The 268,858-nt window shown below is 33.8% G+C and overlaps 2 protein-coding genes across 6 annotated transcripts; one reads left to right on the forward strand and one right to left on the reverse strand.

The window, feature by feature from the left end:
- The first annotated feature begins 21,332 nt into the window (after positions 1–21,332).
- NECAB1 (N-terminal EF-hand calcium binding protein 1) lies at positions 21,333–218,492 on the forward strand. 3 transcript variants are annotated; one of them, XM_031946962.1, is made up of 13 exons: positions 21,333–21,641; positions 31,147–31,171; positions 52,172–52,280; positions 117,497–117,522; positions 132,612–132,709; positions 186,864–187,000; positions 194,844–194,965; positions 196,905–196,981; positions 199,551–199,604; positions 203,941–204,053; positions 211,501–211,578; positions 213,234–213,325; positions 217,542–218,492. In XM_031946962.1, exons 1-13 carry the CDS (start codon positions 21,543–21,545, stop codon positions 217,568–217,570), a joined length of 1,059 nt encoding a protein of 352 aa, XP_031802822.1. In that variant the 5' UTR covers positions 21,333–21,542; the 3' UTR covers positions 217,571–218,492. The 3 variants fall into 3 exon arrangements, with proteins under 3 accessions (XP_031802822.1, XP_031802823.1, XP_031802824.1); XM_031946963.1 differs by lacking the exon at positions 211,501–211,578; XM_031946964.1 differs by lacking the exons at positions 211,501–211,578; positions 213,234–213,325.
- Positions 218,493–218,686: 194 nt separating this feature from the next.
- C1H8orf88 (chromosome 1 C8orf88 homolog) lies at positions 218,687–239,252 on the reverse strand. 3 transcript variants are annotated; one of them, XM_031946966.1, is made up of 6 exons: positions 239,030–239,252; positions 231,431–231,529; positions 229,044–229,117; positions 227,031–227,106; positions 224,955–225,061; positions 218,687–221,218 (listed from the first exon to the last, which is right to left on the reverse strand). In XM_031946966.1, the coding sequence occupies exons 2-6, from the start codon at positions 231,507–231,509 to the stop codon at positions 221,195–221,197; spliced, it is 360 nt and encodes a 119-aa protein (XP_031802826.1). In that variant the 5' UTR covers positions 231,510–231,529; positions 239,030–239,252; the 3' UTR covers positions 218,687–221,194. The 3 variants fall into 3 exon arrangements, 2 of the variants coding, with proteins under 2 accessions (XP_031802826.1, XP_031802825.1); XM_031946965.1 differs by having other exon boundaries at positions 227,031–227,109; positions 239,030–239,250; XR_004231045.1 differs by lacking the exons at positions 218,687–221,218; positions 239,030–239,252 and adding exons at positions 230,916–231,190; positions 236,095–237,869 and having other exon boundaries at positions 224,954–225,061; positions 227,031–227,109.
- Between the last annotated feature and the right edge of the window lie 29,606 nt (positions 239,253–268,858).

The following is a 268,858-nucleotide window of genomic DNA, read 5'->3' on the forward strand; positions in this document are numbered from 1 at the left end:
CTTGGGTACTCCCTCCATTAATATAGATCACAACCCACTTCAATCTTCACATCCTTTCCAGTTGTTTCAAAATTCAGTATATAAAAATTAATCCAAATCTGATTTTACAGCAAAAAAAAAAAATAGTTTTGTTGTTTCCTTGTCTAATGACCTTAAGGAAGTTGTGCGAAACAATTATATAGAGCAGATCAAGGTGGTAATAAATGGATTCCAGACTTTTAAACTTTATATGACTACAATGAAATCTTATTACTTCAAGGTTAAGCTTCACTAGCCATCACAGAGGATTTGCTGCCAAATTAGTTGAGTAAACAAAATTATAAGGAAAATGCTTAAGCTACTTAAGGATTACTTTCTAGTATCATTTCCCTCTACAGTATAAAATCCTTAACTCATATTACTTTATGGTGTTTATTTTGACTTTCAGAGTAGCCTAGAGTTATAATCTGCTTTCTATTTTAATGCTATAAAATTGTTGCATATGTACGTGATACATTTATAATTAGTTTTTACAAAGTACTTTTCACCTCAAACATTTTATGAAAATTAGCTAAATAATCTTCATAATACCCTTGAGAAAAATCATTCTTTATTCATAAATGGTCACTTTAGTGGAGATTTAGATGCTTTATGAATATTGATGATATTTACATACAATGATAAGCAAGTTCCATACATCAAAAATGTACATGTGTCATTGAGAATATTAGATGGAATTCATTCAACAATATTCCTAAGAATGTTCAAGGTTTATTGGAGAGGTCCCCAGGAAATCACAAATTGGCTTGGCTCTGAATTCACTAAAGATGGAAGAGGGTTGAAAAAAAATTCTCTTCACAAAATCACTGGATTTTAAGGATTTTAGTCTGACACAAAAGTGAATGGAAATCTTTCCTTTACAATGCTATGACAAATGGGCATAAAGTCTCTACTTAAAGACCTAGAAAGAATGGAGAATTTATTACCTTTTGAGGAAGTTTATTCTACTTTTAGAGAGCTCTAATTATTAGGAAATTAATCTTTCAAGTAAAAATAGCCCCCTCTTTCTAAAATGTCTACCTATCCATCCCTTATTTTGTCCTTGGAAGTGAAATAGAATGAATATAATAATCCTACTTCTACAGTAGAGATCTTTAAGTCCTTGAATAGAAATTATCATATTGCCTTTAAGTCTATTCTTCTCAAGACCAAACTTTCCACAGCTGTAGAGACCCTACAATTAGGTGAAAGTTTTCTCAGTCCTCAATAGCCCCATTACTCTTCAAAAGTAAAAACCTTTTCATGGTTGCAATCTGAAAGCATCAGTGCAGCAGGACTCAACTGCTGAGGCTGAATCAAAGGAGTGAGAAATAGAGAGAATAGAGAGAAGGGGATAAGTCACCAGGATAGGACATCATGCATATGGAGAGCTATGCAATACTCCAAGAAGCCTAGGGGAAAGAAAAGATATCCATATGGTCTAGTTCCAGCCACTTAAAAGTGAAATGGGGCAGAGACTCAAACTGGTAAACTGTGAATTGTCTAGTGTGAGAAGGAGCTGATATTATTTGATATCCAGCCCCTAAGGAAATCACAGGAGTCAGAAAGTCTGTAAATAAGGAAGTGGGGGAAGGGTAACCAAGAACATCAAAGATCTCAGAAGGAAGAAAAATCAAATAACTTGAAGCTAAACAGATAAACCAGCAGGAAAAGTAGGAATGCCAGAAAAAAATATGGCCTCCAGATTTAAGAAATAAGTTTAGACATCTATGAATAAAAACTACAAAATGAAGAAAAATGATCCAACACTTGATGAGAAAGAGAACTTTGGAATTTGACTGTTCCTAATGATATTTAAAAGAAAATAAGAAATTTATATCATAAAAAGCAAAAACAATGAGTAAACCAGAAAAATTTTAATCTGCAATGGGAAGTCTCCCCAAAGAGGTAAAAGAGAGAACAATAGAGTAGTAACCCAAATACATAGAAATGAAGGAGAATCTAGAAAATATACAAGCAAAAAACAGAAGACATTAAAAATATGCTCTTTATGCAAGCAAAATAAGAAACTTGAAGAAATGAGTAGAGACAACAAAAATCATAAGTCTCCCAGAAGAACATGATAGGACAAAAAAAATCTTAATAGTGTAATGAAAGAAATAGTAGAAAAGAAGTGTGTATATAATTTCTGATCATAGAAAATGAAATTCAAATAGAAAGAATTCACATATACCTCCAAGGGGAAAAGTGCAAGGCAGCAAGTTCCAAGATAAAAAGTGGTAAAGCTTAACAGTTCAATTCAGAAACAACAAATTCTGAAAATTATCAGGAGAAAAGCCTTCCAATACAAGTCAAAGACATGTGAATACTGCAAAATAATTGCTCATCCATTAGAAAAAGGAGGAAGGAATGGAATAATGTATCCTGAAGAGCCCTGGAGCTTAGGATGTAATTCAAGATGTCCTGAACTAATCATACAGGACAAAATATGGAACTTCAATAATAAAGGAAAGTTGGAAATAGTTTCTATAAAGAAAATGAGAAATAAAGAGATTATTTACTTCACCTAGATGAGTGGGTTATTTTCTAGCCCAACATCAAGAAATCAGCAAATAATCAGAAGGAGGGGGTGGATCTGCAATGCCATCCACCAAAATGGTGGATGGACCAAATTCCAAGAGTCAGCAGAAAGATGATTGAGATAATTAGGGGGTAGGCCTGCAGCAGTGTCATTCTGATCCTGGAGAAAGACCCCAGACCTGGTTGAGTCCTGTAGCTGAGTAACAAGGGATGGGACTCTAAAATTCTGCCAAGAGGTACACCCACAACTCTGATACTCTGAACCTACAAAACCGTCTAGCCAGATAAGGAGGAGGCAATATGAGACAGGATTTAATTATAAGGTAAATTCTAACCTCACAATGTAAAATGAGAGGTGGAACAAAAAGAGGAAAAAATGTAAGATAATAAGATAAAGGAAAAGTCACAATTCATAATAACTGTGAAAGTAAATGGAATTAATTCATACATAAAACAAAAAAAGATAGGAGAATGTTTCAGAAAACTCAATCAAATAATATACTCATTATAAGAAAAACACTGGAAATTTACCTAAATAGAATATCAGGGGGGAAATGACATGATCTCTGGTAATAGAAAGGGATATTTATGGGTGATATATGTGTATATATGTTATTGTTCAGTCATACATGACTCTTCATGACTATTTGAAATAGGGGGTTTTCTGGGCAGAGATAGTAGAGTAGTTTGTCATTTTCCCCCCAGTTTTTTACAAATTAGGAACTGTGCAGAGTTAAGTGACTTGGTCAGGGCAAGATTTAAATGCATAATGATGTCTTCTGTCTCCAGGCCTAGTGTTCTATCCACTGAACTACATAACTTAAAAAGCAGAAGTGATCAAATGAAAAAAAAATGCAAAAATTTACTGAAGAAATAGTTTCTATAAAGAAAATGAGAAATAAAGAGATTATTTACTTCACTTAGATGAGTGGGTTATTTTCCCACAAATGTAGATTTGGCCAAAAGGAACAGGAGATACAAAAGCTTAATGAAGAAAATTATTCCTTAAAAATTAGAAATGGATTAATGGAAATCAATGACTCTATAAGATCAAGAAGCAATATAATAAAATCAAAAGAATGAAATGATAGAAAAACCTGGGAAATGTGTCATTAGAAAAACAATTGATCTGAAAAACAGATCAAGGGGGGATAATTTAAGAATTTTTGGACTTCTTAAAAGCCATGATTAAAAAAAAATTTGACATTATCTTTCAAGAAATTATCAAGGAAAATTGTCTTGATATCCTAGAATCAGAAGATAAATTTTAAATATAAATACAAGGAGAAAATACAACATGCAGCCAGAAAGAAACAATTCAGATATTTTGGAACCACACCTAGTATAAAACAAGATTTAGCAATTTTTACATTAAAGGATTTTTACATTAAATGGGGCTTAAAATATATTTCAGAGGGCAAAGGAACTAGAATTAGCAGCAAAGAATTATCTGGCCAACAAACCTGAGTATAATCCTTCAGGTGGAAATGAAATGGACATTTAATGAAATAAAGAAGTTTCAAGCATTCCTGATGAAAAGATTAGAGCTGAACAGAAAATTTCACTTTCAAATTAAAGACTCAAGAGAATCATAAAAAGGGAAAGAGGAAATGGAAATAATGAGACTTAAATAGGTTAAAGTTTTTTATATTCCTACATAGGAAAATGATACTGTATTGCTTAAGAACTTTCTCATTATTAGGGCAGTTAGGAGTATATATAGACAGAGGGCCCATATGCAAGTTGATGTGGTGATATCTTAAAAATAATAAAGGGTAAGAGGGAAGAATTCACTGGGAGGAACAGAAAGGAAGAGATAGAATGTGGTAAGTTATTTCACATAAAAGAGGTGCATAAAAGCTTTTACCATGGTAGGGGGTTGAGGGGATATAGATGATGATGAAGGGAACATTTGAACCTTAATTTCATTGGAATTGGCTCAGAGGGAATGACATACATATGCAGTTGGGTATAAAAATCTACCTTAACCTACAGAAAAGTAGGAGGGGAAGGGGATAGAAAAGGATGTTGCTGATAGAAGGGAGAGAGAATTGGGGGGTGGTAGTCAGAAGCAAAGCACTTTTGAGAATGGACAGGATGAAAGAAGAGAGTAGAATAAACAGAAATAAGATGGAGGGAAATATACTTAGTAATCATAATTGCAACTTTTTATACTGTCTCAGAAAAAGCTTAATTTCTCAAATATATAGAGAACTGAGTCAAATCTATGAAAATAAGAGCCATTCTCCAATTGATAAGTTGTCAAAGGATATGAAAATGTAGTTTTCAGACATAGTAACCGAAGTTAACCATAGGCATATGCGAAAATACTCTAAATAACTATTGAATAGAGAAATGTAAATTAAAACAATTTGGGGGTACCACCTCATACATATAATATTGATTAATATGGCAGAAAAGGAAAATGGCATATGTTGAAGATGATGTAAGAAAAATGAGGCACTAATGCAGTATTGGTAAAGTTGTCAATTAATTCTGAAGAGCAGTTTAGAATTATATCTAAAAAAATTACAAAAACATGAATGCCTTTTGACCAAGCAATGCCACTAATGTCTATAATTCCACAAGTTGGGGAATGACCAAACAAGTGACAGTACATAATTGTGATGTAATAGATGCTATAATAAATGGTAACCAGGATACTCTCAGAAAAGCTTAGTGACACTTACATGAATTGATGCAAAATGAAATGAGCAGAACCAGAACATTGTACACAGTTAACAGTGATATTTTATGATGATCAGTTGTGAATAATTTGGCTATTCTCATCAAGACAATGATCCAAGACAACATAAGATAATTCTGAAGAACTTATAATTACAAATGCTATCCAACTTAAGAAAGAAATCTGATGAAATCTGAATATATTTCAAATCATACTTTTTCTCTCTTTCTTGTGTGTATGTGTTTTCTTTCATAGTCATGATATATATATATATATATATATATATATATATATATATATAATTTGTTTTGCACGATAACATGTATATAACTTATACCAAACTGCCTTCCCAGTAATAGGTAGGGGGAGGGAGGAAGAGAATTTGGAAGCCAAAATTATATGTATGTATGTATGTATGTATGTATATATAAAAGATATTGTTTTTAGGTGTATTTAGGAAAAAATAAAACACTAAATAAATAATTTTTTAAAAGAGTACTGAAGAACTCTAGAAAAAAGGTAAAAAAATAATAGAACTAGCCTTCAGGAAGTTGGGGTCAGAGTAGTAACTATTATACAATGGAATGTAAATTAAATTAAAGCTATAATAAATATTAATATATTCAAAAACAATGCAAGTGAAATCAGAAAAGAAATAGATAAGAAACTTATTCAACTGCTTAAGAAAGAGATAATTGTTTAAAAGAGATGAATAGATAGCTTTCAAAGGGAGATATTCAAGTTATCAATATCAGTATGAAAAAAGTTCCAGATCATTAATATGAAGAAAAAAATCTATCAGTTTGGCAAAGATGACAAAGATAAAAATTACAAATATTGGAGGGACTAAACGAAATAGTTGGTCCTATTACTGGAAATAGTTTAGAACTATTCTTCAAAAGTCCTTAACCCCACATACACGGTTTGACTCATTAATACCATTATGTTTCATATTCTCCAAAGACATCAAAGTTGGATGATAATAACCCATATGTATAAAAATATTTATCATACTTCTTTTTTTTTCCCTTGCAGTGGCAAAAAACTGGAAACCTATCCAGTGTCCTTCAACTGGGAAACAGAAGAACAAATTATAGTACATGATTATAATTTAATATTATTATGAAAAAATGATCAAAAGGAGAGTTTCAAAGAAATCTTGTATGAATTTATTAGAGATGAAAGAGAACAGAACTAGAACAACAATTTATATAATAACAGCATTATCAAGATAAACAATTTTGAAAGATACAAGTACTCTAACCAATGTAATAATGATCTCAACAATTCAAGAAACTTCATGATGAAACATGCTATCTACTTCTTGATAGAGCTGTAGGTGTTAGACTCTAGATTCAGAATGAGACATACATTTTTAGACATGCTTGACTATGCTTATTTATTGCAAAGGTTATATTTTTGTTTGTTTTTTCTTAATAAGAATAGGAGGATCTTCGAGGAAGAAAAATAGAGCTTTTTTTAACCAAAAAACGAATCAAATTTAAAAATCAAAAATAACAAAATAAAATGTAACATCCTTTGCAATCTGGTCTTAATTTATCCTTTCTCTTCCATGGTTTATAGTCCAGTGAAATTGGTTTTCTCTCCATTCTTTTTTTTTTTTCTTTTATTGCTAAGGCATTTGGGGTTAAGTGACTTGCCCAGAATCACACAACTAGGAAGTGTTAAGTGTCTGAGGCAAGATTTGAACTCAGGTCCTCCTGATTTGAGGGTTGGTACTCTATCCACTGTACCACCTAGCTGCTCCTTTCTCTTCAGTCTTTATATAGATCTTCATTTCCTAATTCTGTGCTTTTCCATTCATTTCTCTCAAGCCTAGCATGTACTACCTGATTACTTTTACCTTATAGAATCCTTCTTTGCTTTCAGTATCCAGTTACAGCATTATTTTCAACACAAAGCATCCACTAATCTCATCCTCCCCCAACTACTAGTGCCCTATTTTCCTAACACATATTTATTTTGTATGTATTCATATGTATTTATATATGTACCATTTAGTCCTCTCTATACCTCCCATGAAAGCTTCTTAAGCATAGGTTTTGCTTCATTTTTCTTTGCTTAGTTCTTTTCAAGATTAGTTCAAATGCCAAATTCTATGGAGAACTTTTTTTGTATTCTGTCTCCTTATCCGTATCTTGTTTCTCAAAATTACCTCCTTTTTTCTGTGATTTATAATATAAGGTGTCCTAAAAGTTTTAATGTAGTTTTAAGTTACCAAAATTTAAATACATGACTTAAAATGATTTAAACAAAATAGTACTTCTTCATACTTACATATATTTTTGTTGTCCCCCTGATGAAATGTTTACTTTGGTTTTTGTACCATCAGTGCTATGCAGTGTCTGGCACGTAATAAAAAAAGTTTGCTTATTGATTGATTTAATATATTTTACTCCATTTATCCCCATCACAGAATCACTTGTAAATCTGTCATATTCCCACTATGTATACCAATGTAATTTGTTCACTCTAAATTTAAAGAAGTTAGTTTTAAGAATAACTGAAATATTTTAGCATCAGGATATGTACATGTCTTCTAGAATGTGTTAAAATGGAAACACCTTGTATATAGTATAAGTACTAAGGAAATGTTTGGCTGTTTAATGTTTAATGCTGTTTTGGTCACACCTCCTGGAAGTGTTGCCTAGGAGATCAGGATGACATAAGATGGATGCCTAAGGATTCCAGCAAACATTCCCCAGTGTACTCTTCCTTTACCCCCTTAGAAACAAAGCAGGTGTCAATTGACTGGAAGACTGACTGAATAAATTGTGGTGTATGAATGGTATAGGATATATATTGTGCATAAAAAAAATCAATGAATATGAGGAAGCCAGGAAAGCATGGGAAAACCTGTATGATGTGATGTATAATGAAGCCGCAAGAGAGCAATATATGCTGTGGTTATAATGTAAATTGAAACAGCACTGAAAGACAACTGAATTCTAATTATAATGACCAATTTTGGCCCTGAAAAACAGACTATGAAACACTTCCTGGAAGATGAGAGACTACAGAAATAAAATGTTACGTACAATGGTGACATTTATTGTGTTGATTGTTTTTGCTAAATTTTTGTGTAATAAAAGATAATTCCATGGGGAATATGAAATATCATATTGGGAAATAAAAGTTATGTAAACATAGGCATTAATAGAACATTTTTAAATTTAACCAATTTCTATCTTTTCAGGAGTCATTACATATTGATAACAATTAGTATTTTATATGCTAGAAGAATACTTTATTTTCTCTAATGACTTGTCTAACAGAAATACAAGATCATTAAAACAAGCTGGTCATTTTTATTTTCATGCCTTTTGTATGCATGTCATGGTGTAACTACTTTTTTTTCTTAAGTGAAAATTTAGTGCTCATGAAAGATATGCAGAAAAGGAAAAGGATTATATTAGCATTCACAGCCAGACCCAATAGACTGTGTAAAGCAATTTTCAAAAAGACACTTCCCTTTGGTTGTACACTTAATACTTTTTTAAAAAATTTAATAGCTTTTTATTTTCAAAATACATGCAGATAGTTTCCAACATTCACACTTGCAAAACTTAGTGTTCCAAATTTTTCTCCCTCCCTTCCCCCAAACCTCCTCCCCTAGATAGCAAATAATCTAATATAGGTTAAACATATGCAATTCTTCTAAACATATTTCCAAACATATCATGCTGCACAAGAAAAATCAAATCAAAAAGGAAAAAAATGAAGAAAAAAGCAAACAACAACAAAAAAGTGAAAATACTTTGTTCTGATACACAAATAGTCCCCATAGTCCTCTTTGTGGATGCAGATGACTCTTCCCCTCACAGGTCTATTGGAATTGGCCTGAATTACCTCATTGTTGAAAAGAGACAAGTCTATTACAGTTGATCACATAATCTTGTTATTGTTGTGTGCAATGTTCTCTTGGTCTATTCACATTACTTAGTACCAGTTCATGTAAGTCTCTCCAGACCTCTCTGAAATCAGTCTGCTGATCATTTTTTAAAGAACAATAATATTTTATAACATTCACATACCATAACTTATTCAGCCATTCTCCAACCGACGGGCATCCATTCAGTTTCCAGTTCTTTGTCACTACAAAAAGAGATGCTACAAACCTTTTTGCACATGTGTGTCCTTTTCCCTTTTTATGATCTCTTTGGGATACAGATCCAGTACAGACACTACTGGATCAAAGGGTATGGACAGTTTGATAATTCTTTGGGCATAGTTCCAAATTGCTCTCCAGAGTAGTTGGATCAGTTCACAACTCCACCAACAATGTGTTAGTGTCCCAGTTTTCCCACATCTCCAGCATTTATCTTTTTTGTCATTTTTTAATAATCTGAGAAGTATGTAGTAGTACCTCAGAGTTGTCTTACTTTGCACTTCTTTAATCAATAATAATTTAGAGTATTTTTTTCATATGACTAGAAATGGCTTTAATTTTTTCAACTGAAAATTGTTCAAATCCTTTGACCATTTTTATCAATTGGAGAATGGCTTATATTCTTATAAATTTGAGTCAATTCTCTATTTTAGAAATGAGACCTTTATCAGAACTCTTGGATGTAAAATTTTCCCCCAGTTTTCTGCTTCCCTTCTAATCTTGGCTACATTGGTTTTGTTTGCACAAAAACTTTTAAATTTAATATAATCAAAATTATCCATTTTGCATTTCATAATGTTCTCTAGTTCTTCTTTGGACATAAATTCCTTCCTTCTCCACAGATCTGAGAGGTAGACTCTCTCTTGTTTTCCTAATTTGCTTATTGTATCATCCTTTATGACTGAATCATGAACCCATTTTGACCTTATCTTGATATAGGATGTTAAGTGTTGGTCAATGCCTAGTTTCAATGCCATAGTATTTTCTAATTTTCACAGCAATTTTTGTCAAATAGTGAGTTCTTCTCTCAGAACCTGAAGTCTTTGGGTTTATCAAATAATAGATTCCTGTAGTTATTAACTACTGTGTCTTATGAACCTAATCTTTTCCACTGATCTACTCTATTTCTTAGTCAATACCAAAATGGTTTTGATAACTGCTGCTTTATAATATATTTTAAGTCTAATATAGCAAGATATTTAATACTTTTGAAAAGTATTTCATTTTTATTTTTCAGTTAAATCTAGACATTTTTTTCCAATAGGAACTAGCAAAACACAAACTTTAAGGAGAAAACATGTCCCATCAATTTCTCTAGAAACATATTTGTAAAAATGTTAAGGAAAAGTAAATACTTTTGGTGATTGAAGCTTTGGGGGCTCTTGTACTAAAGCAAAGGAAAGACTTTCACAGAGTCATATTTACAGAAATTTATGCATTATAGCATGAAAATACATAGTAGATTCTCCTTTTGTATCATGCTAGGACCACCTAAACTACCAAAGGTAAAAAAAAAATATACACAGCCTTTATTGGAAGCTTCTTTCTGATATACTTTGAGGGAACTTATCAATTTTTATTTCTCCTGTCAAGATAACCCCAATACTTTCACTATCTAACATATCTAACCCTAGATATATTTACTGACTACACTTACAAGCATGAGGACTCATAAGTCTTGAAGGATGAACAGATGTGTTTAGAGATTAAGAAAAACAAATGAGTTACATTAGAGTTCATTAAAAAATGAAAAACTTCTGCAGAATCCTTGTTTTGGCAGAATGTGGCTACAACTCAAAATGTATCCCCAGAGTAAAGTGCCAATATTTCCCTAGGCTTCCTTTTTATTGCTGTTGTTGTTCTTAGGACTCCTGCCATCACATGTAAAGTTGTCTCCTATATTAGACACAGGAGTTTCTTTTTTTGTGTTAGGCACCCCTTTGGCAATCTGATAAAACCTATGCATTCTTCAGAATAATATTTGTAATTTACAAAATAAAATACTCACGATTATAAGGAAACTGACCATCTAGAAATAATTATCAAAATATTTTTAAAGAAACAAGCCATTAATCCCTGTTGTGGAGGAACAATTTTCCATTGCATTGTACAAGCATATCTCTCTCCCTAGTTCTATGCTGGCTCATTTTGGCTTTATCATGGCTTGTATTTTCTACTTCCCTACTCCTTGCAACATCATATTAACCTTTCTGGGGTGTAAGATGCCCTACCCTCTTCATGATTGTCTCTCAGTCACAGGCATTCTTCCTGAAGAATTAGATGGACATAAAAAAAATTATCTGATTCCCTCTCTCAGTACAGGTTGGAGCTTCTCTGCAACCTAAAATCTGAAGAGAGTTGCTTAGATCACTGATCAATTAAATGGCTTGCACTGAGCCAGCCTATATCAGAGATATTACTTGACCTTTGCTCTAAAGATATATCTATAATTAATTCACAATGCTGTCTCTAACAGAAGATTGAATTTTAAAGTATGGAAAAGAAGCTTGGTGTGGTGGAAAAAGGAATGAAGTGAAATCCAAGAGACTTAATTTTTAATTTTGACCCTGTGCTAAATTGTCTGTGTGAACCTTCAGAAATATTTTGATCTCCCTGGGAATCAGTTCCATTTATCTTCAAAGAAGTCACCATAGGTAATCTAAACTGTTCCTTACAGCTCTGAATTCCCATGGTCTAGGAGAAAGGAGGGATTAGTAGATGTCCAAACAGCATCTCATACTCAATATATTTAAAACTGAATTACTTTCTCTTTCTTCATAATTTGTCTGAACTGTGACCATTCACCCTGTTTTCAATAAGATTTATCCTTGATTATCTCTCTTTTACACTTCTAATTACTTATTGATTCTGCTGAGGTAGTATCCTTGAGCCCTGAATGTGCTCCCTTCCCCTTTTCATCTACCTTCATCTTTGGGGTTCTTTGGGAAACTTTTTACATCCCCGCCATCGCAAACATCACCTGTGTTTGTGTTTTATTATGTTAATAGACTGGAAATTCCATAATGGCAGAAATTGATATTTGAAGTTTTCCTAACATCTAGCACAACAACTTCCACACAGTAGGTGATTAGTAACCTTTTATTATATTTTACTGCTGCAATTTAAGACTACTGGAATGCACATACCCTAGAATTTTTCATATTAACTGTTCACTTATTTATCTAAAAGGGTCATTTCAGAAGGAATTTGGTAAAATGGATTTGGAGTTAGAAGGCCTCAGGTCTGTGAATTTAAGCATGTTATTTAATTCTCTGAACCTCAGTCTCTTCATATTCAAAATGAGGATAATTAATACCTCTCCTAACTGAGTTGTGATGTTTATATGTGTTACATGAAAGCACTTTTTGAACCATAAAAGTAAATGATTACTAATAGCCATATGAGCAATTAGGTGGCTCAGTGGAGAGAGAAGCTATTCCTGGAATCAGGAGTACTTGAGTTCAAATCTGTCCTTATTAGCTATGTGATCCTAGACAACTTACTTAGCCCTGTTTGCCTTCATTTCCTCATCTGTAAAATAAACTAAAGAAGGAAATGATAAACTGCTTCAATATTTTTGCCAGAAAAAAAAAACCAAATAGGATCATGAAGGGTTGGACATGAATGCAAATGACATAATAACAAATAACCTTAACACTGACATTCAAAGATATTTCTATCATGATTACTATTATAATGCTAAATATTACGTTTATTATACACATAGCAAATGCTTAGTAAATGTTTATTGGCTGACTATCAGCTAGGTGTGATCCTGGGAAAGTCACTTAAACTTCTCAGTCTCAGTATATATACCTATAACAATCCCAAGATTCTTATATTTGGGTACCCTTCATCAGTGATACTTACTCATCTTATGACTAGCAAACTCCTCCCTCTTCTAATCTTTGGGAGGCTACTTCACCAAAACATTCCTTTTATTTCTCTCTTTTCCCATCTCCATTTACCGTAGTCCCAATAGGTTTGTGCTGGAGCTAGCTGAAACAAGCTTCCAAGCTGATCACTAACTTACACTCAGAGATGGTCATATCTTTGATCTTACCAAGGTAATTGCTCCAATTCTATGGTTCAGAACTCAAAAATTCTTTTATTTTACCACAACCTTATTTTCTTCCATTTCCCCCTTTGTCTCCTTCTAACTTCTTTATCCTCAATGCAATACTTAGTCATTCTACTCCACATTGATGGTCTTGTTTTTAGTGCTCATTTTTGACCTCTCTGACTTTATTGTTCTTTCTTAGATTGCCTTTCAGCTGTCTGACAGCTCCTTCTGCTTCGCCTCTATCTGCCTCAACTATAAAATGGGATAATAATGCTGACTTAATTTCATTCTACCTAGAAAACAATTGAGGGGTACATTATAATCACAAGACTGCAAATCTATAGGAATTTTCAATCCCTAAATAATAAATCTCTCAGAATTATTTGGTAGTAGATTTATTATATGACCTTTCTCTCCATTACTATATTACTGAGGTAAAAGGAATCCATCATGTATAAGTATAACATAAAATATATAATTTTATTTATACCTTTGGGAAAGCTTTCAGAAAAGCCTAAATTACTAAAGCAATTTACAGACTGAATTGCTCCTGTGAGAATTCTCAATAAGCTAACAGCATAATAATGAGTCCTTTTCCATATTCTCCCTAACTGCACTTTCCCTACTTAGAAAAATGAGGGCAAAATGTATATACAGAGCAGATTTTGTCAACTGAATTAACATTTAGAAAGAATTAGCAAGACCAAGTGATTGTAAAAAAAAAAAAATTAAAACAAAAAATGAAGGGACAGACAATTCTTACACTAACTTTTCAATAGTTTCAAGGTGCTGAGTTTCTTCATCTTAAATTATACAATTTGTAATGGGAGATATTATTTTAAAATCCCCTATATTCATTAGACTCTATTTACATCTGTGACAAATGCCATCATTAAAATAGTATCATGTTTCTCTTGTGCAGTAAGATGTTTACACATATTGGATTTAACATATATTTTAACATGTATAATAACATATATTGGATTACTTGCTAACTAGGGGAGGGGGTGGGGTGAAAGAGAAAAATCTGAAACACAATGCAAGGGTCAATGTTGAAAAATTTTCTCCGCATATGTTTTAAAAATAAAAAGCTTTAAAAATAAATAAGTAGATAGATAAAATAATATGAAATGCTCCTACTTTAAATATGGATAATTCCTTTCTTCTAAAGAGTTGTATAAGTTGAGGGGAAGAGGGGGAGGAGAGGAGGAGAAAGTGAACCTTACTCTCATAAGAATTGACTTAAAGAGGAAATAACATACATACACAATAGGGGTAAAGAAATCTATTTCCCTGTAGGAAAGTAGGAGGGAAATGAGATATGGGAAGGAAGTGAGGGTGACAACAGAAAGGGCATATTGGGGGAAGGAGTGATCAGTATCAAAACACTTTTGAGGAGCAATAGGGTGAAAAAAGAGAATAAATGGGGGAATACCATTAGCAATGGTAATAGAAAAATAATTTTGAAGTAAGTTTCTCTGATAAGGTCTCATTTTTCAAACATAGTGGGAACTAAGTCAGATATATAAAAAAAATAAGAGTAACACCTCAATTGATAAATGATCCAATGATATGATCTGTGCCCAAAGGTGTATGAATTCATGTATATCTTTTAACTTAACAATACTTGGCATGAATACCAAAAGAGATTTGAAAAAAGAAGGAAAATGACCTATATGTACAAAAATTATTCACAATAGCTCTCTTCTCAGGACAAAAAATTGGAAATTGAGGGGAGTATCCATCAGCTGGGGAATGGTTCAATAATGTGTTTATGATGTGTGTTTATGATGGAATATTATTGTTCTATGGGAAATTATGAGCAGGATGCTCTCAGAAAGAAAAAAACCACCTGGAAAGTTCTTCATAAACTCAGCAAAGTGAAATGTATTGTATACAAAGTAATAGCAAAGTTCCAGGATGACTAGCTGTGAATGACTTTGCTAGTATCAGTGGTATAAGCATCCATGACTACTCTGAAGGACTTATGATGAAAAAGCCTATCCATACCCAGAAAAGGAACTAATTGTAATACAGACTGAAACATTCTCTCTCCCTCTTTGTCTCTGTCTCTGTCTCTGACTGTCTCTCTCTCTCTTTCTCTGCTTCTCTCTCTCTCTTTGTCTCTCCTCTCTCTCCAACTTAATTTTTCTTGAGAGTTTTTATTTTCATTGGGGAGAGATCTATTTTTTTCACAACTTGACTTTTACGGAAATGTTTTGCATAATTTCACAAGTGGTTTCTTAATTGTAGATGGGGATAAGAGAGAGAACCTAGAACTCATAAATTTTAGAAACAAATATATTTTTTGTTTTGAATGTAACTGGGGAAAATATTAAATAAATAAACTTATTTGGTCTTTCAGGGAAAAAATAGAGTCATAAACCCATGTTTTAACTTCTAAAAACAAGGTAAGAAAAAAATTTAGTACATTGAAGCAAAAATAAAAGTTCTATGTATAGATGTTGGGGGGGGGAGATAAAACAGATAGCTAAGGAGAAACAGAGACAGAGAAGGAGAGACATACACAGAGACAGAGAAGGATGGAGGGAGAGAGATGCACATATACATATATACACCAGAATATTAGTGATTAAATGTGTACATATAGATTTAGAATTGGAAAGGATTTTAGTACTTGTTGAATCCAACCCATTCATTTATAGATAAGTAAGGTTCAAAGAATTGAAGAGATTTTTCCAGCACCATAGAACTAATACCACCTAGGTGGTCCCTTTTATCTATATTCTCCTATGAATTAGCCACAAAGAATTCACCAGAGAGCTAGGGTCTTTCCTCAAGTTTTAAAATGATCATAATCTGTTCACTAGTTATTCTCTCATTTCTTCATGTGTCCATCTTATTATCTTTTCTGATCACACATTTCTTTGATGACATTGACATTAGTCCTTCATAAATTTTAACCTGAATTGTAACCTTTCTACGGCCTTTTAGGTAACCCTCAATTTCAGTTACTTGAATCCTACTGTTTTCTGTGACTCACAGTCATACATCACTGAAAGAATGTTAGAATTAAAAAGTTGGTTATTTAGGGAGAAGCTTGGACTAGGTGAATGAGGAGATTCTTTGTCTCAACTGCTACCTAGCCTTAATCATTCAGTCAAACTGAGGCTTGTTGAAGATCTTAGCTTAAAAATGTCCAGGGTCTCCCACTGCATCCAGGGCCATCTCCAGTGGTCCTGATCTATAACTTGCCACTTGACCCAGATGACTCTAGAGGGGAAAGTGATCTTGCTCCCTCACTTAAATCCAATTCCTTTGCATGTCACTGCATCACCTCCCTGATATCACAGATCCCTTCAAGAACAAAGAACAAACAACAACAAATAATAGATGAGTAAGGAAAGATTTGAATTCAGGTCTTCCTTACTCTAAATGCAGTGTTCTTTCTACCACATTCTGCCGCTTCTCATCATTGGAGTGTTGCAAAGGTCATTTAAAATAATATATAGAAATTGGTTTGCAATCCTTAAAATGCTACTTAAGTATTTTATTCATTATACTATATATAAATCATATTTCCAGCTGAACCAGGGATTGTCAGAGAGAAATTTTGAAACTTGTCTTAATGATTCCAAACCTAGTTTTCAATCACTTTGCAATGGTGCGGTTCTTCATATGGTATGAGAGAGAGAGACAGAGAGAGAGAGAGAGAGAGAAACAGAGAGAGAGAGAGAGAGAGAGAGAGAGAGAGAGAGAGAGGGAAAATACACATACAGACACACTCATCTAAGACACACATATATCTAAAGTATTTATATATATATATATATATTCATAGATGTAGTATTAGTGTATATATACATTCACACATATATTTATGTGTGTATAGTTTTATGCAAATATACACACATATTTATATATGTACATATATTTATATACCAGCTAGATGGCACAGTGGAGTTAGAAAGACTCATCTTTTTCAGTTCAATTCTGGTTTCATACACTCACTTGCTGTGTGACCCTGGACAAGCCACTTAACCCTATTTGTGTCAGGTTCTTCATCTGTTAAATGATCTGGAGACAGAAATAGTGGTATCTTTGCCAAGAAAACTCCAAATGGGATCATGAAGAGTTGGACATGACTAAAAAAATTAACAAACATATATATATATATATATATATATAATATAGAGAAAAATATATACACATGTGCATATATATATAATTGTAAGCAAGTTAACTATTATATATACACATGTATGTATGTATGTATATGTGCTGGGTGAGTTAACTTGCTTACTATATGACAGCCATGGTAACAAGTGCTTAACAGTTATTTGATTCTTATCACAACCCTAGAAGGTAAATGATATAATTATTTCCATTTTACATATGAGGCAGTTTAGGCAAACAAAGCTTAAATGATTTATCCAGGATCACACAGCTAATGTTTGAAGTCAGATTTTAATTCAGCTCTTCCTGAATCCAGGCTTGGTATTCTAATCACTGTGGTGATTAGGAGATATATAAATGTGCATATACATATATTATTTATAGATATATGTATATATAGAAAGAATGTACATATGTATAAATATGTGTTATTTATAGATGTGTCAATATACATCCCCACAGACATATACACATAATTCACATATCATATGGAGAGGTGCACCATTGCACAATGATTGAAGAACTAGGTTTGGAATCAATGAGACTAAGGTTCAAGACTTCCCTCTGACATTCCCTAACTGGGTTGAAAACATAGATGACTAATACATATTATATATTAGTACATAGAGTGCTTAAAAAACACTTTAAGAGTTACAAATCTGGTTCTACATATTATAAAATGACCACTACAATAACCCACTGATCAGAAGTAGCAAGATAGCATAGACAGAGAACTGCACTCAAAGTAAGGAAAATCTAAATTCAACTCTTATATAAGACATTTATTAGCTTTTGGTTCATCTCTTTGAAGCTCAATTTCTTTTTCAGAGCCATTTAAATAAAATGAGGGAATTGGACTTAATGGCCTCTTATGGTTCTTTCTAGGCCTAAATCAATAATCCTTTAATAATTGTATGTCCATGGACAAGTCATATAATCTCTAATAGCCCCCAAACAACCCTGAGAGCATAATTCACAAGTCAATATACATTGATAGAGGGAGTTTCCCATACCATTGAAATGTAGACCTGATTTATAGGGTATCTCTATTCCTATGTTTCTTATGTATGGGGAACAAGACTTTCTCATCCCTCTCTACTTGTGTAGTACTATTAAATTCAATTCATTTTACTTCAGTTCAACAAATTTTTAATGGCCTGCTTTATGCAAAATATTATACTGGATACTAGAAAAGACAAGACCATATTCTTACCTTCCAAGACAAGAGAATATAATACTTAAGTGATAATAATTATACTATATAATAATAAATAGAAGGCTTCATAGAAGAAGTGGCATTTGAACTGGAATATAATGACTGGATAGGTATCCAATAGGCAAAGTGGCTCAAAAAATGTTCCAAGTTTGGGAAGAGTTTGGACATTGGAAGGAAAGTGAAAAATGTACAAGGAATACTTGAGAAAAAGGGTATAATACCATTTCGTATAGAATACATCAGGAGAATATCATGAAAGATCTTTAATGAAAAACCAGGACATTCTGATGTTGTTTGATAAGCATTAAGGAACCACTTAATAGTTTTAAGCAAGAGTAACATAAAAAAGCTGTAACCCCCAAAATAAAATATTTGGTATTTCCTGATCTTTCTTGCTCTTGAATCTTTTTTTCATTATATGGTTTTATTCCCACTAAATATTTTTTTTTCTCCTCGGATATTCTCTTCTATAACCACCTATTAGAATTCTACTCATTCTACAAGACACAGCTCAAATTTCTTCATGAATCAATTGAACTAAATTTAGTAAAGATTTGTGAAGCCTCTCCTATAAACAAAAGACATTGTGCTAAGCATCAGGTTATGCAAAATAAATAAATAAATGATGTTTAGCTTCAAAAAACTTACATTTCTGTTGGATGGACTTAACAAGCCCTCATCAAAAATAAATATAAGACAATTTGAAGGAGAAAGAATTCACAGTGCTCTATTCATTGTGTCACCTGATTGCCCTGTGACTTCCATAAATTGATTCCAATTCTATCTTTCAAACAACTAAGAAGAAGTATACTTATTCTTTCAACTGACAATCCTTCAAATAATTGAAGATAGCTTTCATGACCTCACTAATTTTCTTTTTTCCAAATGCTCCTTGGTGACAAAAAATGTTTACATTTTTCCAAGTCCTCCTAATATTGTCTTCCCGTTCTATTGTCAGACTCCAAGCTGGATATTGTCCTTTCAATCTGTGGGGCACTTAACAACACAATACTCCAAATGTAGATCATCTCAATTAAATATGTTTTCACTTTGGTATACTATAGCATGCACTGACTTTTAATTTGTAGCATCTAGGTTTGAATCCTTGTTCTACTTCCTGCCAAAGTTATATAAGACTTTTAGAGTTTTATATATATATATATATATATATATATATATATATATATCTTTTTGAGCTTCAATTTCCTCCTTTGTATAATAATGAAGTTAGACTAGATGGTCTCTGATATTCCTTCCAGCTCTAAATCCTATCATTATTCTTTTTAGATCTTTTGTGCTTCTCTGATACCAATCATGTATCACTATCTTGCTGTCTCCTTTATTCAATTATAAATTCCTAGAGGGCAAATATGTCCCATATTCTTTTTTGTGTCTAGCCTAATGCATCCACTTAATAATTTTGCATACTAGGATGGAAAGTGATAGCTAGAGAGAAATTAATTCATGCATTTGGGAAGATATGACATATAGAAATGTTTTATTAGAAATATTGCTGAAAAAATACAACCTGACAGTTTCTCTAAGTTGAATGAAGAGAGTTCCAGAATCATTGAACCTTAGAGTTGGAAGAGACAAAAAAATGCCATTTAGTCCAATGAATGTTCTTTCAAATAGTGCAATAAGACATATGGTCATCATGACTCTGATAAAATAGATATAGTCTGATGCAACATGTCATTCATATCCAGTTCATCTAAAGAAGAAAACCAGTATATTATAAAGGCATGAGTCTCATCTTGGTCAAAGGAAAAAGTGTTTGCCCTGAAATCAGAGGCCCTAAGTTCAAATCCTGCCTCTGATGTTTACTGTCTGTTTTGGCCAAACCATAGGAGGAAAAAGGAAAAGAAAAATGAGGTATCTAAGAGCAATAGCAAATCCTCCTCTACTTTCCTTTAGTACTTAAATCAGTTTTGCCACAAACATCTTTATTACATGCATTAAATGTATAGAAACAAACATTGCTCCTTCTTTAAACCATTACTCTTCAGAACTGGCTCCAGCCAAGTACCTTATCTAATAGAAACAGGGACTGGAAGAGGACAACTAGGTGGCACCATGGAGAGAATATTGTTCTTGGAATCAAGAAAGACTTCAGGGAAATCTTCCTGAGTTCAAATCTGGCTTCAGACACCTACTAGCTGTGTGACCCTAGGCAAACACCCTGCTTGCCTCCATTCCTCAGCTAAAAATGAGCTCGAGAAGGAAATTAAAAACCACTCCAGCATCTGTCAAGAAAATCACCCAAAAATTGGGTCACAAAGAGTACAATATTGCTTAAAAAATGAACAACAAAAAGGGATTGGAAAGAGGGTAAGGAATTAGCTAATGGGGCTTTTCTACTAGCTTGACTAGGGGTCACCACTTGGGAGTCAGACAGATTGTCAGAGAGAGGATCACGTTTCTGAGTAAATGAAACTGACCCAGACCCCTAAAGCAAAGGAAGGGGAAAATGCTGGGAAGAGGAGGAGAAGAGAGAGAGAGAGGGAGAGGGAAAGGGAGAAGGAGAAGAATAAGGAAAAGAAAAAGAAAAGGAGGAAGGGAGAGAGGGGGAGAAGGGGGAAGAGAGAGAGGAAGAGGGAGAGGGAGGGAGTAAGGAAGGGAAAGAGAGAGACAGAAAGACAGACAGAGAGGGAGAGAGGGAGGGAGAGAAAGGGAGGGAGAGGAAAGAAGGAGAGAGAAGGAGAAGACAGAGAGGGAGGGAGGGAAACAGGAAGAAATAGACAGAGGGAGGGAGGGGGAAGAAAGGAGGGAGAGAGGGAGAGCTGAAAAGTGAGCTACTGTTGTCAGCGGAGCTCAGCACAAGGAGCAACTGATACTCAGGAGCAACAGCAGCTGCTGCAGCAGTGAACAGTGAACAGTTGCCTCCGCCCCATCCCCAAGCCTAGATCCCACCGGTGCACTCTCACAGCCCTGGTCTTGCAGGCTATTGCTGTGCTAACTGTACCACAGGATGGAGGATTCCCAGGAGACATCACCTTCTTCAAACAACTCTTCGGAGGAACTCAGCTCTGCCCTGCAGCTGTCGAAGGGAATGTCTATCTTCCTCGACGTAAGTACATATTGGAGGAATTCGGACCCAAGCAATTGTACCCAGTCCTCTGTCACCAACCTTTTTCCCTTCCTGAAGCCTTTTAGTTTTGGTGCTTTGGACTTGCGGGGGTGGGGTGTCCGGCACCAGCTTTGCCCTGTTTGAAGAGACCCCAAGGAAGATCATAGATTTATAACTGAAAGGGGATGCATGGTCATTTGTGTTTGTTTGTTTGTTTGGTTTACAGGGATAGAGAATTTTCATGCTTATAGGGAAACCCACATAGGGAAATACGACACACAGAAAGTCTTAACCAACTTTAATAAGGAGCTGTCCAAACGTTCCAGCCCTGGAGTACTGCATCTCCTAAAAAAGCTCCAGGTCACATTTCCAGGTGCCTAGACTCTCTCACTAGGATCCTTTGTGAATGTGTAGCAACATCCAACTAAGGATCCTGTGAGTTGAGAAGTTTGCAAGGGGTTTCCAAGGACAATTTCTCACAGAAAGACTTGAGTCATCATTTCCTTAGCATTCCCTAGCCCCTCAACAGCAAACCTCCTTGATGCTTGTGGGTCAGGGAGAACAAAAGGAAATGCTACAGAATTAAAAATAAATAAATAAAAAACAACAACCAAAGCTACTTCTTACTACTCCCCTCTCCTTCAGAGAACAGTTAACTCTGAAAGAGTTCAGTTATTACTAGAATCTTAAGGAGACATTCTGCTAATTCAGTGTGACAAGTGTTGTTTGTACTAGACTTTCTTTATCTGCAGTGTTTATTATCATGTTTTTTCACCTGTCTTTCTTTCTGTTGTTCTTGCTATGATTTCTTTCATGGAGTCTCTTTGTATTCTACCTGCTGTTTTCCCCTACCTCTCCAGACTTCATGTAAATTCTCTTTCCCTTAGTTTTCTGTATTATTGTTGATATTTTCTTGCCTTCTATAATATGCCTTTTTCTTTCCCTCATGCATTCTTCTTTTCTATGTTTTTACTTTCTTCTTTTTACTTCTGTTTTGCTCTTTCCTCCCCTTTTCTTCCCTACTCTTTGCTCCCTTTCTTGATATTTCATGCTTTTATTTCTTGGGTCTTTCTTTGTTTGGCAGTCTCTTTTGCATGTTAACACTTCCTTTATGTATAAATTCCTTTATGTTATCTTCTTCTTTGATCTTTCTTTTTTCCCAACTTTGAGGGTTTTCCTTTTCTTTTCTTCCTCTTTTCCCATTGCTATTTTCTTTTCTCTTCCATTTTTATCTGGGTGGACCCATCTGGGTTACTTCTCATTATTCCTTAGTTGTCACTTTGGTTTTCTATCTCTCTCTTCTCCATCCTTTTCCCAATGGACAGGCTATTCTCCACTTATACTGCAGTGTTTGAATGGTCAGCCCTAGGTGTTACCTCAGAGTTGCCTCTCTATGTCAGAGTGATAAATATTTACTGAATTAAATTAAACTGATAGAAGAAAATGAATAAATAGAGTAAAGAGAACTGTGGCATGAGTATTCTAAGTACTAACTACTTTTTTCTTAACACAGGAGAGTAGAGGAAAAAATAAGAGTAATAGAAGTAGTAATAGAAGTAGTTAACAGAGATCTATTGAAAGCTAGCTTATTCCAAAATTGTAGGTTCTTTCGTCCAGGGATGGAAATGAAGTGATGTGAGTTTTCAATATCATGATGGGGAAATATAGGTGACATTGATTATTCAAGGGAATCTTTTTTCTATGGTTTTTTAAAAAAGCAAATAAAGTTGTTTTATTATTTTTTTTTCTAATGAAAGACAGCTGTAGCATTGGTCAGGATTTACCTTAGCAAAATTATGAAGAAGGTATAGTTTATTTTTCCTTTTAGTATCATTCTTTTCTCAATACTCAGTAGGACTCTCCATTATTGGAATGCACTGAGATGGAAATTACCTTCTTTTCTAGATCTTTTACTTCTCCTTTTAATTTATTTAATTTTTTGTTAAGAATAATACACAAATTTCTTTCTCCCACAAAAACTATCTCCCCAAGCCTTTCAGGTTTCTATCCTCTGCTAGGTAGAGAAGTTAATCATATAAACTAATATATAATAATAATATGTTAGGTATTATATTGTCCCTTCTAAGTTTAGCACCTTCCTGAGAGGCCTTTAGGTAAACAATTTTACCATGGGGACAAGGGAGGTACAATGGAGTTTTAGGCATTGTGGCAAGCTTGTGGAAGAAATGTTTTACATTGGTGGGCATCTCAATGCCTCTTAAGTTATATCGAAAAGGGTTTTGTTCATTTGGCCTCTTGGTAGAGCTAATACCATCTGTGATTCAAAAACATGAAAAAAGACTTTCATTCATTCTGACCTTGCCTAAAAAATTAAGAGCTTCAGTGTGACTTTCTTCTAAACAACAAGTAAATCCTAGTGATAAAACAGAAATGTAACTAGTTGAAATCATTGAAAAATCATTCTTTTCCACAAACACCAATCTTGTCTACAGTATTTTATTTTATTTTATTATGTTTTTGTCTACAGTATTTTAAAATGGTTGCTTCTTTAGAATTAAAATATTCATTTTTTCAAGTGATTAAATTTTCTAAATGTACTGAGGTGCTGAAACAAAGTATGTGTGTGAATGAGACACACAGACAGAGAGACACAGAGACAGAGACAGGGAGAGACAGAGAAAGATAGCCAGACATAGAGATAGAACGAACTGAAGGATGGCAAACATGAGACTCAGCACTGGTTTGGCCACTAGTTCATTAAGAATAAAGTCATATGTTAATAGGCTAAGAATAACATCCATCTAATACTATTCAAACTATAGACCTTATTGATGTAACATTTTTTTCTTAAAATAAAATGCCACCCAAATATAGTGTATTGATGTTCACTGTTCACCAGAAAAGTATGTCTATCACAATGTGTTTAATGATTAGAAAATGGCTTTGCCTGTCCTTTAAATGGATTCTTTGTGATTTCAGTGAGAAGTACAAGACACTGGTGGAATAAGAGATGAGAATATGATCATTTTGCTATAGAGACTTTTGTTCATTATTTCTTGATCATAAAAAAACCAAAAGTATATATTGTTAGCTATAAAAAATAAATGAACTATTTGCTAGAATCTATGATTCACTTAAATTTGGTCTGCCATGATAGTTTTAAAAGATTATATATCTTATTTTGCTATATCCTTTTATTTTGTTTTGTTTTAATTGTTTGTTTTTTGGGGAGTGGGTTTTAATTTTATCAATATTAAGAACTTCTGGTAAGGAAATTTCCTCCCATTAATATAAATTAGCAACTATTATATAATTTATAGTGTTAGAAACATGGTACACTGAGAGATTAAGTGGTTGGGCAGTCTGTATGTGTTAGGAAAAGAACATGAACTTAGAACCCTCAGATCTGCTCTATTTATTGCTACTGTTCTGTAGATTATATGTAATGTGATTTACTCATTTCTAGATGGACTAGGAATAAAATATATTTCAGTCTTCTCATATACAATGTCTATTTAGTTTTTAAATTATTTAAATTTTATTGTTTACTATTTATCCAAGTTGAAATAAAATATATCCCTTAGACTTTGTTTGAAATGGTAGGAAATAATGACAGAAAATTGCTATTCTTTCTCTCATTGTGAGTTCCATTTATAACAAGGAGACAGATATTGAGGCAATTTCTCTTTCAGTGTAGAGCTTTTTAGAGCTGTGTACCTCAAGTTCCCTATCAACAATTCAACAAAAAGTAGTATATGACCACATCAAGTAAAATAAAACAGGCAAAATTACCAGTAAGTCAAATATACAAGGGTTATACACATACACATTTGAAAATTTTTCAATTTTCTAAGGTGTACATAATTAATGGGTACCAATTAACCATATTTAACCAATTAACCATATTTAACCAATTAACCATAATTAATGGGTACCATAACCAACCAATTATAGAGGTTGACTTAAACAATTAAATTTTGGTGATATAGGTCATAAGAATCAAGTCCTCACTATCAATAAATATTTGAATATTTAGTAATGGATTTTAAATCAGTCTTCAAATCTTGGCAGCATCCTAGATCTGATATTCTTAAAAATATATGTAGAAAAGATGGACAATCACAGTAAAGAAATACAAACTGTATATAAACAATTCAGTTTTTCCCTCTTAGCTTCCATGGCAGTATTCTAAGTATTTGCGAGTAAATTCTAACCTACATCTGAAATAATTTAGACATATTAGACTGTTTTTTGGTGATCTTATGGACAATAAAAACTCCTTTTGAATCGTTACATTAATAGTATAATTGTGATGAAGAAAACAATAACAAAACTAGACCCTTGTGGCTTTGCCAATTCAATTTCCAAATGAATATATAAAGGCCATCATTTCTACCATATTCCTTTAAATTACATATATATATATATATATATATATATATATATAAGCTTCTCTCTATAGATCTATATAGATCTCTATATAGATCTATATCTATATTACATATAGATATAGATATAGATATATAGAGAGAAGCTTCTTAGGAATGAATAGCCAAAAGAAGTATATCCTTCATATGATTTTTCCTCTTGGAGCTCTCTTCCCTGACTCTTCACTTCCCAGAAGCCTTCTCATCCTGAATGCTCACCATATTCCTAAGGCTTCCTTCTTTCTTTCTTTCCTTTTTTTGATTGGTTAGCTTCTTCAAATTTCAATCTTTTGCAATTTTTATTTATTTGTTTCTTTATTTGCTGAGCAATTGGGGTTAAGTGACTTGCCCAGGGTCACATAGCTAGGAAGTATTAATTGTCTGAGGTCATATTTGAACTCAGATCTTCCTGACTTAAAAATGTCAGGATGGTGCTCTATCTACTGCACTACCTAGCTGCCCCTCCAAATTTCAGTCTTAAGGAAAGTACATGTATTAATTTCTTTCTGGGCTCCACTCTTGACATTCTAGACTTCCTCTATTATGCCCCTGAATGAGGATTTTTTTTCTCCATTCCTCCTCTGTCCCTTTTTAGTTCCCTTTTAAGTATCATCTTACAACATTAGAATATAAGCTCCATGAGAGAAGGAACGACTTTTCTTTTTTGCTTGTATTTCTATCTCCTTATATATTTCAAATTTTTAAACATAGAAGTCACTTTTTCCATGATTCATATATTTTCTAATTCAGCAATCAGGTATTTTGGCTTCAATAGTCATCATCCATTTCCTTCTTCTGACTAGAAACTAAATCCATTGTCCCTCCTTAGATCTTTACATAAATACTTTCCACCTTCACTTTGTGACTTTGTGACTCTCCACAATTGACGTGTATGTAGATAGACAAATATGGAAATAGATATTTCTAGTCTACTTCCCCTTTTCACAAAATTGTAGCATTTAAGAACCATAAGGGACCTCAGACATCATCTAGTCTAACCCATACCTAAAAGTATCTACACATCTATAGTGTCCCCAGAAAGATGTTATCCAACTTCTGCTTAAAGATGTCCAGTGCTTATTCCTGTCTTTCTTAAACTGCAGTGGCCAAAAGTGAACACAATACAGACTAATCATGGTCCTCTTGGGAAGAACTATTATCTTCCTCATTCTGAACATCACAACTTAATGAAGCCTTGCATTGCATTAATTTTTTTTTTCTGGCTACATTTTACCTTATCTGTTCCTTTTGGATAAAGTATTTACTTCCATTGCAATATTCCAAACACAATCCTAATTCCACCAAATCTCTGTGGTAGTTATGTATTTATATTTTCCTCCTGGTGTTAAAATTTCTACTTCCCTTTGTTTATTGCCAAGAGTGTCTGCTTCTATGAATAAATTACCCATCACAAGTATTATTGTTGCTCATCTTCCCAAGTATTATCTCTTATTAATTATTTTACTTCTTCACTGTTATTCATACTTTTTTTTCCTGATACCCCTCTTTTCCATCCATTTCATTGACTTCCTCAATAGTAAGGTTTTTTTTCCCTCCTCGATCTTGCTTAAAATTCTGTGACAGAACACTATTAGTCACACCCTCTCAGTCATATCAAAGGACATACACTGAATTGTACTTTGGGGTTGAGATAGAGCAGTTAGAAGAGTGATAGATTCATGATTTAGAGACACATTTTACTCTTATTTTTAGTATACTAATATCAAAGCATTCTTGTCGATTATAAACCAGAAGAAGTGATGAAATCATTGGCTTTGTGTATCACATTTTATTTATGAATCAGGTTCACATTCCAGGACAGCCATAGGCAGAATGTCAAGCAGAAGGAATTTGTCTTTGGTAAACCATCCATTCCCCTTTTATCATTCAATCATTTAGTTGTTAAGAATTTATTAAGCACCTTCTATGTATCAGACACTGTGCTAGGCATGGGAATGCAAAGAGAAACAAAAGATAATCTCTGTCTTCTAGGAGTTCATAGTCCAATTGGGGAGACAATATGAAAACAACCATATTCAAACAAGATAGATGCCCAATGATTTTTTGATGTTATCTTATTGTCTACTCATTACTTCCCACCATCAAATGCATAATTAAATTGACCTTCTTGCATCAGATTGAGATCTTCAATGATCATTGATTTAGTGAATCCTTAATAAGTATTAAGGATTTTACTAGATGACTATATAGTTTATTTGACAAACTGATTTGAAATAAAGTATTAATGAATTATAATGACCCTGTGACATCCTTCTTTGATATATTCAAATTTTAACATCTTTATCCAATTAAATGAAAAATTTTAAAATAACATAGTATGAACAACTTTTCTCTATCCACTTTTTAAGACCTACTCTCTTCACATAATTAGACCATTATCTTTTCAATCAGTAGCAGTAAGCAGCCAGATTAACGAAGGCCTGAAGAGGCAGGAAGCAGTCTACTAAAAGAATCCTAAGCAGGTGGTAACTTGCTCTTCTCTTTTAAACTAATAGCTTATATAAAGGAATGGTAATTATAGATTGATACTGGCGATCTGACCTAGTTCTTTTTGTTAATTTACCATGGTCAAAAAATGCTTGATATATGTGTTAAGTTCTTTAAGAGGAAAGTACAGATCCCTATATCCATCATGTTGGAAATACTTTTTGTAATATCCATTTGCAGGAGCACTGTTTGCTTTGGGTCTGGGGGCCTAAGGCAGTGGTTTATACAATATTGCTATAATATTTCCCTCTGCTATTATAAACATAGCATCTTATTCTTTTAATTATTTTATCTTAACCTTTTTTTGCCATAGGCAGAATGTCAAACATTCAGGTTGACTAGACTAGTTGTCTCTAAGGTGGACATGGTGTGATCCCAGAAAGACTTGACTTGATCCCAAGGGATACACGATCAACTAACTTGGGTTGCTTCCCACAATCTCCATAATAGTGAATTCCACATTATGTTTTAAATAAAACCACACCATTTTCTTCTTTCCCTATTACCTAAGACTTTTTCATTTTGCCCATTGACCTATTATGGCTGTTTATTTTCCCAGTTTCTTACCTTATACTCATAACGTTGGGGCGTCCCTTGTTATAATATAACTGACCCAAATGCCCACATTTACAACTGTATAGGTACCATTGGGATGATTCCCTTTGACTTCAGACTTAGAATACCCATACCTTGATCTTCAAATTGTGGCTTGTAACAGATGCCTTTCAGCGGTTTTGTGCTTTAGGTAAGAACATTACTCTCTGCCTTTCATTTTTAGTGGGTTTCAAAAGATGGGAAATCATAGTTACATTGTAATCTGCATCAAAGATCTTATTACATTATCTTTCTTCCAAAACCTACCCCTCTTTTGATCCTCCCCATTTCAGGTACAACACCTCTCATCTAAACTACTACAAATGACCTATTTAGTTTCCCTAATTTGAATTTCTCTTCAACCCCAACCAATTCTCCAAACAGCTGCTAAAGTGATTTTACTGATCATATTATTCCCTATTTCATAGTGCATAGTAAGCACTTAATGAGTGTTTATTTCTTTCTCTTCCCTTTTTATGTTTTGGGGTTCTTCCAAAAAAGACTTAAAATTGAAGTCAGAGAACTGATGTTCAAATCTTTGATCTGTCACATGTTACTTTTGTGACCTTGGGCAAATCATATAACCATGGATTGACTTGGATTGCTCAATTTTACAAAGTAATAATTGACTGGATTAACTTCTTTTTATTTTTTTTATTTAGGTATTTTCTTTTTTTGGTAAGTTTTTTTTTTTTACTATTAAAGCTTTTTATTTTCAAAACATATGCATAATTTTCAACTTTAACCCTTGCAAAATCCCGTGTTTCAAATTTTTTCCCTCTCTTCCCCCTCTCCTAGATGACAAGTAATCCTTATATATTAAACATATATATATTTCTACAACTATCATGCTGCACAAGAAAAATCAGATCAAAAAGAAAAAAAAATGAGAAAGAAAACATAATGCAAGCAAAGAACAATAAAAAGAGTGAAAATACTATGTTGTGATCCATACCCAGTTCCCACAGTCCTCTCTCTGGGTACAAATGAGTCTCTTCACAAAGTCATTGGGACTGGCCTGAACCATCTCATTGTTGAAAACAGACACGTCATTCAAAATTGATACTTACATAATCTTGCTGTTGCTGTGTACAATATTCTCTTTGTTCTGTTCACTTCACTTAGTATACTCATGTATGTCTCTCCAGGTCCCTCTGAAATCACACTAGATAACTTTTAAAGGCACCTCCAACTCTAAATATATGCTCTTATGAGTTCTTTCTTCATCCCTTCTATGTCTTTAGTTACTTCCTCTCAGGAATCCCTGCCTCTCTTCCCAACCCCTTTGCCTTGTCCTCTGCTAAATTAAAAGTGTCCTCTCTCTCTTCAACTTTATCATATAACTTTTCCTAGACTTTATAATACTCTTCCCCAACTGCCTTGTAGCATGGTTATTTGTGTATTTCTATTTCTCCCTTCTCATTTTGATCTGCAAGATCTTTAAAAACAGAGTCTGTGTTGTATCTACATTTGTATGCTTAGCATCTTGGACAATACTTGGAACATATTTGATTTTTAATGCATATTTGTTGAATTTAACATTTTGAAATTTTGGTTAATTGCAGAGTAGCAAGTCAGAGGCAGAGCTGAGCATGTATTTGACTATTAAATAAGGTTACCAAATAAAGTGTCAACCAGTGATAGTTAAAAATTGCCCCTCCCAAAGAGGCATGTGAAAATAATTCTGAAATATTATATCCACATGATTGAAATTCAAAATGGAAAAAAACAAGAAGTTACATGCACAATAGGAATACAGTATTAACTAAATAATCACATATTGGGTCATCAAGCAATTTTCCTTGGTAGAATATATTTTAAATTAGGTACTGGGGGAGTAGCAGATTGATGCAAAGAGCTAAAGATGTCATCTGACATATCTATAGGGCTCTTCCCTGCCTATCTTTTTTGTCCTTGATGCCAGGTGAGAAGCATAATTTAACTTATGGTTGAGTACATCTTTTATCATGTCACATATAAAAGTGGTAATTCTGTTATGTTCTCTTTCTTTCCAGATACTGAGAAGAGCAGATAAAAACGGTAAGACCAAATGGTTTCAGTTCCTTCTTTTCTATCTTCTCTTTTGTCAACCATGTCATAAAAGGGCACTACCCAACTGGAAAACAGAACCTATCCCACTTGCAACATCAATCATTGAACCAGCATAGTTAGATCTAAGGATTCATATTAAAGTCATAGAAGAGGTCTTACATTTTAGTTCAGGAGAAACAAGCTTCCCGGAACCTGTGGTCCATGAAGGCCATTGACACTTTTTTTTTTCTATTGTACCTTAAATATATTTGTAGAAAAGTAGAAAGAGATCTAGATTAGGATTGGAAAACTTGAGTTTGAATAAATTCTTAATAATTTCTACTCATGATCTTAGACAAGTCTGTCCATAAATAACTGATGTTTAATACTTTAAAGTTTGAACACATATTTCCATGCATTGCTTAACTTGAGCCTCATAATAACACTACAGGTATAAGTATCCTCATTTTGCAGATGAAGAAACTGAGACTCAGAGAGAGCTTAAGTGATTTGCTCATGGTCATGTAACAAGTGTCTGGGGTGGGATTTGAAATCCATGTTTTATTTTATTTAAATCCATCAATCTATCCATATATTATGCTTTAACTATTAGTTTCTTCATATGTAATGTGTGAATAATAATAGTTTTTTAATATGTAGCATGATTTTTGGTAGATAATTGCCTTTAGAACTCTAAAACACTACATATTTAGAAGTGTTATTATTGTTATATAAGTACAGTGACAGTATCCCAAGGGCTGCCACAGAATGTGTGGAAAAAGTAAATGATTTTTCTCTTTATACACAGCAGTGGGAAAATAAATTTCATAGGGAATTATCACGTCTAATAGGCTAATATAGATAATATTGCAATTAAATTCCCATTTCAATTATTGTCAAAGAACAAGCCATTGTAATAAATATATTTTAATTATTTTAATGAACTAAAAACATTGTATTTCAAAAAGTACCCTTCAGTACTACAATATGGGCTACCAAATTATGGCTTATTATTAGTGCAACACTGTGTCATTATATGACATCTTAAAGTGATTCTTTGCAGACTGGAGATGTATAGAATCCATTCCCTATCACAGAATCCCATATTCTTCTTGTACACAGAGATAACTGTCAGACTGCAGTTCTGATATGTTGTACTTAGTCAACAAGCATTTTGATGAGTAACATACTGACTTATCACTATACATCTCTGCACAACTAGCAGAACTCACTCAGAGAAGCGAGGAGTCCCTGATAACATTTGGTAACTGAACTAAATCTTCTCAATAGAATCTTTTCTCAAACTGAGTTTTGGAAACTGATGCTAGTGAGCCAAGGTACATTTTTTAGCCAAATGAATGGATTCATTTTTATTGTGAAGTAAAATGATTTGTTAAATAATTTTTATCCCTATTTTTCTATATGATGTTGATTGACAACAATTAGTCTTACTTGATAGTCCACTCTCAAATCAGCCCAAGGTAAAAAGTGGCTTAGGGCACATCACTTGATCTGTTTCCTTCCTCTTCACAATATCTTTCTTGTTATATTGTATTCTCATGTGGTCTCTTGTGTCTTCTTTAAGATTTCCCTTGTATTTTTTGATGTGGTTCCTAAAATCTAATGTCCAGAAATGATCACAACCCTTCAGAAGTATTTTCGCCAGAGTAAGCCATAAAAGGACTACCTTCATTTATTTTAAGCACTTTTGGCTTGAACCTGTAATTTCATTGGTATTGGAAATTCCTAATAAAGAAACATACTTAATGATGCAGTTCAAATTATTCCACAACTTATATCTCAGGACTGAGCCTAAGATCTGAGCCACTGTTTTGCCCAGAGAGTAAGAGTCAGAGATGGAACCTAAACATAAGTTTTCTTGACTCATAGACTGGCTTTCTAACCTGTGGACCATACTTTGGTGCCTCTAGACACACTAGATTCTATGCCTGTCAATTCAGCCCATGATATTGACTTAAAAATTGACCATATTGTTATTTCATCACTGTGGGAAATTTTCCCAAGGGAACATCTTTCTCTGTCATGATAGATAATCACCATCTCTGCTACTTTATTTTCTTAGAATTCCCTGGAACACCGAAAAGTTAAATTACTTCTAGGTGTCATACCACCAATATTGGTCAAAGATGGGATTTAAACCTAGGTCTTCCTGATACCATAACCAACTTGCTATTCACCATATGATATTGCTACTTTTATAAAAGTGTTAAAAAAGCATAGGGTAAAGTACAAATGCCTGGATGACAGGAGTAGGGGCTTTTCTCCAAATTACTCTCTTAATTAGTAACAACTCCTTGTTCTGATCACTCAATCAACTTAAATATGACTATGAGGCTCACACCTTTTCTATCTTGTCCATAAGGACAGTACAGTATGAGATTTTTCAAAAACTTTTGAAATTTGATAGATGAACTAATTCTTATGAAAATTAATAACTGACAATTTCCAATAATGTTATCCCACACAGAGTCAATTTGATTTTTTTTGTTAGAGTACATAGTGTCTTTATTATTATTATAGCTTTTTATTTACAAGATATATGCATGGGTAATTTTTCAGCATTGACAATTGCAAAACCTTTTGTTCCAATTTTTCCCCTCCTCCCCACCCCCTCCCCCAAATGGAAGGTTGATCACTACATGTTAAATATGTTAAAGTATAAGTTAAATATAATATATGTATACATGTCTATCCAATTATTTTGCTGGAGTACATAGTGTCTTAACTGAATTCAATTCACTATTTTTAACATTAATTAAATCCTGAGTTAGGAAGCCAATGATAAATTTCCAGTTACTTTTCAGGAAAGTAGCTGTTCTAGATGAGAAGAAATGTTATACACAATAAGTACATATCTACATGTAGGTATATGTACATATACAAAGTAGGGCAAAAGAGAGATCCAAATCTACTCTAGGAAATTATGAGAAGGATCAGAACATGTTCAAGTAAAGACATTTTGGAAGGATCATTGAGGAGTTATTATGTTTAGTTTGAGTTAAGTTTAATAGATGTTTAATATCAGCAATAATAGTCCAATTTAGTTGAAAATTATGACGTGAAATCAGGTGAGAAGTTAGGTTACAGCCTTAAAAGCCAGACTGGGGAACTTATCTTTTATACCAAAAGCAATTGAGAGCCACAGAAGGTTTTTGCCAAGGGAGTGACCAAAACCTAAAGACTGTGAGGAATATTTTATCAGGTTATCAAGGGATGCATTGAAATGGGAGAAAAAGCACAAGTAAAACCAGTTACTATAATATTACAAGAGCTTGAATAAAAGATGATGTGAGACTGACTTAGGCAGTAGTAGCATGAATGAAAAAAGAGAAGATGAATATGACAGATATTTGAAGGTAGAATGGATCAGAGTTGGCAGCTGACTGAATGTAGTGACTGAGGGAGAGGGAACATTCAGAGAATATTCTAAAATTCTGAAATTGAATGACTAGTAGAATGACAGTGCTCTCACCAGAAACAGAGAAATTGGGAGGGAATAGAAAATGGAAAGATGAGTTTACTTTTGAAAGTATTATGCTTGAGGTGGCATTTGGTGGTGCAATGAATAGTGTTGACCCTAAAGTCAGGAAGCCTCATCTTATGAGTTCAAATCTGTCACTTACTACTTGTATGATTCTGGATAAGTCATTTAACCCTATTTGCTTCAATTTCCTCATTTGTAAAATGTACTGAGGAAGAAAATGGGAAATCACTCCAGTAAATTTGCCAAGAAAATCACAAATTGGATTACCAAGAGTCAGACATGATGAAACAACTTGGAATTTATTTGTCATTTAGGTAGATTATTTTATCCTCTGAGACTGGGTCAAAAGCGGAGAGATTTTGAAGAATGGAGGAGTCAGTTTGACAGAACTCATGATCAATGTCCTTTTTGCAATAAAATATATTGTGGAATCATCTGCTGAAAGAATGCATGGTGGAATGAGGTTATTGTTTGTTGTTCAGCCTTCATTCTTGAAGAGGCGGAATTTGTGAAAAGGAGAAAAAGATTGAAAACAGCCCTTATAGGAATGTTCAATGGAGATATGAATTTGTGATGAGCCCAATCTTCATTCTTCAAGTAATGTCAGCAGTGTGATTTGACAAAATACATGGGGGAGATAGCTCACTGCTAAATTTATATCCCAAGGAGGTCAAGGATAAAAAGAAATGTCACACATAGAGCAAACTATTTATAGAAAATTTTTTTCTGGGAATAGAAAACCTGGTGTCCATCAATTGGGAATGGATAAAGTATTATGAAATGATGAATATAAGGAGTTCTAAGAGGCATAAGAAAATACATAAAATGATGCACTGAAGTAAGCTGGTATCGTGTACACAATAATTACAATTAAACAGAAAGAACAACAAAGCTAAATTGAACATTATGCAATTATAAGGACTAGAATATAAATAGGAAAACCTTTTGTCAAAGAGACGGAGGTATGAAATATCATATAGCCTATCAAGCATAGAATGTCTGACATAGGTTTATTTTGCTTGTTCCTTTTATTTAATTGTTATTGCCTTTTACATATTTTTATGAAAGTTCATAGGATTCATCAAGTAGGGATGGAGGGAAAAACACATTCAAAAGGGGATATAAAAACAAAAAGCATCAATATAACTTAAAAAATAAAACAAATGATGGGGATAACCTGTGATTAAACATTAGAAAAGCTTTAAAAAAGGGCAAAAATGAAGGTTAAAATCACTAGTCACAGTGTGATGCAAAAGTGAAGTCAGAACAAAGATGCTAAGCTAAGAGATATAAGAAGTCATGGTGGCAAATGAGTTTCTACTGGTCACATCAATAGTTGGTTAGAGGATATGGGCTTTATGCATAGAAACCTTTACAAAGGCCTATCAATTATATCTGATAGAATAATTACTTCAATTGTTTGACATGATGCGAGAATGGCCATGGTCCTCCATTTCTTTACTTGCTATAAATGTCATTCTTATTATTCTTATTAATTTAAGAAAGTCTGTAAAAGATAAATCTGCAGCCAACATTTTTGTGGTTACATCATTCTCTCTCCTCTCATAACACCTGCTCCAATTCAGGCCTTCATTACCTCTTACATTGATTTGCAATAGCCTTTTAATTAATCATCCAGCCTTATTTTTCACCTCTCCAATGCACCTTCCATTCAGCTGCCAAGGTGATTTTCCTAAAGAATAGTTCTGATAAAGAATATTCTGATGATGCTCCTCTCCTACTCAATAAACTTCAGTGGTTCTTTATTATCTCTAGTAGCAAATTTACAACTCCCTCTCTGAAAATTCTTCACAACCTGTCCCCTTCATACTTCTGCAGTTTTCTTATACTTTCTTTTTTTCTACATCTTCTAAGATCTATTCACACTAACCTACTTGTTGCTTCTTGTATAAGACATTCCATTTGCTATCTTTATGCCTTTGTGCCTTTGTATTACCTATACTTCCTAACTGGAATGCACTCTCTCCATTCTTACTTTCCATCTTAGTTTCCCTGATCTCTTTTGATTCTTGACTCAAATTCAACCTTCTGCTCTAAGTCCTGTCCCTAGTTCCTTTAGCTACTACTGCCTTCCCTCTGAGATAAAATCCAATTTTTTTCGGGACCAATTTATTTCTTTCCTTATATTCCTAACACTCAGAACAGTATCTGATCCACTGTGAGAGCTTAATGAACATTTTTTTATTGATCCCAATACTTTCATTTAATTTCTCATTTTTGCACTTGTATAATTATATAATAAACATAAGAAAATAAAAACAGCATAGTCATTTGGCCAAAATTCTAATATTCATTATATGAAAAGAATGAAATTACAGTCATGATCATGATTAATGAACTCTTAGATCCCTTCTGTCTCTAAAATTATTCTGTGATCCTGATACACATTGATGGTTTACAAAATTCACAATTCCTTGTAAGGCACATAATATAATTTTTATTTTATATATGAGGGAATTCACTCTCAAAGATATCAGGAGACTTGCCTGTTTTCACTTATGGCAAGTTAATAATAGCTACAGCAATAATAATTATTTATATTAACATAACGCTCCAAGGTTTTCAAAAGGATTTTATGCATTATCTTATTTGACACTCATAATAACACTGAGAAATATTTACCACAGGCATTATTATCTCTATTTTATAAAGAAACTGACTTTCATTGATTTTAAGTGAATTGTCTATGATTAATCTGCAAGAAACCAAGTATCTTGACCTTAAGTTCTAACATTTTGATTCACTTTGTCAATCTTATATTGCCCCTATATATCTCTACAGCATTTTCTACAACTTATCTGCTCTCTGTCACTCTATCTATCGCTTCTTTGCTTGTTGTCAACTTTTTTTCTGCTAGCTATTCACTCTATAAACAGAGAGTTTGAAGCCTTGGGGATAAAAAAACATGGTCTGGATTGGGGCGGGGGGAGAACTTCTTTAATATAGAAAAATTAACCATATTCAATTTTTAAGTCATTGGAAAATAGAAATGTAATAATGTACAAATGTTGAGAATTATCTATCTCAATCTAAAAGAACTGAATGATTTTTTTTCCTACTTAAAATATTCAAGTGCAGAGTATTTGGTCCTGAAACCCCACAGCTTTTTCTAATTTAGTATGTATCCTGTGAGGCCAGATTTGGGTTCTTTAAAACATAACACATTCACACTTAAATAGTTTCAAAATCTTTACCACATGCTGCCAATTGGAGACAAAATGCATAAAGGTGATTTCATAATTTAAATAAGTGCATAGAGCAATGTAAAAATAATCTTCTTTCATAGTATTCATTCAAAATTTTCTACATTTACAAATAAATAATTGTTATGAATATTTGATCCTGTAACAACAGCATCTGAATGCCTAAAATTCTGTATGGATAGAGTAATTGGCCATAAGAAAATAAAAGAAACAAAAGTACGCAGTATGATATTTTTGTTGTCTAAATACAAAGTTTCATTAAAAGTTACATGATGTGGAAGAAAAATTATTGAAGAGATAAAATCCATAACTAGTAATTAGCTATAGCAGTGGTGTTTTTGCTTATTTTCTTTTAAATTGCAAAATAAATATAAAAAATGCATCTCAAATACATGTAATTATTCATTGATGACATTAAAATAGCTTTTTTGTTTTAATCTTTAAAATGATATATGTATTTACAAAATTGCTATAAGCTTTATTATCACATATGTCACAATAGGAAAAAGAAAAGAAACTGAAGAGAAAAAATTAAGTAGAAAAATTTTCCATTAATGATTTTTTATTTGAGTTCTTATTTTAATGCTAAGATCCATGTTTATCTATTATCAGACAGCTAGCAGATAATGTATAAATTGAGCTGATTTTTTGAGTGATAGTAAAGATTTATTTAAGTGTTGGCTGTTGTTCTTATTAAGTGCTCTTAGTATGTTGGAGAGGATATTTTAAAAGAATCTATAAACAAAGAGTATTCAAGGTAACTTTTTTCCCTATATTATTCACAAAAATCTCAAGCATTTCAGAAAAGTTAGCAGAAATTGGAACTATTTTGAGAAGTCTCATGACAGAATCAGCCCTTTCCAAATAATAAATCCTCATCATGTGGAGATAGTATTGTCCTGAGTGGTTAGGTAACTATAGTAAGATTATATAAGTACACCAATAACCCCCAAATACTTCCCTGATTGTTAACACACTGCAAAAGATAAACACATCTATGCTAGGGAAAATTTATTTCAGATAACCTAGACTATATAGTAGTGTCTTTTTCAAGCCCCCAGTCTATTCTAGCCTATTCCTATACCTCCTAATTTTCCCAGTGACTTATCTACTGTTTAAATGCACCAAAGTCAGCAAGTCAAATTAAATTTGTCAGGACTAGTAACTGGCCATCTTCCTACTTGAATATCTCAAATAATGCCAAGGCTTTGTTGCTATCCACCATGTTAGTGCTGAATCAGATCTTTTTCCCTCTTAAATGTCAATCCCTGGCCATGGTGCTAACATGTTCTCTTGTAACAGACTATAAAAGATCTGACTCACCTCATCTCTCCATAATGAATAAAAATCCTGAAGCATAAATATGCATTTTATCCTTTTGTAATCTAGAAGAATTAATTTTTCACATTAAAAGGTCTCATTTGTGATCAAGAAATTATTTTGGCCAACTATAATAAAATGATTGTATTTTATGAGTTACTTTAGTATTTGAATGTTCTAAGACCATTTTAATCATAAAAAATACTCTTGCATGGGTAAACTAATCATGTTTTTCAGAAATAAGTTGCTATTATACATTATAAATAAGAAGAAAGCAAAAATAATTTTAAAATATTTATTTTTGTTTTGAAAAAGATGGTTTAGTAGGTTTTTAAGGTCCCTTCTAACATCTAATGTGCCTCTATGATTAGCTGCAGCTCAAGAGTAAAATGAAATAACTGTGTCTTAAAAGTGTAAGCAAGCCCAACACATTTTCATATATTCCTGAATTAGATGAAAATTTATGAATTGAGCCTGGGAAATAAGGTTCAGCAATGTACTAGAAGAAATTTATCTCACAGTTTTTCACTTTTAAATCAACAAGCTATTTTTGAGAATTAAGAAAACTTAGATACCAATAATTTATCACACAACAAAACTTAACAGTGATTTATTGCATCAGGAAATTGCTGTAGTATGGGGTTGGGAGGCAGAGAGCACTATAGACAATGAATATTTATTGTGGGTTAGAGTTTTCTTTGAAATTCCCATGTTGTTAATAGTAACTTATGTGTGAAGTGATTAATTGCACATTTCTATCAAAGCATTTAATGATCCCAGAGAGTATGAAATGGTCTGGCATATGTAGTTTGATATATTTGGCCAATGATCTAGAATGTGATGGTATAAAATGGTGAGAGAACAGATGTAATGGAAACCAGAGAAGTGTATGTAGAAGAGGTGGTGGCTTAGACAAAACATATAGAATGATAAATGTGACATTTAACATTCACTTTTTTCCCTTTCTGTTTTCATTACAGGTTGTGTCAGCACATGGTCTAGTGCAAAGTAGATATTTAATAAATATTTTGATTGATTAATGAATGGCTTAGTGATTATGGATTAATGGATTAATGAATATCTAGGTCCTGGGCATGTCTGACCTTTTTAAGAAAGAAAGTGCACCAGATTGGGGAGAAAGTTTTGACAAACCTCTGAATCATCCATTCTAATACTATTTGGATGTTACCAATTGAACTTGTTATCTGTTTCTGTACTTCCAGCAGATTTTCCAATAGTAATAGATATAACTAACATAAAACATATATATTCCATGAAATCATGTCTTAAGAATCTTTTTGAAAACCAAGGTGTCACTAGTGCAAAGCAGGAAAGGAAAAAAACCATAAACACAAATTCTGACAGCAAAACTGGCTTCCAAAAAGTCAAACAAAACATATTTTCAGAGAAAAAAAGAAAACATTTTCTTTTTTCTTCTTAATGTTTTTTTTCAAAATGCAAAAGTAGTTTTCACACCCTAAAAAAGTGTTGCTTTTCTGTCAAAAGTAGAAAGCTGTGAAATTTGTTAGCTTTACATAGCTTTCCTAATCAACTTTAAGAGATAAACAGGAAATTCATTTCCAAATTGGTTTGCCAGTGCTCCATAAATATGCTTATGAGCTTTTGGAGTTGAAATAATAGAATTGAAATTGCTTGTGCATCAAAATATGAGGGAAAAAGGAGTGCCATGACACTTTGGGATATATTGTTTTTTGTAAATGCCTCATTCCTTGTTTGGTTAAGAATTCATCCCTTATTCATACCTGTGATATACAATATCTTCTTTTCTTGAAATTTTAAAAATCTTGATATTTAATATTCAGATTTTTATGTGTACCTCTTGAACTTATTGTAAGATATTGATCTAATCCTAATTCTGCCATACTGCTTTCTGCTTTTCCTAGAAATCCATATTAAATAGAGAATTTATTTCCTAGGTCATACATTTCAAGTCAACTGAACACTAGGTCATTGAAATAATTTTGATGATTATTAATATATAGTGTGAGGTTCATAAAAGGTTTTGCCCCCTACATTTTCTACATTTGACATTCTTTCTCTTGATATTCTATATCTTTTGTTTTCTCAAACGAATTTTGTTGTTTTTCTATTTAACTTGGCAAGGTATACTTCTTATAGTTTTCTTGGTGAATCATTAAATCTGCAAATTAACTGGTTATTGACTCTATATCATGCATGTTAATCATTTTTTGAATATCTTTTAAAATCATCATTGAAACCACGATTAAATTATATTGATGGCTTTTGCTGAGTTTAAATATTTACTTGTAGCCCTAAGTTGAAATTGTTATGGTTGATTTAAAAGTTGTTTTTTTTTTTTTCAATATAGGTAAATAGGACAAATAATCATCAGTTATGGTCAAATTTGTAAAAGGAAAAATAAAAAATGAAGGAAGTATTAAATAATTAATATGTGCTAGGTACTTTGCTAAACATTTTACAAGTCCTATCTCATTTGATCCTTAAAAAAAAACTGTGAGAGATAAGTGCTATTATTATCCCAATTTTACAGTTCAGGAAACTGAGGAAAATAGGGATGAAATGACTTGTGCATGATCAGACAGCTAGTAAATATCTTAGACTGGATTTGAACTCTACACTCTGTGACCTGCATCATCTGCTTATTCTGAGTTGAAGCCCCGAAGGAAGATCACTTCTCATAATAGCTCACTGGTAAATTGAAGGCTCTCTGTTAGTAACATAAATGTCCTAAAAGAAAAAGTGGGTATTTCTCAGGAGTGCCTGCTTAAAGATAGACCCCCTGGTTTTCTCAAACATAATATCCTTTGAAAATCATAGTAAAGGGATTAGCAAAAAATTATACTCTTCTTCACTCTAAAGGAAAAAGAAATCAGAGAAATCTACTACTCTTTGAAATATGGTTTCTTCCAGGTCAAGACTTTCTTGATCTTTTGTCATATCATATTCATGCTTAATCTTCCTTCAATTATGACTCTTCCTACCTTGAACAACTCCTGCTGTGTGGACCTACAAAAGGAACTCCTTAGACTATTAAAAAAGGCAAAAGAGGGGCATCTAGGTGGTGTAGTGGATAGAGCACCAGCCCTGAAATCAGGAGGACCCGAGTTCAAATGTGACCCTAGACACTTAATGTTTCCTAGCTGTGTGACCCTGAGCAAGTCACTTAACCCCAATTGCCTCAGGAAAAAAAAAGGCAAAGGACTATCATTAGAGACAGTATAATATAGTAGAAAAGGCAAGAATATTGTAATCACAAATTATTGGCTTGAATCCTACTTCTTACATTTACTCACCATGTGATCATAGACAATTCATTTAACTTTCCAGAGCCTCAATGGCTTCGTTTCTAATAACAATACCTACCATTTACACAATACTTTAAGGTTTTCAAAGCACTTTGCACATGATATGTAAACTCATTTGATTCTCACAACCACTATCTGTCACAGGTGTTATTATCATTTTCATTTTCAGATTAGGATACAGAGCTGAGAGGATTTATATAACTTTTTAGAATTACACAGCTAGGGCTTGCACAGTTTTATACCCTTTGGTTAGCTCCAAATTGTCCTAGGAGAGGTATTAAACAAGAATGTAGGTAATTGCCAGCAGTAAAGTAGATTTGATTATTTGAAAAAGAAAAACTTATAAACAGACAAAATTAATGCACTAAGAAAATTGTACTGTGGAAGTCGAGAGGAGGGAAATCTTTGTATCAAATTTCTTAGATAAGGGTTTGGTATCCAAGATACAGAAACAATAAATACAAATGTATAGAATTATCCAGCTGGTAAATATGACTGAGGCAAGATTCAAATTCAGGTTTTCCTGACTCCACATCCCAAATTCTACCCAAGGTGATACCTAAGATGTCTGATGGTAATTCTTGTATTTCTTTCAATCAGTCAGTCAATTAATAAACATTTATCAGTCACCTACATGTGCATGCACTGTGCTAAATATTAGAAATATAAAAAAGGCAAAAGACAGTCCTTGCTCACAGCAAGCCCACAGTTTAATATGAAATAAAACATACAAACAATTACATAAAAATATACGGAACAAATTGGAGATATTCCATAAAAGAAAGACATTATAATTAAAGGGGATCAGGAAAAGCTTTCTGAAATTTTAATTGGGTCTTTAAGTAAACCAAAATGTAGATTAGAGATGATGAGGAAGAACATTCCAGGCACGAAGAACAGTCAGAGGAAATGTTCAGAGTTAGGAGATGAAATAAATAGGAAAAACACTGAGGAAAAGCAAGGAGGCTAAAGTCATTGGAATGCAGAGTACGTGGTAGAGTATAGACTGAGGTATAATTAGGTGTTCCCTCCCTTCCATGGGTGTGGACAGTGGTTATTAGAGACTTTGATTGTCAAATAGAAAATTTATACTTGATCTTAAGAGGTGATATGAAGTCACTAGAATTTAGTAAAGTAGGGGTGGAAGGATGACATGGTCAAACCTACATTTTAAGAAGATTACTTCGACACCTGGATAGAGGATAGATTGGAATATAAAACCAATATGATAGGCAAACCAATCAGCAGACTATTGTAATAATCCTTCCTTCCTTACAAAGTTGTAAAGAAAATGCTTCATAAACCCTTATAATAGAGTTATACACATGAATTAATTTGATGAAACTTGGATACATCTTGCATGCTTATTTCTTCTTATGAATATATTCTATACTCCCTTTACTTTTTGGCTTTAAACTCCACCATCACAAAGGGCAACTGGGTGGCTCAGTGGATAGTGTGTCAGGCCTGGAGTCAGAAAAATTCTTCCTGAATTAAAATCTGGTCTCAAATATTAACTAGTTGTGTGACCCTCCATACTCCTATTTGTCTCAGTTTTCTCATCTGTAAAATGAGCTGGAGAAGGAAGTGGTAAACCATTCCAATATCTTTGTCAAGAAAATCTCAGAAGGGATCACAAACGGTAGTATACAACTGAATGCAACTGAATAACAAAAACACATTGTCACAAACAACTAAAAATTAGATAATAGAATTAGCCATGGCAATTCCATACCCTTGTTAACCTTAAATTGAATATAGTATAGAAACTATACTTCACTAAATATTCCTAAACTCTTTGTTAGAGTATAAGTTCAGCCTCAACTCCAAACTTTTCCTCTAGTGAATTATTTCATCACCAAGATTGGTATATAAATATACCCAAGCTAAATGAACTACTATAAATATATAACCTTGCAAATCCTTTAGTATTCCAACTTTCTTGTATTAGTGGATTAGCGTGTCCTTCATCACAATATTTCATCTGGTCAGCTTCCCCTTATTTCTGTCTGCCTACTCATCATGTGAGCCAACAAATGGTGCTTCCCATTTCTTATCTTGACTTTTTTTTTTTAAGAACTCACTTCAGATATTTGCATTATAGACTACCAGTAGAGTTATAACAAGCCTTCATAGCAAGGAAGCCTTTTGATATTCCCCAGAAATGATAGAGAGCAAACTCAGTTTTCTGCACATTTTACTCAATGAGTTTACAGAAATAAAGGGTTTCTGGAATTCTTTATTTTGCACTTGATTAATATTAATATAAATATTCAAAATTAAAGCATTCAAAATTATAAAATAACACATTAAAGGAAAGCCAATGGTTTTGAAAAGATAATCCATTAAAATGCTTGCTAAAAAGATAACTATTGCAAACTTACACCTCCTACTGAGAGTATTGCTCTAATAGCTTCCATTAGAGATTATTGCTCTAATATTTGTGATAATACCAAATGAAAGAGAAATTAAAATATGATATTTAAAGAGTCATTTGCAAGGACCATCCTTTTTTATTATGCAGAAAATAAGTATCTCCCTGAAAAAAAAGATTACAAAAACAAAACATTTAAATTTTTTCATGAGACACTGAAGCACATGCAAAGAAATTATATAAGTATAAGATTTTGGGTGTTGAAATGGATAGAGTACTAGACCTGGAGTCAAAAACATCCAAGTTCAAATGTTCTCAAACACTTACTAGCTGGGCAGCTCAGAAAAAGTCACTGAGACTCTATCTGCTTCAGTTACAACTGTAAAAGGGGGAATAATAGTATCTACTTCATAGTGCTGTTATGAGGATTAAAAGAGATACTTGTAAAGAGTTTAACACAGTGCCTGCCACATAATAAGAACTTGGGAAATATTTGTTCCCTTTTTTTACCCTTATTATATTATAAGATTGTGTGATATTTTAAAAAGATTGAGTTTGGATCATAAGGCAAGAGTAATTGGATTAAACAATAGAAGAGGAAATATCTGGTGTATATGAGGTCTTTCTTTAATTTCTCAAATTGCTAGTGCCTCTATTCTTTTTATTTATTTATTTATTATTAAAGCTTTTTATTTTCAAAACATATGCATGGATAATTTTTCAATATTAACTCTTACAAAACCTTGTGTTCCAATTTTCCCTTTCCTACCTCCACCCCTCCCCAGATGGCAAATAATACAAGTTAAATATGATAGAAATATATGCTAAATCCAATCTATGCAAACATTTATGCAATTATCTTGCTAGCGCCTCTATTCTTCAAGCTAAGTTGTATTTAGTTTGTAGATTTTTAAAAAATATACACATATGTACATTTATCTTTTCTCTCACAGAAGAATGTTAAGTTCCTTGATAAGCAGAGGTAGGCTTCCTTTTTGTCTCTCTATTCGTTGTGCTTTGAACAGTATCTGGAATATGCTAAGTGCTTAATAAATGTTTATTGATTGATTGATGATTTGAAAGCTAAGAAAGCTGAAAACCATTGATCCATAGTAATCAGATAATACTCTATTCTGTAGGAAATCAGGCATCATAGTATTTTGCTATTCTAATGTGCAACCTGGTATCAATCAAAATTTAATCATGCTGCATAAGAGGAAAATACAACTTGAATTCAATCTGAAATAAGTCATATTTTTTTAAAATTTATTTTGGTGAGGCAGTTGGGGTTAAGTGACTTGTCTAGGGTCACACAGCCAGGAAGTGTTAGGTATCTGAGGCCAGATTTGAATTCAGGTCCTGCTGACTTCAGAGCACCATCTAGCTACCTCTGAAATAAGTAATTTTAAATAAATAATTCACAAATATATCATTAACGCACTAAAAGATCAGTCAACCAGTCAACAAGCATTTGTTAAGAATGTGTCATGTTCAAGGCACTGTGGTAAGCATTGGGAACACAAAGAAAGGCAAAGACAGTGCCTGTTCTCCCTTTTTCTTCTTTTCTAAAACTTGCTCTTTTATTTTAAAAGTAATATTGTTCTATGAGAAAAATAAAATGAAATGCCTTAGAAAAAATGTTAAAAAAAAAAAAAAAAAGTATGGCATCATCTTTAAATGCTCCATGTCAGCTGAATCCTAATTTGTAGTCTTTCTTTTCCAATCACAGTTAAAAAAAAAAAAAAACTACTTTAGCCCCAGAAAAACTCCTGGGATTGGTTAGCTTTTAATCTTATTTGAAACTATATATTTTTTGTTACTAAAATAACTTAAGAATGATTATAAAGAAGTGTCACAAGATCCATCCTTAGTACCTAGGGTAGTCATTCTCCCTGATCCTATAATAGTAACCTGAGTTTCTGTTAATGGCTCTATGAAAATAACATTTCTCTGTTAAAATAAATTTGTTACAGTGGTTATTTTCCACTGTAAAGAAGATAAAAATTGTTTTTTCTTGTGTATTTTAATAGATAAAAAGTTTTAATCTTTGTTTTTTCCTATCCTTGACCTATATTTGTTCCAGATTTGTATATAAGCTATCCCTATATCTCCTCCAAAGTCTGAATATTTTCATCTTTTTAGAAGCAGTATGTATAGAGATGCAAACCAGAAGTAAAAGGATGTGGCAAAAAGATTCAGCCTTCATTAATGGCAACTGGAATCACTGGTGAAATGGGATTGGTGAAAAGGTTCTTTACCTGAAGTAGGGAGAGTTACATCAGCTCACAGGATCACAAATCTGGATCTGAAAGGGACCTCAGAGACCTTCTAGTTCAAAATCCCAATTTTGCAATTGTTGCCGAGATGTAGAAGATTAAATAGCTTGCCTGAGGTCACAAGTTGCAATTGTCAGAAGCAGCATATGAACAAGTTCAAGTCCTTTGATTTCAGAGCCAGCAATAAGTCAACTACATAATAACCACTACAGAAAACATGACATTCAGGAAAAAATAATAAATTCAGTCAGTCACTGGTTGTTTTGTCTATGTTAGTGCTAAGAAAAAACTAGAACAACAAAAAAGAAAATCAAGTTTCCATACCTCCCCAATATCTCTCACAAATGTCTCCTTCTCTCTGCTCCCATACTAACTACATCAGGCCCTTCTTATCTGTCATCCATACTATTGCACTAGCCTTGTTTCCCTGCCTCAAATTTTACTCAATTCCAATCCATCATGTATCCAGCTGCCATAATAATTTCCTAAAACACAAGTGCAAACCTATCACTCCTATGTTTATTAAACTCCAGGGGCTCCTTTATAACAAATATAAGATTTTCTGTTTAAGAATTTAAAATACTTCATAGCCTGACCCAACCTATTAAAAAAAAAAGCTGGTCCTCATATTGTTTTATGACTTTATCTTGGGTCATCATGTCTTTACATTATTTATCCTTCATCCTGGGAGTGAATTTCCTCCTTACCTCACCTCTTGGAATCTCAATCTCAGTTTCCTTTAACATTCAGTTCAAATACTTTCTTCTACATGAAACATTTTCTGACTCATGTCAGCTGCTACTACCTTGTCTCCCAAAATTGTCACATTTATTTTCTATATATCTACATGTTCTCTCCTTTGTTTCATGTTTGTCTTTATATACCCAAGGCCTGACACATAGTAGCATATAATAAATCCTTATTGATGGATTTATTTTTCAACTAGAAACTTTGGTGCTGTGTAGTAGATGCAGCATGAAATATATGAGATCAGTCTATGGGTTTTTTTAGGTTTAGTGAAGATATTCTCCATTTATTTCATTTCTCAACTATATTTCAAACTAAATTAGATCTCTGAAGCCATATTTATATAATTATTTATTTGCATTGATGGATGCATTAAAATTGTTGGACAGGATGCCTAAATTTATTTTTTATAAAAATCAATTATTCAAAAATAATGTTTTAAGGCAGGTATTACCCTAGGTACTAGTTATTCAGAGACAAAAGCAAAATAGTTCATGTTCTTTTTAGTTCAAGCTCTTTTGAGAGCTTCCCTATTCTAAAGGGGGAGATAGAATGTTCATATATAAGTATATACAAAGTAATTTCTCAGATCCTCTGCTTTGCATTATATGAAAGTAATTTTTGAGCTATGATTTCATGTCTAATGGAGTAATGTTAATATGAGAAAAGTCAAGCAAAAAATAGTCAAATAAGGAATTATTAACCTTAAAGATCAACCCCAACATAAATCTTCAGTCAATAAAGTCCCCAAATAATACCTTGGCTTACTGTTCTCTGCTAATTACAATGATAAAATAAAATAAACTCCCTGTGAACTGCTAAAACATAAAAACCCCAGGTCCAAAAGGAGAATCTGTGATAAGATTTAGCTCTGATTACAGTTTACAAAGATTTTAAAAGCATTTATTGCCTAAGAAGAAGCTTGCAAACTGAAGCAGAGAAACTAAGTTCTCATCTTTTCAAAGGGGAGTGGGAAAAGGAGAGGTAGTATTTATTTGGAAGATTTGTGATTATTTGGGATATTTATGGCTAAGCATAGGTTAAGGGAGAAAAACAAAAAGTCAGGAATTCAGATGGGAAGTGTAGGTCTAGAGAGAAGACATCTGTAAACAATAAGTCCGAAAGGATATTTGCTGCTCTTCAGATAAGTTAGAAAGCAAGATGTTTGCTGCTCTCTCTGAGCTGCTAGACTGGTTTCAGCAGTTGCAGGCACCTGTAAATTCAAGTAAAGTTTATTCACAAAGGATCATTGGTATATCAAGCAGTCTGGGCTTCAGAAATCTTCCTGATTGGATATTGTGTGCTACTCCATTGTCTGATTCTCTTGTGAAAAGTGGGCACTCTACCATATTTAATTAGTTAGTATAGAACTCACATTCACATTGGCCACACAGGAGAATATGTTTGTTTTCTCTATTTCTAAATTCTTGTCACTCCTGGATCTCTCCAGCTCTAGAGAAGGACCATTAAATTATATAATTTCAATACAGAGAGAGAACAATAACTTAGATCAATTCCTGTAGAAGATATGGGAAAAACCTTAAAAACCTTCCCTGACTAAAAAGATAAACATGAAAGAGAAATCATAAGGGATTCAAATAGATTAAACTGTTTTCATTCCTATATGGCAAGATAATATTTCTAAGGACCAAGAACTTTGTCATTATTAGGGCATTTAGAAGGAATGTGCACAGAAGAGCATGGGTTTGAATTGACTAGGATGGGATGATCTCAAAAATAAATTAAAGGGTGAGAAATATGCAGTGGGAGAAGGGAAAAGCAAGAGCAAGAATGAGGCAAAACATTTCATAAAGAAGGAGCTCAAGTAAAAGTTTTTACAATAGACATGAAAATGGGGGTGGTGATGATGGCAAAAACTGTTTGAACCTCACTCTCATCCCAATTTGCTCAAAGAGCAAATGGCATACCCACTCAATTAGGTATGGAAAGAAGAAGGAAAGGGAGCTAAAATAAAAGGATAGTTTATCGAAAGGAGGTCAAATTAAGAAAGACAGTGGTCAGAAGCAAGACAATCTTTTAGATGAGAGAGACAGAGATAAAGACAGAGAGAGATGGAGATAGACAGAGACAGAGAGAGACAGAGAAAGAGAGAGAGAGAGACACACAGAGAAAAGGATAAATGGGAAAATAAGATGAAGGAAAATACAGTTAGTTATCATAACTATGAATGTGAATGGGATGAACTCACCCATAAAATAATAAAAGATGGCAGAATGGATTAAAAAAACTAGAATCCAATTGTATTTCGAGGAGAATCTATTATGTTTCAGCTAAGGTAAACAAAGGCAAGATAGCAGTAATGATCTTAGACAAAGCAAAAGAAATATAGACCTAGTTTAAAAAGATAAACAGGAAAGCTACAAAAAAGTATAATAAGCAATGAAATAATATCTAAACTAAACATTTGTGCACCAAATGGCATAGCATCCATATTTATTATGAAAAAGTTAAATGAATTACAGGAGGAAATAGGTAGTAAAACTATACTAGTGGAGAACCTCAACTTTCCCCTCTCAGAACTAGACAAATCCAGTCTTAATTAAATAAGAAAGAACATAAAGTGATAAGTAGAAATCTTAGAAAAGTTAGATGTGCTTGACCTTTGGAGAAAACTGATTAGTAATAAAAAGAACTATGCATTTTTTTCAGCTGTATATGATACCAAGACAAAATGTAACCAAGTATTAGGGCATAAAACCTCATGGCCAAATGAAGAACAGAAAAAATATGTCCTTTCAAACCATAATGTAATAAAAATTACATTTAGTAAAGTTACCTGAAAACAGAGGGTAAAAGTTATTTTGAACTAAGTAATCTAATCTTAAAGATGGTAGATAGCAAGGAACAAATTGGTAAAAATCAATAATTTCATAAGAGAATGACAATAATGAGACAAAATACTAAAATTAATGGGATGCAGCCAAAGCTGTACTTAGAGGAAATTTCATATCTTTAAATGTTTACATCAATAAAATAGAAAAAAAGCAGATTAATAAATTGAGCATGCTATTAAAAAAACAGAACTTTAAAATGAACAAATTTGAAATCCCCAATTAAACACCAAATTGGAAATTCTAAAAATTAAAGCAGAGACTAATACAATTAAAACTGGGAAAATATTGAATAAAACCAGAAGCTGCTTCTGTTGGGGAAAAAAAACAATAACATAGATTTTAAAATGAGTTAATTTTATTTTTGAAAGAAAGAAAAAACAAAATATCAATATTAAAAATAAAAGGGGAAATATACCACTAATGAAAAATTAAGTTCAAGTAATTATTAAGAGCTACTTTACTCAATTTTATGCAAATAAATCTGATAAAATGAAATGGTTAAATATTTACAAAAATATAAACTACCCATCCTAACAGAAGAGGAAATAGAATATTTAAATATTTTATCTTTTTTAGAAAAGAAATTGAACAAGTCATCAATGAGCTCACTAAGAAAAAATCCCCAAGACAAAGGGATTCACAAGTGAATTCTTCTAACATTTAAAGAACAATAAAGAAAAAAACCCGAATCTTCCCTCTTCTAGAGGGCTCTATAGAGCATATATACTCTAAAGTATCATTTTCCTAAGTCATTCATGAAAGAATGGGGATATTTAAACATGTGCATGCTTGTGAGATGTTATAATTATTGACAGGCACTACTTAAAACTTTTTCTCTATATAATGTGTCGTGGAAGGACTAAATTGTCTCACTGAAGTATACCACCAAATTAAACCAAAATAATAGAAGAACATTATATTATGTTCCAATGTTTATCTTATCAACAATAAATACTTGTCACAGATGTTCTTAGTGATGTTGCTTCTCATTATATCATCAAAATATACAAAATAAAGGGAATTAAATACTACTCTTGAGACTTGGGAGTATTGCACAGTGGAAGCCATTGTATTTATACACATACTCTACATTTTAGTTTAAGGTCATAGAAACTAAGTTGATTCCTCTTGTTTATGAGATAGAATAGAAACTTCTAAACCTGAAATTTAAGAGTCTGATTTTTAAAAGTCTGGTTCTAACTAGTTTTTAAAAGGTTTTTCACACTATTCATAACTATTTTCTATTCCTTTTTATTGTAAGCTTCCTGAGGTCAGGTCCCAGGTGGTTGTTCATCTTTAAATTTCTAGCACCTAGCACAGTGTCTCATATGTAGTAAGGCACCTAATGAATGTTTGTTGCATTGATTTGAATTTGCTTGTATTTGTTTGTGTCATTTCAGATGATGGGAAGTTGTCCTTTGAAGAATTCAAAGCCTATTTTGCAGATGGTGTTCTGAGTGGGGAAGAACTGCACAAGCTCTTCCATACCATTGACACGCACAATACCAAGTAAGGAGCTCTTTTATCAATGGAGTTTGTAAATGAATATACCCAACAAGAAGGGATTTTGCCATAATCAGCTGGTTTTAATCCTATAATTATGTAACTGAGAAATATCATAATTTAAGTACTTGAAATCCTAAAAACCTTGTTTTGAATCAGAAAATAAAGATATCTGCCAGCACTCTTCTTGCTTTGGTTGAGAAACAGTTTAGAATATTCCTCCTTTATGGAATGTAAAACAGTATCTTAGATTTTTGAAGATTTTTACTCATTAATAAGAGGAGAGTAGAACATTACCAGATTATTTCATTTTGACTTGAATTTGTTTCCTTCAAAAACTTTCATGGATCAAACTTCGGTAGCAAAGCAAAATAGAAAACTGAGTTATTTGCACAATTTGGACCTTTCTATCCTTATATCATTCTTAACAAAAAAAGTCTCAATTGAACAAACACTGGATTATTGTTTGAAATATCTGTAATTGCCTATATCCTCCTTTTCACTTTGTTTTTGTGGACATCTCTTATTTTACTAGAGTCCAAAATTATCCTACAGCATTTATGATCCAATAGTGCTAACAACTAAAAAAAAATTGGAAAAAATGGATGATATAGATAAGAGTCTAGTTTTACCTGTTATAATACTAATACTTATATAATATATTTAGGTTTGCAAGACATTTTCTCAGCAACAATCCTGCAGGGTAAGAAACAAATAGTAAACATCAGAGTAAGAATTTGAATCATATCTCTCATTAAGCCAAACATATTTCCCTCTATATCATATTGACTCACCTGATTATTCGAAATACAATTACATTATTTGGGACAGCAACAAGATATAGAAAGTCTATTATAAAAATTGCATGACTTTAAATTAATTTTTTATTGCCACCAACATTCTTACTTCCTGTATCACTTAATATCCTGTGTATGTACTGGCACTTGGGTGGTACGATGGGTAAAGTGCCAGCCTGCATCCAAATCTTTCCTCAGAAACTTATTAGCTGTGTGGCCTTAGGGAAGTCACTTAATCTGTTTACCTCAGTGTCCTAACTATAAAATGAGGATAATAAATAGCATCTATTTGCTCCTATTCAAGGTAAGAAGGTATGTTGAGTATAGGTTAACTTTTATCCTATAGAAAATGCAAGACTCACAAAAACTCACCAAAAAACCTCATGTTGTTCAGTCACTTTTTAGCCATGTTAGACTCCTCATGACTCTTTGAAGTTTTATTGGCAAAGACAGTGAGTGGAGTGGCTTGCCATTTTCTTTTTTAATTCATTTTACAGATGAGGAAACTGAGGGTTAAAATGCTTGCTCAGGACCATAACTAGTAAGTCTCTGAGGCCAGATTCAAACTCAGGAAGAGGAGTCTTTTGGACTTGAGGTCCAGAAATCTATCCATCAAACCATTTAGCTCCCTCGAAGAAATCATAGTAGCTCTCATATATATATTGATATTTTTTCCTTTTCTACTGAATTCTGCTTAGTCTACCAGAAATATAGCTCCACCTTATGATTTGGATTCTTCACAGAAAGAAAATAAACTTGGACTGGCTAGAAAATTAACCCTGAGGATGGTGATTCTTAGGAAGCATCTTTTTCTCTTATTAGAAATGATAGAATCCTTAGACTATTGTTGGAAAATTGTTAATAATATGCCTTCTAAATAAATTCAAAATTTCTCTACAAAGAAGAAGAAAGAAAAGAAAAGATAGATTTTAAAACTCTTTTTGGCAGGGGAGGAAGTCAGGTCCAAAGGGTCTCCTTTGGAAGGAGATAAAATTGATATTTTAGCAGTAATATCTAAAATTTGCCTTCTGCCAAATCTTATTTTACTTACAAATCACCATTACAATATAAATATTTATGAATACAGAAAAGCATGAAAAGACATACATGAAACAAGATGAAGTAAGATGAATCAAGAAACTAATTACTTTCACATTATAGAGGTTAAAGGATAACATCAGCAAAATCAAATAGTTCAGTTTTGTGGAATTCCCCACACACTTACATTTTTATATTGTTTTGCAAGGAACAATTGTCAGGGTAGGGTAGGAATTTACTGGAAGAAATAGTTAATGTAAAAATAAAAGATACCAACAAAAATTTTTAAAATCATAATATAAATAGACATTGAAGAATATCTTTTTAAAAGGCATTTAAAATGAAATGTACATACCATAATATGCACTTTTATTAGAGAGGTTTTTTTGGTAATATTCTAGACCCTTAATGGATGTACCATTTGCTGGATTTTCTGTCCAATGGTTTTGGTAGGAAGATTGCTTTGGAACTTGGCTTGAATCATTTTGCTGTGTCTATGAACCCAAGTAACCTTTCCTCAAATTACTCTGATTTTGGGGAGTTTACTTTGGAGTTACTGCATTGTTTTTTGCTTTGTCTACATGAATTCATTTTCATCCTAAGAATAAACTCCTTTAATTTTAAAAAGAGCTTTGTGTTCCCTCTTGGTTTGTAGGTCTTATTTGTAGTCAGTATCATTTGCTGGATTTTCTATCCAATGGTTGTGGTAGAAAGATTGCTGTGGAACTTGGCTTGAATCATTTTGCTGTGTCTATGAACCCAAGTAACCTTTCCCCAAATCACTCTGATTTGGTGGGGTTTACTTTGGAGTTAATGCATTGTTTTTTGCTTTGTCTACATGAATTCATTTTCATCCTAAAATTCCTTTAATTTTAAAAAAGAGCTTTGTGTTCCCTCTGGTTTTGTAGGTCTTATTTGTAGTCAGTAAAAATGGCCTTAGACCACCACCTTCCAGACTTTTTGATGTTCTAGAAGTATTGTCTCTACCAGATCTCCCAGACTCTAGAATTTAGGATTTTTAGAGCGTAAAGCTGAGCCTGAAACTACTTAGTAATTCCCTTTCTCTCACTAGTTGTCTGAGGTTCAGGAACTCCCATTACTTGAAGATATAGTTGGGAATTTTTTCCATTATGACTTCCCTCTACCTTGTCTCTCCAGGACTGGGTACAGCTGCTTAGACTCTAGAAACTTAGGTACCTCTAAACCAGTGAACTATGAAGACAGATGTTTAACACCCAAATTCCCATGAAAACAAAGAATGTATTAAAAACTTTAAACTTAATCTGAATCAATAAAACTCTCAATCACTTTATTAAGCCAACAAAATGATAAAGCAAATTCTTTTTTTAGGGTTTAACTTCTGAAAGTTGGTCGGATCTTGTTCTAGTGTATCCTTGCCCGAAATCCTCATTATTCCTCCATTGTCCACCTACTTCCCAATCTCTTGGGCTTAGAGGCCACCATCTTTAGTTCTGGGTAGGTGGGTAGGTAAGATTGTCATTTGGGTTTGGGAGATATGCTGCTATGCAGGTATCTCCCGGGAATTAAAGTTTATTTATCTTTTTTGCAGTTTTGTGAATTATGATTTTATTATAGGAAAATGACTATAAATTAATCTTTAAGTTCAACTAGGATTTCTACTTCTTGGAACACTCCATATTTTGCGTAGGTAATCATGTTGAGGGAGTTGTAATCACAACTCAGAAAAGGGGGGAGGGGAAGACAAAAAAAGAACAAGCTAGCAGTGAAGATATTTTTATAGATCTAACACAAAGGGGTGACTCACAATATTTCAAACCTACCTATTCATTCTGTATTAATCCATAAAAACCCAAGCCAAACAATCACATAGATGAAATTCAGTCAAAAGCCTAAACAAAGGTTCACTGCCCTTAACTCATCAGGATAATCAGAAAACTGTCAAGTTATGTAAAATGACATCATAAGTGTCCAAAGACTAGTAAAATGGCAACTACTATAGAAATTCAGAGGGAAAAGATTACTGTTAATTGGGAGAGCTGGGAAAGACTTCAGGGAGGAGAAAAGACCTGAGCTGGAATTTTAAAGAAGGATAGAACTCACATAAGAGCCTTGGGGAGTGTAATAAGTATGGTATTATTTCATTCTATCATTGTCTCGGGGTGTTATGGTAGTTCTTGTTTGAGACTGAAATGAAATGAAACATATGAATATCATTTGGCAATTATCCCAAACAGGCTTATCAAATACTCAGTAAGGATATAACACTGATAATGCCATACCAATCAAATTCCCAAGAAATTATTTTACAAATCTAGAAAAAAATAATAAATTTCATCTGGAAGACCAAAAGGGCAAGAATTTCAAGGAAACTAATAGAAAAAAAAAATGAAGGTGGCCTGCTGGGCCAGACCTATATTATAAAGACATATTATAAAATTATATTATAAAGCAGTGGTCATCAAAACCATTTGGCTGGCTAAGAAATAGTCAATCAGTGGAATAGGTTAGGTTCACAGGATGAAATAGAAAATGACTATAATAATCTAGTATTTGACAAACCCAAAGACTCCAGCTTTTGAGATAAGAACACACTATTTAACAAAAACTGCTTTTTTTGGGGAAACTATTATGGCAAAAACTAGGCATTGACCCACACCTAATACCACTTTCCAAGATAAGGTCAAAATAGGTTCATGATTAGACATAAAGAATGATATTATAAGCAAATTAGGAGAATATAGGATAATTTTCCTCTCAGATCTGTGGAGAAGGAAGAAATTTATGGCCAGAGGTGCTGGAGTACATTATTAAATACAAAATAGAAAAGTTTTATTATATTAAGTTGAAAGATTTTTGTACAAACAAAACGAATGCAGACAAGATTAGAGGGAGGTAATAAATTGAGAAAAAAAATTTACATTTAACAGCCTCATTCTGATAACAGCTTCATTTCTAAAATATAAAGAGAGTTGACGCAAATTTATAAAAATTCAAGCCATCCTCCAATTGATAAATGGTCAAAGGATATGTAAAGATAATTTTCAGATGAAGAAATTGAAATCAATTCTATCATGTGAAAAGGTGTTCTAAATTACTATTGATTAGAAAAATGCAAATTAAGATAACTCTGAGGTACCACTACACACCAGATTGGCTAAGATGACAGGAAAGGAAAATGATGAATGTTGGAAGTGATGTGGAAAAACTGGGACGCTGATACATTGTTGGTGAAGTTGTGAATGGATGCAATCATTCAAGAGAGCAATTTGGAACTATGCTCAAAAAGTTATCCTTTGACCCAGCAGTGTTTCTACTGGGCTTATATCCCAAAGAGATCTTATAAGGAGGGAAAGGGACCCACATGTGCAAAAATGTTTGTAGTAGCCCTTTTTGTAATGTCAAGATATTGGAAACTGAATGGATGTCCATCAATTAGAGAATGATTGAATAAGTTGTACTATATGAATGTTATGGAATATTATTGTTCTATAAGAAACGATCAGGAGGATGATTTCAGAGAGGCTTGGAGAGACTTACATGAACTGATGCTGAGTGAAATGAGCAGGACCAGGAGATCATCATACACAGCAATACATAGCAACAAGATTATACAATGATCAATTCTGATGGATGTGGCTCTCTTCAACAATGAGATGATTCAGAACTTTTCTTTCTCATTTTTTCCTGTTTGATTTGATTTTTCTTGTGCAATAAGATAATTGTATAAATATGTATGCATATATTGAATTAAACATACATTTCTACCTTGTTTAACATATATTGGATTACTTGCCATATAGGGGAAGGGGAAGGGAAGGGGAGAGAAAATTGGAACACAAGGTTTTGCAAGTGTCAGTGTTGAAAAATTATCCATGCATATGTTTTGAAAATAAAAAGTTTTAATTAAAAAAATATAACACTGACTCAAATAGAAATATTCCTCCTCAACTCCAAAAAGAAATGTATCTTCTCAGCAGGGCAAGTTGGGATGATTTTCACAAAGATGAAACATCTTCCAAGTTTGAAAGATATTGAGTCCTCATAGGCTGGCTTCATTTAATCCTTTAGGTAATCAGCAATCCATACCAAAACCATGAGTTTTAGCACCCTATACCAATAAAAATCTTAGTATAGTTTCCTTGATTTTTAAGGGAAAAACTAGACTAAACTACATGGTAGGAAACTTTGGTCAATATCACACTTAGCATAAGCATATCCTAGGAGAGGGAAATTCATGAGTTAAGATATGTATGGCATTAATCTTAGATAATAATGTTTTGATTAATTAGTTAAGCTCCAAGAATAGAGAAATTAAAAATTCTTGTCATCTGAAAAAAATGATATCCTTTTATATCTAAATCTACTCCTGGGAATAACAGAGGAGCTGGAAAGAATAGAAGCTAATAAATACTTTTCTGGAATATATTCTTTAGAAAATAAGGACAGAACAGAAGACTTCTTTTGTGATGCAAATATTGCATAATATGAGTGTTGACACTTAAAACTATATTAGTCCATGATGTGTGATGATTATTTCTCCCTCACTGAATTCATTGTTAAAATTATTTTAATTATATCTGAGTTTGTAACAATCCTTTAGAACCTCAATACTTTCAACCAATATCAAGGAGTGAAAGGGGAAGGTTTTTTTTTTTTTTAATGCTGCGTTGTATTTTTATTTAGTTAGTTTAACATTTCCCCATTGTATTTCTTAAAATAAATTTACTTATTTATCTTTAACATTCATTTTTAAAATTTTTGAATTCTAAATTCTCTTCCTCCTGCTCCTTCACCATCCATTGAGAAGGAAAATAATGTGATATTAATTATGCATATGAAATCACACAAAAATATTTTCTTTTTTAAATTTTTAAACAGCTTTTTACTTTTCCAAAATATATTTAAAGATAATTTTCAACATTCATTTTTGTAAGACTTTGTGTTCCAAATTTTTCTTCCTTTTTCTATTTCCTTCTCCCTCCCCAGGGCAGCAGGTAATCTGACATAACTTAAATATGTGCAATTATTTTAAACATATTTATTTCTGTATTTGTCATGTTGTATAAGAAAAGTTTGACCAAAAGGTGAAAAAACAAGAGAAAAAGAAAACAAACAAACAAAAGTGAAAATACAATGTTCAGTTTCCATAGTTCTTTCTCTGGATGCAGATGGCATTTACCATCCCAGATTTGGAACTGCCTTGATTACTGTGTTGTTGAGAAAAGCCATGTCCATCACAATTGATCATCATATAATCTTATTTCTGTCTACAATGTTCTCTTGGTTCTGCTCACTTCACAGAATCAATTTATGCAAATCTTTCCAGGCTTTTCTGAAATCAGCCTGCTCATCATTTCTTATAGAACAATAACATGTGATAAAGAGAGCCATCTACACCCAGAGAGAGGACTGTGGGAACTAAATGTGGATCACAACATAGCATTCTTACTCTTTTTGTTGTTGTTCACTTGAATTTTGTTTTCTTACTCATTTACTTTCTTTTTTGATCTGATTTCTCTTGGGCAGCAAGATAATTGTATAAATATGTTTACACATATTAGATTTAACATATATTTTAACATGTTTAATATGTACTGGATTGCTTGCCATCTAGGGGAAGGGTGGAGGGAAGGAGAGGAAAATCTGAAACACAAAGCTATACAAGGGTCAATGTTGTCAAATTATCTGTGCATATGTTTTGAAAATAAAAAGCTTTATATTTAAAAAACAATAACATAACATTTTCATATTAGCCATGTTTTAACCCTTTAAAGGCAAGAAAAATAAAGAAAATGAAAATACATGTATTCAGAGTTCACCAGTTTTCTCTCTGGAAGTGGATAGCATTTTTCATCAAAACTCTTTCAGAATTGTTTTGGGCCAGCATATTGCTGAAAATAGCTAAGTCATTCACAATGGATCATTGTTACAATGTTACTGTTAATTTATTCTGTACAATTTATTGTGATTATGCTCACTTTCCTTTGTATTAATTCATACAAGTATTCCCATACTTGTTTTGTTTCTTACAGCACAATAATGTTCCATCATAACCATACACCGCAACTTGTTCAATCATTCCTCAATTGATGAACATCCTTCAATTTTCAATTCTTTGTCACCACACAAAAGAGCTGCTACAAATATTTTTGTATGCATAAGTCCTTTTTTTTGGTCTCTTTGGGATTCAGACCTAGTAGTAGTATTGCTGGGACAATGCATCCACACAGTTTTATAGCCCTTTGGGTTTAGTTCCTAATCATTCTCCAGAATGACTGGATCAACTTAACACTCCACAAACAATATGTTAGTGTTGAATGGAAAGTTTCTTCATTGACACTGTTATTTTTGCTTTACTTTGGCTAGACTTATTATTTCATATGTGCTGGGAGTTCTTTGTGAGGGAACTCCATCTATCAATGAAATTCAATAAAAGTTCTGTAATTCAAAGTTTTAGAAAGTTGCTTGGAGTCACTCAGAGGTAAAACAATTTACTATAGCAGTCCTATAACCAACATGGGTTAGAGATAGGACTTGAATTTGGTTCATCCTATCTGAAGCTTGCTCTCTAGCCACTGAGCCATGTGCCTCCTACATTAGTGCCTTTTAGTTGTCTGTGTCAAGTGGGTTTATTTGTCTGAGTATCCAGATACCATTGAATATATCACTAATACACATGTATACATGCACATAGTGTGACTGAGAGAGTGGGTCTATTAGGTATATTGGTTGGGGAAATCTCTGATACTATCTAGAATGCTCCATCCAAGGAAATATTATCTATAGGAGTTCATTCTTCAAGACTTCATTGTTAGAGGCAGTGTAGTATCATAAAAGGAATGCTAGATTTGGAGTCAGAGAAGCTGGATTTAAATCCTAGCCCTAGGATTTAGTAGCCAATAGACATATCAGTTAAACTCCATGGGCCAATTTCCTCAATGATAAAATGAGTAAATCATATTGAATAAAATAAGTTCCCTCCAAACTATAAATCAGGAGAAGCCATGATCTCCAAAGATTAAAAAAATTATAAGAAACCCAAAGGGTAATGGAAAGACGTATGGTGGGTTGTAAATGTACTGGGACATTTTGCCACCCACAAATGATATAAAAATATACCAGTAAGTAGACTGGGTCATATGGCAGAAACCATGAGCTTTAGTTTTCATACTGCCTTTGATATTGAAAACCTTTGTGATTTTATACAGAGGATTCATTGATCAGCAGGCATTTATTAAGTACCTACCTACTATGTGCTAAACACTGTGGTTAAGTGCTGGCAATATAAATTCAAAAGAAGAAACATTACTAGAAAGTTATTTAAAATTTCAGTTGTTCCCTCTATAAAATAAGAAAGTTAGACTAGATGATCTCTAAATTCTTTTCCCAGCTCTAAATCTGTGATTCTATACCTAATACCCTCAAATATTTTACAACGACCAACTCAGATCTGAAAGCAAAATTTTCACTGCTAAGCATCAAACATGCCTGAAATTCTTGACTTTATATGTCAGGACTAATTACTGGAGATATCAGTTATTTTTGACATCTTGTAAAAAGCAAATAAGTCCATTTGAAAATCAATGCCATATGAAAGGAAAACTCCTTCAGATGGAATTATTCATATGTTGCTGTCCTTGAGAAGTATTAACATCTTACTTTCAGAAAGATGGAAAGCTTAGAAAATATTTTTGAAAGAAAGCAAAAGCTAATTGAGAGCATATCCTACTTAATCATTTTTCTCTTTTTGATTTGTGAAGAGGATTCTTAAACATATCTCACTTTCTCATGAGAAGAAAATATCATTAGCATGGCAAGGTAACACATTTTGTCTGTAAATTATTGTGTAATTAGGATGACTGTAAATGTCAAAGTTAACCAAGTCAATACTTGGAGAATGCAGATGAAAAATACTTCATAACTTAGGAGCCTCCAGGAGTTTTGCTATTTTTAAAAAATCTATCAGCTTTTAAGTTGAGAAAAATTTTGACTTTGTGTCTATACAACTGCAAATGTTTTAGCAGAGAATAAATTAGATTTGCCACATGAAAGTAATGACTTTTAACCACAATTTAGTTTTTAGTCATTTTTTTCACTTAAGTTTCCCACTTTATTTCTAAGTATTTACAACTACGAAAATGAATTCTATTCAGAAACCTTTATTGTCTTAGTGGAACCATGTTTATGTTTATCGTTTTGGTTATTATTCAGTTATGTCTGGCTCTTTGTGAACTCATTTGAGATATTCTTGGCAAAGATTTTTTTTTCTCCAACTCATTTTACAGAAGAAGAAACTAAGGCAAATAGGATTAAGTAACTTGCCTAGAGTCACATAGCTAGTAAGTTTTTGAGCTTGGATTTTAATGAAGAGTTTTCTTGATTGCAAGACTAATATTTTCTCCCCTGTGCCACCTAGCTACTCTATGTTTGCGGGTAAGCTGGATCTAATGAATGAATAAATAACCCATCCTTCCCCAGATCCCCAAACACCTCTATAAATGTGCTTCATTTGAAATGAGCTTCACAGATCTTTATATACAAAGACTCAGGCTGAGAATGATCCAGTTTAGAGCAGTATACATTCAACATATTTTCAGCACAGAGTTGGAAATAACCGACCATATTTTTAGTGCTTAAGAGAGCTCCAGGAAATAGGTATTTTATTTATTTTTGTGGCAGTTGGTGTTGAGTGACTGGTTCAAAAAGTCACACAGTTACCAAGTTTTTCAGACTAGATTTGAACTCAGGAGCTCCTGACTCCAGGGCTGATGTTCTATCAGGGGTCCTCAAACTACGGCCCATGGGCCAGATGCAGCAGCTGAAGATGATTATCCCCCTCACCCAGGGCTGTGAAGTTTATTTATTTAAAGGCCCACAAAACAAAGTTTTTGTTTTTACTATAGTCTGGCCCTTCAATAGTCTGAGGGACAGTGAACTGGTCCCTTATTTAAAAAGTTTGAGGACCCCTCTTATCCATTTTGCCATGTAGCTACCCCAGAAGTAGTATTTTAGAAAGATTTAGGCACTCCATCAGGACAAAAGGGCACAACACTTTTAAAAAATATTCTATACCTGCATGTCAATACACTTATAACCTCCTCTATGTAAACACTCCTTTTATCTGTGTAAATATAACACAACCATGCCCTTTCAATCTTTTCAATTCTTCTACACATTATTAGGAAACACAAGGGATAGAACACTGAACTTGGGGTCAGAAAGACCTGAGTGAGTTGTGAGGATCAAATAAAATAATATTTGTAAAAGATTTGGCAAAGTGACTGGTATATTATAGGCTCTATATAAATTTATTATTATTATTCTTTCTGTCTTTAGAAAGTTCATGATTGCCCAAGATGGCCACTTAGAAGGTGTGTTATAGTGGGGATTATTTCTCCAACTGGACTAAATGTCTGCCAAGGTGTATTTCAGCCTTGAAATGCTGTGATTCTGCCTTCAAGCTCAACAGCCTCTGTTTTTTCTGCTATCACCACATTGCCACATTTGGAAGTCAGAAGAAACCCCTGAAAGATCAAAGTTCAGAAAGTTAGATCTTTCCCTGCTTTGAATATATATGTGGCTAGACATTGCAGCAGAAGCAGAGGGTTAATTCTTTTCTGAAATTCTCATAGTTGTAATAGTGCCTTTCCTTGATCATACCTCCACCTCAGGTACTCCTGAAATAAAGCTGAACAAGTTGAGATATCACTGAAGCTTAAACTGTCCCTTGTGATTGGCAAAAATAGTAGAGAGAAGAACCTCCCTTTCATAAGCGATATAACTAAAGATAAAAAAACTATGACCCATTTTCTCTACCTTCGCAGGGTTAATTTTGGTCTTCATGAAGACCTTAGCTAACCTGGTTAAGTTAGCTAAAATCCCTGAATGGTTCAAACAAGCATGGATTCCATAGGGGCACACCAGGTTGAAATCAAAACATAGATGAAAGTTTAAAGGTGAACCAACTACAACAACCAATTACAGTTTGTCAGACTAGAGGGAGGCAAAGTATTTTCCTGGTGGAATGGGATAATTCAATATAGAGATCCAGATGCTGAAACTGTTACATTGCATATTCCAAAAGCTTTTCTGGATTTCTATAGAAGTAGAACTATTTCTATATTGCTAAACTGAACAAATGAATGAAGCACTTAACACTTACAATGTGCAAAACACTCTGTTAAGTACAACAAAAGTAATACTGTTCCTGATCTCAAGCAGCTCACATTAATGGAAGAGACAACACTGATGAAAGGTGTTAGCTGCATAGTAGATGAAAAATCCCTTGATTTCTTAAGGGGCAGAAGCAAAATATATATTAATGCCTCTTCTATAATGTCACAAATATCAATTTCTAATGTTAAACCATTTGAGAGTGCAAAGGTGTTGGGTGAGAAGAACTTTCTTTTCTGACTCTTCCCTAACTGTGACTATAGCACCTATAAGACCAGTTACCAGAGCTGCATCTCCACATAGATTACTTCTTAGTGTGATGGCTGAAGGCGTTGAATTAAAAGCATTTTCATTCTTAAGACTCTGTGATTTAGGTCCTTAGGATATTTCCATCAGGATCTGAGGAGAGATAGTAGTCAAGGTGATTGACTGACACATGTTGCTTCTGGGATAAAGTGTCCTGCTGCCTCAGCTATGTTAGTTTAAGTATCTTCTTTGTGGTAGCTGGTTGGGATATGATAAGAATGACTGGCTCTCTCTCCTCTGGAGTTGCTTCCACAGATAGTGACTATGAGGGATGAGCTAGAAGTAGTAGTAGTCTTCTTCTAAGGATCCTTTGTCCATCCACCTATTAAGCAATTGACCCATAGTTATCGCTAGTGGTGATGAAAAGGGTGAGTTCCCACAGTCCTTTCCTCTTTTGGCAGGGGCTAAACTGAAATTAGATCTGGTGGCTCTTGAACTAGGGTTATCTGCTTGTCCTTCAGAAGTGTTTTCCACTGTTATTAAAGTTATTAAAGAATAAAAACTTTCCCTGAAGTCAGGAGGACCTGAGTTCAAATCTGACCTCAGATACTTAACAATTCCTAGCTGTGTGACCATGGGCAAGTCACTTCACCCCAATTGACTCAGTTAAAAAAAAAAAAAGAATAAAACTAAAGATGGGAAGAAATTTCTGACAAAATAACTCTTCCCACTGAGTTGTCCAAGGTCCTTGACACCAATTTTAATTGGATGGATTATAGGATATTCATAGATCTAAGAAATATAATTAATTAAAGAGTTATAATCCAGTCCTCTCAATTTATATATAGTTAAAACTAAGATCCTGGGAGGTTGAGATTTGCCCAAGGCCATACAGGTAATATTAGGATTGGAAATCTGACCTTCTGATTCCATAGTTATTTTGTTATTTCCTAGAATTGATTGGCTCTGGGCTTCATTCCGAAAGTCACTATTTCATTTACTTATTATCTTGACCTTTACCTACTCATTTTTTTCTTTACTGTTCAGGATGATTTCTCAAGTCTTCAGATTTCTTTTCCCACCATGTCGTTAGTTGGGTACTTTCTTCTCCCCATCCCTTTGTCTTTTTTGCTTCTTTTGTGTTTTCTTCCACCACCAAGATGTTTCATTTCCAAATACAATCATTCTCCCTTCCTTGCCCAGAGAGCCAATTTTTGTAATAAAAAAATGAGAAAAGGGTGAGGGACAGGGAAGTTCAGCAAAAATAAACACCATTATATACAATGTTTTATACTCAGTTCCTCACTTCTGCAAAAAAAAAAAAATCTCTTCTTTGGGCTGAGTTTAGGTAACATAATCACAATAATTATTTCATCTGCTTTGTCATTGTATTACTTTTCTTTCTTTTTGCAATGTAGTAATAGTATATATTGGATTCCTTGTTCTGCTTACTTCCTTTTGCATCATTTCATATAATTCTTCCCATGTTTCTCTTTATATTTATTTTTTCTTATAATACAAAATATTGCATCACATTCATGTAACAAAATGTATTTAACCATGCTTCAATTGATGGACATATATTCCCTACCTTATCCCCAGGTCTTTATTGCTGTAAAAAATTCTACTATTAATATTTTTGTTTTAATAATAGCTTTTTATTTTCATACATGCAAAGATAGTTTTCAATATTCAGTCTTGCAAAACCTTGTCTTCCAAATTTTTCTCTCTCCCTCTCCACCTTCTCCCCTAAACAGCAAGTAATCCAATATAGATGTTATTAATATTTTTCATATATATGCTTTTCCATTTATCTTTTATATCCTTGATATCTATTTGTCTAACAATGATATCTCTGCATCAAAGTACCTAGATATTTTAAAAACTAAGCATAATTGCACATTGCTTTTGATATATCCACCAAGAATGCTATCCTGAGAAATACTAAGACCAGGCATAATGTCCAAGAGAGAAGTGATAGTCTCACATTTGAAATTTTTCATTCAATTCTGGATACCATATCTTAGGAAGAACTTTCATATACTTGAAAGTGGTCAAAGGACACTCTTATTTGTGTATCACATTGTTATTAACATCAAACCCCAGAACATTGTAGAACTTCCTAACAGAGATATGCAATCAGTCAAAGGAATTTTGTAGGGCCATTCAGAGAGGTCCCACAAGTGGATATTAGAAGAATATCTATTACTCAGATTTCAACTTACATTTGGATGAATATTATAGTATCTGTCCAACAGAATGTGTACCTGAGACAGATAGTACAGGGATGCAGCAAGTTGATTTAAAAAGTGTCATATAGAAAATCTAAAGTTCTTTCACATTTTGTTTCCATATAGCAACACAAGTAAAATGTTAGCACTGAAAAGATGGGTCTTTTGTGGAAAGTTTGGGGATTTTTCAATTTTTCAGTTTCTTAAGATGATAAGATGTGAGTACTAAGCAGACTCAAAATTGCAGACTTATGAGAATTCTCAAGGATGGTTTTCTGGGAAAGTAGGACTCAGAAAAATCAAAAAGCAGAGTTGCTGGTGGGAAATGGGGAACTCTGAATAAAAAGAATATATGATGTTATCAAGGAAATGTATGATTGTGAGATCCTCTATTAGATTGTGAATCCCTTTACTGTCTTTTTCTAATCTTTTGTATCCCCAGTGCTTAGCATAGTGCCTGCCACACACTACAGGATTAATGAATTTTATTGATTGATTGATGATTGATTGATTTATAGGGAAAAAAGATGGGCAAATCATGTGGCAAAAATCAAGGAATGACAAATAGACAGTAAGAATTCTCCACTTGTAGCCTTCCAATGTCAGAAGAAAATTAGGAAGGTATCCAGCATTTTTAATGAACTGCCCAAGGAGACCTTTTAAAACAACATAGGCAAGCACCCCATAGAAAGCTCTGAGATCTATATTATTAGAGGAAATTCCCAAATTGGTGAATTTATAGATTGAATAGAATAATTTAGTTCAAGAGGAACAGTACCCTCTCAAAGGGCAATTTGGCTTTTTCTACTTACACCCAGAGAGTAGAATCAGGAGCAATCAGTTGATGTTGTACAGAGGCAAAATTTATTCTCTATTTCAGTTAGAGCTTCTTCCCACTCCACCCTACTCCCCTCAAAAAAGGGAATGGATGTCCTGAAATATAGTGTATTCATCTTCATTGGAAGTCATTTATCTTATATAATAGAAAGTATTCTTATATAAGTATGAGTTAGGCTTGGCGGCCTCTGATGTATCCTCCAGAAGAAACCTGAGTTTGAAAAATGAATTTGTGTTTTAGTTTTAAGTAAAATATTTTCAGGAGCAAATGATCTTCTCTCTCTCTCTTTCTCTTTCTCTCTCTCTCTCTCTCTCTCTCTCTCTCTCTCTCTCTCTCTCTGTTTGTATGAGTATAGTAGCTGTGTACCCTACATTGGTCAAAGGACATTTTTTCTCACATTTAGATAATTGTATCCATTCTCAATTCTAACCAAAATCCCTGAACAGAATATGTTTTAATTTGAGAATAAGCTATAATTGCAAAAAAAAAAGTAGTGCTTGTGGCAAAAAGAGTACTAGAATTGGAGGCAAAAGATTTGAATTTGAATCCTACCTTAGACACTAGTTGCTGATGGGACTATCAGCAAAACAATTAACCACTAAGAGCTTCAATTTTATCCTTTGTGAAATGGCAATAATTACTGATACCACAGACCTCACAGGATTGTTGTGAGACAAGCTCTTTCATGCACTGAAAGTGCCATGCAAATATGACTTATTCATGTAATAATAGCTGGACTGTATAAATTTTGCTCTTGATTGATTCACTAATGGCTATAAGTGTCTTCAGAAGAAAATGGTTCAGTGGAATCTTGCTTTTAATCTGTTTTAGCTTGAGGACAGTGATTCATAATGGTCTGAATGCTGCATAATAAATGTCCTCACTATCTACCTATATTCCCTGCTGTCAGGTTGTCATTAGTGAACAGATAAAGTGTTCCTAAACTCAAAATAGGCACAAGGACTTTTTGCTCTGAGTCATCTCTTAAGTAGCAATTCAGAATAATTGTCAGTACTGATGGCAGTTTTTCTAGTTCAACTTATAGCATTTCAGGAGTTAGTCATTTAACACTTATTTTATATTTGTTGGTTCTCTACATATTATATACACACATACATATGTATGTGTGTATATAAATAAATATATATGCAAATATTACATATACATACTAGGCATTCCAAAAGTATTAATGCTACTAAATTTAACTTCATTACTAAATTTTAAACTACTAAAACTTGTTTTTGAGACATTTTATATAGTACACATAAAATATACTCAAAACAGCTATATATTTGATATATAGATATATTAGATTACATATATATAAAATAAATATACATATAAGTATATGGCTCCATGTGGGTATCATATATATGTGTATGTGTGTGTGTGTGTATGTGTGTGTGTGTGTGTTTATATCTGTGGATATATATATATATATATATATATATGTAAATTGTGATCCATAAATTGATACATACTTTGAGGATTTCTTCTGTGATTACTTCCTCTACTGATATAGATTACCATCTTTCCTCCACTCTTTAATAAACTACCTATAACAAAGATGTTAAATACATGACAAGTGGGCCATATTAAAGCTCAAGTACCGACCAAACCAGATTAAAATGCAAGTGAAAACATTTACTAAAACAAAATACAAAAGAAGATTAATAATGTTAATATGTAGTTCTTTAAGTCCACATGTAGCCAGCAAGGATCACTAAATATGGTTTAGTGACCATTGTTTCTATTTGAGTTTGTCAGCATTGTCCTTCATGATTTTCTGAAGTTAAATTAAGCCATCAGTTGGTAATCCATCGTCTATTGATGAGTCTTTCTGAACATACACTAACCATAACTCCCATTACAGGAACATATTTAACCACATTCCAAGTTGGGAAGTACTTTCTAGGGCTATGTGCCCTCATGTCACATAGCCTTCAGAAACTGAGACATTAAAAATTAGATTTCCTGGGTAGATATTACAGAATCTCAGAGTTAAAAAGGACCTCAGAGTCCATCTCATCATACACATATCCACATTCAAACCCACCAAATTGTGTGTATAAACTAACCATTGGAAAATTGTTAAACTCAACAAGTTTTGATCTATAGTTATTACTTTTATTTAGCACACATATGTGTCAGAGAAAATTTCTAGTCACTAAAGTCAGAAGACAGGAAAGCATTTTATAACACTGAAAAGAACTTGATTTAGAATTAGAGAACTTGACTTAAAATTGTATTTCTAGTACTTGCCCCCTGTGTCATTTTAGATTAGATGACTTCTAAGGTCCCTTCCAACTCTTAACCTATGAGTCTTTAACCTAAAATCTTAATTTATTATTAAGTAGTTAATCTAAACTTATTAAATGTCATATCTCGTTTGTCTGTGTCATAGGGAAGCTATCTTTAATTGCTACAGTTTATATAGTGGGATCTCTCTTGACCCGATGCAGTGCACAGAGGGGATAAAATGCTCTCAACATTATACTGAAATCCAGCTGTTCTCAGTTATGTAACTTGTTAACCATGTGACTCTGACCAAGGTAACTTCCCACTGCTTCCCTTTCTCTCCCATCTATTAAATGGAGCTAATATTATATTCTGGAAAGGATAATGAAAAGAAATCAGTCTTATCTGCCAAGTAAGAAGAAGTGTAGCCCAATTGTATTTGTGAGTATAAACCAATATAAAGAACGGATCCATTGATTGACACAGATTGAGAAATATGTGGAAAATAGAAGATGACAGGAGTTAGGAAGATGGAGTTCTTTGGAGCACTCAGCATGTGTCTCCAGTTGTTTCTGTGGTTTGTGGCTGTCATTCATTCTTATCTCTGCGGGTTTGGGGAGGGGGGCAATATTGTCAGAAGGAACAGCAGCAATTTATGTCATCAGTTATCGACACAGGAGAGGACAAATTGGTAAGGATTGTCCATCTTTCATCTTAAATATTCACATTTAGTATTTAATACTAATATTAGGAGTACAAGGGAGTTTACAGAGTTATGAGTTTAATTTGATGAACTTAGAATATAATGAGACCTTTCTATAAAATCCTGATAAAGATCTCTCCCTAAAGAGTATGTACATGCTCATTAGTTTATGATTAAAAGAACAAAGACAAATTCTAATTGGTTTCCAGTAATTGGAGTTTGTTACAATGCAAATCAGATGGCTGTGACTCTGAAAGTAGATTCTTGTCAGAGGAATCACCCCTTTTTTTAGCCTATGAAAGAGTGCTGGCAGATGATTTAAAACACTTTTTTCTCCTGCTTTTTTGCTTGTATTTTCCCCAATGTCTTGCCCATCAAATGCTGCAGCATGAATAGGGAAGGAGTTTATTTCTCCCTTTTCCAATTCATATTAATGGCTTCCCTGGGGCAAAAAAAAAAAAATGGGCATTACATCTGCTCACCCACTCTGCCTTAAAAAATTGTCTTAGAGTAGACATACTCAAGTCAAGAGATGGAAGCAGTTGGTACAATGATGAAATATCGAAAATTTCTCCAAGGGGGATTTCATGGACAGTGTTCCCAAATCCCAACCTCCTGTATAAAGAAAGCAGGAAACACTAGGTGATGTTATCCCCAAATCTAACCTAGCAAAGAAGAGAGTTTTATTGGGAAAATGCAGACCTGAAGAGTTACTCCAAGTTCAATAATTCAGCTGACGTTTTAAAGAGAGAAGGGAAGCTTGATGGTGCCAGTAAGCATTTATTAAATGCCTACCATTTTCTAGGTGCTAATTTAAACAGTGGTGAAGTGGAGATGAGGAAGAAGAATATTTCAGGGATGGGGAACAGATAGTAAAATTCCTAGAGTTTGGATATAGTATATTTGGAATAAAAAAGATCTAAGTCTAAATCCAATCTCAGACCAGCTAAATAGTACTACACAGGTCATTTAACCTTTCCCTGCCTTAATTTCTTCATTTGTAAAACACGGGTATTAATGACTAAAGAACAACAACATAAAGAATAGCAAAAGACAGTCCTTGCCCTCAAGGAGTTTATAGTGTAGTTGGAGACACAACATGAAAAAAAAAAGACAATATAAACAAAATAAATTTGAGATGACCTCAGAAGGAAAACATTAGGAGTAAGAAGATTTAGGAAAAAAATTTTTAGCAAATGGAACTTGAAAGAAGCCAGAGAGAAGCTGAAGGACGATGAGAGGAAAAAGTATTCCAGGCATAGGGGACAGCCAGTTAAAAAACAAAACAAACTCCTGGACTAGGAGAGATGAGTGTCTTATTCAGAGAAAAGCAAGGGGCCAGTGTTATTTGTTCATAGAGTTTGTATCTAGTAGGAGTAAGAGGGAATCAAGTTTCAAGAAGGCTAAAAAATAGGAAAGAATGAGGTTCTGAAAGGCTTTGAATACCAAACAATAGATTTTATATTTGATCCTGAAAATGATAGGAAACCTTTAGGACTTTATTAAATAAGGAGGTGACATGGTTAGGTTTACACTTTAAGAAGATAAATTTGATAGCTGAGTGGAGGGACACTGGGGACTGGGGAGAGACTTGTGTCAAGCAGAGAACCAACAGACTATTGTAATAATCTAGATTGTGGTGATAACCATCTGTACCAGATGATAATAGTGTTAGAAGAGAGGAGGGAATGTAAACAAGAGATTTTATAAATGCAAAATCCACAGAATTTTACTATAGTTTGAATATACTATATATATATATATATATATATATATATATATATATATATATATATATACATATACTATAGTTTGAATATGGGGAGTGAGAGAGAATGAGGAATAGACTAAGACATATAAATTCTGAATGGGAAGAAGGCACCTTTGACAGTTAGAAGGAAGTTCAGAAGAGGAGAGAGTTTGTAGAAAAGATAATGAGTTCAGTTTTGGATATGTTAAATTGAAGATGTCTATGGGATATCCAGTTTGAGATTCCAGTGGGCAACTGGAGATGTCAGACTGCAGGTCAGGAGAAATGCTAGGATTGGATTTGAAATAGATTTGAGAATGATCCATGGAGAGATGAGAATTGATACTACATGACTGATGAAATTACCAAGGAAAATAGTATAGAATGAAAGGGATATTCATGATTAGTGAATGTGACCAGGATGGTGATCCAGTAAAGGAGTCTGAGAAGGAAAGAAGGAAGAAAATCAGAAAAGAAGAGACAATAGAGAGACATTAGAGAGAATTGAGTGTCAAAAAGGACACTAAGAGTATCAAAGACAGTATATATATATATATATATATATATATATATATATATATAGTCCACTAAGAGATCATTGGTAACTTTGAAGAGTGCATTTTTTGTTTAATGATGGATGTGATCAAAGACAGACTGAAAAGAGCTAAGAATGAGAGGAAAGGAAGTAGAAGCAAGTATTTTAGATACCACCTTGAAAAACCTAGCCATAAAAAAGGGAGAAGAGCTGCCTATCAAGAATGAATGGATCAAGTGAGTATTCTTTAAAGATGAGAGACACATGGGTATGTTTGTAAACAAGTCAGACAAAGCAAGACTGAAGATAAGTGAAAGTAGAATCATTTAGAGAGAAAGCTTCTGCCAATGGCAGAATGAAATAGGATTACTTATATATGCATGGAAGGTTGCTTTGGCAAGGAGAAGGGGTTATTTTTTCATGTGTAACCTGGATGGAAGAGAGGATAGTTGCAGAAAGCAAATGAGTGATGTGAGATGAGGAGCAAGGAAAAAGAGAGAACTCTCTGAGAATGGTCTCAATTTTTTTTTCAGTGAAATATCCAAAGACCAGTTTCTCAATTGAGAGAATAGGGGAAAGGAAAACTGTGGAAGGCATGAGGAGAGATGAAAAGATTTAGCAAGCTTCTGTGCTAAGTGAGATAGTGAATTAATTAGGGAGATGCACAATGGAAGTCCAGTTGAGATTAAGTACCACAAATCTGTAGTGGATCAAATCAGTATAGTTTCTTTTATTTTTAATTTCCATAACATAGTACAATAAAAAAGATAATTGCACATGAAATTGTAAATCTACTATGCATAACTTGCTATTCCTTTCAAATATAAAATAAATATATCATGTAATCCTCTTTTTTTTTCTTCTATCTTCCTCAACAATGAACTAGTGTCCCAATTTTTCAACTTGTAGAAAACCTCCAACATCTGTTACCCTCCCCTTCCACCATTTTAGCTAATCTGGTAAGTGTAAAATGTTATCTCAAGGTTGTTTCAATTTGCATTGCTCCAATCAAATGATCTAGAGCATTCTTTCATATGACATAAATTGTTTTATTTCTTCATCTGAAAACTTCTTGTTCATATCCCCTGACTATTCATCAATGCGGAAATGACTTGTATTCCTATAGATTAGACAAAGTTCTTTATATATTTCAGATATGAGACCTTTGTTTGATAAACTGTCTATAAAATCCTCCCCTAATTTTCTGCTTTCCTTCTAATCCTTGATACATTTGTTTTATTTGTACAAAACCTTTTAAATTTAATGTAAACAAATTATCCATTTTATTCCCAACTTTGCTCTCCATCTCTTCTTTATTCACAAATTGTTCACCTATCTGTTGATACTTTGTTCAGCACTGTGCAAGAAGGAGTAAAAGCAGCAAATGATGGAAATAATTCAAGGGGGATGACTGGAGACATGATTGGTAATAGTGAAAGGAAACAAAAGAATCAAGAAAAAAGGGCAATGTAGAGTTGAAGTGATTCACCAAGGGATCAAGATGGAGAAAGGAGAGAAAAGTCAGTTCAGGTGTAATCTTCTGGGAAAGAACTGACAAGTTAAGGGATTGAAAGTCACAGTGAGAACAAAGAACAATTAAAGGTTAAGAATATCCTTGACTGGAAAAAAAAAAGAAAAGAAAGAAATAGGAAGAATTTCAATAAACAATATTCTACAGCAGATCACATAATAATATATGTACGCTTTATATGTCACATAATCACAATTAGCTATGTAACAGGGAACAAAGTTTCCTCCTGTCTTTACAATTTTCTGACTATAAAAAAGCACTTGAATTTGAGAAGCAAAATGGAAACTTAAAGGCTTTCCCTCAACAAAGGTTTTGTGATAGCCCTGCAACAGCAATGATTTTGCTTGATGGTTCTCTGATTATTGCTTTCAAATGAAGAATAAAACAAAGAAAAGGTGTCTTTATGGGAGACCTAAAAATATACAAGGATTCCTAAATGAGATTTTCAACTGCTCAAAAGAATTTGATGCAACAACCTATAACAAAAAGAATCAAATGCATGAAAAAAATATTAGGGGTAGCTAGGTTGCACAGTGATAACTCAGCAGAACTAGAGGACTTGAGTTTTAACCTGACCTCACACACTTAGTTGTGTGACTGTGGACAAGTCATTTTATCCCAATTGCCTCCCCAAAAATGTTGCATGCAACTATATGAACAGCACTTACAACTTGTGTGTATATGTGTGTGTGTGTATACATAGTAAATTTTAAGACAAGCTTCTCTGTTGAAAAAATGGAGTAAGGGAGAGCTTGAGGGAGAATGAAAAGGTTTAGAAAGCCTACAAATAAGTGGGAATTAATTAGCAAACTCTACAAGTACTGCCTAGCCACAGTGATAGCCTTGTTAGGATTAAGTAAAATAAATTTGTAGTGAATATATATGTGTGTACACACACACACACACACACACACACACACACACATATATATATATATACACACATATACATATCTAGACTCATGTCTACATATTTATTAAGCACCTACTATGTTCCAGACACTATGCTAAATACTGAAGATACTTGTAGAGAGTCAAATAACAGTCCCTTTTTGCCCTCAAAGAGTTTATAAACAAATATATGCAAAAGACTATTTTAAAACCTATATATGACACAAATAGGAAATAATTAACAGAAGAAAAGATCAGAAATTAAGTAGAGTAGGGGAAGGCGAAAGTAGAAGGTGGAATTTTAGTTGGGATTTAAGGGAAGCCAAGGAGTTGAATAAAACTTATTCTCCAATTAGCAGAGGAAGAAGAGCATTCTAGGCATGGGGGACTACCAGAGAAAATACCCTAGACATGAAGTGTCTTGTTCATAGATTAGCCAAAAGCCAGTGTTACTAAAGAGTTACCTGTCGAGGACTGGAAAGGTAAGAGGGGGTTAGGTTGTGAAAGGTTTATGCCCAAGTATATAGATGTACATGTATGTTTATCTATCTATATTTATATATCTGAATGGTTATGTAATTATATAGTTATATTGATATATCTTGACAGTCTGGCTGCTTGACAATGAGTTGGGCTTGGAATTAGAATAGGAAAAAAAAGAGCAGATTGTATTGCATGAGTCCAAATTTACCTGTGAAACACAAACTCATTTTTTCACACCAGTGTTCCTCTGGTGAGACTATTTGACTAAATTTTATAAAATGCCACATTCTTCCTGAAGAACCAAAGTTTAATTTTTCCTAAAGGGCAATAGAGTGATGTATGATAGGAATTTAAGCTGGGGACAAGAGGAAAGTCATCTGCTCTAAAATTCTCATTTTATATATAAAGAAACTGAAGCCCAGAAAGATCAAGTAATTTAAACAAGATCATGTAAGTTAAGAAAATGACAAAACTGGAATCAAATTCAGGTCCTGTGAGTCTACCCTCAGCAATCTTTCCATAAAACAATATTGTCACTCATTAAGTAAATAATGATCCCTGTCAATTTATATTTCATCTCAAGACTTTTTCAAGCCATGCAAAGTGGGGTATGTGACTGGGGCTCAGACATATTACAAAAGCAAGCAATCACTGATGGAAAGGCAGCTGGAAAGCCTGCATATACCACTGACATCCATGTGATATTTAGACATTTAGAGCAGAGTTTGTTAACCATTTATGTTATACATTATGTGTATGTGTGTGCATCCTGAAATCCCTTGGCAGTCTAGTGAAATCTAAGAATCTTCTCAAAATAAATTTTTAAACATTCAAAATCAAAGGAAATGCTACTTTTGTTAGATGTTAGTGAATATAAAGGTAGTATTTTCTCCATCCAGATTCCCTGTCATCTATCCAAAGATCCATTGGGTATCTCTATCCCAATTTTTAAAATCCTTATCTAAAGGAAAGCTAGAACTTGAATCTATCATAGAGAAAAAGAATAGTTGTTGATGAAGTGAGATGTAGGTGGGTAATCCTTTGATGACAGTAATCCTTAGTTTTGTAAGTTCACAGGAACTAGAAAAAGTTGTAGATTTTGTCAGCTATCTTAAGCCTGGTTCGTTAAGCAGCTACTTGGCAACATGGTTACTGTCTGGAAGAATCAGTTTGGTGGCCGGTAGTGTAGGCGTGTTTATTGGTTTCTGGTTTTATGTGGGTCGTGAGTTGGAATTCACTGTTCTTCAAAGGAACCTTGGGACTCTAATAATTCTTGTAACACTGTGGAGTGCCCCAAGTTAAAACAAATAAATGCCTAAACCATAACTAGGAATAGTGCGCTCTCCAGAAGTTTTCAAGCACTTGGGACCAACCTTTCACTGCTACTGTTCATTTCATAATTTCCAATATGACTTCTCTTGTAATTATTCTTGATAACGTGAATGTCCATCAAAACAGACACATTGCTTTTATTGGGGGTAGGGGTGAGATATTCCTATGTCTTTTATTCATAAACTGAAAACTTGTGAAGGGATTTCTTTTCAGAATTTTGAATACTATATAGATAGGGATTTTTATATATGTATTTGGCATTTTAAGATTTGCAAAACAACTTACAAATATCATTTCACAAAAACCTTAAGGGAGTGCTATTATTTAAATACATTTTATAAAAAAGAAAACAAAAGCAGACAGAAGTTAACTAATTTGTCATCTATCTTGTATCTGAGGACATATTTAAATTCAATAAACCTTTGTTGAATTAAATTGAGTTGAAGAATGCTTTAGAATAATGTACCTAAAGATTGATCAGGTGACTAAGAATCAGAAAGACATGAATTCAAATCTAGTTTCAGATACTTCCTACTTGTGTGACTTTGGAGAAGTCAGTTAATTTATAATTTTGTTTCAGTTTCCTCAACTATAAAACAGAGATTTTAACAGCAATCACTTCTAAGATGTAAGGATAAGAAACATTTGAAAAGTTCTTATAGTATTTAGTACATGGTAGGTGATGAATATACACTTATCACTTCCCTATTTATATACTTACATTTTGTATAAACTGTGTGTTATTAATGGGCTGTTCTGCAAATACTATATAGTCCTTTCAGGCAGTAATTTTTACACTTTATTGAAGTTCCTTGAAGGCATGGACTGCAGCTTCTTCTATTCAAAGCATCTGATATTGGGTTTTACAGTCCTACATAAAATGGATGTTTAATAAATGCCACTGATTGACTAGGTTGCCAGAGAGTTTACTTCATCACAAACGAAAATTGTTCATTTTCAAAGATAAATTGCTATTTGGAAAACATGAGATTTATTTATACTTCTTTCCTTCCTTTCTTCTTTCTTTCCTTTTATTTTCCTTCCTCCCTCTCTCCTTCCTTCCTTCCTTTCTTTCTCCTTACTTCCATTCCTCCCTTCTTTCTTTTTCTTTCATTCTTCCTTCCTTCCTTTCTTTTTTCTTTTTTCTTCCTTTCTTTGTTTCTTTTCCCTTCTTCCTTCCTTCTCTTCTCTCTGATTCAGACCTATGATAAACCAATAACTCCTAATTTGAAAATTTCCTCCAGCAGTTCAGCAACAGGACTATAACTTCTTAGAGTTGCTTGGGAATACTGATGAGTTAAATGCACCCATGTCACCCAATTAGTATGAATCAGATACTGAATTTGAACCTAGGTCTTCCTGGCTCCAATGAAGGCCTTCTTTATTATATTGTCTTTACTTTATAGGGGAGGATGGTAATCTGACAATACATGACATTTATATGTTACCCTGTAATTTGCAAATGACTTTCCTCAAAAAAAAAAAAACAATCTGTGAAGTAGATAACATAGGTATTTGTGGTTGCATTTTATAGAATAGGGTACCAAGGCACAGAGAGGTATAGCAATAATAATTTTAACTAATAATTACCTAATATTTTAATTTTGTAAAAATGTTTTCCATAAATTATCTTGTTTTCTCCTTTAAGCAATTCTTTGAAGCAGATGCCATTATTAGGCCCATTTTACAGATGGGGAAACTGAGTTTGATAGAAGACAAGTGACTTATGTAAGGGTCACAGGTTAGTAAGTGTTTGAGACAGGACTTGATGGAAGGTTTTTCTGACTCTTAGGTCAGCACTCTTTCCCTTCAATGCTATGCAGATGCCTCATTTGTGCTAGTGAGTCTCAGAGCTACAATTATAAATTCAGGTCTTCTGATTCCAAACCCAGGCATCTTTTTACTGTATTTTACTACCTTTTGTGGCTTATTAGGACAACAGAGGAGAATTGCATTTATAAACCTTTCTTTATGCATAAACATTAGACCACATTCTGCCAACAATTCCAAGATAAACTTCCCAGAGTTATCCATAGTTAATCATCATTCCTCACTGCACTATGAGTTTCTTCAGAGAATACCATCGATGGTGCTCTTAACTTGTAATTAAAATATTCCCAAAATAATTTCTGACCACTAATGAAACAGTTCTTCAATCTCCCTTTAGGTTGCTGAGAGATCACAAGGTTGTCTAGAATGTCATGCCTTCTGATTCATTCCAAACAACATGCAGCAGAAATTACCTTTAGCTAAGGGAACAAAAATTAGCAAATCCTTAATTATTACAAAACAATGTCTAACAACCTTCACTCTAACTTTAATGTAATATAACACAAAAGTAGAAGGAAAATGATCTTGTCAGGTCTTGGGCATTTTATTGTAAAACCTTGAAGAAAACAGGGAAAATGCAGCCACCAACTTTATCTTGCATTTAAAACAACATAAAATCCTCAAATAGTGAATGTCCACCAAGCATTGAGCCTTTTTATAATCCCAGATTTATTTATTTTATTATTCCTCATTCCTATTTATCACAATGTCTGCTCAGATGCCAGGTTACTGATTTCTGGTGCTTTTCAGGGCTTCTTATTACAAAGGAACAGCTTTCAACTTAAACATTGAAATTGCAGGAGCAATTATCTCACCCTTAAAAGTTCTGGAAATTACCTAAAGCTGTTTAAAAAGAAATAGAAAAGATCAGACATTTTACTGTCATGAAAGTGGAAATTGCAATCATCATGGCAGGATGTTTGTTTTTTAATTCCTGGGTTATTATGGGTTTTCTCTATGTAGATGGAATCATTTGTGACTCCAAGTCTCAAGTACTTCCCTCAATGGGATTCTTGAATTTTTTCATAGCAAACAAGATGGTGGCTCTCTTAAAAAATAAAAATAAAAAACGATTTTTTTAAGAGGAGTTTCCAATAGCCCTTTTTGCTCAGGGAAGAGCTGACAGGGAGTTATCAAAGATACACATTCCAGTTGAAAAATGGAAGATTCTACATAGGTTTACAAATCCTAAATAAACCTGATCTTATTTTTTCTTCTGCCCTTGAAATTTCCAGTATTCCATTTCAAATCATCTTTTCTTGCCACAGGTGGAACAGCCCTGTTGGCTGCTTGGTTTCTGCCATCTTTCTGGTTGGTGCAGCTGCCACTGTGGCTGTAACCCAAATAGAATGCAATGAAGGAAGAATCAGGACATACTTGAGAGAGTAGCTAGGGAACAGTGGAGGAGACTCCATGAAGAAAATGTCCCAGGTAGTGTGGTGATTTAAAAAAAAAAAAAAAAACTCGTGTTGTCATTTAGGATCTGGCTTCTGGGATTGCCATGAAATCTCGAGTAATGATGACAATGAAAACTGTCCTAACTCCTTGCCCTTCTCCCCTGTTGTCTCAAATTGTAGCTTTTCAACTTCTTCCCTTGCACTTATTCCCCATGCCTCAAGAGTAATGATTGCAGGTATGTGGAATGGGCAAAGTAGTATCTTTGCAGTTTTACTATGTGACAATTTCATTTACAGTTATCTACTTTATTGAGCTTTGATAAATCATTTAACCAATAAAATGTTAATATCTCTATCTTATAAATGTGGTTATTTGATGACAGGAGAAGAATTACCAAATGCAGGGGAAGAGTTGGGCACTAGAGTCACTGAGAGAACTTTATAAAAATTTTCATAACTTATTTTCCCCTAAAATAAAATTTTAATCCAGACATTTCTTATACCATAAACCCAATAACCCTGGAAGTAGTAGAAGGGGTTTATAGGCTAACTATATTCTAGGAAGCAACGGAAATACCATTTCACCATCAATTGGCAATGGGAAGCTTGAGGGTACCCCATCTTGGGACCAAAATTTTACTCTAATGTATACATCTCTTGGAAAGCTAAGTGGTATAATGGATATAGTGCTGGGCCTGGAATAAGAAAGATTCATCTTTTTAAATTCAAAACTAGCCTCAGATAATTACTAGCTGAGTGGTCCTGGAATAAGTCATAATCCTGCTTGCCTCAGTTTCTCACATGCAAAATGATCTATAGAAGGAAATGACAAATCACTGCAGTATCTTTGTCAAGAAAACCCTAAATGGGGTTGTGAAGAGCTGAACATGAAAGAAAAAATGACTGAATTGATATCTCCACTAGCTACAACCTACTTTTTGTAGGTTATAGGAAAGCAGGGAAATGAGTTTGTTGTAGGCAATATTACTACAGCAATATTTATCAAGTGTGTACTTGGCCACTACCATGACTACACTCTACAAATGTTTCATTGCCAAAGAATAAAGATAGGAAATTCAACTCTTTATGTAGCCACCCATACTTGACTGTATTTTTTTCCTGTTTTGGTTTTGTTTTTTTCCAAACAACTGTTGAACCATACATTTAAAGTTACTAAGTTCATTGTGCCTTACAATATTTATTTACTAATTTCACTACACTTTAAATATGTACTTTTCTGGTAAAAATGTATTGCATTTTTTTATTATGAAAACATCAACTAAGATGCATACCAACAATTGTTTTCAAGCTAATTTCAATAATGACAAGTTCAGACTCAGTAAGTAAGGCTTCAACATCAGTCAGATATCCTTTGATCATTTTAATCACTCTTTTTTAGCATTAAGATAAAACAATCTTTTAAAAAAAAAAAAGATCCGCTTTTTTAAAAGATCAAATTCTGAAGTTACTTGCCTTTACTTGCTGTACTAAAATCATAAAAGAAAAGAATATTATATAACATCATAAACAACACAGAGGTAGCAAGGTATGTTGAATAGTGAATCAGGAAGTAATGGGTTCAAATGCCACCTCCAGTTACAAATGAGTTGTAAGTTATGAAGACAGAAGGAGGAAGAAAAAGAGAAAAAGGAAGAGGAAGAAGAAGAAAAGGAGAAAGAAGAAGAGAAGGAGAAAGGAAAGAGGAATTCATTACTATGTGTCAGGTACTTCAAAGTGTTAAGGATACAAATAAGGGAGAGAAGGAGTGCCAAAATGAATTTTAAGTTGCTTTACTGAGGAAAAAAAAAAGGATTTCCATAGATTCATTTCCTTCCCCTTTAATGCTAATGTCTTCATACACTTGCCAGAAAAATTTTCTGTTCCTCCAAACTGCATGTTATATAAAGGATTAGTAGCATTGCTTGAGTGTACAAAGGCTTCCAGGCTCTGAAAATTCCCCCAAGAATTGTGCGGCCTAGCATATCAGAGCATCCCAGAGAACAAGTGGACCAGAAAAGATAAAGAAGCTTAGAGTGAGGTGGAAAATGAATCATCTCAAGTTAGCCACCAGGAACTTTCTCACAAATAGGAAGATGACTCATAGGATGTTGTAGCACAGTGAAAAGAGCAATAGGGTTGGAATGAGGAGATCTGAATAATAGTCCTGGATCTGACATCTTATGATTTTAGGAAAGTCACTTTAAAATCTTTCAGCCGCAATATTTTTCTTCCATAAAATGGGGAATTTGAATTTACTAAATGATCTATCAAATCTTTTCTTATTCTGAATTTCCATGAGCTTTCAACATTTAGAATAAAGAATAATTGGAATAAAACTCCAGTAATAGGGACTAAATTTTCTCATTCCAAATTCCTTGAAGTTTTTTTTTTCTATTGAAATTCTGAAGTCCATATCTCTTTCAGCCACTTCTACTCCTCAACTCATTAAAAAAAAGCACAGTTGTAATTATTAACTATACCTTTATTCTAGAAACCAAAGATGCATCTCTGGAACTGGTCAAAATAGCTTTAGTTTAGAGGTGGAAAGTTTTAGATAGGTGGTCCATTATGGGGAACTAAGCCCCTATCATAGAGTGTCATAGAGACCAGTACACTTTGGAAAATGTCCAGTTTTAGTTTTTGTAAACATCCATGAGAGTAACATATAAAACAAATTGTAGTAGAAATAAAGAGAATCATCAGAAGGATGGATACAGAAGCTCTGATAATATAATTTTCTGTTCCTTCATATACTTAATGATTCTGAGTTTTTGTAATACAATTCAAAAACCAGAAATGCTTATTCAATTTTATCCTTCAAGAAAAAACTTGGACATTTTATCATTTTCCCAATTGAAATGAAACTCAGATTCTATCTAACAACATATTTTTCTTTTGCAACTTTGGAAAGGAATTAATCCTAAAATGAAGATTTAGAACTTTCTGATATATATATATATATTAAAATGTCATTATTACTTTTCTCATTATTATATACACTTAAGAAATTGCAGTGAGAATAAAGAGAACATTAGATAGAGGCTTTTGTGAGTTATCACTGTATCTAGGTAATTTTATATGGTAGCTCATGTCTCCTGAAACATGACTCTCAATAAAAACTAAAAATCTAATAGAATGGAATTAACTGATATGGTAGCATAGGGCCTTCTTTTAATACCAATGCCAGACATACAGTTGCATGTGGATTAGTTCTAGTAAGTTTAAGATTAAGTAAGTCTAAGACCTGTGATTTCACCAATATGGAAAACTAATGAAGATTTTCATTTTCATGACAATTTATAGAATTGTTAGTGACTAAGACATTGAGTGACTTGCACAGGTACACATAGTTCATTCATGTCAGAGATAGGATTGAACCTCTATTTTCTTGGCTCTAAGACCATCTCTCTATCACTAATTCACACTGCATCTTTAGATTTTACAGTAGGGTTTATTTTGTTATTAATTCATATTTATAAAATCCCAAGTAAAACATTCAGATATTGCATACTGTATTATCGCAGATGATAAAAAGATGAACAATCTTTGCCCTCAAAGAGCTTACCTTCTATTGGAAATATAAATAGTAAACAAATAAGTAAGATAATTGAGTAAAGAGAGAACATTGGGAATTGTGTTGGGGGAGTGAGGGGAGATATAGAACAGAGCTGGAAGGGAATTCAGAAGTCATCTGCTTCAAGATTACAGATGAGACAACTGAGATATAGTGAGTCAAGTTAATTTGGCCAAAATCATACAGGTTGATTCTGTGCTGTTTTCCAAGCACTATTCTGCCTCAGTCAGAGAAAAAGCTCCATAGAAAATTTGGTACCTGTAGCAAATCTTAAAGGAATTTAAAAATTCTAAGAGGTTGAGATAAAGAAGGAATAATTCTAAGCATAAGTGGGCAACCTATCCAAAAATGCAAAGATGGGTAATGGAATGTTGAGTCCAGTAAATACTGAGATAAATATTGGCTATCACTATTACATATAATTAAGCAACTTTTAGTGGCATTAAAATATATTGTGGAGAATGGGAGATGTGCTGTAAGACCTATGGAGGAAAGAAGAAGCTATGTAAACTAAGTCAATTAACTTGATTTTGATTGAAAAAAATCTAGAATGGCTTATGAAAGAGATAGGTAGTCAACATCTAGAAACAGGAGTAGTGTCTATAAAACATGACTCTATATCCTTTGTTGTCACTATTTCCAAATTAGAAGATCAAGGGACTATTTTCCCTAGAGTTTATTTACATTTTTTAAAAACTTTTGGAAAAATACGATTCTTGCAGAGGAATAAATGAAGTTTTAGACTAGATAAAATAATTAAATGGATTTGAAACTGGTCAAATATTTACACTCAAAAGGTAATTAGCTGGTATTAATTGGGAAGGAAATCTCCAGTGAAGTGCCACTGAGATCTGTATTGAGCACTATTTTAACATTTTTATTTTAACAACATACATTAAAAGCATAAGTGGTATGTTCATCAGATTTGTAGACAATGCAAAGATGGGGAAAATAGCATAAAAGATGATAGCGGCAAATCAAAAAAAAAAAGGTTGACAGGCAAAATCAACCATTTGGTTGATTGGTTGGTTAGTTGGTTCAAGAAGAAACAATGGAAATAGATGTCAAATTTTTCACTTGGGATAATGTAAGTTAATTTGCAAATATTACCTGGGGATAGGTAGAGGACATTACTTGACTGCAGATAGTTTGAAAAAGAGTTTGGATTTCAAATGGATGCTAGTCCAATAATGTGTCTAAAAATCTAATATGATTTTTGGTCAACATTCAGAAATTCATATTTTGAAATTAAGGTCATAGTCTCATTATGTGATCACTGTTCAGAATGTATCCGGAGGAGTGTGGTCAAATCTGGAAATCACAAATGAGGACAGAAAATAATCAATTTAAACACATACAGAGGTAAGTACTATGATATAGTAGAAAGAACATTGAACTTTTTTTCAATTAGGATTTGAATTCCAGATCTGCCATGTCCTCATATATGACTCTAAGTGTTAATTAGTTTCAAATCTCTCATCTGTAATATGAGGGCAATATTTTCCCCTAGGATCAACTCAGTACAATGGATAGAATGTTATGCCTGGAATCAGGAAGACATGAGATATCAAATATCCTCAGACACTTATGAGCTATGTGATCCTGAGCAAGTGAGTTAACTTCACTCTGCCTCAGTTTTTTCATTTGTAAAATGAGGATAGCACCCAGTTCTCAGGGTTCTCTGGGGATCAAATAAGATAATAATTGTAAAACATTTAGTGCAATACCTGGCACATAATAAGCACTATACAAATGTTAGCAATGATTCTTATTTTATTATAGTAGAAAATATATTTTGAAACTTTTTACTATATGTCTTTTACTACCTAATTTACAGGATTATTGGAAGGGCAGCATCTTATAACTCTTAAAAATATATAGAAATTTCAGTTGCTATTATAAATCTCAAAGAATTTTTATGAGGTTCAAATGAGATAATTTGGCTATCAATTTTCAAAATTTAAAATGATATAGAAATATAATTCATCATTATCATCGTGGTAGAATAAAATATATAGATCTAGAAATGATCTTAGAAGCTATCTTGTCTAGACTCTTAACTTTTAAATAGTATTTTATCTTTCCAAATTACACAAAGAAAATTTCTAACATTCATTTTAAAAAATTTTGAGTTCCAAATTTTTTTCTCTCCTCTCTTGCTCTCTAAAACATTAAGCATTTTGATATTGTTTATATATGTGCAATCATGTAAGGCATATTTATATATTAGTTATGTTGTAAAAGAATAAATAGTCCAAAAGTTAAAAAACTACGAAGAAATAAAATGAAGATAGTATGCTTTCATCTTTATTAAGACTCCACCAGTACTTTCTCTGAATGTGGATAGCATTTTTCTATCATGAATCCAAAGATTCATGACTTTTATCATGAATCCAAAGATTTTAAACTCTTAAATTTTTTTAAATGAAGAAACTGAGGTCCAGAGATGTTAAGTGACTATATTATGAAGCAGTAATTGTTTTTTTGTTGTATCTTTTTATATACAAGATATATGCATGGGTAATTTTTCAGCATTGACAATTGTAAAACCTTTTGTTCCAACTTTTTTCCTCCTCCCCACCCCCTTCCCCAGATGGCAGGTTGACCAATATATGTTCAATATGTAAAAGTATAAATACAATATATGTATACATGTCCAAACAGTTATTTTGCTGGACAAAAACAGTTGGACTTTGAAATAATGTACAATGAGCCTGTGAAGGAAATCAAAAATGCAGGTGGACAAAAATAGAGGGATTGGGAATTCTATGTAGTGGTTCATAGTCATCTCCTAGAGTTCTTTCCCTGGGTGTAGCTGGTTCAGTTCATTACTGCTTTATTGGAACTGATTTGGTTCATCTCATCGTTGAAGATGGCCATGTCCATAAGAACAGATCATCATATAGTATTGTTGTAGAAGTATGTAATGGTCTTCTGGTCCTGCTCATTTCACTCAGCATCAGTTCATGTAAGTCTCTCCAGGCCTTTCTGAAATCCTCCTGCTGGTTATTTCTTACAGAACAATAATATTCCATAATATTCATATATCACAATTTATTCAGCCATTCTCCAATTGATGGGCATCCACTCAGTTTCCAGTATCTGGCTACCATAAAGAGAGCTGACACAAACATTCTTGCACATACAGGTCCCTTTCTTGAAGCAGCAATTGTTAAAACTATCTGATATTGATTAAGAAATGGTTCAGTGGAATAGATTAGGTATGCAAGTCACAGTAGTAAATGACCATAATAACCTAGTGTTTGATAAACCCTCAAACCTCAGCTTTTGGGATAGATCTTTTTGCATAAGAACTCACTATTGGACTAAAAAACTGCTGAAAACTGAAAATCTTAGGATTTGAATTAGGTGTAGACCAACATCTCACACTGTATACTAAAATAATGTCAAAATGGATACATGATTTAGACAAAAAGGATGACACCATAGGCAAATTAAAAGGACAAGGAATAGTCTATCAAATCTTTGGAAAAGGAAAGAATTCATGACAGAACAAGAGATAGATGAAATATAAAACAGACCATTTTGATTGTATTAAATTAAAAAGCTTTTATACAAACAAATCCAATGAAATCAAGATTAGAAGGAAAATAATAAAGCTGGGAAACAATTATTAAAGCAAGTGTCTCTGATAAAAGTCCCTTTCCTCAAATATGCAGGGAACTGAGTCAAACCATTCCTCAATGGATTAATGATTAAAGGATTTGAACAGGCACTTTTCAGATGAAGAAATCAAAGCTATCTATAGTTATATTAAGAAGTACTTTAAATTACTTTTGATTGGAGAAATGGAAATTAAAACAACTCTAAGATATCACCTCCTGCCTATAAGACTAGATAATATGGCAAAAAAGGAAAATGATAACTGTTGGAGAATGTGGGAAAATTGGATTACCAATGCACTATTGGTGGAGTTGTGAATTTATCCAATCATTCTACAGAGGAATTTGGAACTAAGTCCAAAGGGCAACAAAATTGTACATCCCATTTGATCCAGCAATATCATTTAGGTCTTTATCATGAGATCATGAAATGGAGGACAGGACCTACATACACAAAATTATTTATGGCAGCTTTTTCCTGGTAGCAAAATATTTAAAATTGAGACAATGCCCAACAATTGGGGAACGGTTGAATAAGCTGTGGTATATGAATGTAATATAATACTGCTGTGCAACAAGAAAGGATGAATAGGCAGATTTCAGAAAAATCTGAAGACTTGTATGAACTGATTCAAAGTGAAATGAGCAGAACCAAGAGAACATTGTATAAATCAGCAACATTGTGTAATGATCATTGTCTGAATGATTCAGTTCTTCTCAACAACACAAAAATCCAAGTAGAAAAGGTTCATGAATGAAAAAGACTGATCACTCAAAATGCAGATTAAAGCATGCTTTTCCCCCCTCTATTCTTTTTCATGTTTTTCCCCCCTCATGGTCTGTCTCTTTAACAACTATGACTAATATAGAAATATGTTTTACATGATAGCACATGTTTAAACTATATTAGAGAAAAGGGGAAGAGAGGGAGAGAGAGAAAAATTTGGAACTCAAAATTTTATAAAAATGAATGCTAAAAATTGTGTTGACACATAATTGGGGAAAAAAGATAAAATATTGCTAAAATAAATGAAGAAACTGAGGTTTAAAGATATTGAGTGACTTATCCAAGGACATACCAGTAGCAAGCTGGAATTTTGAATACTGTCCTCTGACTTTAAATCCACCACCTTTCCACTATATATAGTACCTCTGTACTAGCCCTTCCATTCATTCATTCATGTTTTAACTTATATAAGGCTTTTCTTAAGAAGTTACTATTTTTTGCCTGTCAGATTAGAAAACTTATAAGCTCCCTTTTTAAATAAAATTCCATGATCCTGAACCAGTCCTTTCAAAATCCTACAAATTGAGTTCAAAATGAGAAGTGCAATGTATATGCAATGTCTAGTGTTTTAAGGAACAAATAGAAAAGCAAGCACTACTCTTTGCTCCCTGTCCCTATTCAATTCAAAATTTCATCTCTCTTGTCCATTTGCTGATAGCAAATCAGGAAACTGGGATGGAGAAATCTTTACAATAGCACCCCATAATTACCTGAATCTTAATAATAACAATAAGTATAGTGCCTTTTTCTGATAGTCAATTTTTGCAACATCTGTTCTTCTCAACAACTGCCTTCAGTGCTAACTTCCTAAAATCTCTTCTTCCATCTGTCTCTCTCAGATTTCAGTGGATTTCAGTGGAAAAACTGTCTTTAAAAAAAGCAAGAATTCATTTCCCACTCCAAAAGCTGTCTCCCACCACTAAATCGATCAATGTCCTAGAACATTTCCACTTGCCATCATCATGCTGTCTGCCTGATGACAGATAGTGCTCTCAAAAACAAACCAATGTTTGTCCAAGGCTCAGAGAATCCAATGTGAGAAATCTTATTAAGATGAAAGATTTATGATACCTACCAGCTTTGGGGCTATGCATGAACATTTTTTCATCACAAAAAATAAATATATAAATATATGTTCCCCAAACCCCTCTCTTTTTTAGTTTCCAGTGAAAGCATTTCCTTTCTTCTTTTAATTAGTTGTGATTAAGTTCTTTTCAATTTTGAGTGGATTTTGACCTTTTCAATGAAGTGGAAAGTCATTAGATAAGGACAATTTTCTGGTAGATGATGTTCATGAATACATAAATTCACTAAGTCTATCATTCCTTACAAAGTACATCCTCTAAGCTCACCTTATTAGTAAACCTACTTTATACTAGGATCTTGTGGTATTCCAGTGACTAAACTATTTTGGATGGTTTGCTTGTACCAAAATTGACTCAGCTTATATAGATTGGAATAATGATTGGATAATAGTACTATAAAATTCCTATATTTTCTACCTCTATCTCACTAGACATTTCCCCCTGATCTTTAAGATTTCTTAGAAGTAAACTTTGAAAAACAATGTAGGTTTACCAGAAAATTTTTCTACTGCCATCAAAGGTAGGGGATTGTGTGTGTGTGTGTGTGTGTAGTATAGAAGTGAGAAAAGAAAAATTGCTTTACAGATAGACACACATTAAACACATACGTATGTACATATACAGGAATGTAAGGGCAAACCTTTGGTCATGAGTCCAATCAGTTCACTCTTGATTCAGCCAGTTGAGTAAGACTATAAACTCAAAAAGCTTTGCCTGGAATGTCTGTCTCCCTTTACCCTCTGATGTAATTCTTTTCTCTCCTTGATATATGACCATTTCTGGGAATATTGTTTCTCCTGAGCAATATTGTACAAGGCACTATTTAGTATCTCCTCTGGAGTACAAAGTTAAGGTGAAGCATTTCATTGAAAATTTTTTTTTTGTCCAAGTCTGAATCATAGTCCTTTTTATAGCTATTTGACTTAGAGTTAGAAATTTCAAGATCTTCTAATGTTTGGTGTACAAATAACTTTAAGCAAAATTGGAAAGTTAAACAGAGTAAGATCAGTGTTTTCCATTTGACTGGGATGTAAAGTAGATAGAGTGAAAAACTATAATATAAGGATGTAAAGATACAATGGTGGAAAATAATAGGGAGCCTTGAATGAGAGGCAAAGGAGCATGGCATTTACTCAATAGGTATCCTTCAAAAGTTTTTGTATATAGAGAAATGACATGCTCAACTCTGTCATTAAGAAAGATTATTCTAACAGTGAGGGAAGTATAGATTGGAGTGTGGGGAGAGGGGAGGAAAAATGAAAATTACTGCAATTATCTAAATGAGTGGTTTTGAGGGCCCATATTAATGGAAATAGAAGGGATTAGATGCAATATATATTGCATAGTTGCAATAGATAAAATTTTCATTTAGAAAGATTATTCTAGGGGCAGTTAGGTGGTGTAGTGGATAGAGCACCAGCCCTGAAGTCAGGAGTTCCTGAGTTCAAATTTGACCTCAGATACTTAACACTTCCTAGCTGTGTGACCCTGAGAAAGTCACTTAACCCTAATTGCCTCAGAGAAAGAAAGAAAGTGAGTGAAGTACAGATTGGAGTGTGGGGAGAAGGAAAGAAAAATGAAAATTATTGCAATCATTTAAATGAGTGGCAATGGGGGCCCGTATTAATAGAAACAGAAGTGGGTAGACACAAGAGATATTGCATAGTTGTAATATATAAAATTTTATAACTAGTTTAATATGAGAGATGAGGGAGAGGAAGGAATCAAAGATAAACATCCCCTTCCCCTTCCGAAGTTTCAAATAAAAGAAACAATAAAAAATAATAATGCCACTGGAAAAAATAATGTTGTCAGAAGAAGGAGCATTTTTAACGAGAATAAACCTGTTGAATTTTAGCTGCTGATGTCAGAACCGGGAAGCAATGTCTTGCACTCAGTTGTATAACTGAGTCTGGAGCACAGAAAAGACATCAGGAATAATATATACAATGATGGAGCATGTAAAAGAGCATGATATAGGAAGAGAGAGACAGAGACAGACAGAGAGACAGACAGAGAGAGAGAGACAGAGAGAAAGAGAGAGATGTAGACAGAAGGAAAGAGAGAAAGGGAGAAGGAAGGAGAGAGAGAGAGAGAGAGAGAGAGAGAGAGAGAGAGAGAGAGAGAGAAGAGGAGAGCAGAGGAGAGAGAGAAAGAGAGAGAGAGAGAGAGAGAGAGAGAGAGAGAGAGAGAGAGAGAAGAGCTGAGAATGGAGAATGCAGAAATGAATACTCTGTATAATTAAAAAGTAGTGGTCAGCCCAGAGCCCAGGGGAGGAAGAGGAGGAAAGCATTTATATGTCACCTACTATGTGCCAGCTAAAAGTTTTACAAATCTCATTTGATCATTACAACAACCCTGAGAGATAGGTGCTGATATTATCCCCATTTTATGTCTGAGGAAATTGAAACAAACGACACAAATAACAAATGTTTGAAGCCATATTCAAACTCAGGTCTCCCTGACTCCAGTGCTCTATCCACTGCCCAACTGCATAGAGGTGATAATTGAAGACAGGAAGCTAGATCAGTTCTCTGAGAGAGATTAGGTACAAAAAGATCTTTGCCAATCAATCACCTAACAGACCTCTCTTTACTGAGCCCTATCTATCTGCTCTATGAGTGTATTAGTTAAGGTAGTTTTCTCTAAGATGCAGAAATTCAAGCAAACTGTTTCTTTCTCATCTAGAAAGTGATTATAAACAGTTAATAGGACCTCTGGAAAAAGTAAAGTGTATCAAAGATCATTTTTACATAGCCTTCATGAACTTTGTACTTTGAACCTTATCTTGAGTTGATAATTGTAGGTAATTTTTATGGGGAAAGGGGGATATAGTAAATTACAGTATATTTTATTTCATTTCTCAGAAGCTATTAAGTGGGAAAATCATAGTAAAAACATTGGAGAGAAAGCAATTACTAACTTCATAAACCCATACCCTTTTATAAGCGTAAAATAGCCTTCATAATAAAACCCAAATGAAGCCAAAGTCATTGACACAGTCCCTTATCTAATCAGCCTGTGTTATCTGGATACTTGGAATGTAGGTCCTTTTAGAGATGTTGGATTTTGTACTCTTATTATCCTCAAGGTAAACTGGCACTTCGGCAGGTAAAATAATTCTGTTAGGCCACTAAGGAAGGCTGCTTCTGGCCTAGATTCCATCCCTCCTGCCCCAACCAATTCACTAAAATTACCTCCATTATGATTTCTAACAAGTTACTTCAGGGTAGGTTTAAAGCCCTCTTCTCTTTCCTTAGTTCTTGACCTTCTTTCATCTGGCACTCTTAGTGACGAATTGTTCTTGAGCTTTCTCAATCATGGTCTCTATGAGCCACTATTGTTTTTCATTCTCCCTTTCTCAGAGTTCCTTAAAAATGTCTTTTATTAGAAATTATTTTTTCCTCCTCCTTTCCTCTGTCCCAGAGATGTAGCCTTCTCTATTCTTTTTCCTTAATACTAATAGCCTTGGGTATATTGCTGGCATGGTTGCTAGGTGACATAGTGGATACAGTGATGGATTTGAAATCTCAGCTTCTTGAGGAAGATGAGAAGCTGAGTGACCCTAAGCAAGTCACTTAATATTGTTCACCTCAGTTTCTTCATCTGTAAAATGAGCTGGAGAAGGAAATGTCAAACCATTTCAATGTCTTTGCCAAGAAAACTCCAAATGGGGACATAGAGAGTCGGACATGACTAAACATGACCATACAATAATCAACAATATTGTTTGTTTTCTGTTTTTAGTAACCATCTATGTAGTAATAATCTCAATATTTATTGTTTGATCTCAGGTTTATTTCTAACTAGAAAGATCAATTTGATATTCCATTGCTGCCTAAAAACCAGAAAGCAATGAATGAAATCTACATTTCCCCATCTTTTCACAACTCTTGAAGTTTTTTGATTAGCTCCATATCTGATATGTTTTGATTATAGTCTGCCATATATAACTGAGTATTCATAGGACCCTGGAATCTAAGACCTAGAGGGGACCCAAACTTTATACAACTTACTTCTGAACAAGTGTTCCTTATATGACATACATGACAAAGAAAATAAGTCATCGGGACTTTGCTAGAAGACCTGGAAGTCTGGAAGAAACCATTGCTTGCTCAGACAGTATTCCACTTTCTCATAGATTAAATTGTTAAGAAGATATTCCTTACATTAATCCTAAATCTGTCTCTCTGCACCCTCTGTGCATACTTTTCTCTTCAGAGCCTATCTATTCCATCTTTCATTTGACAATGCTTCAAATACTTGAAGCCTTTTAAATATGATCTTATTATTAATCAGCACTGTTTATTTATTTACTCACATCTTCAGATAATAGACAAAATCATGGCAGACCATCCACTTACCTGCTAAGGTCTGTTGCATCTTGGGATGGGGATTGCAAAGATGGTATCAGGACAGTTTCATGCCTAAGGAATTCCTTTCAGGCAGGGACCCCTCAGTTAATTGGACTCTCTCCTTTCACTCTTTATATGTGTAGCCTTAGTGTCTAGCATAGTACAGAATTATTTTTACCACTTAGTAGACATTTAATATTTATTGATTGACTAATTGATCTTTATGTCTCATATTCTTCCCATGGCCCAACAAATAATGACCCTAAAAATCCAACTGCCAGAAATCTTGGCATTTCAGACCCCACCAATGGAAGACTTCTGCTGTCTCTGCAAATTTTCTTGATGCAGTTTTAACTAAGAAATAATGAACATTGTACAAATTCTGTATTACCATGATGGTAGCTGACATAATTGTATGATATGAGTGAAAAATACTGCTGAGTAGTTGAACTACCAATTCTACACAAATGATCCCATTCCATTCTTCTTCAAATTAGCTTTTCTCATCCCTCCTTTCTCAATTAATCTTCAGCCTCATCCAGTCTACCAGCTTCTTCCCTATTCCTATAAATATATACACATCTTCTTCACCATCAGAAAACCTTCATTTAATCCCTCTTTGGTAGCTATTGTCCTATATAGCTTCTCCTTTCTATGGATAAACTCTTTGAGAAAGTCACCTACTTACCTTAATCTCCCTTCTACCACGGTAGTTATCAACTTATGCTTTTCCCCAATAGATTGTAAACTACTTGAAAGTAGTCTATGGTAGATCTTATTATCACTATTGTCCAACATAATATCCTAGAGCTTATTCTTTTTTTCTGGACCAATATATAACTTGAGCACTCCATTAAAAATCTAGGACATTTGATTTCATTAGTGTATCTTGCTTCTAGCAATCTCCCTCTACTAATGGAGATCAGTATCTGCTTGTAGTTTGTAGATTTGTAGTTTTGGAGAGTTTTCTGAGTCCTTAACAAGTTAATGATCTTGCTCAAAGTCAGCCAATGAGTGTTACAGGCAAGATTGAACACTGCTCTCCCTAACACTATTGAATCCCACATTGGCTTTCTGGCTAATATACCACACTGCCTTGGACATAGTAGGGGCTTAATAAATGTTTGTGCTATTAACTAATGAATCAAGTTCAAAGAACTTCTTTTAAAGTTTTGGAGGCTGCTAAGTGATACATCAGAGCTTCCAGTCAGGAAGTTCTGAGCTCAACGCTAATCTCATACAAGTATATGATCCTGGACAAGTCCCTTAACCTCTGTGTGTATATATATACACACAGAGGTTAAGTATATATATATATATATAATATATTATTATATTAAAATATAAAATACATTATATTTATTATTATATATTATATTTATATTATTTATTGTATATATTTATAAATAATATATAAAATAATAAAATATTTATATTATAAAAACATTTAAAAATTTAAAATTAAAAATATTAAAATATATATAATATAACAATTCTCCCAGGATTGTTTCAAATATCAATTAGTAATTACAAAGCACATAGCATAGTGCCAGGATCATAATACACACTATATGTTGTTGTTAGTGCTACTATTATTATTATTATTGACCTCCTCTACTTTCATCTGCTCCTAGTGACTGAATAATATGTTTATTACTGGCCATGGCAACACTTCGAAAGAACAGCCTAATTTAGGTACAAAATGTATAACTAGTGCATCATTCAGCATTATACCCAGAGACTCAAGTCTAGTTTTGTTTTATTTAGGAAAAGAATAGAGCTTTGCACATAGTATATATGCGGTAAATGTTCAGTAAATATTTGTTGACTAAATAAATGGTTTTACATGATATTGGAAGTCTGAAGAATTCATTAATGTGAAAGTTATTTACATATAGAATACTACACATGTATACTATATGTCTATATACATATGTGTGCATATCTGTGTATCTGCACACGAATGTATAATTTCCATTTTCATTTCCATCCATTTGGCCTCCCAAACATCCATTTGTAGATTGATGAGAAGCTATATATATTTTAAAATTTGAAATTGTGTTTTATGCTCTTAAGTGCTTGATCATCTCAAAATTTTTTTATTTTAAAAATGTACTATTGAGATTGGAGGAATTTCCGCTGCCTCATTTTACAGAAAAAACTGAGGTCAAAAGATTTCATTAATGTAGCAAAGCCAAAACAATAACCCAGAATAAAAGTGTCTTTTTTCTCCATCCACATCTTTTCCCCCTCCATTAGATTATATCACTTCTATAAGTCAAAGAGATATCATTAAATATCTTTAAGAATCTAGAAGTTACTTATCCAAAGAATGCCTCTCTTGAGTTTCAGAATATGGTCTACAAAATATATAGAAGTATATAAAAAGGCTATGTTGAAGAGAGAACAATATTGTTTGACTTACGCATTATAAACACAGTGAGTACAGAAAAAATAAAAGCACCATAAACCCTTTAAAAATGTAATCACATATGTCTCAGTATTATTGTCTCTGTTCTAAAATTTAAAAATTTAAAAAAAGCTCTAGCCACTTTAGGATACACAATTGAAGCAGAATCAACATTATTGATGAATTTTGCTCTCCCAGTTATTTTTCAACAACACACATATTGGGTTCACATATCCTAGGAAGGTCAAAGACAGGGGGAGAAAGACCAAATATATAACAAAATATTCATAACAACTTTTTGTATGTCACAAAGAATGGGAAACAAAATGGATGCCTTTTAAATAGGGGAATGGTGAATAAATTATGTACACAAATGTAATGAAGCATTATTGTGCATAAATAATGGCAAATATAAGAAATTTAGAGAAGCGTGGCTACAATTATCTGAACTGATGGTAATGAAACAAGAAGAACCCAGAAAACAATATACACAATGAGTATCAAAACATAAATAAAAAAGACAATAAAATTAAGCTAAACATTATAAGATTATCATAACAAGTCTTGTCTCGGAATAAAACATAAGGAAAATTATCACCGTCCTTTGGCTACCAATGTAAGAATTGTGGAAATGGAGTATTATACACATTGATAGATGTGACAGAGTTGACTGATCTTGCTTAATTGTTCTTTGTTTCAAGGGAAGGTGGGAAGAGTGCAGAGGGATAAGCATTATAACACCTACTATGTGCCAGGCATTTGCTAAGTGCTTTATAAATATTGTCATGGTTGAGCCTCACAACTAGGTGCTGTTATTATCCCCATTTTACCTCTGAGGAAACAAAGTTAAGTGACTTACCAGGATCACACAGCTACAAAGTCACTGAGGCCACATTTGATCACAGGTCTTCTTGACTTCAGGCCCAACATTCTATCCACCTGCCTAAGGCTTGCTGCCAGTAACAGACAGAGGGAAGAGAGGCATATATACAGAAATTATTGTGTTTTATATATATGTATGTATATATATATATATAGGCATAAATTATACTTAATTTTTAAATGCTTCTTTGAAGGTGAATGAAAGAGATAGATTAATAAAATGCATTGCTTAAAAATAAAAACAAAGTATTAAAACGAGTTTATGTACTTTTTCAAAGTATTCACAGAATATATCACTAAAAATGCTAAAAAAATGATTGGAAATCAGTATATTTGTTAAGGACTTAAAAAGTCTCAGGGATGTAAAGAAACAATATTTTATCAATAAAGTAATTATTGAACAAAAAGTTCAGAAGTACTTCATTCATATGGCAATTTTTTGAATCTAACAAAGCTTTTGACTAATTTCCAAATTCATGGGTCTTCATGTACTGAAATATATATATACATATATATATATATATATATATATATATATATATAAAACAGACTCAAATTTATTAAGAATACTAGAGAAAAGTATTTGATATTCATGAGGAAAGCTGTTCTCTCTTTAAAACATGCTACCAATGCAACTCCATCAACAATGTATTAGTATCCCAATTTTCCCACATTCCCTCCAACATTCATTATTATCTCTTCCTGTCATCTTACCCAATCTGAGAGGTGTGTAGTGGTATCTCAGAGTTGTCTTACTTGGCATTTCTCTGATCAATAGTGATCTGGAGCATTTTTTCATATGACTAGAAGTGGTTTTAATTTCTTCATCTGAAAATTGTCTGTTCATATCCATTGACCATTTATCAATTGGAGAATGGCTTGTATTTTTATAAAGTTGAGTTAATTCTCTATATATTTTAGAAATGAGGTCTTTATCAGAACACTTGAATGTAAAAATATTTTCCCCAACTTTCTGCTTCCCTTCTAATCTTAGCTTTGTAAATTCAGGGTCCTCTCTACCCTGAAGAGGGTACTGAACATTCAAGATCTGAGTTTAGGGAGCATTGAAATGACAAGAAAATGAGAGTCACTGAATATAGCAAAAAGAATGGAAATGAAAGAACAGAAAAGACTTTTTAAATTAATATAATCAAAATTATTCATTTTTCATTTCATAATGTTCTCTAATTCTTCTTTGGCCATAAATTCCTTCCTTTTCCACAAATCTGAAAGATAGACTATCCTTTGTTCTCCTAATTTGCTTATAGTATCATTCTTTAGATCTAAATCATGAACCCAATTTGACCTTATCTTGGTATAGGGTGTTAGGTGTTAGTTAATGCCTAGTTTCTGCCATACTCTTTCCAATTTTCCAAGACATGTTTCTCATATAGTGAGTTTTTTGTTTATCAAAAACTAGATTACCATAGTCATCAATTATTCTGTCTTGTGACCTATTCCACTGATCAACTACTCTATTTCTTAACTAGTACCAAATGGTTTTGATGACCACTACTTTATAATATCTAACTGAGTTATTTTGACCATACTAATTCAGGAGAAATAGAGAATAGATTCCATTATCATATGATTCAGATATTTTTAAATGGTTAGAGGAAATATTTTGGGTTTTGGCCTGAATCATTCACATGTCTGTATGATTAACTAGATTTAATAATTATACAACTCTTCTTCACTTATCAATCAGTCAATAATCAAAAATTGTTTATTGTATACCTGCTTTATTCCAATTACTATGTTAAGAGGTACAGACACACAAAAAAAAACAAAAGACAGCCCCTATTCTTGTGGGACTCACAGTCTAATGGAGATGATAACGCATATACAACTAAGATGTATTTGGGATAATTTAGAAGTAATCAAAAGAGGGAAGACACATTAAGGAGGGTTGGGAAAAGTTTGTTTAATAAGGTGGGATTTAAGCAAGGACTTAAAGGAAGCCAGAGATCGCAAGAAATGGAGTTGAGGAGAGAGAACATGGCAAGTATAGAGGACAGCCAATGAAATAATCGTAGATAGTTGGTAAGTCATTCTCTGTTTTTTGGAGTATTTATTGTTTGAAGAACATTGAATTAAGTTTCCCTTGAATACCAGCCATGTCTTCATGTTTCTCCTAAAGTGGACTATTTTGCAATTAAAAAAAAATCTTAAACTATCTCTATCCACTTGATTTGATCTGTTGTAGCCATCCCAATTATGATCCAGACAGAGAATCTTATACCCACCACCAATGAACAGGGACATTACTTCCCTTGGTGGTCTTCCCTCCAAAACCCACAGTAGAAAATGGTGTGTTCCTTTGGCCCTACTGAGAATTACCTAGTATATTAATAATCTGGCTTCCATCCTCCATTTGACCTTTGTACATTGGATGAATCCTCCTTTCTGAACTACTTTGATTTGGGCATATAACTAGGTTCCTTCATAGTTCTTTAATTAAGTAGCCCAGACCTCAGGGGAACTACAATACTTACCCTACAGCAGGAGTGCGGAACCTTTTTTCTATCAAGGCCCATTTTGGATATTTATATCATTCGCAAGCCATACAAAATTATTAACTTATAGAATTCAAGCAATGGGAGAATGCTATATCTAGCTTTAAGCTCATCAATATTTGGTTGTCTTGGCAAATCCTTATACAGCCCAAAGGTCAGATTTTCTCCATTCCTACCTCAAAAGACTTATCCTAATTGTCCCTCAAGTCTGTATACAAAAATTTAAGTGGGTCAGAACAACTAAATGGCTTTCAGGCTTTCATGGACATTCCAAATTTTGAATGGAATAGAAAGACTCTTAGTTCCTTCATCCCAGATATTATGATAGTTTTACTAATGCCCCCAGGAGAGTAACCAATTATCTTCTTTTTAGTCCCATGTTTTAAGTGGTAAAAGGAGGGATTACTGGTGTGGGTATACAGCCTCTTTCCATCTTCCTGAAAACATCAATTTGTGTGGGCACTGGCATTAGGCTTATTTAGTCACTGGGGTTATCCCACTCAAATTTCACAAGTTAATCTGATTAGACCTGTAAAGTGATATGGCAAAGGGAGACCCATGGCTAAAATCTGATACTACTCAGATACAGCTCTACCCAGAAGAAATAAAATTGTTTTTTTACAGAAACTGGTCCTATAGGGATCAGGGGTATAAAGGTAAGGTATAGTTCACCAATCTGATATCTTTTGAGAATTCTATACCCTCCCTTGCTGACATCCATTGGGGAACTGGCTACAACGGATGTGGCCTAACAAAGGAGAAGCAGGCAAGCTGGTAGAAGGAGGATCAAGAGAAAATATTGTCACACTAAGCCAAAGAAGAATAATTACTTAGAAGAAGAACAATGTCAAATAATACAGAGAGGTCAAGAAGCATAAGGACTAAAAAAAGATAGTTGGATTTGGCAATTAAGAGATTATCAATAACTTTGTAGAGAGTATTTTAAATTGAGTGATGAGGTTGAAATTCAGATTGCAAAGACCTAAAAAGTGAGTGAGAGGAGAGGAAATGTAGACATAAGTATAGTGTTTTTTTATTTTATTTTATTTTTAAGAGGAAGATATTCAGAGTCAGGAAGATACATCTGGCTTCAGACACTTATTAATGTGATCCTGGACAAAAAAAGTCATTTTACCCTGTGTGCCTTAATTTCTTCAATTTCTACATCTATAAAATGAGCTGGAGAAGGAAATGGCAAACCACTCCAATACCTTTGCCAAGAAGATTCTAAATAGGATCACAATGAATCAGACATGCCAGAACAACATCAAAAGGGGCCCATAAAGGTTTTCTAAGGAAGAGAAAGACTTGGGAATATTTGAAGTCAGTAGGGAGAAAATAATAAATAGGGATACATTGAAGATTAGAAAGGGGGACTGGATGATTAAGGGAGCGTTTTGCAGAAAACCAGAGGAAAAGAGATCAGGACTTTGGGAAGGAAAAGGGTCACCTCATTGTTAGAGACTGAAGAAAAAGAGGAGAGAGAAGAGAATAGTAATAAAGGATTTTGAAATAAATAGAATAAAAGGGAACTCAGGCTGGGGGAAAGGGAAGTATGGGACATTTTCTAACTGCATGACTCTGGGTACATCACTTATCTTGTTTGTCTCACTTTCCTCAATTATAAAATGGGAATAATAATAGCACATATATCTCAGGGTTATTGTGAAGACCAAATAAGATGATATCAGCACAACACCTGGCACATAATAAGTGCTATGTAAATGCTAGTTATTGATATTGTAATTATCATAAAAGAAGGTTTGGAACTATTTTTGTGTAGATTTGGATAGTATCTCAATTGGGAAGGAATAAAAGAATTACTTTGCTGCATTTTAATGAATTGATTAAAATAAGACACAAAGGATAATAGCTTTAAAAGGGGGATCTTACCAAAAAGGAAAAAAATAAGAAAGAAAATGAATTTCAAGCAAACAACAACAAAAAAAGTAAAAATACTATGTTGTGATCCACACTCAGCTCCTACAATCCTCTCTCTGGGTGTAATGGCTCTCTCCATCACAAGACCATTGTAACTGGCCTGAATCACTTCAATGTTCAGAAGAGCCAGGTCCATCTGAGTTGATCATCACATAATCTTTCTGTGGCGTATATAATAATCTCCTAGTTCTGCTCATTTCACTTAGCATCAGTTCATGTAAGTCTCTCCAGCCTTCTCTAAAATCATCCTTTTTTATAGAACAACAATATTCCATAACATTCATATACCATTATTTATTTGGCCATTCTCCAGTTGATGGGCATCCACTCAGTTTCCAGTTTCCAGCCACTACAAACAGGGCTGCCAAAACATTTCTGCACATACAGGTCCCTTTCCCTTCTTTAAGATCTTTTTGGGATATAGGCCCAATAGAAACACTGCTGGATCAAAGGATATACACAGGTTTTTTTGGTTTGGGTTTTTTTTTTAATTTTTTATTAAAGCTTTTTATTTATAAAACATATCCATGGATAATTTTTCAACATTGACCCTTGCAAAACCTTCTTTTTCAAATTTTTCCTCCATCCCCCCCATCTCCTCCTCTAGATGGCAGGTAGTCCAATCCATGTTAAATATGTTAAAATATATGTTAAATCCAATATATGAAGGGTATATACAGTTTGATAACCCTTTGAGTATGGTTCCAAATTGCTCTTCAGGATGGTTGGATCAGTTCACAACTCCACCAACAATGTATTAATGTCCCAGTTTTCCTATATCCCCTCCAACATTCATCATTATCTTTTCCTGTCATCTTAGCCAATCTGAGAGGTGTGTAATAGTACCTCAGAATTGTCTTAATTTGCATTTCTCTGATCAATAGTGATTTAGAGCACCTTTTCATATGACTAAAAATGGTTTTAATTTCTTCATCTGAAAATTGTCTGTTCATATTGTTTGACCATTTATCAAATGGAGAATGGCTTGAATTCTTATAAATTTGAGTCAATTCTTTATAAGAAATGAGACCTTTATTAGAATGTAAAAATGTTTTCCCAATTTATGTTTCCCTTCTAATCTTGTCTGCATTGGTTTTCTTTGTACAAAAAATTTTAACTTGATATAATCAAAATTATTTATTTTGTGTTCAGTAATGAGCTCTAATTCTTCTTTGGTCACAAATTCCTTCCTTCTCTACAGATCTGAGAGGTAAACTATCCTATGTTCTTCTAATTTGCTTATAATATCACTCTATGTCTAAATCACGAATCCATTTTATTTTCTAATTTTTTTTTCCTTTTTGATCTGATTTTTCTTGTGCAGAAAGATAATTGTATAAGTATGTATGCTTACATTGGATTTACATATATATTTTACCATGTTTAATATAGATTACTTTTTATCTGGGGAGGGGGGAGGGGATAGAGAAAAATTAAAACACAATATTTTGCAAGGGTCAAATTGAAAAATCCTTGCATATGTTTTGAAAATAAAAAATTTCAATAAAAAATATTTTAAAATGGGATCTTAGAGGTCATTAAGCATAAACCCTTTATTTTATTTTTTGCTAAGGCAATTGGGCTTAAGTGACTTGTCCAGGATCACAGTTAGGACTGTTAAGTGTCTGAGATCAGATTTGAATTCAGATCCTCCTGACTTCAGGTCTGGTGCTTTATCCACTGCTCCACCTAACTGCCCCCCACCCCATGCCACCTACTTGCCCCACCCTTTTATTTTATAATGAGGTCACTGAAGTCCAGAGAAGTGAAAAAAAATTGTTCAAGGTCACACATGAAGGAAAGTGACAGAAGTTAGATCTGAAACTAGGTCCTCTTACTATAAATCCTGTTCTCTTTCCACTCCACACCACCACAAACTCCATTATCAATTCAGCATTTTTTGTCATGTTCTGAAATCAATAACTACAGTCAAGAATTGCTTGTTGTCTCTTTGCTTGATCTGGACATCCTTTCCTGTTCTGTGCAATGATTACTCAATACTTTTCCAGCACCCTGATTAGTAATGCATATTTGAGGGGTGTTGTCAATAATGTCCTTTTTTAATAGACAGCTACATTCTTGTAAATCACCCACTAATTTCTAGGGAACTATTTGTCTTGAATATTTAAAAGTGTATTGTATTGTCTGAGAAGTGTGCATTTTGTCCTCTTTTATAACCTTTGCTGTCCATGTAAAATAATTTTATTGCTATAAACTAATTCTCTCCTGCTAGGAAATATCATTTAATTGATTGCTTTAATGTAATATTAACTAGGCAGTGTTTACCAAACCAATTTTTATCCCAGTATATCAATATTAATATTAAACCATTTGTATTAAGAAACAATATTAATTTTCCATATGCCATGACAAAGAAATCTCCTTCAATGATTGGTTTCTATAGATTAGGAAAAAATTAACCATGTCATCATTATCTTGTTTCTTGTCTAATCTGGCATTATTGGTGGATAGTGCTGAATAAAGTTGGATTTGAAGCCAGAAGATCTATATTTGAATGTAAAATGAAGGGGTTGGACTAGAAGACTTCTAAAGAGTTTTTGTAGCTTTAAATCTGTAACTCTTTGATAAGGAAAATTCAAAATTAGCTAAATTTTTTTTAAAGACTTGTGGGATTGACTGAAACATAAGTATTATTCTATTTAAGTAATTCCAAATATATGAAAATCAAAAATTTTTTTAAATCAGTATTAAAAAATAACTTCAAAATCTGCAGTCATTTGAAGAATTCATTACTATGTTTATTTATGAAGGGTATGTGCTGTCCCCATGGAAGAAGTTATTCCCCCAAAAGTTGTCTAAATGTGATTTTGAAGAGAGGCATGAATATCTCTAGAATCTTGCTCACTCTTTTCTAACAGAGATAAATTCCTATCAAGATGAAGGATAAGGTGCAATAAAGCTAGTTGTGATATTACTTTCTGAGATAGAGAAGAATATTGGACTAGAATTATATCTATCTACCTCACCCCACCCCCTAGCCTATTTTATTCCTAGAAGAATACTATTTTTATAAATTCAAACAGTCTTGAGATTGCTTTCCCTTAAAGGGGAAGGAATACACCAAGATTATGTCTACAGGTTTGACTCATTCCCATCAAATATTAGATAAGCAAAAGGCTTTCACAAATAGTAAATAGCAAGAGAATTCATTTATTCAGAAATCAGAAAAGTTATACAGATTAAGGCACAGCAGAAAATATACAGAGTAAATGAGCTAGCTATTTGAATGATGGGCCTAAACTGTGGAGTAAGCAGAAAGGGAAAGACAGAGAAAGACAGGCATTCAGAGGCAAGAGAGAGAGAGAAAGAGAGACAGAGAGAAAGTCAGAGAGAGAGAGACAGAGAGAAGGAGAGAGGGAGAGAGAGAGACAGAGAGAGAGAAAGAGAGGAAGGGAAGGAGGGAAGGAGGGAGAGGAGAGAGAGAGAGAGAGAGAGAAAGAGAGAGAGAGAGAGAGAGAGAGAAAGGGAGAGAAAGATAGAGACAACAGTTAAGTGGAAATTTTCCAAACTCTCTACAATGGAGGGAGCCAAGCTGGAAAGCAGGGGCAAACTAAAGTGCCAGCTCTTGTTGCTTTTAAAGTGTTTTTTTTTCTGTCTCTGCAAGGGTCTCTCTATAAAGAGAATTGGAATCATATCCATTTCTCAGAATAGTGATGAAGAATGTCTCCTCTTCAAAAGTTCTCCACTCAAATCTGACCCTCACATGGTCACAATTCAGAATTACATTGTACAGGCAACAAACAGCAATCCACAAGCAGTACAGGACTGTCTCTTCCCCACCCAGCTTGATTGGGAGATGGGTTACATTCCAATAATAAACTCTCTAATTGCACTTATGATAAAATTTATTTAGTTTTCTTTTTTGAATCACTATCCTATTCTCCAGAGGATCTGTTCCAAACTTCTCTCCTCAAACTTTCACTAACGCCCCCTCCTTTACCTTTCTTCTCATCTCAGAAACCCTGGATATTACTGTCTCCATTAATTTCTCTTTAACTCCTGTCTCCAATGAAAAGGGGACCCTTCCTCTTGCCAAGGCCAGTATATCTACATATTTCCTAAATCCCATCCCTTCTTATCTTTCTCAGCAAATTGCTATCTCTGTCACTCCCTTTCTGTAACTATTAGTCTCCCCCTATCTACTTGTTTCTTCTGAACCCAGTGCATTTTCTACTACTTATCCACAAAGAGGAATTCATGTGTTTATGATACTTTTGATGAATTGAAAAGAAATGCCAACTCTACTGTGCTTGCAGCTTAAAAGTCCCTTCTAAGGATGTCAAGAAGATAGGATGTTGTGACTTGAGAAAAGCTAAGAATGTTTATGAGGGAAATAGGAGCAGGCATGGGAAGAGAATATTCAGAGAGGATGTTAGGAAAGAGACTATGCAAGAAAGCAAATGAGAACCTACAGCTTTGTATGAGACTCTAAGCTCTGAGGTCTTTGAGTACAAAATAAGTTCATCTATTGATCTAGATCTTCAAACATGTTCAGGGAAGACCAGCACCCCTGCTTTTAGGGCTGCCAAACCCTTTTCCGGGGTCTTCATTCACCTTTGATGTCTACCTGACACCCAATTCTCACTTGTGGTTCCAAAGAGCTGTAACATGTACAACTTAAACCAGGCTGAAGGTAATTGAAGTGTCTTAAACCTATTGGCAAGTCTATCGGCAAGAGGGGTATTTACCTCAAGCATGAGACTTCCTCAGTAGGATAGACAAACATGCACAATTTGTTCCAGTGGGCCATGAAAAGAGCTGAAACAGGTACAATGAAGCAGTTAGAGAGTGGTTAGAGATTGAAGATACCCAATCCCAATCCATCATTAATCACCTGGACTTTTGTCTTGCTTCCCTTGTGCAACTATATAAAGAAAAAGGAAATAGATGGTCCTGTGACAATCACAGGGGGACCTCTCTCTTAGTCACTGTTGGCGAGATTCTTGCAAGAGTTCTCCTAATAGAGGCCCAGCTCCTAAGTATCAATCAGGGCCCCAGGTGGGGCAAGATGGCAGTCAAGGATACACCCAGAGAGCCTTTGGAAATTCGATAGTGAGATATGATCAATCAGCCAAAAGGCAATTGGATGGAAGAAGGAGATTACACAATCAATCCACAAAAAGGCAATCGATGGGTAAAAGGGGATTGCAATTGGGAAAAACATAGTTGTATGCAGTAGAGACTACTGAGATATCCCCTGGAGAAGTGAAATCTGTTCCTGTCCAGCCTATGGATCCCTTGCCTCCAGGCACAGTAGGCTTGACCATTTCACCTCCGGAGAGTGCTTACAAACCAGTGGCCATCCACACACTGATGTGGGAAACTGGGGAATCTGTAGGTAATATCCCAGTCACTAACACAGGTAGACAACCTATGATTTATCAACCAGGGGAAGTAGTAGCGTCAGGCTTACTACTACATAGCCCTAATAGACAATCTGATGACAGTTGCCCAGATTCTGACTTCAAGCAGCAGAGTCCAGGAATATTTTAGACTGCAGCTGTGACAGATGACCAACCTATGCTCACTATTTATGTGAATGGAATACCGTTAAAAGGATTAGTAGACAAAGGTGCAGATCGTACTGTCATTAGAAGTGCCAACTGGCCCAGTCACTGGCCAAAGATTAAGGCAGATACCTAGATGTCTGGTGTAGGAGGATCAATAGCAGCAGAAGTTAGTGCTGCCCCTATGAGATGGGCATTTGAAAATGAAACAGGAGTTTTTACTCCTTTTGTGGTTGAAAAAATCCCCATCAATCTGTGGGGAAGAGACATTTTACAGCAGATAGGATTACAATTAAGTACTTCGGCTTTTTAGACAGGGCTGCTGTTGAAGGCCTGCCAACTGATCCTTCACCTGCAAGATAGACATTTACCCAAGAGCCAGTATAGCTTCAGAAAGGGCCAAGGAGCGGCTGATACAACATTTGCTGCCTGACAACTCCAGGAGAAATCCCAAGGGTAGAACAAAGGTCTAAACACAACATTCATTCATCTGTCCAAGGCTTGCAATACTTTCAGTCAGAGAACTTGTGGAAGACCATGGCAAAATTTGGTTCCATGACAGATTCTGGATCATAATGATGTTCCCATACTTTTCCAGTCACTATGGACTGAAGCAACACTGTCTGTGCTTGTTCTCTAGTTTTTTAGCTTTCTCAGTGATGTCAGATGCCTCCAGTGAGGACAAAAACCCATCAAGGCCAGCTAGTGCACTAACAGTAAATTATTTAACTTATAAGGCTGAAAGCCAAAACTAAAGTGCAGGGAGAGTTGGTGCAGGACTTTTTGTTGAAATGATTGTGCACTCTGCAGCCTCTGAGACTGAGATGCAAGAGTATAAATCAATTCTCTGCTGCTGGTGCTAACTGTGGCCTGACAACACCAAGAAAACAGATGTTCTCCACCAGTCAGTATCACATCATCCATATGAGGAACTTTTAGTTACAGCAAATCAAAAAATTTTGAATCCTGTGGGTAAGTTCACTAACCTTGGCAGTGTACTTTCCAGGGACATACACATTGATGATGAGGCTGATGCATGTATTAATAGGGCTATCTCAGTATTAGTGAAGCGCTGAAAAATAGTGGGAGAGAAGAAGTATTAGGCTTTCTACCAAAATGAAAGTAAACAGGACTATTGTGCTGACCTCACTGTTTTATGTCTATGAAACCCATGCATTATAGCACACCATTCCAAGAAACCGAATGGCTTCCACTTGACTTGTCTTAAGAAAATTCCGAAGGTCACTGGGAAAGATAAAGTACGGGACATTGAGATCTTTTCTTGAGCCGCCCTGCCAAACATTGAAACATAATAGAGGTCAGAAAAAGGAAAGCATGGATACTCTCAGGGTCTCTCTGAAGAACTTTGGAATCAATTGTGTGACACGGGAGACACTGGCAAAGGACCACCCAGCATGGTGTGCCCTCATCAGAGAAGATGCTGTGCTTTGTGAGCAAAGCAGAATTGCAGCAGCTCAAAAGAAATGTGAGATGAACTCTACTCCAAGTGATCAGATAGACTAGTTGGGCCCACTTCAAGCTTTCCAAGTTCATATTAGTCTGATCAGCTATGGTCAGACACACCGTACCTTGACTCCAGCATAATGATATCCATTTGGTCCTCTTTGATTATGAAGGGCAACAATCAACTAGCTTTAGTTGTCACCAGGCTTGCTAAATAAGCCTCCACTATTCTTCATTATTCTGTCAAAATAGATTTTCATCATGAATTTTTCTTAATAACTTTGGGTTTTTGTATAAGGATATATTCTGATGGAAGTGGATTTCTTCAACAAAGAGAAGATCTAATTCAGTTTCAATTGATCGATGAGGGACAGAATCAATTACACCCAGAGAAAGAATACTGGGATATGAGTGTGAACTATTTGCATTTTTGTTTTTCTTCCCAGGTTATTTTTACCTTCTGAATCCAATTCTTCCAGTGCAACAAGAGAAGTGTATGATTCTGCACACATATATTGTATCTAGGATATATAATAACATATTTAACATGTATAAGACTGCCTGTCATCTAGGGGAAGGGATGGAGAGAGGGAAGGGAAAAGTCGGAACAGAAGTGAGTGCAAGGGATAATGTAAAAAATAAAAAACAAATTACCCATGCGTATGTATTGTCAATAAAAAGTTATAATAAATAAAAAAAAGAAAAATATAATTTTGGGGGGTTTTTTGTTTCTTTCTTCTATATGTTGTACATAATCTATTTAATAATATTTCTCTCTCTCCCTCTCTGAATGTTTTGATTTTATCATATCTTCTTTCTCAAATTAACTCTTACTGATTTGCTGATACTGACTTGAAAGATTTTATTGATATTTTGCCACTGAACTCGCCAAAGAGGAAAAAAGCTGCTTCATTTGTAAACAATATTTCCCGGTTATCTTGTGTTATACCATAGTTGTTGCAAAGTTGTCCAATAATTTTAGGAGGAGCAGAGAATTTTAAAAATATAGAACCAGTCAAAATATTTGTCAACTCTTGTTTTTTAGATTCTGGTCACAATTTTCACAAGTTTGCCTCAGTGAAAGAAGAGATAGGGCATGATGTTTATTCTCAGAATCATATTCTATTATTCTTATGCTTATTAGCTGTATGATCTTAGGAAAAACTATTTCACTTTTGACTCTTAGTTTTCCCTTCTTTAAATGAGGATCATAATAAATTACTTTTAAAATGTCTGCCTCATAGAGTCACTGTGAAGATAAAATGCACGTGAAGACTTCTGTAGCTCTAGAAGCACCATATAAGCTAATGATGCTATTGCTATTATGTTAATAAAGTAAAGCTGGAAAAAGACTAGTAAGTCGAGATATGTACAAGAAACTTTACAGAAAAAAAGACATTAAAACAACTAACTCATTTTGGTTTCCCTCCATATCTCATATCTTACAAGTACTCACCATCATTTTAGGATTGGTTTGTTTGTTTTTGCTCAAACCTGTGTTTCATTGTTGCAGAAAATTCTTGATGAAGAAACTACCTCATTCAGAACAGTCTGACAACTATTTTGCAATAAATGTTCTGGAGAGCTACCTGAGATACTGATTAGATGGGCACTGACTTGTCCATTATTATTCATTCATAGCTAGTATGTGGCAGAAATGAAACTTGAGTCTAGGTTTTCCTGACTTGGAAGTTGGTTATTTCTTCTGGTACCATATAATACTTTTTAATGCAGCATTTGATTGATAAGAAATAAGTCCCTCTATATAATGAAAATTTTATAACAGTCTTTTTTTGTGTTGTGAAAGAGTTGGAGACAAAATAGATGCTCATTGATTACAGAATACTTCAATAATTGCAATACAGGAATGTAATTAGCATACACTAATAAATGACAAATGTGATGAATACAAAGAAACATGGAAAGATTTTGATAAGCTGAGGCAAAATGAAGTGAGCAGAGACAAGAATACAACATATACAATATCATCAAGATATCAGTGAACAACCACAAAAAGTGCTTGAAAAGGTACAAAGGAATAATAAGGCTCAAAAGAAAAGGCATTAAGAACACATCTCAATCCCACCTCTTTGCAGAGATGGTAGGTCCATTAGTATGGTACTTTTTTCAGACTTGTCTGATGTATTGTTCCGTCTTGCTGATTTTAATTTTTTTTCTTTTTATTGTCTTTAAAAATATTTATTTTATGAAATAGCTCTCTGGAAAGATAGAAGATCCTGATGAATTTTTATTATTCTAATAAAAATATATCAAAAGTAATTTACAAATGAAATATATTTGATTATGTATTTGAGTATGAATGCTTCCCAACTCAAATACCATATCAGTCTTTCTTCATTTCTTCAGAGAAGGCAAAAAGACACTTTTACCTCTGCTCTCAATTAGCACTTATTTTTACATGTCTGGAATGTCCTTATAATATAATATTTAACATTATATTTATTTATGTATAGGTAATGCCTAGCTCCATTAGGCAATAAACTCTGTCTTATTTCATTAAGTACTTGCTGTGTGCAAAGAATCATAGTAGGAGCTTTGATTGCAGTTTTAAGGTAGAATAGCATATGTCTAAAATGTGCATAAATTGAGAGCTAGCAGGGACCTTAGAGATCATCTAACACTTCTTCATTTTAGAACTGAAGTCCCAGAGAGATGAAATGACTTTTCTGATGTCACATGGGCAGTTATTCATTGTCAGAGCTGGGATTTGGAGGGAAGTCCCCCAACTCCAAATCCCATCATTTTTTGTACTGCTCCATGCAAAGAATTTAAATTTATTCTCCTGTGGGTAGGAATAAAACACTGAAAATTAAGAGAAATATGAAAAGGGGGAAAGCTTCTGGAAAAACAGAAAGACCTAGAAATTAAGTAGAAGTATTAGTGTTAGGAAGGAGACTGAAACAAAAGTAAAGAGGGTGGGATTTGTTTTATTTTCTGAGATTAAAAAATTATAGCTTTTTAGGTCAATTTTTTATATATGTATATATATGTAAATATATATGGATATGGATATAGATTAAATGAGATAATACAGAATTATAATTTAACTTAAGAAATCAATCTCCATGATTCAAACCAGTTCCAATTGTTCAGTGATGAAGAGAGCCATCTACACTCAGAGAGAGGACTGTAGGAACTGAATGTGGTTCACAACATAGCATTTTCACTCTTTTCATTGTTGCTTACTTGCATTTTCTTCTTCTTCTTCTTCTTCTTCTTCTTCTTTTTCTTCTTCTTCTTTTTCTTCTTCTTCTTCTCTGATTTGATTAGATTTTTCTTGCGCAAAATTGTACAAATATGTATGTAGATATTGGATTTAACATACATTTCTACCATGTTTAACATATATTGGACTACTTGCCATCTAGGGGAGGGCGTGGGAGAAAGGAGGAAAAAATTGGAACACAAAGATTTTTCAAGGACTAATGTTAAAGAATTGTCCATGCATATGTTTTGAAAAATAAAAAACTTTAATTAAAAAAAGAATAATAAAAAATAAAAAAGAAGAGAAAGGAACCTCTATGTGCAAAAAAGAAAAAAAGAAAAGAAAAAAGAAATCAATCTCCAATTGTTTTTAGGGGTTAAAAGTAAGCTACACCTATAGAATATTCCTTAGTAAATATTTCACAAACATCAAGATTCTCCAGGATTCTTTTTTTCTCTCTTGTCAGTTTAATTTTTGTCACATTAGAAATGACAATAAAATAAGCATAAAAAAAGACTGTATTTTTCATTAGATTCAAAAAAGTCTTTTAAAAAAAGTTTTTGGCTTGCTTTATTGTTATTTTTTTTTTCAGTGAGAGCTGCCTGAAAACTCAAAGAGTTCTTTTTGTTTGTGAGTTTTCCTTAGTAGGAATCATATCCTTGGAAATGAAAATGTTTTCGGAAGAAAACAGGCTGTTGAATTGTTGGTCACTTAAAATAAATTGGCAATGTTTATATTTGGTTAAGTAATTTTTAAAATAGTCACTCTTTTCTTGTATCCTGGGAAGTTTTTTGTCATTAAATTATATTAACATCCTTAACTCCATCCCTTTTAGGTGTGTAGAGCATGAAAGGTTCTTAATATGAATGTGGACTTTGAATTTTGGACTACCCTGAAGCTTTCCACTAACATTGGGAAAAATGCAAAGACCATCTTTTCACTATTACATTTGGTATGACAACAAATATAAATATAGCTTCCCTAGAAAGTTTAAAAAGATGCTTCTAGAGAAGCATTGAAAGTCTCAACCGACCTCCACAAGTATACAATTAATTTTTTTTGTCATCTGTGCTTTTCTACCGGTAAATGCAGAAAGGTCCAACCAGGATTTGAAAATGGGATGTAGACTAAAGACATCTGTTCCTCTGCGGTGATTCTAGACAGCAGGCAGTTTTCACTTGCTGCCAATCTCAGTGGCTCTGCTGCTGCTGTTTAGACCATAGCTAGAGATGTCAATATATCACTGTTCATAATATTCTTCCTCTGTGAGCAATTCTCTAACCTAAGAAGGACTCAATAGAGTATTTGGGGCTGGCAAAGAATGAGTCGCTACATATGTTTTTTTCTGTGTCTGCATGATGCAGTTTTGTATACCCTATAGAGCCTACTGCTCTTTCTTGCACACAACAGACACTCAGTCTATATTTGTTGAATAGGTTTTTTTTTCCTTAAGAAGAAAAAATTAAAGTTTTATGTATGTTCCTAGAGGGTTGGAAAAATCAATTAAAAATAAACAAACTGAGAATATTAGTAAAAAACATCTCACTATTATGATCATGTCTCTCTCCTTTCCATTTCCTCTCCCCTCTAATTTGGCAGATCATTTAGATGATGACACAATTTAAATGTTATTTCACTTCAATTCCATCACAGATCTTGGCAGTTGACCAGTATCCATAATGATAAAATTATTTCACGACAGTTTTTACTAGTTCTTATGAAAAAAGATCAGTTATCTTAGTCAAATACCAGGCTGTTCATAACCCTAGATTTAAGATGAACAAACACTAAGAGAAATTCCCTTGCCTTCAGATTCTTACTCAAGATCTGGGGATTTTCTTTATGTATTGTCTCCAACTCAGTTCTGTTTTTCAAACCCCTGGTGAACAGTGTTATTTGAAAATGGTTCACTTCTAGGTCCTGGAGAATTCAGGCAAATCTGTATGGGGACCTTCAGTAGTCTATCATTGCCATGACAACCACATTTCACTGTTGGTTGAAATTCTAAAACTAGCAAGGGACAAGTTTATAGGGATAAATTGCATCCAGATACATTTTTAGGGTCAAATGCTTTATTACTCTTCTGACACCTTTTCTCTCAGCTGATTTTCATCAGTTCTGTCTGGTGGATCAGTTATCTCTATAGCTTTGCCCTGATAACAGTGGAAGATTTTTCAACTTAAAATATCTCAAAGGAACAGAAAATTCATAAAGCAACATTGTAAAAGAGGGGATTTTATAGCAGTTATACACATTTTGTAGCCACTTATTCTAAACTGATTAAAGTTCCTTGAGCACAGGAAATAGTTTTGCTTTTGTCCTTATATTCCCAGCTATTAAGATAATGTCTAATATATAGTATAGGGTGCTCACTAAATGAAAGAATTTAACCATTTAATCCATAAACTAGTAAACATATAACTGCACTTGTCCTGCCCTAAACAAGCAAATGGAATGTTCATAGTTTAGATGCTTCCCCTCCTAGAAGTGTTTATGGCATGTAAACATTTTTGGAATCCCAAATTCTCCTTGGGGTTCCAAAGGCAGTATTTTGTTACGGTGAAGAAATAATATCTTGCATTTGTAATGCTGGTGGTTGCCATAGCAGTCTATAAAATGCTAAAATCTCTCATTTGACCTTGACAACAACCCTGTGATTTAACAACTGTGGGTATTTTTATCCTCATTTTAAGGATGAAGAAACTGAAAGGTTTGTGCAAGTCCGTGTTCACCAGGTGCTCACATGGCAGCTGGATGGTGTAGTGGTAAAATACCAAGCCCTGGAGTTAGAAAATTTTCTTAAATTCAAAAGTGACCTCCTAGATATGTGACTATGGGCAAACCATGTTGGGTTTTTTGGGGGGAGGAGGGGTTGGTTGTTTGTTATCTCAATGACAAGTTGAGATGTAAAATTAGATGGAGAAGGAAATGGGAAACCATTCCAAAATCTTTGATGTGAAAAGGGATCATAAAGAGTCAGACACCACTGAAAAAGACTGAATAAATATCACTAAACTTGCAAGTAGCAGCAACATCTAACCCTAAGTCCAGCACTCTATTCTTGACACAACCAATATTCTGAGGCTGTCTTAAGTGACAAGGAGGAGTGTCAGTCAATAATAGTCAATAAACACTTATTAAGCATCTACTATGTGCCAAATGCTGTGCCAGGATCTTTACAAATATTTTCATTTAATCCTCACAAAAATCTTAGGGGTTAGGGAATATTATTATTTTCATTTTATAATTGAGGAAACTAAGGTGAACAGAAGTGGAGAATCGTATCCAGGATCACACAACTGGTAAAATGTCTGAGGCTAAATTTGATCTCAGGTTTTTATGACCCAGCACTATATCCACCATGCCTCCAGTTGCCTCTCTCACTGCAGGGTTCACACAATGAGAGTGTTATTAGTTTCTGTTGAGAAGAAAAAGGAGGAGTTCAGAACGCTTGTACAAATACAAGATGTGTGAGGGGGGAAAAGAGGACATGGGAGTTTCTAAAGAACAATAGTTACAATTCTTTGTCCATATTTGTTGATAACAGGTTCATAGATTTAGAGGGATCAGGGACCTTAGAAGTCATCAGGTCCATTCCCTTATTTTATAAAGGGTCTCATTTACAAGTGAAGTCAACAGATGTTTTAAATTCCTTACATATATGATCAAACAGATGGTAACCAGGAGTTAGATTTGAATTTAAATTTGAACCTCTGACTCCAAATCTGATTCCTGTTTCATTATATCATGTTCCCTCTCTTAGATTAAAACAGATAAAAGAAGTTAAAACCTTGGAGGGAGAGGAGACACAACTGATCTCTTCTTGATCAAGGGAGCCACATTATACAGGGAGTAAAGAGACTTGGGACTCAGCAAGATCTATGTTTAAACCCTATCTTAGATACTAGCTGTGTGACAAGTCATTTAACCTCTCTCAACTTCAGTTTCCTTATCCATAAAGTGGGAATAATGATAACACCTATATCACAGGGTTGAGAAAATGAGATTACACATATATAAAGTGTTTTGCAAAATGTTAAAGTTCTTATAATGATTAATGATTTTAATATCAAATTATTCAGAGAATGAGTTTTTATTTTTAATATTAAGAGCTTGTAGGTAAAAATAGATACTGTGGTTATATTATATTCAGATACAAAGCTGAAATTACTTTTACGGATGCCTTTCTTTCTTGAAAGTAGTAAGCATAAAGCCCATTAGGCAGCAAATTTGTTTAGCTTATCTGGAGTCATACTGTGCCTAAATGAAAGTTTGGAGGGAAGCAGATACAGTTTCAGCCATTTCAGTTCCAAGACTTTAGACAGCCATGATTTCATGGATAAGAATCCTACTTTCATAGAGCCAAAACCTCCATAAATTATTAAAGGATTTCTGGTAGCTGTTCTTCTGGCAATGGTTGGTCCTCAGATGACAAATTGACAGTGCATGTTCAGACTCATATTTAAAATCTTTCAGCTTGACAAAATTTGCTATTTAGTGCTCTTTGGGCATAGTTTCAAAGATCCCCTGCTCATCTTCAGACCAGGATGAGGCAGTGGAATAGGACTTAGTGTGGGGATTAGGTATCACTAAATGTTTTCAATAAAATAAGTTTTTTGTAATGTTTCTTTAAAAGAAAATTAGGTTCCAATATCAAGGCTACTTTTGACACATCTAAACATTGACATTCAAACTTGCTGATCTAGCTATTGTTTATATCACTATACAGTATCCCAAAAGTCTTCGTGCAGTTTTAAACTTTAGTAACTGAAACTGTGCAAAGACTTTCGGAATACACTGTATATAGCACTTGCCTATCACCAAACATTTTCACATTATTTCCTTTGGTCCTTAAAACAACTCCTGAAAACAGATCTTATTAAGTATAATTTTCTCTCTTTTATTTTATTTTTAAAAATAAGTCTTAGAGGAATGAAATGATTTGCCAAAGATTATACAACTAGTTGGTAGATGATTTGAATCTATAATTATCCCTTTCACATTTGAACTTTCCCATCATAGGTTTGTGCTATCATGGCTTGGCATAAGAAGAAATTAAATAGGAATTTAGGGGAGTTTGCAGAAGCTTCAAATGACACATGAAGGCTAGCAGGCAACACAGAAAATGTTTAGAAACTCAGATTTGCATAAAATATATGTATAAGTAATATATATATATATATAAATTTACAATAAGACCCTTTAAATACCCCTTTTGGGACATTTTGTACTTACAAGTTATATAAATTTTGTCAAATTCCTAAAACTTCCAGAGACTCAGTTTCCTTATTTGTAAAGTGAAAAGAATAACAATAAGGAAAAATATAATAATGATAGTGATGATGAAATGCTAACAAACTATTTCATAGAATGGTTAAAGGCTTCTTATTATTCTCTAAAATATAACTATCATTTTAAAATTATTTTTATTATTTTAACTCCTATAAGAGAAAAAGGTTACAAATTAAATCAGCTTCAATGACAGAAATATTTGCATATTTGTTTTTTTGTCTGCTTGCTTTGTGGCAGAAACTCAGAATGATAAAACATCAACTAGGAACAGAGGGAATTAATAACTAGAGGGCTCAAGAAACACCTCTTTTAGGCTACATCTTTCCTAATATCCCAGAATATTCCAAAGAAGTTGCTTATGCATAGAGAGAATCTGGCTCAAGTCATGCTAATTACTGATATGATATTGTATTCAACAGGTGAGTATCTCTAAGTGGCATTATTACATAGTGCCTTTCTATGGGTTAGAAAATGACTATCTGATTCCAAATTAAAATCTAGAAGAAGTAATCATGTTTCTCTTCTTTCTTTTTTCTTTTTTAAGCAATCTTGACACAGAAGAACTATGTGGTAAGTTTCTTTAAGAAAAATTAAAACCAAAGATATCAATACATAAGTAAAGTTTGTGTGAGATGGGAAGGGGATAAAATGTATGATGCTTCTGAATCATCTTTGGATAATAAATGAATAAAAATTTTGTAGGTTATGAAAACACATCAATAAACCTTTAAAACTAAATTAGGAATGATATTTCCAAAGTTGATTTACATTTTAATACTCTACCACTTAAGTTTTCAAGGAGATATTTTATAGAATTTGAAAAAAAATTATTTGGAAAAACAAAATATTTAGAATACTAAGTTAAATAATGAAAAGAACTAGAAATGAAAGGGAAAAAGCACTCCCAGACCTCAAACTATATTATAAAATATATGTCATTAAAACCAACTGATATAGATTTAAAAGGAATCTATCAATAAGAAGCCATAAACTCCAAAATTTAAATAGCAGCATTTTTTGTCATAGAAAAGAATTGAAGTAGATACTTATCAACTAGGGAATGGCTAAACAAATTGTAATACATAAATGTAATGGGATTCTACTATACTGTAAGAAATTGTGTGTGTGGTGAATATAGAGAAACATGGAAAGATTTATGATATGAATTGAGGCAAGAGTGAAGTAAGCCCAAAATACAATACATACAATGTAAATGGAAAGAACAATCACACACCCAAAAAAAAGTAAATGTAATATATATATATATATATATATATATATATAAAGATCGTTTGATTTGAATGAAGAGATCTGAGAAGACAGTCCCAATGTATCTTTTTTGTGAAAGTAGGAGGTCCACAGGTGTCACACTTTGCATATGTTTTCAAACTTTTTCAGTATATAAATCAGTTGTGCTGATATATTTTACTCTTTAAAAAGTATTACTTATTATTTGTTATATGGACTGGCTCCCTGGAGAGAAAGGAGAAAGGATACTTGGAATAATTATGATGATTTGAAAAACATGAAAAAAACAGGAAGCATCAATAAAAACTTATTTTTTAAAAAAATAAAGAAAAAAGAAGGCAAATTATGATACACTATAAACAATTATAATTTTTTATAATTTTTACTAAAACAAATATTTTTGGTTACTCATTGTTGAAAGGGCTGAGATGTCATTGATTTCCTTATAGGAAGACAAGGGTCACTGCAATTAGTATATTACTTTCAGAAGAGCAAATTCCCAACTAGTTTCAACAAACTGTTAGTATTTAATAGAACTTCATTATTTTCTGCCCTTAATGTGTTTTCTAAAGCTATACAATGCAACAGGTTCTCTAAGTTATACTATCATAGATTTCAAACTTGAAGGTACCATTAGAGGCCAGCTGATCTATTCCTATTATCAAAATACATATAAGGAAACAAGCATCATGTTGGAGTGAAAAGAGTACTGGGTTTCAATTTACTATCTGTATATCCATGGGCAAATTATTTAACCTCTTTTGATTAGTGGGTCCACTGTGTCACCTATCTGCTGACATTTTTTGAGTCTACTTTAAATATTTTATTGTTCCAAATATAGACTATTCTTAAATTTGAATTATCTCCCTAAAATAAATGTTTTGTTAAGAAATAACTACATAGGTACATAGGTTTCAACAGGGAAAAATAGCATTGCTATAGGTCTCATTTAAATCCATATTTGGGGAAAATAATATAGATTGTATTCTAATCAGTATAGTGGTTGTAATAGCTAACACAACCAGATTTTTAATGAAGATGGATGTCTGGAGTTCTGTCTCAGGGTGTTTGGACATCTAGGAGGCACAGCTTGGAATTGGGAAGAAACATCTTCAAGAGTTCCATTCTGGCCTCACACACTTATTAGCTGTGTGACTGTGCTGTTTGTCTCAGTTTCCTCATCTGTAAAATGAGCTGGAGAAACAAATGACAAACTATCCCAGTATCTTTGCCAAGAAAATCCCCAATGTGTTCATGAAGAGCTGGACACAATACAACAACAATAATTCAGGATGTTCACCCTTATGGAGTACATTTCCTATCCTTTGCACTTCTAACATGTACCATATAGCACCAGACCCAAGGGTCCTGATCCTTTCTTGGGGTCCATCTTCCCCCCAATGTGAAATCACAGTTTGCCATTTCTTCCTCTTCTCTCTCAGTATTCTTCTCAGTCATCACCCAAGCCATGCAAATCATGAACGGGTTTTTACATAATCAGAGTGAACCACCCTCTGCCCACACCTTGACTTTGGTTCAAATGAATGTGCTTCATATACCATCATTCCTAGTTACATCATTGAGTACAACTAGAGATAAGTTTCTCTTAGAATCTCTATTTAAAGGAATAGGTACTTCCCTAAGATAAAGCCATCATTTCCAGTATACTTTACTTTTGTGTCTTATTCCTCAAAACCCATCTGTAGTACTTGAACATCATTTTTCAAGCTCATTAAACTGCTAGCAATAACAACAAATGCAACATAGAATTCCAAATAGCAGAATTCCAAAATAGTGAATTGCAGAATATTAATCCTGCATAAAAAATATACATATAAATAACTTGACCAGTTTTCAAAAATGTTAATAAAAAGATCTACAATTCTACTTCTTCTTTCTCTGCAATATCTATTCACTGTTAGTTTGAATGAAAATAAAGACATGATTACAGATTTGAGTGAAAAATAAGATGTTTAGAAGAAATAAATCATGCTTAATACATGGAGAAATCTATACCTTATTGTTCATCCTCAGTTATTTCTTCCTCTTCTTTCCTTTTCTTCTCCTCCTTCTCCTTTTCCTTCTCTTTCTTTTTTCTCCTCTGCCTTCTCCTTCTTTTTCTCCTCCTCCTCCTGCTCCTTCTTTTTCTTTGACAAATCTTTTATCTTTGTGTTTTAATTTTCTTATTTATAAAATGAAGACATTGAATTTCTTTTGATGCTGCTGCTGCTACTACTTCTGCTTCTTCTGCTGCTGCTTCTGCTTCTGCTGCTTCTATTTCTGCTGTTTCTTCTTTTTCTGATTCTGTTTCTTCTTTTCTTTCTTTCTTTCTTTCTTTCTTTCTTCTTCTTCTTCTTCTTCTTCTTCTTCTTCTTATTATTATTATTATTATTATTATTCTAATCCTTCTTTGTAATTGGGATTAAATGATTTGTCCAGGGTTACATAGCTACTAAGTGTCAAGTGTCTGAGTTTAGATTTGAATTCAGGTTCCCCTGACTCCTGAGCTGATGCTTTATGCACTGCATCACCAAGCTGATCTTTCTATTATTTATTCTAAAATTAAATATAATTTCAGCAGGGCAGAAATAATATAGAAAGCATTTCCCTCCACTCAATATGACTAATATGAATCGTGAAGTCCATGTATGTAATGAGGATGGATGACATCTCCTCCAATGTCTCCACAATGTGAATGTAAACATATACATATGTATATACACATAATGCATATATATGTGTGTTTATATGAGTATAAATATGTGTACATCTACATTATAGGTATGGTTTGTAAACAAGGTAGAATTTAAATACTTTTGGGGCCTTTCACCTCTTACTTGGCTGTGTAATACGTCATTTCTTTAAATTTGGGTTATTTCTTCAATCTGTTCTCATGCTATCACATCTAAGTTCTCAAAGATAAACCAGTAGACATTTCACTGAAATTTTCTGAGGGTACTGGAGTGATACTGTTGAGAAATATACTTCTTTACTTACCATTCTAGCCCATTTACTACCATCCAATGTTTTCTGTCTATACAAGCAGCTATTCATTATGATACTTTTAGATCTTGAGCATAATGACTTACTTAATAAGGCAAAAGGACTACAGATATATCTATATTAAATAAGATACATGAATAATAAATCACAATACACATATATGTCTGGATCCCATTCTCCCATCAATGCACACAATAGTAAAGAAGTCACACACACTTCTAAGACATTGACATGGAAATACATTAAGAAGGGAAGATCATATGCTTGAGGCAACTTGCATCTCCAAAATTCAAGCATCAATGTTATTGGTCCATTCAAAAACATTTACACCACAGGAAACTGTTAACTATTGATCTTCCTAACTATTCAAACTGGAGGATGAGGAAATTCTGGTCTCTACTGAATATAGAATTATAAGTTTTCAATTAATTAGTCATTAACATTGAAAGGACTTTTAGAAAATATTAGTTCTTAACATAAACAGCACTTCTTTTTAAACCAAACAATTAATTGCCACACATCAAATGAACCATCTTGAGGCTATATAGACCAGCCCAGTCAATTATTCACTTCCACACATGGGCCACTGTCCAGTTAGAGCAGAGCTTGTCACAAAATAGCTCCTCTGCCACAACACCAAAATAGTTGTAAGCCGTCTCAGCCTTTCCTTCTCGAGTCAGAGGAAGCAGCAAAGAGCAAGAAGATCGTAGGTAGAACTTCGGGAAAGACCAAAGCTATTAGTCAATAAAGTACTTGGTAGATAAAATTAGTTCTCCCTAACCACTTAGGAATCCTTCAACTATAACATTCTCTCAGCTGACTGCAACTATTGAATTGCCAATAACTTCTCTTGCCCTTTTGTTATTTTCTTACCAGTGAACTCTTAGGTCACAGTTAAAATGAGAATCTCTTGACTTGTGGTAAAAATTTAGATCTTTTATTTAAAAAGTCACAGTTCTCCAAATTTCTTCTAAAATATTGATAGTTCTTTTTTGATCAATACTTCAACATCTAAATGTTTATATGATTTCTCATTTTCTTAGTCTTACCTTCCTTAGTCATAATATATATAACAGATTATATAATATACGGTGTATAGCATTATGCATATATATAATATTTACGTACAAACTAGCTAAGTTACCATCATCCTTTGCAGTTCTATAGGCTTCATCATAAAATCTCTTTTTGCTTCTGTGTAAATTTTGTTTCTTCATACTCACATTTATCTAGATTGTAATAAATAAAAGATCTTTCTCATCCTCTTTATAACATTACATTTTTTCTCCACCAAATCATTACACATTGTTGACAGAGATTCACAGGTTGTCAGATTCACACTACTGATCATTTTCCCTCCAAAACTGAACAAAATCCCTCTTGAAAATTGTATTCCTTCACATGCATGATTTATATTAAAACAAACCTCTTAAAAAAAACTCATATTAAAGCATCAAAATGTTTATCTATAAACAAAGGCTATATCTCTTGCCTTTTGACAAGTAATACAAAATTCTTCCTTTACATAAAAATACATTTTATGTTCTTGTCATTTATTTTGTCATGTTTCTTATTTAAAAAGAAAGAAAAATCATAGAGAGTCTACTGTAATTTCATTCATTCATTCAATTGTCATTTATCATTTAAACACCTCCTAAGTGAAAGATATAATACTAGAGTCTATGGAGAAAAAGACAAAAACAAAATGATCTCTGCCACCAAAGGAGCTTATTTTCTCATGGGATAAACACATTAATACAATTAGATCGATAAATAATATATAAGAAATAATTTTGGTTAATGAGAGGAGATTAATAAGGATAATTAGGGAGATCAGAAAAGGTCCTTTATAGAAAGTAGCACTTGAGTTTAGCTTTGAAAGAAATTAAAGGAGATCCTACTTTACTTTTTTGCCCTTTTTCTTTCCCCTATTATATCTAACTATATAGGATGATTGTGGCCTATCTCTGTCATCTTGTGAGAAGTGAAGTGGATAACTGAAGAAATTAGCCAAATAATTTAGGGCGAAAAAGAGAGGAAAACTTTTTGCCTTTTACATATTTCCTTGGCTTTGATGATTATTTTAGGTGCCAATTTTCCATTTGTCTTTGTTTGGTTAACAACTTTGCTTAAGAAAAAACTAGGACTGATGAGAAGAGAATTTTAAAACACTGCCTTATTCTGGCCTTACTACTTACCTTTTCCATTGCCCTTTGTGAAACAATATATTATCTTTTACCTATTTAGAAACTTCATTTTTTAAAGATATCATCTTCCTTTTGACTTTAATCTTTTCTTTAAAAAAAAAAACCTTTTATGTCTTTTTTTCCATAATCATGGTAAATCAAGTAGTTACACCCACATCTCAACATCTTCAGTGTGTTTATTAGAAAGCTTTTAGAATCTTCCCTTCAGATTTCATCTGTGATTTTATTATTAGTATACCTGAAATGCTTAGTCTTTCTAAAGATTGCTGCAATGTACATAATTTTTAAATTCCAGTCATACAGGAATTCATATTTTGTATTCTTCTCTCAGTGCAGGAATATGCATTTTAATCACTAGAATTATAATGTAATCCTTTTTTATTTTGTGGATTTTGTGCATTCTGACTGAAATTAAGTATTAAAAATTTTTGCTTTGTTTTATCTGGGGAAAAGAGAAAAAACTGTGATTTCTTTAGTTTTATGGATGCTACATAAGGTAACTTTGAGTTTTAAAGTTTCTTGGAATAGTGATAGAATCAATGCTTTGCCCAGAATCATACACTATATGTGAGAGACAAAAATTAAACCTAATTCTGATATTAAAGTAGATACCAGTAGACAGATTGCTTCTCCTTGCAATTATATTCATTAAAATAAAATATTATGATTATATCCACCAATAAGAGCAAATATGTCTGTCCATAAAAGGTATCTTTATTCATTCAAAAGAAAAATGTTAGTTATGGAACTCTTGCTCACATGTACTTTTTAAATAAAGTTTTATTGATTTGTTTTGTTTTTCTATTTCAAATATTTACAGATTACTCCCACTCCATTTAAGTAAACATAACTAAATAAATAAAACAAAAAGTACAGTGACTTGATCTGAAAATATCTGAAATATTCAATATCTGTATCACCCCCAAATATCTATTTTAAAAAATAAAGAGAAATTTATTTTCTTTCCCCTCTACCCCGTTTTTGTTGAGGGAAAAAAAAAAAGAAAAACAAACTTCTGGTAACAAATATGTATAGTCAAGCAAAACAAATTCTTTCAAAATTTATGTCTTATTCTGTACACTAAATCCATCATTTTGATGAGGTTCAGGGCAGGGCAGAGAGTTGTGGGACCCCCACTCTGGTTGGCGCAGATCCTTCATAAAAGAATTTGCAAACCTGAAAAGTTAGACTGGCAAAAGAAGTTTATTGTTGGAACTGAGAAGCCAGCCTTTGCTATGAAGGCTGACCTCCTCAGAGGCAAGGTAAAGTTCCTAGCAGAGAAATCCCAACAGAGAGGTAAAGAAGGTTGTAGTCCTGTTAGGGAAATGAATGAGAGAGATAAAGAGGAATTAACGCTGAAAAGAGAATGTCTTCTCAGCTGGCAGAGGTTCCTTGCAGGTAGCTATGCCAAGGAGAAAGAGAGGCTCCTGGGCCTGGCATGTCCTGCTTTTGGCCTTCTGCAAGGAATGAGCCCCAAAGTTGCTCTTTTAAAGAGATTTGAGACTGAAGTTTCAATTGAATGAGGTTATTGCCCTCAAGCCTAGATGTCCAGTAGAATGGGACAATTTTCTGGGAGTGGTCCTGAGACAATTTTCAACTCAGTAGAGGTCAATAGAAATCTAGATCTCCAGCTCCAGCTAAATAGGAATGGTCCTGAACTCAACCAGTCCCACCAAAATAACAAAATGAAACCACTTTATCTTGATTCCCTGAGGCGGGTCTTTTGCAGAGGTTCAAGGAGTTTCTCCCCTTTAAGAGCTCTCAAATGTTTACCTCATGGTCCCTCCCAAGTCAGGACAATATTGGGGTTCTCTACATCACTTCCTCTATAATGTATCTAGCATGTTTCATCATCAGGAATCAGGGATGGTTATTATATTGCTCATAGTTTTTACAGATTTCAAAATTGTTTTTCTGGTATTGTATAAATTGTTATTTTAATTCCTTGTATACTTTTAAGAAAAGTCAATTGAATATATAATCCCTAAATATCTAAGGTTTGGGGTATTTTTGTACTTTCTATTTTTAAATTAAATTTTCTATTACTATTAAAACTACTTTATATTTGACATGATACTTTCATCTTAATATTCTACATTCCTAACAAGATATTAATTTTTTACATTTACATGCTTGGAGCCAGAAATCTCAGGGCTTGCAAAGGGTCAATTGGTTTTAGGATTAATTTTAGCCACTGTATTTTGACCCTCCAGCCTTGCAAAACTGAGATGATTTTGCTTTGTATTCATGCCATCTCTGCTTCCTGTTGCAAATCTAAAAGGAACAGTTTGATTGCTTTGCTATTTCTAACCAATTTTTTAAAGTGTTTTTATAACCTCTCTTTTATACTATACCTTCTTTCAAGTCTTGCTCTTGGTAGCTAAGTATTTTTAGGTATTTATAGATTTGTGGAAGATAATTGTAATGAAACTTCATTTGACTAGTGCTTGATCTGAGAGCATAACAATAAAAAAGCTTTGTGAGAGAATATATTTAATCGTACAACTTCTGTACTTCCTAGCTGTCTATTGAATATTAAAACAAAAAATTCTAAATTGAGTTTAAATAGTATCTCTGAAAATTGAGGGTTTAGGAACTATGAGCTCATGTGACTAATGGGTTTAAAGTAAATCAACCAATCAATAAACATTTATTAAATGCCCACTATGGGCCAGAAACTTTTTAAAATACAAAAAAAAGGGGGGGGGGGTGGCAAAAAATAGTACAATCTAAGAGGTCCAGGTTGCCAAGGGCTGGACTGTATCTTAGAAATTATTCAGACATTTAAGATAGATCTTGCTTGTATTAGCAAATATTGGGGCAGCTTCTGAGGTCTTTCAATATGCCATAAGGGCATGGATTTGACTTAACACATGATCTGCCTTAGAACTGATTAAGGAAAATGGTAGAAGGTGGATGTCAGAACCAAGGAGGATCTCAGAAGGAGTTATGGTTCCAATGCCTTGCCCTGCCCTCCTCCCCCCCAAAAAAGAGCCAGTAAGTTCTGGAGGGTTTAGAAAAACTTAGAATAGTCTTGAGACAAAAAGAGTCCTTAGTGAGATCTAGAGAGTTTAGAAAAAATAATTAGGATTCTCTTGAGCCAAACAACTTTTGGTGAGATGCTGATTTTTAGTTTTTTTAAGTAAGAGTTAAATATATAAGCTTAGTGACAGCATTTTTAATTGTGGCTTTTAAAATTATTCTTTATTCTATTGTTAATATTATTGACAAATAATATTTGGCAAATAATTGGCAAAATGGTTGGCAAATACAGGGAGATGTTCATTGTTTAGCTTTGGTGGTTTGTGGCTCAAATACCAACTTCCACCCACAGGACAGACCAGCCAGCCATTTTAAAGTAACAAGGAGCCCCAAGGGCAAGATGGAAAGTAGTATGAACCAGGGAAGTCAAACCAACAACATTTTGAGCACTATCTTCTCTCAGAGTAAGAGGTAACAGCCAAAGACTCTGAACCTAAGATTCTTGGGGAAAGCAGTGTCCCCAACAAAACCATCAGACCTGTTTCCAGCCCATCCCTGAAGTCATCACTGAGGGGGGTAATTGTTGAGGAGGAAGAGTCCATTTTCCTAATCACCACAAGCAATATTTACTGACCAATGGCCACCAAAAGGCAATCTTAGAAATGGCAGCATTCCTCAAGTCACTGGTCCTGCTTTCAGCCTCATAGCTATCAATTCAAGAAAGCAACTTGTTTAGAGAAGGGGCCAATTTTCCTCACCAATTGCCATGCAGAGGGTAGGCAGCTCAGCCTAGATGAAGAAGCAAGACATGCTGATGGAAAGATAGGCAAATTGAATGATCACTACCAGCTCGATGACTACCATCTTCCATAGACCCTGATGGAGACATCAAGGACTCTAACCTAAGAGGTTTGGGATATGAGCTACTTCTAAACCAGTACCCTTACTCACCATCCTGAGAAGTAAGGAATAATGAGAAGAAGCCTGGCAACCATTTCTATCTATAGATTACACAACCACAGTTTCTGAAGTTCCAGAAAACAAAATTCTTATCCCAAAGGCTTTGGTACTGTCAAAAGATTTATTATAAGAAATTGATATAATTTTATCAGTGGTAATGACAAAAAAAAAAAGAAAATTGCCATCTGTTTTGCCACTGCATTCTAAGGACAATAGGACTTTTCTACCTGACTTGCAGCTAAAATCTTCCATATGTGACATCTCCTCCATTAGAATATGAGCTCATTGAGAGCAAGGTCTTACTTCTTGATTTGTATTCCCAGTCTTAGCATAGTACTTTACCAGTCATGAACTTTATGTCAATTAGCTACTTCTATTTTTATTACATTTTCCTTTGAACTTTGAGGCAAATCTCCATGGAGACTTCATCTTAGCTCTTACTACCCACACAATTCTCCACTTTACTTGCTATGGGGTTAAGATACTATGTTCCAGTTAACTGCATGCTCCCTTAGAGATGACAGTGATCATAAAGCAATGTGTTGATTCCTATCCATGGAAAACAGATAAAGCAAGTCAATTATGTATTTGTTACATAATTTGTTTTCTTATAGAGCTCAATTATTAGACATTTATATACACAGACTCATAAAGGATCTAGATTAAAGTCTTGGCTTTTATATTACTAGTTGTATAAAGTTAAGCAAGTTACAACCTCTCTAAACTTGTTACCTCATCTGTGCAATGGATGTAATGATGCCATACTGTTCACAGTTTTTTTGTAAGGAACACTTTTGGGGATCCTTAAAATGTATCAGCTAACATCTCTGAAGAAAGTAGCTGACTGAGAATTAAGAACCATGTATTCTAGTTTGAAATTTAATTTGGCAAACATTTTTCATGTGCTTAATATATGTGAGTTAATAAGGTAGGATCTGTGATTATAAGAACAAAAGTTTAAAAAAAAAGATTTCCTGTCCTAAGGGTGTTTATATTCTATTGGGAAGTTGGGATCCAACATACAAAGAGATAAAGTGAGGTAGGAGAGAGCATTAAAGACTACTAATGCAGATTGGTATCTTCTTTGCAATTTATTGTGGCACTCACCACCAAAGGGAATTAGAAAAAGCTCTCATGAGAAGATAATAAGCTTTGAACTGAGCTGTGAAGGAAGTTGAGGCATCTAAGAAGCAGCATTGATGGGGGTGTGCTTTTCAGGAACAGGAACTAGTCTATGCCAAATCACAATAAAAAAGCATAGAAGGTTGGTTTCAGGGGACAGCAAGCAGGACGATTGACTGGAGTACAGAGTATAGGAAAGGAAATGATGAGAGATAAATCTGGAAAGGCAGCTAGAGCCAGATTGCAGCTAATGAAAGCCATTCCCAAGGCAGGGGCAAGAAAGGAAGGGAATTTAAAAAAGGGAAAAGAAATGTACATAGTAATTTTGTATATTTGAAAGGAATAGCAAGTTTTGTGTAATAGATTTGCACTTTCATGTGCAATTTTTTAATTGTACTATGTTATGGAAATGCTTGTTTTATTCTGTAAATTAAACATAATATTTTTTAAAATTCAGAATGTAAAGGGTTTTAAACACCAAACTGAAGGGTTTTTATTTTATCTCAGAATGATTGCAGAACTTCTCTAGAGGGACTTGAAATCTACTATAGAAGCTCTTTGGGAATTTTGATATCTTCCAATAGAAAGCCATGTGATTCTTGCAAATACATTTAACTACTTATGTGCAAAATGAGGTCATAGGTTAGTTTATGTTTGAAGCCACTTGCAAGTTTAAAATTTTATGAATCTCTGAGGTCATACATAATAGACAAAACTGGCACCCTGCTCATAAACTCTTAAACTGGAAAGGATTTTAGACTAGATTTCATTTGATTTGACCTTTCAACCTTCAAACAATGCAATCCTCTCCTCTAAAAACTCTCTGGCAGGTAATTATCTGTATAGGAAATACTTATAGTGGTAAGAAGCATGCTGCTTCACAAAGTAGCCCAATTCATTGTGGAACAGTTCTTGTTATTAGAAAGTTCCTCCAAATATTGAGCTTAAACTTGTCTCCTTTATAACTTCCACTGACTGTTCCTAATTACACTATTTAGATTTACAAGGAATATAAACCACATTCTTTTTTAGACAGAGCAATAGCTAAATAGATAGATAATAGGCAAATAGATGGATACATAAATATATAAAGTTTGCATAGATACATATATCAAGATACATAGATTTTAGTTATGTATATTATATACATAGCTATAAATGATGGGTAAATACAGATAGATCAGTAAGATAGATGATAGTAGATGATAGGCAGACACATATGTACATAGAGATACATAGATCAATATTTACATATATATATATATATATACATATGTATGATGACAGAGAGAAAGAGAGACAAAGATGATAGATAAAAGTGAGAGGTCATTTATTAATTACTTACCATATATTGAATAAAGTTCCAAGCTCTTGGGATAGAGATAAAAACAAGCCAGGCAGTCCCTGCTCTCAAGGAATATACTTCTATAGGAGTATAGAAAAGAAAAGAAGTACTTGCAGAGGCGTGTTGCATAGATGCCTGAGAAATGGTATGGAGATAGATCCAGTTCCCTGAAACATAAGCCAAAAGTCCTCCTTTCACAACTAAGAAGCCTAGGGAGCAAAGTCAAAGATTTTGGTAAGAGTAACAAAGATGATACCTAGAGAATAAGTAACAGTGTGGAGAAGAAAAGAAGTAATTTGTCAGACCTGATTCCTAAAAAGATTAAACTAACCTATCAGAACCAGAGACACAGAGGTTGTGTCTAAGGTATGTCATCTGACAGTTCTTTAGTTGTATTTTATTTATTTATCTGTTCCTCATATAATATCATTTCTAGAACTTTCTCCATCCTAATAACCCCTCCTCTGAAAGTTTCCCAGTTTGTCATTCACCCTCTTTAAATGTGACCCCTGAAATAAATGCAATACTCTAGTATGACTAGGAGAGAATATAGTAGGACTATCATCTCCTTTGATCTGGACACAAGATTTCTATTACTGAGGCCAAAATTCACATTAACTTTTTTTTTTTACTTCACTACTTTGTTTTGCTCATATTGAACAAAACTTCTTATGTTTTTTTCATTTAACCTATGTCTTCCTACTCTGTATTTGTCTTTTTTATATATAATGAACAAGTGTTTCTTTTCTCTCTTTCCTGCCCTATCCCCAATTTTAAAAAAAAACAAATAATCACAGTCAAAACCCACTAAATTTCGACTTCGACCAAGGCCAAAGACATGTCTCATTTTGTGTCCTGAATCCTCATTACTTGTTTGTCAGGAGGTGGGTAGCATTCCTTATCAATTCTCAGAAATCTTGATTGGACATTGTATCAGGTTTCTCAAGTCTTTAAGTTATTTGTCTTCACAATGTTATTGTCATTGAATAAATTATTCTCCTTTCACTTCATTCAGCATCAGTTTATACAAATCTTCCCAAGTGTCTCAGAAAGTGTTCCTTTTATATTTCCTTATAGTGCAACAGTATCTCATTACTTGGGACTATGTGGCACAGTGGATAGAGCTCTGGGCTTGGAATCAGGAATATTCATCAAAATGAGTTCAAATCCAATCTCAGATACTTAGTAGCTATGTCCAGTTTCCTCATCTGTAAAATGAGTTGGAGAAGGAAATAGCAAACCACTCCAATATGTTTGCCAAGAAAAACCCAAATGGGGTCATGAAGACTCAGACACAAATAAAATGACTGAGCAACAACAAAATTTCATTATATTCACATGTCATAATTTATTGTCATGCTCCAGCTGGAGTACTCCCCCCCCATAGTTTCCAATTACTTTCTTATATTAAAAAATTACAATTAATATTTTTATACATAGGATTCTTTTTTTCTTTCTTTTATTTCTCTCAGGTATAGACCTAGTAATGACATCACTGGGACAAAGTTCAGGACTTTATAAAACTTTTCCATTCAGTCTTTTGGCTCATCCACCCAGTTTTTCAGGATTCTTTTAAATTTATCAATATATTATTAACAGTTCCTCCCAGGTTCATATCCTCTATAGATATAATAAATATACCTCCTAGTTTCTTATCAAAGTTATTGATAAAAGATTAACCAGAGTAAAATTCAGGACCTGTGACATACCAGTGAGGATTCCCTCAGGCTTGATACCATAACAGTTGTTTTTATTTGGGGGAAGATGGCAATTTAGGTTAAGTGACTTATTCTAAGTTACACAGTTATTAAAAGTTCAAGGCCAGATCTGAAGTCCTGATGATTCTGGGCATATGCTTAAATTCTCAATGGTTTAGGCATTTCTCTAAGGTTGCAAAGAAGATGCCAGCCTGCCTTGATGAGGACAATTTATTTTCCTTGCCTTGGAATTCCTTGCATCAAAGAAATTCTAGTTTTAATTCCTTTTCCAATTAATAATGATACATAATATTTATATAGGAATTTATGATTTACATTTTGCTTTAAATTACATTAACTTATTTTTTATTTTAATTCTGAAAAAAATTTAATAATCATCTATTGTGTATCAAATACTGAGTATTTTTCAAATATTATCTCATTTGATCTTCATAAAAATCCTGGGAGGCTATTATTATCCCCATTTTACATTTGAAGAAACTAAGATAGATTGAGTTTAAATGATTTGCCCAGGGTCATACAGCTAATAAGAATAGATGTAAACTCATGTTTTCCTGCCTCAAGGCTCTGCTTTCTATCCATTGTACCATGCAGTTGTCTCCATATGGATGAAAATATTGAAATTATGGACACACAAATAACTAAACATCCAATACACAATTATCCTTAATTAAACATAAGTATCCTGTTGATTTTTTTTATGAGTGGTCTTCAAATCATAGCATCATGGATTTTTTACTTTCCTGAAATATTTTACTAGATAAAAATAAAATTGGATTTTTTATGTTTTCAGATGATTAAAAGAGTAATATCTGTGACATCCTGCTAGTGAGACTTGTTGGATCTTTGAACTTGCCTTGCCAATGATTCCAGATTTATAGAATTTTTGTATAGCTTTCTTAGGTGAAGTAAGACCAATTGGCCTATGAGTAACTTATTCTCATTTGAAAACCCCTCTAGTCATCAGTTATCATTGTCTTTTCAATTATATTTGAGTTCTAGATAGATATATACCAGTGTACTTTTGTTCTTATAAAGTTAAAATACCTATTTGCATCTTTTTTTAACTTTCAGAATATTTTTCTCAGCACCTTGGAGAATATGAGAATGTCCTGGCGGCTCTAGAAGACCTAAATCTTTCCATCTTAAAGGCAATGGGCAAAACAAAGAAAGTAAGGGAAAATTTTGTTCCTCTTCTATTAATTATTTGCTTTTCAAAGATAATTTTATTAGTACCTACCCTAATATTATCAAAAATTATCATGATTCTTTTTTAAATTGCAAACATTCAATTTCCTTTAATGGGGATTCCTGTTGTTTTTTTTAAATAATCTATCTTCTAAGCATTCAGCACTACTGTAAAAGTAAGCTTGGGTCTATACCCGGTATTCTTAACCTTTTTGTATAATGGTCTCCTTTGACAATCTGGTGAAACCTATGTATTTTCAGAATCATATTTTAATGCATAAAATGAAATACTATTACATACAAAACAAATTATATCGAAATGTAATTTAAAAATATTAAAAGAAAAACATGTTTACTGACTAAGATTAGGAACTTCTAGTCTTCATAATGACAGACACATTTGTTGGAAAATAAACTGGTGCCTTCAGGAGAGCCATGTATTGTATTAACATGTGCACTAACCTTATCCTTATTTTTAACTTTGTTTCTAGCTCGAAACATTCATATTAATGATTTTATAACTGCTGGATACAAATTTTTAACATACTTTTACTTGATTGCCATATTTTTGCTGGGTACAACACTGAATTCCGTTTATAGGACTTCTAACTTATTTTGTCACATCCTTTGGTTTCAGGATTCAACTTTTTGCATTTGTCAAAAAGACTTCCATGTGATTGCTAGAAGATGCATAATAATCTAAGATTGCTTATTAGACAACATATGTTACTTAAGCATTCTGCTGGAAATTCCTCAACTTTTTGAATATTGTTCCCAATTCTTTCAAAGAGAACTTGGGTCTATCAGAAATTCAGAAGTGTGTGGAAAATGCTAACTGCTTCTTTACCAAGACATCAGGATTTGATCTTATTCACTGAATACATGGGAGAAAAAAAAAAACTTTCTTAAAAGCTTTTGAGTTGGTACTCAACAACTGGCCATCTTTTGCGGGAATGGGGGGAAGAGGAGCTCTTTCCAAATTAACATTTCCTCCCATCTTAAGCTGATAATATCTAGGTTTTGATGGAAACAGAAAATCCATTCATACTGATGTGATTTGAACAGTATTAAATATGCCATATCTGTAACATATTTCAATATATTCCTAATAGTATTCATGAGCTGACAGACTATGGAGGCTACTGTAGATTTGATCCTGAAGTAATATACTACTATGAATGAGGGGACGTAACACATTCTTCAGTGCTTTTCCATTATTTCTTCTTGTATTGCCATTCAAGTCAAAGCAGATAGGTATTTCAGTTATGGAAGTAGTTCAATAATGGAAGCTATGGAAAAGAATATTTAAATGAAGCTATTGAAAAATGCAAAATATTAGATCCTCTGAGGTTACTCTTGTTAAGCAGGATCACAATGTATTGTTTGACCAGTCAACTGTATAGAATAGGACCAGTGGGAAAAGTTGTCATTTAGCAAGTACTAGAGATAAATAAAGTGATATATTTAAGAACTACCTTGCAAATTAATTCCATACATGTTTTAGAAGAGTCCTACAAATCTTACAGAATAAACATTGTCTCCTGGCAGAGAACCTAGAAAGAAAATGGGGCAATTAGGTGTATGTTAATGAGTATTTAATTTGATGTAAAAATTGATCTTGTCCTAATATTGTAGCTGTTAAATAAGGCATGAAATACAAAATTAAAAATAAAATACTATCTTTCCATTTAAAAAAAAACTCTGCATTTAAATTTATGCTACCATTTTTAGTAATTTCTAAACATGTCATTTTGCTTCTCCCTTTATTTTGTCTCCTTTCTCTTTTTTTATTCCTTTCTTTCCTCAGTTTACTCTGTGAGACACCTGGGAAATAGAATGTAGGGGGCAGTGTTTGGTGACCAGAATGTGGAGGTAGAAAGGTGGTCAAAGCACTCATTACATTTCTACTCAGCCCCTTCCCCACTTCAGTTCAATAATTTCAAAAGAAAGAGATAATAAATAGTATTTGCATAAATTGTAAGTTAAATAGTGTATTAATTCTCAATATCTCCATATTCAAGTCAGCATTTTATAATCAAAATACTCTCAGATTTTTACCTTTCCTCACTTTTATATAGAAATTTTGCAAGAAAATGGCATTTTCTGATTTGACAATATATAGCATTTTTTAATAACAGTGGTAACAAGAGAGCTAGTCGGAATAACAATAAGTCTTGTTCTAAAATATTTACAGGATTCTACAGAGACTGAAATTCTTCCTTACAAAGAATTCCTCTATCATTGACCTAAGAATTTAGGTAGAAGGATTGTCTTTTGGAGACTACCACAGAATCAATAAAAGAATAAGAAACTCCTTATCTGTTAGAGCATCTAGAGAGCTGGACTAAGATTTAGCAAGACTTCCATTTGAATCCTGTCTCTTATCTTTACTAGTTGTGTAACCATGGGCAAGTCATTTAAGTCATCAAAGCCTCAGTATATTCATCTTTAAAGTACGTGTAAAAGTAATGCTGCTATCCATGTTACAATATTGTTGTGAACTCAAATGTGATAACAAATATAAAATATTTTTAAAATGTCATTTATTCTTTACAAGAGTCACTCCTTCCCCTGAAGAAATCAACTATAGGACACAAATTAATGGAAGGAAATTTAATGGGTGTTTTTAAGAGAAAAGTGTAATATACTTGACTCAACTTTAAAATTAATAACAGGAATCATATAATTTGATTTAGTAAATAACTGATATGTTAACCTCATGTTATAGCAGTCAAAAGTAGAAGAGATTGAGAAAAGGGAGGAGAAAAAATAGATGCAGAAGGGTAGCAGTAGAGGAATGATGAAGGAGGGGAAGAGAGAAGAGAAAAAGTAAAAAAATGGGAAGGGAAGAAAAGGGAAAGCAAGAAAAGGCAAGGAAAGTATACAGATGTGAAAGAAAAGAAAATAGGAATGACAGATGGAGAGAAAAAAATTCAATTTAGTGGAACAAAGATTTCTCAAGCACCTTCTATGTAGAAGGTATTTAAAGAAAAAGGTGGGGAAAAAAGGCCAAAACAACGGGAAGTATCAGGAATAATAATTGAACCCAGGTCTTCTGACTCCAAATCCTGAAATTTGCTTAAACACACCTATGTATATGTATATGTAAAATATACGTACACGCAAAAAATAATCATGACAGACCTCTTATTAGGAAGAACTAACAGTATTTTTATTTTGAAAAAAAAAAGAAAAGCAACCTACATTCTCTCTTAGAGAGTGCAACACTCATTCACTTTGTCAAAAATAAGTGAAAATGGTTTTATCTATTTGCCTTAAACTCTACAAGATCACCAAGGTCAGTCATATTCACTTATAATTATGTCCTTTGCCTTCTATCTCCTCCTGTGTTCTGGCCTTTTGCCATATTTTCAAAAGCTAAATGGATTGTTCATCCTTAGCTTTTAGGGAGAAAGAAAAAAAAGAAAGAAAGAAATGATCACAGACACAATTTAACATGAACAGTTGAAAGTCTTAAAAGCAGCCTGAACTTTATGTGGATGACTGGGAATTGCAAGCCCAACCCAATAATTGCGTTATATGATATTAGGCACACTAATTGTGTTACCATGTTTTCACAATGAGAATAATCATGCTCATGGGCCTCACAAATGGATGAATGGTGTTTTATAATTTCCTAGCACATGTAAATCCTAATACAGAGGCTAAATTTGATTACATCTGCCATATAAATATAATGGTGGATCACAGCACAATTTCTTCTTTGGTTTTGGGGTTTCATTCTTCAAATAAAACTGATGACACAAAATCAGCAGCCTTCTGAGTAACCAAAAATACTCAAAATTTCATAATTAATTACATATATCTCTAATGTAAATCGTTGAACAATGCTATAAAATCAATAGCAACTTCCAGTTCTCCAGGTGGCTATTTACAAAAAAAAAAAATTATTGTGGAATTTCAAACCTAGAGTCTTGTACATAAAAATTTTTCAGCAGATCCTTTGGTAGATTTTTGTTATCATTCTTATAAAGAGGAGTGGTGGGTAGAACTGTGATAGAAAACCAATCTTAGGAAGGCCTGAGCTTTGATCCTGCCTCTGACAAATACTGTTGTGATTTAATTTAATCCAAAACAAATCTGATTCAGTAGGTCCTAGGCCAGGACCAATTTGGTCATTTTTGGGTTGTGATGGATTCAGATTGAAAGTAAATAAATAGCAGTCATTTCCGCTTTGGCCAGAAACTCTGAAGATCTTCCCCTCACAGGTTTATTTGTTCATTTATTTATTCATTTAGAATTTTTTTGAAATAAATGAAAGAGATTTCTTTGCTTCAATTGCTACCTAGCTTTAGTCACTGAATGGATATAGGCTCAGTCAAATTGGGACCTGTTGAAGACCATGGTCTCCCTCTGCATTCAGAGCCATCTCCAGTCATCTTGATCTATGTCTTGCTACTGGACCCAGATGCCACCGGAGGTGACCTTGCCTATCCCTCCTTCCCTTACATCCAATTAACTTCCATATCATAATATCTTCTCCGTAATGTCATGGTCCTATTCCAGAATAAGTGAACAATAAATACTGTGTTTCCCCAGGTGTATTTAACTTCCAGAGCTCCAAGAAGCATTCCAGTTATTGTATTTGCAGTATTTATATTTGTATTTGTAGTATTTATAGTACTATATTTGTAAAATAATTACAGATATGTATATAGATAGAATTTCCATATCTGGTATTTCCTACAAAGATTAAATAACAGATCTGGTTTAAAAAAAAAGTCGATAAGCATTTATTAAGTGCTTACTATGTGCCAGTTAGATAGTTAAATGGAGCAGTGGGTAGAACACTGGGCCTGGAGTCAGGAAGATTCATCTTCATGAATTCAAATCTAATCTCAGACATTTATTAGCTGTGTGATCCTTGGCAAGTCACTTACCCCTGTTTACTTCAGTTTTCTCATCTGTAAAATGAGTTGGAGAAAGAAATAGAAAACACTTATAGGAGCTTTACCAAGAAAAACCCAATGGGATCAAGAAGAATTGAACACAACTGAAATGACTGAGCAATAACAAAAAAAAATGTGCCAGTTCCTATGCCAAGCACTGGGATACAAAGAAAGATAAAAACAGACTCTGTCCTCAATAGCTCACACTCTAATAAAGAAAAAGTTTGCAAACACCTATGGAATAAAAACTTTTGTATAAGGTGAATTATAGGCAGTCTCAAAGGGAAACACTAGCATTGAGGAGGACTGGGAAAAGGGATTCTTAGAGCAGAAGGAATTTTAGCTGAGACTTGAAGGAAGCCAGGAAGTGTGGATGAGGAGAAAGAGAATCCCAGACCCGGGGAACAACCAGTGAAAATGTCTGGAGTTGTGAAATGAGGAATAGCATGGAGATAGGGGCCCTAGATCATAGAGTACATGGAAAAGTTGTAAAATATAAGATTGGAAAGTTGGGGGAAAGTTCATGATATTTTCATTTATGAATATCCTTACTGTTATAAATAAGGAAACAAAAACAGAGAAACATAATTGCTTTAGTAAAATTAAAGACTGAAAAATTGTCATCTGAGGAAAATATTACAAAAAAATCTCAGCTAAGCACTCCTCTATCAAAATCAGAATGATACTAGGAATTATATCATTGAGAATCCCCCTAATTTCCCTTAAGGGAGGTAAATTCAAAGGATAATGTGAATAAAAGACAAAACTGGTTCACATCAAAATTTAGTACAATTTGCATGGTAAAAGGCACTAATCATCTTTGGAGACATATACCATGCATTATAAAGAATACATATATACATATATATGTGTATGTATTAAATATATATACACACATATATGTATGTATTACATATACATTTATGTATATATCATATGTGTGTTATAAAGACACATATATGCAACATAAATCTGTGTATATGCAATATATTTATGGTACATATACATGTGTGCTTGTGTGTATATGTGTAATGTATGTGTATATATGGCACATGAGATACATATATACAAATATATATTTTACCCTCATCTATGTATATTACCTTTCTCTATAAGTATGTATACATGTATGCACATTATATATATAGATGCAAGTAATATATACATATATTTTCTTCTTCAAGTAAGTCCTAAACTATCCCTTGAGAAAAAAAAAAGGCAGCAACAAAACCACCAAACATGTTCTACAGACTGCCACTATTCTAATTATTCACCTAGTGAAAAACAATCCATATATTTGGAGGTCAAGGTAAGGAGAAATGGGCTAGAGAGAGAAACAGAAGAGCACTTTCACATGTATATGTGGCAAAAGGTTGGGAATTTGGTGGAAATGTGAAAGAATTGGCCAAGATCAAAACTAGACTATAGTGTATCTCAACCTTACAAGCTGAACAAGACGAGTGAAAAGTAGGTAAAGGGTTCCGGGAAACACAGAGATGTTATTACACTTTTCCTTGGCTACTGATTGGTTAGGTCAGATAGATGGGCACATAGGGTTTCCTGGATAGTTGGTAGTTTCAATACATCAAAAGGAAAAAGGAAAGAAAACAAAAAGATAATTCAGTACAAGAATTTGTAAACTAATGAAAAATTGCTAAAGGAAAAACTACAGTCAGCAAAACAAAATCTGTCTTTGGATTTTCATTAAGGTTATCACTAAAATTTAACCAGGAAGTAAAGGAAAAAAAATTAAAACTAAAAACCTTTACCCTTTTGTCTTCACTAGGATTTATTATAGTGAAAAGAGTAGGATGTATAATTTTAGTTTCTTGGAGAATAGTTTCAAGGGTCAGACAAAGAAATGTCATATCTTGTCATGAGGAATGAGTTGTCTGGTTTTTAAAATCTTCTGGGGGAAGAACTACTGAACCAACTGAATGAACTTTACAAAGATTAGTTATATGCAGGTTAGGAGCAAAGACTGACATTTTCTATGATCTTTGTTGTTGTAGAAAGCAAGAAGTAAAGAATACACACAACTGTATAGAAAAGCTACCAGAAGTCTCAGTAAAAAGGAAAACAATCATCAAATATAGAATGAAATAGGATATAAAATGATAATTAAAAATAAAATTATATGATAATAATAATTAGTTGTTAATTGTGTTGCTGTTTAGTCATATCCAAGTCTTTGTGACAATATTGGGGGTTTCCTTGGCAAAGATACTGGAATGGTTTAACATCTCCTTCTCCAACTCATTTTACAGAATAGGAACCTGAGATACACAGAATTAAGTTCTTACTCAGAATCACACAGCTAATTAGTATCTAAGGCCAGATTTGACCTCAGAAAAATGAGTTTTCCTGACTTCAGGCCTAATACTCTATCCACTGTGCCACTATGCTCCTAATAATAAAAGCTGCTATTTATATAGTTTTTAAAGGTTTGCAAAGTGCTTTGCATTGTCTCAGTTGATCCTTACCCAAAGCCTCTGAGGAAAATGCTAATTACCCTCATTCCCATTTTACAAATGAGAGAATTTAGGAGATTTCCAGGGTCACATAGTGTCTAAACTAAAATCTAAACCCAGTATTTCCTAACTCCTAGTCCAATTAGCCCTCTGTCGATATATACATATTCTGCTGGAGATTTTTTTTAATTCAGAGAAGATGACTATATACTTTAAAATATATTTTATTAACCATAGTAAAGAAAATTGAAAAATCCTCATTATATGGCAACTTTAGCATGGCATTCATTCAAGGATCTTCCCAAATAAGATCTAAAGCTTAACAGGTATGGTTAGAATAGAAGAAATCTAAGGAAGGATTTTTTTTTCCTTAGGGCATTAATTTACTTCATTTTAAAATATTAAGGATCTATTATGAGCAAGGTAGAGCTCCTATGGGGTTTCCAGCAAAGAAGGAGGGCCACATAGTAGGAGGGCCCAATCACTCAAGAAAATATCTAGGAGAGAAGAGATCATACTGGTCACCAGCAGAGAGGGCACAGTAGCAGGATTATGTAGCCAGGATTTGGGAAGTGAGGAAACAGGAGACTTTTAATAGATGCTACTCTAGCTGTAATTAGAGACCTCTTAGAATTATAGTATACTTAAGAGAGTATTGTATTCTATCATTGCTAATGGCACTTATCCAGCCACATCCTTTTTCTTCATTATTATTTTACTCCTTATTTTGTTGAATTTTCAATAAAATGGAAAGATATGGAGAAAAAAATTAATTATATCAGTCTATTTGGGACTCTAGTGTTAACTTTTTTAGATCAAGCAGTTGCCTTTGTTTTTTATAGGTAGAAATAGACCCTTCATTTACTCAAATCTATCTATCTATGTCTATATATATATGGATTTGTTTGTATATACATATACATACATACATAATACATATATAGAGAGACATATAAGTGTGTGTATGTGTGTGTGTGTGTATGTATATATTCTCATCTGGGCAGGCACTAATAAAGATTATATTTTCTCCATGCCTTTTCATCCCATGTGATTCTTGTCCCTCCTTTTCAATAAATCAATAAATAATAAATCCAACCAAACTGGAAGCCTTCTGTTTCATTTGCTATTACAATGTAAGAAATTACACTCATACTGTCTATCTCTCATCCTTGCAAAATGCCCACTTTTATTTTCAATTGTCCTTGATAATACTTTTCACAAGAAACCTCAGGGTCAAATTATTATTATCATTAATATTATGTTACAGTCCATATATATACCTACCATGAATCATTCCATTGTCCTTGAATAACCTGATATTATAATTCTTCTGAATCCATGACATTCTACAGTTTGTAGCCGGATAGATCCTTGGATAACTAGTGGTCTTAAAGAGATATGCTTTGAACAGCTTGGAAATTTTGAAAGCATGGTATGATTTTCCAAATGTGATCCAATCCAATGATCTCCCATTCAATTATGATCAATTCACTGATCATCTACAATTGTCATTCATAATAAATTTATTGGTCAACAAGTTCAATGGACTGCCTACCTAATTACATATCAGATTCTAGATAGTATGTCTTTTTTACCTGCTTTGTTTTTCTAGTGTGGATAGTTAAAATGTTTTGTTTTTTTTTAATCACCACAGATTTCACTAAGGATATTTTATAGTGTTGAAATTTGGTACAATTATATCATATGAAAATAGGGACATTGGGGGAATTGAAATTTGGAAAGCATTGAACTTTACTATAATATTGAAAATTGAAGTTGTAATTTCAGAAAGATGTTCAATGAGCAAAACTCTTTCCATTTCAGAAAAATTAACAATAAATTGACAAAGATGATGTTCCCTTCACACACTACATGGTACACACAACACATGCTTCCCTTACATACATAAAGTCACTTTTGGCTTAATGAACTAATATATTCATTATGCAACATTTGTACCAGGTTTTTAAGTAAACACCAGATTGTAAGAAAATCTGGTTCTGTCCAGGTCATCTGCCTTGTAGCAGAAAACTAGAGATACCTTGTTACATAGGCACAGATTTAAAGGTAGAAGGAACTTTGGAGATTTTCTAGCTCCATCTCCATTGTATTATAGATATTGAAATTGCAAGCAAGCAGCAAAACTAAGTGATTTTCCCAAGTTCACATAATATGCAGCAGAATTTGAATTCAAGGCAAAATGTTTTGATTATAAATCCAATAATCCTGCTACATCTATCAACATGATGATAAGAGACATTTTATTGTTATAGGGAGATGGGGTAAAAAGGCAGCTACAACTCTTCAAAGCATTTTAAGATTACTTAAGATACCAAAATAAATAAATCTAAATTCTCTTTTTATAAATAATCATTGTCATATGAAGCGAGTTTTATAGATTCTAAGTACAAAAGTGAAAGTCAAAATGGCATAGTGGAGAGAGGACTTCTTTTACCTTTAAGGCAGAAAAATCTGGGTATAAATCCTGCCTCTCACTCTTAATAGTAATGAGATTACTATATCTCTCAATGCTCCAGGCAGTCCTTTAAGACCTTTACATTATTTATCTGTAGCTATGGAGAGATTTTATACACTGTATAATTTTTTATACTGACAACAGTGGTCTAGATAAAAAGAGTGCAAAAGTGCATTTTGTCAGCCTATAACAAAACAAAGTTAGTGGCTATTTGCTTTTTCCTATGAGATAACACAGGCTTATTTATAGCTTTGGCTCTTGGTCTCCCAGTTAACCTTTTCTGCAAGTTAATTTTTAGCTTTCCTATCTATCTAGAAGGATCAACAGTATATTTACTGACTCTGAAATTTAACTTTGTTCTAATGTCTTCTGGAACAAGTAATAAGGGAAAGGGAAAAACTGAGATAGAAGAGATAAACCTGGATTGGAGGGAGGAATATATGTTGGTATACATATGGGCATATGAATATCAAGACCCCAAGCAGCAACTTTACAACTAAACCTGACTCCAGATATCATTGTTGATAATATATCCAATAGATAATTACAATTGTTTGTTCTTCATCATCTTTGATAAATCGCAATCTGCCATAGAATAATATAGGTCCTCATTTAGAAAAGAATTTCATGTTATTGTCAGTTCCAGTCATAGATATCTTATTTTTTACATGCCCATTATCTATGTCTTTTTCTTCCTCTTCCCTTTTTTCCCTTCCCTCCTTCTTTCTCTTTTTTTCCTCTCTCTGCTTTTTCTCTCTAATTTTTTCTTTTTAAATATAACTTTAAAAAATCTGTACAAGTGAAACACTTGTACAGAAGAGATTCTCAAGATATTAAAAACTAGATAAGGGGAAAAAGAGAGGGACCATTTTGGTGAGCATTTGGGTTGAGAAATATATGAAAATATATTATCTAACTACTGAAAATCAGATAACATGTGATTCATTGTTTCTGCCAAAAGAAGAGGAGAAGATAAAAGGTGATTAAAAACTGCTGTGTGTTATATTTTTTTGAAACTGACAGGTTGCAATTATTGTCATCCAAATTGGAAGTGAATTGTTTTTTCTTTTCTTTTGCTTTTCAACCTTGCAACAGTAAAAATCAAAAACTGTCATTTTCAGGTTAATTAAGTTTCTCAAAATTCCCTGTTTTGCTGTGTTTCTTCAGTAATTCAATGATCTCTGATTTCAACATATAATTCTATACATAAGCTAGAAATTGTTAAGAAAATATTTCAGAAAAAAATACACAAATCTCAAATACTTGGTAGTTGCTAAGTAGGAAATATTTATAGTATTTAGTCCAGTATCTGTGTCCAGTGAAATAAACTTTCAAATGAATATGTATCTGAATGTAATGGGTAGGGGCAGATAGGTGGTGCAGTGGATAGAGTCCCCAGTTTGGAGTTAGGAACACTCATCTTCCTAAGTTTCAAATCTGGCCTTAGATACTTACCAACTGTGTAGTAAGTCACTTAACCCTGTTTGCCTCAGTTTCCTTTTCTGTAAAATGAGCTGAAGAAGGAAATGACAAAGTACTCTAATATCTTTGTTAAGAAAATCCTAAATGCTATCACAGTGTCAGATACAACCGGAACAACTGAATAATAATATACATTTGGATCAGCCCTGGAAAAAAAGGGGGAAAAAAGGGAGGGAGGGAGGAAGACAGATAGAAGAAGTGAACAACAGACACTAATAGATTGACAGAGAAATGGACAAAGAAGATTAATAGACAGACTGAAAAATGGAAGTATGGATAGGTAGGTAGAATACAAAGATTACAAGTCTGAAAGTTTCTATTCCAGGTTACTTTTACGTGATAAAGCTCTCATGACATGTCTTAAGTATCTTTGGCACAGGATGTCAAGAGAAAACCATTTGAAGTAAATGAAAATGGGATATTTATCTAATGCTCCTACTGTGTAGGTGAGAAACATTGAAAAAAATTTGGCATGTCACCCTCTGTTCAAATAGTCATTAGTCATTCTGCTTTGTTCTATTGGAAATTGTGTCATTTTGTTGAAGTACATTTTGGAGGATTTAAGCCATATCTATCTGATAAGAATCAATGTGTTCATTATGGGAGGTATATGGGATATTCTACCCAAATATTTAGTTTTAAGCATGTCAAATAGGGAAAAAATTTTTTTGATAAGTAAAAAAAATAAATATTGTAGTTTTAATAAAATTAAAGCTTAAAGATAAAGCTGCCAAAACAAGCTTAGTAGACATAGTATAGATAATCCTTCAAAACATTAGTGCTGTCAAAACAAGCCTCATAGATACAGATTTAAAATCAAGTCACTAAACATTATACTTACCAGATAACATTATGTAGAAACATATCTTGGTGACATTTAAATACATCTATATCATATTTATACAAAATTAAATATATATATTTATATATATACATACATGGATACTATAGTGCAGCATTTTCTCAATTTCTTCTTAGTACTTTTTTGTAAAGGACATTTCTTTAAAAATTAGATTCTTGTTTTTCTATAAGTCATCTGTTTGTTGGGTTTAGTTGTAATCCTGAGTCATTGGGACAAAAGCTGGTAGCTATGGCAAAGGATGTATATGCTGTGACAGATTATGATTATAGACTCAGGTGACCAATATTCTGGAATACAGCAGTACCAAAATATACATTCTAGTCTCATGAAGAGTAAGGAACATATATGTATATATTCATATATATATGCATATATAAATAATATAGTGCACCATTTTCTCAATTTCTTCTTTTAGTCCTTTTTTATAAAGGACATTTCTTTAAAAAGTAGATTCTTGTTTTTCTAGAAGACATCTACATATTGGGCTTATTTGTCATCCTGAATCATTATCTTCTTCAAGAAGATGAAATAGAAATAAATATTATAGTACAAAATGAAAAATTTAATGGAATAATATTTTGAAAGACATCATTATATAGTTTTTGAAAAAAGAAAAACAATATTGGCTAGCATTTATTTGACACTAAGATTTGCACTGGGAAAAGAATAAAAATAAATAAATAATTTAAAAATTAAAAAAAAATTTTAATAGATTTGCACTGGGAAAGTCACTTAATCCCAATTGTCTCAGCAATATATATATTTGCAAAGTGCTTTATAAGTATTATCTCATTTGGTTCTCACAATAACCTTGTGATGTAGGTGCTATTATTATTCCTATCATTTTACTCAAGAGGAAACCGACAGACAGCAGATAAGTGACTTGCACTGGATCCCATAACTAGTAAGTGTCTGAAAATACAGCTGTTTTTGAATCCAAGTCCAATGCCACCCAGTTACCTCAAAATTTATACTTACCTATTGCTCAGTTCAAGTAATTAATAACAGGACAGTTTCTTTTTTCAAGCCTTAACTTCTTCAAATTTGTCAGTGACTTCATCAATATTGTCCCTTATATATTGAATATGTTCGATAGACAGTGTAGCCAAATTTGTGAACCTATCTTCCTTCATAGTCAAAAAAAATTTTTTTATTAAGCATTAACTTATGTACCAGTTACTGTTGCAAGTAAAAAGAAAGTCTCTGTTCTCAAGAAGCTTACAAAGTAATGAAGGAAGAAAACATGCAAAAGAGAACTGAAGGGGTAAGAAAGGAAGGTCTTATCCCTGGCGGCATGTTGAAATCTAAAGCTGTGCTTTTAGCTCAGAAGGAAATGAGTTGGTTAACCTAAACTCTTTTAAAATGGAGGTTTAGGGAGAAACTTCCAGTCCATCCTATATTAAGAGGGTCCCCAAAGCAGAAGGTACTAAAGGGGTCTGAGTGTCAAAACTGAAGCGATATTGCAGTATGATGAGTTTTCTCAGAATATGATAAAAAAAAGCATAAATGAAGGCAATCAGGTGATAAATGATCATAGCTGATCAAGAAACATTTATTTTAATTCTGAAGAATTCCTTTTATATGAAATAAATATACAGATGGTTTTTCAAATTCCCATACTTGAGCATAAGTTTGCTTTGTTGTTCAGTTATGTCCAACTTTTCATGATCCCACTTGGACTTTTTTTGGCAAAGATATTGGAATAGTTTGCCATTTCCTTTTCTAGATCATTTTACAGATGAGGAAACTGAGGCAAACAAGATTAAGTGACTTGTCTGGGGTCACACAGCTAGTAAGCCTGAGGCTAGATTTGAATTCATAAAAATAAATCTTTCTGACTCCAGGCCAATGCTCTATCTACAGTACCATTTAACTGCCCCGTAAGTAAGTTTGATAGAGACACAAAATTTCCCATTGAGCTAGTAAATTTTGATAAAACTGAAAAGATTCATGATGGCAAAATTTAGGCAACATCAAAATTGTGCCATAGATAGGACATTTTTATTTCTCTTGGTTCAGTATTTAGTTTCAAAACAATTAACAGTATAAGAAAAATTTTCACTTTTGAAGGTGTTAATCAAATTCAGCAAAATATTTCAAATAGGACTAAAACTTATACTTATCAAATACAAATATAACACCTTGCTATTCACTTTCTGTTTCATTGTTTTAAATTTGAAATATAAATAAAAAGCTCCAATTGATCACAGAATGACATGGAGATACTCAGTTCCCTTTTCTTTACAATCACTGTGCTATTATTGTTTATTTCAAATCTACTGTTTAAATACAGAAATATCTAATACCATGGGAGTTAGAGATATGAACTGCACCAAGGTGAGCTCTGTTGATTCTAATGATTAGTTAACAGATTATTCTGGAGACAAATGTGTGCAATTGAGTTCTGTGTGTCAGCAACTGACAACTAGGGAGCAAAATAGACAGAGCTCTGGACTTGAGGTCAGAAAGACCCAAATTCAAATTTGATCTCCAACACTTACTAGCTATGTGACTAAGCAAGTCACTCAATCTCTATAGTTTCTCCATCTGTAAAATGGGAAGAATAAGTGTATTTACTTCCTAGAGTTGTTATGAAGATCACATGAGATAATAATTGTAAACTGCTTAGCACGGTAACTGGCACATGGTAAGTATTATATAAATGTTAATTGCTACTATTATCTATTATTATCATCATCAACAGCAACTGGGAGTTTTCCAAATTAACTTCCCAATACAAGGCAATGTTTGTTGCTTTTAAATTCACTAGAGACAATGAATCTCCTATTTACTACTTTCATTTGGAGTTGGTAACCTGCTACTACATCTCCAACCTTGGTACTCTAGAGCTAAGAATTTAAATGATTTACTTTATATTTGGATTTGCCTAAAGCAGTGTTCCTCAAACTTTTGTTCTCAATATCTTTATCCTATTAAAAATGATTGAGGATCTGTCTAAAGAGTTTTTGTTTATGTGGGTTATAGTTATAGATATCGATCACATTAAAAATAAAAACCAATTATGAATTTGTAGACTCTCTGAAAGGATTTCAGAGATTCCTCAGGATGCTCTGGACCAGACTTTGAGAACCACTGGCCGTAGGGTATCAGAGAAGGACTTGAATTCAGTTCTTGCTGATTCTGAAGCCAACTCTCTAACCACTAAGCCATATTATCTGTTAATTATGTATTCTTAGCAGTTCCCAACACATTATTCAATTCTGTTTAATGATAACATTAATGCACATGTTAGTGTGCATTAATCCTTCCCCACACCTGAGGATAAGATTTTTCTAAAAGTCAGCTACATTCTTTTGGGTCTCATTGCATATTCTACACTTAAATGGAGCTTCAGAACAGTATAATTAAAAAATCAAGAGCACTTTTTATAGCCAGCTGCCTACAGAGGCTGCCAGCTATACACACTACTTTTACCCAAGCCTCTAAGAGATTTGTGAAAATATAATACAGAAAAATTTGAAAATAGTTCCAAATATAGCTGGAAGCTAGTACATGGAGGTACATTTATTCAATAAGATTTTATTAAGTATATATTATGCTCAATAGAATGAAATGGAAATGCATTTCCTAAGTACTATGTGTCAAATACTGTGCTAAACTCTGACTATACCAAAAGAAAATCAAGATACTTGTTTCAGCCAAGAAGTTCATTTTCTATGTAGGTGAGACAAACACATATCGATGGGCAGCTGCAGGTGAGATATAAAAGTTTGGTGGTCCTTGAGCTGCAATAACTGCAAATGAGAGAGTCCAGATATCCTTAGAATGCTAAAAAAAAAAAAAAGTCATATGGCAATGCCCAAAGGTCGAGAGGACATAGTGGTCAGACAGTAAAATCCAGTTGTCTACTATCTTACCAAAAAGATCATAGCTAGTGACTCTGTTTATCCAAGTGGTGTGAGCAGCTATGTCCCCATACAGTGAATGATCATTGCAAGTGGGATAGTGGTCCTAGGAGTCAAGGCAGATCAAGTCTCCAGACTGCCTCAAGCAGGATGGGATAGGAGATAAGCATACAATCAAGAGGGAACATTGAGGTACTGTATTTTGGAAATCCTTTCCCAGTCTCAAAGATCTGTCTCCTTATATACAAGAGATAAACTTGCTCTTTGCATAGTTCTTTCTTCATCCCATAAGGCAAATAAACTGACAAAAGGCTTAGGATAAGACTAATAGAAAAATTTTCACATGTGAATATTTTCTATCATACCCTATAGTATGTGCTTCTCTTAAACAAATATCAAAGGGTAAAGACACTTGGGCTATTTCTTCAGTAGAAAAAAGAATACAAATAGATATAGTCCTATGGTACTTTATAAAGACATGGTGATAGTTTCTCTAAACCCCAAAGAATGTTTTGGTAGAATAAAAAGAGTGTTCACTTACAGCTGGTATCTGGGTCTTGGGGGGTGAATCTGAAATCAGGAACCTCCAGGACAAAATTTGACGAAATCATTGCATAAATCCAACCATCTTAAATTATTCTTTTTTAAAAAAGAAACATTGCTATGACTATTTTATGAAATTTTCCATTTTTTAAAGTAACATGACCCAGACAAGCTTTGGAAATCACATCAAAGGTGGAAGAAACAAGCCAGAAGGCATTGTTAAGAAATAAATCTGTGCCTCAGAATAGGTCCACAGCATGTCTGGTTGATGCTGATACCCTGTAGGAAGACAATAGCACTCCTGGGCATTTCTTTGAGTGCCTGGACATACTTTTATTAACTGCAAGGAAAGAAATGATGGAATGGAGACAAGAAAAAAATTTGAAAGGGGGAAAAAAGCTTTGTCAATAATGGAATTTTCAAAGCTCCAACAAAAATTAATTCATAAAAATATATAGGAACAAGTGAAAAGAAACAAAGCCTCTCATCAGTTATCACCTCATCAATACTATCATAACACATCATCAGCTGCTGCTGTGTTTTTACATCTACTCCTACATCTACCTCTGAAACACAAAGGAGTTATGAGCTTGCTGACTGCCTAGAGTTATTAAAATCTCCCAGAGCATAGTCACGCGCCTACGAACCCCAGAGACAGAGACAGCCATACCCTCAAAATGAACCAAGCAGTGCATTTCTTTGATAGGCATTCTTATGATGGTTATTGCATTGTGCAAAAATGGAGGGTGGGGAGGAAAAAGAGAGGAAAAAAAAAAAAAGCTCTGTTAAATACAGCCTGAAACAAAAAAAAAAAAAAAAATCTCATAATAATGGGTGTCAATCAGATCCAGGGACAATCAGAAATTTAGGACCCACAATCAACCTTTTGATTTACACCCCTAACTTTTGTAAAGTGCAAGATTACTTTTTCAAGTCACTTTCAAGGGTGAGCCTCCTAAGGGGGTGTGAGAAAAAAAAAAAAAGAAAACCTGGATAGAGGTTAGTCTTCTTTCTATGATCCTATCTTGCTTTCCATTGTCTTCTTTATTTGCTCCCTACAAATCAGTCTTAGAATTAAGCAATAAGCACTAAGGCTTAAGTTAGGTTTTCAGTGTCGTGTGTATATTCCATGATGATTGCTGAGCAGTTTCATTATCAAACAATAAACCTTTAATAAGTGCCTATTGTGATATAGGTACTATATCTGTACTAAGCTCTAGTAATACAAAGACAAAACAAAGTCCCTGCTGTCAAAGAGTTCATAATCTATGAAGGAGACTGATTGCTTTATTTCTGCAACTTTGCAAACAGTACTTAGATTGTGATGAATATTCAGTTGTACGTGTATTCTTTGTTTTATGGGTTTCCATGGTGAAAACACTCATTAGCAAGTGACACATCTACATCTATCTATCTATCTATCTGTCTGTCTGTCTATGGGTATATGTATATGTATGCACACATATGTATGTGTGTATAGTGTGTGTATATATATGTGTGTGTGTGTGTGTAATGGTCCTCAGAAATTAGGCATTGATATAGGGTCTGGAAACTGGCTAAATTTGGATTCTTGTCATGGTCTAACAATTTTATACCTTCCAGGTGGCAAAAATTGCTTTGATCACTGTTATCATATGCAATTCCCTTTCATTTTTTGGATTATTGGTGATAATGACAGAAAAAGATACTAAGAATGACATTATTTTTAAACTATTTATTGACATTAACTTTTAGTATTCTAAATATGCAATTCTTGTCCAGTCCACTTATTGAATGTATTATAAGTATAATAATAAGTCCATTTAGTAAATATATTACTGGAGTAAGTGGACTATGTTACTTTGATAAAACTATGAATTGACTATATGTTTGATGCATATCATACATATTCAGTTGTATAAATGTTCAGTTTCATCAAAGAGAGAATTCTTCCTCTCATCTCTCACTTGATTAGCTAGCTAGGACCCAGTGGCTCAGTCGATTAACAATTGTTATTGTCCATGTGTACATGTATGAATATGGTAGACAGACACATGTATCTATCTATCTATATATATAATATATAGATATACACATATACACATACGAACAGAGAGAAATAGAACATTTATCTTTGTCATGTGGGTGTATCTTATTTGTAAGTGATTGTTTGCATACAATTTCCCATATTAGTTTATGAGCTCCTAGAAGATAGATTTTTGTTATTTTTTATTAAAGCTTTTTATTTTCAAAACATTTATGGATAATTTTTCAACATTAACTCTTGCAAAATCTTGTGTTCCAATTTCCCTCCCCTTCTCCCACCCTTTCCCCTAGACGGCAAGTGATCCAATATATGTTAAATGCAATTCAATATATGCATGCATGTTTATACAATTATCTTGCTGCACAAGAAAATTCAAATCAAAAAGGAAAAAATGAAAAATAAAATAAAATGCAAGTAAACAACAACAAAAAGAGTGAAAATGCTATGTTGTGATCCACCCTCAGTTCCCACTGTCCTTTCTCTGGGTGTAAATGGCTCTCTACATCCCAAGATCATTGAAACTGGTCTAAATCATCTCATGTTGAAGAGACCCAGGTCCATCAGAATTGATCATCAAATAATCTTATTATTGCTGTGTACAATGATCTCCTGGTTCTGCTCATTTCACTTAGCCTCAATTCATGTAAGTCTCTCCAAGTCTCTTTAAAATTGTTTCTTGTGGAACAATAATATTGCATAACATTCATATACCATAACCTATTCGGTCATTCTCCAACTGATGGGCATCCACTCAGTTTCCAGTTTCTTGTCACTACAAAAAGGGCTAGCCGATAGATTTTTGCCTTTCTTTGTGACCCCAATGCTCAGCAGAATGCCCAGCATACAGCAGGTCCTTAATTAAATGCTTTTTGACTTGACTACATCCATGATTGCCATAAAAATAAATGTAGCTCATATGTCCATAACTGTTGCAAAAGATGAAGTGATAAAGAAATTCTATAAAGAACTTGAAAATACCTTACTACTCACCACATGCTTTAATACTCAATAACTTCAAAACAAAAGAAGAATGGGGAAGATAGGCCTTCAGAAAAGGAGGGGGGAGAAAAAAAATAAATTACACTGTTACAAAAAGGCAATTAGGTGCTACCAAAGCCTGCAGCAGAATAGCAAAAACTGAGCTTCTGGCAAATCATGAGGCTGATAAACATTGACCTTCTACCCAAACAAATCCAAAGCTTACTATTTCCAAAGACAAGTGAGCTGAAATCTTAAACTGTTACTTAGAAACTTGTCAACAAAGGACCAAAATCAGCCTATTTCCAAACAAATCCACCTTATAAAGATACATTAAAGAATTCTTCCAATGTGATAGCAATGGCATATTTATAATTCTACTGTAGTACATCATTGTGACACTAGCAGCTTCTCAACAGCACATTTTTTTTGAATCTCCAATAAATGGGATTTGAAGATAAGATCACTCAATTCTTTCAACATCAAAACAGTTAATAAACTGAACTGTGACTCATACAATTCTTGACATTTTCTCTAGAAATGAAATCAGAAAAAAAAAAGGAAGTTGCAACTAAAGGGTAGGATGTCTCAATTTTTTTTTCACTGAGAGGTAAATAAGTAGGCCCAGGTAGCTTTGTTGTGTATCCAAAAGCAACAAGAAACATAATTTCATGATACAGGAGGCACTTGTAGTCTTTTTGCTTTGGGCCTCTCTTGCTTTTATTTTGTGTGTATATGTATATACCTACATAATATAGACTGATGATATTTTAACAGACAAAAAATGATTGATTACCTACCTAGAAATTATTTCTAACTTGCTGTCCTTATATTCATATTATCAATTTGATGAACAAAAATAAAAATAAATATCAAATTAGGAGAAAACTAAAATAAGACAATAGAATCTACAACTGAGGAACTCCAACCTGACCAGATCACATCTTTATAATCATTGTGTTGGCTGAAATATGGAAAGAATACAAGATTCCATGCTGCTTGTTTAACCAAAAAAAAAAATTTGCAAAGGACAAAGCACATCTTTACAGGCTCCCCAGGATAAACTACCTCCTGTGTATACATTAAAATCTGAAGATCCTAAATCTAGAAAGAAGTTTAGAGATGATAAAGTTCAACCATCTTATTTCATAGGTAATTCCTTGCCTATGAAAGCATTTCTCTGGTAGATAGACAGACAGACAGGCAGGAAGGCAGACAGACAGATGGATAGATGGGTAGACGGGTGGCTGGCTGGATGGATAGATATAGAACAAATCCCAGGGAGAATGCATGATTTGCACAAAGTAACACAGACAGTATTTCTGACTTAAGTATCAATATTCTTTCCCTCGTGCCTTGCTGCTTACATTATATTTACATGAGTTATTTAAAAATATAAATAGCAGAGATAACTTTTATTAACCACTTTCTGTTATAAAAGTTATCTTCCATAGTGTTAAATAGAAGACAAGTTCTTTATAGAGAGCAAAGTCCTCCAATGCCTTTGTTTTCAGGGTGATGACATGACAGTAATTGCCATATCAGTCCCAAAACTTTCTAATAGCCTATTGTCTAAATATTCCATTGTATACAATATTCCACATTCTGTTACAAATGTGCCATGTTAGATGCCAGTGGCAATGTCATCTCCTGTCCTTTAGGTAATTACATTGCCTTTTGTTTTGTTTTTACATTTTAGAATAGGTATTTAATCAATGCTTATCAACTGATATTTCATTGAATTCAAATAAAATTCACATGTCATTTAGTGATTTTTTTTACATAATTTTTAAAAATCTACCATTTTTTTACATAGTTGCACATCAAATATCAATATTAAAGCTACTGCTAGGGACAGATTGTTATAAAATCCCATGCTTCAAAGTCCTATTCCAAGAAAAAAGACTAACATCAAACCCGAAGCAATACTCCAAGAATAAGATTTGAATGTTCTGTCAGTGAATAACCAAGTTTCAGCAAAGAAACTTGGTTTCTGTTGCAGCCATTCAAGCTGACATTGCTCTGAGAATTTGTCTGTGGGTAGAATAGCTGATCAATGGTCTTTATAAATAAAATTGATACTCTACACAAAATAAATACTTAAATCCTTTTTGAACTTAATATGACTCTTTGAGTAATAGTTGTTTCTATCAAATGTTTGTTGTTCTTTATTTGTTATTAAAATGGCCCTAATACCTTACCCAACCATGTTTTTTTTTTCTTTTAGCTATATGTAATTGGAATAAATCATAAAATCATGCAACTTTTACATTTTAATTTTCCACTTCAAAGTGTCCTGGATTGTGATCATGAATAATATGATGTGCTAAAGTGTAGTAGATGTAATGTAATGCTGGAGAAACTGAGGCAAGATAGAGATTAGAGAGTTTTTAATAATTTATTTGAAAGGGAGAAATTTACTGGGACCAAATGGATCCGTGGTTTGGTCCCAGGGCTGAATGAGACTATTGTCTCCAAGAATCCAGCATCCAGCCAGCATCCAGCAGACAATTCGAATTCTCCATGACATATTTATACACAGTAGCTAAACAAAGGCAGGGGGATAGAGTCCAAACTCTGGTGAGCAGGAATCTCCAGGAAGGAACCATCAATTTGGTTCTGACAGGTTGGGGAGTAGGACCATAAATTCTTACTAACTGGGAGTTAAGAAAGTGTCTGGCTACAGACAGGATGTCTGGAGTCCCCCTTTCTAAGTTTACACATTGACAATTTATAACCTCTGAGTTATACCAGTCTTAATGAACCAGAGTTGGGGTTTGCAAGTAAGGAGATTGAGGCAGAACAATTAAGGAAACTGAGGCAGGACCAGTTAGGGAAACTGAGGCAGAATGCTTTAGGGAAACTGAGTCAGGACAATTAGGAAAACTGAGTCTAGTTTCAACTCTCTTTTCTACCACTTTCTGTTTTTGTGACTTTGGACAAACCAGTTAGTTTCTCTAAAACCTTAGTTTGCTCATCTATAAAATGAAAGAGCTGGACTCCATGAGCACTAAAGTTCTTGTTAGCTCTGAATTTAGTTGTCTGTGAGACAAGAACAAAAACCTTTGAAAATCTTTTGAAAACTCCATCAGTATCCTAGGAGTTCTGAATTTCATTGGATATGCATGAGGAAAATGTGCCACAACCAATCCCTAGTCTGCTAAAGGAAAAAAAAAATTAAAGAGAAGAAGGAAAAAGAAAAAATAATGACCATTATAAAAAAGAATCTCACAAGACTAGATTAATTATAATAGTACCTGCAATTTATATGTATTTTAAATTTAAATACAAGCCTTACATACAATTGTCTTTTTAAAAAATATTTCTAGATTAAGAATGTGACATAAAAACACAAAGCTCTTACATTTTCATTTGTTTCAAACTACATACAGTAAAGATAAGGAAGACTCATACATGACTTCAAATTCAGTTGTGTGATCCTGGACAAGTCACAACTTGTTTGCATCAGTTCTTTATCTGTAAAAATGAGTTGGAAAAGGAAATGACAAGTCATTTTAGTATCTTTGCTAAGAAAACCCCATAATGGTATCACAAAGAGTCAAACATGACTAACAACAACTGAACAATAATGAACAGTAAAATCTCACTGCTATCCTCTGGGGTAGATGATAAAGGCACTGTTGTCTCATTTTATAGATGAAGCAACTAAGGCTGATAGAGGTTGAGTGACTTCCATGATCACCTAATTGGAAAAAAGACTCATCCTAAAGTTTCTCGACTAAAAATTGATTACTCTTTTCACACAATCTGCCTCTATCTGTTTGATTAGGCATGTTGACATATAATCAATAGATGACATAAAAGTGGAAGAGATAGATAACAGAGTAAATAACAGAATTAGGATGTTAAAATATCTAAACAAGCTAGAATATTGGGGTAAATCTAGTAAGAGAAAAATTTAAAAGGAATAAAGATAAAATCTTATATTGGAAGCAGAAAATAAACTTCACAATCTTAATACAGGAAGGAATGGGCAGAGAGTAATTATTCTAATAGAGGTCTGGAGATTTTTGTTGGGTACAAAATCATTATAAGTTAATAGTATGATGTGAAAATCAAAAAGGCCAATTTAATCTTGGGTGGCATTAAGAGGGACATAGCTTTCAGGAACAGGGATGTGATGATCCCATCTGTTCTCATTAGTTCTCATCTAGTATATGATGTTCAGATCTGAGCACCCATAACTGAAGAAGAAAATTGATAAACTAGAGAATGTCCTTTAAAAGGGAGAATGATAAAGAGCCTTCAGTCCATGGCATCTGAGGATCAATTGAAGGAAAGGAATATGTTAAACCTGGGAAGAGAAAACTTGGGGAAGACATAATTATCTTCATTAGCTTTGTCAGATGAAGGTATATTCAATTTGTTCTTTATAGCCAAAGAGGAAACAATTGGAAAAACTTCCTTAACTTTATAGTTGTTCGAAAGTGAAATGGCTTGCCCAGGAAATTGTTTGCTTCTTATTACTTAGGAATATTCGAGCAGGTACTGGATCTTATTTGTCAGGTATGTTAAAATGGGATTTCTTTTATGTATAGATAGAACTATATGATTGTAGAGATAAGTTTTGTGAATGATCAAGTCTTGAGTCAGTAAAGAGACCTGTCTGAGGGCTTTTTTTCAACTGCCTACAAATATGCCTCTATCTCCTTTTCCTTCCTCAAAAACTTTCACTTGATCTTTCCATCTCCAATAACTATCTTTCTAGATCTCTTCCTCCCTTTGTGGCTAAACTCCCTGAAAAAGTTATCCTTTCATTTCTTTCTTCTTGTTTTCCTTCTTTCCTTTCTTCCTTCCTTTTTCCTTCCTTTTTTTTCTTTCCTTCCTTCCTTCCTTTCTTTGCTTCCTTCCTTCCTCCTCTTCTTCCTCCCCCCTTCTTCCCTCCTTCTCTCCCTCCCCCTCTGTCTTTCTCTCTCTTCCTAACCACTTATTGATCTAGTCATCCTACTGAAACTATTCTCTTCAAAATTATTGATGATCTCTTAGTTGTCAAATCCAATGGTCTTTTTTTTTGATCTTCATTCTTCTTCTTGGCATCTCTGCTGTCTTGACACTAACTATTAATTACCTTCTTTGTATTCTCTAGGTTTTCAGGACACCAGTTTCTCCTGGTTTTCCTCCTACTTATCTGACTGTTTCTTCTCAGATTCCTTTGCTACATTCTCCTCAAAATCTTACCTTAAAACAAGAAGCATCCTACAGGGTTCTGTCCTGTATCTCCTTCTTTTCTTCCTCTATACTATTTGACTTGGCAAAAATCAGTTACAATGGAATTAATTACTATCTCTATGCTAATGATTCTTGAATTTATGACTCTGTTCTCAAATCTCCAAATACCTTTCAGACATCTCAAACTGAATGTTTCTGTAGATGTCTTAAAATTAGTTTATATGAACTCATTATCTTTCCCCCTAAATCCTCCCTTCCTAATTTCCCTATGTTCCCTAATTTCTCTGCCAAGTAGGCAACACTATTCTTTCAGTCCCTGAGGCTGCAATCTAGGAGTCATCCTAAACTATTCCCTATCTCTCACTATCTCACTATCTCTTCACTATGTCTCACTGCCCCACTATGTCTCACTGCCCCTCCTTGCCTAGATCTAATCGTTGCCAAGACCTATCAAGTTCACTTTTGCAACATCTCTCAAATACTTCTGTTTTTATTCTCTGACCTTGTCACCAAACTGGTGTACAGTCTCTTTGTCTTATGCTTGGACAATGGCAGGAGCCTATTGATGGATGCTTGCCTCAATCTTCTCCCAACTCCAATTCATTCTCCTTTCAATCAACAAAGTGATATTCTTAAAGAGCAGGTCCGACCATATCACCATCCCTCCATTCATTAAACTCAGGTTCTAGACCAAACACAACATCCTCTTTTGGTGTTCAAAACTTTTCATAAACTACCTCCACACACATCTTTTATTGCCCTTTAGGTATCCTTTATCTTTAATTATTCCAAGCCTGTTGAGTTTTCCATGATCCTTAGCAATAATTAAATAATAATAATAATAATAATAATAGTAAGTATAAATGACTCAGAAAATTTGAGGCTTTTTTCCCCAAAATATGAGATAATACTGAACAATCCTTTCCTTGCCTTACCTTGAACCCTGATAATCCTTGTCTTTATAGCATAACATGGTAAAAACAATGCTGTATTTGGCTTTAAGGGACACTGAATAGAACTGGAAATAGAAAGAAAGGAGATAGTAGATCAGAGATAGACATGCAGCAAAGGGAAAACATTGTTTCCTGCTTCGTTTTTATTTAGATCTGACCCTGTCTCAATATGCCAAAGATATTAATTATATTGTGGATCAAAAATTATCACAAATATAAAGTGTCACATAGAAACTAACTATATGAAATAGCATATTGAAACTTTCTGTAGTTTTATCTCATGATGTTTATATTGTATTATACTTGAACTCGCGGACCAAGAATACTAGAAAGTTCTGGGGACATCCTTGAAATGTAATTATATCAATTTGTACAGATTGTTTTTGTTGGATACACATCTTTGTATTGTGAAATTATTCCTAAAGTCCATATGTTTGCAAAGATTCATTAAATCTCTCTTCCTCTTCCAAGAAAAATGATTTCTGTTCATTTTATCAAAGTTCAACCAGTTCAGAATCCTATCATCTATTTATTTTAACAGAATCCCAGAACTGATGTCTAGGAAAAGAGGAAGTCAATTGTTTCTTATGACATATGAGGGAGGAATCCAATTTTATAACATCACTTCTCAAGACTCAAATACATTCAAAAGTCTATCACTGCAAAAGGAGAGATTGGTGCACTTCAAGTGTTTAACTGGGGATCTTACATAGCACCAGAAATGCACATTCATGTTTCAGAAGCCAGAAGCTTCTGTGCCTTGATGGATTTTCAATAGTGTGACTGGTATTTTTCATGATTAGATTAAAAGTAAAAACATGGCTCCTCAGAATTTCCCAGCATCCATGGAAAACACTCTTACCCTAAAGTGACAAAGATGGATGGGGATGTTTAGGTCTTTGGAACATGATATTATGTCTTACCTGTCTCTTCCCAAGTTGATCTTTGTAAAACTTTCTTAAAGAGAAAGGAGAGATGAAAAAAGCTATGAACATAAAAACTTTACCTGAATATAAGGAAAAACAATTTTCTTCATCCTACTTACTTCTAAGCAAACTAATACTAGTTTCCAGTCTCTCTTTATAATCAAAAGAAGCTTAGTGTTGGAAAAAACCTTAAAGGTCATCCAGTCTAACCTTCTACCCATTTACTTTTGCTATCATTTTCTCTTCAGTTAGGAGAATTGAATCTATTATTCTCATTGAGATACATGTGAAATATAACATCAGGGAATCCAAAGTTACACTATGGCTTACTGACTAACTCAAAAATAATATCCAGTTTGGATTTTTTTGTTGTTGTTTTAAATCTCTACTTTACTTCTTTATCATTAACAATGACTGTCCTTTCTCTCTCCCTCCCCCGCACCCCAAGAAAATTCCTAAAGTGGGTAAGTTGCACAAGTGGGTTTCTTCTGGATAATAGAAGTGAACTTCTTGTGATTAACAAGAAGATAAGTAGGCACAGGATTTCATACCTGTTACCAAAATGAAAATACTTTTGTAGGCAAGAATAATAAAGATTCCTATTAATGTTTCATTACTTTCAAGTGGCTATTTCATGTATTCATAGTGCACAAGCACACGAGGTGTATACTTGGAAAATGATTTTCTTTTACTGAGGAAAAAAATCACATTTACAGAATTAATTTTGCTCCATCCGATTCTTGATTCATTTTTTGAAATAAATAAATAGCATTGACTTAATAATTCTAAATTTATTTGATTTTTAATTCTAAATTTTCCCTCTATACCCATCCCTCCCCATTCATTGAGAAAATAAGAAAAACAAAATATGTTACAAATATATATAGTTGAGAAAAGCAAATCTTGCATTGGAAATATGTTTCCATCTATACTCCATAAGTTAAAATCCTATACTGCCACTTATTTAATTGTACTTAAATAATCCTCTACCAGCTCTCCTTGAGTCTACCTCCACACAGCCTTACTATCCACAATACTTGGAGTCAGAAGGACCTGAGTTCAAATCCAGCCTCAGATATTTACTCATTAGTCCTGGATCATTAATCCTGGACAAGTTATTTAACCTCTTTCTGCCTCAGTTTACTCAACTGTAAAATGGAGATAATAATAGTACCTACCTCCTAATGTTGAACCCAATTGTTGTTTATTTTCACTCTTAGTTAACACCCTGATTAAGATTGCCAATATGAAAAGGTGGTGAAACATTTTATAACAAATACCCCTTCTTAGACTAGTAGTCTTTTTCCCTTCTCAAATCTTTAATCTCTCCAATATATTCTTCATTTACCTGCCTAAGTGATTTTGAAAGGTATTTTTTTTATTTTAATTCAGTGGGTCTTTTCAGTCACTAATTATTGAAGGAAAGAAGGATATGAGTACTTACTACATATTATCACAATGACCCTGGAAAATAGGTGCTATTATTATCCACATTTTATAATTGAAGGAATTGATATTCCATAAGGAAGGAAATATGTATTTATTAAGCACTTACTATGTCTTCTCACAACACTAAAAAGTAGGTACTATTATTATCTTCATTTTGCAGTTGAGGAAACTGAGGCAGGCAGAGATTAAGGGATTTGATCAGAATCACCCAACTAATATCTGAGGTTGAGGCTTGATTTGAACTCAAGTCTCCCTGACTCTGGATCTTGTGTTCTATCCATTGTGCCAACTAGCTGCCTCTATAGACAGGAGGACTAAGGAAATGATATGGATGCCATACATTAGGAGTGATCTTTCTGGCCAAGAATTGATGAAGAAAAGAGATTTGTTCCAAGTTTATATTTTTTTCGGTGTTAATAGACAACTGTATTGTCCTGTCCAATCTTTTGGGAGATTTGTTGTGTACTATGCAGAACAGTACAAAAACAATCAGGTAAAGCAGTATCCAAGAAGCTTGAAAGTTGGCTCGCCTATGTGGATCTCCTGTTCCTGCCTGCCTCCTTTTATGTTTGTTGTGTGTGATCCAAGCTCTTGACCTTCTGTGGAAAGCAGGTGGTGTGTCCACTCTCCTGAGCATCTATCTGAATGTCAATTCCTGTGGTGCACTAAATCCAGGATAAGGATGACATTAAAGGTAGTTAAGAGTGATGGCAATGTGTCATGTAGATTCTTTGTAAGAGTAAACTGTCCATCTGATATACAATTTGACCTAAATCCCCAACACCTGAAAAGAATGCTGAGTAGCATTCATCACAGCTTATGGAAAAATGATGCTCTCATTTCACAAATGAGGAAATTGAGACCCAGAGAATCAAGGGACTTACCCATAGTCACATATGTGGTTGTTGGCAGAGTTTGGACTAGAACTCAGGTCCCCCTTCTTCTATTTACATTTCATTGCTCCAATATCTTTCCTCCGTTAGCAGCTTCCTCACCATGGAAGATCATTTTGTCCTTGACTTCCTACCCTAGAATTACATCCTGATCCCATTAAAGTGCTCGGGTCAGCCAGGTTTTCATTCTTCTCTGGGGTCCATTCTTAACTCTCTGTATTTTCTTCACCAAGTCTCTATAACTTTTCTCTTCTCTTTTCATCTTCCTTATATGTTATCTACCCCTTATTAGTTTCTTGAGGACAGGAGCTACTTTTTTTGTGCTTGAATTTATATTTCCAATACTTAGCATAGTGACTGAAACTTAGAAACTTCTTAATAAATGTCTGTTGACTTTATGACTTGACAATATTGAGGATGGTTTGCCCTCAAAAGTTCAAAACATGATAGCATCATAACATATATGACATGGTATTTATCTAGAGTAGCAGTGACATTATTAAGTATATCTGTTAACATTGTGGAGCTTTTACAAAGGAATATATTTACTTCAGAAACATATAATCACATCTAGGCAAACAGAATCCCCTTTCCCCCTGTACCTCCTCAGTCTCAGGGGCTAGAAAAATGTTATATTCATAATTCATAATTAGATTCATAATGACTCAGTTCCTATTCAACACAATGCCAGTTCCAAGTCCAAACCCTGCTCAGGCTGAAGCCCCAGGTCCCTAGTTCCTCAGGGCATCCATGTCAACCTGGCTGGCTATACTATCCTACTCTTGGTCCTGGCTTCAAGGTTGCTACGACTCAAATTCTAGCAAAAGAGTATATAGCCCCCAAAATGGCAGAATGAGAGTAAATCCTTGGGTTACATCACTTTTAAAGGTGCTGTTGTTCAGTCATTTCAGCTATATCTAACTCTTTATTACCCCATTTGGGGATTTCTTAGCAAAGATACAGGAGTGGTTTGCCATTTCCTTTTTCAGTTTATTTTACAAAGGAGGAACCTAAAGCAAATGGAGTTAAGTAATTTACCCACAGTCACACAGTTAGTAAGTGTCTGAGATCTGATCTCAGATCAGAAATCTGATCTTGAAATCAGAAAGAGGAATATTCCTGACTCAGGTCACCATGACATCTAGCTTCAACTTTTACTGGTACAACCAACAAAGCAAGGAGGCTACTCCCACCCACCTGACAGGAGACACAGCTATCTCTCCGTACAAATTGGGCATGTTCAAAAGCTGGGTTACATTTTACTAATAGATTACCATTTTATTCATTACACAGCCTGAAGCTGCTCACAGCCTCAATACTTTCTGATTAGGTATTAATTAAACAAGACAATCTCTGAGGATATTTCCATCTCTTAGATTTTGTGATTCTGAGTAACTGAGCTTCAAATTTAATGTTTGATTCCTAAGTTCCTTTATAACTTGGTCCCTTCTTACATTTCCCATTTTTTTATTCTTTGGTTCATTCTATATACTCTATGATCCAATGACCCTAGGCTTCCTGCTATATACAACGCTCTCACCCCATGTCATTTCTTTTTTCAATAAACAAGTATTTTTTCTTTCCCACCTTCCCTAATAATATTTTTAAAGTAATAAATATGTAGTCAATAAAAACAAATGTGCACATTATCTAGCCTCATACCTTGTTCACTCTCCTCCTTGACTCCAATTGTGCATTCCCTCCTTCTTCAGAGAAGGGGGAAGAGAGAGGGAGAAGGAGAAGGAAAGCAGAGGGTGTGAGTGAGGGAGAGGGAGAGGGAGAAGGGGAGGAAGAGAGGAGAGAGAAAGGGAGAAAGAGAAGGAAAAAGAGAGGGAGAAGAAGAAGAAGAGAGGAGAGAGAAATAGGGAGAGAGAGGGAGAGAAAGGGAAGGAAGAGAAAGAGAAAGGAAGAGGAAAAGGGACAGGGAGAAGGAGAGAGAGAGGGAGAGGGAGAGGGAAAGAGAGAAGGGTCTTTTGTACAGCAAAATAACTATTTGGACATGTATACTTATATTGTATTTAATTTATACTTTAACATATTTAACATATATTGGTCAACCTGCCATCTGGGGGAGGGGATGGGGGGAAGGAGGGGAAAAATTAGAACAAAAGATTTGGCAATTGTCAGCGCTGTAAAATTACCCATGCATATATCTTGTAAATAAAAAGCTATAATAAATTTAAAATTTTTAAAAAGAGAGAGAGAGAAGGGAGGGGAGAGGGAGAGAGAGAGAGGGACAGGGGAAATGGAGTGGAAGAGGAAGAGGAAGAGAGAGGGGGGAGGAAAGAGAAAGAGAGAGAGGAAGAGGAGAGGAAGAGAGAGAAAGAGGGAGAGGGGAGGGAGAGGAAGAGAGAGAGATGGAGGGAGAAGGAGGAGGAAAGGGGGATGGAGGAAGGGATAGGTAGGTAGTTTGAGGTTTGCAAAGTACTTTCTATATGTTATGTCATTCAGTCCTTGTATTTTTTACTTTCCTTGCTCATAGTGCCTAATATAAAATAAGCAGTTAATAAATGCTCTGTTAAGTAACTGACTTACTGAATTTTAGTGGCTCAAGTAATATTACCTTCCTTCACAGCAGACAATTAATAACTATTTGCTGAATTGAATTGAATATGCATGCAGGTTAAAGGTTGAAGTTTAGCTAGAGTAGCAAGAAATAAAGGAGAAAATGGGCCAACAAGAAAAGATCAAGAGGTGAATCACTAAATCATAGAACTTGGATTTACCCATCTCTTCCTAAAAATTCATGAAGCTTTCTGCTTTATACTTTAGCCTACAGAATTTTTCTATTGTAATGTAAGAAGGAAGAGATATTCAACTTGCAATATTTATCTGTTCTATGTGGTGGGTAAAAGATGAAATGACTGAGGAAACAAAAGCTCTATCTTCTGTATTTATCAGTTTATTAAGAAATGCATACTAATTGCCTAACAAATTGGAACCAAGCTCTTTCCTCCATTTAGAGCTTGACCCAAATACAGATGGAAACCGATTTTTATACATTAAAAAATGATAAATAAGATCGATTAATTTAAAAAATGCAACATTAAGTAATTTGCTTTCTAATTAGAGGAAATATTAGGGACTTTACAAATTGAGAAGGGGAGAGAAACATTTACAATTTTCTGAATTCAATAAAAGTGTTGTAGCATTATCCCCAAGAGAACATGAAACAATAACTGATTGATCAGAATGAAGCCAGTTTTTAGATAAGACATATGAGAAGTATAATAGTGAAAAAACTTCTTGCATCAGGCTTTGGTTGTGACTGAGTTTCTGGATCAGCATAAAAACTGATCCAGAGGCAGAGGTGATCAATTTCCCAGCTATACAAGGCTAAGTTCAAAGAATGCATTATAGTTTCCTTCCAATTTTCACAAATATTTTTTTCTCATGTGACAGAAATTGAACTAGACCCATAAGTGAATAGAAAAAAAACTGAGCGAGGCTCCAAAATTGAGTCACAAAATGCAGTTAGTGTGGTTCACTCAACTCTTGCTTCCACTTACTGTGCGAATCTCAATTCTCTCATCTGCAAGCTAAGAGAAACAGAGGAAATTTTAGATTTGCATTCCTATCATTGTCTACCTGTCTGCTTAAATAATTTTTCTTTTTAAAATCATTTTTAAATGTATCTTTTTTATTAACTTAATATGATTACTTCAGTATGGAAGGAATAACAAAAAAACAGGATTGAAAACGAACATGCTGATTATGTTATTTTTCAATTGTCAAATTGGTTTTCAGAACCAACTCTAATTTTAACATTTATTAAATTCACTAATTTTTTTAAACTTTGCTTTCTCATCGACATTTCAATATTCCTGTTTTCTACCTTTGTGATGTTTTAGGGAAAGATTTTATTTTTTCTTGTGCCACAGTTGAATGGGTCCCCTGCACTGCTCCCATCTATTTTCTGAAATATAAATTGGGTCTTGGATAACTTTCAGTCAGTCTAAATTCAAGCCTCATACCAGGTGGCTGACCTTTCAGCATCTCTACTAAATAACATCAGTCCTTGAGGACCCAATCTCTGACTTAACTGTGTGATAGAACATAGAGACCAATGGAGCCTCAATGATAAAGTCCTATCCTTTGGGAAACACAAATGACAAGAGAATCCTGTCCTGAGCTAGTCACCAAAGCTCTGAACCAGAACAGTACATGAAACACACTGAGGGAAGAAAGACTGTTTTTCACAGCTAGAGGAAGTTACTCTGGTACTCTTGCTACTGCCAGTCAATCACAACATAATTACAATATGTTGATACATAAAAATAACAATAATACAATGTTCTAAAGTGTAAAAAGCACTATATATGTAGAGAGCATCCATCTGCTCACTCCACTGTCCCTGTTCCATTGTACAGGGGCAAAAGCAGCAGCTCTAGGGTAAAAAATCCTAGGTTCAAATCTCCCTGCTGCTATTTACTTCCTATTTGATCTTGAGCATTTAACCTTTCTCTACCCGTTTCCTCATCTATAAAATGAACTGGAAAGAAGGCTGAGAGAGAGAATGTCAATCAAGGTTTGAAATGTTAACATAGTGTTGAGTTTAGGAGTAATGAACTAATTCTGGGATGGTCATCTTATTCCGTGGAGTTGAAACCAGAAGGGAAGCAGATGGAAAGTGAAATGAACAGAAAGAAGCGTTGATGCCCTGGAGATTTTTAGATAAGCCTATCATCAGAAATGTTTAATTTAGCATATTTTAAGGTCTCATAAAATAGACATAATATGAATTGAGCTGCCTACTTCACCAAATTGTTAGAAAGAATGCATTTTGAAAATCTCAAAGTTCTACACAAATGTTAATCATCACCATCACTATCATCAATGTCAATGATTGCATTTACTAAACTGTTGATTAGTAGAGTGACATCTGAAAGTTCAGATATATTTTGCTGATAAAACATTATTTTTCTTGTTTTAAATGCATAGGATCCTACAGAAAAGGACTTAGAGGTCATCTAAAACAACACTTAATCATTTGAGAAATTAACCTATAGCCAGAGTTCACAATCACTATGACCCAGATGTGAGTTTAAGAGTAGAGGGAATTCACATAGAGTGTAAGGAGGCAAGGTGAGATTTTGCGTAGGAGCTTATTCCTGGCTCCTATATCTGTTTCAATGAGATTTCCCTGATACATAATACTTCCTTTTTCTTTCCAGGTGGCAGAGAAGAGAGAGGCTAGATTCCCCCCTTTTCCCTCCCCTCCCCACTCCTGCCTTCTATTTGCCAATTCATACTATTATTTTTATACAGCCAGCAGTAGAAAGGTTGCTAGGAGACTGAGAGGACTTGGTAGGATACTTGCTGCCATCTGTATGGGCAGAGCCAAGGAAGATATTGGAGAGTCTCTGGAAAATTAGGTTGGTTATACAGAAATCTGGGTTACAAGGAAAGGAAAAGATGTTATGGTAAGAACTTGACCAGAGGGGAATAAGACTATCTGCTTCTCAAAACTCCTCAAAATGATATCACTAGTAGAAAGTGCCAAATCTCAGTCTTTCCCTTAGTTTTCCAAGTTCTTGTTTAACCATCTTGGTAAATCCTAAAGCCCTAATCCTTTCCTGATCTTTCTGTCTGTGACCTAGTCAGTGAGGAGAGAGGACAGGAGAATCAAGAAGAAGTCCACAGTTATTTTATAATTAATCATCTTACTTATTTTCAGTAAATTATAATGTCATTAAAAATATGTCATCTATGCTTTACTGGCCTCTTTGCTCTGCATATTTTAACTGTAAATCAACCAGACTCAGGTCTTCTAATGTTCCAGTGGAGATCAAAAGGAGTGGGGAATTTGTGCTGATGGGAACATAACTAGTTCAAGCATAAAGGACATTACAGATAGGATATCCATTCTCTCTCTGCATAATTGAGTTTTCTATGAGTCATTTGTTTCCTTCTCTAGATCTAGAAAATTTAAAATATGGCAAAATAAAGAATATTATCATACTAATAGAAAGCAATGTTGATTTTGTTTTGAATACCGGTTTCTAGGTAAAATTATGGATACCGAGTGAATTCTAATGTTTTTGTTCAAAGACTTCATAAACATTTTCTTTGGTAACTGAGTCCAGTAGAACTGGCTCTGGAAGTAATATGGAGGGCAATTTACAATTTTTTTTCTGACTCTTTCAAAAAGAATAAATAAGGAATTTCCTTTGCTCTGGCATTTTCTATTATGCTGGGCATAGTAGTACATATTTATAATCTCTGATATTGAGGACACTGAAGCTGGTAGATCATTTCAGTTTAGAAATTCTGATCTGCAGTGGAGTTAAAGTTGTATCTGCAACAAGTCTGGTATCAATTTGGTCAGTCTCCTGGAGCAGGGACCCACCAGGTTTCCTAAGAAGAAATAAACTAGCAAAACTTTCATGCTAAATACAAGTAGGATTAGCCTCCTCTCAGAATGGTTTTATATGCATAAAATATAATACATGGAATTATAAAGGAAACCAACTATATTGAAATTTAAACATCAGCAAGTTCATGAATTTCAGGTTAATAATCCTACTTTAAACTCACAAGAGGAGCTAATATAAGTAGGAATTATACTGTCTATGTGCTTGTAAAGTGGACATGTCAGTATAAAATTTACTTTGAACCCAATGATATTGGTGACACAGACCCAGAAGAGAAATGAAAGACATGTTGTATATCTGACATTTGAACATGCTTTTATGTGTTGCAAAGTCATGGAACTGTTGTACAAAAGACAATTTCCAAAGTAGACACACTCTAGAACTATGTTCTGCCATGACAGGAACTCTTAAGTGCTCTGACCCCTTGGGAGCCTTGATGGATCTCTGGTTTCCATTGTAGCTGGTGATATGCTAAAAAGGACACTGTAGAGCTGCTACAGAAAGCTGCAGGAAACATGACATATAGAATGCAAAGGAGAAGTACATGAAGAGCTTCTGGAAATTAAAGATAACCACAGGAGAGAGTTGTTTTAAGCAAAGTTATATAGCAAGAGGCATTAGCTACAGACATCAATAGGAACAAATGGCCATTAAGTGATGGTGATGTGGCAGAGTGACTCCAGTCAGGAAAATACTCTAAGTCAGTGGTTCTCAAAGTATGGTCTAGAGAATCTTGGGGATCTCTGAAACCCTTTTAGAGGGTCTACAAATTCAAAAATAGTTTTTATTTCCAATATGGTAAATGTCTATAAATATAACCCAGATAAACAAAAAATCTTGGGAGAGATCCTCAATAATTTTTAATAGGATAAAGATAATGAAAACAAAAGTTTGAGAACCACTGCCTAAGTGAATGGTACTATATTGACTTCTGTAGACCATAGTTGGTAGTATTATTGCTTTCTATGGGTTCTGATACAAATAGAGTTCAGTCCTACTTGTATCATTTGGTTTCTAAAATCCTATTAACTGAATGACTATAATGGAAATTGGTTGTTATTGTTGATTCGTGTCCAATTCTTCATAACCCCTTTTTGAGGTTTCCTTGGCAAAGATCTGGAATGGTTTGCCAATTCCTTTACCAGCTCATTTTATAGATGAGGAAACTGAGGCAAAGTTACTTGCCCAGGATCTCACATAACTAGTAAGTGTCTAAGCCTGGATTTGAACTCGGGAAGATGAGTCTTCCTGATTTCAAGCCAAGAGCTTTCTCCATTGTGCCACCTAATGCCCTTACATGAATAGTATCTGATAGGAAATTTTCACTTAGTCTAAGGGTAATATTCAGAGACATGAGGAGCATCCCAATAGTCTATTTTTTTGTTGTTGTTATCAAGTGAGAACTGACCCAAGGATTATTATTGAATCCCTCATGACCTGCTATAGAATTCTACAGCAAGATGTAGAAATTGTTTGGTTTCCCTCCTGAAAATGAAAAATTAGAAGGTTAATGAAGTCAGGGTCTTAACACTGGCACTAATAACCACTTTGATTGCGCAGGGTAATTGGGAAAGTATTAGAACCACTTCAGGGAAATTCCACTGCTATTCCACTGCTGTGGTCTGCTCTGCCTTACATTTCTTAGATAACAACTTTTATTAAACTGCAGCCATTATCTTTTACTTCTACCTCTAGTAAATCAGACTTTTTGACCAAATTATAGGGGAGGCTAGGGATTAAATGAGGGATGCTATTTGTGTTCATGCTACATGAAAGTGTCGATTTTTGCTAATGCTTTTCTTTTTCAACTCAAAGTAATTCATGGCTCAGTATTCCTTAGTTTTGGACTCACAGAGACTAAATCCAATCTTGGGGGCTATCTTAAAAGAAAAACTTCCTCCCTAACCACTATTTGCTGTGCTTCCATCATCTCTTCTGAAAAATGGGGTGGGAGAAGAGGAAAAAAGAAAAAAAATTAAAAGGCTAAGAGCAGTTTATTCACTTTTTATACAGTGCAAATGATAGCTCTTCCTACAAAAGTCCACCATCACAAGAATCTGAGTCTATTGATTCATTTTGGCTCCCATCAACAAAATTCATCTTCCAGGAGAGACAAGGGGAGTTTCCAAACTAAATAACAAAACTTAGGGGCAGCCCCAGATGCCTGAGACTTCATCAGATAGCTTTAGACATGTTATTGATGTTATTGATGTTGTCTGTATCCTCCACAATGCTATTCAAACACAAATTCTGAACAAAGTTTTGCTACACCATAGACTTAACAAAAAACATCATCTTCAAGGTCTTCTCTCCTAATACATGGCTATAAACTATATTCCCAATAACCTAAACAACAATAAAAAGACTAATGTTGGGTTTAAGTAGGCTGAAACATATTACTAACCATCTTCTCCAGCAAAATTTTAGAACATGTTTATCTATATATGTGTGTGCATTTGTATATATGTAATATAACATGTTATTATAATTATCTATAAATATATAGTACTTATTAAATACATGCTGTCTCCTCTGACAGGTTGTAAGGTGGCTAAGAGCAGGGACAGTTTGTTTTATTCTTTGTTGCCATCAAAATGCTTGGAATATAATAGGCACTTAATAAGTTCATGTCAACTGGTTGATTTATATGCAATCAATAAATAATATAAAATATATCATCAAAGAATCATATGGAAAAGAAAAGTAGCTAGTTACTTGGGAAAGAATATAGAATAACAGGTGAGCAACTCAAGCCTTTTTGTATCCACAGAATAATAAATGAGCAAGAGGAATTCTCGATGGAAGATTCATGGAAAGGCTCAGACAGGAATGATGTAGAATGAAAATGATAGGTGGTTATAATTTGCATCAATGGATGGGTTCATCCATTTCAATTTAGGATTGAAATTGAAATTCAAAATTGAAAATATCATAAATTCACTGAAGTATAGAAGTTGTTTTTTTAAGAAATATAACATAGAATTCTCCCACTAATATTCATTAAATTAAATCACAGGAAAGGATAATAAATAAGCCCCAAAAATTCCAAGAAGCAAAGAATGACAGCTAGGTGGAATTGTTACCATATCAAAGCACTAAAATGCTTTTGATGTGGAAATAAAATAAGAATGACTACTCATACTCACTGTACTCTTAACTCTTAGATGCTGACTAACCATTTAACGCTGAAGGGCTAACTGATGGTTGTTAAGCTGAAGTCATTGATTAAAAATTAAAATATTGTTATGCCTTCTCACCTGGTTCCTGATTTTCAGGCTAGACAAAAGTAAAAGTTTTCTATGTTAAAGGCTTTTTGAATTGTTGTAAAATGAGAACAAAAGGGAAATTTTTAGAATAAATGAGGTATATGAGAAACAGCAGGTGCACAATTGTAGATTAAAAAAGATTATTTTGAACATTTTGAAAGAATAAATTATCTTGACATATGTGTGAATGTACAACAAAGCAAATCAAAGAAATCAATATCTAAACCAGATTTTTTGTCCTCTTTCTGCCTCTGAATTAGTTATACTTTGCCAAAATCAAAAAGTTCCCTCAAACAACCCAACTCAAAATACAACCTAGTTAAATGTTAATAAGCATGTATTGATGATCCAAAAATATATGCCCAGACTTATACATACACACACACACACACACACACACACATATACAAACACAATTTCTTATCATAGCATTTTAAAATTGTCTTTGGTGTATTTTATTTTTAACATGACTTCTATTTTATTTTAGTATTATTAATTAATAAACATTAATAATCACTTTCTCTTACTGCCACCTCTCCCAATTTGAAAAAAAGAAAAAGGAAAAGAAAAACAGAACTCTTTTAATCTATAAGCATACTCAAAGAAAACATTCTCACATTACTTGTTTCTAAGTGGGCAGCAGTAGATAGAGGCCTGGCCCTGAAGAGAAGAGGACCTGAATTCTTTTTTTTTTTTTTTTTTTTTTTTATTTAATAGCCTTTTATTTACAGGATATATACATGGGTAACTCTACAGCATTAACAATTGCCAAACCTCCTGTTCCAATTTTTCACCTCTTACCCCCCCCACCCCCTCCCCTAAATGGCAGGATGACCAGTAGATGTTAAATATATTAAAATATAACTTAGATACACAATAAGTATACATGACCAAAACATTATTTTGCTATACAAAAAGAATCAGACTCTGAATTATTGTACAATTAGCTTGTGAAGGAAATCAAAAATGCATGTGTGCATAAATATAGGGATTGGGAATTCAATGTAATGGTTTTTAGTCATCTCCCAGAGTTCTTTTTCTGGGTATAGCTAGTTCAGTTCATTACTGATCCATTAGAAATGATTTGGTTGATCTCATTGCTGAGGATGGCCTGATCCATCAGAAGTGGTCATCATCTAGTATTGTTGTTGAAGTATATAATGATCTCCTGGTCCTGCTCATTTCACTCAGCATCAGTTCGTGTAAGTCTCTCCAGGCCTTTCTAAAATCATCCTGTTGGTCATTTCTTACAGAACAGTAATATTCCATAATTTTCATATACCACAATTTATTCAGCCATTCTCCAACTGATGGACATCCATTCAGTTTCCAGTTTCTAGTCACTACAAAAAGGGCTGCCACAAACATTCGTGCACATACAGAGGACCTGAATTCTAAACTGATCTCAAATATTTACTAGTTATGTGACCCCAGACATATCATTTATCCCTGTTCGCCTCAGTTCCTTACATGTGAAATGAACTAAAGAAGAACATGGCAGATCACTCTTGTATCTTACTGGACATGACTGAAAAAATTCAACAGGAAAATTGCATTTCTTATTTTATACCCTGAGTCCATCATTTCTCTATCAGGAGGAGAATAGCAGGTTTCATTGTTGGGTCTTTAGAGTTGTGGTTAGCCAAAAGATTAATCAGAATTTTCAAGTTATTATTTCAGCTGAAACAATTGATTTTGATCTACCCTTTTTTGAACTCTGTCTGAATCTTTATTTTTCAAATGTGTTTCTTGTAAACAGCACATTATTGGATTCTGCTTTCTAGATAATCCTGCTATTTCACTTTATGTATAAATTTATACCACTCACAATTATTCATGGTTATGATTGTCATGTCTATATTTTCCTCCATCTTTCTCTCCTCCAAATTTTTCTCTCATCTTTATACTTTTCCTCTTTATAAATTCTTTTTTAATTTCTTCTCTTTATAAAAAGGGTAATGAAAAAGGTTTTGCTTAACAAGGTATCCTAGATTTAGTGTGATCAGCTTCTGCTCCCCTTTCCCTCTTTTTCCCCCTCATTTAAAGCACAAAAAGTTCCTGTACTTTAGTTTCATTTAAACCCATATTCCTGATCTGTCCATCTTAGATTTTTTTTTTTTGGCTTAGGATTCATCCCTCCATTAACAAGCCCACTTCCTTTTCTCCTATTTCTTCTTCCTTTCCTATTTCTCTGTTGAAATTTATCTCTGTACCTTCATTTTTCCTTCATTTGATCTGTTGAGATGAAAATAAAGATTCAAGGGCTGCCCATTACCCACACCCCTTCCTTCTAATGTGTTTAGTACTCTACTTGCACATTCTAATTATGTGAGATAATTTTAGCCACCTTTCCTCTTCCTTTCTCCCTAGCACATTCTTCTTCCTCTCTCTTTATATTCTTCTTTTATGATCTTCAAAATATCCCAAAACTATTCTCAGGTCCTCTATCTTATTAGACTTACTCCATGACCCTCTGATGATGATAAGGTTTTTAGGGGATACATATATAATTATATATAATTATTTATCCTTGAATGAAAATTATTTATCCTTGCTTAGTCCTTTATGATTTTTCAATCATGTTTATATTTTTTATGTTTATTTTGACTCCAATGTTTGTATTTCAAAATTTTTACACAGCTGTGTGCTTTTCCATCAGAAATGCTTCAAAGTCCTCTATTTTATTAAAGATCCATTTTTCCCCCTATAAGATTATATTTGTTTTTTCTGAATGATCCACAGTGACTTTTTCTTAGATTGCCACCCCCCCAAAAAAAAACACACCCAATATGTTTTCTAGATCTTTATAGAGTAGTTGCATGATAAAACTTATCTATACTTCCTGCTATTTTGCCACCTTGGCTCCTCATCAGTTGCATTTTAAAAGACTAAATTAAATTATTCCTCATTCAACTAGCTTGATTCTTCCCTCAGAGATTAAGGCAAAAATTGTTCGGGGGGGGGTTCTTTTTCTGTAAGGCTCTCTGCAATACACTGAGTGAATTATCATCATCTGAAGCCCAAATAAATTTGTTCTTATTTGTAATCTGAAAGAAGACTTCACTCATTAGCTTTTACATCAGATATAACCCCCATAATAATTTCCCCATATGTATGTCAAATTACCTTAATTTCTATTACCATCCCAAATGAAATGCTGCAAACTGCTCTTTTAAAAAGAGAGAATAAAACATTAAAAATCAGTGTTTACCTTTTGCTAAGTAAAGTTACTAAAATTCTTTTGCATTTTAGCCATAGATGGTAAGATAAATATCTGATTCCAAAGATATCAGGGCCAATTAATGAGCATTTCCATGAGAAAAAAATAAAACTTGGCCTATAACATCTTGACATCTGCAGATACCATGAACAGAGTCTAAACTATTTATTTTTTATGCTCCAGATTTCCCTTGAATAAGATTTTTGCACAAATAGCCTAAGTATAAAGGCCCTGGATGAAATTTCAGCATTTGAGAGAAGGGAAAGCAGATAGAAGATATTATAACTGAATATGACATATCACAATTTTACTTGTCTGAGAAATTCAATAACCTAAGGCAATAGAGATTTCACAGACCATGAAGTAGCCATGATTAAAAATAGAACTGTCCATCTGTCACAAATGTACTTCACAGGAAATCATAGAATCTCACCACTGAAAGAGATATCTGAATTCTTCTAGTCCAACCAATATCTGAGTACAGATTCTATCTCTGACACCCCTTGTATGATACTAACCTCTACCTGAAGACTTACAGAGATAAGGGACTTCATTACTCTAGTCTAAAATACCCCATTTCACTTTTAGACTTCTAATTGTTTGGGGAATTCAATAATTTCAATGTCTTTCCTTATATCAAACTGAAATCTCTCTCTCTAAGTTTCACATACTGGTCTTCTTAGGTCTGCCCTATGAGGCCAAGAAAAATTAAAAATATATATATTTGATTTTTCCCCAATTACATGTAAAAACAATCTTCCAAGAAGTTTTGAATTCAAAATTCTATCTTCTCTCCCTCCCTTCCCACAATCCTGAGAGGGTAAAAATATTGGTCATTCATGTGCAATCATATAAAACATCTCTAGTCATTTTATGGAAAAAAGAAAGAGAGAAAGGAGGAAGGAAGGAAGGAAGGAAGGAAGGAAGGAAGGAAGGAAGGAAGGAAGGAAGGAAGGAAGGAAGGAAGGAAGGAAGGAAGGAAGGAAGGAAAGAAGGAAGGGAGGAAGGAAGGAAGAAACAGACAGAAAGAAGGAAACAAAGAAAAGAAGGAAAGAAAGTGAAAAATAGCATGCTTCAGCCAGTATTCAGACACCATCAGTTCTTTCTCTAGAGACAGATGGTGTTTTAGACTATCCCCTCTTTACAGGACATTTGAACTCTGGCCTTTCTAATTCCAGTTCCAGCATTTACCCCTTGAAACACAAGCAAAAGGCAACATACCACCTTCAAGAAATAAAATAAAAAGTAGGGCATCATAATATGATAATGGTCAGTTTATAGAGTAAAAAGTAGATGGATGGTGGAATTTACTGTAAATGTTATTGAATGGAATCTAACCTTCCATCTTTGACATAGCTCCTAGGACTACTTAGCTCCCTTCCCATCTACCTAGTCTCCAAACTTGGATTAGCTACATAGTCAGTCCCCATGCTTGCTCTGAGATAGATTAATTTCATGATGGTCCCTCCCTAATCTAGTATGAATGCTACCTTTCTTTCCTGATCCAAAAATAGCTCCTAGTCTGCTTTCTCTTTCCAAAGTCAATCTTTAAGGTGTTTTTGGCTATAGCTCATTAGGGCTGGGCTAACTGGCAATCTGATGACCAGTTAAACATTTTACACTGGTTCCAATCTAGGTCACTAGGAGGAAAAGTAGAAATCTCATTTATTTTATTATCCTGACTTCAAGTCCAAAATTGCTGGATGTTAAAGTCAGGAAATACTGAGTTCAAATTCAATCTCAAGTATTTACTAGCTGTGTGACTGGGGAAAACGCCAGAGTTTCTCCCAACCTCAGTTTCCTCACCTGCAAATTGGGGATAATAGCACCAACCTCCTAGGGTAAGCACCAGGGCTAATGACTTCATTTCTCCTTCTAGCCACTCACTTTCCAACTCAAAGGATAGATTATTTGTTCCTGCCTTAGATTTAAGTGAGGGAGGGTTGTGTGAAATGACTTTCCTCTCCAGAGCCATCTGAACCCAGTGGCAAGATATAGGTCAAGGCGACTGGAGATGGTCCTGGATGCAGCGGGAGACCTTGGTCTTTTTAAGCTAAGGTTTTCAACAGGTCCCAGTTTGACAAATACCATACTCATTCAGTTATTTTAAGGCTAGTTAGAAATTGAGGCAAGAAAAAAATTTTTTTTCTTCTTTTCTTTTACCTAGTCCATAGAAATCCCAATGAATAAATAAATAAATAAATCTGGGAGGGAAAGGTCCTCAGAGTTTCTGACCAAAGCAGAAACAACTGCTATTTACCTTCAATCTGAATCAAACTGGACAGAAACAGTGTTCAAATGAGTTTTGGCCTAGGACCTATTGGTAACCAATGAGAATCAGATTGGTTTTCGGTTAAGGCATTGTCCTTAAGAAATCTAGCCAGCGAACTCCAAGATATCTTGGTACAAAAGAAATGAAAAAATGTTTTTAAGAGCATCTGTAGGTATGGTAAGATACCTTATGTGGATGGAGGGAAGGAGGAAGGGAGAGAAGGAGGGAAGGAAAGAAGGAATGACAGGGAGGAAAGGAAAGGAGGGAAGGAAGGAAGGAAAGAAGGAAGGAAGGAAGAGAGGGAGAGAGGAAGGGAGGGAGGAAAGGAGGGAAGGAGGGAGGGGGGAAGGGAGGGAAGAGGGGAAGAGGGGAGGAAGGAGGGAAGGGAGAGAGAAAAGGAGGGGAGGAAGGAGGGAAGGGAGAGAGAAAAGGAGGGGAGGAAGGAGGGAAGGGAGGGAGGAAAGGAGGGAAGGAGGGAGGAGGGAAGGGAGGGAGGGGAAGGAGGGATTGAGGGAGAGAGGGAGGAGTCTTTCAACTGACCAATTCTAGTCCGTGAGTCAGTTTTACTCACAGAGGTTTTTGTTTATCCTTTGTTCTCAAAGAGGACCATGACATCAGATGCTATAACATGCTACTGAATTGTATTTACATGAGGGAGGGCTGTGCAGGTCACCTGCCTCACTTTTGCCTCCAGACCCATCTGGGGCCAGTGGCAGAATATAGATCAAGATGACTGGAAATGCCCTGGCTGAAATGGGAGGCTTTAGTCTTTAGGGTATATGTTTTTAAAAGACAGTCATAAAGCAGGATGGTCTGTCCACTGGTTATTCTCTCATTTCTTCATGTGTCCATCGTATTATCTTTTCTAATCACACATTTCTTTGATGACATTGGTACTAGTCCTTCATAAATTTTAACATGGATTGTAACCTCACTATGGCTTTTTAGATAACACTCAATTTTGGTTGTTTGGATACTGTTGTTTTCTGTGACTCATAGTCATCCATCACTAGAAGAATGTTAAAATTAAAAAGTTGGGCCTTCATTTTGGGAGAAGCTTGCTGTCATTAAAAAAACCTTTGCAATCTCTTAAAGCAATTCAACAAGGCTTTTCTTTTCAATCCTAGAGTAAATCCATAAACCATATACAATATGTTCATCATGCATGCATGTATATATAACATGTATTATTTGTGATTGCATTAAATATATTATATCCATACATTGTTATATATCCATATATGTGCATATGTGTATATTTTTACACACATACATACACACATATATAGAATGTCCCAAAATTTTAGTGCAATTTTAAGCTTTAATAGCTATTTTAATTTTAAGTGTTTAATCAATTTAAATTAAAGCTTAAAACTTCCTTAAGACTTTTTGGGATTCTCTGTGTGTGCATGCATGTATGTGTCTGTGTGATTTTCCATCAAACTACATGTCACAGTTTAAACAATAGGAGCTGCTACCTATTTGCCACCAACAGTCAAATAGGAGTCCTGGCAGCAGCCTCACATCCCAAACTACTGATCCTGATTCTAGCCTATTCATCATAACCATTATCTGAGGAGGTGAAAGTTCCTATGGTTGGAGCTGAGGCTTCCTCCTAAACCAACTAGATCCAGGGCTCCCCTCTTGCTGTTTCAGTGGAGCTAGCCTGGAGGTATTTACACTTCACGCTAATCAATAGGGTCTTTCTTCCTATCTTTTCCTATAGTTCCAGGAGAACAGCTATTCTGTCCCAACTCTTATTTGTTTTTCAGTTTGTTAGCTTTGAGGTGCAATTTTGTTTGTTTGTGGAGGAAATACAGAGAGTTTAGAAGTTTCTAACTTAGTCCACCATTTCCCCAGAACCCTCCTGCAAGAACTATCTTACTTTTCTAATTGTATGTCCAGAGTTCAGCACAGCTTTGTATATAAGTGATTTTTGAAAATGCTTTGTTCATTTTTTCATTGATGCATTTATTTTCATCCACTTTCTTTTTCTTGTGTAGATAGTTAAGCCAAGCTCTTTGGAGTCATTATGGATCTCCTTTTGTAGGTTGTACAATGTTCCTGGACTTGGAGCAAAATAGTATAATGTTGCATTCAAATAGGAGTATCAGAAGAACCCTTCTTCCTTACAAAAGGTATTTTACTCTACCTAAAAAGGGAGCCACCATAACTTTGTGAAATGGAGGGAAAGGCCATCATAAATGTACTTCATCTCTGAAGCATTTCCTAATTTCAGTTTATTTCAAACTACAAATCTCTCAAAGAAGTTATTAGGATTGATTCCAACCCTGGGTTATTTGATCATTTCTAAGAATATCACTCAAGGACTAAGTATAGGATACTTTTTTTCCAGTTTTGAATATGGTATGAAATAAAATAAATGTTTGCATAAGATCCACAAGATACCATCTGCCATGACTGACCAGAGATTTGAACTTGAAATAGAATAGCCATATTGCATCTTAAAATTATTCTCAATTAAAAAAAAAAAACAAAGAGGTACATGGTAGGGTTGAGGACAGATAGAGGAGAAAGAAGAGAAGTTCATGGAAAGAATAAGAAACAGAATCAGGAAAAGAAAGAAGAGGAAAAGAGAAAAGTGCAGGACATGCAAAGAGACATACACACAAAGAGTAGAGAGGGAGAAAGGGGAAGAGACAAAGAGAGAGAGAAAGAGTAAGATAATAACAGCTTCAACCTTGCAGAAACAAATTTGTGTCTCTCATGCAAAGCTGCCACAAATGTTTCACGCCAAAAATTAAGTGTGGGTGGGAGGGGGAGGGAAAGTGAGGACAGGCAGGAACTCCTGCTAAGTTTGATTATGTCAAGACATAAACAAGAAGACATTGAGACTGGAGAGATGTCATGGACTTGATTAATTTCCAAATGAGACAAATACAAACAGGACAAATTAGTGCTCTGATTTTCTTAATTAACTTTGATAATTCATGGGCAGTGAGCAGTAGCTGAGACTTTAATTTCTCCGTCTTCTAGCCAGGGAAGAGCTTGCTCATTGAGATATGGAGCATACTTGATTAATCCCTAAGAAACTTCAATTTGGTCGTACAGTATTTCTAAAGATGGAATTCTGTTAAAAGAATGTTGTTTACATTCCAGCTTATTTTAAACGGTGATAAAAATGTTTCTAAGTTTTAATGTCGATACCCTTTGAATCAGATTCCACTATCAGGTCATGGACAAAAAGAAATTATATAAACGATACATACAGAAGCCAGCAGGCAGATAAGCTTGGTGTATTCTCTCCTTCCCTCCCTCTGTCTTTCTGTTTCTCTGCCTCTGTCTTTCTGTCTCTCTGCTGTCTCATTCTCACACTCTCACTCTCACACTCATCTCTACTCTTTCATTGTCTCTGTATCTCTCTCTTCCTCTCTTTCTCTGCCTGTCTCTCTGTCTCTGTCTCTCTTTCTGTCTCTACTCACTCTCACTGTACTCTCTGTCTTTGTTTCTCTCCGTCTCTCTATCACAATCGCTCTCTCTCTTTCTCTATCACAATCTCTCTCTCTATAGCAATCTCTCTCTCTCTTGCAATCTCTCTGTCTCTGTCTCTGTCTCTATCGCAATCTCTCTCTCTTGTAATCTCTGTCTCTGTCTCTATCGCAATCTCTCTCTCTTTCTCTATCACAATCTCTCTCTCTCTATCGCAATCTCTCTCTCTCTTGCAATCTCTCGGTCTCTGGCTCTGTCTCTCTCTATCGCAATCTCTCTCTCTTTTTCTCTATCACAATCTCTCTCTCTATCGCAATCTTTCTCTCTTTCTCTCCCTCCCTCCCTTTCATATTCTTTCCTCCTTCTCCCTATGTTTTCTCTCTGTGTTTCTCAGTCTCTTTGTCTCTTTGACTGTTGCCCATATTCGTCTTTGAATCTGTCTCTGTCTGTGTGCCTCTGTCTCTGAAAATCTGAATTTGCTTTCAAACAAAACAGACCTAGGTTCTGCAGAGAAAGGAAGAGGAAACTTGCCGGCATTCATTTTCTTTGTTTCTCTACTTCCCTTCCCAAAACAAAGGAGAGTTGTCTTGAAGGACTTGAATGAAAGGCTCTTTGAGGAAGGATTATTATCTTTATTCTTTTGAGCTGAGAGCAGAATTAGCAGCATTGGGTGACATGGAAGAGAGAAAGTCAGTACTGAGTTAAAGGAAGAGCTTAGCAATTAAAACTGTACTCAAGAATGGATTGAACAATCTCAAAGGTAGTAGCTGGAGGACTTCAAGAAGCTTCTACTTGTTGAGTATTCAAGAGAAGGGATTCTATTTTCAGACACAAGTTTGGATTAGATGCTATTTTGAAGTGGGGTTCAACTTTGAAATTCTTGAATTCTGTGAAATTGGAAATTATGCACATAGCAAAAACCCTTGTGGAAACATAGAATATGACAATGGGTTTAATTTCTCTTCTATTTTATCCTCATATTTTGTTTTTTATTCCTAGGAGCTTTCTATAACTCTATAATCCTTGGAGTGGCATTTATAAATTTCATAAATATACGGTATTGCAAGTCTTCAGTCTTCCAATGCAAAATTAATTAGTGAAGCCCTGGATCAAAGAGTTAGAACTAATAAGCAATCCTTTCTCCTTAAAATAAATTGCATTTGCTTTTAGCTATGAGACACAAGAATGGATAAAATTCTGGACTTAGAGTCAGGAAGATCCTGAGTTCACATCCAGCCTCATATACTTACTCATTGTGTAAGTGACTCTGAACAAATCACTTACCCTCTATCTGCCTCAGTTTTCTCATCTGTAAAATGGGAATAATAATAGCATCAATGAGCATGGGCTGTCGGTGAGAATAAAATGAAGTTATCTTTGTAAAATGCTTTTGTAAATTTTAAGAATGATATGCTAATGTTGTTATCCTAGTTGGCATAAACTACAAAATATTTAAATATTTATTTTGAAATAGTTCATTTTAGGTAATTATAAATTTTTAGCATAATTTTTATGTTAATATAACATTTTGACATAATTGAAATGATCTGTGAAGTAAATAATGCAGACTAGTTTTCCCTGCAGTTTATTAGTTTATAAGGAAATGTTCCCTGGGGAAATAGAAATAATAGAAGGTCAATAGAGATAGTTGTTATTTTCCTGTTTCAGTATAATCTCTCACTTTCAAATCTATAACCAGAAACAGTTTGCTCAGCCTTCACCCTTGGACAGAAAAGGTATTTTAACAAATGGTATTTATTCATTTTTAAATAATTTCTCATAGTAATTAACAGCATGTAATATTTATATTATGTGGACATGACTCATTTTCTAGAAGAATCATAAGACACTTGTAAAACTGCAAGTTATAAACAAGGCATCAACATTAGCATTCCCGGTGGCAGATGTGAATATTATCTGCATCATTTACCTACCAACAACAGTTTTCAAAAATGGAGTAATTTTCCTAATGGGTTATAAACCTTTAGGAACTTACCTCTTTTTTCTTCATCCTTCACTCCAATTTTCCTTTCTTCTTTTCCTCCCTTCTACTACCTCCATCCCCATGCCCATACCCATATTTCTCTATTTTCCTTTCTCTTCCTTTCCACAGGCCCTTTACTCATTCTCTTTTTCTATATGCTGTTCTTTTTTTCCCTCCTCCCTATCCTTTTTCTTACAGTGTTCTTTCTGAACTCTATTTGTTAAAACTAACTATCCTCTCTAGTCTGTACCCAATTGGGAAAATCTATAAACATTTTGTCATTGAAAGTCTAATTCTATGAGATCTTGAAAACATTTAAATGAAATTATAAAGTAAGCTGTTTGGAATAGGCCACTTTCTGCACAATCTATTCTTGATAGCCTTAATTGCTTCAGAAATTAAGCATCACAAAAGTGATAGCTCATTTTAAAATTTTTGTTGCTAATATTAAAAATCTAGAAAAATAAATAGACCCCAAAGGTCATCTAGTTCAACTCCTCTGGTTTACAGATAAGAATGTGAAGTCAAAAGAGTTTTAATTATTGACTCAAGATAATACAGGTTGTAAGCAGTCATGCCAACATGTGGACCAATGTCTTTTTGAGTCTAAATCCAACACTGTTTCCAATGTACTACACTAGGAAAATAGTTCTCAGTTATCTGCCTGAGGGTTTTTCCGGCACATTTTTTAATGCTAGTATAGCTTTCCTTACATACTTCAGAGCCAACTTCAGAACTCTGCAAGTTGATGGGAAAGTATGTGAATGCTTGAATGCTAGCCTCAGACAAAAAGAAATACCAAACAACAACAAAATGTTTCAAATCAAAAAGTAAATAAGATTTAGGTTATCTCCTATGAGTTAGATTTATTTCTACTTCAGCAAGAGAACTAAACTCAGTAATTAAGACAAAAACTGGGTTTTCGTTCTGATCTAACTCTAAATAACTCTGTAGCTAAGTAGCAGTGGCCCTGGACTCAATCTTAATGAAGCCACTTAACTGTCCCAAGAATGGGTCCCTGTCAGGAGAGTTTCAGGGCTCACCTCCAAAGTCAAGGACAGTTTCAAGGAGAATAGTGTCAGGGTTCCCCCATTACATCTATAACATTGCTATATAATTCCCTTTACAACATGGTTCACTTGAGAATTACTACTGATAGAGAAACTGCTACTTCTAATTCATTAATATTTAGGTTAAAATGTAATCGCTGAAATTGATTTTTAAATGTTGGACAAAGGCAAAGAGGAATAAACTATAGAATACTACATATCAACTTTCTTAATGAAAAGCAGACAGATGCATGCAATCTAATATGGGAGACAACATGCAAACAAATATAAACAAAGCAAGCTACCTACAAAATAAATAGGAAAAAAGAGAGGGAAGGCATTGGAATTAAGAAATTGGGGGAGGCTTCCTATAGTAGATGTAATTTCAGTTGGAATTTAAAGTAATCCAAGAAGGTAGGTAATTAGAACAGAAGAGGGGGACAAAGCACTCCAGGCATGAGGAATATTGAGGAAAAAAGTGCCCAGAACCCATGAGATGGAATGTCTTCTTCATGAAACAGCAAGAAGACTAGTGTCACTGAATGAGAAGTATGTGTCACTAATACATTGTTGGTGGAGTTGTGAACGGATCATCATTCTGGAGAATAATTTGGAACAATGATCAAAAAGCTATCAAACTGTGCATACCCTTTGATCCAGCAGTGTTTCTACTGGGCTTATATCCCAAAGAGATACTAAAGAAGGGAAAGGGCCCTGTATGTGCAAAAATGTTTGTGGCAGCCCTGTTTGTAGTGGCTTTAAACTGGAAATTGAATGGATGTCCATCAATTGGAGAATGGTTGAGAAAACTGTGGTATATGAATGTTATAGAATATTATTGTTCTGTAAGAAATGACCAACAGGATGATTTCAGAAAGGCCTGGAGAGACTTACATGAGCTGATGCTAAGTGAAATGAGCAGAACCAGATCATTGTAATAATATTATACGACAATCAATTCTGATGGACGAGACTCTTTCCAAAAATAAGATGATTGATGCCAGTTCCAATGACCTTGTGATGGAGAGAGTCATCTACACCCAGAGAGAGAATTGTGGGAACTGAATGTGGATCACAACATAACATTCTAACTCTTTTTGTTGCTATTTATTTGCCATTTTATTTTCCTACTCATTTACTTTCTTTTTTTGATCTGATTTTTGTGTGTGTGTGTGTGCAGCAAAAGAATTATATAAATATGTTTATACATATTGGATTTAACATATATTTTAACATGTTTAACATGTATTGGATTGCTTGCCATTTAGGGGAAGGGATGGGGGAAGGAGGAGAAAATCTGAAACACAGGGTTATGCAAGGATCAATGTTGTCAAATTATCTGTGCATATGTTTTGAAAATAAAAAACTTTAATTAAAAAAATGTGTCAGAGAATAAGGAAGAAGACTGGAAAGGTAGGAGAGGGGTAGGTTATGAAGAGCTTTTAATGCCAAATAGGGTATTTTGTATTTTCATAGGAAATCACAAGAGCTTATGGTTTGGGGTGAGGATGGAGGGAAGTGACATGTTCAGATTTGTGCACTAAAAAAAATCACTTTTATGGCCGAAGGAGAGACTTAAGACAGGAAAATCCATTGGCAGGTTATCACAATATTCCAGACAGGAAGTAATGAGGGCTTGCATAGAGGAGTGATGGTCAGCATCAAAGAAAAAAAGGGGGTATATTTGAAAGATGTTCTAAAGGTGAAATTGACAAGCCTTGGCAACAGGTTTTGAGATCACTAAAAATATTTGGCAGTTGTTTTATTCATCTTGTTGATGTAGTTATGTTCTTTTTGCTCCTGACCAAGCCTGATGGCGATTTAAAGAGGAAAAATTTATTAGGTTTCTACTCCCTTTAACACAGGAATCTAATCTCAATGTTAATCCAAGATAGGAGTTTGAAGAACTTAAATAATGGGAAGAAACAAAACAAGATAAAAACGACTTTACTTTGTATGTAGAAATCACTTTAGAAGAGAAAGATGTTATCTGTGCTGCTAAAAAAAATAGCTTTAGAATATGTGCATTTTTATCACAAAACTGACTTCTGTGTTTAAATTTTTGATCAAATGGGTCTTTTCCTTCATAAAATTTAGATCCATATTTATTCATAAGAAAGAATCACATAAGGTTTCACATAGGAGGTAACACGGCCTCTTTGAAGGAAGAGTAAAATTTCAGGACATTTCAAGCAATGGTCTGAGCAAAGACACAGAAGTGAGGAGGATTTAGGAGAGAATATGGGAGAAAAAAAAGGGAGAACATATCTTCAGGGTCTATTATAATAGCCCAAGTAAGAAGTATGATGCCCCGAACTAGGTTTGTAGCAGCAGAAATGGAAAGAAAAGAAGACTGATAAATTTGAGGGAGTTAAGAATAAAGAAAGTCTAGTAATATAATGGAACAGAAGAGGGAAGGAAGAATGGATTAAACATGATGGTTTATTAAATGGAGCAAGGAACAGGGAGGAACGCTCAGATCTTCTAAGATTAGATAGAGGTGCTATTGATAAATATTAGGATGCCAAGAAGAGGAAGATTAAAAAAGATTTGGGGAAATATGATCTCTACAAGTTTATGAGTAACAGAATGTTTGTTCTCTGTATCTCCTGGGCTCTTGGGGAGGGGAAAAAAAACAACATAATTATTTCAGACAGTAGCAGCATCAAGACTTCCTCCTTCCTCTGTCCAAACTAATCTAGACAGGGTGAAAGAACCTGTGTGTCTATAAGCACTTCTTTGAACATGCCTCAATATTTCTGCCTACTTTGAAGACTTTGTGAGTGTGAGCTTGTTTTGCCAAGATGCTGCATTGAAGTCTATGGAAGAACAATTCTGAATGACTGGGAGGAACAGATGTAAATTTAACAGGCCATTTAACTTTGCCATGTCAAACATCTTTTTACTGAGATTCTTTAAAAAGCACTAAAGAATTTTCTTTGGCATCAGAAGCTACTTTCCAGATATATATGTTTATTTATTTTATACATACATACATATATATATATATATATATATATATATATATATATATATATTTATATACCAGAAGGGAATTAAGTCAACTCTCAAGTATGATTTCATTTAGATGGAAAAGGGGACCTATTACACTTTATGACTTGACTGTCTACATGAATTAAACTTGTTAGGAATAATTGTCACATTCAATCATTTTCCAGAGAAATTTTTTCTTCTATGCTGCAGATATTTCTTCTGTAATTCCACTAAATTTTGTCCTATCTAGGCCTTGAAATACAATAGATCTAAGTAAAAGTGTTATAAAATTCAGAATAGACTTTTATTTCTTTTTTTTTCAGGAAAATGTTTTATTCCATTTCTTTCACTGAAATATCCTCTAACAATTCCAATCTTATTTCTTTCTCATCTCTTCTCTCCTTTGATCTTCTTTGTAGGAATTATCAAAGGATGAGGAGATCATGCATTTTATTTTTCTCTTTCACCCCAAATTGTTATTTCATCTACTTGTGACATTTTTAGGACTACCAAGAGGCCTCCAACTTGGAACAGTTTGTAACTAGGTTTTTGTTGAAGGAGACCTTGAACCAGCTGCAGTCGCTGCAGAATTCCCTGGAGTGCGCCATGGAAACCACAGAGGAACAAACTCGTCAAGAGAGGTAAGCAGACTATTTCTTCTGAATGCTCTTTAAGGACAGGGGAGCAATGGAGAACTCTGGGGGCTTGAAAAGAAATAGCCAAGGCACAAAAATGAGGAAAGGTAAATTTTGAGACACCTAGAAGATGGTTTCATCAAACTCTAACTCTGAAATACTTAAATAGCATTCATTTTCAGTGTCTTTCAGAGGGAGTTGGGAATGATATAAAAGAATGGAGAAAATAAAGGACTAGAAAAAATGGGTGTCACAATGCCTCAAAGTAGCAAAATCAGAATAGTCTGCTCATATGTAAAAGAAAGATGGCCAAAGAAAAAATAGCAAATGGGAAGTTTAATTATATAAATCAGTTTCCACCCAAATGTTAGTAAGGGTCATTGGCACCCACGTCATCATTGTAATGCCATTATAAGTATGGGAAAATTTTTAGAAAAGAAAAAAAAATATCATTTGTTAAATATTTTTGTTCACTGTTCAATTGTTTTAAACATATGCATATGCCTGGTAAAAAGATGGTTCTTTAGATTTAAAATTCAACATTCAGTATGGTCCCCCAAACATACTTATATGGTAGGTGGGATAGTTTTTTAAAAGGCACACATCACAGATACATAGAAATCCCTTCATAACATATCTCCAACCTTCCCTTGAAGACCTCCAATGAAAGGAAACCCATTATTTTATGATTCTAATGGTTCTAAATCCTAATCTAAATCATTCTGGGTCTCTTTGGCCAACAAAAGGTCCACTTGGTCTTTGTTTTGGCCCTAGTTGTCTCAGGGTGAATGTAAATAGCAACTGTTGTTTTGGCCAGAAACCCTGAGCATTTTCCTCTCCCAGATTGATTCCTTTTATTCATTCATTCATTCATTTATGATTAAGTGAAAAAAAATCATTTGTTTAATTTCTCTTACCTAACCTTAATCACTGAATGGACAGTTGCTCAAACTAAGACCTTGTAAAGATCATAGCTTTAAAAGGCCAAGATCTCCCACTGTATGTAGGACCATCTGCAGTTATCCTGATCTATATCTTGCCACTGGACCCAGATGGCTCTGGAGAAAGTGATGATGGTGACTTTACATAGCCCTCCCTCACTGAAATATAAGTCATAACATCACCTCCCTGAAGTTTCTGGGGGTGGAGTTGAACCCCAAAGTATATTGGAGTCATGGGCCAGTGTTCCAAAACCAAAGAACAAAAATTTTATTATGTGGCTAAGTTTTAGAAAAAAAAAGGGGGGGGGGGGTTATCAATTAACAAAAGTTCTGATATACTATTAAGGTATAGCAAATGGAGGATTATGCCATTGACTGGAGGACTAATCCCAAAAAGGAATTAGGGATCTAGTGAGGTACAAGTAGATTCTTTTATTGGGGAGATATAATAAAGAGCTTAAGTATGTGCGTTTGGGGGGGGATTGGCATCATATCTAGAATTTTTGATTGGATACAGTAATTATGAGGTTTTGATGATTTTGTCAATGCATGGTATTCACAAGGAATTAAAGGCCTGATTAAGAACAAAAGATCCATTTAAAGTTGAGATGATTCTATCAGGGATCCTTCTTGCTTGGTACAGAGAGTAACTATAGTAATTCAGGCTTTCTGTCAGTATCCACCTAAATATTATAGACCTCATCCAAGTCAAGGTTTTCTTTGAAAATAAAAGACAAGCAACAATTCTGTTAGGAAGTTTATTTGTTTTCCTGACTTTAAGCTTAAATTGGACACTTTAACCCATTGCTCTGCAACACAGAACAAAGCTAATCACTTTAAAATAATTAAAGATAGCTATCATTTTCCCTCGTTTCCCTTTGCTAGGTTAAACATCCCCAGTTTCTTCAACGATATTCCTATAGCATGAACTCAAGACTCTTCCTTATTCTAGTTGCTTTTCCCTTTTAGAGGTTCCAATTTACCAATATCTTATTTAAATTTTGGTGACCATAACTGAGTATAGTATTCCAAATGTTATCTGACCAGAGGATCATCTTCCTGAAAGCTGTATCTTTTAAAAATATATAGCCTAAGATTTTATTATTTTTCTTTATTGCAAAGAAGACTTGAAAACAACTTGTGGCATATCACTATGAAGTCAAATTGCAAAGGGTTGGAGAGTGAGGGAGGGAGTCATGAGGAGGTAAATATAGCAAGTAATGGATTGTATTTTCTTGAAGCTTAGGAGCAAAAGGAAGAAAAGCTAGAACAATAGTTTGTTTATGATTTAATATTTTATTTTCCCCAAATTACATATAAAATAATTTTTAGGTTTTTTGTTTTTTGGGATTTTTTATTATTTTGAGTTCCAAATGCTTTCCCCTTTTCTCCTCTGTCCTCTTTGAGAAAGCAAACAATTTGATATATTATACATGTATGGTCATACAGAACTTATTTCCACATTAGTCATGTTATGAAAGAAAACAAACACAAAAGAAAAAGAAAGAAAAATATATATAAATCTACATTCAGTCTAGAGATGGGTAGCATTTTTCATCATAATTCTTTTGAATTTTTCTTGGATACTTGTATTGCTGAGAATAGCTAAATCATTCACAGTTGACATCATATGATACTGCCTTTTACTGTGTACACTGTTCTCCTGATTCTGCTCATTTTACTTTGTATATAAATCTTTCCAGATTTTTCTGAGATCATCTTTTAATCATTTCTTATAGCACAATAGCATTCCATCACAATCATATACAACAATTTGTTTAGGTATTCCCTAATTGATGGTCATCTTCTCTATTTAGGACAAGGATTTTAGAGAGTAGAAATATCAAACAAACAATATTTTTTGTTTTGTGTGGGATAGAACTTCAGGTTTCTCCTCCCTCCAATCCATTTTCCTTCAAGTTTCTAAAGTGATTTTCTCAAAGCATGGGTCTGACCATGTCACCTCCACACTCAATAAATTCCAATGGCTTCCTATAACCTCTAGGAACAAGTCTAAATTGGTTTGTTTGGCTTTTAAAACATGTCACAAGCTGGTTCCTTTTTATCTTTTCCAATCTTCTTACATTTTCTTCTTTTCCACATTCTCTGTGATCCAGACCAGGACTGGTCTCCTTGCTGCTCTTACTAATGCACTACACCATCTCCCAGCTGTGCCTTTTTGATGAGGAACAGAAGACTAAACCCCCAAAATATATTGGGGTTTGGGGTTGATTCATGAGGTGGCCCAAAAGAATTTGTAGACTTATGCCATCTCCAAATCAAGAGACAAAGGAGTTAAAAGGGAGTTAGTGATTGACAAGGGGAAAGATGGGAATAAGATCTAATACCGTAAGACAGGCTATGTTCCTAGTGAATGCTAGCAATCAACAAAAACAGGGGCTGTTCCCTACCATAACTGGCAATGAACTAGAGAGAAGACACCATAACAATTGGCTAAATTCCTAATGAACCCACCATTGTGATGCTTAGTAAACAGGCAAAGCGCCTAATAAACTCATCATTAACAAGGCAAAAGATGGGAATAATGACCTGACACCATAAAATGGATAAATTTCTGATAAACTAGGGAAAAGGATATGATTTTATATAGCAAAGGAATAACCTCCTGATTGAAGACAGTAACTACTGGGGGTCCAGATGATCTTTGGAATAATTTTGACCTAACAATTAACACCAAGAAAACACGATCCTCCATCAGCCAGCGCGACACCATCCAAATATGGAACCATCAGTTACAGCAAATGGAGAAGTTTTGTGTACATCCCTGGAAAGCATACTGCCAAGATAAACAGTATGCTTTCCAGGGATGTAGACATTGATAATGAGATTTACAGCAGCATTGCCAAAGATAGCTCAGTGTTTGGGAAGCTCTGAAGGTAAGTATGGGAGAAGAGAAGTATTTAGACTGACCACCACACTGAAGGTCTACAGAGCCATTGGGCTGACCTCATTGTTGTAGGCCTGAACCTGGACATCATATCAGAACCATGGTAGGAAACGGATTGTGTACAGGAAATTCAAGAAAGATTAATTTTTAAAAAGGCCCCACTTAGGGGCAAAATAAGCCTGTCAATGTTCTTCCCTGTGGGCCCTCTAGTCACTAGGTTCCTAGCAAAGACAATGCCTTTTGCTGGGGTTGTATTCAGCTCATCATTTTCACTGGATGTCCTGCAATATTCTCCCCATTATTTCTTGGTTTCCTTCCAAACTCACTAGTAATCCCATCTTCTCCAAGAAGCCTTTTCCAATCCCTGGCCCATCTCTTCTTTGTCTAGGGCTTTCCTCTGTGATTATCTTCCATTTATATGCAAAAATGATGTCTGTATTTAGATGTTTACATGTTATCTCCCCTATTAGAATATAAGTCCTCTCAAGCCAGGGGCTGTAATTTTTACCTCTGTTTATGATAAATCCTCAGGGTTTAGCACAGTTTTTGGCACATACCCTGTTTAATAAATGTATGTAAGAAGAGATCTGATTATATTTTTTAGTGCAAAGGAAGGAACCAATGGAGAAAGGATAAAATAATACACAAAGACATAGGAAATGATCAATGGAGTAAATTCTTGGGTTAGTAGGTAGGAATTGAATCAGGGACACAATTGTCGGTGTTAGGCTCTAAGACATAAGGGAAAAAGGAAAGGATGAGTGAAGACCTTGAATGGTATTGAGATATAAAGCAAGAAAGTTGGAAAAGTTTTCATCAGAGGGCCTGGTTCTCAATAAAAACAAGAATCAAAGCCAGGAGCTGATGATAAAGAAAGCAGGAGAAGAACTGAAGAATGCGGACAATGGGGAAAGAAAGCTTAGAAAAGTCATTGCAAGGAATGGAATAAGAAGTTAAAGAAAAATAAAAGGACTGCTGATGGCCCCACTGGAATTAGACAGTATAAATTTACATTAGGCATAGTTAATATTTTCGTGGTTTTCTTCAACATTGCTTGCACTTTCACTGGGGATTGTCCAAGATTAGGATTTAGTAGAGAAAGAAATGCAGAAGAACAAAGGTAAAGAAATTTAATAGCTGGAGTGATTGCTTCATTTAAATACCTAATCAAGAGCTCGTAATTGGATATTGAGGTAATGAAGTTAGAACAGGAAAGACTGACTAGGGAAATGGTAGGGGTTAAAGGACCTAGTGATGAAGGTACAAAATAGGTCCAATAAAGTGAGAGTATGAAAGGAAAGGAGGTTATGTTCATCAGGGAATTTCAGTGAAATAGTTTAAGGTGATGGAGATATACTAGTGAATGACTGAAGGAGAGGTATGATTGCCTTGGTCATGTGTATAGACAATGATGAAATTAAAAGCAAAGAATACCACTGCATTAAAATAGAATTTTAAAAGTCTTATTTAATGATTTGGATTCTTTTACACTCATGCTTCCTTTTTAAATAGCAAAGCATATAAAATAGCTTTAGAAAAACAAAAATAGTGAATATTCAAATTCTCAGCTGGCTCTCTGCAATGGAAGACAAAATGTCTTAAGGTACAATGAAACAGATTTCTTTTGCCTAATGAGAAAATAATGCTTGTTTTATTGTCTCTTTTATTTTGCATTACTGGAACTAAGTGGGTTCTTTTTTAAGAGTCAATCATGTACCAGAAGAGAACAATTTTTACATCTCAAGTTCTCTGGCCATTTACCAGTGCCTAGATTTTCTGTGGTTACCTACAGCACATTTGTGTTCTATAATAAAGACCATGCAGGGATTCTTTTTAAAAGGAACAACCATTTTTCTTTGTTTTAGTCCCTGGGATGGTTTTGAGTTCATTCTCATTTCATCACTGCTAGCAGCTGCAATGCAGCTGTGTTTAATGAGAAGGAAAGGAAAACAATATAAGTTCAGGAGAAGTGAATAGAATTAGGGTGGTGTTCATGATTTGTAGAAGTTTTCATTTTAGAGGTCACTGGCTCAAGTATGGCTGGAATTGGAAATAAAGAGCCATATCCAACTATTTGGTTATGTAGAATAAGTTTGTATTCGGTCCCAAAAATTATAGTCCCAGGGACTAAAGATCTTAGGTGAAAGGACCATGGAAACAAGAACAAAAGCAAGAAATTCACCTGACACAGAAAAAAAATACATCTATTTAATGGCTCCCAGCCTTCACTTTTGAAGGGGAGTTAACACAATCACTGAAATGAAAATAAAAGGATTTTGTACCAGTTGAATTTTGCTACCAATGTCAATCTCAGAAAGGGTATATTTTGAGTTGCAGCAATCATAAAAATAAACAAAAAACAACCCATGAGCATTACTTATTACTCAGAAAGTTTATATTGAGGAAAATGGGGAAAAAGGTATTGCCTCTTAAGTCTACATGTAGTTCCTTCTCTTATGTCTCTAGAGGCTACTTAGAATATAAAAAAGGCAACCCTCTCTCCAGGCTTTTTTTCTCTTGAGTAGACAATTGCTGTCACTGAAGTCAGAAAAATGCATTTTTCAAAGAGTTAGTATTCCATTTTCTTTATTTTAATACATATTTTATTTTCCCCCGATTACAAGTCAAAACAATTTTTTAACATTTGACTTTTTGTTTTTGTTTTTTTTAAGTTTTGAGTTTCAAATTCTAGCCTTTCCTCCCTCTCTTCTTAAGATATGTTATACTTATATATTCATGTAAGACATTTTCATATTATTTTGTATGATAAGGAATCAGTATTCTTAAAATCTTAACATTGTAGGACTTTAGACAGAAACAAATAAGATGAAGTTTAATAAGGATAAATGAAGATAGCCTATCATATATAGACAACAGTTTATCTGAAAAAAACTTTGGAAACTTGGTGACAGTACTACAAGTCAATAATGCAACAGGGCAACCAAAAACAACCAACCAAAATAAAACTAATATAAGCCAGAAATTAGTTTTATTTTGTAATCCAATAAAAAGATAATCAACCTCTATTTGGAGTTCTGGGTATCACAAATCCCTTTATGTTCTAGGTATCACAATTAGAAAAGGCATTGTGATAATGTAGACTATCCATGACGGCAGAGAGAATGGAAAAGGGCTAATAATCCATAATTTTTGAGAAATGAAGACTAGGTTTGTTTATCCTAAACAGGGAAAAGTAAAAAAGGTCATAAAAATTGTATATGATTACTTTGAGTTCTGTCCTGTGGAAAGGGGATTAGAACCTTTTATTTCCAGTTCCTAGAATAAGAGTCAAAACAAATACATATAAACCAAGATGATCAATTCTGGTGGACATTGCTCTTCTCAACAATGAGATGGTTCAGGCCATTTCCAATGGTCTTATGAGGAAGAGCGCCATCTGCAAGCAGACTGAAGACTGTGTGGACTGAGTGTGGATCACAACAGTATTTTCACCTTTTTTGGTGTTGTTTTTTTTGTTTGCATTTTGTTTTTTTTCTCATTATTTTTCCTTTTTGACCTGATTTTTCTTGTACAGCATGATAATTGTGGAAATAGGTACAGAAGAATTATACATGTTTAACATATTGAATTACTTGCCATTTAGAGAAGGAGGTAAAAAGAAAGAAAAAAATTTGGAACATGAGGTTTTGCAAAGGTAAAAGTTGAAAATTATCTATGCATATTTTTTAAATAAAAAGCTTTATAAAAAAATAAGTATAAATCACGATAAAAGCAAATTCAGGGTTAAATTTAAAAACCTCAATAATAATTAGGGACATCTAAAAGTGAGATGGTTTGCCTTGAAAAATATGGGTTCTCAGGCACAAGTCTGGATGACTATTTTTCAATTATGTTGTAAATTGAATATTTTTATTGGGGGGGGGATAGTAGGCTAAAGGTGATGAGTTGCACTATAAAATCTCTGATGCCCTTTAAACTCTAAAATTCTGTGATTCTGTGAAATGACATCAGGATTATATCTTTCTCTTTGTTGTTAAAGACAAGGCCCAACCAAACCAGAAGTCCTGTCAATTCCATGGCCCGGCAAACGATCCAGCCGCAGAGTCCAGAGACACAGTAGCTTCTCTCCCAACAGTCCTCAGTTTTATATGAGTGGCCCAGGTAAAGTAGGTAGCACTTCTGACTTTCTCTGTCCAGTGGTTGTCCTGCAAATGAAGCTGAATAAGGTAATAAATACTGAGTACAGAGCCTACACAGGGGTGGTGACCTTAATCTTGTACATGCAGCTACAACTCCATGGTGACTTAGAAGAGGGTATGGTTCTGCAAAGGATCCTAAAATGTATCTGAGGTTCTATAGCAAACAATCAGCTGGAGATAGGGAAGGGGAAGTCCAAGTGAGAGAGAAAGAAGAAGCAGAGATAATGATCAGCCCTAAGCTCACATAAGTGGCAGAGAGGTGTATGGAGAACCAGATTTGAAATCAAAAGATTCATCTTCCTGAGTTCAAATCTGGCCTCAGACATTTACTAGTTGTGTGACTCTGGGCAAATCACTTAATTCTGTTTGACCCAGCTTTTTCCTCATCTGTAAAATAAGCTGAAGAAGGAACTGGCAAACCACTATATATCTTTCCAAGAAAATCCCAAATAGGGTCACAAAAAGGTGGACATGACTGAAAAAAAATGACTAAACAACATTGGATCTCAAAGTTGGAAGAGATCTCAATCTAAATCATAGTTGATCATGAGTTCAACTACAATATTCTTGAGCAAATCATTTAACTTTCTCTCAGTCTCAGTTTTTTTCATCTGTAAAATGGAAATGATAATAGTACCTACCTTACACGGAATTTGTGAGGATCAAATGAGTTAACAAAAGTAAAGTTTGCAGACCTTAAAGCAATGTATAAATGCTAATGGTTATTTCTAAGAAACTATCATTAAGTCTTCCTTTGAATAACCCCAATAAAAAAGGAGCTCACCCTCTTAGAGGTAGCCTATCCCACCATTAAGTATCCCTAATTATTAGGAAGTTTTTTTTCATACATTTAAAATAAATAAATTTCTTCAACTCATTCCTTCTCACTCCATCCTATATGCCAAGCAAAACATATAATTCCTTCTGTATTCAAATGCTAAATAATGATAACAGCTCTCCCTTGTATAAAGATTATCTAATTTTATCCTGTAAGTGCTATACTACAGTTTTACAGAAAAGGAAACTAAGACTCAAAAGGATTAAACACTAAAAGGCTGGGGATCTCCATTGATGCCAAAATCATAACTTTACTTAGAAATAAAAATGTTCATCCTATCTCTATATTCTTTGACTTGTGAAATTTTTTTAATGCACTGTGCCAATTTACCCAAATTAGTGCCTCAAGGTATTTCCAGTCTTTCTATTAATGGACTTACTTGTCCAGTGTCACAGGATTTGAACCCAGGGTTTCTTGACTTAATTCAGTTATCTATCCCCCTTATACCTTCCAGGTTATTATGATGATTATCATGCTTTCCCAAATCATCCTCATTTCCTGCAGTGTCCTTGCCTAGGTGTATAGTTGCCAAGCTCCTCACCACTCTGTTCTTTCCCTTTGAAAAACTAAAAGCTGATTTAGTAAGTTTTGAAGAAAAGAATCTCAGAAATTATTCCATCTGGGGAAATGTGCCCAGGAAAATTAATAACCCAATAAGCATGTGTTTTTCCTATTCTAATACGTGAACTATTGAGTTAATTTAGGGCAGGTAAATGATGGAGTACTTACTTGGCTGGCTGGGAGTCAGGAAGATCTGACTTCAAATCTGGCCTCAGATACTTACCAACTGTGTGGCCTTAAGCAAGTCACTTATCCCTACTTGACTCCATTTTCTCATCTGTAAAATTAGCTAGAGAAGGAAATGGCCAACCACTCCAGTATCTTTACCAAGAAAATCCCAAGTGGGGTGAGAATTAGACATGACTGAAAAAACTGAACAACAAAAAATAAGTTAACTCAGATACACTGAGTTCTTCAACGTAAAAGAAAAACTGTTAGTTCTTTCAGTATTGCTACTGTGCTTGAAGTTTAGCAAACTGTCATCATGATTTATCTTTCCCAGGCCTGTTAGAGGAAGACAACCAGTGGATGACCCAGATAAACAGACTCCAGAAGCTCATTGATAGGCTGGAGAAGAAGGTGAGAACACCCTTTTATCTTTTCCCTTTCTTTTTGTGTTTGCTCTCTGTCCTGAATGCTCATCATTGCACTGCGGCTATCAGAGCCGCACTTTCACAAGAGCAGGAAAAGCAGGCCACTGAGGTAGTATGGCCTCCACTGATTTATTTGAGGATGCTCAAAATGTGTCAGTACATATATATTTACTAAAAATAATAGTGTTCTCAATCAGATGCTGTATTGGGAGTCATGCATTGCCTAAGGTCCTATTTCTTAGCTTATTATTCAATAATAATAATAATATAAATAATATTTACATTGCAACTTAAAGTTGGCAAAACACTTGAAAGTATTTTGTTTATTCCTTAATATCTTTCTTTCAACTTGTATTTATACTGCCATGCAGCACAGTGCTTAGTACATAGCAAATGCTTAATAAAAGGTGTTTTTTTTTAATACTCAAAACAATCTGAACAATAAGATGTTTATTTTTCCCATTTTACAGTTAGGAAACTGAGGTTTAGAGAAGTGAAACAGATTGTCAAGGGTACTTTCAAGAGAAAGCCAGATAAGGTGAAATCCCTGTGACAGGTTTTCAAAAGGATATGGACAAGATAGGCAGGCTTCAACTAGTGAAATGGAAGAATATTGTTTCTATCATAATACAAACAAAATCAACCTATCATAATACAAATAGCAGCCCATCCATTCCTGCAGATCCCCTTAGCCCATAGCTTTCCATAAGTTTGCCACAGAGGTTTTGCCCAACAGTTTTTCCTTGCTGTCTCGTGATGTCATTATGGCTATCAGTGAAATACATGGGCCATCCAACAGTTACACACCTTTCTCTTCCCATAAGACCAACTATTCTTTTTCCATCATATGTTTCTTTGGCGATATCTTTTATTTTAGTACTTCTTTGTCTTTCTTTAAATCTTATCTGTGACACCTTGATCAAACCTACCACATACTTCTCTGTTTCCCTCTCAGAAATTCTAATTTTGAATTCTTAGAAGAATACAATATTTTTAACTCACATCCATACTAAATTGGTAGAATACTGTTATAAAATGATAGACTTTTTTGAAGAAAAATTAAGATTATTAGTTAAGGATCATTTTAGTTTTCCAAAGACAATCCAGCACACTTTACTCCTCCAATTCATTGTTCATTGTATGTCTGTTCATGGGATGTATTTGTATATGTTTATATCTATCTACCTAAACAACTATGTGTATGTTGTATATATTGGTTTTTTATAAGAGTTTCACTTTGAGAAATAGATCCAAGAAATGTACAGAAGCAGTGCTTTTTACCACGGATGTCCAATTCTGAGATTCTATAGTTCTATAAAGATAAAACTGGTCTTCACAAAATCAACCTTATATGATTATTTCTGCCCGATTATATATTTTTGATACTATGCTTCATTTGAAATTTGACACAGTTTACTATGTATCTTTCTGATAACCTTTGGGTAAGCTTCAAGATCAATTCTTATAATATTACATGGCTGGCAGTCAGATACTATTATCAGAAGAATAATGCTATTTAAAAGAGAATTGTAGTTTGGAGCCATCTAAAGAAACGTGCACTTTCCAAGGGATACAGACCACACACTCCTATTCAATTTTAAGTCCAACTCATTGTCTATTTATAGTGTCCAAGATTCAAGTGCACAAGATGACTGGTGAATCACAGTCCCTTGGCAGACATATAACTAACGCTCTTCCATCTTGGTAAAACTTGCCTGAGTTTATGCTTGATTTGTTTTTAAGAACCCAGGATCAACTGTACACCATGATGAGACATTAGAAAACTTTAGTGGAGAAGGGTTTTCGTCTAGCTTATAAATGAGTGAAGAGTTCCTCATTCCAACAATCTAATATCAGGACTTCTTATACATCTTGAGATTATAAGGCTTCTTTTTCATGAAATATTTATTAAGCATCTGTTTTGTGTGTACACTGATCTAGGTCATATTCCCTGCCCTTATGGAGTTTATAATTTAGTGGAAAGATATATATATATATATACATATATATACATACAAATTTATATATTGTATAATATATACAATTTAAAATTAAAATTTAAAATGTGATAAGTGCAAAGGAAAAGTCAACAAGAGGGATTAAAGTTTGAAATATTGGGAGGACTTCATGGAAAAAATGGTACTTAAGCTGTCTGCTGAAGAAAGAAACCTGGAAGGAATCAATTCTAGAAATTGAAGACAGTCTGTCTTTCTTGTTGTTGCTGGCTAGTGATTTTTCAATCATGTCTGACTCCTCATGACCCCATTTGGGACTGTATAGCAAAGATACTAAAATAGTTTGACATTTCCTTCTCTAGCTCATTTTATAGATGAGGAAATTAAGGCGCTTAAGTGACTTGCCCAGGATTACACAGTTAATAAGTCTCTGAAGCCTGATTGGAACTTAGATCTTCCTGCCTCCAGGCTCAGTGCTCAATCCACTGTATCCTTGTAGTAGCATATGTTGCCAAAAGATTTTTCAAATGTATAATCTTATATTATTATTAAAGTGCTAATCCCTGTGCTATATGATTTTTTTTTCCTCCTAACCATAAGGACCTAAAGCTTGAGCCTCTGGAGGAAGAAATTTATGAAGGAAACACTAAATCAGTAAGTATATTATTTTTAATTCCAGAAATGTCACAAACATTTACTTTGCATGCATGACTTAATTCATTTTCACAAATTTGTTTATCTCAGTATAAAACAAGATTGGAAGAGTCTGTGAGCTATGAGCTGAAACAGGTTCATTTCATCTGTGCCCCCTTAAGTATTCATTAAAGATTGATTTGTGGAAAAGCATATGAAGAAGAAACAATTTACATGGCTAAGAAAGTGGAGCTGTCCAGCCAAGCTGGTACCATAGAGAATTAAAAAGACAGTTAAAAAAAAATCACAAATGTAAATTTATAAGAAACTCCAGAAGTCTTATTTTTAAACCCAAAAGTTCTTAACTGTTTTTATATCTTGGATCCACTTAATATTCTATTGAATTTTATATATCCCATCTCAGAATAATGTTTTTAGACTAATAAAATAAAAATTATATAATAATATAAAATATATTCATTTATATTACTTTCACTAGAGCACTATCCATTCAGAGCCCTCAAGTGCCTGCCTGCCATTACTTATTGACTCCCAAATTTTCCACCTTATCATCAGAGATACACTAGGGTTTTAGTTGTTATATCACCTGAGTCATTTGGATCTGATCCACTGGTTTCCCACTGTTAATGTCTAGGTAAATAAGGGCCAAATAATCACAATAGGAGTGCAAGTGAGATTGGTAATGAAGTCAATTATCCTATAGCCTTGTTTGTCAGTGTGGTGGGACACTGCTTTATAGCAGAAGGCCTGATTTTTCTATTTTCTATGCATACAGCACCATAACATAATGTGTGCATTTGAAGGTATAAGAATCATTTGTTTTGCAAATGGGGCTTGCAAATGGAAATGATATTTAAGTGCCTCATTAAGGAAAACCTATGAGAGCCAAGTCAGCTCCAGTCACAAAAACCAGACGGAGAAGTCCCTGAAGTGTTCTGTGTAAATAGCATCTCCATGTTTATTCCAGAGGAAGATGAACTTTCACCCTGTTTAAGTGTGGAAATATTGAAACTGGGAGCCTGAGGAAGTGAGAATTATGAACTGTTTAAGCCATAATATGTTATCCTACTACAAAACCTTAGCAGGAAGTGATGGATGCATAGCTATTCAGCCTTGTTTCCAGATCCTGAGTGAGATGAGAAAAGATATAAAAGACAAGTAAATGAAAGGACAAAGCCCAGTACAGGTGCTAGAGGACAGAGAGGTTCTTGAAAAGAGTTATGAAAAACCCACACAATGTAAAAAATTCTTAATGGAAAAAGAATGGGGTCTCTTCTTTTCAGCTAAAGCTTCTGGTTTTTTTTAAAAGATATTTCTGAATTTAATCATCAGTTCAAAAAACCAGCTTTTCTGTCTTCTTTACCATGTCCTGCTTTAACCAGCATGGATATAAGAATATACAAAGAACAAAATGTCATGTACATTTTTTCTGTTGTTCTTCCACCTCCAGTACTACCATGGGCACAATACCCCCCACTCCATTTCTTTATCCTGATTCTTTTCATCTTTCCTTCTTGGAAATCACCTTTGCAAAACCTTTGTTCCAAATTTTTCTCCCTCTCCCCTGCCCTCTTCCCTTCATTAGATGCAAGCATGGTTAAACATGTGCAATTCTAGAAATAATTTTGATGGATTAAAGTCCAAATAAGTACTATATCTTCTCTTCAACATTTTATTCGATAAATTTTCAAAATGTTATATTTGTTTCAAAATTGAGTTTTGTATTGAAGTGCTCAGGAATGGGACAAGGAAATACATTCAGATTTTTTTTCATTTTTCTTTGTGTTCACAACCAACTGAGCTACATAACAGCTGAGAAAAATAAGAGCTTACTGTTATAAAAGTATTGTTTGTAAGGTTTATTGTCTCATTTATTTCTCCCACTTGTCTTTGAATATATACAGTTTTCTTTTCACTATTGAGATTCAGAAAGAATAATAAGACAGATAAAAGATAATCTGAATATCTAAGACTCAAAGATGTTTAATTGCAGCCTTATAAATAGGCAGAGAAGGCCATCATCTGTATGGTATGATATTATGGTATATATGGTATATATGGTATATTATTATCTATTTCTATATATCTGATATTATAATAATGCCATAATATCTGCCCAGTCAAATACCATGCTTTATTTCATAAATGGTTCTCTGTCTATGGATCACTGTAAATATTTTCAGATCTTTTCTGTCTATTTTGTTGATTCTTTTTCTATACTTCCTTTTAAAAAAAATCTCATGATAATAAAGAATGGTTTTCTGGGGAGAAAAGATGGTGGAAATAGGAATAAATTTAACTGATTTAAAATAAAAAATATGTCAATAAAATGTAACTAAAAATAACTATAAAGATGATTTTTCTCATTTTTTTCTTGTGTGCCACTGTATAATAATATTAGAGAATGAAAAAATATATGTGCTTCTGCTTTAGTAGCTATAAGAGACAGAGAATGATTACTTCCTTTACCACTTCATGGCTCTGATAAGTACTTTGGGATATACATAAAATGTTAGTTCCATTTATCTCTGGAGGTTCATAATGGCCAAGTTGCCCTGAAAGTAATATTTTTGCAATTGATTAGGATAAACAATGTGCTCTTTAGAGTTTCCTAACATAATCCCCATTTTCATGATGTAAACTCATCATGATCAAGCTTTGCACTTCATAGCAATCAATCAATCAATCAATATTTGTTAAGCACCTACTATATGCCAAGCATTGTACTGGAGTTACCCAAAAAAAAAAAAGCAATGCTACCTATGAGGAGCTTACAGTTGAATGAGGGAGAAAACATGCTAACAAAAATATACAAATAAATATATGCAGAATAAATAGGAAAATAATTAATGAGATGTAAGTCATTACAACTAAGAGAGAGTTGGAAAAGGTTTCCTGAAAAAGATGGAATTTTAATTAGGTCTCAAAGTAAGCCAGATAAAACATTAGGCACGGATGAGGAAGGAGACCATTCTAGGTATGGCAGACAGCCAGAAAAAAAATGCCAGGAGCTGAGATATCAAGCATTTTGTCTGAAGAACAGCCAGGAAGTCAGTCTCACTAGATAGGAGAGGATACATGTTGGGAGTAAGGTATAAGACTGGAAAGGCAGAACAGGGCCAGATTTGAAGGATTTTTAACTCAGCAGCTGATTCAGAAATTCCTGAAATGTGAAAAAAAAATCCTTTTTTTTTCTTAAGATGATTTTAAATATGTGGTGCTCTTTTTCAATGACTTAAATATACACTAAGGCATTTTTTCTTAAATAAAAAATGGGGAGGGCTTTCATTAAGTTCTCCATTCCAGTCACGGAACCTGAATTCAGAGCTTTTAGGCACAGTATATAGCTTTATATATTTCATGTTCTGTGGGGTTGAAAATTTTTGTTTTGTTTTGTTTTTAATGTTAAACTTTTCTTTGCTCATAGATAGGCAAGTCTGAGTAATGCAGAACATATGATAGTTAAGAATACCTAAGTCTAAGTCCAGCAACCAATAAATGGTGGTAGGGAAAATCTCTAGAACTATTGTCCCATTGGGAAGGCAGAGAAAGACTTCACTTTTATTTTTGAGAGACACAGAAGATTTTTTTTAATTTACTTTTTTCAAACTATTATATGCATACTAAAGAATTTTGAACTGGAATCAGTCAAGGATGCAGAATATGCTCCTGCCTTCCCCCTTTTCACTGGAGGAAGTCTTGAAAAAGTTTCCAATTTCCCAAAACACCAAAATGGAAATTGGAGCTGTTTTGCAAATGTTATACAGAGTAGGGCCTGATCCTCACTCTCAGATTTAGTGGATGACTTGCCTAAAGAGACAAAATGGATTAGGAAAAGTCTATATGGAGTGTATGTGCAGTGTTAAATTAGTAAAATTTAACTTGTGTTGCAGCAGCCTGTATATAAAGTATATACACATCTACATAAAACATTGTATATGGTTATGTATATGTTTATATACACATACACATGTGTGTAATATATTGCACATATACACTGCATAAATATGTATATATATATATACTTTTATGTATATATTATATATAAAATACTTATATAAAACATATAACATGTGTGTGTATATATGTACATATATATATATATATATATATATATATATAAAACTATATCTGTATGTGATAGCTTTTGTGCCATTTTACAAGTTGGGGTATCCATGAGGCACCAGCAATAGACACCACAAATAAGACTCCCTGGCTAATTAAGAAACAAGTGTGAAATTGGAAGCGAACATCAAAGGGTGGAAAGCAGAGGTACAACAGGCAAACGTGACAGTTGTTCTGAGTTAATGCCCTAACACAGGTCTCTTCCCCACAGCACATCCTCCTTGTTCAGCGTCAGATGTCTGTGGTAGAGGAAGACTTGGAAGAATTCCACCTGGCTCTGAAACAGTATGTGGAAAGTGCTTCCTCCCAAAGTGGGTGCCTACAGTAAGTAATCTATTGCACATAAAAGAGCTGGGCCAGGGAGGCAGACAGTCCATGCCAAGTATTTCTTTTTATCTTCAATAAGGGTAGATATATGAAAGGCACATCTTTAAAAATGGCTCTTATAAAAGTTAATGTTTAAACCATGCTGACACTGGAGGCCTTCTGTCTCATGTTGCCTAAGCTTTTAACTAAACATTTCCTAAACTATCCTTAGTCTCAAATCCAATTTTATCATAAATTGCACATTTTTAAAAATGGGAAGCTTGGGGAATCGAATGGGGATCAGAACTGAGGGTTGAATGAAAGAAGAAAAGAGAAAAGAGTCTGAGATCATTGAAGACTCACATATGCATTCTGCCAGGCCAGTTGGATATCATTCCAACTGTTCCAAGGAGATATGGGCTACCTTAACCACAAGTGAACTAATTTAACTATGTCTGTTGGCAGTCTGTCCCAGTAAAGATTCCAGCTGTTATAAAATTGCAACAAAAAAAGAAAAAAAAAAAAAAAGGAAAATTCCCTCAACTAGCCCCTTAAAGTTTTCTAACTTGTATCTATTAGTTAGCACCTACTGTGTGCCAGAGGCTATGCTAAATTAGGAAGACACATCAAAAGGCAAAAGATGACCCCAGCTCTCAAGAAGCTCACACTTTAATGAAGGAGATAATATATAAACAACTATTTGCAAATGAGCTATAATTTGTAATTTAGAAAAAATCAACAGAAAGAAGGCACTGGAATTAAGTAGAATTGGTATCTAAATAGGTATAATACCTATTATATAAAATACAATAGAAAGGGCAGCTATATAGTGCAGTGGATAAAGCACCAAGCTCATAGTCAGGAAAATTAGTATTCTTGAATCTGGCCTAAGACATTTATAAGCTATGTGACATTGGTCAAGTCACTTCACCCTATTTACCTCAGTTTCCTCATCTGTAAAATGAGCTGGAGAAGGAAATAGCAATATCTTTGCCAAGAAAACTTTAAATAAGATCAAGAAGAGTTGGACACAACTGAAAAATGACTGAACAACAAACAACTGAAAGAGTGCTAGATTTAAAATCAGAAGATGCAACTTAGAATCCTGGTTCTCTTGATTATCAGCTATGTGACCTTGGGCAAATCAAAACCTCTCTGACTCGCAGTTTTCTCATCTATGAAATGGGGGTGTTATATGACCAAAACCCAAGGGAACCATGTAAGAATGAAAAACTAACAGGCATATGGAAAAGGTGTGGTACAGAGTTTGAAATCCTATAGTCTACTCAATTGAATTCACCCTACACATAGAGCTGAAATAATGTTCCTGAAATACTGCTTTTACAAGATTATAATAATCATAATGTTGAACATATACATATATTAACACTTGAACATTTGCAAAACACTGATCTTAATGGATCTTTACAATCCTGTGGGTTAGGTATTATGATTATTATTATTGTTGCCATTTTAGAACTGAAGAAACTGAGGGTGAGAGAGATTAAGTGGCTTTTCCTGAATGGGTACAGCTGTGTATAGCCTGTTAAGTGATGGAGACAAGATTCAAATTCAGATTTCTTTTCTCCAAGAGCAATGCTGCTTCTACTTCAGTCAAGAATCCCGGTTCTTTAATAGCTATCATAATGGATAGAGAACAAACTTTAGAGTCAGAAAAGAAACAAGAATTTATAAAGCACCTTTTAAGCATCAGGAATTCTTGCTACATTCTTTACAAGTATTATTTCACTTGATCTTCACAGTTAATTGTGATAAATGCTATTATCCCCATTTTGTAGTCCAGGAAACTAGGGAAAATATTAAATAGCTTGCCTAGTATGAGATCACTTTAATAAGTGTTGAGGTCAGATTTGAACTCAGATATTCCCGACTCTTGGTCCAGCACTTTATCCAAGGAACATATAGCTTCTTCTGAGCCACCTAGCTGCCAGGGTTAAGGCCATGTTTCTGATACATACTAGTTTTGTAATCCTGGGCAAATCATTTACCCTCTCAGGAAACTCTGCAAAATCTCCAACCCAATTGTAGTTAACAATCTGAATTGGGGGAGGAAGTTTTGACCTCAAAACAAAAATACCAAAAATTAGATGTTTATCATGATCTTCAAGTAGAACATTCAGACTTTTTTTTTTCTCAGTAGTATTTTATTTTTCAAAATACATATATAGTTTTCAACATTCCTTTTTGTAAGACTTTGTACTCAAAAATTTTTCTTACTCTTACCTCCTCCTCCCCATGACAACAAGCAATCTGATATAGATTAAACATGTGCAATCCTTTTAAACACATTCCCATATTTGTCATGTTGTATAAGAAAAATCAGACCAAAAGGGAAAAGACCGTGAGAAAGAAAAAAACCAACCAACCAACAACGAAAGAGTTGAAAATAGTATGTTTTGATCCTCATTCAGTCTCCAAAATTCTCTCTCTCTCTGGATGTGGATGGCACTTTTCATCACAAGTTGTTACTGTATACAATGTTCTCCTCGTTCTGCTCACTTCTCTTGGCATCAGTTCATGTAGTCTTTCCAGGCTTTTCTAAAATCAGCCTGCTCATTATTTCTTATAGAACAATAATATTCAATTACATTCATATATCATAATCAGCCATTCCCCAGTTGATGGGCATCCACTCAATTTCCAGTTCCTTGCTACTATAAAAAAAAATCTGTTACATACATTTTTGAATATGTGAGAACTTTTCTCTTTTTTATGGTCTCTAGGATATAGACCAGTAATAAGACTTCTGGATCAAAGGTTATGGAGAATTATATAGCCCTTTGGGCATAGATACAAATCACTCTCCAGAATGGTTGAATCATCTCACAACTTTACCAACAATATTATTAGTGTCCCACTATCCCCACATCCCCTTCCAATATTTATCATTATCTCTTACTATCATCTTAAGCCAATCTGAGAGATATGAAGTGTACTTCAGAGTTAACATTCAGACTTTTGATAACAATTCTGGGTTTTGACAAGCTATTCTTAGGACTTATGACTACCCAGGGTCAACCAGTTATACCAAAATGGATTAAAGATTATGTCCCCAGTTGAAACTCTAATTATATATCAATCTCTAAGCTAATATTTCGCAAATTTCCTTTAATCTTTTGAGTGTTTAAATTTCTCAGGATCTCTTTCAACTTTTTTTTCTTAATCTCATGGATTCCATGAGATTAAAACTATTTTCTATTTTCATAACACTAAGATGTTTAATTTTTTATTATGGAAAACACCAATATATAAACACATAAATAAAAGTTACTTGCAGGAAGGGGCCCTCAATAATTTTTAAGAATAAAATGGAGTTCTGAGACCAAAATGTTTGAAAATCATTGCTTTACCTCATGATCTCATTTTATCCTTATAGTAGACGGTGTATAGTGAAATGTCTCTATAGATATCATCCTCATTTTATAAGTGTTAGAGGAAAGATTATCTGACTCTAAGTTCAGGATTCTTTCTACTTATTTACTTTTCTGATTGTAATAGAATCACAGATTTAGAATTAAAAAGGACTTTAAATGAGTGAGGCAAAAAGTTTAGGATTTGCTCAGGATAACACAGGCAGTAAGTGGCAGATCTGGGATTTGAAGTTCTAAATCTGGTATTCTTTTCACAACAGCCTGCTTGTTAGTCTTGGTGTAGAGGATCTCTAAGGTCAATTCCAGCTCTGAATCCTATGATGCACTGAACCAAATAGGTAACTCAAAGAAGACTAAAGTAAATGAAATTTTCGTAATAGTAAATAACTTGGAATGGCTTCTCTCCCTGGTAAATCTGAGCTTTAAAAAATAATCCACATTTTTGTTACATCTTTCCTGGCTGACCTATAGTAGAGAAGTCTTTGGGAGAAAAAATAAAGCTATACAAAGGCAAAAACCAACACACAAACAATAATTTAAAACTCTATTAAAAATGATCGGGGAAAAGTATAGAAAGAAAAGGGGGTCGATTGGTTATCTTTCATATTCAAAGAGTTTCTAGATGACATCACTATGTGTACAATGCAGATCGTGTCCAAGTGGCCATTTGGAAGCGATGTCTCTTAACTCTAAAACTTATGTATGTCACAGTGTCACCTAGTGGCCACTTTTAAATAAATAACATTATTTTTAAAAATTAAAAATATAGAATGAAAGTGAATTTAAATTTATCTAATCCAATCTCCTGTGAAAATCATTTAACTCTGTTGGCCTCAGTTTCCTCTGTAAAATGAACTGAAGAAATGGAAAACCACTCTAGTATTTTTGTCAAGAAAATTCCAAAAAGAGTCATGAGGAACATGGAACAAGAAGAATCTGATCTCATTTTGTGAAAGAGAAAACTAAGGCTCAAGGTCATACAGATAATAAATGGTTCCTACATTTACTAATCTACAAATTAATGTAAAGTGTCTCTAGGAATGTGTATAATTTAGTTTCCTGGAATGCCTTTCATACTATTTTTGCAAGACTAGCTCTTTCTGATCTTCTGAATGTAAGGATATATTGTAACTCCCAACTAGAACAAATTAGTACATGATTAGTACAAGATAAGAATCTTTCCTTTTAGAGACATTCACCTTATCCACTAATTGAGGACATGTAAAAGAGAATCTTCTCTCCTTAGGACAATTCAATAATCTTTTACTTCTAGTTCCCAACTACCCAATTACCTAGCCCTTGTTTAGAAAAATATGAACTCTTATCTTTTAAGAAACCTAACCCTTAAAAGCAAATATTATTTAGATATTCAATTTATAGGACTGTCACCAGTCGCCAACATTCCAAATGGATGGAAAAAAAAGTTCCACTGACAATACATTGCAATAAAAAATATTTCAATATTTTAGTATTTTAAACTATAAAACTGTTTTCTAATTAAGCATGTTAATGACCCATATGTTACATCATAATCATTTTTGCATTATTCAAATCACTTCTATAAAATTTCCAAAAATTGAAAATCTCTGAACATTAATCTTAAAGGTGAAAAACATTTGAATGATACATAATTCACATTTATATGACATTTTATGTTACTTTTTCTTTATAATCACTAAAATACAAGTTTAATTATCCTCATTTCACAGAAAAGTAAATTACAAGTCTTGAAGATATGAAGTGATTTAACCATAGTCACACAGCTAGTTAAGGGGTAGATAATAGCTTTGGATTCTGCCAGTTCTTCAGACCCTGCTCTTTCCATGACACTACTTTGCTACTTCTAAATGTTTTATTTTTTTAAAAAAGATTAAGACTATAATAAATGTTAGGTGATACCTTGATTAACAAATAATTTGAAAATAAAATAGTCCTAACAAAATTCTTAAACAAAGAGCAGTTTGGGAGAAGTTCTGATCTCCTCAGCTTGAGAAATTGGGGTAACAAAAGAGGATATTGTTTAAGGAACCAATGCTTAAACTAAGCCATGAGGAAGGCTATGCTTCCTGACATCTCAAGGCCTGGTTATTTACAGGAAGCAATGGCCAGGAAACAGCTCTGGGCAGCACCCCCTTTTTTTGAGATGAGAATTAGTATACTGAGAGGTAAAGCTGTTTAAGGAGCTTTGTGGGAACAGGTATCCCACCCTGCAAAAACTTCCCTAGTTCTAGTTCTAGTCCAAGATCTCCAAGGATTTCAAGAGACAGCTGGATAATCCCTTGTTGGGGATGCTCTCAAATTGACTCTTATTGCTTAGTCATTTTGTGACCTCATTTTGGAATTCTCTTGGCCAACAATACTGGAGTATTTCCTTCTCCAATTCATTTTACAGATAAGGAAACTGAGGTAAACAGTTACATGACTTGCCAAATGGCTAACAAGTGAGGCCAAATTTGAGCTCAGGTCTTGGCTCCAGGCCCAAATGCGTTCCTTAGCTGCCCTAGAGGGGACTCTTGGCTCCATGAGTTTGTATTTACATGACTTCTGAAGCCTTTTCGAATTCTTGGAGATTCTGTGGGTTGGCATTGTCTGATGTTGGTAAAGTCATTTCCCTCTGGACTTTCAATTATAAAACGGCAGAGTTGGGCTCAGTTACATCTTTCTGGATCTAAAGTATTTCCATTAGAACATAAAACTCCAAGAGAGTAGGGTTTGTTTTGATCTTTATATCCCCAGCACCTGGCACAGTGTCTGGTACATAGTTGCTTAGTGTTTTCTAAGATTTTTCTAGCCAAATTTTAACTTTGACTAATTTATAATTTTTATTAGCTAAATTGTAAACTTCTTAAGAGCAGTACTCATGTCTTATTCACCTTTGCACACATAGCCAATACTACGGCGTCTTCCTTTGACCCAGTGAATGTTTAATGTTTCCTGACTGACTAGTCACACAAAATGAGCTGGCAGTCATGGATTATGCTCTACATTACTGGCTGGAATAGTCACATCATTGAGTTAACAAAGACATTTGAACAGATATAAATTGTAGCCTAATTATAAAATATGCTTGTTTATGCGATCAAAGGCTTTCAATTTCAGGATTTTATTATGGCTTTTAATTAATTTTAATTTTTTTCTTCACTGATGACTAATGTATACAAAGTACTTAATAGTGAACTAGGACCAAGTAGCTTTCACCTATCTTGAAGATTTTGTATTTGAAGCTTGTGAAAATGGATAGGAAGCCATATATTTAAGATCTTGAGGACATGCTGTCTCCCAGACAATTATATTGCAGTGAGGCCCATTTTAAAATTCAGAATTCATGACAATTAAAAAAAACCATAATTTTCTTCAGACACTATCACACTGTTCCTTTAATAGGAACAAAAGGCAACCTTAGGAGTTGAAGGATTTGAGTTAAGTCTCCGTATACTTTTATCAATATATTTAATGAAGTTAACACCATTTGAGCTAAATTGATCAAGCCTGACTCAAAACATGGTAGTCAATTTTCCAACAATGGAGTACTAATTCCTTGATTTAATTTGGTCTATCTAAGCTACTTTCCGTTAATTTAAGTCTAAAAGCTACCATGTTTAAACTTGAAAAATTCATTAATTTCTCTTAACCTGAACTTTCATGTTTTATATTCCTTCCACAGATGCGTATTAACTTTAATTTGTAATCTTTTTAGAGTTTATTTGGGTACTGAGCAGTTAAATACACATCATCTGGTTATATAGCTAAGATGTCAAATGCACGATTCAGGTCATCAGGATACTATCCACACCACCACATACTGCTTTTCTGATTCCAAAAATTCAAGTTAAAAAAGTCAAAGATATCTTTAACAGTTTTTCAAGCAGAATATTTTAATTTTCATCCACATGCCATAGTTGAAATTCTCTTCCCTAAACCTTTTTGTACACATAAAATGAGATTATTTTGCTGTGCTTATCTGGCAAGATTTTTTTAAGCACCAAAGAATTCTAAGTATATATGAACTGCGATTATGACATATTAAATTGGTTTTCTTTGAATCCTGCTTACCGTTTTCTTTTTTAATTCAGTGTTTCTATTCAGAAGCTTTCAAAGGAATCCCGCTTTATAGTTTATGAGTTCTGGGAGAATAGCAGCATGTGGAATAGGTAAGTTAAGAACAAGTTCAGTTTTTATGCACAAAACAAAAAAGTAGATGTGATTTCACAAGCACTGGGAAAATAATTTCTATTATCTGGTATAGGAATGGACAGCTATAAGATATGAAAGAAGGGGAATATGGGGCTTGTAAAAGAAAATCATAATTTGCCAAAGGATGACTGAAAAAGATAAATTAATTTGGATTTTAATCAATACCCCAAAACCCTACCTAGGTCCTCCAATCCAGATGCTTCTAAGTAAAAATATCACATGGAAATTAATGAACCCCAGTGGTTTTGGAAATTCAAGTTTCATATGTGCAATTTTCTTATTTTTATAGATTCTCCACCAATGTTTCCTTGGTCTTGTAATCATTTGGATCTATCTTATGGTTTTATATAGTATGAGAATAGCCCAAGCTTTTTTCTTACAAAATACCAGAAACCACATGCATCTCCATTCATACACAATTTAACTTATGTGAGTTTACTCAAGTCAGATGCAGAATAGACTTGAAACCCAATTTGAAATCTCCGTGAAATCCCTTTGCAAGTGAGAAAATCAAATCAAGTGAGAATAATTTACCTATAATCATAAAAAGAGAGCAGGGATTTGAACCCAAGCCCTGACACTAATTTCCACATTCTGTCCACTGCACCAGACTACCTCTTACTTGGATGCCTCTGTGTTATGGAAGTCCTGGGTTCTCAAAAATTTTATCAACAAGTACTAGTTCTGTCACCTTTTAGAAATCTGGAAAGATTCCAATACAGGTCTGGCAACATGCTGCCTTGACTCAGTGGCCCAGATAAACTACTTACCTCTTTGGCTACTAGGGTGTTTTGTTTTCATCTACGACAACGGCCCATGTTAAAGCATGGGGGAGTGGCAAACCATGTTGTACTCTCATAAATAGAATTATACATTTTTTAAGCATTTGAAGCTTAATGTGTGTAGACACAAATATTTTCCCCTCAGGCTACGTAAAATAAGACAAAGAAGGCTATTCGGATGTGATCTATCATCAACTTAGAAAAACATGGAATACACTATAAGGATCACAAAACCAACTATTTTAGCTTCTTGCAAGCATAAACTTCTCAAGTTTAAAAAACAAAAAATGAAAATTCAGAGGATGAAATCCATAATCACGTGGTTTTTGTTGTTTCAGTCACAACCAACACCTTCATTTGGGGTTTTCATGGCAGATACTGGTTTGCCATTTCCTTCTCTAGCTCATTTTACGGATGAGGAAACTGAGGCATACAGCATTAAGGGACTTGCCTGGGGTCACACAACTAGTGAGACCAAATTTGAACTCACAAAGTTGAATCTTCCTGACTCTAGACCCAGCATTCTAATTTGCCACCTAGCTGCCAATCTCATGGTAATTGCCTGAACAATATTTAATCATTTAGTCAAGATGTTTTCCACTTGTTTAATCTTGCTATAGTTTAAGTCAGTTTCCTAGTGTTCCACCTCCCCTAGAGAATTCAGATTCTCTTGATTTTCACTATCTTTCAAGTCAAATGACCCTCAAAAAATCCTGAATTCAGCCTTTTCATAGTTAATCCTATGCTACATTTAACTTTAACCTCTGTTTTATTTTATTTTTGAAAAAAATTTTAAATGAAAATGCACTGACATATAATTATTTATACAGCCACCTTCAGATGAATTACAGCAAGGCATTCCAAAGGAGCAATGTGGATTTTTTGGAAACTCCAGAACTCACATCTACTATGCTAGTTCCTGGTAACTATGCTGATTTTAAATCACTTATTCCATATTCTCTCTCCCCATCACCCAAGTACTATCACTTTCCTCCATACTCTCTAGTACTTTTTCATATCCTTTCTCTTCAACTCAGTTGTCTTATTTAAGAAAGGCTTTCTCTGATTCTTAGAATTATCATGAATACATAAACAGATGCTTCCTTAAAAAATAAAAGTGGCTTATTTTACATCCCAATATAAATCAAATAGTATTAGAATAAAGAGATTTTCCAATTCTCTCACACTAGAATTTTATACAGTATTAGGCCATGGGATAAGAGTTTATAAATGATGTTGAGAGATTTTCATTTAAGAATTCTGGTGAAATGTAACTTCTAACCTTTAATGTGGAGGGAATGAGAAAAAAATTAAAATATATAATAATCCCCAAATTTCAAGCTTCTCAATCTAACTTGAGACTCTCCCTGAAACCAGATATGGAATCTCTGACGCCTGATAAATCTTTATTTAACTGTAAGATTTCAATTTTAAGTTCAGTCACGACCTAGAGGAAACAAAATCAGTGAATGCAGAATTATGGGTACTTGTTCTAGATATCATGTATAAATCAGACAACAAATCTTGCATGTGGTTAAATCAGTTTGTGGCTTCACAATTTGACTCACCCATAACTGGAAATTTTGAGGCTCAAGGAAAAGTGAGAATGATAGAGCAAATGAACAAGAAGATTCTAAGATTGAAATAGTTCGTCTTTGGCATAATTAAATTAGATTTGAAAATAAAATAGGGGCATGAGGAGAGCTTGTAATATGAATTTACTTTCATGTTTTATGATTTTTCCATACATCTGTAAATAAAATGCACTGGCTGCTAAATTTCTCAGGTAAATGTACTACAATTCTACATTTCACTACTACACATACAAAATGTATAGATAGTACTACCTTTACAGCTGAGGCACATCTCTAAGATACCTGAAACATCTTAGGAATCCTGACACAAGACTGCATAGTCCTTTATTTTAATCACTATCTGCTTCTTACCACCTGGTTCAATTATATCAGAGAAAGAGCAATCAATAAACATTTATTAAGCAGCAACTTTGTGCCAGGCACTGTGTTAAATATTGGGGATATTTACCCTCAAGGGGTTTACAACCTAATGGGGAAGACAGCAAGCAAATATATACAAAGCTATGTACAGGACAGATAACTGACAGAATGAAAGCATTTAGAATTGAGTACAGGAAGACCCCCAATCAAAGATGGAATTTTTCTTTGGGATTTAAAGAAAAGCCAACTAAGGCAGTAATTGGAACTGAGAAGGGAGAATATTCCAGATATTGGGGATAGCCAGAAAAAAGACCCAGAACAGAATGATGTTCATGGAATAGCCAAGAGGCCAGTATCACTGGATTGAAGAGTATATAGCTGGCAGTAAGATTTAAGAAGATTGAAAAGTAAGAGAGAACTAGCGTTATGAAGAGCTTCAAATGTCATGCAGAGGATTTTATATTTGAGTCAGTAGGAAGTTTATTGAATAGGTGATTTATGATTAGAACTGTGCTTTAGAAAAAATCATTTCAGCAGCTAAATGGAAGATAGATTGGAATAGGGAGAAACTTGAGGCAGGCAGATCATCAGCAAACTATTACAACAGTCCAGACACAAGGTGATGAAAGGCTACACTAGAGTGGTGGCAGTGTCAGAAAGAAGGGGGAATATGCAAGAGATGTTGCAAACGTGAAATGACAAATCTTGGCAACAGACTGAATATGCACTGGCAAAGTTGTTGGATCAGGAGATAAGTACCACAATGAACCATGTACTATTACTACAGAATGCCTTATGAATCATAAATGACAACTGATATAAAGCAAATATAAAAAGAAAAACTCAGAAAAAAGGAGGTAATAAGGGATTTGGAAAATTCAGAGTATTGGAAGAACATAGGAATTTGAACAAATTTAGCAGACATCTTGATTCAACTTTACTTCACAGAAAGTTATTTTCAACACATTATTAAGATATATAACTATTTCATTGTCTTAATTATTTTTTCTGGATTTAGAAAAGTTGAAATAGAAAACTCATATCTCATCTCCTAAAAACTGTAATTAATAAACATTTATTGAGCACCCGTTATTTTGCCAGGCACTATGCCAAATGCTGAAGATATGAAAAGACAAAAAGCCCTTGTCTTCAAGGAAGCTGACTATGTAACTGAATCTCTTCCTCTTTAATTAAAAAAAAAAAAAAAAAGTGATTTAATGCTATTTAAATAACTTTGCTGCCATCTAGCATTAGTTTTCTTAATTTCAACTAAGAGTATTCCAAGTTAACAAATGAAAGGGAGAAAGGTTGGGAGGGCCACTAACCTCAAAACTAATTAGCTTTAAATAATTAGATTTCCTATTGGTTTTTTCCTAAACTTGTTTAGATTTAATTTTCGTAGAAGTGTATGTTTAGCATGCATAATATCTAAAGTACTTGGTATTAAGGTAGAAATGCCAAAATTTCAATTTGAAGAGGTCTACTTTTTGTTAATAGCTATTTTTTTAAAAAAATTATTACTGTGTGCATATTAAAATAGGAAACAAACATCTGGTACAGACTATATATACTAATAAAAACATATATATAGAAAATAACCTTATGTAAAAATGTGTACAATAAGTATACCATTAACAAACATATGAGAAGCTCAAAATACCCATTTTATGTGATTCTTTAAACATGTTTCTCCCAACATTTCCAATTGGATTGCCTAATTTATACCATAAAGAAATAAAGCAACCTTATGCAGGCATGAAATTACAAACTGATATTTATTTTACTGGTTTATAAATATTATAGGCTTTATTATACATCATATATTATAAGTAAAGTATTTGATATGTTGCTAATTGTGAACTTTAAAGAAGACATTGCTACATGGGGATGCAGAAGATACTTATTCTGTAGATAGTGTAGAACTAAATGTAGAATAAAGGTTTATGATAGGTTCTGAATATTATGAGATTAACACATATTTCACATAAGAGTAAAGAAGACAGCAAATACCACAAGAAATTTATATAACATTAACAGCAAAAAATTGTTCTTGCCTATTTATAAGCACTTTGGCCATGTCTTTCCCTTGACAAGTGACCCCTTATACCTCTAACTCCTGCTTTCCAGGCAGCATCAAATGGTACATTTTTAAACCTGTTTTAAACTCATTTATATTACAGTGATTTCTCTTCCAATACATTTGAAAAGCATATTAGGAAATGTCTAGTTTTAAATTATTCATGTGTATATTATTTCAAATTTTACCACTGATAAGATTAATATATTTTGCATAATCTGAATCTTGAAACTGAAGGAATTTTCATGTTGAAATCATCACATTATATGGATAATAATTGTATTTTGAGATATAAGAGGATAATTTGTTAAGCCGTCTTAAATACTTTATAAATATCAGTACAGGGAGTTTCCTCACTGGAAGTTCCCTACAGAGGAAATCACAGAACCAGTCCAAAAATAGTAATAATCCATGCCAAAGAAATGTGAGACCTATTATATTTGCCTATGGAACCAAAAGATCTTTAGGCAGAAAAAAATTTCAGGGTAAAAGAAAATGTTATAAAAATATTAATGACAATCTAGGCATCAACTTAATTCCTTCTTTGATCTGTTAGGGAATTCCCTTGCACTGAACATGATTATAATTTTAAATTTGAAGTTAATAAGAGAATTGAAGATACAAAAATTTCACTTGTAACAAATTTTGCTGGCATTCTTCTATGTAATCTTTAATCTTTAAAAAATGATACTGCAACATACTGAGTTCTTTGAAAAACATTTTAGAAAAATAGCTCCATTTTCAAGAAGCTTAAATTATCTCTAAATGAAAGTCATACCATATTCATGTGAACCAATCAAGGCATGATAGTTATATTGCAAAAAAATAAAAATAGAAAAATAGCCTAGGTGACCATATAAGAAAACAGAACTTTATAAAGCAATCTGAAAAGACTTCATAGTCATGAGACTTGCACTTTTCTAATTTTATATAACCCAACCAAAGTGAAACGAATGCCATAATGAACTTGTTTGGCTTTGTACCTCTGTATCAAAGGGCAGGTAAAATCATTTATTTTCACTCAAGTATTAATATTTCAGAAACAGAGTAATAAATTATCAATTATAAAGTTGACTATATTACTAAAATTATATTTTTCCTTTCAGCTTCATGGTGGATGCTGAACAACAACTAAATGTCTTTATTGTTCCAAGTAAACAATGAAGTTTACATTATGTAATTATCTGTGGCTATTATCCTACTATATATTTGAATTGAATGTTCCCTTTAATGTATACTTTTTTCTAGCCAGTGTTCTAGTCCTTGTGCAAATTTTGACTAAAATTTAAAAACTGAATTCCTGTTAACTATTTTCACAATTATGTTGCTTAAATACTGTCCTAAAATACTGTATGTTTTTCAAAATTATGATATTTTCCAAGGCATACATATGAAAATTTCTCATTAGAAACAAAATTATGAATATAGTACAGAACATTAATGGAAAATTTAAGAAAATTATTTTATTTCTTCATATGATTAATTTCTTCTTTGGTTACATATTGTTAAAATGTTAAATCATGTTATTTGTGAATTGGGATCTTTTGACTTTCTGGGTGAATGGTTTATTCTGTACTATACTTTTTTCTCACTTCCATCCCAAGTTGTTACTGGCACCAATGTGTGTACTTATTCCATATGACAATTAAGTTAAGTCACAGAGCATAAAATAGATTTTAGTGTAATGTTTGTCCATTATCAGATAATCAGCCAGATCTTCCTAAGGTGTAAACAATTCCTGGATAAGTTAAGAGTATCATTTAGTAAGGAACTTTTAAAGTAATATATTACAAATTCCTCACAAATAATATGAATAATGTTGTTACTTTAAATTTAATGTAGTTCACATATAAGAAGTGTTCGGTACAATCTAAATCTTGCTTATAAATTAGGCACATCTGGATCCAAGGAATTAGTTTTTGCTGTAGGATAATCTGGCTCAAAATAATACTGTGTTTGATTATAGCATGTAACTGGTGGGATGGTATTCTAATGTGAAGAAAAAAAACTTTAAATTTCATCTAACATCAGAATGCTTTAAAACTAAAATAAACCAGTAATATGAAATACAAAAAAGCTGAGTGAAATCGTAAAACATCAGTCAATGGGATTACCATTTAATAGGATATAAATTTATCTACAAATCTCTTGTCTTCAGCAAAATAATCCCAACATTCCTTAAAATGTATATGTCATTTTTTTTGCAAACTCATAAAACAACTCCTCACACAGAAAATTTTTTTTAAAAAAATCATATACCCCCCCATCCCTTACTTAGGATTCTTTTCAATTTGTTAGTCTTTGAGGAAAGTAATTTAAGGTAAAAATTTTCAATCATCTTCTCACCCTTGTATAATTCAAATAGCTCTATTTAAAAAACTACTTTTTAAAGACTATAAAATTACAGATAACAGAAACACTCTCAAATATAATCATAACTCTGAACCACCCACAGAGCATTGTGTGTCCCCATCAATCTTCCTCTAGCCTAAATTAAATTCATTTTTCAAATATTTCAGAATTTCTCCTAGGTATAAAAACAGTCTATTTTGATTCTTGATGGATAAGGTCTGTAATTTTACTTATCTTGGCCAATTCTATTGAAGACAAACATTACAAAACAATAACTCTCAACTCTTTTAATTTATATACAAAGCAAAGCTCAACATTACTGGAGATGTACAATGATTATTTAAACATGCTATACATATGTACAAAGGCAAAGAGACAGAATATAAAAAGTCTTTGCAGCCTCATTCTGAATATGTACAGTAACAAAGGATCAATTGACTTTGAAAACCCATCAAAATTTTATCACCGTAACAAAACTCAGTGTACAATTTCTGCTTAATCTTCCCCTGAAAAAAGTTGGTTTCAAATGGCTAGGATAAAATACAGCTCCCAAACGCAACTTTTTAAATTATAAATAAAGGCCAGCCATTGTTCAGCTGGTCGTTTTCAGCATCAGATTTTAGGAACCACATTAAGTCTTTTAATACGGTGTAGTCTTCAATGTCTGGCCCATGGTAGCATGACATTTTAAGTGTTCTGCCCACAGCAATGGCTTATCCAACAGATTTTCAGCATAAGGGCTTACCAGATTACAAATATACATAAAATTAGGTTCATATAGCTTTTTAAAATTATCAATAAAGGGACTCAAATAAGAAAAGGCAATTTAAGATGTGAGAGAATTTAATCACATATGACAAGTCTGACTGCAATAAAACTATTACATAGGTAGAAGAATTAGCTAAATAAAAAGCTGTTGTTTTAAAAGGGTGTTATATGCAACAGCTCATCATAAAAATTTCACTTTAGATTTTAAATGAATGCCTTCTCAGCACTTCAGGAGGAACCTTTTCCTGAGGAGAGTAGGTGAGTAAGGGATTGAAGTTTGAAGACTTTAGTCTAAAAACTAGGATCTCAGGAAAATGGCTCTAAGACCTGAAGAGAAAAGGGATATGCTTAATCAAATTAAAAACCTTTTGTTTTCTACAAAGGGAGATCTCTTTAATGAAGGTGAGAGGGATTGACACTTACCTTTACACCATTTTTACCCTTTGCCAAATAATAATTTGTTCCTGGTACAGAGAGCCACTCTTTCCTGTTCCTTTGACCCAGCCCGGGGGGAAAAAAGAACAAAAAAGCTTGCTATTTTCTCTCTTGGTGGGGAGGGGGAGGGTGAAGTTGGGGGAGACAAAAACCCATCCAGATGAACCTCCTCAAAATAATGGTTCTATAACTGGTAAGTGGCTTTTTGACACTGAGCTGGAAAAACACTTTCCAGTAATATTTGGGGTGGCTTTTTCATTACAGAATATCCATGGTATAAAAAAATTTTAATTTTAGGAATTTTACTTATTAAATGCTTCATCCAAATACTTTCTTGACATTATAAGGAAATTAGAGAGTTGAATATAGCATTGAAGCTTAATGAATGTGCAACCTTACAAATCCCTAACATTTTCCTTTTAGGTTATGAGAGTAACAGTCCTTTTTATAAAAACTCTGAACTACTTTTCATAGTCTGATCTATAACATAGCAGTACTTTTTGCAGCTCCACAGTTCCATTTGGAATCACTAATACAGCTTCCAATTAGTTTGTCTCTGCTAACAATTTTAGGATTGCCATGACAATGTTTATTGCCCAACAACCTAAAAACCACTTGGCCAGAAATGGCTATAAGAAATTCTCCTCTCTGTCTTTGAGAACCACACCATTACATTTACTCAATCAAATTAAGGCTTTGAGGAGATTACAAAAGATTCTTTCAAGTGTTGGTATAAAGTCACTGGAAACAAGAATAAAAGCAACTTTAAAGGCAACAAAAGATTATGTACTATATACATAATATAGTAGCAAATATTTTATATTTGAGAATCGTTACAGCTTGCATTTCCATTCCATTATTACAAATGATGAAAAACAAAAAAAAAAATTGCAAGTAACGTGCAAATTATAAATACCGGGTCTTCCCACAAAACTAAGTAAATTACTACTTTCCAGTGTTATTTCCCAAATTATGCAGTTGCTTGCCTGCAAAAGCTGAAGCTGATTAGAAAGAAAGTTCTTTATAGTTTAAAATATTTCTTACTCATTTTAGGGAAAACCAAATAGTCAACCATTGAAATGAAAAATAAATTGGATTGTCACAGTCCATCGCAGTTATTGTTACTAGATCCACTTCATTTTTAGGTGTCCAAAATATAAAATGAACGATTCTTTATCTTCAAAATCATCTGTTCTTATAAATGCTACTTAAAACTTTGGTTGTTTTCCTGAAACACAAAAGAAAGTTCTCAATAAATAAAACCCATATTCATATTTTTTTAGTTGTATATCAAATCAATATTCTTAATTTAGTGTCTAGGATATGTAAGGTATAGTAAATTGATTAGAAACCATACTATTACATAATATCTTCAAGTAATTTGACTAGAAATAAAACAATTTTTATTATATTCGATAGGGCAAAATGTTGCTCTAAATACAATTCAGGAATGCTGATTTTCTATGTGGTCTTCACACTATAACATAAAGCATTTGCATATAAAGCACAAATTCTAATCACTGCAAGGTTTGTTATTTCATGTGAGAAACAGTAAGAAGGCCAATCTGTCTGGAATATATAGTAATATTATTATACTTTATATAAAATATACATACTTTTTATTCCTTAGAAAGATGTAATGGCACTAAGTTGTAAAGGGCTTTGAAGGACAAATGAAGCACTTTTGTTTGTTCCAGGAAGCCATAAAAACCACTAGAGGAATGTTAATTATCAGACAAATTATCTAAAACAAAAAAAGTTAGCTTTTGGTGGGAAGAATGAGAGTAAAGGTGGGGAGACAAAAACCCATCCAGATGAACCTCCTTAAAATAATGGTTCTATTTTAGAAAAATAGTTTTGCAACTTTGTGAAGGATGGATTGGAGATGGGGGAGGACTGAAGTAAAGATTCCACAAAAAAAATTATTGTAATAGTCTAGGCAAGAAGTGATGAAGGCCAGAAATAGAGTGAGAAAAAGTTAATGAGAAGAATTCTTCTAAAAAATGTTTGGGCTAACAAGAAATGAGGCAAGATTAATGCAAATAAGAGCTTTTTTCTAACTATGAGAAATGTTATGTTGTAATTTTATTTTTATGTAACATTTGACAAGAATTTAGAACCTAAGGGTGACTGAGACATAGATCACAGGGAAGTTAAGGTTAAGGATATTAGCTTAGGTGATAACTTATTTATTTCCTGTAAGATTTACCAATCTATTGGACAGTAAAACAGCTTTTTTTTTTTTTTAAGCCAATTGAAATGTGGTATGTATTTTCTTTTTTGCCACCTTTTATTTTGACAAATGCTATTTGCAGTTTATAATTTTTTTTTCCTTTTAGCCTGTGTCTTCAATATATTTGTCAATTTGTCATTTAAGTCCCGGGTTAAGTGTGAGGATTCCTGCTAATGCTCAATTTTTGAAAACCTCAGACCTTGTCAGTCTGTTTCCCACAGACTGTGTGTGTGTGTGTGTGTGTGTGTGTGTGTGTGTGTATGTATGTGTGTGCACAAGCCCGCTCTCACACATCCTTTTAAGAATTCCCAGGTGGAAATCTGGTCTCTGGCTCAGAGATTACAATAGTCTCAAATATTTTACACGGATGAGAAAGAATGCTTGTTTGTACAAGAGTCCCAGAATGCGAGTTGATTTTCAAACTTTTATTACAGTATTTTGCACTACATTCAGAAAGGGATAATGTTTAGGCTCAGAGAAGATATTTCTATATTCTGTTATGTTCAGACAACAGAGTACTATGTTCAATTTCAGGTACCAAATTTTAAAGAAGGTTTTTGATTGAAAAGCTAGAGCTACAGAAAGGCACTCAGGATTACAAAAGGTCTTCACATCATGCAATATGAGAATTCATTGAAGGAATTACGAATATTTAGCCTAAAGGAGACTTAGTAGTAGCTTAGTAGCTGCCTTCAAGTATGTGAAGAAATTTCACATGAAAAGGCACAATACTTCTTGTTCTAGGAACATATGCAAAGGTAGGAAAAACGGGTGGAAGTTGCGGACACATATTTAAGATTGAATATATATATTAAAAAAAACTTTCTTATTGTTAAAATTATTCCAAAGTAGAAGACTACGAGGGGAGGTAGTCCGAGGAGTCCTTATAATTTAAGGAATGAGGAACACTTCTAGGGATCATGTGAAAAGATTCCTGTTCAAGTTGAATTAGATAGTCTTCTGAGGTCCCTTCCAAGTATGAGATAATATGAATTTCTGAAAATGAGACAGTTCCAAGTATACCTCAAACATGGAAAGGCTTATTTGTTCTCTAGGCTGGAATGTTCCTGATGAAGAACAAAACAAGAAGGATTTTATTATTCCTTTTCTGAAGTATTCTCAACAGCATTCATATTGCCCAAATCTCCTAGTTTTGTTACTGTCCATGAAAAAAGCCAACTATATTAAATTCTATATAAGAGAAAGCTAAGTTTCTTTGAGAAAACAAATAAAAGATGGATGTAGATATTTTACAGGATAAAAAAGGAGAAATGATGAAAATAAGAAGTTTGGAAAAAGAATAGGAAGCACAAAGAAAGGATTCATCAAACTCAAGCTCAAAGAGAATAAACAAAGCCTTCTCTTGATTATTCATAAATATCTAATGAAGTGGTTATATTTTCTCACATAAATGAAAACACTCTTTTAAAAAAGTAAACATCCCAACTGCCATATTTATTCTATAATAATTAATCTGCTTTAGACTAGAAATTGCTAAACTTATGATCCTATACATTTCTGCTGGTTTGCTCATATGTTTCAATAAATGCTATTATCTTTATGGTTGCTTAAAAAAACTTGTGAGAGAAAATCAAATGAATTGTTGCATCAAGCGAGCCAGACAAAATAGCACCATAGGATTTTGAGCTGGAAGGAATCTTTAAAAAAAAAAACAAGTCTACTCAAACCTCCTAATTTTATAGTTGAGGAAGGCAGAACTTCAAAAGGTTTCATAAATGTGGTTAAATAAAGCACAGCCAATATTCAAATCTACATATTCCAACTCTTAACGTCAATGCTGATATTACTAAACCTAAAAGAAGTTTTCTTTCAAATTGTTGCTGTTACATCTCCTGAATAGTTCTACTGAAAACACTATCTAGGCCAAATCTTGGGCCTCACACGTGCAGTTTTGGTCATTTAATCCATCAGTACTTATATGCAGAATGCAACTCAGGTGGTATTTTCTAAATAAGCAAGTCAATCACTCAACTAGCATTTATTAATGTGCCAGGCATTTTGCTAAGCTCTGGGGATACCATTTACACTCTCAAGAGGCTTAAAATTTAATAATCGTGGCTCAGTCTCTGCGCACACACATGCAATTTAAAAAGAGGAGAAAATTCTCCTGAAGATGTTACTGCTTCATCTTCCAAGAACAGATTTTTAGACCTAAAAGGAATTTTTAGAGTTATGAAAAACTCTCTCTAAAACATTCCATTCAGCCATCACTTGAGAATCTGCTTTTTGAAGACTTCTGATAATGCCAGATTCCCTTTGAAAACAAACTATTCTGCTTTTGGATAGTTCTATTCAGCTGGAATCTGCTTCTCTAAGATTTGTGGCCACTGATTACAAATCTGCCTTCTTTTACAAAGTAAAAAAAGTAGGGATAGCTAGATGAGGCAGTGGATAGAGCACCAGCCCTGAAATTAGGAGAATCTGAATTCAAATCTGGCCTCAGACCCAACACTTCCTAGCTGTGTAACCTTAGGCAAGTCACTTGACCCCAACTGCCTCAGCAAAAAAAATAGTCATTCCTTCCTCCAGAATAGCTTCTACAATACACTTGAATGCTTCAAACATTTCCTACATCGTAGTTTTATGGTTCCACGTTAGTTTTGTATTGATCTAAGCTTGGAGAAATATAGCAAATCACAAAGAATTAGAAACTTAAGAGACACTCCAATCAATACTTGTTGAATTGAACTGATTTAAAAAAAATACTTACTGGCTTCTGAAGTACAATGGGATGATCAGGCAGAAAGTCTGGCTTCTTTCTACAGATGGAAACACTTGAAAGCTTCAACAGGAAATCTCTGCTATATTTAATTCTTTCTGTATACATTAAACACCAATTAGAATTTGACTAAGTAAAATTTTCTGCTATATAAGTTTTGGCATATTTCTTTTATGTTTTATAGACTGAAAAGGTTATTTTTTGGAGGAAAAAAAAAGTTCAAGTTAATATTCCCTCAACTACATCAATTCCCTTCAATTATCCCTTCTTCCTGTGGATGAAACAAGAAACCAGACAGCCCAGTAAAGAGTAATAGTCTGTTGGAAGGAAGGTGAATGCTTGAGGGAATAATTTCTATAGGGACTCTTCTAACTAACCCTCTATGGTCCAATATCTAGATAGATGAGGCATTCCTTGGTACTGCAATACTACAAGTTTTGTTAAATACAACTAATGTTTCTATTTCTAATCCAATTTCTAAAATATTAAAGGTTTTAATTATATGAAATATACTTCAAAACATCAGCCAAACTTTGGCTAGTACCTTGGGAGAGCAAATATTTACTTCAAACCCACATTCCAATTTATACTATCTGGGGAAAAAATTAACAAAGGAAGTCACAAAAGTACCATAAGCTATATAATATCTATTCTATTGCTATATAAATATAATACCACCACCTCAAAATGATATAGCATATAATAGTTTACCCTCAACTGATCTTCATAAAAACCTCATTATTGTCACCAATTTAGATAAGGAATAAGAAACAGATGAAAGAACTTTTGTCATAAGATCATGGCTAGTGAATAAGCCAAAATGAGAACCTAATTCAATCTTCAAACAAGGATTTTTATCAACCACTTTGCATCTTTGTACTTTGGATCACCTATCCAAAAGTCATACATGGTATATAACTCTTTTTCATTTGATATTTATCCTGACCTCATCTCACAAAGCTTATTAGCTATTTACTTTAATTAATAACATTTTCTTATTCAAAGAAACACACAAAATTAAAATTAATAGTATTATTTCTTTTAATTATATTTTGTTGGCTCCAGTTTTATTTAACGTAGGCAACTCCACTGATATAAAAATAATACACCTATTTTCAAGAAAATATACATTATCTTTTTATGTGAATGTTGTTGTACCTTTATTTTTATTTTTTATTTTTTGGCTTTTTTCTCATCCTTGGAAATATCTATTGAAATTCAAGGAGAATCTACATAGTAGGGGAAAATAATTTTAAAAATCAAATACAATAAAACTTTAGCAAATTGTGCTTATTGTTTTAGAAGTGAATAAATTTAAATGTTTTGTATGTTCGGTCCTATACATGTTAATACAATATCATGCACAAAGATGATAATCAAAAATATTTGTTGAATAATGAATGTTTCATCTTTAAATACTACAAAATTCTAAATAGTAATTAGAAGCAACATCATTTGCACATAACATACTAAAGTAGCTTGTTCTCTAAAGTAGTTTAAACATGCCAGAAAAATCTTATTTATAACATTATATTTATTCTTTTAGCAAACCTTTTCTTTACAGATATTACAAATGACCTAGTTATAGAATATTCTTTATAAGCTATAAGTTAATAAAGCATGAATTAATGAAGTTTTACTGTTTAAAAGATGTACCAAATACAGAAAAAACGTCAAAAATAGAAACAACATTAATCTTTACAACCAATGTTTCCACATAATTAATCACCAATTATCACCAATAATTTATCACCAAATATTGTTAAACAGTATCTCCCCCTTTAGGCATAATGTAAATATAATACTTTTCCCAAGTATTTCAAGTTAATATTAAAAATAACTGGAAATCTGAGATGCGGGTTTCTTCATGAAATATAAAGAAGGATGGCAAAAAAAAATCTATCTTTCAACAAGAAAGTCTAAAGTTGAAGACAAGTTGCCTAGAATACAAAAGGTTTTTAGCCAAATTTTAAATTTCATTAGCTAACAACTATATGTTGAATTGATTCACATCTTAATATCAAAAATATTGCCCTTATTTATTTGGGGATTTAGAGACAGATTTACCTTTTTTGACTGGAGACTGATGCTGCTGTGGTTGACTAAGACCTTGAGTGAAGGTTTGCATTCCATTAGTCTTACACTGCTGAACAGGAATAAAATGTACTTTTTAAAGCCCCAATTTTAAATATTTCATGTATCTCCACTTTATTAAAAATTATTTATTCCAATAATTTAAAATGTCAAAGTATAGATTTTGGCTTAAATAATAACTAAACAATGTACTATTTCATTTGATCTTATCTCCTCGGGAGTTTATCATTTCTATACTGATGAGTCTCACATATATTTATCTAACCCTATTTATATAACTACCTCTTAAGACTTCCCAAACTGGATGTATCACAGACTCCTTAAATTTAACATAATCCAAAATTGGTCTTATGTTTTCCCCCAAACACCCTCCATTTCTGAATTTATTTAATACTGTCAAGAGCACCATCATCCCCCATATTTACAAATTAGGTGTTATTCTTGATTTTTCAATCTCTCACCATCCATATTCAATCTATTGCAAAATCCTGTGGATTCTATCTTGATAAAATCTCGTCAATTGACCCAGAACTTCACCTCTAACTGCGACACCTTGGTATACGATTTCATCATCCTGTTCCTGGACTTTATAATACCTTGTCAATTGGTGTCTCTGCTTCAAGTGAGCCCCACTTTAAGTGTCCATCCTTATTCAATTATCAAAGTGAACTTTCTGAAGTTCAGGTCTGATCATATTTCCTATTCATTAATTCCAGTGGCTCCTTATCACCTTTAGAATCAAATATAAAATCAAAATCCTCTTTTTGATATCTAAACTACTTCACAATCTGGTCTCCCTTCTACCTTAACAGCCTTCTTAAACCACATACTTTGCAATACAGTGACAATGGCCTCTTTGATATATTCTTCAACAAGTTACTCATGTCTATATTTCAAGCATTTTTCACTGTTTTTTCCCATGTGTGGAAAATCTTCCTCTTTTACCTTCTAGACTCCCTAGCTTCAAAGCTTCAAGTTAAAATCCCATCTTCTACAAGAAGCCTTTTGGAATCACTATTGATATTAGGGCCTTCTCATTATTGATTATATCCAATTTAATTTATTATAATCCAATTTAAAGTATATATCTTTTTCTGTACGTAATTGTTTTCATGTTGTCTCTCCCATTAGACTATGAACTGCTTGACAGCAGGGACTCCCATCTTTGGTTTTTCTTTGGAGTGCCTGACATACAGTAGATACATAATAAATGACAGACCCAGGAGCCATCCCTTGTAACAGTTTAGCAAAATTAACCAGTATATCAACCAAGTCAGACATTCAAAGTTCTACATCCAAATTGGCCTTTATCTACAAATTAGGGAGAGAGAGAATTTCTGATTTCTACAAATGCTTTTTACTTTTATAATCAATGTGGGAGCAGCTAGATGGCACAGTAAAGAGTATAACAGTCTTGGAGTCAAAAGGACTTGAGTTCAAATTTTATCTCAGACATTCAACATTTACTAGCTGTGTGATCCTGGACAAGTCACTTCACCTCAATTGCCTCACAAAAAACAAAACAAAACAAAACAAAACAAAAACAATATAAAACAAACAAAAAATAAAAACACCCCAAAAGAAATCACACAATGTGATACTTCCCTCCTATAATCTTTCAAGGTACTTTCTGATTACTTCAATCAGAACTTTTATACTTTTCTGTTGTCATTTGTGTGACTATTTTACTTTTGGAAAAAATTAGGAGGCACTAGTGGATGGATAAGTTTGCAAAGAGATCTTCCACATGAGCAGATTATTTGAGCCTTAATTCTGAATTATTCCAAATAATTATCAACATGGATGAACCAGTACACATTAATCACCATTAATATATCAATATTTTCACCTTCAACTATAGAAGGGCAGCAAGAATTGAGTAGGGAATGAATATATTGACTATTACTCTAGACTATTTATGCTATGAATGTCTTTAAATTCTTTTCATAATTTCAATGACTTATTCTCTAAATATTTGTAACTTACCCTGCCAACTCCACTTTGTAAACACTGAGTGCTGCATGGACTTTCATTTTGAAAATTAAAGGGAAATGCTGCTCCTGTTGGGACAAGGTATTTATCTTTATTAATTGATAAAAATAAAACTAAGCAAAAGCCATAAACTTAGTGAGAAGACTTGTCATGGTTTTTAACAGTTGGGTGCCTAAAATAGTCTAGGCAGTAAAACAAAAGTAAATGACTCTTGGATTCTTGAGATTATAATAAAAAGAAGAGTGACTAGCTGAGTCCATCTTCCCTGAGAAAAGAATAAGAAGAAAAAAGCTTAAAAATAAGGAATTTGTTAACTACAAGAAAATATTTTCTATCACTGAATAAATTTATACCTAGGTTTTATTTACTAGATTAGCCAAGAAATCTCCTTCTTGGAGAGCTTTTAAATGTAGGAATGGTTTTAATATATGCAATATAAGAATATTATCCAATGAAGGAAAGTTAACTGAAAGCGTAGGAAGGATATGTCTACACATCTTAGAATTCTTTGATATTAAATTGCTAGGAGCCTTATTATATTAGGGGTATTTTAGTTACCACAGTAGTTTTTTTCCACACATACTGACATTATATAACATAACGTCAAATTTTTATTCTTATTTTCCATTTTTACTTTTTTTATTATTTTGTGGGTTTAATATGAATAGCTGAAAAAATAATAATAGCTGTCTGAAGCAGACAGAAATCTTTATCTAGAATACTTACTCTTTTCAATGAATTTTCCCTTTAAGAATCATATAATTAATCCCTGGAGACATACGGATTTGTTGTAGAATGAAAATAAATGATTGCATTCTTCAAATTTAGAGTGATTCCAAAATCAAATAGGAAATAAAATGGAAATAAGTTTGCAAAGAGATCTTCCACATGAACAGATTATTTGAGTCTTAATTCTGAGTTGCTCAAAATAATTATTAACAATGCAATTATTTTCATCCAGTCAGTCTGTCAATCCAGCACCTAGCCTGGTAGAAAATGTAGCAAAAAAGAAGGTTAAAAAAAGATTTCTTTAATTTGTAGTATAATAATAGGAAAGATAAAATGAAATAAAGCAGCAGTATGGTATGGTGCAGAAACACTAGATTTGCAATCAACACACCCAGTTTCAAATCTGGACTCAACACACACTAGCTATATAACTATAGGTAAATCACTCACCCTTCTCTGAACCTCAACTTCTTCACCTATCTAAAAGCAATTGGATTTGATAGCCTCTAAGATTCCTTACAGTTACCTCTATGATCCTACAATTGCTCAAAATGAATGTTAATCCTAAACTTAAGAAAGGGACCTATAGAGTATGATTTGAGGGTTAACATTCCTCTAAATCAAAGTTTCTTAACTTAAGGTCCTTAAACTTATCTTAAAAAAATTTTTTTTGACAGTTGAATTTCAATAACATTTGTTTCCTTGGCAATCTTATCTACTTTATGAATTCAAAAGGGATCCACAAGTTTTACCAAATTACCAAAGGACTCTGACACGTAAAAAAACTAAGTATCCCTGCTCTAAGTAAACAATCAAGGTAAAGGTAAAGTAAATCTCATTGTAAACAAATTATTGAAATATAAAAACCACAAATGAGGCTGCTAAATATGAAAGGCTATCTGTACACAACAGTAGGTAGTGCAAAAGGATAAATTGTAATAGAAGTTTAGATAAGCTTCTGCTTTAATTTAAGTCAGCTCACAAAAGATTCTTAACATGCCTCTCCTTCCCCCACTTCCCCTCCAGTTAGAATTTTCCCAAGCAATCAACAACAAAAAACTTAACTTTGTGGACTAATGATTCTGAGAATAAAAAGTTAAAATGGGCATTTCTGCAAAAATGTATCTTAAAACTTACCTATTTTCCTATGTTTAGTTTTCCAGAAGTCAGATTACCTGTTCCAGCTCAGAGCATAGCCCTAAACTTTACCAAAATAAGGTTATGACATCACAATCACCACAGAATCTACAAGTGCTGTTTTATAACAATAATTTTTAAACTGCACTTAGATACCTAATTTTTTCAAGGATTTTTCATTCTTCAATAAGACTCTGCAGTGATCATTGTCAATTGGCACAAGTTATGCTGGGGTATTAATCTGAGCAGGAGCCAGTGATCTGCCAAAATGAGACCTGAAACAAAAATACACAAGGTTACTTTTGGTCAAGTACTAATTTAACTCTCACCTTTTGCTGGTCTTTCAGATTATGAGTTAATAGATATTTTTTATTTTTCTTAATATTTCAGATATTAGACAATCTTCCAGTTTTCATTTAACTTTCACACAATAATAATATGGTATTTTGAAGCATTAAGCCATTTATTGATCGAAAACAGCCAATATTTAGAGATGGAGTAGCTAGATTACTCACCATGGGGAGAAGACAGATGTCTAACTGGTCTTGCTGGCTGAAGCGGTTTACCAATCAATTTTTTGGTTTCCATTATCATAAAGACCTTGAGGTTCCATACTTTAAAAGAAAAATTATAGTTATATAGTATGGTTTAACTAAGAAAATTTAATTCTCATTTACATTACTTGATTGAGTTCATGGAATTTTATAAGGTCCATTTTTCATAAAGCTTTTAAATAAGAATAAAGATGTACCAATTCCAAGATAGAAATGAATTCAACAACACTAGTTCAGCACATACTATGTAGAGTTTTTTGTGCTAGCTACTGGAAAGATGACAAGTTTAGACAGGATATGATTACTGATCTAGCAGAGCTAATACAAGGATAAGATACCAAAACAATTATAATTTATAACATAATTAAGCATAACAGACTTGAAAATCAAAAAGCTATCTGAAACTCAGATAAGTTTGTTGCCAACATAAGGGAATAGGAAAGATTTCTCACTTTTAAAGATTGGAGAAGAATTCAACAAGGGGGGAAAATAGGACATCCAAGCATAAAGAATAGGAGTAAAAAAGACAAAGTGTGTTAAAGAACAGAAAATTCTTCAGTTTAAATTAATTCAGTTAATTCACAATTGTATTGTGAATAGAGAATATGAAATAAACCTGGAAAGGTCAGGTTGCACCAGATTGTGGAAACCTTTGAAAACTAGGAAAAAATGATTTCTGGGACATCTTAAATTCAACAAAAATACATCCCTAGTCCCAAATTCCCTGATTCCATCAAGGCTTACAGCTATGGGCTTCTGACTGGCCAGAATTTCTAATTCTTGTCACAGATTCAAACCTACCATGCTACTAATTCCTTGACTGTCTCAATACTGTGCCACCATATGACTATCTCACACCTCTTTCCAACTCTGGCTCTGCAAACACTAACAAAATCAAGTCCACGATTTAGAAAAGACTTGTCCGTCAATTGCTCCATGACTTCAAGTCTGGTCACAATTCCCTAATATATTTTGTCTTACCTATTTAGAATATAAGATTCTTGAGGACAGGGACTGTCTTGCTTATTTGTATTTCTCCTTAAATCCTTAATTCCTGACACAGTAAGCATTAAATATTTCCTCATTCATTAACCTAAGGTCACATAAGTCTACTTCCAATCATCCACAGTCAAAATCATAAAGTCATCTTAACTCTTCCCTCTACCTGAATTAAACCTTATTGAATCTTTCTATGTTCATCACCTACCTATTTCTCTCCATTTGTACTATAATGACCCTCGGCTAGATCCTCATAATTATTTCAGTATCCTCTTAATTGGACTTCTTGCCTCCAGTCTTTCCCCTCAACAATTTAGCCTTAGTATACTACCAGTTGAAATTCCTAAGGGGCAAATCTGTCTCGGCCAATATCCTATACTTACTTATTACTTACTTCATTTTCCCTACACTCAAGATAAAATCCAAAATCCTCTGTTTGGCATTTGGAATCATATTCTGGATCCAATTTATTCTACCAGACTGATTCAAATCCAGCCTCAAAATACATAGCACTTAATAGCTTTATGACCCTGGTCAAGTCACAACCCCAACTGCCTTGGAAAAAAAAAAACAACTAAGAAATTGCTTTGTATTGTTTTGTGTACACCCACATACATACTGTACATATATATCCTGTATTTACTTATTATGTTGTATCATCTCCAATAAAATGTAAAGCTTTTTGAGGGCAGCATCTAGCTCATTTTTGTATCTTTATTTTCAGCACCTAGAAAAGTACCTGACACACATATGAGGCACTTAATAATTCTTGCCTTAAGATAACAGCAAAATAAGAGATGACTAAGTGATTAGTAATATATTGATAGGAACAATGAATGGGAGGTAATGGAGAAAGCTAGTTTAAGAAGAAAAAAATGCTAAACCACTCTAAATATCATGATGTTGAAGTGCTGGTAGGACATTCAGAAAGAATTGGCCAATGATCATCTGAGATGTCAAGATAAGAAATAGATTTAAAAATCATCAACAGAGCATGAATATGATTAATAAGGAAGAAATAAGGGAAACAAGTCAAGGACGTAACTTTGGAAAACACCCCATCTTTTAAGAAAACATCCCTTCCCCTAAGAAAAGGACAGCAAGCAAAGGAGACAAAGACAAAAATGACAAAAAGATAGCAGAATTAAGAGAGCATGGTTCAAGAATAAGACAGTATGATCAACTGCACCAAATATTTCAGGGAAACCAAAGAAAATGGGGACTAGGAAAGAAAAGTCATTGAATTTGATGATGGCAACCTTTGGGAAAACAACTTCTGTAAAGCAGCAGAGTTTAATAAAAGCCAAACTGGAAGAATTTATGGAGACAATGGGTGAGAAAGAAGCAGCTAATATATAAAAACTTATCAATCTTATAAAAAAAGGAAATGTAATAGGTTAGATGGGAGCAGAAAGATAAAAGAAATAACTTTCTTTTCTTTCTTTTTCTTTTCTTTTCTTTTTTTTTTTTTTTTTGGATTAGGGAATGTATGTTTGTAGAAAAACAGGGATAATGCCAAGATGTACAAAAAATATAAAAGGAGAAGGGGAAGAAAGAGAAAATCAAGAGCACAGAAGGCTATTGCCTTACTGAAGAAAAGGCAAACTTCTCCTCTAATCAGAAGGAAAGGAGAGAAAATAAATGATATATGTGTGTATCTATATAGATTTGTATATAAATATACGTGTGTGTGTGTGTGTGTGTGTGTGTGTGTGTATAAAATTGCTTAAAAGGAGCATTTGGAAAAGAAATCTTAGTTTTCAGTTCTTTTTTCTGGGAAAGAAAAAGTAACATGTTGTCTAACTTTTCAATCAACAAGTATTTATGAAGTGTCTGCTATGTGCCAGGTATTAGGAATAGAAAATCAAAAAAAGTCCTTAATTTCAAGAAGCTTACATATTCTATCAGGTGAAAAAACATTTTTCAAATATTATCTCAGGCAAAATTTGCTAAACCATGTCTATTATCAACACAAAGCCAACACAGGTCCAACTCTAATGCCTCATTGTGGCTTGGAGACAGCCTTCTGTTCTTTAAGGGAAGGCCACTGGAGTCCAGGCACTGGCTAGAAAATCTCCTGAACTTTAAAAAAATCTAACTATAGGTTGAACAACTGAAACTCTTTGTCATCTGAGGTTCACTAGCTAAACAGCAAACTCGTTGGCAAAATGTTCGTTTTCTGAAATAAGCAATTTAGAAAAACTAATAATAATAAGAAAGACACAGTAAGACACTGATCCACATTGTTGGAATGAGTGCTCACAATAATGAAATCATGAATCCTTAAATTATCAACACAAATAGATTAAACAACCCCTTATAAATCCTTTTATTCTTCATCCAGAAAGCCTAAAAACTCGGCAAATCGTGTAGAAATCAGGTTTAAATGTGCCCAATGTTATTTATACCCCAAGCAAAAAGGTTTCCTTTTCTTTTTTGAGGAATGGAAGGAACAAAGGGGCACAGTTAAAATTAAATGCAAAAGTAAAATAAAAATTTCTTTATTTGAGGAAGAAGGAAAGAAAAGATAAAGAGATGAATATGAATGATGTTTGACCTATTTACTTCACAAAGTAATGCCATGGAATCTTTGGGGGCTTGTTTTAGGTTTGTTTTTTTGTTTTGTTTTTTTTTTTGTTCTTATTTTTGTGTCTACATTTCTGACTTCAAGGCTGTAGTGAGCTCCAGGTGAGAAAAGCCTCTCCCAATGAAGCTCTACAACAATTCTGAAAATTACTGAGTTTTAAAGAGAGCTTTTCTGGGACACAGAACTACAACCAATATGTATCAGGGGTTTAACTTAAATCCAGGTCTTCCAGATGTAGAGGATAGTTCTCTATCACCACAGAATTAAATGGTTAACTAGTTAAAAATTCCCACACTTAACTGTCTCAACCTGAGCCATAAAAAGGTGGCATTGCTTCCACTACATACCTTGTAGAATTTGGAGAAGAAAGAACTTTAAGGCACCATATAAATGTGAGTTACAAAAAGAATTTTGAAAGAAAAAGATTATCTACAATTCCATTATTAAAACCACAACCTTTAAATAATGCCCCTTTTTAAAAGAACTATATAAATTTTACATTAAAAAAGAAACTAAATGCTGACAATTTCTATTACCAGTTTGTGACAAAAACAAGCATTATTCCAAAAGAGCAGTTTTTGTTTATTCAATTTAATGTTTAATATTGTCAGAAGAGAGTGTCAAGAATAATTTATTAGTCAATAGCTAAAGAATACCAATATTTGTATTGACAGTTTTTGATACTACAATTTTGACTAGTTAAAATTTTAAACAAGTCTAATAAGGTTTTTAAATGAGGTCCAAGAATCTGTAATACATAAAATGCTTTACTCTCTTTTTAATGCTTTTGTAAACATTCTGACAGTTATTATAAAATACATTATTATCTAGCAAATTTTTGCTATGTTGCCTATTACAAGAATTATTGGAAATGTATTAATAGTATACGTACAAGATGTAACTATATAATAAAAGGAAGCTTCCTGATGCTAAAACAAAGGATTTCACATAAAACGAAATGATATACTATATTATCTAAAAACCTATATACAATACAAAATCTATAATCCATAGCTAAAAATTTTTACAGATAAATTACCAAGTTAATAAAGTCTATAAAATAAAATCAGATGCTACATAAATCCCAGTTCCTCATTCACTCAGTGGACAAATCCTCAATGCAGAATTGAAAAAGTTTTCCTCGAAACAGTTGGTATTACCTAGAGCAGGCATTTGTGATGTCAACAGTTGCAAGGGAAACAGAATCCTACATACAACATTTGGCAGCAAATGGTAAAGACTACCAAAATGTTAATGTATAAAAGTTTTAGCATTTATAAATTTCCTGCTAGAAATTTAGAACTTTAAACATCATTCATTTTGAAACAGGTAGTCATGAATTCAGTAAGAGGCCTATAAGTAATTGTTGCTACAAATGTGTTAAAAATAGTGTTTTAAATACAATCACGCTGTAAAAATGACACTGGTCTGAGAGTTAGAAGACTTATTTTTCAATCCCAGTTCTTTACTAACTAGCTGACTGTAAGTAAGACCATGAACAAGGTGATAATTTCTGTAGTCTGTAGAGCTCAGTTTTCTCTTCTATAAAATGGTTGACTAGATTATTGCTAAAGTCTTACTAATGAAATTTAACGTGTCTATGAATAATATGGAATTCTCTATAGTTTTTTCTAACCAATAGCAAGTCAAGCATACAAGTATACACATGCATTAACTTGAGGTAAGCCAAAACCACTACTCATTACAGTGTTGCAGTAAAGAAATTACTAACCTTTGGTACTTTGTCATTTATGAATAATGGAAAGAAATAAATTATTAAAAAAATATATTATTCAATTAAAATCACGAATTAAGTACTGTCTGATACTTAGTATCTACCTGTTTAATGATTAATCCAAAACGTAAAGAGCATCACATTTGTGGTTGAAAAATCAAAGGATTAATTGGAGTGTGTCCAGACATCATGCCATTCCCCCCTTAGAAATTAACTTTTTAAATTGTATCAATTAAGTTACTGGACCACTTTCTTTTTGTATTACCAAAAACGTACAGTGAAATTCCAGATCAAAAGCCCAATTACTTGAATACAGTTTTAAAATGCAAAATCAGGTACCTAAAACCACCCTCTTAAATTTTATTTCTATATCAAATGTGTTATTAATCCTTCCAGCTATCAGAAAAGGGAAGAAATATTTGAGAAATAAAAAAAACAAGATAAAGAGAAGTTTAAATGATGAAAACAATCATCAATCCATTAATTTTTCCATATGACCAAGAATATAATATCAATTTCATGAAAACTTTAAAATCTCGGTACATCACATTCAGAAAATTAAGAACTCTTAAAAATTAATGACACATTTCATGAATGAACATGAAAAGTGAAGAAAAGAAGGCACTTTGTTTTTGCATGTCAAAATTTAAGATAATGCCTGACAGTTACAAAACTTAAAAGGCACTTAAGTGTGTCCAATTACTCATTGAAATACTGATAGGAAAACGGCAAGAGGGGAATAAGTGCAAGCAGAAATCATCTATGTGGTTCCAGCTGAAGACTCCCTTATTACTAATATTGTTTCTTGATCCTGAAAGTAATGTCTAAAAATTCAGTTTCACTCCATGGGGGGAAGGGGGAGAGAAGATGCAAACAAAACCCCAAAACACTTAAAAGGTAGGAGGAGCAAGAGAGAACATAATCTTGCCTAAAAGCCAATTAATAATCAAACTTCCAGGTTTGTCAGCTGATGGCACAGTAGATATAGCCCCAAGCCTGGAGTCCTCAGACACCTACTTAGCCGCGTGACCCTAGGTACATCACTTAACCCTGTTTTTTTTTGTTTTTTTGTTTTTTTTTGCTGAGGCAATTGGGGTTAAGCGACTTGCCTAGAGTCACACAGCTAGGAAGTGTTAAGGGTCTGAGACCACATTTGAACTCAGGTCCTCCTGACCTCAGGGCTGGTGCTCTATCCACTGCCCCACCTGGCTGCCCCCACTTAACCCTGTTTATATCAGTTTTCTTATTTATAAAAAGAGCTGGAGAAAGAAATGGCAAACCACGCCAGCGTCTTTGCCAAGAAAACCTCCAATGAGGTCACTTAAGAACCTGAAAAAGACTAGACAATAACAAAAAAATCAAACGTTTCCTAAGTGCCCAATATGTGCTAGATGCAAAGTGAAACAGTCCCTAACTTCACATTCTAAAAGGGAGCCAACATCTGTACGTGTAGATAGCAAAATAGCTGCCAAGTTATTTGGGAGGTGGGGGAACGTTCAGGAATGCGCTCATTTAATTAGTCAGATTTGAGCCAAGTCTTGAGCCATCTTTTTGAAGAACTTTTCTATGTTAATGTCAATTAACCACACAACACAAAGCTGGCTTGTGGTTAGGATACAGTAACAGGTGCCTTTTTCTTTCAGTTTTTCCCAGTTACAGGGGAGGTCCGTCAACTTTAAATATGCCCCATCCACCTCCCCCGCCCACCCACCCATATTTGTAAATTTATTCAGATAATCTTATTTCAATAGATTCGCTTTTCTTTGTAACCCTCCTCAGTGCTTCTAAGCATTTGAAAACACTCCGAGAAGGGGCCCCATAATTTTAAGTTGCCAAAGGGATCCACCCACCGAAACTCCTGATATAGGGAAGAAAACAGTGCTAGAAACATAAACAAAAACACTTACGGGGAAAAGAAAAACTAACAAGCCCAGGCCAGCCACAAAACCGCTAACTCAGTCACAGGTATTGGGATCCCTGGGGGTGGCGGGGCACACACACACACACACACACACACACACACACACACAACCCCTCCCCGCCCCCTCCGGCTCCCGCTCCTCCGCCCTAGGCCTGGGAGCGACCCGCTCGACGACCGTAACCGCCCTCTCCCATCCCCCACCGCATCCATTCCCCCTGCCCTTCCCACACACATCCCCTTCAGGACAGCCCCCTCCTCTTTTCAAGATCGCCCCGCCCCCCTTCGCAGTCCCTCCTTCTCCGAGGCCCCGCCACCTACCGCCTCAGGATCGGAGAGAGCTCGGGGCAGGGTGTCCGGTGCGGCACCGCGGCTTCCCAGCTCTGGCACAACGACCCCCGGCGCAGCCACCCCGTCGGTCCTCTTGCCTCCGGTCGAGGGCACCGTTCCCTCCTCACGCTGCCTCCTCCTCCTCCGGGAGCGGCCGCGGGGTCGGGAGCGGGATCCCGACTGGGGCTAGGGGGCGGGGGAGGGGCGGGGGAGAGGCAGGTCTGGGTGGGGTCGGGGAGGGGCGGGGAAGGGGCGGAGCCTGCGAAGAGGCAGGGGCAGCGTCTCGCCCCTACAGGGACCGTTAAACGGGCGGCGCACGGGCCAGCAGGTGCTCGCGCGCCGCCTAGGCTGAGGATGAAGGGCGGGGGAGCGGGAGCGGGAGCAGGGGAAAGAGCACACTTTTAGGGAGAGGCGCGTCTAAAACCGCCCCTCGGAGGGGCCCGGGCGCAGTCTGGCTGTGGAGCGGACCGCCCGCGGGAGCCCCGTTGTGGGGATGCTGCTCGAGGGATCCCTCTGGCTGGGGCTGTCAAGTGGAGTTCAGATTCTGCTCATAGTTTGCTTTCTTGGGGGAGGTTTGAAAAGGGAAAAAAGTTACTTTCCACAGACTGGAGACTACGAGAATTTTTTCAAATTAATTTTTTTTTTCAATTAAGCATTTATTTTCTTTATTTCTTATAAACCCTACCCCCTATGCACACACACACACACAAACCACAAAAACAAATCTCTGACACTCATTGACAGTTGAGCAAAACAAATCACTACATTGCCTCTCCAAAAGACATGTTACAATTAGCATTTTCAGGAGAGATGCCGAGACTGCCTGTCAGGGTCGGGTCACCTGTTGTCTCAAAACCATCTTTCTAAATTTTTTATCAGACCTGAGATTTCATCAGCGATCTAGAGCTCCAGTAGAAGAACCTCACCAAAACGATCAGGGACTTGAGAAGTTCTGTGACATTTTTCAGTCAGTATTATATCCGAAACTGACTTCTAAAGCAACCCTCCCTTCTAAGCCGTCCCTGCTGCACGTCTAAATAGAAAGCCTCTGGAAAATACCACCTCAGCCAAAAGAAGCAAAAGTCAAGTTAACTGCTCTCTAAATGGAGACATTACTATCAATTATCAGCTTCTCCCACCCTCCCAAAAGAGGGAGTTAACAAAATGGAGAGGCTCCTTATCCTTACTCCAGAAATAACTTGACTGAGGAATGCATTATTGGATAAATGTGACCTAGAATATTTATTAAATTTAATATGTAAGTCAGAATTTCGGTAAATCTTTTCTTTCACAAGGACTACAATTATTATCCACATCTTAGAGGACCTCAGCATAAATGTTTACTCAAATAGTAATCTCAGACATACTTTCTCAATTTACTCAACTCCTGGGACTTACTGCAATTTATCTGTCATATAGAGGGGATGGTCACATATTTAAATTTGCCATTAAGCACAACTGTTTTACTTCCAAGATCAAGAACTCAGAAATGTCTTTGTTCTGTCCTAAACTATTATTCCTTTCCCTCTCTCTGCTTTATTCTTCCTACAATCTCCTTGTCATTCTTGTCTTGACATTCAATGCCTATTCCCCCCCTTCACTTTCCTCCCTTAATCCTTTAACAATTCTACATTTGATACTCAATCACTATCCAATTGACACTCACATTTTAGCAAACCATCTGTCCCTGAGTTATTCCCACTCCTTTTTTATTCAGGTGCTGCTGAAAACAACTTCAAGACAATCCTGCCACTGCTTCACTAAAGCAATCCTTTTACTCCCCTCTAATTGATTCTCCAGCCACTTTAACATCATTTATAAATTTATTCTTCTCACCTTTTCCCCACCACTCAAAAACTCAAAACTAAGACTCTGTCATACTTTACTGAGAAATCAGAGGAACCAAATAAGGAATAAAAGTGATCACAAAAAATGAAATGAACAATTGTGATTAATTAAAATCAAAAAGCCTTTGCATAAACAAAAAAAAAACCCTTTTCTTAACTTTGCAATTTTTTTCTAGTTAAAATCATATCTAATATGCATATGGAATTGATACATGCAAACACATATGTATATAAATATGTACATATACACATAAACAAAAATGCTATTCTTAAAAAACTAATGTCAAATAGTATGTGAAGAGACACTTCATAAAGAAGAAAGTTATCAAATACAGGAAGTTATCAATACAGGAAAAAGTGCTCCAAAATTCAAATAGGATTAATGTAAATTAATATAACTCTGAGGTTTCATTTCACACACATTAGATTGTCAAAACATTTTAAAAAAGAAAAATAGCAATTGATGGAAGGACCCTGGGAACATAGGCATACTAAGAATACTATAAGTGGAGGTGTGAATTGTTTCAAACATTTGGCAAAGCAATTTGTAATAATATCACTAACCTGTGCAACTCTTTGCCCAGCAATGCCTCTATTAGACATGTACTGAAAAAAAAAAAAGTTAAAGGAGACAAAGGACTCTTGTACAAGAATATAAAAAACTTTTTGTTGTAACAAAATATTGGAAACAAAGTGAATGCCCACCAATTGGTAAATGGCTGACCAAATTACAGAGTAAGAATATAATGAAATATTATTTCACTATAAGAAATTATGAAAGAGATGGATTTAGAAAAACCTAGACAACTTGCGTTAACTGATGTAGAGGGAAATAAGCAGAACTAGGAGAACAAAAACAAAAGTGTAATAAAAATAACTTAAGAACTCCAATTTATACAGTGACCAAGACTTCAAGGAAATTTATTATTTTGTTTGTTTGTTTGTTTAGCTATTGTGTTAAATTTATTTTTTATGGGAAAAATTATTTTTATTCTGAACTTGAGATAAACGAAACATTTACATAATATAAAAAATGATTGCACATAAAACTGCAAATCTAATATGTATAATATGTTATTCCTTTTATATACATAGTAAAGTTACAAAGTAAAGTAAAATAACTTTCTTTTTTCCTTGCCTCCTCCTGCTTCAAAGAGCTATACATTATTTAGAAATTATTTGGAAATATTTTGTTATTTCAGTCATATTCAGTTATATTCAGTTGGTTCAGTCATATCTAACTCTTCATGACTCCATTTGGGGTTTTATTGGCAAATTTTATTGGCAAAGATACTAGAGAAGTTTGCCCTTTCCTTCTCCAGCTCATTTTATAGATGAGGAAACTGAAGCAAAAAAGTTTAAGTTAACTTGACCATGATCACACAGTTTATAGGCTGGATTTTATCTGTGTTCTTCCCGATTCTAGGCCTAGTGCTCTATCCACTGGGCCATGTAGTTCCCCCATTTAAGATATATACATAGAAATATAATATAAACACAATTCAAATTTTTATTTTTTTTCCTGGAGTAAAAATTTAAGTAGCATTAATGCTTAAAATTGTTTTTGTATTCTTCTATAAATAAAAAAAGGAATTTCAACAAATAGCCAGCATAAAGACCTTTGGAAACAAAAGAAAGAAAATTCAAGTAATACAACACTATTCTATAACAATTAGAATTTGCAATAATGTATTCCCCAAAGCAGATAAAGATATCCAAAACAAAATCTCCCCCAAATTTGGAAAAAGCATGGGCCTTCAGTTTGAAGCATTTCTGAAAAACAACCAAAAAGAAACAAAAGAAACCAAGAAAAACCGACCAACAAGCAGATGGGAGCCGATTTGCAATTTGTCCATTTGCAAACCTTCCAAACAACAAAAATACAAGAAAAGAAAATACAACTACCAGGAAAAAGGTAATTAAGTGAATCAACAAAGATTTTTTTTAAAGGAAAAAAAAGACCCTTTTGGTTTGTTGTTTTGTTTTGTTTTTTTGTTTTTGAAAGGGGACCATGAAGAGATTTTTTAAAAGTTCTCAAGGAGATAAAGATGAAAATGTAACTTAAGTCGGAAAAAATGATATTCAAAGAATGAGTCTAAAGCTTCATGGTATAAATTCCAAAATAATCCTACAGGTTATTCAATATATGAGCCTCTATTATTGAAGCCCCATTTATAAATCAGTATGTTTTGTTAAACTATATTGTTAGAATGAAAGACTGTAAATGGGGATAGGGGGAAAAAGAAATATGGTATATATGTGAAATACCCTAAAAAAGGCAATGGATAAATTAAAAAAGGAATATACCTACTGTAATTTCTGAACAAGAAGAGTGACCATAAGAATATGGGAAAGGTCACAAAAAAAGGAGTGATTGAAACAGAAAAAAGGAAAGAAGGAAAACTCAAACCCGTAGGGCAGTACATCCCACTAAAGAACATTTGTTCAAGAAAAGAGACATATAATAGAAAAATAGGGGCCTTGTGGTGGATCTAAATTAAAAGGAGTTTGTGTATAGGAATACCACTTCCTCTAAGAGTGTTTTGTCTAGAAATAAATAACTATATGGAGCAGAAGAATAAATGAGAATATTTAAATGGAAGAAAATTAACAAAGAGAACAAAGAAAATCTTCCTTAAAAAAAGGTAACAAAACTAACAAAGAATTTTGAAGACAAATTTGGGGAGTAGATTTTAAATGAACAATTTAACTGAGAGGGGGACAAGAAAAGAAAAAGAGAAAAGACTTAGATAAGTAAAATTTAAAAAAATAAAAAGAAACCAATAATCTAAGAAAAACTCCAACACCAGGAAAAGAGTTGACAAATGAAAAATAGAGGAAGGTTACCAGAAGGGTATGTAGGAATAGAGCTATATCAAAATAGATTAATTATGATTAATTGTGGGGATAAAGTTCTTAGTTAAAAGAAGAAAAGGGGGAAAATCATAATTTAAAAAAAATTGAGACATAAGTAGAGGAAAATAAAAATATCAGGCAAAGTGTATCTGTCATGCTCCTAATGACAGGGCTTTCATTAGACAATTAGAAAACTTTCTAACAAAAATTGCTATTCAAAAGTGTGAGATGAGTTGCCTCAAAAGTTTCCCTATTCTTTGATGCCTCTCCAATGAGAGCCTGTACAACCATTTTCCAAGTATGTCATGGTGTGAATCTTTCACGTGTCTATTAAAGAAATGTATGACTAAAAGAAAAGGTGAAATGTAGGAAAAAAACGAAATAATTCTACTTTATTCTAGTTCATCTACTTTATTGGTATCCAGTATGTCAAGAAAATTAAAGGAAGGTTACCAGAATATTATATGAACTCCTTGTGTAGAATTTACAGGATATGGACCAGAATCACATAGGATGAGAGGGCATTGATTGGTTTTAATCTACACCATGGAAAGTGTGTACCCATATCAATGGAATCATAGATCCATTTTTTAAAATCCAGTATCATTTACAGAGGAAAAATTTAAATAGCATATCTGACAAAAGGAGTAGAGGTTATATTGACAAAAGGAAGAGTCTATTTCAATATTTTCTATACATGTGTTAAAATCATATAAGATCCCTTGATATATATATATATATATATATATATATATATATATATATATATACACACACATATATACAACCACAAAAATAACCTTAATTATCCTCTGCTGGTCAGTATCAAGTGAAGCATCTAACGGATCTATCTATTCACAATAATTTGGAAGATAACCTGTGCAAAATCTAAAATTAAGTTCATGGAGGAGTTTACTATAAATGCCAAGATTCTCCAGCTTTTCCTGTTTTTTTTATATGACTATGCCAATTGCCTCAAACTCCAGAATATTAATGATCTTCTTCAATGAAATACTTGTGAAAGAGGTTAGTCTATTAAAATAGAGGGGGGGAAGTGGTGGAATCTGGTAATTAAAAATTATTGTCCAGATTATGACATGATGATGTTCAAAGGATAGCCTATTGGTTTCTTATATCAATCAAGTGCACAGATCTTAGACATTCTAACTTGGACTGAGATCTTAATAAAAACAAACAAACAAACAAAAAACAAAGTTTTACTTGGGAAACTGGGTAGCACTTTCAATTATAAGATATCTTTCCTTTTCAAGACTTATTGATTTCATAAAATTGAAAAAGGTTTTTTACAACTAAAATCACAATTAAAATTAGAACGGAAATAGTGAGTCAAGAAAAATAAATTTATAGCAAGCTTTTCTAATAAAAGCCCCATATCTAAGTTGTACAAGAAATTGATAAAATTTAAGAAATAGAGCCATTCCCCAATAGATAAATGATCAAACTATATGAACAAATACTTCATAAGAAGAAATGCAAACTATCAGCAACCATGTGGAAAAAAATCTCAATAAGATGAGATTTTCATCTCATTCAATAAGATGAATTCAAATTAAATTAAAACAACTCTAAAGGTCTACTTCACATCTATCAGATGCAATGAATTGGGCCAACCATTTAGGAAAGCAATATTTAACTATATTCCAAAATACCTTAATTTGTGCATACCGACTGATACTAAGAATATATCACAAAAACAGCCAAAGGACCCACATGTACAAAAATATTAGCAACACTCTTTTGAAAAGAGATGCTCATCAAATGGAGAATTGTTGAAAAAATAGAATTAGAATATGAATATAATTAGAATATGAAAATATTATTATACCTATAAAATGAAAAAAAATGCAGGGTTTTTTGCTTTTTTTGTTGTTAATCAGCAAAAATACATCCATTTTTTCCTTTGTTGAATTGTATTTAGTTTTGCTGAGTAAATGATTTTTGACTATAAGCCTATACCCCTTGCTTTCTTAGAATACTGTATTCCAAATTTTCCACTTCTTTAGAATGGTGGCTTCTAAATTGTGCATTATTCTGACAATGGCTCCTTAGTACCTGAATTCTTTCTTTCTGGGTGCTTGAAGCATTTTTTTTTTCTTTGACCTGAAAACTCTGGATTTTGGCTATAATTTTCTGGGAGCTTTCATTTTGGGGAATTTTTTTTTAGGAGTTAGATTCTATTTTTCACTTTACTATCTAGATCTAAGAGATCTAGGAATTCTCTTTTAAGATTTCTTGAAATATGTCTAAGCTCTTGTTTTATGTCGTATTTAGATCGTCCAATGAATTTTTAATTTTTACTCCTTGATCTGTTTTCCAGATCAATCAGTTTTTCTATGAGATACCTTTTATTTGATGAGTCACATTTGGTCCATTCTGATTTTCAGTCAGTCTGTTGCTTGGGCAAGGTTTTTAGTACCTTTTTCAATACTTCTAGCACTCTTTTATTGATAAAAACATTTCAATTCTTTAAAAAAAAAAACTTCATCTCTTTTAGGAATTTTAATTGAATTTGTACCCCACTTTTATTTTTCTTTGAGACTTTGTAGATTTTTTTCAGATTCATTCTCTTCTAGATCTGTATCTAGAGCATCCCTCTGCCATAATAGCTTTTTTGACAGTATTTTTTGTTTGTTTACTATTCTTCTAGCCAACTTCTTGACTTTAGAATTGATGTTAGAACTAGATTTGTGCAATTCTGGAAGGAAGATTTGACTTGTCCTGTTTTATTATCTTAGGAATTAAGTTTTATGTTCCAGAATCTCAGGGACAGCTCCATCTGGAAACCTGGAAGTTTTTGGTTGTTGTCGTCCTTCATTCTCAAAGAGGACCAAAATGACATCACTTTGTTAAGAGTTAAGTTGCCATGAGTGTCTGACTATGACTGATGAGATCAGTATGAGCTCAGAATGTGAATGTTCTGCTACAGGTCAGACATAAATAGGCCCTATGAACATTTGGGGTGGTTTCTCTTTGTGCATCTCACATTTCTTCTGAGCTAATTCAATTCTGCTTTGCTTATGGAGCACAATATTTTCTCTGATGAGGGTATGCTATGTTGGGTCATTCTCTGCCAGTGTCTCCCATGTCATAAAATCAATTCTAAAGTTCTTAAGAGAGACCTTGGGAGTGTCCTTGTATTGCTTTTTCTGACCATATTGTGAGCACTTGCCCTTTGTGAGTTCAACATAAAATAGTCTTTTTTGGCAATTATACATTTGGTATTTAAACAATGTGGCCAGCCCAAGAGAGTTATGTTCTCTGCAGTAGAGTTGGAATGCTTTGCAGTTTAGTGTTCACTTACAGGCTTTTAGTACTTCCAAAATGGTCTGATCCACTGCAAAATTCTATTGTTTCCCTTCCTGATCTGAGCTCTGCAAATTTAAGAGCTTCTTTTGAATGTGAACAACAATAGACTGCTTTTGAATTTAGCTACTATTAGCTTGGTGACTTGGTTCAGAGTAGAGTAAAAGAATTGCATGTTATTGTTTGTTCTGGGATTCCTGCCCTGGTTAATCCTCTTCAGGTTTCAGCCTGAGCTAAAAGATAGAAATGAGAAGTTGTCCTGCTGAAATCTGAGTCACATACTTACTTTTGAAGCTCTTCTTTTCTCAATATCCAGTGTCTGCAGATCTTTTTGTCTGTTACCTTATGCCAAAATGACCTAGAAAAATAACTTGGTGACTCGTTCTTGGATTTTTCCATGGGAATTTGGTCTCATGCATTTTCTAGATAGTTTGGAAGAAGATTTGGGAGAAGGTCCTAGTACTTCTACTAATCTCCATCTTGGCTTTCTCCTCAAATATTTAGCTTTCAAAAAACCTGTGAAAATTTATATGAACTAATGCAGAGAAAAGTGAAAGCAAAACCAAGAGAACAATTTACACAGTGAATACAAATATATAGAAAAAAAAAAAACATCTTGAAAGTCTCAAGAAGTGTAGTCAGTGCAAGTACCAATCATTATTCCAAAGTACTTATGATGATACATCCTTCCCACTTCTTTCTCTAGAGGTTATAGACTGGGATACAGATAAGACACATTTTTAGATAGGAAAAAATAAATTGAAGTCACCTCCAAACCTTGAGGAAGCATTGGAATAGTCTTCAGTGGAAGACTTTGAAAAAAAAAGATTTAATAACAAGTATTGTCACTTTAAAATATGATAGACATACACAGAGGGAATGAATGTTATAGTCCCTTAATAGTGCTGAAATACAAGATAGAACACCCCTCTCTTGGAAGAGTATGTTGGGACATCGTGCTAACCTCATGGTCCATACAGCATGATACTGCAATTTCCCAACTCCCTCTCTAGTTCTAGACTTTACCATCGACTGTCCTTGGTACATGGTAGACACTCAATAAATATGAATTGAATGAAACGGTACTCTTCTTCTTCCAGGGACGATTTTTTTCCCAGGACACTGCTGCTTCCTCTACCTCTGCATATTTGGGTGTCTATGGGGGAATGTGCCATCAGAGCAAGGTCTGGACTCTCTCTGGAGGTTAACATTTCCTCTTCTAATATGATTCTATCTGAACAAAGAGATTTTTTTTTTTCTAATTCTAAGGCTTTTTTTGCCTTAGAATTAAAAATGGCATTTATAGAGGGCAGAACTTTGGAGAAGTATACTTGTTTTTAATAAATTTTAAAAATTGATTAGATTAGAACAAGGTTAAGAAAATATATCGATGCAGGAGACAAAATCATTTTGAAGATATTGAAACATAAGATTCTCAAGATATCTGAAAGGTTAATAACATTCATTAAAAATCTAGGAAGAAAAATTTGTAGTCTTCGTGCTGACAAGAGGTTACCCTGAAGGCATAAAATGTTATGAAAAGAAAATCAACAAACTTAGTTCTCTTAAGAATGATTTTTGGTCTATCTTTTAATGCCTTAAGAGATAATCCATTTAGAGAGATCAATTTTTACTAGAGTTTATTTATTTGAAGGTGACTAAAGTTAAAATTTTTTTTATAAATAACTTATTCAATATGCACTGCTTTGAAATTGATTTTTCAATATGTTTATGTATCCATCCTAGAACTTTGTTACAACTGAAGTTTATCTGACAACTTTTAAATGAATTAATTTTTGTATTAATCCATATTCTTATTAAAAATATTTTGTTATTCTTTATCAGAATCTCATCCTCCTAATGGAGGAATGGACAGTGCCAAGAATAAAAAATTGGGTTCTAATTTTCAGTTTGTATTTTGAGTTTCTTAAAATATATCATGATAATTGACTATATACTAAAAGTATAAATTCTCTAGTCTTTAATGGTTCCAAATTTGATTTTCTAATGATGAGACGTAAGATTTGAGCTAACTTTCATTAATTATTTGGCTTAGTTATTAGCAAAGTAAATTTAAAATTGTGTTGAGACCAATTCTGTAGGAGTTTGTTTTTTTTTTCCCCTCCCCCAACAGGAGGGAAGAAAAAGATTATTTTGTAAGTGACCTGCACCTGTGAAGCTAAGAAACTAGTTAACTGGAAGCTACTTTGAGACCACATTCACACCAGAGGAATGTATCATATTTCCAGAGAACCAGACAATTATATGAGATGAGACTTCTATGAAATGGGCAATTTTTTAAAAAAATTAATTTGCAAGACCTATTTACCAAAAGGACTCTCCCCTTTGATTTTATCAATTTTCTTTTTCTCCTCACATTATTTTCCCTTATAAGTCCCAAGTTTAGACATTCTTGATGAAGAATTTGTCATTGATGAGACTACATCTCTCAATAGAATCAAATTGGGGAAAGAGAGAAATGATTATTTCTTTCATATATTAATAACCAACTATTAAATTAGGACTTAAAGATTTTAGACTTCCTTATCTAAAAATTAACCATTGTGGGAAATCTTGGGTAAGACGCAGCCAGGAAGACTAAGATCTAATCAAAAACAGTAAAAAAAAAAAATTGTAAGTTTAGGTGTAAGAGTAGATTCCTATTCATTGTGTTTACCTAGACAGATCTGGGAAAATGCAGATTTTCCTTTTTGCCATGAGTTATATGAAATTCATGAGGATAGTGATGTCTCTTTAACTAAGACTAGATGTAGATGTTCAATATCATGTATATCAAGACCCTTAATGGAATAAGACCACCTCTCAAAATCTTCATTCCCTCTTATTGTTAACCAATCAATTACCACCTTCAAGGTGTGGGGGGTGCCAATCTGTACCCTTCCAAAGACATATAAGTATTGAATTGGATCTATGAGGGCGTCTATGGCATTCAAGAGTGTCATTTATTTACTCTTTTATTGATAATGCTATCTAGTTATCCTTATCATTAATAACTACCCACTCATATGCTTATCTCTACAAAAATTTTGAGAATCCACCACATACAAATCCATACTTTTATGTCTTCTTGTGATAAGGTAACCATGGGTTCCCTAAAACAATTCCAGAAGCACACAGAGAGCTTCTGCCATGTTGGAACAGCTTTGAGAATTATCATGGCAACAGAATGAATCTGCTTTCTAAAGACTAGGACCAGCCTAGCTAATTACAGAGAAATGCATTACCAATAGATCCTCCACTTAGTGATGGATTCTTAACCAAGGTGAATTATGAAACCAAGAAATATAATAATACCTAATTCTTTGTGACTCCTTCTGTTTCTGGCTGAGGAGTGGCTGATAAGAATTATATAGTTTTTGAATTGTAAACTCAAAATATGAGATTCTTGATGAATGACTGAATATTATACTAGAGAAACTGATTCATCTCGATTTTGACATCAGTATAAATGAACCAGAAGTCAAAAGGAAGTTGTTAAAGGAAGAGGGAAAAAAAATAAAAGGATGGATCACAGATTCTCCTTAGTCAAAGTAACTTGTGCAGTTGATTTTACTTTCATGTCCAAAGATACAAAGAAATGTCATTTCATGGGGTATTTGGTTGCCTGGTATTGCAGAGATTATAAATATTAGCAGAAAAGTAGGGAGGAGGAAGAGAGTAGGGGAGGAGGGAGGAAGAGGACAGAAAAGAAAATGAGGGAGAAGAGAAAACCACTATATCACAGGTATGAGGTAATGTCTGAATTAGGTCAGTAGCACTGGAAAAGAAAGGTTGGGAGGAAAAGTAGTACTACTACTCAATCTCTGAGTACTAGTAGTAGCTGCCCCAATGGGGAATCCAACTGGCCAAATTCAATTGGTCAATGATCCTTCTTTCCTTCCTTTCCTTTCTTCCTTCCCTCCTTCCTTCTTTCCAATGGGATGAATACGATCCCAAGAAAAAGATCTCCAATAAAAACCAGATCTTTGGTAGGTAGATAGGTAGGCAGGTAATAAGAAAAGGCATAAAGGCATTAGCAGAAAAGGACCTGATTTATTATTGTATACAATCTAAAAGCCAAGCTACTCTGAGGCAAACAGGGAGGAATACTGATAAGATTCTTATCTGGGTCTTAAGTGGGCCTTTTGTTTTTACTGAGGCCTTTTGCTCCTTTCCTGGACAAAATCATGATGGATCCCCACAGTTTACTCTATCCAATCAGAAAGCAAAGCTATTATGTCCTCCCTCAAGATGATAGTTCCCCTATTAAAAGACCTACTTGTACTGTAATTCCCCTGCTAAACTTCTTCAGGAATTTAGCCTGCTAGTCAATGGCAATAATCTCTTGGTAAAACTTTTTTTAAAAAATGTTTTTAGCTAGCTTTATGGCATGGAAGATTCATTAGGAACTAGCCACACCTTAATGGCTGCTGACCCCTGGTTAATTTCAAGTTCTTCTTGGAAACTTAGGATGTGGCTGATGTAGGCAAATGATATGGCACCAGATAATGTGTTTTAGGAGAGCAGGAAATTTGGGAGTTCGGTCACATGAATAATTCACAGTAGCCATTCTTTTTGGCAAAAAGTATGTTTATTTAGGAGAAGAGGTTACAGACAAAATGAAGAGATGCAATATACAGCAGGAATGATAAATATGAAAGAGTGGAAGAGCATGTAATTATCAAGAAAGGGGTTTTAATAATTGGAAAAGACAAGTTCCTTAGATTCACAATTACTCAGTAGAAAGGGAACACTCTTTGAGATTGGGACATGACCTTAGCTGGCAGGCTAAATGCTAAAAAAAGATTTGAGTACCCTAAAAGGCTTGGTGAGCTAAAAGGAGAAATGAGGTTTGAGGAGAGATTGTATAAGGTTAGGAGAGATACCATGTGGCATGGGGGGAAGGAGGAGTAAGGGGAAAGACACATGAGAAAAAATGTTGTGGTAGATTGATTCAAAGGAGGGCAACAAAGATGGCCCGGGCCATAAGCAGATTTATAGGGAAAATTTAACCTCAGAGGCAAGACTGGGATTTCTGACAGAACACAGCAAGGTGAGGTTGCCCATGACCTCCACAGGGGTTGAACCTCAGTTGACATAACTTGGAATTCTGACTGGAAGACCTCCACAGAGGGTGGGACTATGTAGCTAAACTGATTTTTTTTTAATCTGAGCCTCCTCCCTGGCCTCCCTGGGGAATAATTTCATTAATGCTGCCAATCACATCCAGCCATTCAGGATTTCACTACTTAGCATTCATCTTTCTTCGTTAATTGCTAAAAAAAAAAAAAAAAAAAAAAAAAAAAAAAAATTTCTTTAAAAACCTCATATGTTGCTGTTAGCAACATAATAAAATCTTTGCCTCTTGATTTGAACATTGTATAAGCCTACAAATTCTTTTGAGACAACCAACTATCCATAATCCATAATCCCAATGTGCTTTTGGGGTCTAACACTCCTTCTCCTCATCATCCGGTGGCCTAACCGGTGAGAATCTGGCTATACCTCCAAACTCCATCACCTCCTTTCTCCTTTCTTCCCTTCTCTCTATCCACATAGGGAATCATATCCTTACATGTGAGTGAGTTTTCTGTTAAAAATTATATATTTTTTGATCACTGAAACCTCACAAGTTATCTTGGGGTTTGGGGTTAGATTTTTTTTCCTTCTTCTCTACGTATTTTAATCTATCATTTTAAAGCCTAGGACAATTAACTCTTTTTGTCCCATGTAGTTTCATTTATGAGTTCTTGAAACAGAATTCTGGAAAACCAAACTGACAAAAACCTTCTGGAATTCACATGACTTTGGCCAGTCTTAACCTCAAATCACCTTGACTCTCACAGATTGTTCAATCATATCCACGACCAGACTAATCCTTACTTGATCATTATTTGGGTCTTGATGTCTGGGAATAAGTGTAAATAGTAATTGTTTCTATTCTGGTCAGAAATCCTGAGAGTCTTCCCCTCTGTTGCTTTTTTTTTTAAGCAAACTAGTCCATCTTTTGTATTATTTCTTACCTATTATTAAATTACTGAATGGGTGTTACTTCAGACAAACTAAGGCCTGGGAAGGACCTTAGCTTAAAAAGGCCAAAGTCTGCCACTGTGTCTGGTGTCATTTCTAGTCATCCTGATTTATGCTTTGCCACTAGAGAAGAGTGAAACTAGTGATTTTGCATAGCCCCGCCTCACTAAAATCCTGATGTCATTGGTCCTTTCCAAGAACTAAGGACAAAATTGGTTCTATTATCTAGTGCAAAAATAAAAACACAAGCCCCACGGACCAGATATGAATCTCAATACTCTCAACTAGAATGTTTGTTCAGTTCAGGCTCAACAGCTTGAATCAGATTAAAATTTAATTGGGAAATATTAAAATGTTTAAAAATACAATAAAATAAAATATTAATATGTAATTTTCTAAGTCAATCTGTTGCCCATAGGGATCCTTATATAGGGATGCCCATTTCTGTTTGAGTTGAATAGCACCAATCTTAGTCCATTTTCTCCATGTTGTCTAAAAGGATAGCATGAAATTTTGCCACATGCTTTGCTGGAATTCAGATTTGGTATGCCTATTGCTTAGCAGGTACACTATGTCTGTGATTCCTCTTCTGTTCTTTTCATTTTTTTTAAAGAGCCTTCATAGCAGCTCAACAATCATATATGCCAAGTTCTTTTAATTCCAAGAAATACTCTCTATCCAGGCTCAGTGAACAGAGACCACTGAACACTAGGCTAACTTTCTCCTAGCACCTTTTCATTTATTTTTAGTGTCAATACCTTGTTAACCATTTTTATCCTAACCTCCCTCTTTTAAATAAACTTGTCCTTGGTAGAAAAAACATAAGCAAAATAAGAACCATCTCTGCTTTCTTTTAGTTACTCATTACAGTCTTTGTCTCTTACATTGAACAGAAAATCACGGAATCATAGAGTTGAAAAGGATATCAAAAACCGTACAGTTCAAGCCACAAGAATCTCATTTGTGGAATAATACAAGTGGTTCCTTCTTTAGTGCCTTATCACTAGAGCTATGGTATAATGCAGGGAGAACTTTTCTCCTGCCAAGTGAAAAGTCTTGAGACTTCACACCTTGAGGGCAAAGAGCACTCCCAATATCCCAAACACATTTGCCCTCAGTCTCCTTTGAGGCAAAGAAATCAGAACTCCCATATTTAAAATTATAAATGTAATCTACCCCACTCCCCTCCAATATTAAATTGCACAGGTTCAAGTAAGCCTCTATTTCAAACTCCATCTAGTGAGCCCACACTAAGTTACCAGAGAATCACGAAGAAAACAGAAAATATGATGCTTAAAATAGAATACCAAACAGCTAAGACAGAACACGCTCACACGGACACAGAAGCACACTCCACCCCAGATTCCCCCACTAGGGGGTGGCAGAGGGGAGCTGCTCACTTTCTTCAGGATGCAGATCTGCTTCCTTGCAAAGCCCCCCAGGCCGCTGCAGCTCTGGTGACCCAACACCGGTCTTTCTCTGGGGAACCTTGCTTGGTGTTCGCTGAGCTCCTGCTGCCATCTTCTGGTCTTGCTCAGAATTATAATTACTGTGCTGCCCCTTTGCTAAGGGGGAATGCTTCTTTTTGTCAGTCTAGCCCCGACTTCAGCCCTATTTCCGTGTTTGGACAGTACTGGCCATACTCCCAATCCGGGAGATTCCCTTAAACCAAACCTGTCTTTTAAGCTCCTTTGCTTCTACTTTAGCATCAATTCCTCCATGTCAGCCTGAATACATGATTTTTCGGCTCCTATAGTCCCCCACTGGCAGATACCAAAACCATGCAGATGGGAAAAGGCTGCTCACATTCTTTGTCCTGTATTCACAAGTAACTGGGATTTACATACACACACCTTTAGGAAAGAGATGCTTATTAGAATGTTCTCTTTTGAATTCCATTTTGTTTTCAGAAATTCTACTTTCTTGCAATAAAATTTGCTTTAATATTACAAACTATATACTAAGGGTATTTATTGGAGTGATATAGGAATGATTTTCCCAGATATTCTAGGTTATTTTGCAAAAAAGAGTGAAATATTATCCAAAGTATACCCATACCCTTTTTGTGAGTCTGACACAAGGACATGATATAATAGTTACAGAAATTTGTAATTAAGCTTATAGAAATTGAAGACAAGATGAAAATCTTCAAAAATTCTAAGATTTATAGTGCTATTTAAAACTAATTTTTAATATAACAATAAGCCACACAGAGAGAAATAGAGGAAAAAAAAAAACAGGAGGATATATAGTAAATTTAAATACTTCAAATTAAATTTCTCAAATGAGTTTTTATACTTTTACGGTTTAGAGAATAATTTCCTTGTGGGCACTGATTCAAATCTGTTTTTGAACGTTTTAACCATATAAAGATCATAGAGTTTAAGTCTGTCATTTTACAGATGAGGAAACTGAGGCCCCAAGAAAGACTTATCAAAGAATACACAAATAAATTGTAGTAACAGAACTGGGAACTGAATCCTAGTCCTCTGGTTCCAAATGTAATCCTATTGCCACTGTAACATAGTGGAGAATTGTCCTCATTCAGCAGGCCCCAATGTTCTGACTCTTAACTAACCCCTGAGAATAGAACTGATCTATTTATATTTATTCTTTTAGAAAGATGAATTAAAAGCAGTTTAAATATTTAAAACAAAGATTTGAAATAATCATATATTTAAATTATATGTTTAATTTATTGAAAGTTGACTTTTTAAATTTGTATTTTCACTTTTTGTATACTGAACATAAGACAAATTTTCCAATTCTTTTTTCTAAGTGAAGTATTGAAAATGAACAATGAGGGCTTAGAAATTTATTAGATTATTACAAATATATATAATAACAAACTACTTATTAATGAAAAAATCCAAAATATTCACATAGATCTATGATCTCATCACGGTGGGTACTCCCTCTTAATAGTATAGACTCCAACCCTTCCATACCTGTCTATTTTGTATGGCTTTATGTCTCTGTCCTCTCCATAACTCAGTAGGTGCACTCAACCCATTGAGATACCTTCCTCAGTTTCTCTTGTCATCATGGAATTCAAATGGAACATTGATTATTCCTCATTCTTGCTATATGAGTAGCCCATCTTTTCTACTAATATTTAAAATTTATGATATCCTTTATTCCTCTTTTAAAAAATAGCATTTCATTCTACTAATGCCCACTAAACAATTTTCCATTACCCCTCTGAGAGAAAATTATTTTTGATTCTCTGGAAGCTATAATGTCTGATGTCTTGTTCCCCATTTAGCAATTCACAAATAAATTTAGAATCTTCCTGAATTGAGCATACAATTGATTGAATATAAGGTTTCATGGAACATATAGCCTGCTGTTACTATGCCTATAATAATGCGATTCTTAATCTGACCATAATAACTTATAATTCTAGATAAATAGTTTTATTGTACTGCAATAGATTTTCAGTGTTATGAGAAATCATTAGTTTGTAAATAAGAGTTAATAATCTTGTAGAGAAATTTTTGATTTGCTCAAATACATGAAATCTCATTTCCTTTTTAATTTTAAAATATATGATGTAATATACATTTGTTAATTGAGATATGCATTTTATAATAAGTTATAGAAGAAAATGACTCTAATTCCATTTAGGTAAATCCAACGAGAATCTTTTCTCTGTTTGTTATATCTTACTTGAGGTTTCATTATGTAAAGTAATTGTTGTACTGGCCTTTTAAAACTCAAAAGTAGTTTACAAGGAGACAAAAAGCTATAGCAACATAACAAACATACTTATACTAAAAAGCTACAGAATTATCATAGAGTATTGAAAATTCATAATATAACAATGATATTCTTCATGAGTTGTTGTAAGGTGGGTGTTTTTCATTGGCCCAATTAGATGTCGTGGTGTTATAGTCATAACAGCAGGGTATATATACTAATTTATTCAAAATCAGTTTATCTACACAATAAACTTTTCTGCAACAAAATGTTAGCAAGGGTGTGTTTTAGTGTGTGTATGTGTACACACTTTTTGAATATTTCTGACTTAAACAGCATGTGATTGATATTGATTGATATTGCTCCTTTCTCCGCTCCCAATGCCCTAAAAGAATAAAAAGTATACATAGAAATTTGAAATATGGTTAGTGTTTTGAACAGCAAATGGCTGTTCTGACCTTTTGTGACCTCAGTAATAATGGTGTGATATTTGGAAAAAACAATCCAATAAAAACCTTAACAATGTGGGCTCTACTAATTTTGAACTTTTATTTGACTCAGCTTTTTAAAAAATGAATAATTTTGTAGGAAGCCTACTCAACTTGTTTTTCCAACCTCTATAGATTTACATAAAACCACCAAATCATTTTTTACTAAAAGCAAAACACATTATATAACCATATGTTACAGCCATTATTTCTTGTATCTGTAAAGAGAAAGCAGATATTTGCTTCATGATCAACAATAAACCCCATCCAAACGTAATAGTAACCTTACTATTCACATCTGGAATCCCTAAGCCTCCTTAGGCACAGTGGACCCGTTTTGCACTTTTCCAATGCCTTGTGCTGGGTGGGTTCTTCAGTTTCCTTTCATGTGTAGCCTTTCCTCAATTCCATTATAATAAATTCATTAAGAGTAGAGATTGTCTTTCCCTTTCTTTAAGATTAGATTATTTAGTTTCTGATTAATTTTTAATCTATATTGCCACAGGTCTTTATTGATTGTAATTTATATTGCTTTATGGTCTAAAAAATGATGCATTTGATATTTCTGCTTTTCTACATTTGTTTGTGAGTTTATGTCCTAATCATGATTAATTCTTGTGAAGATACTGTGGAACTGGCTGACAAAAAGGTTATATTCTTTCTATTGCAATTCAATTTTCCCCAGAGGTTTATTATATCTAACTTTTCTAATTATTTGCTTAGTTTCTTTTTTTTTTTTAATTATTTTTTGCTGAGGCAATTGGGGTTAAATGACTTGCCCAGGGTCACACAGTTAGGAAGTATTGTGTCTGAGACCAGATTTGAACTGAGGTTCTCCTAACTTTAGGGCTGGTGGTCTATTCACTGTGCCACCTAGCTGTCCCTTTCCTTAATTTCTTTACTTATTTTATGGTTAGATTTATCTAGCTCTTAGAGGGAAAATTGAGATCTCCCACTGGCTTAGTTTTACTGTGTTTCCTCCTATAACTCATTTAAATTTTCCTTTAAATATTTGGATGCTTTGTCATTTGGTGCATGAATGTTTAGTATTGATGGTACTTCATTGTCCATGGTAGATACCTTTTAACAAGATGAACGTTTTTTTCCTTGCTTATCTCTTTGAATTGTTTATTTTCGTTTTTGCTTTCTCTGAGATCATGATTACTACCTCTGCATTTTTACTTTAACTGAAACATGTTAAATTCTGCTGCAGCCCCTTCTCTTAACTCTGGGTGAATCTTTTTGTTTCAAGTGTGTTTCTTGTAACCAACAATGTTGCATTCTCATTTTTAATATATTCTGTTTGTTTCTGTTTTATAGGTGAGTTAATCCCATATACTTAGTTATTCTAATTATACCTTTACCTCCATCCTATTTTCCCTTGTTGATCTTTTTCTCTTTTATTATACCGTTCCTCATCATTTACCTTTAAAACTCAAATTTTGTGTTACAAAAGCATGATGCTGTAAAGGTGATGTAGGGACCTCACTAATCCAGGAATTTCCCAACTGCAACAATTAAAGTCCCAGAAACTTCTCTCTTGATTTTCAGAGAACAGCCAGAGTAGAAAGGTTTATAGGACTATAGTATATTATACAATGTCCTCACATTGCCATCTGACACAATGGAAGGTAAGATTCAGATTAAAACTGTTTTGATTTTACACATTTTATTTCATATACAGTATTTATGATACTGTAGATTTCATGTTATGAAAAATAAATGAAAAGAAGTGGAAAAAAATGAAAATAAATGAGTTGTTAGCAAAAAAAAAGCACAGAATTCTAGGGAATTACTAGTAGGAAAAATGTTTTGCATGTTACCAATTTTGTATTGAATTTTATGGACTATTTCATGGTTACTGTGTCAGGAAAAGGGCATATCATCAGAATTAATGTTTTGTTATAAAGAATAGTCATACAACTTTGTTTTTAGCAACCTCTAGCAAAAGATTACAGTTTTTGGTGGTGGGAATCTAATCCCTCCCCCCGTTTTCCATAGGTTCAATACATCAACATTGATAATTGTTTGCTTTTGGTGTTTTTATAGAAATGTAACCCCCTCCACTATAAAATTCCATCCTTACATTACTCTTTTATGTAAGATAATTTTTCCTATTCTTCCTCTCTCTTCCACTTTCTCAGTGCATTCCTTTTCCTCACCCATCCATTTTTTTTACATCATCCCAACAGAATCAACTCATTACTGTGCTCTCTTGCCTATGTAAATTCCTTCTAACTACCCTAATAATGAGTGAGTTCTTATAAATTACAAGTATCATTTTCCCATGTTAGGAATGTAAACATTCTAATCTGAGTCCCTTATTACTTCTATTTTAATTTCTGTGGTTCCTTTGAGTCTTACATTTAAAAATAAAATTTTCTACTCATTTTTCATCTTTTCATCAGGAATGCTTGAAAGACCTCTATTTCATTAAATGACCATTTATTTCCCTAAAGGTTTATAGTCAATTTTGCTTGTTAAGTTATTTATTATAATCCTAGATCCTTTGCTAATACTATATTCCAAGAATTTGACTATGATACTCAATGAGTTTTCATTTTGTGATTTCTTTCAGGAGATGTGAATTCTTCTAATTTCTATTTTGCCTTTGTTTCTAGAATATGAGGGCATTTTTCTTCATGATTCTTAAAATATATCTTTGATCATTGCATTGAGGTAGTACAGTAATTCTTAAATTATCTCTTTGATTTATTTTACAAATCATTTCCTTTTTTTAATGAAATAATTCACATTTTCTTTTGGGCTTTTTTTCATTATTTTGATGATTTGTGGAGTATTATCTTCCACTTGTCCAATTTTAATTTTTTAACAAATATTTTCTTCACTGAGCTTTTGTACCTCTTTTCCCACTTGACCAACTCTGTTCTTTAAGGGTTTTTCCCCTTGATATTTTTGTACCTCTTACTTTAATTTTCTTGCATTGATCTTATTTCTCCATTTTTATCTCTATTCTCTTATTTAATTTTGAAGATATTTTTCTTCCAGAAACTCTTCTTAAGTTTGTGTCCAATTCACATTTTTCTTTGAGGCTTTGTTTATGGGTGTTTTGAAATCATTGTCTATTTCTGAGTTTGTATTTCGATGTTTCCTTTCTCCATGGAAGACTTTTGTGGTCATATTCTTTTCTTGTTTTATGCTAATTTTTCCAGCTTATTTTTTGACTTTGAATTTGTTAAAGTTAAGCTTTATTCCTTGGCATGGAATGGGGGTGAGTACTAACCCAAGATTTAAACCTTTTTACATTGTTTTGTTTGAGCTAGTTCTAGGAGTTTGGGTCACACATGATAGTACAATCTGGAGAGGTGTATGATCACTGCTCCCCTGGTCTGTATTCTGGTTCTTATCCAGGAAAAAATCCTGATCCTTTGCAATAATGAGAACTACTGCTTCTGAGGGTCTTTATTCCCTTGGGACCAAAAGCAATATGCTTTATAAGGAGGCCTGTTCCTCCCCACCCTGTAAAGGGGCAATATAGTGGCTAAACAGTACTCAGCCAGTATGAAGGTCCTTTGCAATCTCTTTCTGACTAGTTGCCAGATTCCCTTACCTCTCTTACTATCTTTTCAGAAGAAGAATTTTCTGAAGCTACTGCTGCTATTTTTGGTGCCTCCAGGGCCCACAGTTTGGGCTGACACCATGTGGGCTCCAGGCTAGGCTAGCTCCTGCCTCAGTATCACAGGCCTCTCCTTCCAATCTCCTAAATTTCATAAGCTGGGAAAATGTCTCACTCTGATGTTTTGTTGACTCTGCCTCTCCAGAATTCTATGTGAGGTATCAAATAAAGGTTTTGGAGGAGAATGTTTGAAGAATTCAACTTTAGTGCTTCTCTTACTCTGCCACCTTAGCTCCACCTCCCACCTTTCCTTTTCTTATTTGAATCCCCCACTCAGAACAATTCTTGGTACATAGTATTACTTAATAAATGTTTAGTGAATTTAAATTCTCTAGGATAAACATTTCTAACTCTGTCAAATGATACTCATATATCATTATCTTAAGGCATTTTACCTTCCCAGGTACCTTCCTCTAGATACCCTTAGAGTTTTATCAAACGTCCCAAGCTAGACACAATATTCAAGATGTGGTGTGAACAAAGCAGTTAGTTCTTCCTTAGTTCAAACTTCTTTAGTCCAAAACACTCTGACTTTCTTCATGTACTCTATTTGCTTTAGTTTTTTGGCTCTCATGTTATACTATTGACTCATATTGAACTTGTAGGCCACTAAAACATTTTTTCAAGTTAACTACTTTATGGCCACACTTTTTTCCTCCTTCCCTTTCATACTTTGGAAATTGATTTTTTTAAAACATAAATGAAAAACTTTACATCAATTCTTACTAAATTTTATTTTCTTAGATTTAACCCAACATTCTTAGCATATTATTACTTTTGGTGATGCTGATATTGCCATACAATATATTAACTATCTCTACAATTTTCATTTCATCTGCAAAATTGATAAGCATGCCAACTACATATTTTATTCATCATTAATAGAAAATAACCACCTTTGCTTTTCAAAAGCCATCACTGGCACATATTTGAGGCAGTAAAACAAATCCTTAAATGCTTGTTCATTTTAATGTTTCCAAATGGTGTGAAAGGATTTATTCAATTTTGCCCCCTTTTGCCCTTCTCATTTTGTTCCTTGAGGACCATATATCCACAGATTCAATTACTGAAAAGTTTAATAATTGAATAATAAATTAACTTTATGAATATTTTCATCTTTCAAATAATTCTTCAAATGAGGTCAGATGAGGAGTACTTATCTCTTCTCAGGGTTTATATTTCTTATTGAGATAATCTGTGGTGTATAGTATCATACTGCTTGCCCTCTCAATGAGTGGGGGAGAAACAAGAGGGACAAAAAGAATTTTGAACTCAAAATCTAAAAAAAAAAATTTAGGTCTTTTTTTTTTAAAAAGATATTCTGTGACTCAGGTATTCAACAGAGATTCTAAAGAACTGAGACTTGTCAAATGACAACTTCAGACCAACAGCTTTGTTCTTCCAGTGTCTAAACTGATGAACTCATCCAGATAATCAATACTACCAAGTAGTTTCTCATCAAGTATAATTTTGGTGAACTACCAAAAATATTATGACAAACTTGTTTGCTGACCACCAAGTTGGCAGAATATTAGGAATAAATACAGCTGAACTTTCCTCAACTACTTTGAAGAGATTTTTTTTAAAGGCATCAGACTGAGTTGTACATATTGTTACTGTGGTGTATCAATAGAAGACTATAAAAACAAAAAGGAAGGAGTGAGGGTAGTAGGTAACACTAGAACCTTAATTTTATCTGAATGGGTGAAAGGAAAGAATGCACAAAGTTGCAGGCAAAAATGCATTTCCTTCAATAGGGAAAAAAGAAGAAAAAAGTAGAGAGGAGATATAAGGAGAGGAGGGTAGATTAAAGAAGAGATTAGTTCTAAGAAAAATAAATTCAACTATTGAGGGTAGATTACAAAGAGTTTTCTAAGAAGGGAAGAACTGTTATTGCCTGTTATTGGACACTGAGTAAGTGAAAGAGAAGAAAGGGAAAGAAACAAAAGCATTTTGTACCAAATCTAGAGCACTGGAGCTAAATATACTATCTCATTACTCTCTTTATAAAAAGGAAGCAGTAAGCAAAGAGTATAAAAGAATAAAATGGAAATATATAATGATCATCACTGTAAATGTAAATGGGATGAAAACACCCTTTAAATAGTAGTACATTGATAGAGATACAGATTGAATTAAAGCAGAATCCAACAAGAAGGCAATTACAAGAAATAAATTTGAAACAAAGATTCACACAAAGTTAAAATAGGATCTGGAATAAAAATCTATTATGTTTCAGCTGAAGCAAAATATATTGTGGCTCAGAAATCCTTGGGACATACATTAAGATGTTAGAATCCCAGGTCAAACGAAAGATCCCTTTTCTTTTATCTTTCTCTACCATGAGATCTTGATCACATTTACTCTACAAGTCTTAACACTGAAAACTATTGACCATCAGACAATTCAGTGTATCTTGTACTCTTTAAGTATATTGTTACTGATTTACCTTAGCTCTTTCTCAAAGTCCTACAGTATATACACACATGTAGGTCATTCCATTATTCTATTACTATAACTATGGGAGAAATATGGGAACTATAGGTTCCATGGCATCAGTTCTTCAACCCTCATAAGGCTACTTCAGAATCAGTTACTCCATAAATGCTGTGCGCTACTCCTTTGGCACACCCACACTCTAAAATAAAAATAAAACAATCCTCAAGCTGAATATCCTTTTTGGATGATCTTTCATATTCCTTAAATATTCATGAGTTTAAGTCAAACTTCTTTGCTTTAGTTTGACTTGGGAGGTTAGTACACTACTTTGATTCTCTTTGCCCAAACTATCTTCTTTCTGCTTGTATATATATCTGCATATATATCACAGATTGGGTGTTCAGTTGTGAAACTCCAACTTGATGTCTGTGATACTCTGCTAGTATTCTGAATAAATGGAAGATATTCTAATTGGTCTTGAGAATCCAGAAATGTTATCTGGGTCTGGACTCAACCAGGTCATTTTAATACTTGAGATGTCTAGGAAATCCTATATTCATTATAGCATAACTAAAATATAGGGAGATGTTGTGGTCTAGTGTATATTGACAGACCTAAATCCCCCAATGTTAATACTATTTGAGCTCTGTGTCAGAACTATTCTGAGTATTAGGAATACAAAGAAAGGCAAAAACAGTCTCTGCTCTCAATGAGATCACAATCTAATGGGCCAAGATATGCAAAAAAACTTAAAAAATATAAACACATCTGTGTTTTACATACATATGTATATATGTAAACATGAACACATTTGTGTATACATTGAGAACCAAAAAAAGGATTCTTCCAAAAGGTTGAACTTTAGCTAAGTCTTTAAGGAAGCCAGAGATAGAGATTAGAAGGGAGAGAATTGTAAGCACTGGAGATATGAATGGAGTTAAGAGGTGGGGAGGGTCTTTTAACAAAGAGGCCAGAGTCATTGGATCATAACTACATAGATTAAAGGCATAAGGAAACTAGAAAGGTCAGAAGGGAATCAGGTTATTAATGGCCTTAAAAGCCAAATGGAGGATTTTTATATTTTACCCCAGTGGTGATAAGCACTCTTTGACCATTTATAAACCATAGTGCCTGTTCTCTAGCTACCAGTTTCAACTCATTAACACCCACTTATTACTCTCATATTGGAACCTTGGTCTCTGACATCAAAACCACCTTTGACTCATTGAAAACCATTGTAACCAATATTAGGCCTCTATGGCCATTTCCAGAGCACATGTTTACAACCCCTATCCCTCTTTTCTAGCTTTTCTCTTTGTATTTTCCCTTTAATAGATTATCCTTCAAGGCAGGATCTGTTTCAATTTCTGAAATTTGTAACCAGTATTTAATAAGATGCCAGGCATATAGTTAGGATGTTAGGAATGCTTCATAATTTACATACAAATTATTCATTCTTGTGTGTGTGTGTGTATGTGTGTGTGTGTATAGTTAGAATAGCAAAAATACTTCATAATTTATATACAAATTATTCATTCATACAACTTCCACAAAGCAAAGAACAAAACCATCTTGACATGTAAAAGCTTTGAGCTAAAAATAACAAGATGAAATTCAATAGAGATAAATGCAAAGTCTTTCACTTTAATACAAAAAAAATCATCTTTGTGAATATAAGATGGGGGAGGTAACAGTTCTTCTGAAAAGAATCTGGGGATTTCAGAGGACTACAGATTCAGAGAACATACAAATTATGTCATCAACATAATTTGTGTTCTGGCATATGCTGCCTTCTCTCTCTTCAGGTTGAGCTGATGCTTTAGGTAGACTGGCTTGCTTAGTCCCTTGGTGACAGTTGGTAGAATTTAGTTCCCTAGATGAAGGCTGGAAGTCTGGGCTATCTTCCATAAAATGAGTAGAATACAGTTATCTTGGGATCCACTGTCTAGCATAGTAGGCTACTTGCCATTCTCTCTTTTTTTTTTTTTTTTTTAAATTTATTTAATAGCCTTTTATTTACAGGTTATATGCATGGGTAACTTTACAGCATTAACAATTGCTAAACCTCTTGTTCCAATTTTTCACCTCTTACCCCCCCCCACCCCCTCCCCTAGATGGCAGGATGACTAGTAGATGTTAAATACATTAAAATATAAATTAGATACACAATAAGTATACATGACCAAAACGTTATTTTGCTGTACAAAAAGAATCAGGCTCTGAAATATTGTACAATTAGCTTGTGAAGAAAATCAAAAATGCAGGTGGGCATAAATATAGGGATTGGGAATTCATTGTAATGGTTTTTAGTCATCTCCCAGAGTTCTTTCTCTGGGCGTAGCTGGTTCAGTTCATTACTGCTCCATTGGAAATGATAGCTACTTGCCATTCTCAATTCTCTTACATGTTTTTCCAGAAAAGATTGATGGGACAAGGATCAAATTCTTTTCAGTTTAGGATGTGGTGGCTGTTTCTCTAGGGTCACACGGTTAGTGAGTGTCTAAGGCCAGCTTTGAACTCGGGGGTTAGGGTGGGGTGGATATGGGTTTTGTTGGCTCCAGGTCCCACACTTTATCCATTGTGCAACCTAGCTACCCCATCAAGAACTTTATTTTATTTTTTTGATATCAATCCATGAGCTTCAGATTCTGGCAAACCAGTGAATTCCCCTCTTGAGGATACCTAGCATGTGAGTGACCATCCTGTCGAGACTGGTTATAAAACACATGGTGGCTTATTTAGCAGCACTGTGTCAGCATTATTTCAGAAGTCAGTTTCCTGGGCCTTGGTCTCAAGTTCCTTTTCCCTCCTGGAGAAAGAGATCTTGTCCAATGATCTCTTTTTCAGCAGGTCTAGTTCAAAGTTGTTCAGTAGGATCTAGTTATTTCAGATCAGCCTCTTGTTTTTATGGATCATTTTTATATCTAGGAGAAGTTTTGGAGGCATATGGGCAAGTCACAGTTATATTGATAACTGGGCTTTATCATTTGTCCCATATTGTGACTACACCACTTTTAAAAATAAGTATTCTATCCTATCTTCATGTGGTTTTTAGTAAAGATAGAGTACAAGGAAGGGTGGGAGTACCATAAGGCAAGATGGGACAGGGTAGGAGTCAGCAGAGAGATCATTTAGGCCAATTTCATTGAAGGAAGAAGGGGCAGTCGGAGAAGATCAGGATCAAGCCCCATCCAGATCTCAGGTGGAAAGCAGGCACAAATACTGGTATAGACTGTTTTAAGTTTTTGTAAGATTCTTTTCTGGGGAAAGCAAAACCAGATATGAAGGGGTAGGGGAACCTGGATCCAGGGACTGTGCTGAGGGCAAGTTGGGTGACTGTTTGCTAGTTGATATTTGAATTCTATACCAGTAAGAAAAAGAGCTTTTGATCACTTTTGCAGCTTGCTCTTCTATCAAGTGACTCATAGAATTTAAGCCTCCTTGATGAAATATTTCTTTATTGGGGAGGGGAGGCTATTGAGATCTTTATATTCCTCTTCATGATCTTTGCAGGACAAAACGTATGATTCCCATTTACAAAGATGACTAATATGGCACTCTGACATCTAGCACAGTCATTAGCAACTGAGCACAATTCTATTCCAAAATGGATATATTATTTTTTAGTGCCACCAATCAATGCCATAAGGAACATCACAATTTGAAAGTTCATCTTTTGCCTTTTCTCGTCTCTTAAGCCCATTTTTCCACTTATATATATCCTTTTTCTTCTTAGAATCTACTACCTTCAATATAGTTCTCATTATTGTCAAAGTTCCCCCTCTGAGCACCCCATTATATCCCATCAGAATTACACATTCATAAATTAACACTTTTCTTCACTTTAAATTCCCCTTAACATAGAATAGTAAATTCCAGCTAAGTATTGAGGAAGAAAATTATTTTTATCATAATTAGGCAATTGCTATATGTTCTTTCAGGAAAGACTAATGGGACAAAAATGAAATTCTTTTGGGTTTACAGTGGCCCCTATCAAAAAAAACTTTTCTGATGCCTATCCGATGACTTTTAGATTCTAGCAAGTTTTGTATTTTTTTTAATTTATTGCTCTTATTCAAATTAAGATATACATTACTGATTTGTATTTCAAAACAGTAGATATTAAAAGAATCTCTTAATTATTGTAGTTGGATTTTTTTTTTTCAGAAGGAGGGAGTCTTTTCAAAGCAGCTTATCTTTGTAAGATCATAGGCAGACTCATTTCCTATGCTTTGTAAGATCATAGGCAGACTCATTTCCTATGCTAACCCAAAGCTTTTTAAACTATGGATTCTAACCCCATATGGTGCCATGTAACTGAATGTAGAGGTCATGAAATTATGATTTATTATCAGTAAATACTTGTTTGCCTATTTAATATACCTGGGGAAATGTAAGAATTTCTTAGGCAAAAAGGAGTTTGCAAGTGGAAAAAAGTTTAATAAACCCTGTTCTACTCTACCAAGAGCTGAGATTTGTAGCTTGGTTCCTTTGGAAAGATCACAGATTTATGAAGTCGAATCTCTTAACCCCACACTGCTAGAACTACTACTGCTTTTCTACCTATTATTAATCTCCATACTCTACTTTTTGGCTTAGTTCTGTTCTAGCCATGTTTTGTCACATAATTTTTCTATTGCTTAGACCACTGAACCACTTACTTCTGCAAGCTCTTTTGTTCAAGAATCCCTCATTATTATTTTTACTGAGATATGAAAGGGTGAATTTTTTTTTAATTCTTCTCCCTATTTAAGCTCCTCTCTCATTGATCCTACCCCTCAAAAAATCCTTATCTATCTTGATTTGTTATTAGTAAATGATGGTCTTTTATACCCTTTATAGTTTGCTCATCATGATTATCTAAATAATAATTGGCTGTTAGAGATTTTAGTATGCAAAGACAATACCTTTCAAATTTGATTTGTACCCGTCTTTTACAGCACCATGTGCTTATGTAATGAGTAATTAGTAATGAGTAATTAAAGGATACAGGACATAGTCACACAAAGTGCAAATAAGTTATTAAGTGAATATGTGAAAATGTTGCAATTTAAGAGACAGAAATTAGGTGTTACAATTAAAGATTAACTCCTGGTCTCAAGGAGATTACAATCTAAAATAGATCACATTTTGGATATAGAGAAAAAGGAAGCAGGCAATTTTGTTTTTTAAAAAATTGGGGAGCTAGTTTCCATACTTTCATTGATGTACATTGTGTTTTTAGTATAATTGGGATTAGGGAACCAAGTGAAAGAAAAAAAAAATGTCAACATTAGAAAGGCAGAAAAGAGAATTTTGGAAAAGAGAAAATATTAGGAACAATTAATGACAAGGGAAAAAAGTGAGGAAAAATAATTTATTTGTTGGCACAATATCCATGAATGATCCTTTAGAATCATGTTAAAGCTGAAGGTGTCTTGGATAATCTCAAGATTGAGATTATCCAACCTTTTTATTTAATACACAAAGACAGTAAAGTCCAGAAAGATGAAGAGTTTTT

Source organism: Sarcophilus harrisii, chromosome 1, assembly GCF_902635505.1.
Source record: "Sarcophilus harrisii chromosome 1, mSarHar1.11, whole genome shotgun sequence".
Classification (NCBI taxonomy): domain Eukaryota; kingdom Metazoa; phylum Chordata; class Mammalia; order Dasyuromorphia; family Dasyuridae; genus Sarcophilus; species Sarcophilus harrisii.

Coding starts and splice junctions, on each gene's coding strand:
- C1H8orf88 (XM_031946965.1), bottom strand. CDS start 231,509: ATGATAATGGAAACCAAAAAATTGATTGGTAAACCGCTTCAGCCAGCA. Junction 229,118..231,430: donor ACATCTGTCTTCTCCCCATG/GTGAGTAATCTA, acceptor TTGTCCCAACAG/GAGCAGCATTTCCCTTTAAT. Junction 225,062..227,030: donor TCAGTCTCCAGTCAAAAAAG/GTAAATCTGTCT, acceptor TAATGTATACAG/AAAGAATTAAATATAGCAGA.
- NECAB1 (XM_031946962.1), top strand. CDS start 21,543: ATGGAGGATTCCCAGGAGACATCACCTTCTTCAAACAACTCTTCGGAG. Junction 52,281..117,496: donor ATTGACACGCACAATACCAA/GTAAGGAGCTCT, acceptor TTCTTTTTTAAG/CAATCTTGACACAGAAGAAC. Junction 117,523..132,611: donor TGACACAGAAGAACTATGTG/GTAAGTTTCTTT, acceptor TTTAACTTTCAG/AATATTTTTCTCAGCACCTT.